The 272,234-nt window shown below is 37.1% G+C and overlaps 15 protein-coding genes and 7 long non-coding RNA genes across 33 annotated transcripts; 9 read left to right on the forward strand and 13 right to left on the reverse strand.

Annotated features, from left to right (window-relative positions):
• Positions 1 to 13,396: 13,396 nt before the first annotated feature.
• Positions 13,397 to 15,041, reverse strand: LOC130995028 (uncharacterized). Its single transcript, XR_009092012.1, has 3 exons — positions 14,764 to 15,041; positions 13,586 to 13,666; positions 13,397 to 13,483 (listed from the first exon to the last, which is right to left on the reverse strand). It is a non-coding gene; the product is annotated as an uncharacterized LOC130995028 (long non-coding RNA).
• A 2,537-nt stretch (positions 15,042 to 17,578) lies between these two features.
• Positions 17,579 to 21,119, reverse strand: LOC130995015 (uncharacterized). 2 transcript variants are annotated; one of them, XR_009091999.1, is made up of 3 exons: positions 19,426 to 21,119; positions 18,457 to 18,540; positions 17,579 to 17,855 (listed from the first exon to the last, which is right to left on the reverse strand). It is a non-coding gene; the product is annotated as an uncharacterized LOC130995015 (long non-coding RNA). The 2 variants fall into 2 exon arrangements; XR_009091998.1 differs by having other exon boundaries at positions 17,579 to 18,540.
• A 5,967-nt stretch (positions 21,120 to 27,086) lies between these two features.
• On the reverse strand, positions 27,087 to 29,494 carry LOC130995014 (uncharacterized). Of its 2 annotated transcripts, XR_009091997.1 has the most exons (3): positions 28,883 to 29,490; positions 27,914 to 27,997; positions 27,087 to 27,312 (listed from the first exon to the last, which is right to left on the reverse strand). It is a non-coding gene; the product is annotated as an uncharacterized LOC130995014 (long non-coding RNA). The 2 variants fall into 2 exon arrangements; XR_009091996.1 differs by having other exon boundaries at positions 27,087 to 27,997; positions 28,883 to 29,494.
• A 5,713-nt stretch (positions 29,495 to 35,207) lies between these two features.
• Positions 35,208 to 38,041, forward strand: LOC130994977 (uncharacterized). Its single transcript, XR_009091949.1, has 5 exons — positions 35,208 to 35,518; positions 36,273 to 36,319; positions 37,262 to 37,371; positions 37,527 to 37,551; positions 37,792 to 38,041. It is a non-coding gene; the product is annotated as an uncharacterized LOC130994977 (long non-coding RNA).
• Positions 38,042 to 42,431: 4,390 nt separating this feature from the next.
• LOC130994860 (beta-fructofuranosidase, insoluble isoenzyme CWINV1-like) lies at positions 42,432 to 46,650 on the forward strand. Of its 3 annotated transcripts, none has more exons than XM_057919968.1 (7): positions 42,432 to 42,749; positions 42,859 to 42,875; positions 43,923 to 44,874; positions 44,966 to 45,124; positions 45,218 to 45,456; positions 45,532 to 45,619; positions 46,263 to 46,650. In XM_057919968.1, exons 3-7 carry the CDS (start codon positions 44,065 to 44,067, stop codon positions 46,473 to 46,475), a joined length of 1,509 nt encoding a protein of 502 aa, XP_057775951.1. In that variant the 5' UTR covers positions 42,432 to 42,749; positions 42,859 to 42,875; positions 43,923 to 44,064; the 3' UTR covers positions 46,476 to 46,650. The 3 variants fall into 3 exon arrangements, with proteins under 3 accessions (XP_057775951.1, XP_057775952.1, XP_057775950.1); XM_057919969.1 differs by having other exon boundaries at positions 44,060 to 44,874; XM_057919967.1 differs by having other exon boundaries at positions 42,432 to 42,875; positions 44,060 to 44,874.
• A 1,804-nt stretch (positions 46,651 to 48,454) lies between these two features.
• On the forward strand, positions 48,455 to 51,533 carry LOC130994918 (probable ADP,ATP carrier protein At5g56450). The gene is made up of 2 exons (XM_057920057.1): positions 48,455 to 49,138; positions 50,692 to 51,533. Exons 1-2 carry the CDS (start codon positions 48,821 to 48,823, stop codon positions 51,319 to 51,321), a joined length of 948 nt encoding a protein of 315 aa, XP_057776040.1. The 5' UTR covers positions 48,455 to 48,820; the 3' UTR covers positions 51,322 to 51,533.
• A 17,177-nt stretch (positions 51,534 to 68,710) lies between these two features.
• On the forward strand, positions 68,711 to 70,232 carry LOC130994450 (uncharacterized). The gene is made up of 2 exons (XM_057919492.1): positions 68,711 to 69,835; positions 70,098 to 70,232. The coding sequence occupies exons 1-2, from the start codon at positions 68,711 to 68,713 to the stop codon at positions 70,230 to 70,232; spliced, it is 1,260 nt and encodes a 419-aa protein (XP_057775475.1).
• A 5,987-nt stretch (positions 70,233 to 76,219) lies between these two features.
• LOC130994451 (uncharacterized) lies at positions 76,220 to 79,920 on the reverse strand. The gene is made up of 4 exons (XM_057919493.1): positions 79,623 to 79,920; positions 79,486 to 79,571; positions 77,528 to 79,215; positions 76,220 to 77,357 (listed from the first exon to the last, which is right to left on the reverse strand). The coding sequence occupies exons 1-4, from the start codon at positions 79,918 to 79,920 to the stop codon at positions 76,220 to 76,222; spliced, it is 3,210 nt and encodes a 1,069-aa protein (XP_057775476.1).
• A 7,826-nt stretch (positions 79,921 to 87,746) lies between these two features.
• On the reverse strand, positions 87,747 to 88,619 carry LOC130994960 (glutaredoxin-C6-like). Its single transcript, XM_057920174.1, has one exon. It carries the CDS (start codon positions 88,402 to 88,404, stop codon positions 87,997 to 87,999), a length of 408 nt encoding a protein of 135 aa, XP_057776157.1. The 5' UTR covers positions 88,405 to 88,619; the 3' UTR covers positions 87,747 to 87,996.
• A 16,787-nt stretch (positions 88,620 to 105,406) lies between these two features.
• LOC130994897 (heat shock factor protein HSF30-like) lies at positions 105,407 to 193,003 on the forward strand. Of its 6 annotated transcripts, none has more exons than XR_009091943.1 (4): positions 105,407 to 105,810; positions 106,504 to 107,322; positions 107,586 to 107,650; positions 107,984 to 108,234. XR_009091943.1 is itself a non-coding variant. In XM_057920019.1 (3 exons), the coding sequence occupies exons 1-2, from the start codon at positions 105,514 to 105,516 to the stop codon at positions 107,320 to 107,322; spliced, it is 1,116 nt and encodes a 371-aa protein (XP_057776002.1). In that variant the 5' UTR covers positions 105,407 to 105,513; the 3' UTR covers positions 192,933 to 193,003. The 6 variants fall into 6 exon arrangements, 4 of the variants coding, with proteins under 4 accessions (XP_057776002.1, XP_057776004.1, XP_057776001.1 ...); XR_009091944.1 differs by having other exon boundaries at positions 106,504 to 107,278; XM_057920019.1 differs by lacking the exons at positions 107,586 to 107,650; positions 107,984 to 108,234 and adding an exon at positions 192,933 to 193,003.
• LOC130994884 (putative F-box protein At3g52320) lies at positions 108,512 to 110,380 on the reverse strand. The gene is made up of 2 exons (XM_057920005.1): positions 110,243 to 110,380; positions 108,512 to 109,811 (listed from the first exon to the last, which is right to left on the reverse strand). Exons 1-2 carry the CDS (start codon positions 110,312 to 110,314, stop codon positions 108,690 to 108,692), a joined length of 1,194 nt encoding a protein of 397 aa, XP_057775988.1. The 5' UTR covers positions 110,315 to 110,380; the 3' UTR covers positions 108,512 to 108,689.
• On the forward strand, positions 111,207 to 112,224 carry LOC130994964 (uncharacterized). The gene is made up of 2 exons (XM_057920181.1): positions 111,207 to 111,723; positions 111,808 to 112,224. The coding sequence occupies exons 1-2, from the start codon at positions 111,586 to 111,588 to the stop codon at positions 112,054 to 112,056; spliced, it is 387 nt and encodes a 128-aa protein (XP_057776164.1). The 5' UTR covers positions 111,207 to 111,585; the 3' UTR covers positions 112,057 to 112,224.
• Positions 112,301 to 113,220, reverse strand: LOC130994951 (uncharacterized). Its single transcript, XM_057920162.1, has 2 exons — positions 112,828 to 113,220; positions 112,301 to 112,739 (listed from the first exon to the last, which is right to left on the reverse strand). The coding sequence occupies exons 1-2, from the start codon at positions 113,152 to 113,154 to the stop codon at positions 112,461 to 112,463; spliced, it is 606 nt and encodes a 201-aa protein (XP_057776145.1). The 5' UTR covers positions 113,155 to 113,220; the 3' UTR covers positions 112,301 to 112,460.
• On the reverse strand, positions 143,610 to 145,325 carry LOC130994879 (putative F-box protein At3g52320). The gene is made up of 2 exons (XM_057919996.1): positions 145,238 to 145,325; positions 143,610 to 144,949 (listed from the first exon to the last, which is right to left on the reverse strand). Exons 1-2 carry the CDS (start codon positions 145,307 to 145,309, stop codon positions 143,807 to 143,809), a joined length of 1,215 nt encoding a protein of 404 aa, XP_057775979.1. The 5' UTR covers positions 145,310 to 145,325; the 3' UTR covers positions 143,610 to 143,806.
• LOC130994901 (uncharacterized) lies at positions 147,051 to 149,082 on the reverse strand. 3 transcript variants are annotated; one of them, XM_057920030.1, is made up of 2 exons: positions 148,925 to 149,082; positions 147,051 to 148,369 (listed from the first exon to the last, which is right to left on the reverse strand). In XM_057920030.1, exon 2 carries the CDS (start codon positions 148,316 to 148,318, stop codon positions 147,233 to 147,235), a length of 1,086 nt encoding a protein of 361 aa, XP_057776013.1. In that variant the 5' UTR covers positions 148,319 to 148,369; positions 148,925 to 149,082; the 3' UTR covers positions 147,051 to 147,232. The 3 variants fall into 3 exon arrangements, with proteins under 3 accessions (XP_057776013.1, XP_057776012.1, XP_057776014.1); XM_057920029.1 differs by having other exon boundaries at positions 147,051 to 148,373; XM_057920031.1 differs by having other exon boundaries at positions 147,051 to 148,376.
• A 2,618-nt stretch (positions 193,004 to 195,621) lies between the features above and the next one.
• Positions 195,622 to 196,884, reverse strand: LOC130995018 (uncharacterized). Its single transcript, XR_009092002.1, has 3 exons — positions 196,858 to 196,884; positions 196,651 to 196,783; positions 195,622 to 195,871 (listed from the first exon to the last, which is right to left on the reverse strand). It is a non-coding gene; the product is annotated as an uncharacterized LOC130995018 (long non-coding RNA).
• A 67-nt stretch (positions 196,885 to 196,951) lies between these two features.
• LOC130995038 (uncharacterized) lies at positions 196,952 to 199,616 on the reverse strand. Its single transcript, XR_009092022.1, has 4 exons — positions 198,221 to 199,616; positions 197,864 to 198,028; positions 197,600 to 197,667; positions 196,952 to 197,152 (listed from the first exon to the last, which is right to left on the reverse strand). It is a non-coding gene; the product is annotated as an uncharacterized LOC130995038 (long non-coding RNA).
• Positions 199,617 to 214,146: 14,530 nt separating this feature from the next.
• LOC130994453 (zinc finger BED domain-containing protein RICESLEEPER 2-like) lies at positions 214,147 to 215,451 on the forward strand. The gene is made up of 3 exons (XM_057919494.1): positions 214,147 to 215,022; positions 215,101 to 215,156; positions 215,242 to 215,451. The coding sequence occupies exons 1-2, from the start codon at positions 214,147 to 214,149 to the stop codon at positions 215,134 to 215,136; spliced, it is 912 nt and encodes a 303-aa protein (XP_057775477.1). The 3' UTR covers positions 215,137 to 215,156; positions 215,242 to 215,451.
• Positions 215,452 to 227,524: 12,073 nt separating this feature from the next.
• Positions 227,525 to 229,816, forward strand: LOC130994454 (uncharacterized). The gene is made up of 2 exons (XM_057919495.1): positions 227,525 to 228,880; positions 229,079 to 229,816. The coding sequence occupies exons 1-2, from the start codon at positions 227,525 to 227,527 to the stop codon at positions 229,814 to 229,816; spliced, it is 2,094 nt and encodes a 697-aa protein (XP_057775478.1).
• Positions 229,817 to 244,702: 14,886 nt separating this feature from the next.
• LOC130994455 (putative late blight resistance protein homolog R1B-8) lies at positions 244,703 to 247,552 on the forward strand. The gene has a single exon (XM_057919498.1). The coding sequence runs from the start codon at positions 244,703 to 244,705 to the stop codon at positions 247,550 to 247,552; it is 2,850 nt and encodes a 949-aa protein (XP_057775481.1).
• A 13,061-nt stretch (positions 247,553 to 260,613) lies between these two features.
• Positions 260,614 to 263,046, reverse strand: LOC130994456 (uncharacterized). Its single transcript, XM_057919499.1, has one exon. It carries the CDS (start codon positions 263,044 to 263,046, stop codon positions 260,614 to 260,616), a length of 2,433 nt encoding a protein of 810 aa, XP_057775482.1.
• Positions 263,047 to 264,738: 1,692 nt separating this feature from the next.
• Positions 264,739 to 267,380, reverse strand: LOC130995032 (uncharacterized). Its single transcript, XR_009092016.1, has 3 exons — positions 267,335 to 267,380; positions 265,582 to 265,661; positions 264,739 to 264,962 (listed from the first exon to the last, which is right to left on the reverse strand). It is a non-coding gene; the product is annotated as an uncharacterized LOC130995032 (long non-coding RNA).
• Positions 267,381 to 272,234: the final 4,854 nt, after the last annotated feature.

A 272,234-nucleotide genomic window follows, 5' to 3' on the forward strand; every position in this document is an offset into this window, starting at 1 on the left:
CTTTAAAAAGAAATGGATATAAAGTATTCGATATACATATTATTATACTCATCGATTATTGGTTTTTAAAATCGTATATATTTTATTGGTTAAGAAGTTGATAGTATGTTAAACGCAGGGAAGTCTAAAGTTAAAATGGTTTCAATTAGTCCTGGACCGTCATCTGTAGGAGCTAAAAGGGAATTGAATACCGGTAAAGTAATCATATTCTTATTAAAATCTTATATTTGTACCCGTTTTGGTTACAATTTCACATATCTTTTGATTGACAGCTATATTCCAGGACGTCACAAGAACCTCGCCAACTAATGTCGTGGATCCGACAATTCAACCGGACTTTAGTTTGTCTGGTGTTGTGGTAAAACCAAATGTCACAAAAGTTTACAGTAGAAGGAAAGTTAGAGGACTATCTCTAAACACAAGAACAACTCCAGCAGCTTTTTATGATGCAATACAAAAGTTAAATGATGCACAGCGAAGTGCAGTCCGAGAAATTGGGTTTGGTAGAATATTAGATCTGGAAGTAAAGGATTTGCCTGGTAGATTGGCACTTTGGGTTATGAATAAGTTCAACTCACAAACATGCGAGCTTGAGGTCGATGCTAGAAGACGTATTGCAGTCACAAGTAATGACGTGTACAGAGAATAGGTAGAGTTGCGGCTGATTGACAGCTTCTCTCATTTTTCTCTCCCGCATGCTTGTAGGTATGTAGCTGTAGTGTTTTGTGATAGTGATAGGTTTTGATTGTAAGTAGGGAATAGTGGTGATGTAAATAATTCTCTTAAGTCATTGTGTAAAGCTATATCTGCAAATCTAATTTTTTTGTATCATTGCATATCTATAAAATCGATTCTAGGTTTTGCTGAATAACTATGCTTCGATTTAACATCTCTACGAATTAAATAACTAATTTAACTCGTTCTCATTAGTCTGAACCAAATCACGACTTTCAAGTAACTAATAGAAATAAAATCTCTATCGCATATAAAATAACAACTTTAAGTTGACTTTGCTAAGTCAGTTATAGATTTGAAAATATAAATTATTAACTGGCTCAATAATTTATATCCCGATTCTCTCACGCGAAGCTAACAAGCATAACTAAAATAATAATAGGCAAAGAATACATATAATTTATAATCCTAGTTGAATTCTAAATATAAATAATTATTGGACTTTTCAATTACTGAAAGATGCAATAATAATTATCGATTTACTGGTCTTAATCATAAATAAAAGAGCGGGCTACTACATACTACCCCTCTTAACAAAAATTTCGTCCCGGAATTTGCATATCATCGTAAAAGTTTTGGGTAAGTTCTCTCATCTTGCTTTCGAGTTCTCACGTTGCTTTTTTTTTTATCCATGGTGTCTCCATTGGACTTTTACTAAAGTGATAGACTTGCTCCTGGGTTGTTTCACTTTTTGATCCCAGATGGCTTTTGTCCTTTCTTTATAGCTCAATCTGGGCTAAGGATCATCTTCTTTTGGTAGATCACGTGCTTTGGATTGAAAACATACTTCCTAAGTTGGGATGTGTGGAAACATTGGGCATTCCCATAAATTGGCGGTAACGCCAATCCTAAGCCACTAGGCTTATTTTATCTAGAATCTCCTAAGGTTCCAGAAATCGTGACATAAGCTTACCTTTGACACCAAACCTAATTATTCATTTGGAGGGAGATGGCTTTTAGGAAGACCATGTCTCCTACTAAAGATGTAACTCAGGTCGGCGCGTATCAAAGTAAAAATTTTGTCTATCGCCTCTTTTATTCTTTCTCTGACAATCGAACTATCTCGATCATCTCGCTGAGCATTTTTGGTCCTAAGATTCTCCTTCACCTACTTTGCCCAGTAAAGTAACGATCTGCATTTTCTTTCATATACTGCCTCATAAGGCGTCATATCGATGGTTGCCTGATAATTATTATCATATGCAAACTAAATCAATGACAACACTGATTCCTCACTTCAACCTCTGTCTAGTACTATTACTCTTAACATTTCTTCGAGAGTTTGAATCGTTCTCTCAAACTGTCCATCCGTTTGTAAGTGGAAGACAACACTAAAATTTGACCTCGTGCCTGATTCCTTCTACAAGTTCATCCAAAACCTGGATGTAAACTTCGAATCTCCGATAGCCTGAATTTTTCTCTTAAACATCCATAAGTGATTGTCACGGGCACACCGTGTAACGCACAATTTCTCGGGTATACAACTAGGCTAGCTTGTTCGATTAGTATCTAATTGGTATTGTTATACAATAAGCGCATTTCGTGAGTCACTACACTATTACGCAAATGGCGGTGTTCCCTCCTTTCGACTTTGTAAACTAGCTACGAAATCCATTGTAATGTGCTCCCACTTCCAATCTGGAAATTCCAATGGGTGTAACTTATCATATGGTCTTTGGTGTTAAGCCTTCACTCGTTAACATGTTAGGCATCTCTCAACAAATGAAGCTATATCTTTCTTTATATCTATTCACTAAAATTTTCCTTCCTAGTCCTAGTACTTTTTGTGCTTCCTTGGTGGGCAGTATATAACGTGGAATGAGCTTCGCTCATTATCTCATCTCTGAATTGTTCATCGTGTGAACACACACAATCTTTGATCAACATTAACGCATTATCCACGTCTCATGATACGTCTCCTGATCTTATTGCTAAACGTATTTTCTCCAAGGTCTCATTCTCTTTTCTTTTTTTTTCGCATTATCAGCTTTCCTATAAAGTTGGGTGTTATTACCATCGTGGCAATAATCCATTCTACAGATTCTAGTGGTTGAATCACTTCTAAATTCATTCTACTAAAATCTTTCATGGGTTCCTCTTCCTAAGTAAGGGGAGATCCCAACTTAAGTTGAGTCTTACGACTCAAGGAGTCATCTACCTTGTTAGCTTTGCCTGGGTGGTAGTTAATACTACAGTCGCGGTCCTGCGCTAGTTCGAGCCATCTTTACTGTCTCATGTTAAGATCTTCTTGCTCGAAAAAGTATTTCAAACTTTTATGGTCTTTACTGTAGTTAATTCTAGTTTATGAGTTGGCTAGTTCAATTCATATGGTTAATGCTATCGTGATGCGTATGTTGCCACTCTTCCTTCTTGCGTTAACATGCAACTAAGTACTCTCCTTGGACACGTCTGTATAAATCACATATTATTTGTTAGCTACTGGAACAGCTATGGTTAACTTCTCCTTGAGCTTCTTGAAATCTTTTTTTTTTTTTTTTTTCACATACTCTTGTCCAAAGAAATTTAATTCCCTTCCTGAGTAATAGGGTCATTGGTCTTGCTATTTTGGAAAATCCTTCTATGAATCTCTGATAGCAACTTGCTAGTTCCAAGAAATTTTTGATCTCATTTGGGGTTAGTAGGCGATCTCCACTCATGTACAACTTATACTTCCTCAGGGTGCACTTTGATCCTTTCTAATGAGATAATATGTCCCAAAAACGTGATTTTGTTGAGCCAAAATTCGCACTTGCAGAACTTAGCATAAAGATGCTTTGTTTTCAATATTTTTAAGACTATCCTCAGGTGTTTCTCATGGTCCTTCTCGTTCCTCGAGTAGATTAAGACATCATCTATGAAACTAAGACAACTTGCCTAAGTACGGGTGGAACACTCGGTTCATGAGGTCCACAAACATGGCTGGTGCATTGGTCAATCCAAATGACACCACTACGAACTCATAGAGTCTATATCTGGTTCGGAAGACCACCTTGGGTACATCTTCTCATCGAATCTATAGTTGATGGTACCTAGACCTTAAATCTAGCTTTGAGGACACACTCACTACTCTGAGTTGCTTGAAGAAGTCGTCTATCCTCGTTAGAGGATACCTGTCCTTGAGTGTCACCTTGTTCAACTCTCTATAAGTTGATGTGTATTCTCGGACCGAGGATACACATTCTCAATGTGCCATCTTTATTCTTTTACAAAAAGAACGGGTGCACCCCAGTGAAATCTCCAGGAAACATTTGGAAATTCACGTACGATTGTCACGTCTCCTATACTTTTTTTTTTCGGTTTTTAGTTTTCTGTGCAACTACACAAGGTAGGGTGGACACCATTTTCTTATCATCTTTGTTGCTTGAGGGGCGGAGATGATCGTCTTTCTCCTACCCATGCTGATCCCATGAAAACGTGTCAGTTTCTTCCCCATGGTCGAAAAGAAATTTGACTTTCATTGCAAATGATGATGGCATAGTTCTCAACTATCCATTCCATTCCTAAAATTATGTATATGTCTCTCATCGGCATAACATACGAGTTGTTCACTCCAACTTGAATAATTTTTATGCTTAGCTCTAAATTCAAGCACACACGTGCTATTATTGTTGTTGTTGCTATCGCTGGTGTGGTTACTGCTCTTGGTATTGTTGGGCAAAGCTTGGATTGCTCAAATGCAGATTCTGAACAGGCGAGTTTAGCCTGAGACCCGCCCTTTGTTGCTTATTCGGGTAACGATTTGTATAATGTTCATTCCAGTTACTATGCAACAACCTTCATTACCAGTACTGGAGAGTTTCCCATGGTTCTTGTTCCACTTTGGGCAGGGTGGAGTCCCATACTTGTTATCCCCCATCTGTTTTGAGGTGTCATAGCCACGTTGCTGTGACGTCTGCCCCTGCCATGGCCCTTTCCTTAGCTTGGCCAGGGTTACTATATCCCATTCTCTTTTTCTTTCTCAAAAGTTTTGAGCCCGAGTTTGTGGAGGTGCAGACGTAGGCGCAGTTGCTGGTCTCTCTCCCAGCATTGCTGCCTCAATGCATAACGCTTTGCTAAGCGACTCCACGTAAGACGATCCACCATGGCTTGCCCAAGCCATTCTAATCTCGTGCCTCAGTCCGACATCGAATTCTTTTAACCATCTTTTCATATGTGTCTACTTGCTCTAGCGCATATCTTGACGTATCGCAGAACATCATGCCATATGGAGTAATTGTTGTTCTTCCTTGCTTCGGATTGTAAAATTCCATTTCTTTCTTTTTGCGATAGCTTTTGGGTGTATACTTGTCATATATTACAGTCTTAAACTATTCCCACGTTAAATTTCCTAACTACTCAACTGTCATTGTCTTCCTCCTTGCTTCCCACCATAAGTCAGCTGAGAGGATACGCAAGTAAGACGTTCCAGATCTGTGCAGCGCAAGAAATTGAAGATGCGCTCACTAGCTTGTACCCAAGTCTCAGCCTTTGTTGGATCTCCTATCCTATCGAAGACAGGTGGGTTTCCTCGTAGAAATAGTTCTTCTATTCTATATTTTTGTTGTATAGTTAGTGGCGTTATATTGTTCTAGCCATGGTACTGGGCCTTTTTCATTATCTCGTGGAATTCTTCCTCTTCTTCTCGGACTCCCTTGTTTTGGTGGCGTACTGATGAGTTGACACGTAGTCATCAATACATACATATGCATATCATCACTTCTGTAAACCGTTTCTTGATTCTCAAATCTTGCTCGCACTCTTTCTCGTGCAAGCATATAAGTAAAATGTGGCGGAATTGACTTGCCGCAAAAGATCGATAAGGTCGCTAAAAAGACATAAGAAAATTGTTTCGATGAGAACTTCTACATTAACATATGGATCTAGATGTATTGATCTATCCAAGTACTACTCATGATGAACTGGCTGTCTAGCAATGCCATCACCAACTAATTTGGTCATGGAACCAATTTTTTTTTTTTTTCGTACTAATACTAGTCAAACATAACTAAGCCAACATAGGGCATACAAAAACATCAGAACAATCATTGTTTTCTAAAAAAAAATAATAACGTTCTACCAAATCCATAAGAGATGGTCTAGCTGCATCATGTGATTGACCCTTGGGTCGAGGCATACTTGTTTGATGGATTTAATCTGGTGAATACTTGTTTGTCTTTAGGTCACCGGAAATCTACTAACAACTAACAAACCACAATGATTAAAGTCACAAATGGCAATTACGCAGAGTGAAGTGAATCAACAATTTTGTCAGACGATTGAAAAGAAATGGCCTTAGGGTAGAAATGAATTGACTAAAAGGTCGAAACGAAATGACCTAATAATCTGAACCCGCTTGGCTTTTCAGATGAAAGTTTAAATATATAGGTTTAGAGACCCATATATGACGACTACTGATATTTTGGTCATGTGGACTGGCCAGGTCCGACATAACTACTTCTCAGTCACTCGGAAATACTTTTCCGAACTTGGCAACTCTTGTTCATTGGCTGAAAAAGGTATATTTGGTCTAAAATCACCACTTTCTTCTTAACATCTTGAACATGTCCTTGAGAATATTCTAGAGCTTCTCAAACTTGGAGTCTGCCTCCTAGTTTAATGCAATCCTTAAACATCTTCTATAGGCGAAATAAGGTAGGCTCGACCTTACTCAACAATCTTCCTCTATATGATCTTTGTGTAGTACTTCTAGTACTTAGTGTTTTCTTCACATAGCGCTTGAAATGCAACCATATAATTTGAAGTACTATTCCGTGTTATTGCAAAAGACCTTCTGAATCATCACACATTCAATAAGGAAATAGCTTTTGCTCATCTGAGCACCTTTATAGGGTATGTGTCACCATATGTAATGCTAAGTCATGGAATGACCTTAGTCAATGCTCTCATTCCGGCTACCAGACTAAATACCTAATCCAAGACGTTCTAACTGAGGCGATGTCCTCGATAGGTTAAGATATGTATACTTATCTTGAGTATATCCTTAGGGTCTCATTAGAATCTTAATTCATTTGTTTCAGCATTAATCCACTGTCGGCGCTTCTAGCTATTATTAAACTCTGAACCATCTTCGAGAACTTCTCTCGTCTTACCCACTTGAGTAAACTTTTATGATCAATCATAATGGTTGGTAATTGTTAGTACCCATATCACATCTCGTCTTTCCAATTCGTAGTAGGTGATCGTAATCAATAGGGATTCTCAGTCATGTCCTCATCTAATATGATAGGTACTGTAAGCAGAATGGTTCCGAATATCTGAAACTATAAGCTGATAGCTTTAATCGAATTATTAACATCATATACAAAGCATTTTGACCCCTCGTAAGTCTAACTCTGAAGTTCATTGATGAATCATGAAAGTTATCCTCAAGCCATAGCTAGTGATAATCGAGGCTAGAAGTGAGTCTCAACTTATTAGGGATTAGCTAACTGATTACATAAGTCACACTCATCGCTATAAGCAATATCATACTTAAACTATCATTGAATAAGGCAGTAGTTGATTAGGTTTTCCGTCTTGCGTGAACAACCTGAATGAAGAACAATGCCTGCGTCAGTGATCCGTGCGTGGCACTCCGCTTGCACTACTTTCATTGGATTCTCTTCCTCTTTCTTAGCTCTTCACCATGGCTATAGTGATATATAACTGAGTTTCTAGCTTTTATTGTTCTTCTCATAACAGTGATCATGCATTCTTAACGCATCTAAGTTTATTGAGATATCTAATCAATCAATAAAGCATAAAACTTGAATGTAAGCATCAGTACATTCATATAGAACGTGAACTTCTCAATGTTTTAAAATCATTACCACCTTCTTTCTTGCGCTGAGCATGACGATGTGATGAAGTGATGAGCTTTGGTTGACTGACTCATATATACTAGTGATCATACTAGAAAAATGGGCTAACTCTAGGGTTCAGAGCAAATGAACTGCTCTGATACCACTCTGTCACGACCGGCCCTAATTAAGGATAATTAAGCCGGGGAAACCGTGACTAATGGAGGGAGATTAGGAGCGGGGTAGAAAGGGGGATAATCAAACAAGGAAGGATCGCATTTCATCATTTTTAATAAAAGGGATATTTAAAATATAACGGAGGTTTAGTCGTATAGACTCAAATAACTAGTAAGTTCGGATAACTCCGACTTAGCCAAAATAACATAAAACTTCTGAGTACGCAGCAGAATAAGGTTCTGATTACATGTATGAAGACATGTATCCCTAGAGTTCATTAATACATAATAAGACAAAAGAGTCCCGTTCGTCACTTCATCACCATCGGCAGCTACTCAACCTGCACATTTAGAAATATATGCAGGGCTGAGTACAAAAGTACTCAGTGGGCACGTATGCCTAAGTATAAAAATACATGCTTCAAAACTGTAAATTGTCATGCCATCATAAACAGTACAGCAAGGGAGTTTTTTTGCTAAAAAGGCCCAAGCTTACTAAGTTCATTTGTGATTCTTAAAGTTCGACTGCAGTCTAAGTTCTCTTGTAATCTATCATATCTGGAACTGTGTGCCGGAGAGGTGGCCACCTCTCACAAACACTTGACCGGCCAACCCGCTAGATGACTCACGGTCACTGGTGTACACTAGCCCTGGCAGGATAGCTATCAACTGCTCAGGACCCGAATTCGATTGCATAATAACTGGCAAAGCCACATCAGATAGATATCATACCAAACATTGAAACATTTATGGCAAGACAATAGTTGAAATAATTTTCAGTTCAATGATTTTGCCATGAAATAACTTGCTTGAATGTAACATTTAAACTCATTTGATATATATGAAACTGAAATTAACAGTTAGATCATCTCATGCATTCATTCGTATAAGAGGCCTACGACACGCAGGGGATCTCTATATACGTATAGTAAAAGTAATGCCCACCTGATAGCAACTTTTGCTTTGGTAAAGTAGCTTCTTGTCTGGCTATTCTTACCCTCGCGCTTCACCTTTATTGCGATGATATAAAGTAAGATATTTGCTCGAATGAAATCCTCAATTAATGAGAATGCGTAATTTAACTATGCATGACTCGTATTCCGATAATTATTATTCTGAGATAATAATCTGGGAGATTCTATTATAAATCCTAATTGTCGGATTAAATAAATAAAATTAACTAATTGAGGATCGTCTCATGAGGGTGGATAAATAATTAATCCGCTCATCTTAGAGTATTCTAACTCACTTACTAATTAATAGCCTCATTCTAAATTAATCAATAATTAGAATTAGCTCAATTTAATAAATAGATTAATCTAGACTACCCTTAAATTGGGCCTGATTTTAAGCCAAAAATAATAATGGCAGTCCAAATAAAAATTAACTCTAGCCCAAACTAATTAAATACAGCCTATTATAAATTTAGATCTGCAGCCCACATAATTAAAATGAAGGCCCAATTTTTCGGCCCAAAGAGAAAAAAATCAAATGGCCCAACTCTTTTTCTTTCTTAACAATCATCCGCTCTCTTTCTCTCTCTCAGAAACGCTCACAGCTCCCTTCCGTAAGGGCGGCTTCGTCCGCCTCCTGCTCCGGCCGGCGTCGGTCGTCGCCGCGCCTGAGCCCGGCGCTCTTCTCTCTCTTGTCCGCCTTCGATTTCCTCATGAAACCGAGCTTCCATCTCCCTCTCCTCTTTCGATTTCGGAGGCTCCGTCTCTCTCTCCACGCGAGTCCTGCCGCCGCCGTCTCCGGCTGTTTCAGCCGCCATCGATCCGGCGCCCTTCTTTCACGTCGGCCACCCTTCTCCTTCCACGTTCTCTCTTCTCACAGCGCCTTTCAAATCTATGAAGGAAACCCAAAAAGGGAAGCCCCAAATTTTATTTCCTCCTCTGCCTGAACCCGCCGCCGCCGCTGCTGAGGAACCGGCGAGTGGCCGTCGTTCTAAGCTTCATGTTCGGTTGAGGGCGCCGCCCCTCTCATCCGATTCACCTTCCTCAGTCTCGACGAAGCAACCCAACCGAGCCCTAGGTTCCTTCGGCTCAAGCGACATCGCCGCCACTGCCTGGGCTCGATCGCGCTTCAGAAATTCCGGCGGAGTCGACGCCGCTCTTCGGCTTTGCCTGAAAACTGGCGTCCCTCCTCCCACTTCACAGATGCGAGGTAGAAAGGAGGTGAGCCCTAATTTCCTGGATCAGAAATCGCCTCCACCGCCGTCACCGGAAAACCAGCGAGCGAGGTTGCTTCTGTCGCCATTCTGAGGTCCGGCGAGGTCGGCTCCCTCCGTAGCTGTCGGTGCTGGGTGAAGGCACCGCGAACCGCTGTCGTTGCTCTTCCGGGCGATGGTGAGGCAGACGCAATTTCAGGATACACAACTCAAAAGAATTGAGCCCTAGCTTCTCTTTCCACAAGGCGTCGCCGCTCTGTGATTCGGCGAGAGCCTCACCGTCGTCGTCGCCGGGTTCTCCCCTGATCTCGCCCGACAAGCAGCATAGCTCTGCCTCCGCCGATGCTCCTCGGTTCGGCGAAACAGGGCAACCTCCCCTCCTTAATGAAAGCTAAGTTCATTCTTAATACTCTATTGTGAACGAAACTCAAAGTTTGTTGTAAACCCAGTTCATGTTTCTATTGAGTTCTAGCATTTCTATAATTCGATTATGCAGTGGGTAAAACTAGCCATAGTAGTTTGTTTATCATGCTTAAGTGTAGAGTATGTATGATGGGAAAGTAGTATATGGAGCTCAATGAATACCTTGAATGCTTTGCGAATGTTTGGTGCATGGTTGGCTGCTGCTGTTGTTGAATCCAGAGGATAGGAACTGAAATAAACTGTGGATTGCTTTCATTCTGAATGCAGGTTGAAAATTCAAGAAGGAAGTTTGCAGCTGAATTGTTACAGGCGTGAATTTGGTAGTTATACATGAGTATCTAGTCATCTATGCCATGTGAAAGCCTTGAGAGAGAATAGGTAGAGTTGCGGCTGATTGACAGCTTCTCTCATTTTTCTCTCCCGCATGCTTGTAGGTATGTAGCTGTAGTGTTTTGTGATAGTGATAGGTTTTGATTGTAAGTAGGGAATAGTGGTGATGTAAATAATTCTCTTAAGTCATTGTGTAAAGCTATATCTGCAAATCTAATTTTTTTGTATCATTGCATATCTATAAAATCGATTCTAGGTTTTGCTGAATAACTATGCTTCGATATAACATCTCTACGAATTAAATAACTAATTTAACTCGTTCTCATTAGTCTGAACCAAATCACGACTTTCAAGTAACTAATAGAAATAAAATCTCTATCGCATATAAAATAACAACTTTAAGTTGACTTTGCTAAGTCAGTTATAGATTTGAAAATATAAATTATTAACTGGCTCAATAATTTATATCCCGATTCTCTCACGCGAAGCTAACAAGCATAACTAAAATAATAATAGGCAAAGAATACATATAATTTATAATCCTAGTTGAATTCTAAATATAAATAATTATTGGACTTTTCAATTACTGAAAGATGCAATAATAATTATCGATTTACTGGTCTTAATCATAAATAAAAGAGCGGGCTACTACATTGGCACTTTGGGTTATGAATAAGTTCAACTCACAAACATGCGAGCTTGAGGTTGATGCTAGAAGACGTATTGCAGTCACAAGTAATGACGTATACAGAGTGTTTGGATTCCCACCTGGTAAAAAATCTATCGAGATATTTGAGAAACAATCTACTAATGATTTATTTGAACAATGGTTCTCATTTTTTGGGGTGGATAATAGAGACAAGATAAAGATAGGGATTGTTTTGAATGAGATGCTTAGGTGTAAGACTGGTGGGACATGGTTTAAACGGCATTTCATGATCGCTATGGGGTTCTCGTTGTTTGAGAGTTACTCCAATGGTACCGTACACCCATTCATAATAAAGTGTCTTGTATTATTATAAACATCATAGTGATCATTTGGAGATAATAACCCTGAAGGAGGTGCGACATCGCGATGCAATGAAATTTTATCCACAAACTCAAAGATGCATTCTCCATCTTTCAGCGCTTCAAAAAATAAAGGGGTATTTACCTTGCAACCTAACAATATTAATCCTCTTTTTCATTAATGATCACTATGATGTTTATAATGATACAAGACACTTTATTATGAATGGGTGTATGTACGGTACCATTGGAGTAACTCTCAAACAACGAGAACCCCATAGCGATCATGAAATGCCGTTTAAACCATGTCCCACCGGTCTTACACCCAAGCATCTCATTCAAAACAATCTCTATCTTTATCTTGTCTCTATTATCCACCCCAAAAAATTAGAACCATTGTTCAAATAAATCATTAGTAGATTGTTTCTCAAATATCTCGATAGATTTTTTACCAGGTGGGAATCCAAACACTCTGTACACGTCATTACTTGTGACTGCAATACGTCTTCTAGCATCGACCTCAAGCTCGCATGTTTGTGAGTTGAACTTATTCATAACCCAAAGTGCCAATCTACCAGGCAAATCCTTTACTTCCAGATCTAATATTCTACCAAACCCAATTTCTCGAACTGCACTTCGCTGTGCATCATTTAACTTTTGTATTGCATCATAAAAAGCTGCTGGAGTTGTTCTTGTGTTTAGAGATAGTCCTCTAACTTTCCTTCTACTGTAAACTTTAGTGACATTTGGTTTTACCACAGTACCAGACAAACTAAAGTCCGGTTGAATTGTCATATCCACGACATTAGTTGGCGAGGTTCTTGTGACGTCCTGGAATATAGCTGTCAATCAAAAGATATGTGAAATTGTAACCAAAACGGGTACATATATCAGATTTTAATAATAATATGATTACTTTACCGATATTCAATTCCCTTTTAGCTCCTACATATGACGGTCCACGACTAATTGAAACCATTTTAACTTTAGACTTCCCTACGTTTAACATACTATCAGCTGCTTAACCAATCAAATATATACGATTTTAAAAACCAATAATCGATGAGTATAATAATATGTATATCGAATACTTTATATCCATTTCTTTTTAAAGTATGTCAAATACCTTTATCGCTAAAAGAAAGACGTGGGTATGTAACCTTCGTCCGCTTCCTGCCTGGAGAAGTGTAATTTTGTACTGGTGAATCTATTAACAAAATAAAACAATGTAAGCATAAGCTTGTGCACTAATGAAATATAAAAATTTACTTAAATTTACCAGGTATAATAATAACGTTATCAAGATCCTGCTCCCTTTTAACATCGAAGAATTATCAAATCTCAATTCAGTCGTACATAACCTCAATTCAATATTTCAACACATTACAATACAATTTACAATTATTTTATATTTGAAAAAATATCTGATTTTTTGTATATAAATTCAACATAAACCTCATCGTTTATGGTAAAAAAAAAAAAAAACGAATGTTTTCAATGAACGGGAATGTAACAAAAATAGGTTCGAAATAGATGATGATCATTATGTAGAAAATAGGTGAGAGATTTCCGGGATTTGATGAATTTGCCAAAATTATGAATCAATGAAATTGACATTTGTATCCTCAACTCTCCTAAAGCAAATAAATAGAGACTCTGCGAAATAATACAATTGAGATCGGTTCTTAAATCAGAACTATTGGATTAGACGAAATGAAAGGCATGGATTCCTTCTCTATTCTCTATCTAAGGGACCCTTTTTCGTTGAATTGGACCCAATATATATATATATATATACCTGAAGATGAGCTTGTTTTGTGCAATGTAACTTCCATGCTCATAATTAGTATATAAATTTCAAAATCCTGCAAATAAATATTTATTCAGTAATGCGACAACAATAAATAATTTAAAGCTATTGCATTATAGGACTAAGCATTGGAGATGCCAAAGGAGGTAAGACTTACCTTGTCGTTTACACTTGCGCCTTTAAGCCTCTGTGTGTAGATAAAACGTCCAGGGAAGACGATGTATTGCCTAGATCCAACCTAAGCAAGTAAAAGGCCAAAAGAAAAAGTTCTAAGTCGACTATTCAAATTCAAAACATGACACCATAGGCAGATTCAACAACAAATATAGAGCAACTAACGATCTCATGAGAACCAAGCGGGATGCTTCAGCAAAAGAGATAAACAACACAACCATATTCTCATACATATATAAAAAAACAGAATATCTTGTTTAATTACACCTGCAACAGAACACATTCTCAACCAAGAAAGGCCAAAATAATGTAGTGAACCATGACATAGTGCCCGGTATGAAGCAACTGAAGTTTCGACAAATTAAACAGCAAGCATTAAAACCCGAATATGAGCAATGTACGTAAGTGTCAAGTGATTTGCGGTGGTAGCCTTAGCCATCGAGAAAGGAAACAACAATAATAAGCTATAGAATTTTTCCTGTGTGATGAACAACCTATCTACTAAATCTCCCTTCTATAGATAACAAAATTGTAGTTTAAATTTTATGGATTATTTTCACTTATTTAAGAAAGAAAAATATATTATGATAACTGGCCCGCAAACTATTCCGGCCAAACTCATCACTGAGACCATTAAAATTCTACTAATTAAATTATAAATGATGCTAATCGTTTGTGACCTCAAGGGAGTAGAAAGAAGAAAAGTTTTCCGCCACCCAAAAAAAAAAATTAGAATTGCTGTATATGTAATTAGTAATTTTTGAATTAAAGTGATGGAGAAATTAAAGTAAAAGAAGAAAAGTCTCTTGGAGTAGTAATTTCGAGCTCCTTATATCCTTCTCAAACAGAAAAGGAAAAAGTCCATTCTCTAATCATATTTGTGTATATGTTCAAGTTCTCATCGATTTTTATAGGATAACAATTAACATGACGTAAATGCAGCTTTAATGACAGTAAATTTCCATTGTTAATTCGAAGAATACCATGCATCATTAATCATCTTAACAACGGGAAAGGATTGGGCTCCAAGAACTGCATTCTAAAAAGTGAATATATGCTCGATGCTGAAGACACACGACATAATGAGAACGATAATTCTAATCAAAATAAATATAAACACGTCCAATTCATATACCAGACGAAGTGAGAATCAAAACTAACCTCAAACGGCCTTCGAAGAGGGGAGGCGGCAACCGGAAAAAGACTAAGAGCGGCGGCGGAAAAGCACAGCGCTGGTGTAGATTGTATCGGACGGCGCAGCGCGGTTTGATTAGATTAGTGCGATGGACGATCGGCTTTGGAAAATCAATGTAAGAGAAACTATGGGTTAGGGTTTGGCGATGAGAGTGAGGATCATAAACTTGATTCGGAGATAATGGATTGAGTTGGAGAAGAATTATAACTTTAATTAATTTATATTTATATTTAGAGTTTAGTTTAGTTTAGTTAGTACATAAGGTAAAGATTTTTTTTTTTTTTTTTTTGAGAACCAAGGTAAAGATTTATATATACGGAATTAGAGTGAACTTCTTCCATAGATAATTCTATTATCTTCCTTAATTTACTCAATGTCATTCTCTTTAAAAAAGAAAAAAAAGAAAGAAGTCAAAATCAATTGAAAAATCGTGAGGGTGATAAGATAATTATATTATATCCCTTAATTCGCTCAATGTCATTCTCTCTTTTTTTTTTTTTTTTTTTAAGAAAGAAGTCAAAATTAATTGAAAAATCGTGAGGGTGATAATTATTTAATTATTAATCTATACTAACAATTTTATATTTTAGGGGTAAAATAGGCAATTCACAAGTTGTCCCTTAGATTGCCATTCACTCTTCTTCTAATAGTATAGATATAGAAGTATAGATATCATTATTAAAATTCTGAAATTACTTATGTACCCTATAAGCTAATCTGGCGTTAATTAGATGATATGATTTTAACAAGATCTGTCCGTCCAAAATTCAAAATCTAATGGCCTAGAATTGTTCTTATTTTAATACCTAAGCTTGAGTTTTAGTTTAGCGCAACCCTATTCGTATATATTTATATATATCAAAATCTCTATCCTAATAAAAGAATAAATATTATCATACGTTATGTCCTAACTAAACTCTAAATATAAATATTAATTAAATAAAGTTCTAATTCTACTTCAACTCAAATCCTATCTATCATCTAAAGTTCTAATTGTATCTCCAACTCAAATCCTATCTATCATCTATTGTAAATATTATTGTAAATATTATCTATATAAATACCACCAATGAGAACATAAAATAGAAGTACAAAAATATTGAGCAAGAAGACTGCCGAAGAGGCATCTCAACAATTTTAAGACTGCCTAAGAACGCATCTCTGCCATCCTAAGCCGGAATCCTCCGACGACCGAGAGCCCCTCCAACAACAGTACGTATATTTTGCTCGTGTTTTTGTTTATCTCTCTCGAACGCGCATATTTTCCCAGAAAATGCGAATTTGTTAGAATATTTATTGTGTTTAACTTGAAGCTTTGTTTAATTAGGTCTCGGAGACTCGGACAATAGAGTTGTTTCATATTTTACTTGGGACATCATTAGAGATCCATATATTATATATAGTGTTAGAGAACTTGTTCATAACAAGAATTTGTTGTTTGATAAATTCTTCATGTTTTTTTTTTTTTTTTTGGAGGGAATTCTTCTTGTTATTGTTTAGCAGACTTTGGAATAAATTTAGTGGGTTATAAATTTCATAATATATATATATATATATATATATATATACTTCGTTTATTTAATTTAGTTGTTTATAAATTTATAGTGTTAAATTTCATTAAAACTTGAAAATTTCAAATTTCCTACAGACCTCTATAGATACAAGATCTCAAAAACTTCCATATTCATTCACTCATTTCAACTCTCTACTTCAATTTTTACTTTTCATCACAACAATAATTACTTTGAATTATTCGTATTTTTCAACCGGCCTGAGACCCGCGACCCGTGTCCAACCTGTGCCTCAGCCCTGGCCCAACCCGTCTAACCCATCCACTCAATCTCACTGAATTTTTTGCCTTTATATATTTATCCAATAATAACTTTTACTATGTAATTTAATTTTACTAATTTTATTTTCGTTGGAGGACAACATTAAACTATTATTTGATATATTATTTATCTTACTAACATATATTTATCCACGAATTTTGACACGTTTGGTTTCGGCACGAGAATTAAGGAGTTGTGGATTAGTGTTTTAAGTGTGTATGTAATAATAAAGTATAAAAGTGATACATTAGGAGAGGGAATGTGATAAAGTAGGAGATATAAGGTAATAAAGTGATAAAGTAGGAGAGAGAATGTGATAAAGTAGGATAGTGAAGACAATAATTGTTACTCCCTCCGTCCCAATAATGTTGTTCCATTTCTTTTGGGCACAGAGATTAAGGAGTGTTAAATTAGTGTTGTAAAGTAGACGGCCCCACATGTTTAACAAAAAGTAAGTATAGCTTAATTATTGAAACAAATGCCTAAATGAAGCTCGACTGATGCAGATTCAACGAACTCAAACAAGAATTCATCCCTAAAATGTTGAACAAATTATAAACCCTAAAATGCAGAACGAAAATTATCACAGAAAAAAAAATGTACTCTAAATCAAAGCTTCATCCCCAAAATCAAAGATACATAAAGGCATCATCCTCCACAAAAATCAAAGATACATAAAATCTTCATCCCCATAATCAAAGATACATAAATCAAACCACAACTTCATGTGCCTTGAGCTCGAGAGAGAGAGAGATCCGAGGCTGCGGTGCGCGAAGCTCACGAACAGAGCTAGATCTATGTCGCCTCACCTTCACCTCTCCGCCCTCACCTTTTGTCACAGCCCGCCCTAACTAAGGATAGTTAAGCCGAGTGATCTACGACTAGGGATGGGGTTAAAGAAGAAGGGGAAGAAAAGGGGCGTCATTTATAGCCGTAAAACTTACTCATCTTAATAAAACTCGTCATTTTTATTCATGAATACTCAATTGAAAATAGTCTATGAAAGACAGCATAAAACTTAATTAATATCATTAATCAAGTTATACATCATATGAAACCATTCTCTTAAGACTCAAAGTATGACATAACATACTATAACATCAACAACATCTTGCAGCGGAAAGTAGCTAGACATATGTATGAAGACATATTCTAGACAGGTTAACTATTTATTAACAACCTTGGAGACTCCGCTCATTGCAGCACCATCATCACATCAGCTCAACCTGCACATTTAGAAAACATATGCAGGGCTGAGTACAAAAGCACTCAGTGGGCACGTATGCCTAGGTATAAAAATACATGCTTCAAAACTGTAAATTGTCATGCCATCATAAACAGTACAGCAAGGGAGTTTTTCGCTAAAAAGGCCCAAGCTTACTAAGTTCATTTGTGATTCTTAAAGTTCGTCTGCAGACTAAGTTCTCTTGTAATCTATCATATCTAGAACTGTGTGCCGGAGAGGTGGCCACCTCTCACGGTCACTTGACCGGCCAACCCGCTAGATGACTCACGGTCACTGGTGTACACTAGTCCTGGCAGGATAGCTATCAACTGCTCAGGACCCGAATTCGATTGCATCATTGGCAAAGCCAAAGCAGATAGATATCATACTAAAATTTAAACATTTATGGCAAGACAACAATTGAAATAATTTTCAGTTCAATGATTTTGTAATGAAATATCTTGTTTAAATGTAACATTAAATTCGTTTGATAGATATATAAAACTGAAATTAACAGTTAAATCATCTCATGCATTCATTCGTATAAGAGGCCTACGACACGCAGGGGATCTCTATATACGTATAGTAAAAGTAATGCCCACCTGATTGCAGTGTTTTGCTACTTAAGACAACGATTCTCTTTCCTTAGCGCGATAGGTTACTCAGACGCTTTTGTTTATTTGAACCTTTGATAACACGAAAACATGTGTTCGAGTGAATAATAGAAAAGATAACAACAAATGCAGTGAATCACTTATTCACTCATTTCTCTAACTACCCATATTTCCTTAAACGACTATATCTAACTCATATACAATCGTTCTTCCTTTATCAAAATACTTCATGTACCTTTGAGGATGTAGGAAATTCCATTTTATTCATTTATTTATCTATTATAAATAAAGAATAATTCTATAAACATAAAACGTTTTCCTTTTCCCCATTTAATAATGCCAATCTCCAATATATATACATACACATCAATAGCTCATTTATAAACTAAAAGTGATATTTTATCAACAATAAAACTTTAAAATCCTTAATAGGAATTATTTTGAATCATTTCCATCTCAACAAAACTGTATAGATTCAACTTCAACTAATAAACTGCTTTTACTCCGAACTCGTATGGAGTCGAATTTTATTTCAATAGAAACCTCTTTGAGTCTAGTTTAATTGAAAAAAAAGTGTGTTGAAAAACTCCAAGTAGTTTAAGAGATATAGCGATTTTCCCATCGCCTACCAGATTCGGCAGTTTCTGCCAACTGAAAGTCCAGATCTTTGAAAAATAGCAAACGTTTCCGGAATGACCCCAAATTTTATATGCAGATAGATAACGCATATAAATTTATACCATAAAAATTTGAGAGCTAAATATCAACATATGGTTACTGAAATAGTTAACTTAATCATCTGCCTCACGACAGTTTCAACAGATACGGGCAGTAGACTTCTCAAATTTTAAAAGGGTAGTAAACGAAGTTCAAATAACATGAAACTTTGTACAAATATTCACCACACTCCCATCTATACCCCAGAAATTTCACATAATATAATAGAAACGGGAATACCTTGAATAGGTGTATGGTATTAGTCTCTGCAGATTTTATATATGGCATAGATTAGAAGCCAATTGTGAAGAAGAATTGAATGAGATGAATAATCTTCACTCTATTACTTTATAAAACTTGCTGCAGAGGTGGGAATGGGTGAGTTGAGATAGTGGAATAGGTTTTAAAGAAGCAAAATTCTATTTGGAGATTGACTTTAGAGGTGAAGAAAATTGTGAAGTAGTAGGTGAAGAAAATTGTGAACGTATTGGTGAAGAAAATTGTGAACGTATTGGTGAAGAAAATTGTGAAGTAGTAGGTGAAGAAAATTGTGAACGTATTGGTGATTGGTTTAATAGAAGAATGAGAGGGATGTGGATGAATGAGAACCATATGTGCTTAATCTCATATAAACACATTAAGATATATAAGCCTAATTCTCATTGAAGCATAAAATTCACTTGAGCTTGCCTCTAACATAAATTAAATTACTCATGGGCTTAAGTAAACAATCGATAAAAGATTCATATTTAACACTTCAGTGTTAAATTCTCCACAATAAATTAATGGACTCAAAATATATTTTGAGTGCATCATCTATTGAAAATAAAAAAAAATAAATCATCACATATATAAATTATCAAATTCATATAAGTTCGTATTTTATTAATGGATGCTGATCCCTAATTACCATAATCAATCCTTAAATCAGTAATTTAAAAGTATATAATCCTTAATAAAAAGTCGGGTCATTACATACTATCCCCCTTAAAAGAAATTTCGTCCCGAAATTTGTACCGCAGAAAACAACTCTGAGTACTTCACTTTCTTGTTAGACCGTAGTCTATTCTTGACCATGTTATATTCATAGGTCCCTTACTATCGGTATCGACTTAGTCCTTAGTACCTGAACTTCCCGATCTAAGATAGATTTGGATCTTCCTTCGTGACTCAAATATTGACTAATAACAATGTTGTTCTTATGGATCATATGTTTTGAATCGTAAACATTTTTCTCTAATTGCGACACATGGGATACATTACGCACATTCTCAAAGCTTAGCGCTAACGCCAAACAGTAAGTTATTGGGCCTATCCTTTCTACAATCTCGTATGAGCCTATAAAACGGGGTTTAGGTTTACCCTTCACATTGAGTCCAATGATTTCTCTTGATGGAGAAACTTTTATGGAAATTATCTCTCCACTTTCACATCATAGGTCAATTTGTCATTTGTCAACATATGACTCTGTCAATCATGGCCCCTATTTTATTCACTATCAAATTTTGACGGATGATTTCAATCATCTAGTCATTTCATCCCAACAAAGTGGTGATCTATATTTTCTCACGTGTAACGCCTCATTTGCCAACCTATCGATAGTCGATTGATAACTGGTATTATATCTCTCACAATGAGTGGCAAAAACATGTTCTCAGCTTTCACCCCGGTTTAGCTCAGTCGTCCTTAACATACCTTATTAGTAATTTCTATGTCATTTAAGCGGAACTATAACGACTAATATCTCTAAAGTATTCCTAAAGCAACTTAAACAGTTTGTAAGGAGACCCACCATTTCGAGCATGTAAGCAGTTAGCTTAAAATGCCGTTATAAACTTTTATTCATTCATTGAAGGAATCTCGAGTCATGTGGGCATTGACTACCCCCTTTCGTGACAACCTTTGCTTAAGTCTTAAGGATTCGAAAAATCAATCTCGACAAATCCATTAGTTCGTTAAGGGTTCGGTTTGTCTCAAACACGATTTTAAGCTAGACTTTATGAGCTCAAATACTCAAAGTAACAATATGATATGTTATAAAACCTTCACTTGCTAGCACGCAAGACATATTTCAACAAATGAGGTTACATCTCGTTTCATTCCTCCTAACTAGAATTTTTTTCTAGATCTTAATACATCTTAGTACTTCCTGGTGATAGTATAAGGGTGTCGTGGCTTTATCTTATTCTTAAGTTCATTGTCATGGAGATGCATATCTTCCCTTCAAAGAAGATAGCATTATTTGATTCCTCGTGGTAATTCTTGAAACTTCTTATCCTTATTCTTACTCTTAACTTCTCATCCTTCCTTCGTGCTCCTACCACAATTTTCCTCAAGCTGGGTGGTTTAATCACTTCTATCATCATCTTATCACATCTTAGACGAGGCCTTCCGGCTCACTGTATCATCTACTACATTGGTCTTGTCCATGTGATGGTTAATACCAAAATCATAATCTTTTTCGGGTTCAACCCATCCTCTTTGTCTCATCAGCTACTACAAATTCCTTATCAGGTTTTAGAATTTCTAGCACTACAATTCAAAATCATCAAAACTCTTTATCAGTAAACTATCATTTATACTCGACACCAATTGTTCGAGTGTCAGATACCAACATTTATGTGCGTTATTCATAACTCTCACACTCACTCCATTTAGACACATAATCGATATCAAACTCAAATAATAATTTATATCTTAACAATTTATCATGCTCATAGTTCTCGATTAAATCTCGGACTTTGTAATTAAATACTAAATTCCAACTATAATTAATTAACATGCTTCTCTAATTTATTTACCTCATTTAAACTAATAAATCTAATCCATGCTAATTTCTCATACTTAGCCATTTTATATGCATTTCTCATGTAATTCAAAAAGCTCAATAACTTACTAATCATGCTCATCTCATAAATACTCAAATAATTCATATAGTCTTACTAACATAGCATTAACTCATATGCACTGCTAGTTCACTTACATGACTTCACATACTCCACATATCTCAACTTAATAAATCATCGAATAGTTAGAAAATTTGTATTTAATGGAAATAAATTCCAAAAATTTAAATACAAATATTTTTAACTAAACACATTGGCATGCTCAAAATAACTCAATTAAAATCGAGCATCGCTCGTCTCTGGCCTTATGACTCACGGCCTTCATCAAATCTGAACCTTGGTGTTTAAATTAATCTAAGTAAATTATACGTGCAATATTTAATAAATATAAACACATATATAAACTCAAATCATTCAATATGTTCCAGAAAATGCCACTTTCTTGAGCAAAACTCACACCTACTGATTTGGCATAAATTCGTTCACCCAATAGTACTTTTGTACATGGTCCCTAAATGTTCCTTATGTTCATCTTCATTCTTGGAGTCACTAAGACGAACTTATCCAGGTGAAGGTAGAATACTCTATCAATGATGCCCATGAATATATCTGGGCATTTGTTAGCCTGAATGGCACAACTACAAACTTGTAGTGGTCATAACCCCTTCTAAAAGTTGTCTTGGGTGATGACATCCGATCCTCAATCGATCTTGGAAAACACATTTGCACCTTTGAGTTGGTCAAACAATTCATCTACCCTCACTAAAGGATATTTATTCTTGAGTATTAATTTGTTCCACGCTCTATTGTCTGTGCGCCTTTTTAAAGTACCATACTTCTTCATAACATACAAAATATGCGCTCCTGATGGGAATGCACTAGACATGATTAAACTTAGGTCTAGTCGTTTTCTGCAATTGGATCTCTAGGTTCTCCAACTCCCTTGGAGTAATCTTGTTCGATGCTTTTGATACACGTGTCGATCCTGGTACTAGGTCGATGGTAAATTCTACTTATCTATTGGGTGGCAGTCTTGGTAAGTTCTCCGGATAATCATAATGAAATTCACGTATAACTTCTACGTCCTCAACTGTCCTTTCTGTGCTAGCTCATCCGTTTAGGTATACAAGGAAAACTTGGTAATGTTTCTTATTTATCACCTTCATGGCTTGTATGTATGAAATAACTGATATTCTCTCCTTATACTTATCTCTTGAAAACTTAATGCGTCTATTCTTGAAGGTTTGAAGGAGATTTCTCATTTAATGCATAAATCGTAGCATATAATTCTCAGCTAACCAGTCCATTCCTAGGGTTACATCTACGTTCCATATTGGTATAACATCAAGTTATTCGCTACCACCTTAAGTGATCTTACATTCAATTACAGGTTCATATAACTACGCGTTACTACCGTTATCCCTTCTACGGGTGAAAAGTTTTTTTTTTTTTTTTTTTTTTTTTTCATGTCTTGACCACTTTGTTCAGTTTGAATTTGTGTCGGTTGATCCCCGAGCATAACTACCTTGGCGTCTAGAGTTTTGTTGAGTAATTCAAAGTACGTAAACTCACCGTGGTTGGCGAATGCCATTCTTATCTCATACTTTAGGCCAGGTCGAAACTTCTTCAGCATCTATTCATCGATGTCCACCTATTGTGGGGCATAACGGATATGTCGCAGCAAATCTGGTCGTACTTGGTCATAGACATCTTGTTTTGCTTGAGGTTGAACATTTTCGTTTCTTTCCACTTATCGCAGATATAAAAAAAATATGTAATATGTGTCCGTCTTATAGTCTTACTAAGACAAGTTTGCTAACATTCTTGAGTCATTGCTTTTCTTTTGGCCTCCCACCAAAATCTGTAGATCTAGTCAACTGGAATGCAACATATGAAGTCGTTCTGGTGCGGTACAAAGAAAATCAAAGATTCTCTTCATCGTCTTAATCTAGAGTTTACCCTCAACTGGATTCTTAGTTTCATTGATAAAACAATCTTTACTCGAGAAAAAGTTCATCCATCTTTCGTGATGGTTCATTTCTGTCCCCACCTCGTTTCTAGCTTCTCATCTACCAGACATTCTATTTTTAACAAAAAAAAAACGATCATCAATACATTCCTTTTCTCATATCACATGTGTAACACTTTTTCCATGATTCCATCGTGAAATCAGCATAGACAAAATAACTCAAGTCCTTATTCTCAACCTTACGGTTTGTACTATAAATTGTTAACAAAAGGAGTGGTCGATAATAATCAGAGGAGAAATACTAATCTCAACTAATTTAGACACAACTGAAAGTCAATTAACCATGCTATAGTTTGGGTGACTTACTAAGTCAATATACTAACACTTCTTAGTCGTATACCTCAAAAGAATCTACTAGAACAACTCAAAAGTTGCAAAGGCTCAAATCTCGAATGATATAAAGTGCTGCAGAAAATTTGTTCAAGAGACTCAAATAAATAACCAGAGGGTAGAAAGGAGTAACTACCAAGTCGAACAAAATGACCTAGAGTGAGAACCCATCTGATTTTTTTTTTTTTTTTTAAACTGAAGTTGAAATACAGGGGTTTATAAACCCAAAAGACGTCTACTGAGATTTGGATCATGTGGACTGGCCAAGTCCAACATAATCACTTCCCAGTTACACGGGAAACATCATCCCGAACTTGGTAATTCTGGGTCTTCTAAATTCTCATCATACTATACATAACAAAACTTAAGTTCACACCAGCAAGCTAAAAGCTTAAACTCAGGGTCCTATGTTCTAGACTCTTGTTTCGAAAGTTCAATATTTTTCGACTCTCCTCTCATGTTGCGGTGGTGGTGGCGGAGAATTATCCCGCCTATCCTTCACATCACACTCTTGATGACATCTTTGAGGCATTTTTGAAATCACAAAAGGAAAACTCAACTCGACCAACGCTCTAAGCATCCTCAAAACTCAAGTTCAATTTACTAACTCAACTTTAAGGAAACCCTCACGGTCACCTTAACATTCATCTGTAAGGCAATAAGCACTCACGAAATGCTAACAACCTAATATATCCATCAGTAGAATGCCTCTTTTTAGAGGACTTACATAAAGGAGTTATATAAACCCTACAAAACCATAGTATCTATCGTAATGTCCCTTCTAAACCGACACCATTAATAGTACTATGTCTCGGTCTGGACCTCTTACAGTAATTGCTACCAGTTAACTCATCTAGTTGCTACTTTAGCACACTAGGAACATCCATCTATTTAACATCAGTAGGGTACTATATTCGCATGCTTATCTATCAGCATGTCAAAAGCTCAAGTATCAGTATCTCCTAAGTAAGTTATATACATCGCAATGTAATTGAAACTAATCAAAAACAAAGGTGTACTGCACATACTCTCAAGATCATCCTTAGTTCTAGCCTACATCGGATTCTCTTCTCATCCTCATCAACTCTAGCCCTCCTCGGCTACTTCTCATCCTCATTATCGTTTATCATTTTATCATCTTTGGTAACTGATACTCAAGGATCGACTCGATATCTACTACACTCTTCTAGAGTCCCTGGTAGAAAACAAGCATCCGGTCAGTAGATCCGCATAGAAAATCTGGGTATCTGTAACAAATCCCATCTCCTGTGGGTCCAATGCTCAAGACGACATGTCCCATCATATTGAGTGGCTTTCTTCCTTGCTCAATCCTACCACTCGATTGGTAGCACGGGGACTAGGTGCACGATGCCATCCAGTCTATTAACAACCATAAGGCTTTCATCCTTTCATAGTCTATGAACATGTGTTTGAAAATCTGCTAGGGTATCTCTGTACCACATACTGTACGCCTCGTCCTCGTATCCGATCTTTCCTGAGTTCGATCTCACAACAGTCCACTTTCGTGCAGTGCCAACAGTCCTGGCCAACCTATAAGGAGAACTTAAAGGTGACTCTAGGAACTAACTCTACTTGGCTCCAGCAACAAAAATAAACAAAACATAACTTAGCAAAACTCCTATTAAGTAGTACTGTTATCTTAAAACTCAAGCTCAAAACATCTAAATTCTCATCTCGTCCCGTCTTTACTTAGTAGGGAATCTCTCTAAACAATGATATTAGATCCCTTAATCTAAATCATCGTGACTCAGTAAGACAACTCAACAATTCTCTCTCAAAGCCATCTCCAAAGACTATGGCTCATGATACCTCCTCAAGTACCATTAAGGTTGCGTGAGCAAAACTCGCGTCACAAAATAACTCAACATATCGTACAATATCTCATTGCAGCATGCTAATAACTCATCATTAATCATGCTATTATACTCAAGCTCATAACTCAAACTCATAACTCAAACCAACAAGTACTTAAAGCAATTGCTAATTCTCTCAAGCTTTAGCTCTAAGTTCTCATTTCATCCTTCTACTTAGTAAAAAAAAAAAAAAATCTCTCTTAACAATGACATTAGATTCCTTCATCTAAATCATCGTGACTTATCACAACTGCTCAAACAATTCTCATCATAAAACATCTCAAATACATCACATCATAACTCATAATTATGCATCCTCAATCATATAACATCATATGATATAAACGCTCTCATGATTCATCATGTAACATCAACATATGCTCTTACAACATAATAACTCATTATTAATCATGTTGTCATCCTCAAACTCAAACTATGCACCTTTAAAGTGTAACATCATAACTCATCATATAACCTCAACATCATGCTCTTCAAAATTTAACGTCAAATAAACTTTGAAATTTTACATACCTCGTTGAGCCTGGTGTGATGGTGCGCTGAGCTCACGGTTGTTAATAACTATTAGTCTAGCGACTCATTCTAGACTAAACTCAAGACTTCTAATTCAGAGCTTTCCTTCGCTCTGATACCACTTTGTCACAGCCCGCCCTAACTAAGGATAGTTAAGCCGAGTGATCTACGACTAGGGATGGGGTTAAAGAAGAAGGGGAAGAAAAGGGGCGTCATTTATAGCCGTAAAACTTACTCATCTTAATAAAACTCGTCATTTTTATTCATGAATACTCAATTGAAAATAGTCTATGAAAGACAGCATAAAACTTAATTAATATCATTAATCAAGTTATACATCATATGAAACCATTCTCTTAAGACTCAAAGTATGACATAACATACTATAACATCAACAACATCTTGCAGCGGAAAGTAGCTAGACATATGTATGAAGACATATTCTAGACAGGTTAACTATTTATTAACAACCTTGGAGACTCCGCTCATTGCAGCACCATCATCACATCAGCTCAACCTGCACATTTAGAAAACATATGCAGGGCTGAGTACAAAAGCACTCAGTGGGCACGTATGCCTAGGTATAAAAATACATGCTTCAAAACTGTAAATTGTCATGCCATCATAAACAGTACAGCAAGGGAGTTTTTCGCTAAAAAGGCCCAAGCTTACTAAGTTCATTTGTGATTCTTAAAGTTCGTCTGCAGACTAAGTTCTCTTGTAATCTATCATATCTAGAACTGTGTGCCGGAGAGGTGGCCACCTCTCACGGTCACTTGACCGGCCAACCCGCTAGATGACTCACGGTCACTGGTGTACACTAGTCCTGGCAGGATAGCTATCAACTGCTCAGGACCCGAATTCGATTGCATCATTGGCAAAGCCAAAGCAGATAGATATCATACTAAAATTTAAACATTTATGGCAAGACAACAATTGAAATAATTTTCAGTTCAATGATTTTGTAATGAAATATCTTGTTTAAATGTAACATTAAATTCGTTTGATAGATATATAAAACTGAAATTAACAGTTAAATCATCTCATGCATTCATTCGTATAAGAGGCCTACGACACGCAGGGGATCTCTATATACGTATAGTAAAAGTAATGCCCACCTGATTGCAGTGTTTTGCTACTTAAGACAACGATTCTCTTTCCTTAGCGCGATAGGTTACTCAGACGCTTTTGTTTATTTGAACCTTTGATAACACGAAAACATGTGTTCGAGTGAATAATAGAAAAGATAACAACAAATGCAGTGAATCACTTATTCACTCATTTCTCTAACTACCCATATTTCCTTAAACGACTATATCTAACTCATATACAATCGTTCTTCCTTTATCAAAATACTTCATGTACCTTTGAGGATGTAGGAAATTCCATTTTATTCATTTATTTATCTATTATAAATAAAGAATAATTCTATAAACATAAAACGTTTTCCTTTTCCCCATTTAATAATGCCAATCTCCAATATATATACATACACATCAATAGCTCATTTATAAACTAAAAGTGATATTTTATCAACAATAAAACTTTAAAATCCTTAATAGGAATTATTTTGAATCATTTCCATCTCAACAAAACTGTATAGATTCAACTTCAACTAATAAACTGCTTTTACTCCGAACTCGTATGGAGTCGAATTTTATTTCAATAGAAACCTCTTTGAGTCTAGTTTAATTGAAAAAAAAGTGTGTTGAAAAACTCCAAGTAGTTTAAGAGATATAGCGATTTTCCCATCGCCTACCAGATTCGGCAGTTTCTGCCAACTGAAAGTCCAGATCTTTGAAAAATAGCAAACGTTTCCGGAATGACCCCAAATTTTATATGCAGATAGATAACGCATATAAATTTATACCATAAAAATTTGAGAGCTAAATATCAACATATGGTTACTGAAATAGTTAACTTAATCATCTGCCTCACGACAGTTTCAACAGATACGGGCAGTAGACTTCTCAAATTTTAAAAGGGTAGTAAACGAAGTTCAAATAACATGAAACTTTGTACAAATATTCACCACACTCCCATCTATACCCCAGAAATTTCACATAATATAATAGAAACGGGAATACCTTGAATAGGTGTATGGTATTAGTCTCTGCAGATTTTATATATGGCATAGATTAGAAGCCAATTGTGAAGAAGAATTGAATGAGATGAATAATCTTCACTCTATTACTTTATAAAACTTGCTGCAGAGGTGGGAATGGGTGAGTTGAGATAGTGGAATAGGTTTTAAAGAAGCAAAATTCTATTTGGAGATTGACTTTAGAGGTGAAGAAAATTGTGAAGTAGTAGGTGAAGAAAATTGTGAACGTATTGGTGAAGAAAATTGTGAACGTATTGGTGAAGAAAATTGTGAAGTAGTAGGTGAAGAAAATTGTGAACGTATTGGTGATTGGTTTAATAGAAGAATGAGAGGGATGTGGATGAATGAGAACCATATGTGCTTAATCTCATATAAACACATTAAGATATATAAGCCTAATTCTCATTGAAGCATAAAATTCACTTGAGCTTGCCTCTAACATAAATTAAATTACTCATGGGCTTAAGTAAACAATCGATAAAAGATTCATATTTAACACTTCAGTGTTAAATTCTCCACAATAAATTAATGGACTCAAAATATATTTTGAGTGCATCATCTATTGAAAATAAAAAAAAATAAATCATCACATATATAAATTATCAAATTCATATAAGTTCGTATTTTATTAATGGATGCTGATCCCTAATTACCATAATCAATCCTTAAATCAGTAATTTAAAAGTATATAATCCTTAATAAAAAGTCGGGTCATTACACCTTTGCCTCTCCGCCGCCCGCAAAACCTTGATTTCGGCGGATCTAGGGCTTCCGGCGAAGCGCACACAGCTTCAATCTCACCAACCACGGACAACGCCTCCCCCACTCAGGTAGCCCTCCCAGAGGTCGCTCATCACCGTGGAACAGAATGGTCAAGGGAGGAGGTGGCGAAACCCTGACAAACATGGTTTTCGTACCTCAATATCGCATGAATTGTTGTCATTTTCCCCCATGAATTGATTGCTAATATGTGTTTGTATCCCAATTTTGAGTTTTGTTGAGTTTTAATTCCTTGGTGTAGTTTTGGAGTGATTTCAGGGAAAATCAAGAATTAATTGGAGGATTTTGAAGACATGAGATCGAAGTACGTCTCGAGAGGAATCCGTGAGCGCAAACGGCGACCAAATCCGAGTCCGGACGAGGGAGAACGGAGCAAAACGAGCGGACTGTGCAAAACGCCCAGTACCCCGCGGTCACCACCCGCGGCCGCGGGGTAAGACCGCGGGTTAGCTGTTCCCGACTCAGGAGACACCCGCGGTCACCAACCGCGGCCGCGGGGCGGGACCGCGGGTCCCCTGAGCATCCCCCACGTTTGAAGGCCGCGGACGCGGGCCGTGACCGCGGGAAAAGGGCGGGGCTCCCCCAAATGGACCCCAAACGCGATTTTAGCCTCAAAACTCCATTTTTCTCTTCCTTTCCCCATTCATTCACCACACACACCCACTTCATCTTCCCCAACTCTCCAATCCCAAACCCTAGCCTCCATTCTCTACCATTTTTTCTCTCTTCCACACACAAAAACAACACCAAAATCAAATAAAGAAGGGGAAGACTTGGAAAGGAGCTCATCAAGACTACATGATTGAAGATCAAGATTATAGGATTTGTCTATGAATCTCTATCTCTCTATATCTTTATTTATGTTTTCTTATGACTTGAGATTTGCTTTTATTATGAATATGCTTGGCTAAAATCTCTTATCTTAGGGATTAGATTAGATGGATTTGTAATGGATTGATTTCTTTGTTCAATATATATCTTGATTGTGCTTATTGTTATCTTTTCAAGTTCTAGATTTATCTCTTGTATGATTGGTTGGCCACCTTTTGTGCATTTCTAATTTATGATTTGAATCGGGAGAGAATAATTACAATAGATTAGGAGTTTGATACATATCATCTCAATAAACCGGGAGGTTGAGAGGTGGGTGAGGGCTTGTTGATCTTTTGTGCTCTTGGGAGTTATAGGTTAGAAATTGACCGGGGACGGCAATTATGACCCGTAATCTACTGTTTTAGTCGTCCGGGAGGGGGCTAAAACTAGTGGGGAGATCGCCCTAGATAAGTAGGCCATATCAAGATTTATATTGATTTAGATTGAAGTTCATTACGATCCATCGAAATCTAGTCCCTAGGATAACTTTCATTCGAGTCATTCCCCAATTTATTAACTAAGTTTATCTTGTTGTTATTTTATTTACTTGCTTTATTTAGCTTTGTTTTAGTTCTCAATATCTCTTCATCTTTAGTTTGTCTAAATAGATTGAAAACAACTTATTAATAATATTTAGAAGTTTGAATTCACCAATCCTTGTGGAATACGACCTTGCTTCCCTATGTTGCAACTACACCGTATACTTGCGGCGTGGTGAAAATAATAGCGAACAAGTTTTTGGCGCCGTTGCCGGGGATTGGTTGAGTTTTTACTTTTGATATTGTGAAAAGTTGTTTTTATCTAATTTAGATATTGTTTTTATGTTTGTTTATTTATATGTTTATTTATTTTTGTTAGAGAAAATTGCTCCACAACCGTAAAAGCGGCACCAAAAATGGATGATGGAAGGAATGAGTTGGTTGAGCAACTCCAACTACAATTGGCGTTGATGCAACTTAAGTTGCGTGTTTTGGAAGCCAAAAGAAATTGTAGGCAACCAATGATCCAAAAAGCCTTCCAACCAACACCTTCCTATGGTGACTTTTATGACGTGGGGTGCAATGCCATGGAGTGGCAATCACCATTGGAGTATGAGGACCATTTCAATAGTTGGAATTATGAAATTTCTTATTCCACTCAAGAAGGCTTCCAAGGGGGAAATCGATACTATCAAGAGGAGAAATCAAATTCAAAAGACGATCTCCTTCAATGCTTCATAGCTACACAAGCTTGGATAGAAAAAAGTCTAGCAAAATCGGAGGTTATTCTAGAAGAGCAAAGAAGGTCTTTGGCTACCACTATGGAAAATCAAAAGCGAATTGATGATTTGTGCATGGCCATTAGCCTTCAAAATGGAACCTTGTATGAGGAACCAATGCCAATGCTAAGTGAAGAGCCTCAAGAAGTTGAAGAAGAGTATGAAGAAGATGAGGATCAATTCTCCAAACCCCTTGAAGTCGAGAGCCCAACTTTTCCGACACAACCTCTACAATTTCAAAAAGATGAAGATTTCACAAGCTTTAAAGAAAGCAAAGTCAAAAATTTTGTCGATCCTTACCTCGCCACAGGCGATTCTATGAAGGCTTGCTTCTTTCACTTTTATTTATCTTCATCTTTTGATTTTCACTTTGATTTGTCTAATAAGGAATTGTTTGAGTGTGGTGGTACTCTAGATGGTGAACGAGATTACCATGACGCCCGGGATGTCTCAAGAATTGCAAAGCCACCATATTTTTGGGTCGCGGTGGATGGAGCATGCAAATTTGATGAGAAATGGCCACCACCTAAGCCTCCACCTCGTTTGTGAGTACGAGACAAGTAACCATTTTCTCCTTCATCCAAACTTATTTCTCCTTTGTGTGAAATAAGTTTGGGGGGAGGGTGAAGATGGGTTACTTATCTCGTTTATCCGTTGTTTATTTATTTAGTTAGTTTAGTTTTCGAATAATGAGATTTTGTCTCTGTTTTTGAGCTTTTCCTTGTCTTTTGTTTTTGAGCTTGATTGTTGAAAAACATGAGTTGGATGAAATGTGTGTTGGGCTTATGATATGAATGTTGCTTTTGAAAAGAAATTGTGTGTATCACTTGTGGATTATGCATGAAAAGTTTGAACTTGTGACAAGTGAGTTAAATGTTTTGCCTCCAAGAACTTGATAATGAGCTTGTAAGATTTGAGCCATTGATTGTCATATTATCACAATCTCATTTTGTTCTTGAGTGTAAATCGATTGAGCATGTATGTTGGTCTCTAGAACTTGCCATGAGTCCTCTCTTGAAAATAAAAGTAGATGTGTTGTTAATATTGAAGTGATTTAAGGCCATCTTTGTTAGCCACTTGACCCCAATTGTGCCAAATTCTCATATGATCCTAGTTTACCCCTTTTGTGCCTTGTAGCCTTTCTTTGAATGAACCAATGATAAAGGGGTAGAACTTAGAGTGTTAGTGGTTGCTTTGATGAAGAAAAAAGTTTGGGAAATGATTGAAATTGCTTATCAAGCTTTGATTGTGTGAAAATCACTAATCCCCTATGAGCTCAAAAAGAAAAAGAAATGAAAATGAATGTGAATAAAAGAGCATAAAGGGGAGTGATTTGCCTTTTGAATCATAGCCATGATAGATATCACTAAGGATGAAAAGATGAAATGTAGGGATTTTGGTTTTTGATTGATAAGAGAAATGGTGAAGTTGATTTGTTCATTGTGATTGATGGATTGTGGGATGAGTCACTTTGCCTAAAAAACTACTCACCTTACCAAAGAGCCCTCATTACAACCCAATGAAAGCCCTTTTTGATCTCTATTTATAACACATTGAAGCATAGAGAGTTAGGACAAATGGCAAGCCTATGGTAGATTGCATGCATTGTTTCGAATTGAGTGTAAACACGTCCATTCTAAACACTTGAGAGTCGAGTGCATCATTGAAACATTCACCTTGTGAGGATTCAAGCTTGGAGGCTATAATGTTGAACTTACTATCACTTGTGACTTCTTGAAATGCATATCTACTTGTGATACACTAGTGAAATATTTTGAAAAAATTGAAGCCCTTGAAATGACACCAATTCATTCTCACATGTTTGTTATCTTTTATTTCTCTTCTCTTTGTTGTTTGGGGACAAACAACGCTTTAAGTTTGGGGGGGTTGACAAACATGGTTTTCGTACCTCAATATCGCATGAATTGTTGTCATTTTTCCCCATGAATTGATTGCTAATATGTGTTTGTATCCCAATTTTGAGTTTTGTTGAGTTTTAATTCCTTGGTGTAGTTTTGGAGTGATTTCAGGGAAAATCAAGAATTAATTGGAGGATTTTGAAGACATGAGATCGAAGTACGTCTCGAGAGGAATCCGTGAGCGCAAACGGCGACCAAATCCGAGTCCGGACGAGGGAGAATGGAGCAAAACGAGCGGACTGTGCAAAACGCCCAGTACCCCGCGGTCACCACCCGCGGCCGCGGGGTAAGACCGCGGGTCAGCTGTTCCCGACTCAGGAGACACCCGCGGTCACCAACCGCGGCCGCGGGGCGGGACCGCGGGTCCCCTGAGCATCCCCCACGTTTGAAGGCCGCGGACGCGGGCCGTGACCGCGGGAAAAGGGCGGGGCTCCCCCAAATGGACCCCAAACGCGATTTTAGCCTCAAAACTCCATTTTTCTCTTCCTTTCCCCATTCATTCACCACACACACCCACTTCATCTTCCCCAACTCTCCAATCCCAAACCCTAGCCTCCATTCTCTACCATTTTTTCTCTCTTCCACACACAAAAACAACACCAAAATCAAATAAAGAAGGGGAAGACTTGGAAAGGAGCTCATCAAGACTACATGATTGAAGATCAAGATTATAGGATTTGTCTATGAATCTCTATCTCTCTATATCTTTATTTATGTTTTCTTATGACTTGAGATTTGCTTTTATTATGAATATGCTTGGCTAAAATCTCTTATCTTAGGGATTAGATTAGATGGATTTGTAATGGATTGATTTCTTTGTTCAATATATATCTTGATTGTGCTTATTGTTATCTTTTCAAGTCCTAGATTTATCTCTTGTATGATTGGTTGGCCACCTTTTGTGCATTTCTAATTTATGATTTGAATCGGGAGAGAATAATTACAATAGATTAGGAGTTTGATACATATCATCTCAATAAACCGGGAGGTTGAGAGGTGGGTGAGGGCTTGTTGATCTTTTGTGCTCTTGGGAGTTATAGGTTAGAAATTGACCGGGGACGGCAATTATGACCCGTAATCTACTGTTTTAGTCGTCCGGGAGGGGGCTAAAACTAGTGGGGAGATCGCCCTACACTACTACAAAAATGCACATACATAACACTTCATACATAACGGTTTTTTTTAAAAACCGTTATGTATGAGCGCATTTTTGGAATAGATAACGGTTTTTACAAAAAACCGTTATCTATGTAGTGTTGTCCATACACTTAGATATCGGTTTGAGTTAAACCGTTATGTTTGTGCGTTATCTATTAGTTACATACATAACGGTACTACAAAACCGTTAAGCCGACCGTTATCTATGAGCATCTTTTTATAACGGTTGTTTTAACCGTTATATATGAGCGTCTCAAGACCGTTATGTATTATTTTTATATTTATTTTTAACTTTAATAATATTATAAAAAATTAAAATCCTAATTTCCTAATACACACTAGCGAACCCACAGTCTCATTCTTCTCTAAAGTTTGAAACGGTACCCCTCTCTCTCCCCATTCTCTGTCGACTCCGGTGAGCGGCCGCCCTGAATCGCAGCCTCCCTCTGGCGCGAAGAGGTCGGCCCCTGTTCTTCCTCCTCCTCTCCTTCCCTTTTGTGCCCTATTTTTTCCCCAAGAACAAAATCCTCAATTTCTAGGGTTTTCAGCCTCTCTTTCCTCTCTGAATTTCGCCCCTCCGGCGAATCCCGCCACTACCACCGCCGCCTCGCACAACTGCTCCCTGCCTCAGGTAACACCTTTTCTCTCTCTCTCTCTCTCTCAAGATCTATTTCTCTCTCATTCTCTCAGTTCTCCATCTCGATCTCCATCTTTCCTGTTCGCGGCGGCCGCTGCGCTGGCGGTCGTTGCCGCCTCCTCTGCTCTCCTCTCTCTCCCCTCATTCTCTTTAATTTCAGATTTGGTCTTCACTAATTTTATTTTTAATTTTTAGTTTTACTATTTTTTATTGTTAAATGTTGTGAAAAATGCTTATCTTTTTAACTCAAATGATGTTTTGATGAGCTATTATCTTCTGAACCATCACCACTTATCTATTGTTTAATTTAATCTCTAAATTTCGGAATAATTTCTCGTTGCTGATACCATGTTGGGAATTGATGTGAATAATTTCATATGGTGTTCTACTACTTCTTCTGTTTGTGTGTGTTTTTTGCTATCAAGATTCAGTTTTAGAACCAACCCATTTTTTTGGATTCGAGTTTGAATGATGAAATGTGGCGTTGGTGGGCCAAGCCATCGAGACAGGTATTCATGAGAAATACAATTTTCTTTCCTTTCATTAGCCATTCCCTCAGTTCAAAGAAATAGATAATATTATTGTGTTTACCCATATTAACTGTGAATTCTTTAGTGCCCTTCTTATCATTTCTTGGATAAAGTTATATTCTTTATTGGAAATGGGGATGTCCTGTTTACTGCGATTTCTACACACACACACATATATAAATTCTTTGGTGAACAGGCTCGTATTCTTCGTGTTGCAGATTTGGGGATAACCATCCATTTTGACTGCATTTTCCAAGAGCTTCAAGTAAGCACTGCTCTCTCAGACTCTTATTTGAAATGGGTTCTTGTTTCAGACAATCTGATTTGATTGACTTGGCCTCTTTTTTGTCATTCACGCACACACGCGCAATTTCAAGTGCACGCACAAACTATACTCAAGATTTCTTTGTTGTGTTGATCTTTGCTGTTTGATGAAATGTGGGATCTGAAATAATTGGACAGTTATTACTGATTTGCGATCTGAATATCTATAGGACCCCCATTCTGCAGATGGCCTGCGTCTGTTTTGCCACAACCATGATAGTGAATTCTCTTTTATTAATTAAGTTTAGACTTTCATTTATATACGCTGGCTGGTATGATTCTTATTTAGAGACTGTAATTCATGCTATACTATGTTATGGAGCAATTGAAGCCCTAGTGAATATGGAAAGCTCGGTCAAAGATGCTTGAGTATGTGATTGTTGTTAAGATAATATTTGGTTGAGTGTAGGCACAAAGTGAGCTAGATGAGGATCATTGCTAGTTGACTTGTAGGTACTATGTTGTATCACAAGCTAGTAAATCTACTTTCTTATTAGCCTTGTGTCAATTAAAAGTCATTTAGCTAGAGAACATTTGAGGACTGAGCTATCTATTCTTCGACAGCATGAACTAACAAAAAAAAATGTAGAAACCAAGAACTTCTTAATTAATTAAATACTTTAGATATTTTTTTGATTATTAGCCTTGTGTTTTTGGAATTAGAATTACAAATTTGCTTGAATTTGTTTCGAATTTTACTCTGTTATTGTAGTTGGGTACAAGGAATATTGCTTAGTTTCATCTTCTTTGCTAAACTTAATCATGTGAAGCTTGAATTTGTTTCGAATTTTACTCTGTTATTGTAGTTGGGTACAAGGAATATTGCTTAGTTTCATCTTCTTTTCCATATTAATTAATGTGTGTGTTGTGTTTGATTTGATAGGACTAATTGCAGATGGTGGGATATGGATGGGCTGGGATGTTGAGAAAATACTTGGTTGATCCAGTTGAGATGTGGTGGCCTTCCAATGTCACGCAAGTTTCCTTGTTTAGGTAAAATAAATCAAAATTCTGTTATTAATTTCTATTTCCAAGAGTATTGCTGTAGAATACAGAATCACTACCTATGTAGTTATAGAAAGATTTAGGTTGTTAATATCTTTCATATTTCTTTTATTTAAGAAGCTCGGGTTGGCTATGTTTTGCAGGTGAACTCGCTCGTGTTGGTGGAGGGTAATCTTCTTTTCATTTTAACAATATAGATAGAATATTGAGATCTTGAAGATTACTTATGTGTTTTCTGTAAAACCTTTTACCAAAATATTGAATCCAAACCAATGTCTTGCTTTTGAGAAAATCATTCATCATATTTATATATCTATCAAATTTGATTTAGATTCTGCATTCTGTTATATTACTATGCATCAATATTTGATATAACTCACATGTTGCCGGATTTTTTTAGTTCTCCAGCTCATTAGTGTAATTGAGTTTATCATCTTGGCGGATCAAGTAGATGGGAGTCGATGAGCTATGAGGACTACTACAAAAGAGAAGGCTGAAGCAGAGAACGTCGTTTCAAATGTCTAGCAAGTTGCGCGCATTTGTAATATTTTTTAATTAATCATATAGCTAACTAGAATATTTGTGTTTGTTTTCATTATATTTGGATGATAATGTATGAATATTTCGGATATTATATAATATATGTTATCGATGGCAATGTCATTTGTTGTTTTAAAATTATTAATTTAATTTTTTAGATAAATAATAGGAAAATAAAAATATATATATTACAGTTATAAAAAGTGTAAAAAATTGTTATAAAAAATGCATAAAACCGTTATGTATTTCTATCAAAGATAACGGTTAAAACCGTTATAAAAAGTGCAAAAAACTGTTAACTATGATGGAAAAAAAAATATATATATCTAATACATAACGGTAAAAACAATAATACATAACGGTAAGAACCGTTATGTATCACTTGTAAAGATAACGGATATTAACCGTTATGTATGAGCGCATATACCGTTACCTATACGACTATACATAACGGTTTTTTTACCGTTATGTATGACCGTATCATAGATATCACCACTATACTTATCGGTTTTTTGGGGTCATAGATAACGGATTTTATCCGTTATCTATGAGCGTTTTTGTAGTAGTGCTAGATAAGTAGGCCATATCAAGATTTATATTGATTTAGATTGAAGTTCATTACGATCCATCGAAATCTAGTCCCTAGGATAACTTTCATTCGAGTCATTCCCCAATTTATTAACTAAGTTTATCTTGTTGTTATTTTATTTACTTGCTTTATTTAGCTTTGTTTTAGTTCTCAATATCTCTTCATCTTTGGTTTGTCTAAATAGATTGAAAACAACTTATTAATAATATTTAGAAGTTTGAATTCACCAATCCTTGTGGGATACGACCTTGCTTCCCTATGTTGCAACTACACCGTATACTTGCGGCGTGGTGAAAATAATAGCGAACAAACCCCGAATTTACCGAAATAGAGCACCGATCGATCGGGATTTACCGATCCAAGCCGGCGCCGGTACACCGAGATGCGGTACGCCACGAGACGCCAGCGGAACAAATGAGGAAAGGGGGAGGCGGCGCCGGTGAGATTAGGGTTTTCGACGAGGTAGGAGAAGGTGGGCAGTAGAGAGAGAGAGAGAGTCGAGTGAGAAATGACGGAGGGAGTGCATAGTGCTTTAATTAAGTTATTAATTATCCCCTAAATTTTACCCAAAAAGGAAATGGGACAAGATTATTGGGACAAACTAAAAAGGAAAGCGAGACAAGATTATTGGGACGGAGGGAGTACTATATTTAGAAACGTGTCAAGATTCGTGGGACGGCCAAAAAAAGAAAACGTGTCAAGATTCGTGCGACGGAGGGAGTGTATTTTTTGAATCTTTGTGTATACATAGATTTAGGTTTTAGTAGACTTAACAACATACATATTGCGTTGAGTTTTTCTTTATATATTTATTGAATTTATATAATAAATTTGTATTCAAAAGATTATAAGTCTTGGATTTAAATAATAGATTTATGTGTGATAAATAGATAAATCGAACTTGTTTAGAATTGTGATTGGAGTTGAATTCTTTTATGTTCATGATTATGATAATAATAAACTAAATAAAAAAGATTAGAATAATAATAATATGATATTACATCATTATCCTTAAAATAGATTAAAAAATAGGGACATATTAGGTAAATCAAATTTTGTAAAACAAAGCTCTATTGTAATAGCTATAGATAATTAGAATGGGCCATGCATTTTTTGGATTTAGGTTTATTTCGGTTTGGGGCGGAAACTGCTGTATGTATTTGGGTACACTGCTTCGTACGAAACCAGCCACTGCCTCCGCGCCGCTGCTGCACCGACGGCAGCGTTTCAGATCCCTATTCCGACATTCTTAATTACTAGTAGAGAATCGGTAAGCACTCTCCCTCTTATTATCCCCTTTTAATAAGCTAAAATTCCGAATGCATATATGTTTCATAAGAAAAGGTTTTTTATTTGAAATTTGTAGATAAGACATGTTTCTGACAATATATATGACATATCTGTATTCAATAAAAGCAGTTGATATACGTTAGAAAGGAGATGGCAACAAACATTGAGTCCCTCTCCACAAACCTAGTGTTTGAAATTCTTCTCCGATTGCCGGCCGATCATGTCTACGAGAGAGCGAGGCTCGTCTGCCGGCGGTGGTGCCACATTATCCATTCTCATGCCTTCATGAACGCGCAGATGCACGATGCTACCTATGGACTCCTTTTATGGCCCCTAAATGATAATACTCTGCCACTTCATCTGCCACTTTATGTAACAGCCGATGCAGACGGTGGAATCCACACATCTGAGCTAAATCACATCCCCAAATCGGGATTTCCTACTACCTGCAACGGTTTGGTTCTGGAGTTTGATTTCAAAGATTGCCTCCTTCACCTTGTGAATCCGGCAACGAAGCAGTCACTCCTCCTCCCACCATTGCCTAGAGGCGTATCCTATGCCGTGCTCAAGTATCGTTTTGCACACTCTGCAGCTTCATTGGCGTATAAAGTGGTTTTGCATACTGTACAAACTGACTACGGTCTTGACGTGCTCACTGTTGGAGTCGATGAGTCCTGGAGGCACGCCGAGGTCCACCACCTCCCCTACTATGTCAGGCGATGTCTCCTCAACACGGCTCCCTTGACTAGTGAAGGTTTCGTGCACTGGGGAAGGGGGAGATACTGCCTTACGATGGATGTGGAGACGGAGATCATTACACTGAGTGAAGCCCCTTATGAGTACAATGAATGCGACTATAAATATATGTCAACTGGGAGGTGTCTGTCTCTCCTGGTAGCGTGTGGGGATCTGTCGTGGGAGGTTTGGGAGATGAAGGCAGAGACGGGCGAGTGGAGGAAGGCGCTGCCCAACGTCGACTTGGGAGCTCAGAAACGCAGGATTAAACAGTTTGCTCCTAAAGATGCTCGTCGAGTTCTTGTGCCACTTGGTTGGGTTAAATATCCACAGGTTTTGGCCTTCTATTTTGGCGAAGATATTTATCATGGGTGCCAATGGCGGCCTTGCATTTTGTACAATCTTGATACGCATCAACTCCACTCCATAGAGCTACCGCAAAACTATACTAAAGGTTATAAGGCTTTTCCGCATAAGAATAATCTGATATGACTAAGTTAAAAGAGTATTAGAATCGTTATTGTTTCTATTTGGTTTAGTTAAAAGAGCTTATATATCATATACAGAGATACATTATTGTTTATAGCATTTCAGATTATTTACAGATATAGTATGTATTTCTTTCTTCAAGACACGGCTGGCAGAATATTATTTACAGATGTTTGGCATCTGTTTTTGTGGATATATGGAAAGGTCGTTCATCTTTGTGATGTTAAGCATGAGAAGAGCCTTTGTTTGGAAGCCGACGAGCTGTTCCTAGCCACATAGCCCGACATAGATGTCGTTAAAAATAGTAAAACGGTCGTTAGGTTTAACGAGCGAAAATTTTCGGTCGTTGGACGTCCGAACGATGAATCAAATGGCGACCACCGAAACGATTGTTAAGGCTGTTAACGACCGTTTTTCCGGTGGTTAGCGACCGTTTTCTTCGGTCGTTAGAGCTGAAATTTCTTGTAGGGTGACGTATCAATTCACCATGATGGTTTGCTTAATCAGAAATCATAGAGGAGAGATAGCTTCATGCCATTTTGCTGGGGATTGGGTTCTGCATCGAGAACGACCTCGGCTCAGTTGAGGTCTTTACTGATTTCCTCTTAGCTATAAATGTTGTTTGAGGTGTTTGCGAACGCTAAAAAGACTATTGTGGTTGATATATGTCATGCTCGTAGGGAGGCCAATGGGACCGCCCATTGTCTTGCGAATTTCGCTTGTTGGTTTGATGATGTAACGATCTGGCAGTCGGATTTTTCAGTCTGGCTCAAAGATATTGTTCATTATAATTTATACTCCCTAGTGATAAGTGTGATCTTTTCGTCATTTTCGTCCGTGCACAAATAGTGTGGTCTTTTCATTTTAGTAAATATACCTTTACACCTTTACTTCCATTTCACACATAATATTTACAAAAAAATCAACTCACAAACCATTTATTAATACCTAACAAATCAACTTTAGTGGGCCCCTTCATTCACTTTATACACATCTCCCAATATTTTCTTAGAACCTGAGTCGTCTCCTCCACACCACACTTATCGTGGACGAAGGGAGTTATATAGTTGCCTCCTTTTTTCCTCTTTTTTTTAAAAAAAAATAGCGATTCAAAGAGAGAATATTTTATTTCTCTCTCATTTTATTATGATAAATTTATAATTAAGGAGAGCATATCTTACAAGTGAAAAAATAAAAAAGAAAAAAAAAGAGAGAGCTATTTATCTTTATATAAAAATGAATATTTTAATATAATAACTCAAATTTTATAATTCATGACTTAAAAAATACTTTTGCCATATTTCCCTCCAACAATATAGCTTCACTCAAATATATAATATTTCTCTGACTTATACAACATACACTGCAAACACTTGTGGTTTAACAAATATATTTACAATTTCAAGATTCATCTCGATCGATGACAACAATAGTAAATATATTACTGCAAGTTGGACTTTACATATGCACACAAAAATGCTACAAATCAACTATACCACTTACTGTTTCAACTGATTATTCCGAAATAATCTGTATATATCGATCCAATTTTTCTGGGAAAAAGAAAGCATGGAGAAATCTGCGATAAAGTTTCTGGTTTTACAGCTTATTTTGATTTGTTTTGGAGTTGGAGTTAGAGGCGTTGACCAAGAAGAAAAAATTCTTGATGAACAGCCGTACAGAACTGCATTTCATTTCCAACCACCCACAAATTGGATGAATGGTGAAAAATAAAAAACAAATACTACATTTTTTACTAATTTACTCACATTTTCTTGCAAACTGTAATTCTAACTTTTGGGTTCTTTTTTTCATGATTCTTTGACTTTGAGGTGTGAAGATCCAAATGGTAAAGTTTCTTCTGAATTTTATGGTTTCATCTTTTTTTTCATCTTTTTTAGATTGATGCAATATTTTTGTTGATGCTTTTTCACTCCCACAACCCAATTTTTCATTATTTAGGAATTGAATTTAAGAAGTGATGCATTTTGATGTGGATGGTGGGGTGGGGTTGGGGAGGGGGGGGGGGGGGGGGGGGGGGGAGGGTTCATATGCCTAGTCTACATTGTTGATTAGTAGCCCATCAATTATGTGCCCTTTCTTGAACTCTATGTAGTTTTGTATGAGAATGTAATCTTTTGTGGTCTTTTTACTTAGTTATCATCTATCATGAGTGGAATCATCAAGCTCCCAAAGCTCCCAAATGATCTTAGAGGCCTCATTTGGACAACTTATGTCTTTTCTATGTTAGCTCTCTCTAGCTAAGGTTCATGTTTGCATCTCGTGTTTCAGTTGCTACTCGGAATATATATATGGTCTTAATTCATAGTCATCATCAAACTCTCAAATGAACATAGAGGCCTAATTTGGACAACTTATGTCTTCTTATGTTAAGCTCTCTTTGGCTAAGTTTCGTGTTGCATCTTGTGTTTCACTTGCTACTTGGAATATATATATGGTCTTAATTCATAGTCATCATCAAACTCTCAAATGAACATAGAGGCCTAATTTGGACAACTTATGTCTTCTTATGTTAAGCTCTCTTTGACTAAGTTTCGTGTTGCATCTTGTGTTTCACTTGCTACTTGGAATATATATATGGTCTTAATTCATAGTCATCATCAAACTCTCAAATGAACATATAGGCCTAATTTAGACACCTATGTCTTTTTATGTTAAGCTCTCTTTGGATAAGGTTCGTGTTGCATCTTGTGTTTCACTTGCTACTCCGAATATATATATGGTCTGAATTCACAGTGATCATCAAACTCTCAATTGAACATAAAGGCCTAACTTAGACAACTTATTTCTTTTTATGTTAAGCTCTCTCTGGCTAAGGTTCGTGTTGCATCTTGTGTTTCACTTGCTACTTGTAATATGTTGTCTTTATTCTTAGGTATCATCACTTGTGCAGATTCGTCAAACTCCGTAAACATAGAGGCCTCATTTCGACAGCTACTTACTCATTTATGATGTTAGCTCTTCATGGCTAATGTTCGTGTTGCATCTCGTGTTTCACTTGCTATACAACAGGACCTATGTACTACAATGGAGTCTACCACTTGTTCTATCAGTACAACCCATATGCTGCCGTGTGGGGAAACATTTCATGGGCGCATTCGGTTTCTTACAACCTCGTTGACTGGATCCATCTCGAGCCCGCCCTCAATCCAACTGAGAACTACGACGTCAATGGCTGCTGGTCTGGCTCAGCCACACTTCTTGCAGGGGAAGGGAAGCCTCTCATTCTCTACACGGGCTCCGACTTTCTAGGCCATCAAGTTCAAAACCTTGCAATGCCTAAGGATCTGTCTGATCCCTTTTTGACAGAATGGGTGAAATCACCACACAACCCTTTGATGCTTCCTGTCGAAGGCATTAATCCGGGCTTCTTCAGGGATCCCACCACGGCATGGCAGGGGCCGGATGGCTCGTGGCGTGTGCTCGTCGGGAGCCAGGTGGAAGGCCATGGAGCCGCGCTCCTGTATAAGAGCCGTGATTTTGTGAGCTGGGAGAGGGCTGCTAGGCCCCTCCACGAGTCGAGTAGGACAGGGATGTGGGAGTGTCCTGATTTCTATGGTGTGGATGATTTTATTCACGTGTTGAAGGCGAGTTTCAATGATCACGACTACTACGTGGTGGGGAGGTATGATGCTGGGACGGATGAATTTGGTGTTGTTGGGAGTGATTTCATGGATGATGTGGTGCGGCTGAGGTACGATTATGGCGTGTTCTACGCTTCAAAGACGTTCCACGATGATGCCAAGAAACGGAGGGTGGTGTGGGGGTGGGTGACTGAGGGTGATGGTGATGATGGTGGTGTTAAGAGAGGGTGGAATGGCATGATGGTAAATGGTTTCTTTTTACATGTAATGAAACTTGAAATGCCATCTATCTCTCCCTTAAGAGTGTGTTGTCTCTCTCTCTCTCTCTCTGCAGTCATTTCCAAGAAGTGTTTTACTTGATGAAGGCAAGAAACAGTTGATACAATGGCCTATTGAAGAAGTTGAAGATCTTCGTGGCGAAAAAGTTGCATTAGAGAATAAAGAGATTGAGAGTGGGAGTGTGTTGAAAATTGGAGGAATCACAGCTTCACAGGTATGTGAATTTTTTATCTTTTTTTTCCTCTGTTTATGATATGAGTCACATTTTTTGCTGTCTGATTCTGCTACATCCTCTGCCTCTATGTAGGCTGATGTAGAAGTCTCGTTTCGTGTTCCAAATCTGGAGGGCGCTGAGCTGATCGATGAAGGATTGCTCGATCCACAGCAACTCTGCAGGCAGAAGAATGCATCAGTTGAGGGAGTGTTTGGGCCATTCGGGTTGTTGGTCTTGGCCTCGGAGGACTTGACAGAACAAACTGCTGTCTTTTTCCGGATTTTTAGGCGAAACGAGAAGCGTGTTGTGCTCATGTGCAGTGATCAGAGCAGGTATGATATCTGAGTTTTCTGTTCATCAACTGTAAAAAAGTTTTGATGTTTCTTTGATCCACAATGTTTCAACAGGTCCTCGCTGCAGACTCCGGTGAAAGAGGCGATTTTCGGGTCGTTTCTTGACGTGGATCCTGATCAAGAAATCTCCCTTAGAACTCTGGTATGTATGTGTTGTTGTCTGAGAATCATTTTATTTCAATCTTGGATTTGAAATAATTGCCATAAACTGCAGATGATAATGCCTTCTTGATGAGAAGCTAACTGCATTGTTAGTTTTGGTGTTTTTTTAGTTTAATGTGTTATTCTCTATTCTCTCCTAGAGAATATTGGGCCCATTTTCATTTTTGGGTTTAGGTTTGAGTCATATTGGGTCCATTTTCATTTTTCGGTCCAGGCTAAGCCCACAAGCCGAATGCTTGAATTGTGGGCCGAGCCGTCCGATCTGAGCCTGTCGGGCCAATTCATTTCATCAGGCCTAAAAATACATAGTCCAGCTCGCCCGCCTATTGTTTGGATTGGGCCGGGCTAGATTTGACAACTCTGGTCTCTCTTCGTGTTTTAATGTTGATGTTTCGTTGTGATATCATCATTCTATAAACATTAATGTGTGAATTTAAGAAACATAAACTACAATCTTGGCCCTCAAAAAAAAAAAAAACTACAATCTTGGAGTAGAAGATTTCTCCTTACTAATTCAATGTTCGGATGCATCCAATTTCGTGTTTTAGTATCGTATTTCTGACATCATCAATATACACGTGACGAGTAGATTTTTTAAAATGAAAATATGCTTGTTTGTGCAGGTAGACCATTCCATAGTAGAGAGCTTTGGTGGGAGAGGTAAGAGCTCCATCACTGCTAGGGTTTATCCTAAGCTTGCCATTTTCAATAACTCTCACATCTACGCGTTCAACAATGGCGCGAAGAGCATCGCGATTTCGAGCCTCGTAGCTTGGAGCATGACGAGAGCTCAAATCACGCAATTTCACACGCGGAGAAAGTCATCAATCAGTTGAGATTTTGTGTTACGTCTCAGATTTTTATTAAATTCGTCGTAAATTTATTAGAGAATATCATCTAATCGTCGCATCATCTCAAGTCATGTTTTTTTATTACATCCATTGATTATTTTCAGAGCTACAGTAATAAACTGACAAAAGTTAACTATTCTTTGAAAAAGAATTTCAAATATATGCGGCTATCATTTTTGTTCCAACTTGCTACAATAGAATCTCGAAAAGCATTTGGAATTTGATTCATTTTACTTACAGACTTTAATTTGTCCTCTCGTACGCTTATCGTACTATGAAATAATTCCTTTTCAGCTTTTACGCTAATTAAAAAAGAGATTATGGCCAAAAAATACACGAACTTTTTAAATAATTGTAATTTTCACATAAATTTTCAATTAAATTAAAAAATACATGAATTTATATTTTTATTGTAATTTTCACATAAGTTTGACTTTCAACAAAATTAGCTTTGATTGACCAGTCGAAACTAAATCAAATACTATATTAATTTTTGTCTTCTTAGACATCCGAGCTTCTAAATACTAATCATCATCCGAAGTTAGACCAACATCAAGTGAACTTCTGACTGCCAGCTAAGCTCTAATATAATTTTGCTGAAAGCCAAACTCATGTGAAAATTGCAATAAAAATATAAATTCGTGTATTTTTTGACTTAGTTGAAAGTTCAGGTAAAAATTATACAATTTTTTTCAAAATTCGTGCATTTTTTTGCCATAACCCCGTTAAAAAATTATACTAGTATCTAATTTTCTTTAGAAATTATATTTTATATATAATTGTTCTATTTTATCTTTATTATTGCCACTCTATCATTTTCACAAACATTTATAAGAGTATTTTAGTAAAAAAATATATTTAATTGTTAAATTCTCTTATATAAAAATTGAGAGAAGCAATAAGTTTTTCTCAACCCAAATCCCTCCAAATTATAATATCTCTATGATTTTATTCACTACACTTTAAATAACCTCTCATCAAAATTTGGTAATCAACTAAAATTCCTGTAATAATTTTATCACAAAAATAATCTATGACATTAAATTTGTTATTAATATATAATCACGAGAACAACATCGAATCGAAGAGAAATGGTTTATAAAGTAATGATATGTCAGATACTTTATGTGATTAACAGTATCGATTTGCCCTGGTTCATGTTAGCATTTTTTATATATTTATTTTGATTTTAATGTTTGAAAAATTATTAATGACGTCAACAACCATTTTTGAGGTGTTATAATTGTAATAAATGTATAAACAAAAAAAATGTCGACGTGAACTAAGTGAGAGTGATGCTCACGAATGATGCTTATATGAAGTATGTAGCATAATATTTCTCTAGTTTATATCGTTAAATAATGGGTTAATTATTTATAAATGCATCAAGTATACTCAATTTTTTTTTTGATTTTTAACTAAAATTATTTTTTTAATAAAAAGTACATAATTTCTTTTCATTATTTGAAATTGATTCTAAATTAGAATTTCAGCCACACTTAGTTATAAGTGGAAGCTGAAATTAATTACGTGACAATCCAAAAGTCAAAATTTCCTTTCAATCTACAAGCTAGAGCTAAAATATTCAACAAAATTGATAAATTTATAGCTTTTATTTAAGATTAAGTGTGATCAAAAATCTAATTCGGATCCAACTTTAAAGAGTTAATTGTATATAATATCACAAACTTTGTCCGAAATTCAATTTTTTCACTATCTTTAAACATTTCATTTTTTATCAAATACTTTGATATTTATTCAATTTCTCCACGATTTTTTTTACCCTCAAATCGGAATCGACGTGGCGCTGATATGGCTCGCCGGCACACGCCATTCCGATAGATTAAACGATGCGTTTCAGTTTAAACCATTAAAAGTTTCTGCATTTATTGATAAAAAAAAATATAATATTGACTAAAAATCCCTATATATATAATTGTTTAATTTTACAAGATTGTCAACAACCAAAGCGCCGCCTACTCCAAATTCCGTTGCCAATGTAAGAAATCTTGCGATAAGGAAAAATCAAGAAGATTGGGTGAAAAAAAGTTGTTGCTGCCATAAATGGATATATAGAAAAGGAAAACCAAAAGAAAAGGCCGAAGGGGAGAAAAAAGCCACCATTTTTTTTGAAATCGTTTCCCGAAAAAAAAAAAGTCTTGCAAGTTGCAACAGAATCGGGCAAGCCCATTTCGCGAGCTAGCTTGATTTTCCCCAAATTCGAACGCAATAGCGCAGAATCGATTCCTGGAAGCAAAGCATCACAAATTCCAGATTGTAATCACCCCCCTTTCGAGAAAAGGTGGGAAATTTCGAATCTTTTCTTGTTAATGGCGGCGGAGGACGGCGAGGCGGGGGAGGAGAAGGGCGGTGCGCTGAGCAGTTTCCACAGGGATCTGACGGCGGGGGCGCTGATGGGGGGCGTGGTGCACACGATTGTGGCCCCCATAGAGAGGGCGAAGCTGCTGCTGCAGACGCAGGAGAGCAACGCGGCGATCTTGGCTGGCGGCCGCCACCGGAGGTTTAGAGGGATGGTTGATTGCATTGCGCGCACGATGAGAGAGGAAGGGATTTTGTCGCTGTGGAGAGGGAATGGAAGCAGTGTGATCAGATACTACCCCTCTGTTGCCCTCAATTTCTCTCTCAAGGTAATATTTTACAAAGTTTTCATTTGTGAGTGTGTGTGTGTGTGTGTGTTTCTAATTTGTTTTTTATTAGTTTCAAGAATTGGTGTGAAATGGTTGTGTTGTGTGGAAACTGGAATCAATAATTTTTTATGAGGTATTGATGAAGGGATTTTTTTTGTGGTTGTGGTATTGAGATCATGGTGATTGGTGATGGAATGTTCTTGTATTTAACTGCCAAATAGCAATGATGGTAATCTGTGTAAGGGTAAGAGAACTAATGAATTGGGTTGGAATCTGAATTGTGAATCTGAAATGACTGGCTGTGCTGTTTATTTTAGGTCTGTTTTCACGAGCTGATCGACATATTTACAGGGCGGGTCGAGTGTTCTATGTACTTTCGTTGGAATAAATTAATTTCCTTTTCCCGTTCCCCATCTGAGCATTGTGTGTAATATATCCTTAGACGGGACTTTAATGAGAGAGAGAGAGAGTAGTGAATTGAGGTCGCTCCCCGTAGATGGCTGATAACGACTTCCTTATGTGTATCAGGAGCAGTTCTCCGTCCTAATCTGATTAGTGTCTCTGGAAAGGCGAACGTTAGGTGGTCATTTTAGCATGATCGTAAACTGGAGGGTTTTAGAAAGTTAACGTGCGTAATGTTAGGTGCATCTCGTAGTATGGTTACAGGTAATTAATGCTGTTCATTCGCTATAAGATTGTCTCATCACATCATGCCATGTGATGCATCTTGTAGTATGATTACTGATGTAACTAATCAATATTATTATTGCCTGCGTTTCTCCTATCATGTTATGTCGCACCATAAATTGTATAATTGGTTTCGTAAGTTCAGCTTGGTCTGATGCAACCTACTAGAGGTGCTCTACTATTCGCTATTGAAATTGATTATTGGTAGCATTTGCAAAATCTGAAAATAAACATGCCTACTGCATAGCTAAATAGATTGATGTTGATCTCAGCTAAAACTATTTGTTTCTCATTGTTTGTTGGATTGAGGCAAAGGAATCTGAAAAACGTTATGATGGAATCTCCGGTAAAAAGATTGTGCAACTTTATGCTAAATCTTGATCACCAAGTATGTCGAATTTCATATCTCGTTGCATAAAGCTCTTTACACGACTGTTACTTCAACTTTACTCAATGGTCGCTAAAAATGAGGCTGTAAATGTACTTGAAAAATGCCAGAAATACGAGCTGATATTAGAGTCAGTCGAAACGATTGTTCTTGTATTAATGCTCAAATCCTATCTTATTGACATTAACTTCATTTTCGAGCTATACTTTAAGATATATGTCAAAGAAAGAGTAGTTGCCTTTCTCGTTGGCCGTTATAGAAATGGAATAGGAGTTTTTATGAAGTTGCTATGATCAATATGTTCTGTTTTTTACGACTGCAACGAACCTTTACTCTGTATTAGATCTTAGCTGTGCATATGCCATATGCTAAATTACATCTGTTTCTATTTTGATAGTTTCTGTTGTATGGTCACTTTATCTTAACGAAAGCATTATTTCTGTCACGTTACTTTGTTGCTGACTCGACCTTGTGATAGGATCTGTACAGGAACGTCCTGCGTGAGAACTCACGGGAAGGCAGTCTTCTCTCCGGGCCGTCTGCCAACTTCCTCGCCGGATCTGCAGCGGGCTGCACGACGCTGATCATCATCTACCCGCTTGACATAGCCCACACGCGCCTCGCTGCTGATCTCGGGAGAACGGAGACGCGCCAGTTCAGAGGCATCGGCCATTTCCTCAGCACTATATATAAGAAAGACGGGGTCCGAGGCGTCTACAAGGGCCTCCCGGCCTCCCTACAGGGAATGGTCGTCCACCGGGGCCTCTACTTTGGCGGGTTCGACACCTTGAAGGAGATGATGGCGGAGGGGTCCGGCTCGGACGTCGTGCTGTGGAAGCGCTGGGCCGCCGCCCAGGCTGTGACGACGGCGGCCGGGATGCTGTCATACCCGCTCGACACGGTGCGGAGGCGGATGATGATGCAGTCCGGCACGGAGCGGCCGATGTACGCGACGACGTTCGACTGCTGGCGGACGATATACAGGGTCGAGGGTTTCACCTCGTTCTATCGCGGCGCGATGTCGAATATTTTTAGAAGCACAGGCGCTGCAGCTGTTTTGGTTTTGTATGATGAGATCAAGAAATTTATGAATTTGGCTGGATTATAGGAGTGAATATTTGTTTCAATTTTTGCTCATCTACACATAGTTTCTCTCGCCGCTTAGAAAAAGAAAAAAGGTGGAAGTTGAAAAGGTTGAGTATAATGTGTAGAAGCCTTGTTGTAATTCTTGGCCATTTGTGGCAATACAGATGTAATTTTTGGAATCTTGAATTAGGTAAATCAGAATTTATGGGGGAAAAGAAAATCTGGCAAATTTTTTCTTGAGATTTTTTTGTGATATTTTTGGTTTTTTGTGTTTATTCGACTTTATCAATTCTATAATCTATTCGTAGCAACTATAGTAATTACTGCTTATTTCATGCCCTATTGAGTATATTGACTACTAGTACTGATTATTGATTAATGGCAGTAATTTTCTTCGTGGGATTGTTTAATTGGAAGAGTGGACGATTTTGTGATGAACAATAGTACTATTACTTTTTTTTTACTTGAACAATAGTATTACTTTAAAAAGCATCAATATATTCAAGAATTATCAAGCCTAAATTTGAATTGCAAAATAATAATAATAATAATAATAATAATATATAAAAAAATGTTTTTCCCTCCATTTTTTCTAAGACTTTTTCTCTCTCTTCATTACTTATTTTTCTCTTCTCTCTCTATCTAGCTTTTTTTCTTTCATTTTAATTCTTTTCTAAACATCGTCAAATTTGATTCATGAAAAAATATTAAATATGCATCTTAAATTTAAGTTCGTGACAAGATATTAATATATGTTATAAAAATCATCAAAAATAAATTATTTTTATTTTCTCTCTCTTCATTAAAATTGTAGTACAACTTTTTATTTATGTTTATGTATAAAATATTTATATATGTATTATGTGGTGTAATACTCTATAATAATAATGTGTAATGCTAATTTTTATTATCAAATAATTTAAAATTATTTAATAACTATAATTATCATTACAATTATATAAAGTTGAAATTTTATGTTTATAAATTTGGAGTTTTATTGTGTAATTGATGTGGAATATTATATTTTAAAAATATTTTATATTTATTTATATTTTGATTTTGTTTAATATTTATATATTTAAACATATTATTTAATTTTGATGTTCACTGTGCATCGCACAAATGGACGTACTAGTAAAACATACTCCCTTCATCCCATTACAAAATGTCTCAGTTTTCATAATAGGATGTCACATTCCTTTTTTGACAAATAATTAAAAGACTAATTAATTAATGGGTACACCACTTTACTCTTTCTCTATATCTACTTTAATAAATCCCAGTTTATTTTTCTTTCCACCAACTCACTTTATCTACTAATTACACATTTCTTAATCTATATGCCCAAAAATAATGGGACATTTGTAATGGGGCGAAGGGAGTATCATTTATTTAATGACATCGAGGTTTTGTGTCCAAAAAATTACCATGTATTGGTATTGTGCTGTGCAGTTCATAGATAATATGATTCATACTATACTATTATCGAGGTTCATGTTCACTGATGATCTTATTATTCCCTTTCAGCACTATTTAAAGGATATTCGTATATTTGTTTACAAAAATTACAAGTGGATGAACACCATGCTTATTAGTTATTACAAGTTAAACATGATGTTTAACTTCGTTTCTATATGAATCTATATTGGCCAAATCTATTGTCATCAGACAACACATTTTTATAGCGGGAGTGAAATAAGCAATTTGAAGATAATACGTTTCATACTAAGGTGCATGTTCACTATAGTGATCTTATTTGTCCATTTTACCACTATTTAAAAGATGTCTGTATTGGTGTTGTTAAAAATTGTCAGTAGATGAACATCATGCTTATTCCACTCATGTTGTCAAAATGTTTTGTCGTCTCATGATAACAACACATTTTGGCCGCTGGAGTGGAATAAGCATAATATTTATTATGGCATGGCCAATTGTCACACCCCAATTCTTGAAGGAATAAACTATAATCGAGGTGCGACTAAAATCATAGAAATAAACAAGGGAAGAACCTTGTGAAATTCAGATAATAGAATAAAAAGGTCGGGCAACGCCCTTTGAATGAAGAAAGATAGAAATCAAGTGATACTAATCAATCAACAACATTCTAAACTTCAGGATCACAAGTTTGGTTTCATGCTTCTGATAACCAACGTTAAATATCATAGAGCTAGAAGTTGAGAGTCTACACTCGATAAGAAACACAATTCAGAATTTAACATAAAGGTCTTAAGTTAGAGAAACATAAGACAAATGAGAGCTAATGCAACAGCGGAAGACAAAATACGGAGTTGAACCCTAGCCTCAGCTCTGCCCTGTCAGCACCGACCAATCAACCTGAAAACATTTGAAAGTAATTTTGGGCTAAGTACTAATGTACTTAGTGGGCTAGCATTTTTATAAACATTTCATAATCATAAGAGCAGTTTATCCAATTATACTTGACATGACTTAGAAGGTTTTAAATTGAAATAACTTCTAAGCATGTTAAAACATTTTATTATATTGCGCGCAATTGTCACACTCCCTTTTCGTTACTCGCTGTGATCCCGGACCTTTTAGCCACCGACGGATCCATTACTCCTGCTTACTTGAACTGAGGGCGTAACCCAGCCAAGTTCCCATTTGGGACCCAATGCTCCGGAACACATCCCGTCGAGCACCCTTATAACGCCTCATACATGATTAGTGCCCGATGGAGATCAACCCACCAAGTCAGCTAATAGGTGTACACAATTCTCAAATAACGTGTTAGGTCAAGAGAGAACCTCGATCGATTAACTTATGCGAGCCTTAAACAGAGCAGAGTGCACAAAATATTTTATCGGATAAACAGTTTTCATTTCATTGAAACATTTAAGCTCAATAGCTAAACCATACATTTGGAAAATAAGCCCACCTGATTAGGCAAAGCCTGTCGTTTATTCTTAACTCTGAATTGGTATAGCAGATAGCAGTGCTAGTCCTCACGATCCACAAAGCCTACAAGAAATCTATAATCTTAATAGGTCTCCTGAATCTAATCTTAAGTCATAGTGAAGTGCTTATCATCCTATGATTCACTTAGCCGGGTTTTCAAAATTTAAATAAATAAATAATTGAAAACTAAAATTTTGAGCTAAGAACACCAACAATATCCTTGCTCGATTTTTCTTAAATAATTGAACTTATAAGTAAAACTAATTTAATCAAAATGATTTTATTTGCAAAATGGTTGATGCAAAATTAATTCATGCTTTAACTCACATAATTAAATAAATGCATCTAATATATGCACATAATAATAAGAAAATTATTATCATACAAACTTTTTATAATAATTAATCAAACCCAATCAAAGAGTCAAATTAATAAACCAATCAAACTTAGTCAAATTGATGAAGCAAGCCCAACAATTAAGTAACACAAGGACCTAAACCAAAATGCAGCAGCCCACCTTTAAACTAAAATTTTGGCCCAGATTTTAATTAAAAGCGGCCCAGCATGAAGAAATAAAATAGGCCCAAATCATTTTCTTCTTCTTCCTCAATAAGACACGCACACAACTCAACACATACAAACACACGCACTCACTCAAAATCATACACACCGATGCAGACACACCCCCCCACCGGCTCCCCTTCTCTTCTCCCTCATCTCCGGCCAACGCCGGCCCTCCTCCGGCGCAGCAGCAACCGCTGGGAACCCCGGTCAACGCCACGCCACCCTCTGACCTCTCTCTCTCGTCCCTCTCCCACGGAATACACACACGACGCACCACCTCAGGCCGCCGACTCCCTCTGAAATCCGGCGGCCGCAGCGGCATTGAAACCACCGCCGCCGCCGCTCGCCCAAACCCAAGCCCTAAATCACCTCACTTCCCTCCTAACCTTCCTCTCTCTCTAAATCCCACTGGAGCCCTAGATCCCCAAACTCTAGATCGACCCTACCTTAAATTTCCGGCAGCGACGACGCCACACACGACGCCGCCTCCGCCCCATCTCTCTCTCCCTCACTGGCTTCGACAGACAGCAGCTGCCAGGCCGCTGCCGCCGCCGCCGAGCTCCGACCCAGCCAACAGAACACACGCACCCTCGGCTTCATTCTCTCTCTCTCTACGCGCTCCGGCCAGACAGCAGCTCGGAGCCACCGCTGACCGCCGCCTTCCCTCTCTCCCCTGACTCGACTCTCACCACAGCAAGCATACACTCAACATATACATGTAAAAGATAGCTTATTCCCTTTAAAAAGCTTTGATTAGCAATTTGCAGAAAATGCATATGTGTATGATATGCAAATCAAATTATGTCTATGTCTATGTAATCGGTGATTATCTTCTTTGTGAAATGAATGACTGATTATTGAGTGTGTGTGAGTTGGTTTACATAGTTGAGGAAAAAAAATGAGTTGAAGAGAGAACTTTACCGTATGAATTCTTGCAATTGGGTAAAGATAATTGCGAATGAGGATGGCTTTAAAGGAGGAAAATATTGAACTAAGGAGAGGCTGAACAATGTGAAAAGATGGGTGAATAGTGCAGCTGAATTGTGGAGGCTTGGTTGAAATATTTGACTTGGGGCTGAGATTTGATGGAGATTTGCCTGCAATATTTGACTTGGGGATGAGATTGGAGGTTGAAAATGGGGCATTTGATTGCCTCTGCCAAGCATGGCATAAAGTCTGAATTTTGGGCTGCTTGAATAGGTGTAGGGCGGCTGATGGGAGGTATGAGTGTAAGTGAGTTGAGTGAGGATTGATAATTAAAATCCCTCAGGATTGAATTATTGGAACTGTAATAATTCCTCAGGGTTTGCTAAGTAGAAAGCTCGTGAAAATGCTTGAATGCTAAATTAAATAAATATGCAATGCATATAAACTTAATAACTAAATTTACAAATGCTTTTGTAAATCATTTTTGTTGGAATTAAAATAAATTCATTTTTATTTTCCGGCATAAATCATTTAATCTAAGCTTAAAATAAATTCTAAACTTAATGTAAATGGGCGGGGTGTTACATCCCTCCCTCCTTATAAAAATTTCGTCCTCGAAATTGCATATCTGGGTCATCTAGTTTGGATACTAGACTTTCATTCCACTCAACTCTTGTGCGACACTAAATCATACACGTACTTAATTCCCTAACAGCGCGACATCGTTTAGCAATTCGAGGATTGCATCAAATTCTATCATAGGAATAACATGTAAGTATGTCTAAATGTTTCGGCGCCTATATCGAGCTCTGAGTTCGCGGTGACGTCCTTAGTAGCAGTCTTTCATTATTAGTTGTACTAACTTCTAACGTTGTTACGGATGATTGTAGCGTAAATTCTAATTTCTTACAAGCAGCATATGAAATGGAAGAATAGGATACTCCAATATTGAATAAAGCTATAATCGACACGTCGAAAACATTAATGGTACCTGCCAGGTTTCCGTGATCTCCCGCTGCTTGGTGTTGGTTAATGGCATAGGCCCTAGCGTATTGTGGTTGCCCCTGATTTCCTCTAGGACCTTGGTTTTGTCGCTGTTGGTTCCCGGGATTTTGTTGTTGGGGTGCTCCTCCTCCCTTCTTTGGGCAATTCGAGACATAATGCCCGGCCTCTCCGCAGTTATAGCAGACGTTCATTCCTTTCAGACATTCTCCCGGATGGAGTTTTTGACATTTTGGGCAAGGAGTTTGAACCATTGCTTGAGGTTGTGGATTCTGATGTTGGTTCCGATTTTGATTCGCCACCCATGGTTTCTTCCCATTTCCAATGTTTCCACCAGTTCCTTCATTCCATTTTCGCTTTCCCTTACTACCATCTTGAGATGGTACAAATCCAGACTGTTCGGGGGATTTTCCTTTTTCCCTTGGCAACAATGACTCAATAGTGAGGGCTCTGCTCAATGTCTGCGCGTATGTGAGACCCCCTTGACTTGCTAGGGAAATCGCTATCTCGTGACGCAGTCCCTTTCTGAACTTCTCTGCGCGTTTCTCATCACTGTCCACCAACGTCGGAGCATATCTTGATAGCTGATTGAAGGCCCTGTCGTACTCAGTCACAGTTCCCGTTTTCTGTCTCAGATTCCAAAACTCATTCTGTTTCTTCTGTCGGTAACATCCTGGTATATATTTCTCATACAATTCAGCCTTGAACTCTTCCCATGTGAAATTCTCCCACTGTTCGTCAGTCATTGTCCGCCTCACTGACTCCCACCAAAAGTCAGCTTCGTCCACCAACTGATAAGTTGCGCATGCCACTTTATCCTCATCATCACAACGGATGTAGTTGAAGATCCGTTCTATTGCCCTAACCCATTTCTCGGCATCCGCAGGTTCGCCCAATCCATCAAACGTTGGAGGTTTTTCCTTGCGAAACTTTTCCTCGGCTGTGCGATTTGGTGCTACTTGTGGAATAGGCTCTTCGGGCACAAATCCTCTACCACGCCCACGGCCACGTCCGCGCCCTCTACCACGTCCTCTTGGTACACCTTCTATTCTGATTGACGGCCGAGAATCAACAGAAGAAAAGACCCATTCGGCATACATACATACATATATAGATATACACGAGATATATCACTTCTATGATGTAACCATGTGAAAGACTAGTTCTATGTGGAAACTAATCTAAACTTAAGTGGAATAACTTAAGTGAAACCTTAATCTCATGACATTTCTTCTACGTTGTAACATATCTATGTTAAACGTTGCTATCTTATCATTTCTTACTTAAATCGATCAAGCGGAGCTTTCACGACTAACATTTCTAAAGTATCCTTGGGTAGTACTCAAACGGTTTGTAAGAGACTCATCATTCATATCGTACAGGCAGTGGACCTAACACGATAACATAAAACTTTTCATTCATTTAATCATTTGTTTCTTTTGAAACCTTTAAACATATGGACAATAAATGCCTCTTTCATAAAATTTTTCTTAAGCCGGAAAGATTAATGAAATCTAACTCGACCATAAATTCATTGATTCGTTAAGGGCTCGGGTAGTCCCAAACACGACATACATACATACATTGGTTATATGAGTTAAAGGCTCAAAATAACAATATGAAAGCGATAAGCAATTCATATAACATCATACATTGAAAGCGCGCACTTCTTAAAAACTTTGAAAGCATTTAAAATCATTGAAATTTTTAAGTCGTACCTTTTGTTGCGGCAGTGTGACGGCGAGCTGAGGGTCAACAAAATTTCTTAGAAGCCTAGAGGTACTATTCTAGACTCGACATTAGAAGCTTACGGTTATCAGAGACATGAAAGGAAACTTATGCTCTGATACCATTTTGTCACACCCCAATTCTTGAAGGAATAAACTATAATCGAGGTGCGACTAAAATCATAGAAATAAACAAGGGAAGAACCTTGTGAAATTCAGATAATAGAATAAAAAGGTCGGGCAACGCCCTTTGAATGAAGAAAGATAGAAATCAAGTGATACTAATCAATCAACAACATTCTAAACTTCAGGATCACAAGTTTGGTTTCATGCTTCTGATAACCAACGTTAAATATCATAGAGCTAGAAGTTGAGAGTCTACACTCGATAAGAAACACAATTCAGAATTTAACATAAAGGTCTTAAGTTAGAGAAACATAAGACAAATGAGAGCTAATGCAACAGCGGAAGACAAAATACGGAGTTGAACCCTAGCCTCAGCTCTGCCCTGTCAGCACCGACCAATCAACCTGAAAACATTTGAAAGTAATTTTGGGCTAAGTACTAATGTACTTAGTGGGCTAGCATTTTTATAAACATTTCATAATCATAAGAGCAGTTTATCCAATTATACTTGACATGACTTAGAAGGTTTTAAATTGAAATAACTTCTAAGCATGTTAAAACATTTTATTATATTGCGCGCAATTGTCACACTCCCTTTTCGTTACTCGCTGTGATCCCGGACCTTTTAGCCACCGACGGATCCATTACTCCTGCTTACTTGAACTGAGGGCGTAACCCAGCCAAGTTCCCATTTGGGACCCAATGCTCCGGAACACATCCCGTCGAGCACCCTTATAACGCCTCATACATGATTAGTGCCCGATGGAGATCAACCCACCAGGTCAGCTAATAGGTGTACACAATTCTCAAATAACGTGTTAGGTCAAGAGAGAACCTCGATCGATTAACTTATGCGAGCCTTAAACAGAGCAGAGTGCACAAAATATTTTATCGGATAAACAGTTTTCATTTCATTGAAACATTTAAGCTCAATAGCTAAACCATACATTTGGAAAATAAGCCCACCTGATTAGGCAAAGCCTGTCGTTTATTCTTAACTCTGAATTGGTATAGCAGATAGCAGTGCTAGTCCTCACGATCCACAAAGCCTACAAGAAATCTATAATCTTAATAGGTCTCCTGAATCTAATCTTAAGTCATAGTGAAGTGCTTATCATCCTATGATTCACTTAGCCGGGTTTTCAAAATTTAAATAAATAAATAATTGAAAACTAAAATTTTGAGCTAAGAACACCAACAATATCCTTGCTCGATTTTTCTTAAATAATTGAACTTATAAGTAAAACTAATTTAATCAAAATGATTTTATTTGCAAAATGGTTGATGCAAAATTAATTCATGCTTTAACTCACATAATTAAATAAATGCATCTAATATATGCACATAATAATAAGAAAATTATTATCATACAAACTTTTTATAATAATTAATCAAACCCAATCAAAGAGTCAAATTAATAAACCAATCAAACTTAGTCAAATTGATGAAGCAAGCCCAACAATTAAGTAACACAAGGACCTAAACCAAAATGCAGCAGCCCACCTTTAAACTAAAATTTTGGCCCAGATTTTAATTAAAAGCGGCCCAGCATGAAGAAATAAAATAGGCCCAAATCATTTTCTTCTTCTTCCTCAATAAGACACGCACACAACTCAACACATACAAACACACGCACTCACTCAAAATCATACACACCGATGCAGACACACCCCCCCACCGGCTCCCCTTCTCTTCTCCCTCATCTCCGGCCAACGCCGGCCCTCCTCCGGCGCAGCAGCAACCGCTGGGAACCCCGGTCAACGCCACGCCACCCTCTGACCTCTCTCTCTCGTCCCTCTCCCACGGAATACACACACGACGCACCACCTCAGGCCGCCGACTCCCTCTGAAATCCGGCGGCCGCAGCGGCATTGAAACCACCGCCGCCGCCGCTCGCCCAAACCCAAGCCCTAAATCACCTCACTTCCCTCCTAACCTTCCTCTCTCTCTAAATCCCACTGGAGCCCTAGATCCCCAAACTCTAGATCGACCCTACCTTAAATTTCCGGCAGCGACGACGCCACACACGATGCCGCCTCCGCCCCATCTCTCTCTCCCTCACTGGCTTCGACAGACAGCAGCTGCCAGGCCGCTGCCGCCGCCGCCGAGCTCCGACCCAGCCAACAGAACACACGCACCCTCGGCTTCATTCTCTCTCTCTCTACGCGCTCCGGCCAGACAGCAGCTCGGAGCCACCGCTGACCGCCGCCTTCCCTCTCTCCCCTGACTCGACTCTCACCACAGCAAGCATACACTCAACATATACATGTAAAAGATAGCTTATTCCCTTTAAAAAGCTTTGATTAGCAATTTGCAGAAAATGCATATGTGTATGATATGCAAATCAAATTATGTCTATGTCTATGTAATCGGTGATTATCTTCTTTGTGAAATGAATGACTGATTATTGAGTGTGTGTGAGTTGGTTTACATAGTTGAGGAAAAAAAATGAGTTGAAGAGAGAACTTTACCGTATGAATTCTTGCAACTGGGTAAAGATAATTGCGAATGAGGATGGCTTTAAAGGAGGAAAATACTGAACTAAGGAGAGGCTGAACAATGTGAAAAGATGGGTGAATAGTGCAGCTGAATTGTGGAGGCTTGGTTGAAATATTTGACTTGGGGCTGAGATTTGATGGAGATTTGCCTGCAATATTTGACTTGGGGATGAGATTGGAGGTTGAAAATGGGGCATTTGATTGCCTCTGTCAAGCATGGCATAAAGTCTGAATTTTGGGCTGCTTGAATAGGTGTAGGGCGGCTGATGGGAGGTATGAGTGTAAGTGAGTTGAGTGAGGATTGATAATTAAAATCCCTCAGGATTGAATTATTGGAACTGTAATAATTCCTCAGGGTTTGCTAAGTAGAAAGCTCGTGAAAATGCTTGAATGCTAAATTAAATAAATATGCAATGCATATAAACTTAATAACTAAATTTACAAATGCTTTTGTAAATCATTTTTGTTGGAATTAAAATAAATTCATTTTTATTTTCCGGCATAAATCATTAAAATAAATTCTAAACTTAATGTAAATGGGCGGGGTGTTACACCAATATATATAGATTCATGGTAAGAATCGTATTTTCTGCACAACACAACACCAATACATGGTAAAAAAAAAATTAAATAACCTTATTTTACATTTTTTATGTTGATGCAAATTTGAAGTAGATGTGGCGATGAACTCGCACGTCTTGTACACTATGTTTAAAGGCTCCGACTTTTGTTCCATTCAAAGTGTATTTTTCGTAGTTGATGCACCAACCATGTAAAATTCTCTATCTTTTTAATTTTTTGGGATAATAGAATAGACATTCTAACTACTTGTGTTTGCATCAATTGTTGCAGGCTCTATCAATTTGAATCATGAAACGATTTTGTGTCTACAGTGGAACCCAATTAGAGGATACTTTACAATATATACATGGATTGTGGCCATGTGTGTATCTGCAAACTCCGCGACCTACATCGACATTTAATACAGTAAATAGTTTTTTGTTATTTCGGTATGCTTACTGAAGTTAAAAATGAGACGCTTAACTTCATTTCTTTATGAATCTATATTGGCCACGCCAAAATAAATGTTATGTTTATTCCACTTCAGCTGCCAAAATGTGTTATTGTCGTGAGACAACAAAACGTTTTGGCAACATGAGTGGAATAAGCATGGTGTTCATCCACTGACAATTCTTAACAACACCAATACGAACATCTTTTAAATAGTAGTAAAACGGACGAATAAGATCACCAGTGAACATGAACCTTAGTATGAATATCGTATTATCTACGAACTGCTTATTCAACTCCAACAGCAAAAATATGTTGTTGTCTGATGACAATAGAATTGGCCAATATAGATTCATATAGAAATGAAGTTAAACATGATAAATGCTTAACTTTGTTTCTGTATGAATCTATATTGGCCAAATTTATTGTCATCAGCCAACAACATGATTTTGACGGATGGAGTGGAATAAGCATGGTGTTAATTCATTTGTAATTCTTGTGAAAAAAATATATAAATATCCTTTAAATAGTGGTGAAAGGAAAAAATAAGATCACTCGAACATAAACCCCGATGATAGTAAGAATCGTATTATCTACGAACTACACGGCACAAAACAAATACATGATGTTCCTCTATCTTTAATGACATGCTTATCTTTTTTTTTCTTCCTACTATATTAATTTTATATATTTTTTCTATATAATTATTTATTTTGTGTGTTTTTTAAAGGAAAAATAAGTAGATATCATGTTTTGTGTTTTACATATTTTTTTAATATTATAGTTTAGAATGTAATAAAGGTGAAGAAAAATATTTTGGTTCATTTTATAACTCTTTTTTTAAAATAAAATTATATTAGTTTTAAGATAACGTTATAGATGAATAATTAGTTATACATATTAAAAATATAATATATGACTTTTTATTTGTGTTTGTGTATGAATTTTTTTATTATTATTATGACGTGTAATACTCTATAACAATAATATGCAATGCTAATTTTCCTTATCAAATCATTTTTAATTGTTTAATAACAATAATTATCATTGCACTTTATACAAAATTAAAAAATTACATTTTTCAAATTCGAATTTGTATTTAGTAATTGATGTGGATTATCTTATTTTATTTTTAAAATATATTTTACATTTGATTATATTTTTATTCGATTTAATATTTATATTTATTTAAATATGTCATTCAATTTCCACTATGTTGACTATTTTCAAGAATATTGGTAGAGTATTTGGGAAGAATTCGTCAAGGTTTTTGCAAAAAGAAGAGTATGATGCTGCACATTTGTATGTCCTTAACAATTGCCCAGAGGTTACAAACACATACACTGGGTTGTTCTTTGATGAAATCAAATATAAATTCCCAAGGATCACGGCCAATCAGCTCCAGATCAAGTTTGATACTGAGTTTGCCAATTGGTTCAAATCATATGTAAGAATTTTAGTAAATGTTTCACATAATTACTTACATGTTAATTTTCTTTTTATTGACACTTTACTTGTATTAGGTTGGAGATCCAAGCAATGAAATTGACAACATATACTTGCGTCATTTGTCGTTGGGGCCATTACAAAGGGTGACATGTTATCAAGGTTTTTATGTCAATGGATTTAAATTTCAGACAGTGGAATACGGGTCGAGAAACAAAACTGACAACAGTTGAATTTGTGTAAAGGGGTCGATGTTAGGTGGAGTTCAACGAGATTATTATGGGCGTTTGTTGGAGGTTGTGATTTTGGAGTATCCTGGGCTACCAACCAAAAAAACCACTTTGTTCAAGTGTCAATGGTTTGACCCTTCTCCAACTTGGACGTTTGTGGATCGAGAATTTAAGTTGGTTTCCATCAACCAAACTCATTTATACAATAAATATGAACCATTTGTCCTAGCATCACAAGCTATTCAAGTTTATTACTGCACATACCCAAGTAAAAATGTGACTAGGCGAAACTGGTTGGCAGCTTGCAAAGTGAAGGCAAGATCGCTTGTAGAAGTTTCGAGCAATGAAACTTCTTTGCCTTTCTAAGAGGAGTTGTTTACCTAAGTACATCATACAATAATAGATGATGATCCAATTCCCGTTCATCCTGATGGTGGCTTGGTAGACATGGTAGAGGATGAGGATGAAGATGAAGATGCAATTCATGAAAGCATTCTGGAAACATCATCCTCTGAAGCTGATGATTTAGATGATATAGAATAGTTATTATTTTGTTAGTTCTTGTCAACATTTACTTGTCTGCTTCATTTTCAAGATACAATGCATGTTATCACTAAGCAATCATTTTCTCTCTATTTTTTTTTTATGATCATAGTAATTATTCATTATTATATTACTATCATATATCACTATCATATACCATTTTTAGATAGAAGATGAGTAGTACTGCTTCGCATTCCACCGACTCAGACTCGACTGAGTCTCGTGCTACTGAGACCCGTGCTCCTGAGACTCGTGCTACTGAGACACACGTTTCTGAGACGCAGGCGTCGGTAGTCCGTCCAGACTTAGAACCTGACGGTAGGCGGATCTGTTGGTTGGAAAATGGGTATGTATATATGTTTGTCGAGTTAAGTAAAATGTTATGATATATTTAATTTGAGTTACTAATATTGAATTCAATACTTTATAATTCAGCATTTTGAGGCCGACTGAGAACATCCGACGCACAACTACTTCAAGCTTTCAGGGCTTCATAGATCCTGAAGGCGTCAATTGGAAGAGTTTGTCGCCCAGCACCATAGAAGTATATTATGATGAGTTTAAGGTATATTATAGTAATTATTTAGTTTAGATATCATTAAATTTATACTAACTTCAAATTCAAATGTTGTAGAAAGCTTTTACATGGGATGGGGAAGTTTACAGCTCGGACGTCATTCGTAAGACATAGATCTCACAAGCTAGGCATGCTTATAAAGATTTTGTCCATGGATGTAAGGTTATTATCGATGAAGGGAGCAGACCTCAATTTCTTCATAAAGACATTGTTACAAAGTGGAAGGAATATTGGGCGACACCTGAATTCCAAGTTAAGTCGCAGCAGGCGAGCAAGAATCGTCGATCTGAGCCTGCTGGTCCAGGTACAGGGATATCTATCCACTATGGAGGCTCTCGCAGTGCTATTAGTCATGTTGAGTATGTGGTAAGTTATTGCAAACGTGTTTTTATCTTTGTAAAAAATTCAATAATTTAATTTTGAATCATCTTTCTTTATTACACGCTCGAGAGAGAACATTCCTATCGCAGATGCACAGTATGATACTTTCATGAGGATGCACTTTAAGAAAGGACAGTTCGATGGACGGGGCACAGACTCAGGGTGTAAGTAATATAAACATTTTATTCTAAGCATTTAATTCTATTTTATCAAATTTTAAGTTGTTTGTAATGCATCTAAATATAGCTTGAGATACATCGTCGAGTCGAGGAGTTACGCTCTACTCTTGGACGAGATGTCACTCCAGATGAGGTCAGTCAGATCTATAGGGAGGTGGTGATGCCAGATCCGAAGGGGCGTAGACTCGGTTGGGCATTATGACTCAGATGCGTTCCACTGGTTCGACGAGCACTCATTCGACGTGCTCGTCTCAATTTCCTTCAGCAGCAGTCTCAGCTCAGATTGCACAGCTCCAGACAGAGTTAGAGCAGACACAACAGAGAGAGGCTACTCTACAGGCTGAGGTGCAGGAGTGATTGGGCGTATTTATACGCATTTATTTGGGGGATTTTGGTGTGGTTTCTATGTTTAATTCGTGTTAAATATCATCTTTTGGACATGATTATGATCTTATATGTATTTTGATGGTATTTGATAGGTTTTGAAAAAAAAAAGTATTAATTTAGAGAAGAGTTTTGAAGTCGTGAAGCTGTGTGAAGAGGAAGTTGTGCACGTCTGCCGTGCGGTGTGCCCATTCTGCCTGGGCGTGAATTGATTGCATGGATTGAAGGCTAAAGTGCCGAAAAGAAAGACATGCTGAGCCACCATGTTTGATTTGGACTGATTTTAAGTTAGTTAATTAGCTAGTAGTCCACTAGTTTGTTTTTGTGGACTTTATATTATTTTTTTTTAGTTGCCTATTTAGACTAGGTTAGTAGGTTTTGATTTTTCCTTAGTTATATATATATTAGCTAGAGATCAATTTGAGGGAGACTTTGTTTTTGGAGATATCATACATATTCCAGACGGCAACTTTGAAGCAAATTTGTGGATGCAAATTTGGAGTTCTCAATTCAAGTTTTATTCCTTCATTTTTCCTTTGCAATTAATTATTTATTTTGTTTGATTTATTTTTATTATGAGTTCTAGCTAAATTTCTATATTCCGGCATTGATTAGGGAAGCACTAGCGAAATTATTCTGTGAGATCTAATTGTTCTTATACTTTATTTTTATGCTTGCATCTGCGATTCTTCATGTTTAATGATATTAATTGTTTTAATCCATTAGATAGTTGCAAATATTTATTGGGTTAGAATTAATTATATAGCCAATTGAACCGGCCATCCGTAATTGTGGTTTAGGTTTGATTAGTGGTAAATTGACACATCAGGGTCAAAGGAAAAGCAGTCTTAATTCAATAATCCTGCGTCAGAGTTTATTGGTTTTGAATCGGGTTTCTCTAGATATTAATGCTATCGGCTCATTAAATCTATAGAGCGTCTCTTACGGTTGTCAGTCGATTAGGGTAGTAATTAGTGAAGCGTCTTCCTGGTTACCGAATAATTAAGGAGAAATAAGATCACGTCAGAAGCGTCTTCGGTGATTATAACTGGTTTGTTTGCATGATTTAAAGTTATTTTTGCATCGATGATCGGAATAATTGAGCTAGGGTGGACTTAATTGATTGCTGGAATTCTTTTATTAATTGTTGGAATTTTTATTCATCTTTTGGTTAATTGGAAAAATTGCTTTATTTGGGTTTTATTTATTTAATTTTAAGTTTAGTATTTTCTATATTTTCTTCTCAAAATTTCGTGGGTTACTTGCAGGCTTTAATTAGATAAATTCTCGCCAGTCCCTTGGGAGACGATCTTGCTTACTGCTGTCTGCGCAGTGTGGGCATACCGGCTGACTGCCGGATATTTTTGGTGTAAAACGACGCACCAAATTTTGGCGCCGTTGCCGGGGATTGGTTTTAAGCAGGATTTTACTGATTTCAGTCTGTCTTTTATTTTAAGTTATTTTATTTTTAGTTTATGCCCCGTTCTTCTCGTACAGGCGTATTAGTTTTTGATCCAGAAATCGAGAAAACCGCACGAAAGTTGAAGAAGCAAGCTAAGGAGTGGAAAAAGATATCCAATTCTGCTCCACCGAGTCTTGAGGATCAAGAAGAAATTGAAGATCCAATTGGTGACCGTAATAATAGTGATGAGGAGAACGATAGAGAGATCGTTGATCCTCGACAGGAACCACCTCAACTGATCAGAGAGTTAGGCCGTCATAGAAGCAATCGCCCTTTGTGCATTGTCCTTCCTACCATTAATGGCAACGCTGAAATACGGCCTGGTTTCATTCAAGTGCTACCCAAATTCGGTGATTTACCTGGAGAGAGTGCACACAAGCATCTGGCTGAATTTGATCTAGTTTGCTCAACTCTACGCCCTCATGGTTTTACTGAAAATAATTTGAGGCTCTTGACTTTCTCTCATACTTTGCAGGGTAGAGCGAGAGATTGGCTTTTTGATCTTCCTCCTGGTTCGATTAGAACTTGGGGAGATTTAGAAGAACAATTCTTGCGAAAATTCTTTCCTGAGTCCAGAGCTGCAAATTTGAGAATGGCCATTAGCAGCATTAAACAGAAGAAGGCGGAGAGTCTAGCCGATTATTGGGAGAGATTCCAACAGCTGTGTCGCAAGTGTCCTGATCATGGATTTTCTGACTACCAATTGCTTACTAACTATTTTTATCGTGGTATGTCTTCTTTTGATAGGAAAATTGTTGACGCTGCTTGTGGTGGAAGCTTGACCAATAAAACTTTGGACGAAGCAAAGCAACTCATCGTTGACATGGTTTCAAATGGCCAACAATATGAGGATGAGGATGATGATCGTTATAGGCCAGTGCAGAAAGTAGAAGATTCCAACATGAACGAGAGAATTGATGCTCTCACATCTTTAGTTAGAGGACTTGCTGTCTCTAAAACTCAACACGTTCAATGTGGAATTTGCTTTGAAAATAATCATCATACTGATGCATGTCCATCTCTGCAGGATAATAATACTGAGCAAGCGTGCATGGGATCCGCTGATGAGCAAGAGATGAACGCACAAAGGCAAAGGCGAAACGACCCTTTTTCCAACACCTACAATCCAGGGTGGAGAAATCACCCAAATTTTAGGTGGAGACAGCAGGAACCAGGGATGTACGCGCCGAATCCGCCGCAGGCTGGACAGTATGCCCATACCGCACGTCCTGCACCGAGTTCTGCACCCAATATGAGCGATATCATGAAGAGCCTCGCCCAGAGCAGTGAAATTGTGAAGAATTTGGTGCAAAGTCAGCAGGCATTCCAGCATGAAACTCAGGCAGCGTTGAGTAATATGGGCACATAAATCACGCAGTTAGCCACTCAGGTGAACAAGCTGCAGGCGAATCAAGGCCGACTTCCTTCTGTCACGGAGATGAATCCCAAGGAAAATGCAAGTGCTGTAACTACAAGAAGTGGGAGAATTCTAGTTGAGCCACAACTTAAGCAGCAGGACAAAGAAGAAAAGCCCGATGAAGCCAAGGACGATGCAATTTGTGAGAAGTCACCAGAATCCACCGAGCCTAGCTCTTCTAAGGTAAGTGGAAAACCTAAGGTTTCAATTCCTCAATCACTGATTGCACCACCTTTTCCTTCTAGGTTGGCTCAGAACAAGAGAATTGAAGAAGAGAAGGATATTCTAGAAATCTTCAAGAAGGTAGAAATAAACTTACCCTTGCTTGATGCAATTAAGCAAGTTCCCAGGTACGCAAAGTTTTTAAAAGAGTTATGCTCTAAGAAAATAAAGTTTGGGAATGATGCGAGAATTCGAGTAAGTGAGAATGTTTCTGCTGTTCTTCAAAGAAAATTACCCCAAAAGTGTCGAGATCCTGGTATGTTCACCATTCCATGCATTATAGGTAATAAGACTGTTGAGAGAGCCATGCTAGATTTAGGAGCATCCATAAATGTCATGCCTTATTCTGTGTATAAGGATTTGCAATTAGGACCTTTGAAAGACACTCGTGTTATCATTCAGTTAGCTGATAGGTCTACTGCATATCCCGAAGGTGTTGTTGAGGATGTCCTTGTCAAGGTCAATGATTTGATTTTTCCTGTGGATTTTTATATTGTTGATATGGATGATTCTGCCTCTGCTAAGCAATCCTTGATTCTTTTAGGGAGACCATTCATGAAAACTGCTAAAGCAAAAATTGATGTGGATAGTGGAATGCTTAGCCTTGAATTTGATGGAGATGTTGTCACATTTAATATTTTTGAGGCTATGAAGCATGTTGAGGATCCTGAATCTGTGTTCATGATTGATGTTATTGACCATTTGGTTGAGGAATTTGTTGAGAATTTCAGGGAGGATGAGCTTGAGCATGTTATTTTCAGTTCCCTAACTGAAGAGAACTCCAAAACTGAGGAGAATGAAGCCATTAGAGAGATTATCATGCAGCTGTACTCAACGGAGGAAATTCCAGTTCGGCACCTGTCGAGCAGGATGCCCATACCAACCAGCACAGAACCGATTTTGCCCTCTGTTGTGAAGCCATCTGTCGAGCAGGAAATTACGTGTTTTTATCTTTGTAAAAAATTCAATAATTTAATTTTGAATCATCTTTCTTTATTACACGCTCGAGAGAGAACATTCCTATCGCAGATGCACAGTATGATACTTTCATGAGGATGCACTTTAAGAAAGGACAGTTCGATGGACGGGGCACAGACTCAGGGTGTAAGTAATATAAACATTTTATTCTAAGCATTTAATTCTATTTTATCAAATTTTAAGTTGTTTGTAATGCATCTAAATATAGCTTGAGATACATCGTCGAGTCGAGGAGTTACGCTCTACTCTTGGACGAGATGTCACTCCAGATGAGGTCAGTCAGATCTATAGGGAGGTGGTGATGCCAGATCCGAAGGGGCGTAGACTCGGTTGGGCATTATGACTCAGATGCGTTCCACTGGTTCGACGAGCACTCATTCGACGTGCTCGTCTCAATTTCCTTCAGCAGCAGTCTCAGCTCAGATTGCACAGCTCCAGACAGAGTTAGAGCAGACACAACAGAGAGAGGCTACTCTACAGGCTGAGGTGCAGGAGCGACGATGAAAAGAAGTAGAAATGGAGACTAGGCAGTTGGAAATGCAACAACAAATTTCTCAGCTTATGAAATTCTTTCAATCATCCTCAGGGTCGTTCCCCCGTTCCTCGTCTCCACCCTAGATACATGTTTTGTACTTATTATATATTGTTATCAGATTTTTATTTAGATGTTTATGAATTTATTACACTAACAGGTATCCTTTATGATATTTTATTAGTTTGATTTTGAGATGATTATTAATTTAAATATTGCATTGATTTTGTATTTATTAGAAACAGGTTTTACTGTGAAATATTAAAAAAATAAAAAGTATATATATATTGCTACGGTTTTACTACGGAATATTAAAAAAAATACCGGTATGTAGCTACGGTTTTGCTACGGAATATAAAAAAAATAAAAAAATGCCTATATGTAGCTACGGTTTTGCTACGGATTATTAAAAAGAATAAAAAAATACCTATATGTAGCTACGGTTTTGCTACGGATTATTAAAAAAATATAAAAGAAATCTATATATAGCTACGGTTTTACTACGGAAGGTTAAAAAAATACTTGTATATAGCTACTAGGGGTGGGAAGATAGGGTATCGGGTACCCGACTACCCGACCCGAAAAAATCGGGTATAGGGTACCCGATACCCGAAAAATTAGGGTATCGGGTCGGGTTCGGGTATTAGGGTGGTCTGAAAATCGGGTATCGGGTATACCCGATCGGGTATCGGGTATACCCGAATTTTTTATTATTATATATATATTTTATTTAATCAATTATATTATTTAATGTTAATTAACTATTCAACTCTCTCTCTCTCTATTCTCTAACATCTGTTGAGTCCACCGACTCAAATTCAGATTCTCAATTCTCTCTCTTTCAATCGTCCCTCTGGAGTCGCCCCTGTACTCCCGCCGTCCCTCGCCCGCCCGCCCCTCGCCCGCCCGACCCAGCGGCGCCCCTCGCCCGCCCGCCGTTCTCCTCGGCCGTCGCCAGTGGGAAGCTCGCTCCCAGTCCCACCGCGACCCTCGCCCAGTCGCTCCGCCTCCGAGCTCCGACGACAGGTGAGCGGCGCCCCTCGCCGCCCGTCATCGCCCAGAGCCAATCGCCAGTGAGCGGCGACCCAGCGGCGACCCAGCGGCGCCCCTCGCCGCCCGTCTTCTTCTTCTTCCTCTTCTTCTTTTTCTTCTTTTTCTTCTTCTTCTTCTTCTTCTTCTTCTTCTTCTTCTTCTTCTTCTTCTTCTTCTTCTTTTTTAAATACAGATCTGTATGTCAGTATGTGTTATCGAATTTGGTCTGATTTGGTGTATGAATTTGGTCTGATTTGGTGTATGAATTTGGTCAGCTTTTCTGTATGAATTTGGTCATCGAATTTACTGAATTTCAATTTGCTGCTGCTGCTTGAAAAACTATCGGGTATTTCGGGTACCCTAATACCCGAGTCGGGTATCCGATTCGGGTATTCGGGTACCCGATTTCAGAATCGGGTTCGGGATCGGGTAGGGGTTTTGGTCAATTTTCGGGTTCGGGTACCCGATTTTTTCGGGTAGGGTACCCGAACCCGACCCGATTCCCAGCCCTAATAGCTACGGATTCACTATGGATTATTAAAAAAATGAAATATAATATCTTTATGGTTACGGCTTTACGACGGCTATTTAAAAAAATTACAGAAATGAAAAAGTAAAGTAACGACGGTATATTCCGTCATTAAACCGTTGTTAAATTTAACGACTGAATATCCCGTCACAGGTGAACAGTACGACCAAGCATATCGCGACCCTTGTCATTCCGTTGTGAATTTTGGAATTTCCGTAGTTAATCGTTTTTTGCTACGGTTTAGCTACGGAATTTTCCATAGTTAATTTCGTTTTTTTTTTAGTGTTCAATGCCTGTCGTGTAGTGGATAGGTAGACGTACTAGTAATAATTAAATGCAACTTATCATATGATTAACCAAAATAAAACAAAATCAAGCAATAGTTTATTTGGCTCGACATCTTAATCAAAAAGTAAACATTAAACAATAAATCTATCAACACGAAATGTGTCGTAAATCTAAAATGCTAGTTTGAAGATTATGTGAGAAAGCAATCAAAGACAGGTGTGAAAGCACAAAAACTCATTGGTGGTTATTGGTTAATATTCTATTATATAATGTTTAAGCATTTTATGAGATCAAACATTGAAAAGTTAGCTAGGGAATAATTAGGGCAAAAAGAAAAAAAAAATTAAAGTAGAAACCCCAATGAAGAGGCCAAACCAAACATGACTTAAGCTATGACATGAGATGAGAGGCTTTGTTTCTGTTGGGTGGGTGGGTGGGGGTGGGGGTGGGGTGGGGTGGGGGTGTTAAAATACACTTCCAATTAATACTTTTTGAATGATTAGGTGTTTGAATCATCATACCTTGTTAGGATTCCTTTAGGTGGAGATTCTTATGAGTTTAAGAAGTGAGATTCTCTTGCTTTAATTTGGCCTCTCTTATTTTGGTGTATTTAGCTCACCTATATATGGTTGCCATGTGAGATTCCATTTCCTATATTGATGGTGGGGGCATGTTTTCTTTTTTCTTTTTTGGAGGGAGAGGACATATATACAACAATTATTTAAGGGTTGGTCGAAGTAATACTCTTTTTTTATGTATTATATATAATAATATAAATTCTCATTCACAAATATTTGTACGTACGAATCACATATATATTTTAATAAGTTATTTATAAATATTTTATTAAAATATTTAATAGATTATTTAATAGAACACTTGTAAGTATTTTATTAAAATATCTAATATCACACCTATAACTATTCTGTTAAAGTATGTGAATAGTCTGTATGTATGGACGTTCGTATGAGAGACCTTCTCCTTCAATAATCTACATATCATATTTAGATATTTACAAATTATTCAAGAGATATAAATACTTATATACTCTGTTAAGTGTATTATAAGTGATGAAAAAGTGTTATAATTAGTATTGAAAGTGGTGAAAATGTGTTACAATTAGTATTGAGAGTAGTGTCCAAAATAGATCGAAAGTTATTTGGGCAATGACCCAAAAAAGAAAATAAGTTATTTGAATGACGTATGAAGTATTGGTTTCTGATATGAGTCCAAAAGACCATCGATTGAGTTTTCTAACTTGTGCTTATATTATTTACTAGTACGTCCATTCATGCGATGCAGGAGAAATCGAATTTAAATGACATTTAAATGAATAAATATAAATATTATATACGATTAAAATATAAATACACGCAAAATATGATTTAAAAATAAAATATCAATTACTCAATAAAATTTCGAATTTAAAAACATAATTTTCAACTATATATAAAGTGTAATGATAATTATAGTTATTAAATAATTTTAAATTATTTGATAATGAAAATGAATACACACATTATTATTATTATTATTGTAATTATTATTATTATTATTATTATTATTATTATTATTATTATTATTATTATTATTATTATTATTATTATAAATAAGTAAATACTTTCATATACTGACATAAATAACAAAGTTGTAAAATTTTAACAAAGAGAAAGAAAATAAATATTTTAAAAATTTGAAAACTATTTGTTTTAAATTCATTTTTGATGATTTTTATACCATATTAAAAATCTTGTTATGAACTTAAACTTAAGATGCATATTTAATATTTCTTCATAAATTAAATTTGACGAAATTTAGAAAAGAATTTAAATAATGAGAAAAAATAGTAAAAAAATTATGGGAGAAGAGAGAGAAAAAATTGAGGGAAAAAATGGAAGGAGAAAAGTTAACTTTTATATATTAAAAGAAAGCCAATTTTTAATTTTTTTTAATACATATAACTAAACACAATATATATATATATATATATATATATAGGTAGGTATATATATATATGTATATGTATTAATAAATATGCATGACTTTGCACACTAGTATTAAATTCATAACTTCTACGTACGATTAATTCTAGTACAAATTAAAATTCACGAGATTAATGCATCAAGTTTTTCTAGTGAGCTTCACCCTTTTCTATATATTTTACGACATACATTACGAGGTGGAATTTACTCATATCACAATATATCGTGATGATCTTCCATGAGAGCTTTGATAAATCAATCAACCTTTAAATAATATTATTCCTCATACTATATGTGAAAAATCCCAATATTTGTTTACACCAATATTTACACACAGTAGCACACAGTATTTGGATTCTTGGGGAGGGCAAGTGGTTTATTGTTGTGACCCATTGACATGAAGTGGGAGTTGATATCTTCCTCTTATAATGGAACTTTATATCCCATCTTCTTTTGCCCTAAATCTGGAAAGATTTTTGAAGTGGGGTTAGGCATTCTTGGAAAATTATTAACTTTAACTTCACCTCTTTCTTTAGTAATAAATAAATAAATAATAAATAAGTAAATATATAAATAATGTCGTATGAAAGGAAAGGTCCATATTTTCCACCAATTTTATAGAGAAGTGGTTTCCTCTGTGAGAGAATCTATCATGCGGACGCATTCAGATCGATTTGAACCCGACCCGATTCATAATTAATAAACTTTGTCACTTTTTGTAAATTGGTATTTCATCTAGCTAGATGGTAAACTATAGTTAGATGGTAAAATAATAATATACCACTTTAACGTTTTTATTAAAATAATTATCAATTTTTATACATTCGTCCGTACTAAGATTCTTTGTCTTTTCAAGATGTAACTTGTGTGTTGAATGTAATAATATATGATCGCATCTATTTTATATGAAATGTAAAAGCAACTTGTAATTTAAGTAATAGTACTATCTTTAGATATAATACTCAATTATTTTATATATTATCAGCCACATTTGTTTCTCGATTTAGACTTATTTCTGACGTCCCTATAATTATATTTCTTTCAAGGTCTTTATTTGAAAAAAAAAATTGTTGTCAATATCTTAGCATTATTTTGGATACAATTACACAAACTAGACAATTGTATTGTACAAACTCGTAATATTCACTGTTCAATTACAAAATCACTCGATTCACCAACTATAACACTTTAACATGGTATTGGTGTTGCAAGTGATCTTTATGTATGTATTAATTCATAATATTAATTAAAAATACATGTAGTTTAAGTAATTCTTGACATATATAGAATATCGTGTATGTATTATGGAATGTGACGATCATGCATGGCATAAATCATACCCCTAATAAATTATTTTTTGTCACTTTCAATCAGAACAGTTGATAAAGAATAAAAAAAAATTGCTTGTTTTTTTAGACTTAGCTTTACTCTTTTTGCAATAAATTTTAGTTAAAGTAATCGCTAATGGAATCTTTATTTCCAATAATTATTTAAAGGTACCACTTTTCTTCTCCATCTTTCCTTTTCAGTCATCACCGTTGTCCAGGTTTTATTGGAATTTAGAATTTGATGGAGTGTCTCTTTTGAGGGTTAAATGTAAATTAATAAATCATTAATTTTACTCCAATTTCTAAATCACAGCATCTATATATATGTATGTACAAGAAAAAAGTAGTTGCAAATTTTTAATTGATAACAATTGCCGACAATGGATCTCTTTGGAATTCCACGGATGCAAATTTTTAATGGAAAATTTGCTCACGCGTGAAATTGACAAAAGTTAAAAATTGTGTACCTATTTACTATTTACCCATTCATATTTTTTTTTTGATCAGGCAAAGAAACTTTAATTAAGAGAAAAAATGGGAGAGAGTCATGGCACCAGGGGTACCATTACAAGAGAAAAGCGAAGAGTCGAAATAGGAAAAAGAGCAGCTGAAAAACAAAGAAAGAAGAACCCAGAAACTTCAACAAAGGATTCCTGAATTGGAGAAGAAGTCCTTAAAATCCAAGGAGGATGATTGTATCTTGAAAGCCAACTTCCAACTCCAGATCCTCGTTTTGATTTCCGCAACGATTTTTTGTCTGTTCCATTCTCCTTGGTTGAACTTACAGTTGTTCCTTTCTTTCCAAATGCTCCAGACAATGCAAATCCAAATACCTGTGAGGAGTTGAACATCCGCCTTGCTTCCGAGGCTAGTAAAAGCAAGAAAGTGTGCGTTTGTGCGTCGATGAAGAGCTGTTTTTTTCCCGATCCATCCCAAGAAGTCGAACCAGATCTCGTCTGCTTTTGGGCAAGTGAAGAGCAGATGTTCCAGTGTTTCAGTTTGAGTAGCGCAGAGGATACAGTTTGCTTCTGTCGAGGGACTGATGACTTCTCGTTTAATAAGATTTTCGCAAGTTGCCAACCTCCCTTTCATGATCCTCCATGCGGTGGTCTTGGCTTTGAAGGGTGCCGGTGCGTTCCAGATCTTCGTGTAAACTGAATCTTTCCTTCTAGCTTCGGTTTTGTTCGAATTTGATCTGATGGCTTTGTATGCTGAGTTGACGGAAAAAAGGCCACATGAGGAGTGTTTCCAAGACCATCCATCTTTCTTCCCTGCACAAGCTTTGAAAGGGTTGATAATAGCAAAAAAAGTAGTAAGCAAGCCCAAGTCTCTCCCCCTTAACTCTCTAGACCATTCGAGCTTCCACACCCAAACTCCCTCGACCCAAAGTCTCATCTCCTTGATCACCCCATCTTGATTAGTGCTAAGACGAAAGAGGGTTGGAAATTGGTCCCTCAATCTATGGTTTCCAGTCCAGCAGTGATGCCAGAAAGAGATAGTATCGCCCTCCCCTAGCTGAAGTTCTAAGCTTTCCCTCAGCCACTTCCCCTCATCCCCCCGACTCAAGGCCACCACCCTATTCCACCAACCCAAAATTCTTTGTCTGTTGTTAGCCAAGCAGATGCCGTTCTCATCCCACTGAAAATCCCCCATCCTTGCCTTAACCACTCTAACCCAGAGGGCATCTTCTTCCTTCAAGAACCTCCAAATCCACTTCACCATCAAAGCTTTATTAAAGCTCTCAAGGTCTTTAAGACCAAGTCCACCCTCGTTAACACTATCACAAAGAAGACCCCAATTAACCCAATGAATTTTTTTCGCTTCGTCTCCCCCGCCCCCCACAAGAAGTTACTCATGATGGAACGACATTTTTTAAGGACACTCTTGGGTAAAAGGGAAAAAGAGAGTTGGTAGATCGGTAAAGAGAAAAGTACCGAACGAAGCAACGTGATTCTCCCAGCCAACGAAATTTTACGATGTTGCCAGCTGAAAACTTTCCTTTTGATTTTTTCCACCACATGATTCCAGATTTCCGCACGAGACAGACGTGCACCAATCAAGATTCCCAGGTATTTGGTTGGGAAATCACCGACTTGGCAGTTGAGCGTGGCAGCCAATTGCTCTCTCGCAGGGGTGGGGATGCCGATCCCAAGAAGACAGCTCTTATCGAAGTTCACCTTCAGGCCTGAAAGCATTTCAAAGATTTTGAGAATGCATTTGAGAGCCCACGCATTCTGTTCTTTCCCTGAAACCACAAAAATCGTGTCGTCGGCATATTGAAGGTGAGAGATTCGAATGGCTCCATTTCCACATTCAGCAGGTTCCAGAAGATTTTTTTGAACCACTCTTTCCGTGATAAGGTGAAGACCTTCTGCTGCAACAAGAAACAGAAACGGGGAGAGGGGATCTCCTTGCCTGAGGCCCCTCTCCAGGCGGAATTCGCCCGAAGGGCTTCCGTTTACCAAAACGTTGGCTGTGGCGGAACCGAGGCACTCTGAAATCCAATTTCTCCACTTTTGGCTGAAGTTCATTTTTTCAAGCATAAGATCGATGAACTTCCAATCAACGGTGTCAAAGGCCTTGGCGAAGTCAACTTTGAAGAGTGTGAGTCTCTTTTTCCTCTTTTTAACTTCATCGATGATTTCGTTGAGTGAGATGACCCCGTCTAGGATAAATCTCCCTTCAACAAAAGCACTTTGACAATCTGAGATGATTGAGTGTATCACCTGCTTCATCCTCAAGGCAAGAATCTTCGCAATCACTTTGTAGAGGCAGTTAATGAGGGAGATTGGGCGAAAATCCTTCAATTCAGATGTTGTGTTCTTTTTCGGAATGAGCACTATAAAGGAAGGGTTACTACCTTTCACGAGTTTCCCGTGCGAATGGAACTCCTTCATGACTTCAATTAGATCCTCTTTAATGATTTCCCAGCAAGTTTTGAAGAAGAGAAAGTTGAAGCCGTCTGGCCCTGGGCTTTTCCTTCCGTCGCAGTTCCAAACTGCCGCTTTCACTTCTTCTTCGGTGAATTGCTGCTCAAGCTTTGTTTTCATATCATTCGAGATTTTCATGGAGACGAAGTCTTCGGGAATATGCGGCCGGATCATTTCTCTTTCTTTGAACTGATTTTGGAAGTGGGTTCTAATCTCCTGCTTGACTTCTTCTGGTTCCTCGAGCCATCTGTCCCTCACCTGAAGACCTGAGATATCATTCTTCAATCTCCTGCCGTTGATAACCTTGTGAAAGTAGTTGCTGTTGACGTCACCATCAGTTAACCATCGATCTCTCGCTTTCTGAGAAAGGAGGCTGTCTCTGTTTTTGAGTTGGAGGAAGAGGTTTGCCACTGATTCGTTCCTCTTAATAATTTCATCATCTTCCAATCCCATAGTGTCGTCGATTGCATCCCAGCAACAAATATCATTCTTAAGCTTTCCAATGTTCTCCTCAATTGATCCAAAACTTGTCTTGTTCCACTTCTTGAGGTCCTCCTTTAGCCTTTTAAATTTTTGTTTGAAAACAAAGCTCCTCCATCCCGTGATGCCACTTTGATTCCAAGAAGTTCGGACCACTTCCAAGAAATCTGGGTGGCTCACCCAGGCATTGATGAACCTGAATGGTTTAGGGCCCCAATCTACTGACTTTGTTTCCAGAAGGATTGGGATGTGATTCGAGACAGATTGTTGCAATCCTCTCGCTTTTGTATGTGGCCATTTCCCAATCCATTTGTCGTTGATAAGAAACCGGTCCAGCTTTGTCTTGCACTAGCCCTGTGGTTGGTACCAAGTAAATTTTCTTCCTTGAAGACGAACCTCAGTCAGATCGTTGTTTTTAATGAAGTGATCAAAATTCTGGATATCTCTTTATGAAAAATGTGTACCCCTGCCGACTCTCTCTGATCTAAATCTGACTGAGTTGAAATCACCTCCAATGCAGACATGTAAATCCCTACTTTGTTCAATCACCAAGCCAATAGTGTTCCACAGATTCTCTCTTTCTGTCAATGATTGTGGTGCATAAATGTTAATGAAACAACAGTCCAGGTTACCAGGGATCCATCTGCCATTGACTATCAGAGCTCCTGGCATCTCCCAATTGCTGGAGCTCAGAAAACTTGATGAGTTCCACGTTGAAAGAATCCCTCCTGACCTTCCTTCTGCTTTCCTAAAGGCGAATCCGCATTTTTCCGTCCCCCAGATAGTCTTTAAAACAATTTCATCAATACTTTCCAACTTTGATTCTTGAATAAGACAGAAATCGATACCTTGCTTCTGGATGAGTTCTCTGATTTCTCTTTTCTTGACTTTGCTCCCAAGTCCACGGATATTGTAGGAAAGAACTTTCATTGATCAGACACTGCCCTATCTCCAAGCTTCTCGTTTCCAGCCTTTTTTTCTCGTACCATCAGTTGTTTGGCCATATCGAGATCACCATGATTGCTCAGAAGGCCAATTTGTTTCCCAAAATCCCAAATTTGGAGTCCTTCTTCGATGACAGGAGAGAAGGTTTGTGGGTTCGAGTCGATTGCATCAGAATCGTCGGGATTGGTGTTAGATTTTTGGGTACCAGAGGCTTCTCTAAGCCTAGCTCTTCCTTTCGCTTTTTCTCCTTCCATCGATTTCCTGTAGTGAGTTCTTGCCATTTCTTTTGTTGATCTTTTTTGGAGAAATCGATGAAGTCCCAATTTCAGAGAGCTTTCAATACCTGATTTCTTCTTGTAGCAGATGGCTTTCCGAGGCGGAGAGGCTAGGGATTGTTTTTCTGTTGCTGCAGAGGTGTGGGGCGAAATTGAAATATTTGGGCCGATTTCAATTTGGGTTTCACTTGAAAGAGAAACTTCTTCCAGAACGGGCCTATCACGAATGGGCCCGAAGATTTTCTGATGATCCATACCTTCATCCGGATAGGTGGGCTTTGTTGGGCGCTCTGGGCTGTGTTGGGTTTGGTCCACCTCCAAAGTTTCTAGAAAAAGGTTTGGCGTGTCGACAACTTCAAGGTTCCCGCGTGCAATCTCTTGACAGCATGGTCTTTCGGCGGTGTTGGTAGTTTCTTGGACGACAAGATCAGATGATTGATCTTTTAAATGCGGCGTGCAGTCTTTTTTGGGAGTCGAGACGACTTCCTCATCTATTGGTGAAAGAGGGAGAGACTGTTGGACTGAAGTGGGGTCAGCTGATTTGCCGGAGTTCAGATCCACCTGAGCTATTGCCGGAAGACCAAAGGAAGCCTCTGTTCCGTCATCCTCAGATATTTCTTCATCTTCTGAGTCGGTTTCTTCGTCTATCATCTGTGAAGTATCCATCGGAAGTTGTTCGGCGACCTCTACGATCCTAATTTTGAAGGAAGCCCCATTAATCTTGCAGTCGAAAACTTTGTTGAGTGAAGATAATCCAGTAGACATTTGAATGAAGGCCGCGTCCAGCCGGTTTCTTGCAGTCGTGGTATCATGGATTTTCAGTACCATGCCCAATCGAGCTCCCAGAGTGTGGAAGAATCTCGAGGTCCAAGCTTGTAAAGGGATACCGAACCATTTGGTCCAGACCACTCTTTGTGTGGTCACATCAACATATGACCAAGGCCTTACCCATTCGAACCAAAAGTTCGTCCATTCATCGAAATCTTTCATTAAGTCTTTAACCGATTCTTGGTTCCGGCTTTGGATGAGGACAAGGTTACCCCCAAGGGAGGACACCTTAAGCGATCCTGCGCACTCGCTGTTAATTTCGGTCTCAAAATCTTCCCACACATAATCTGCCTTCACGAAACCAGTGAAGGAATTTTGGAGCCATTCCATCTCCTCTTCCCTAGATTGAAAGCCGAGAACCTCATCTGCCGGAGGTTCATATGCGTTGTTGGTGCCGCCTAAAACTTCTGCGAAAGATTTCCCTGGTTTTCTCCTGCAATCTGAAAAATTGAAAGTTGTTCTCTTCATCGCTGCATCGCCGCTACGAATCTTGGGTTGGTTTGCGTCTCCTCCCTCCAAACCTCTTCTTGGGTTTTCTTTGAAGATAGTTCTTTCGAATCTGGGGATATAGGCTCTGATTTTATAGCTCCCTATCCAGATGTTGTTCAATTCCTCGAGGAGTCTTTCTGTATCAAAAGCTTTCTGTAGCCGAACGAAACCGAAGGGATTTCCTCTAATATCTCTTTTTTTTGGACAAAATATATCAGTCACCTTGGCAATCCTGTTGAAGCATCTCTCTAGGCAATCGATTCTGGTGCCTTCTGGGAAGTTTTTGAAGAAGAAAGTTGCTTCATTCACTTGGTGTTCTTTTGCGTACCGATTTCCGAAAGGCTGGGGGTTGGGGGTGAACCTATGGCTGGCTGTTTGGGGGTGCCTCACCGGAGGGCGCTCGGGACGGGAAGAACCTACCCTTCTCTGTCTCACTTCTCTCCACTCGTTGGGCTCCTCTCTCGTCGTCATTTTTTTTATTAGTGAGTGTATTTACCCATTCATATATATGAAAAATGAATTATAATTGTAAGAGAATTAACTTTTCAAGTGAAAAATAAGAATTAATATTTGATTTTTTATAGTTTAACGGTCAAGATTAATGGTAACCATTTTTATAATTTTTTTTAATTTTGAAATTTTAAAGATCTAAAATACTTACATAAGAAAAACAATATAATGAGCAACGACAATGAACTACATGAATAGGAAAATTACTTATAATTATGTATAATCGTTTGAACAATAAGATTAAATTACTAACAATGATTTACTGGACAAAGAAGAATCGCGAATGTGAAAGATTTTCGGGATAGGAATCTCCAAAGGAAATATGAGTGATTTTTGGGATGAGATATCCAAATAGCGAAAAATTAAAAAAAAAATTACTTATTTTATTAATTAATTATAGGTTCAATTCTAAAGAGATAGGTTGGTTAATTCTTAAATATAGCTTTTTTTTATATAAATTTTTTTGTTATTACTCACAAAAAGAAAAAATACACTCACACTCTAGTCCTCTAGGTGACTCGAACCCCCGACTTATTGATTTAAAGAAAAGCGTCTTACCAACAGACAACGTTTCATTGTCTAATACAAAAATATAGGTTGATTCTCACTAAACTCTCACTCATAAACAATTATTATGTATATGTATATATGTATATATATTTTCCTAGTTGAATTTACATGAACACAATGTTTATAAAAGTACATAAAATCATAAATGCTATAGGAATCGCATTAAATATGAACCAAACAAAGAGCACTTCTATGTTTTAACTTCAAAAATTGTTACGTTTACTGTAAAATACATTAATGGGTTAATTGCCTCTAAATTCTTAAATTATAGTCACTTTTTATTTTTTTCCTCAATCTTTGAACTTCCTATAAAAATCCACCAACTATTGATTTTTCCCAATTTTTCCATGACAAATTTTCCGGCCAAATCCGATATCGGAATTATCCTATGTGGCGTTCTTCACTTAATACGTGGCGTTGACGTGTTCTATTATTGACACATAACCCCATATGTGGCAACCCCTTCCCATCTCACTCTCACGCTTTCTGGCCCCCTCTCTCTCACTCTCTCCTCTGCAGTTGCACAACCATGGCTGCCGATGCGCTTGCAACGTCGGGGAGTTTAAAATTATTTAAGGCCATTATCTTAGGGCTATTTGCAAAAATAGGCCACTATTTTTCGGACTTGCAAAAATAGGTCAATTATTTTAGTTTTTTGTATTTTTAGGCGACATGTGTACCGAATCAGGCTATTTTGGGCCACATTTTGACCACAAAAAGTATAAATGCTTAATTGAGTTCAAATGTGGCCTAAAAATGCCAAAACTTAAAATAATTGGCCTATTTTTGCAAGTCCGAAAAATAGTGGCCTATTTTTGCAAATAGCCCTAAGATAATGGCTTTAAATAATTTTAAACTCCAACGTCGGGGACCATTACCGCCTTCTTAACCCGGCGTCGCCTCTCCCTTCAGTTGACCCTCGATCACCAAAGCCCTCAAAATCAGAAACCGTAGTTCCTCAGTCTCGGTTCTATGGTGTTGGCAGCAGCGACATCGCCGACGTCGTGCCCCAACCCGACACCCCACTCAAATCTCACTAACTCGACATAGGTCGCCGCCGTCCGGATCCCAAACAACGGCGCCGCTCATTCCCAAACAACGGTGTCGTTCTCTTGATTTATTTATTCCCTCGTGGCGGACAACCGCCGCCTCTTTCTCGCCAGTGAAAACAGTAACGCCGCTCAGCCAGAGGATCGCCTCGCCGCGGCGGCGGCAGTAACGCCGCCCAGCCGCCTTCCTCCTCCATCGACCGGTTGAGAAGAACCTACTGGCGCCGCCGCCTCTCTTTTTGCCGAACAGCATCAGCCAAAAAGCCAAACCCACTGCCACCGCCGCAGTGCTTCTCAGCCACCGGCGAGTATAATCGAGGGTTTCCCTAATTTTATTTGAATAAGAACGCGCAAAATAACGTCGTTTATGTACAATACATACAACGTCGTTTTATTAAGTATCCGACACGTCCACGTCAGATAATTCCGATTCCACGTGTGTACTGATTTGGCCGGAAAATCTGTCATGAAAAAATTGGGAAAAATCAATAGTTGGTGGATTTTTCTGGGAACTTCAAAGATTGAGGTAAAAAACAAAAAGTGACTATAGTTTAAGGATTTAGATGCAATTAACCCAACATTAATATACATACTTATCAATAAATTAGCTTATAAATTAATTCTTTATATTTATTTCGTATGATAGAAAGGGAAGAAATACCAGCAAATTATTAAAAACCAGCAAATAAATCACTTTTATGAGATTAATATTCAAGTAAAATGAAATGCTAGCATTTCATTTTATATATTTAGAGCGCTCTAAAAATATGGTGTTCGTCATTTATATTTCATGATAATATAAATTTTAAAAATGTATAATAAAATAATAATGGTTAACTAGTAGTACAAAGTTGCCACCATACAATAATTAAATTAAGCAATAAATAAAAATAGACAAATATTTCACTATTCGTTAGTCAAAAGTTTTGTTGGCAATGGAGCGCAAGTAATTAAAGTTCATTCAAGAAGCAATTCTGATCACAAATTTGTCTCAGATATTTACGAATAAATACAAAAAGGTGTATAGTATCCCTCCATGAATGCTGGGGAATTTCTTCAGTCTAACATATATAGTAATCATTTACGACATAAATGATTTTTTTTCCCGTAAAAAGTATGAGTAGTGCTATTTGGACAAAATATATATATTTGAATAAAATAAATTTAAATACTTAAAATTTTTGATTTATTTAAAAAAATAATTCAAATTTTAAAAAGATTTAATTACTTTTTTTGTAATTTTTGTGCTTAAAATTATAAATATTATTATTAAAAAATTACAAAAAAAACTACAATGTTTCTCCACACTAAAACTAACTCAATTCTTTTAAAATTTGAACAATTTTTTTTTAAATAAATCAATTTTGTAAAGTATGTAACATTTTTTTATTTGAACATATTTTATCCAAATAGCATTGTTGAAAAAGTAATAAGAGATTCGATGCAACTCGTGAGGACATAAAAAATTACTCATTCCATCCCATTAATAATGACTCGCTTTCTTTTTTCGTCTGTCTCATTAATAATGGCTAAGTAAAAAACGGAAATCGCTTGCTCTCATAAAAAAGTTGTGGATTCCACTATTTTCTATCACTGTTATCTTTGAATTACTCTTCTTTTTAATAATCGTGCTAATAGGGATGTCAATCTAGCCCAAAACCCGTGAGCTGGCCCGATTAACCTGCTATCCAAGAGGGTTAGGGTTGAATATTTTCAACCTGAAAAAAGTTACAACCCGATTAGCCCGGCACCCGATAGGGTCGGCCCGACTATCCGATGGGCTAACCTGAAACCCGAATACTTAAAATTGAATATTTAGATATAAAAATAAAAAAATGACAAAATATTATAAAGTCTCACCATTTTATTTTTCTGTATTTTCTGAGATGCTTTGATTCTATGAATTCAAACTATCGTTGGATATTTTATTGTTTTTTCGTTAGCAAAGTTGAACATTTTATTGTTACCAACTTATTTTATATGTTATGTATCTTGGTGTTTTTTTTCAATATTTTATATTTTTGCATTCCATGCCTGCTACATAATTTATATCTTTGATTTTTATGTATATTTTATACATTATACATTAGATCATTAAAAATAACGAAATACAGATGATTATTTTATTTTTACGCATTTAAGCAGAATAGCCCGATGGGCTAGCCCGAAACCCGAACGTTTAGGGTTAGTGTTTGAAAATTTATAATCCGATAAAATCCCCAGCCCGATTAACCCGAAACCCAATAGGGCTTGCCCGATTGACATACCTACGTGCTAAACAATAATGAGTTGTTATTAGTGGGACGAAGGGAGTATAAACATTATACTTGTTTGTTTACGTGGCATGTTTATGTTGATCAACTTCTTTTCTACACGAAATTTAAGAAATTAGTGTTTTAAATATGTTTGATAATAAAGTGAATAAATGATTTGATGTTTTTTTATTTATATTTATTTTATATAAGAAAATTGATCAACTTAGTTGAGACTGCTCATAAAGTAATATTGATCAAGTTAGTTGAAAGAAGAGAATAATTTTTAAGAAAGTTTAATTTTATCTTATGGCTTCTTCCAATTAATCCAATTTTTATTATAGTATGCAATCGTATATCTTTTGATAAATTCAATTTAAAAAGTATTGACACGACGGTTAAACTGTAATTTTAAAATATGAAAAAAGGACAGAGAGAGAAACAAATAGCATTAAAATACACGAGACGACATAATTGATCTTCTACTGAAAATTCTACTGCGATGTCAGTTGTATTTATTTTACATCGGCATCATGTACTATTGTACTATATCTTTATTCATAAAATAAATTAATAAACGAGTAAAAAACTAAAAAAGTTCTGCTTCTGTGTGACGACATGTATTTGGTTATAAATAAATTTTCTGCGTAAAAACATGTTTGTGTAAAGGTGTAGGTGATGATATAAATATACTCCCTTCCTTAATTATAAGCAATAATCTTAAAAAAGAATGGCACATGCGTTTAATAAAAATAATTGAATTTATTGTGGTTGAAAAAAAAATGTTATTTAAAAATTAATGTTAATAATGATAATAATATATTGAGAGTGGAGAAAAAGTTCGCCATGTGATAGAAAAAATAAATAAATAGATGTAGTAAGAATAATAAATTGTGATGTATTATTCAAAAATAAAAAGTAATTAATTTTTATAGATGTCCTAAAATAATAAAAAATAAATATTTTTTCATGGATAGATGAAGTATGTATTAAACTTTTTATTGGTATTTGGCATTTAAATTAGTCTAGAAAATGAAATTAAAATGATTTAGTTACTAAAAAAAATCCTTCTTCTTCTTTTCTTTTTTATGTGAAGTTAGCCAAAAAACGTCAACTCCCTTATTCGTGGAGCCAACAAAATACAAGAAAATGTTACTTTTGTGTTTTTCTTTCCACAAAATATACAAACTTGTTTAGTGGAGTAAAATATCTGCACCAAAAATATCACGTGCCATGTTTAGCGAAAAAAAATGCAATAACTCGCAAAACCAAAAATACAAATAAGATTTGAGACTTAATTAATATTATATAAACTTTAATATTATATTTAATAATAACTAATACAAAACACACGATCCTTTATAAATTAAAAATTCAAAAATATTATACTGATTTAAGTGATTTTGTATACCACTTACGAGAGTGGTATACGTAATACAAATTTTAATTATAATAATTATTAATTTTATATAATCTTAATACATCATATTAAAAATTATATTATATTTAAAGATATTTTAATACATTCTACTAAATATGTCGTTAGTATAATATATAATATTCCAAATTACATCTCAAATAAATGTATCACATTTTTTATCCCATACCCCCGTATCAAATGAGAGCCACTGCAATATTTGCATCCTCATTAATTAGTCATCAAATGAACGCGCACCAAAAAAAGAAGAAGAAAAAAGACAATATGAAATTTACAAAAATAAAAATAAAATAAGAATATGAACTCTAATTAACATACTCCTTAATATGAAACTAGAGTGAACAAAGTCAAATTGAGAGTTTCTTTTTTTTGAGAAGAAAAGGGAAATTGAGAATTGAAATGCCATAGATATATATTTCTACATCATAATTAAAGCACAATTAAATGTTTCCCTAATCACAACATTACCTTAATTGGGAAGCACCACATCTCACAAGCTACCTTACAACATCATTAATACTAGAAAGCTAATTACTTATTTTCTTCACCTAATATTATCAAAACCAAAATAGCACTTAGCACTACAATATATATAATATTTATTAATATAGATAAATATATATATATATATATAATAATTTCCTAATTAATTAGCTAATATAAATTCCCTCACTCACAACTCCAACTTCAACAAGCTTTGGCACGAGGCTATTATTCAAGTGCAACGCCACCACGCTCTCCAGCCCGCCCACGCACGCGCCGCCGATGTAGAGAGCCGGCGCGGCGGCGCGATTAAGGGCGGCGATCTCGTCCTCCTCCAGCTCGATGACGGTGGGGTGGACGCCGACGGCGGAGAGGAGGCGCTTCATGACGTGGCACATGCAGCAGGCGGAGCGCGCGAAGATGATCACCGGATTCTCGGAGGTGAGGCGGCGGAGGCGCGTCTCGGTGGACTCGGCGACGTCGATGGCGAGCGGCGAGGCGGCGCTCGGGGTCAGCTCGAGGCGGATACCGCCGTCGCCGTCCCCCGGCAGCGCGTAGCGGCGGAGGCCCTGCATCGGAGGAAGTGATTCGCCCTTTTTTCTGTTGCCGGCGCCGGTTTGGGAGGCGGCGGAGGGCGGTGGTTGGTTTGGGGGGAATGAGTGAGCGGAGGAGAAATGGTGTGTGGGATTACTATATATATGGGAAATTTACATCTAAAAACATTTTATATAAAATAGTTACTTATTAAATTTATTTATTCATTTTTAGTGAGAGAAAGCTTAGCAATAAGTATTTGATTTGTCTTAAGAAATACATCTGATTTGTCACGATGAAGATGCAAATCAATTGATAAGGTTTTTTTTTTTTCCGATCAGTGTGTCAGACGTTCAAGTTATATATTTAGGTTAGATTTCCAAATTTTATGACTTATATTGTTTTTCAATACTTTATACTGTCTTATTCAATATTAGAGCACCCGCAGTGGGTGTTCTGATAGGGGGTCTCGAGTCACTCATCCTATCGGGTCATCCACTGCAGCCTCCTCTCACTTGAGTGTGACCTGATCTATCAGGTCAAGCCTGATATTTTTAAAATTAGATGCGTGTTTTACACGTCCCTTAATTTTAAAATTTCGGCCAAAATCAATTCAGTTCCTTAATTTTAAAATTTGAAGCTTACATAATGCCCTTAAATTTGAAACAGATCAATTCAGTTCCTTTCGATTCCTCAATTGTAAATGATGGATAAAAAATAAGTAAGTATTATATATTTTTTTTCATTTTCTTTATCATGTGTTTACTAAAAAAAATTCATTAGTAAATTGTGTTATTTAAATTTAAATGAAAAATACAAAAATCAAAACTAAAAAAATCAGATCAGCTATCATGTCATCCCACTACGGCCTCCTTAACCCAATATGGTCCCTCCCACTATCAGGTCAGCTTTCAGGTCACCCCTACTGCTGATGCTCTTATATACTAGCTTATTCATTATTTTCATTTCTTACGAAAAATAGCATTCTCATTAGAAGCTAACCCTATAAAAATAATCTTTTTGTCTTATAAAAATAATCCTAATTTTTCTGTATGGGATGTCCACAAAAAAATCATATTCTATTTATGAATACTACTATCTTATAATAAATTACCCTCCATATATTATCTTATTTATACCTATTCTATCATATGGTGAGACTTTTTTATCCATTCACAATATAATTAATTATCATTTTTAATGATACCTTTGAGGTGAGACACCCTTTCTCCACTCATGATACACATAATTAATTTTATTAAAACTCGTGTCACACTCTTTTCTAATATTAGATGAAATAACTTTTTACTATAAAAACAAAAGATATTATATTATACTCCCTCCGTCTAATGCAATGTATCACTTGAGGAACGACACAAATTTAAAAAATATGCGATAGATAATTTATTGATCAGTGGTTGTAGTTGAATCAGATCATGTAGAAATGACAAATGAGTGATTGTTGTCAAAAATAGAAAATGAGGTCATGCCCAAAATAGACGTGCGTGGTACATTTTTATAGGACGGACGAAAATGAAAAAAAAATACATTCTTATGGAACGAAAGGAGTATAATGAATCATAATTTGTTTTTATCACTAAAAATTTAAATTTTAAAAAAATTATATATTCTAATTTGAAATAATTGACCCTAATGTCAATTATTAATTCAAATAAATGTGAAAAAATAATTATAAATCTTAATTGAATGAATAAATCCTAATTAATTATCTTAATATTATACTACAAAATAGTAATAATAAATTAAAATTAAAAAATTAATTAAAAACTATAATAAATTTAAAGCGGAATACAATAAGACACAATAAGTCGTGAGATAAAGGATTCATCTAATTTGAATGTATGTAAATATAAGCGAGTGTGTATATGGCGGCATCATATTTGAGACATTGGTTGATAGTTTATTTATAAGTACAGGGTCTATCTAATTCCTCACCCGTCGGGTGTTAAAAAAAAAGAAAAAGAAAAAAGAAAAAAGAAAAAAGAAAAAAGCGAGCTAGTGTGCACATGTAATTCTAATTTGTTTGACCAATTTATGAAATTTAACTTAATTAAAATTTGATTCGTAATATTGATCACAAGTCTAATAGCCATCTCGGTATACCGCTTGAAAAGGCCACTTGCATATTTGTCTTGATTGTTGAAATGCAAATCCAACGCATAAAATTAAGCTCAAACATAGAACAAGATCCATAGTGGATGTAAATATGTAATTATTTAGACTGATTAGTGCTCTTAATACAAACTCGTTTGGTGCGCGGTATGAGATCATGTGTGATACATCGTATTAATATTATATTTGATAAAATATATTAAAATATTTCTAAAATATACTTCTTCCGTCCCAATTTAAATGGTGCACTTCTTTTCGACACGAGATTTAAGAAGAATAAAATTATAGTGTAAAAGTGTGTGTGGCCATATTATTTGTAGTGTAAAATTATTACAAAAAATAGAGACGCACCAGTTTAATTGAGCCGGCTCAGAAAGAAATACGCACCCTTTAAATTGGGACGGAAGGAGTAATATATATGTTGTTTGGTATGATGTATTAAGATTGTATAAAATTAATAATAGTTATAATTAAAATTTGTATATTTATACCACCTCCGTAGATGGCATATAGAATCACTCAAATTAGTATACTCCCTCCGTCCCACGAAGTATGACACTGTTTTCTTTTTTGTTTGTCCCACGAAGCTTGACCTGTTTCTAAAAATGACAAAAAATTTACCATTTATTCACCTTTTCACTTTTTCACCTATCATACTTAACACACAAAATAACAATTTATTAATTTTCGTGCCGAAAAGAACTAGGTCATGCTTTATGGGACGGAAGGAGTAATATTTTTGGGCTTTTAATTTATAAAGGATAGTGTGTGTTTCGTATTATTTTTTTTACCAAATAATATGTTATATATATATATATATATATATATATATATATATATATATATATATAAAAAATAAAATTGAGAGTATCGTTTCATTTTGTAAACGATACTCTCATTCTTATTTGCACATTTAAGTCGAAATGGATGCATAGATTTATTTAATTCATTTTTTTCCCCTTATAATTTGCTCCCATCTCGTTTTGACATTAAAATTTTTACACAGTCAACCATAATACTTTGTGACTAACTATAAAATCGTGCTCTTGAACTGATCCAAATTGTAACAAAATGTATTATATATAGAGAGCTAGTGAAATGTTATGCTACATACCTTATGTGAAAACCGCTCACGTTTAGTATTAGTTAAGCTTATCTTTTTTGTTTTAGACATTTATTTTTATTCTAATACTTCATAAATTGTTATTAGGATCATTAATTTTATAAATCACATAAAAATTAAAGTTCAATTTGTTTTTTTTATTAATTATTTGAAGTTAAAGGGAATATGAACAAATCGAACTTTAATTTTTATGTAATTTATCAAATTAATGATCTCAATTACAATTTACGAAGTATCAGAATAAATTAAACTATGTGTCTAAAACAAAAACAAGATAACGCTAACGCTAAACGTGAGCGGTCACATAAGGAGCTCATATAAGATATGTAGCATAACATTTCTCTCTTTATATATAATATAAATTAATAAGAGAGAAAATTTTATTATGATTTTGGATAGTTTAATATGATATAGATCGACCAATTATCTAGTCAAAGTGCGGTCACCTTAATTAATTACGTTACAATTTAATTAAATCATAATTATTAATTATTAAATTTTAATTAACTCACAATCAACTACTACTATTTATTAATAATTGTGTATTTAGACGTACACAAGTTGTTGTCATAGCTAAATCAATTTTTGTTTAGTTTAATCAAGTAATTTTGTTTTAAATTACCGATTCAAATATTTAGATTTGAACGAACCAAAATGAACTTGAGACTGCACGCGAAACTTAAAAGAGCAAGTTTGATAAAGGGTTAAAAGTTTGTTATGTTATCGCGTTTTCAACATTTTTTATAAAAATGTTTTGAAGTTTTATTTTCACCTTAAAATTTCGAATTTTCAATTCATTTTATAAATTATTTCGCTATATAAAATTTAGTGATAAAAAGATGACTTTATCTTGTGGGATGAAATATTTTGAGTGTCGTCATTATTATGAATTATCATTATTAAAAAATACTAAAAATTTGAGATTTTTTGTCATCTTTCTATCAATAAATTTTATATACAAAATAATTTAAGGAAAAAAATTGAAACTTAGAATTTTTTTTAAATATTTAAAGAAAATATTGAAAGTTTAGAACATAATATACTATAATCTTTTATAAAATTGAAGTATAATTAAAATTTAAAAAGAATGAGACATTGATTTGTGGGCCCCGCATGAGGACATGGGTTACATCAGCGATAGCAACATGCGACGTTATTAATAAATCACGACTAATTTGTCACAACATTATAGTACTCTTTTATTATGAGTGTCATTTTGGTGGATGTAAGAGTAATAAATACTGTTGGTCTCACGCCACTCAATTATTTTTGGTTGGATCCTTGATATTCATATTAATTACGTACATACCAGTCAACCAGTCAACATTGTACAAACAAGATTTATAGTTTAAAATAAATTTATTGTAAAAAAAATAATTTAAAAAAATAATTTTTTTGAATTTAAGATCACAAAATTAATTCAAAGAAGAGCATAGTTACCGACGAAATCGACTTTCTGAATTTATGAAATTTGTCTTGTTGAAAATAGTGATTACATTATTTAAGGATTTATAAAAACTAATTTTAGAAAAGTAAAAATTAGAGTTAGGTAGCAACTATGTTCAACTTAAAGTTTTACACATTGACGATGGTGAAGAAGACGACACCCTCATCTAATACCATGGTGGCGAAAGTCATGGCAGTTTTTCATGATATCATTTACACAGACTCCATGCTCGTAGCTCGCGTCATGGCCAGGGACGGATTTACATTGGGGCTGCACTGGGCTGGAGCCCAGTGCAACCCCAAACTTTCTTCTACATATATGTACTCCTTCCGTCCTATTATTTATGGGACGTTACTGTTCGGCACAGAGATTAAGAAGAGTATAATTAAGGGAATTAGAGCATCCACAATGGTGGGTGCGATGGCCGGATCGAACCCGGCCTATCGCACCCACCACCATTGTCGCACCCGGGTGTGAAGGAGGGGAGGCGAAGCTACGCACTCGTGAATAGTGGGTGCGATGGAGGGGGCGTGTAAAACACGCGCCCCTTTTCGGCCGAAAAAAAAAAATTAAAAAACTAGCCGTTTTCGACCGTTTTTACTTTTCCGTTGCAGATTTTTCTTTTTCTTTTTTTTTTAATTTCTATACTCCCTCTATATATACATATACAACCTCATTCTCTTCTTCATCATCTATCATTCATCCATTCTACTCATTCATCCATTCCCCTCATCTTCTAAATTATTTCAACAAATAGCAATGGAAGGCGATTGGAGCAACTATTGGCGTGAACATCCTCAAAATCCATCCCCCGGCGAATCAAATGCTTCCAGGCAAGGATTCTCGCCGTTCACGCAAGAATCCAATGCCTTTCAAGCAGCGGGCACCAATTTGAACCCCCGTTTTGCCGCCGTTGCCGAGCCCGAGCCCGACGTGGAGGAGATTGCTTCTATGCCGGCGGCATCCAAACGTAGCAACTATTATCCGGCAGAAACGGTGCTAATTTGCCGTTTGTATTGCGAGCACACCCACGACTCTGTGGTGGGTGTCGATCAAAAAGGGGCGAAGTTTTGGGGCTCCCTCTGCGCCGAGTACAACGCTAAAAGGCCCGAAGGATCTATTTCACGCGACGTCACGCAAATCAAATCTCACTTTCAACGGGTGTCGAAGGATACGAAGAGGTTTGAGGCCATGCACAAAAAATGCCATGATCAATGGAAATCAGGCATGAGTGATATTCAAATCCTGGAGCAAGCAGAGGCAATGTGGCTAGCCGAGTACCGTGTTCCGTTCCGGTATTCGCATGCATGGAAGATCTTGCGCGAGTCGAAGAAATTTTCAAGTCTCGGCGGGGATGTTCACTCCGATGTCCATTCGGACAAACGATCAAAGGGGTCCGACGGTCTTCCCACAACGACTTCTAGTGACGCCTCTATCTCCACCCGGCCCCAAGGCCAAAAGGCGGCCAAGAGAGACAAGCGGAAAGGCAAGAAAAAGGCCGAAGAGACGTCGGAGGATAACCAAAAAGCTCTCGGGTACATGGCGAATATGGTGAATGCAATGGAAACGTTCTCCCAAGTTCAACGTGACCTCGCCGATAGCATGTTGATGAGCCGGGACACCTCTCAAATGAATCCCGACGAATTGGCGTTTCACATGTGCAAGGTGGCGGAGAACAAGCAACGACACAACATCCCGTAGATTTTTAGGATTTTTTATTTTATGTTTGTTTTAATTTAAGTAATTTAGGATTTTAATTTCTTGTATTTCTTTTATTTCTAACAATGTAGGATTTGAATTTTAATTCAATGAAATTTTAATTTCTTAATTATTGTAAAATGGAAACTAGAATAAAACTAATTCAAACATAAAATAAAATCTATTGCACCCATAGTGAGTGCAATACCATTGTGGGAGTGGGTGCAATAGAAGTGGGACCCATTCTATTGCACCCACTATGGGTGCAAGCATTGTGGATGCTCTTAGATGTTTAGCGTTATTTTAATTAACACACATGTACACACTCACATATACTCCTCTCTCAACCTCTCTCTCTAGCCGGACTGGTACACGGCGCTGCCCCCGGCGAGCGCCTCCATCATCGGCCCATCTCCATCCTCCCCCTATCCTCTCTCTCCCTTCCCTCTTCCCTCTCTCCATCTCTCTCTCTCCACCTCTCGTTAGGAACAGGGCGTACGCCCCTTGTGCCAGAGACAGAGAACGGTCGCTGTCTCCTTCGTCCTCCTGCGCCGCCGGGCTCGCGGTGAAGAGTCGCCACCGCCGCCGCCTCCGTCGTCGGCCAGCTCGATTCACCAGCAAACAGAAATCGAAACCAAAAATCAAAATAAAATCGAAACCAAAATTGAGACCCACAAACAGAAATCCACAAATCCACAAGTATTGAAGACAAAATCGAAACAAAAATCAAAACCAGATCTACCCAAAAACATCGAAACATTGAAGACAAAAATTGAAACAATTCCTTCGTACTCCATCGCCGCGCTACTACTACGGTTCACTCAAAGGGGGTGGAGCAGGTGGATCGACGGGCGTTGGTGGCGATGGAGGCAGCAGATCGACGGGCGGTGGTGGCCGAGAATGAGGGAGTGAGAGAGAGAGAGAGAGGCAGAGACTAGGGCGCGGCGAGTTGCGAGAGAGGGGAGAGCGAAGCCAGCAGCGACGCTCTTCAACGGCGAGAGAGAGAAGCGAAGGCGGCGATATTTTTGAACACTCTCTTGACTATGTGTATGTGAGAATGGAGGAAGAGAGGACCGAAAGGAAAAATAATTAGGGGGAAATGATGTTAAGAAGATAATTAGTGAATTAATTAAAGCCTTAAGTAACCCCTTATTATTTCCCAAAATAGAAACGTGTCATTTAGGTTGGGACAATTCAAAATGGAATACGTGTCATTAATAATGGGACGGAGGGAGTAATATATTTAGCTTAATATTTACATAGCTCAACTCATAGCCCAGTCCAATCTCCAAAAAAAAAAAAACTAACATAATAATAAAAATTCATTTATTTTTATTAAAGAGAGAATATTTTTTTAAAAAAATGTACAGATGCAATTCTTTATGTGCTTCAAATGTACCTATTGTTGAATCAATAAAAAGAGTATAACTATATGTTATATTATGTGATTGATTTTTAGTGTTCGTTTGGTTCAAGTAGAGGAATGGAAAGGGAATGAAATCAAATAAAGGAGTAGAATGGTAACAATAACCATTACTTTTATTGAGTGTTTGGTTAAACAATGAAAATGAATCATTAGTAAGGGATTTCCTATCTTTTGTTTCTCCTTTATTTTGAGGGGTAACAAATTAAGTGATTGGGTTACCCTTAAGTAAGGGTAATGCCTAACTCATTATCCAAACCAAACAATTAAGTAACAGATTCAATTAATTGAATCCCTTTCCAACCTCTAAAAATTAAAGACCCAACCAAACGTGGGTTTAATCCTAAAGCCATTAAAATTCTAATTAGACACAAAACGAACTGTACAAGTTGTCCAAAATTTTTTGGCTCGGAGGTTACTGCCCTCAAACCCCCTGTACAATACCTTCAAATTTTATGCTTCAACAAGTTCAACCCCTCTATATACAAATCCTGGATCCGCCCCTGATCATGGCAGGACCGGAGGAGGATAAGGCCTTTCTTCCAAAAGATATTCGTGACATTTTGGCGGCAGCTAGATATAGTTTTTTATTGGAGTTTATCATATATTTCGTTCGGTAAATAAAGCCGATTATAGTCTCGCGCAATTTGCGCGTCATGTTGAACACTTGATGAGGTGGACGGAGTATTACCCATCTTGGCTAAGGGATATTGTACGGAAAGATTTGGAGTAATAATATTATAAGGTGTTTGTCTCAAAAAAAAGAAGAAAAAAGACAATTAATATTTAATACGCCGGTTTAGTTTTACATAAAATATTAGCACATGATGCATAAAAATCAGTATAAAAATGTGAATTTTTTTTCCCCTTCTTCTCTTAAAATGTTTGAATTAAATTTTGTGAATACGAGCAAGTCGCCTAAGTTGTTCTCTCATTTAGAAAAAAAAAAACTTTTTCATTCCATAAGAATAAGGATAACTAGACAATTTATAATATATATAGCACTAATGAAAGTACTCAAATATAAGTTCAACACATGATTATAGTTTCATGTCTTTGAGCTAGCTCATGAGTATAGTAATAGCTTATTAATTTTGAACTTAATTATAAAAAATACTAGTATTAAATAAATTTAATTAACTAAATTGATGAATACTATACCATCAAGTTCGAAAAAAAAAAATTCGAACCAAAACTTTAATTACTCTCCTTGCTGAGTTTAAACAATTTTTTTGAAAAAATCTTTTTCCGAACCACTACAAGCCTACAACTGAGTTTGCGGAGACAACATATTTATTTGGGAAAGTCATTTCAACGGCATTACCGGAAATAACTGCTACACAGCGGCACAAGTCACAACACAGAGATGCGCGGCTCATTCAAAAACAAATAAATCGAAATTGTCGGTTTTACTAATTACTTTATTTTAGAGTTTAATTTTTTTTAATTAAATAACAATACGGAAAAATAACTGCACACAAATGAAAAGTGAAAACATTCATATAAAGTGAAAAAATTACGCAGGCAGGACCACTACGAATTAAAATTACAAAAAATATTTAAATATAATCAAATGAGCAATATGCACGCAAGCAGGATCTTTACACCACAAAATATGAGAAAATAATCGTACGCAGACGGAACCATCACTTACACAAAGGTGAGAACACTATCACACAAAAGTTTTGTGGAATCTCTACACCATACAAATATGAGAAAATGACCGTACACAGGCGGAACCACTACCCATACAAAGGTGAGAACACTACACAAAAGTGAAAAAATTACGCAGGTAGGATCTCTACATCACACAAATATGAGAAAATAACCGTACGTAGACGGAACCACTACCCACAAAAAAGTGAGAACACTACCACCCAAAAGTGAAAAAACTACATAGGCGGGACTACTATCCACAAAGAGGTGGAAACACTAAGCACAAAAAAATGGGAAAACTACACCGCAAGTAGGGGTGTAAATTCGGGTTGCGGATATCGGGTATACCCTCACCCGCCCCGATACCAGCAAAATCAAGGAAGAGGGTCGGGTGCGGGTATTGTTTTCCCAAAAACTGCGGATATCGGGTACCCGCATACCAGCATGTAATTTTTAATTAAATAAATAATTTTTATAATTATTAATTAGTAATTTTTAGGAAATATGAAATAGAAAGGGTATTTTCAATTTTTTTCCTAATTAATAATTAATTTATTATCTCTTTGTCATAGGTTTTATGGATAATCGATGAAATAGAAATAATATTTTCAATTTTTGTTTTTTAAATGAGGGACAAAATACCAGCGGGTAAAGAGGGTATCCTCACATTGCGGGACAAAATACCCTCCAACGGAACAAAAAAACCCGCAAAATTAAAATTAATCAAGAATTTGCGGGAAATGAGGGTACCCTCATACCCGCAGCATGTAGGCGGGACGGGTGAGGGTGGGGGTTTCGGATGATTCCACATTTTGCGGGTAGGGTACCCGCGGGTACCCGAATTTACACTCCTAACCGCACACAAACGGGATTGAACCAAAAATCTCTCACAAAAGAGAGTTTTTTAGTGTTTCAGTCTTGCCACTTGAGCTCGACTTTATTGGCCCGTTCTAATTGTATAGACTTATTTTATTGTTTAATTAACTGAATTGATGAGATTTAATTAACTAAATTGATGAATACTATGTCATTTGTTGCTTCTCTTCCCTTTTTTGGACTTGCAAAATTAAATGATACGGGTGTTCTCATTTATTGTCTGTATTGATATTATAATAATGTGAAAATGAAATTTTTGTTACTAAGTCCCTCGCATAATTTTGTATCTGCATATGGAAATTTCAGAACAAAATGAATTCAAGTGAGCTTATTTTAACTTAGGCCAAAATATACAATGTATACTACAATATAATTTTTATACTACAAAATAGTAATAAATTTTCATTGTCTTCTATGTAATGATAAAATTAGTTATATAATTATATATGCTAGCGCGATCGGGCCAAATTATACAATGTATACTACTATTTCCATTCCCTATAATGTGCAATAAAAATGTATACAAAGATTAAGAATAAGGTGTTCAAAATTTAAAATAGATAGAGATCACTTATTTGACGTGTATAATAACAACATAATACTACGCCCTCGTGAGTCGTGTGTGCATAAATACACAATTTATTCAATGTAACGTTCCCTATTTTCTTTTATGAAAGACATGTGACATAATTCTCGTGGCCCAATTTTGTACAAAATCAAGACAAAATGGATACTTGGCCCAATAAACTATTACTTAAATGGATAGGCCACGGATACAATATGATTAATTTCATATTCACAAGAGAAATGCTACTAAAGGAGATTATTTGTTATATGTCTAGTCCATCATGCTACTAAAGGATAGGCCATAGTATTTTACAAGTTAATTGTCACAAAAAAAAAAAAACACAATTTGTATACAAATTATAATCATCACACGGGTTTTATGTTACTAGTATACACAAACACCATTCAAAAATTAGCCAAATTTTTCCAGCGTAGCGGCAATCAAGAAATACACCACAGTAACTTGTATTTATAATTGCAAAACCGAGACCAAAGATTATCTTTCAAGAAAATAATCAACCAATCAAATAACCCCTTCGCTAGCAAATTATATCTGTTAATCAAGTAACTCTCATCAGACCATCTTAATTAATACTCTCTCCGTGTCAACTAACTTGATTAATATTTTTTCGCAAAAACTTAGGTGAGGTCAACCTCATCCTATGAGACAGGTTTGACCCGACCCGCGAGCTTTAATATACATAATCGTGTTTTTAACAAATGAATATAAAACTCTGAGCTGGTGCAGTGGTAATAGTCACCTGTCATGCCCTAAAGGTAACAGGGTTCGAATCGCTTTACCCCCATTTTATTTTTCTTCTTCTTTTCCCTTTCTTTTTTACGTGTTTTGGGTTTTTGTTTCCTTTTTTCTTCTTTTTGTTTTTACTTTTTTTTGTCTTCCTGTTTTCATTAATTTTTGTATATATATATATATATATATATATATATATATATTTATATTTTCAGTATTTTTTTTTTCTTTTTAGCATTTCTTTTTACTGCTTTTCTTTTACGTTTTTTTTTTCTTTCTAATTTTACTGTTTTTCTTTTGTGTTGTTTTTCTTTTGCATTTTTTTATATTCCCTCCGTCCGCGATATCGTTTCCACATTGTGGACGGCGCGGGTTTTAAGAAAAGTGGTGGATAGTAGTGGATATGTAGTGAATGGAGTTTGGGTCCCACAATTGTTGTGAGTGGAAGTTTGTGGACCCTACTTCTATAAATGGAAGTGAAAACGATATCGCGGACGGACCGAAATGGCAAATGTGGAAACGATATTGCGGACGGAGGGAGTATATTTTTGTGAAAAATATAATTAATTTAAAATATTACATTTCTTCGTAACAATAATTACTTTTTCTGATGACAATAATTATTTGAGCAAATAACTAAAAGTATAAGTTCTAGTGAGTGAATGTAACAATTATTGTGAATATTTCTAAATTATTGATGTGAAGAAAAGTAATTTTATTTTCACTGGCTAGAATTTTTAAACTTAGTTATTCGGTCAAGTAATTATTGTCGTAATAAAAAGTAATTATTATTACAATGAAATGTAATGTTTCTAAATTATTACATTTGTTAACTATTATTGTTACTTTTATTTTTGTGAATTTATACTTTTAGTTATTTGATAAAATATTATTGTAATAAAATGCAATTATTAATATATATAAAAGTAATGTTATTTTTACTCGTTATAATTTGTAATTTTGTCTATTCGGTCAAGTAATTATTGTCGTAAGAAAAAATAAATATTGATGATAAAAATAACATTTCAAAAATGTTACATTTATTCATGTCAATCATTTTTTTTTCATTATAATAACAATAGTTATTTTGAATAACGTAGAAATAAATAATAGAATGGCAAAAAAATAATCAATAAATTATTCAAGTAATCATTGTCGTAAATAAAAGTAACTATTGATATGAAGAAATGTAATTTTTCAAATTATTAGATAAAAAGGTAATAGTTTTCTTCATGTGGATTATTACTCCCTCCGTCCCATTAATAAAGACATAGGTCTTTTGGACACGGAGATTAAGGAGAGGTAGATTAGTTGTTAAAGTGTTGTGGCCCACCACTATTAGTGTAGTTGATTAGTTTTAGTTTTAGTTGAATTTTAAACCACCACCACCTCCGACAACCACCACCGCCGCCTCCGACTACCACCACCACCACCTCAGAAATTCAACCCCCAATTCATACCCAAAATCACCACCTCCGACAACCACCACCGCCACCTCAGAAATTCAACCCCCAATTCATACCCAAAATCGACACTACCGCCGCCGCCTACGACAACCACCACCACCTCAGAAATTCAACCCCCAAATCAAACCCAGAAATCAAACCCAAAATCGAACCTGCAAAATCGAATCGCGGCAAACCCTAGCCCCTAACCCAAAAATCGAATCGCGGCAGACACAGAGTCTAGGGAGAGAGAGATGAGCGAAAGAGATGAGGGAGAACCGAGAGGGGAAGAGAGAGGAGTCGGACAGAGAGAGATGCGAGGGGAAGAAGGAAGGCGGTCGCGGCGCGGCCCTAGAGCCGACGTCGACTGGAGAAGGAGAAGCAGGCGGCGGCAGAGAAGGAGAAGAGAGGGGGAGGGGCGCCACGCTGCAAACCCTAGTCCACCGCCGGAAAGTTAAATCTTCGCCGACCACCACTCTTCGCCGCCGACGCTGTCTTCCTTCCTCGGCGGAATTGCCGCCGGCTTGCTCCTCTCCACCTCATACCCCCAGCACACCAACACACCACACTCGAATCCACAACAGAGGGAGTAATTCTAAAGCGGGGAAGATGAGATGAAGGTAGAGAGAGAGGCGAAGGTTGCGGCCTTGCTGCGGTCGCCGGAGACGAGAGAGGGGCGGCGGAGGAAATATGAGAGGGCGGTGCAGGATTGACGGCGGAAAGAGGGAAGAGGGAAGAGATGGTTCGAGAAGACGGAGGCGGAAATGAGAGAGCCATATTAGAGTTTCCCTTTGTAGAGAGAGATTAAGCTATGTTAATTACCAATTAAATTGCCTAATTATTTCCTTATTTGGAAGTGTGTCTTTATTATTGGGACACCCCAATAAGGAAAGTGTGTCTTCAATAATGGGACGGAGGGAGTACTTTTTATCACAACAATATTTACTTTGGTTTGAAATAATGTAGAAATAAATAATTTTATTTATTTGGTGAAATAATTATTTTCTTGAAAAATAATATTATTTTTATTCGCAAGACCTTGTACTTTTAATTATTTTGTCAAGTAATTAAGCATTGTCATAAGAAAAAGTAATTATTGATATGTATAATACTTTAAATTGAATAAAGGTAAATACTTATATTGACATAAGTATATATTTGTGAGAACAAATGTATATTTTATGGTTATTAAAAATAAATATTCATATTATGATTTAGTGTTCAGGGTTTCGCGTTTAGGAAATATAATACTTTATATTGAATGAAAGTAGATATTTATATTAACATAAGTATATATATATATATATATATATATATATATATATATATATATTTGTTAGCAAAAATGTATATCTTATGCGTATTAAAAGTAAATATTCTTATTAGAGTTTAGGATTTAGTGTTCAAGGTTTAGTGTTCAGGGTTTATGGATTAGTGTTCAGGATTTAAGGTTTAGAAAATATAATACTACTTTATATCAAACAAAGATAAATATTTATATTAACATAAGTATATATTTGTGCCAATAAATGTATATTTTGTATTTATTTAGGGTTTAGTATTCAAGGTTTAGGGTTTAGTATTCAGTGTTTAGGTAATTACAAAATATAGAATGACATGAAATACTTATTTAGGGTTTAGTATTCAGTGTTTAGGTAATTACAAAATATAGAATGACAGGAAATACATATAGAAACATAAGTATACATTTGTACAAAGAAATGTATATACTAGCCTAAATAAAAGTAAATATTTCCGTTAGGGTTTAGCATTCAAGGGTTATGGTTTAGTATTCATTATTTACAGTTTAATATTCAAGGTTTAGCGTTTAGTATTCACTATTTAGGGTTTAGTATTCAGTGTTCAGGTAATTACAAAATATATAATGACAGGAATTACTTATAGAAACATAAGTATACATTTGTACAAAGAAATGTATATGTTAGACTCATAAAAGTAAATATTTTCATTAGGGTTTAGCATTCAAGGATTAGGATTTAGTATTCATTAATTATTTAGGGTTTAGTATTCAGTGTTCAGGTAATTACAAAATATAGAATGACAGGAAATACTTATAGAAACATAAGTATACATTTGTACAAAGAAATGTATATGTTAGACTACATAAAATAAATATTTCCATTAGGGTTTAATATTCATTATTTAGGGTTTAGTATTATTCAAGGTTTAGGGTTTAGTATTCAGTGTTCAGGTAATTACAAAATATCGAATGACAGGAAATACTTATATTAACATAAGTATATATTTGTGCTAAGTGCTAACAAATGTATATTTTATACTTATTAAAAGTAACTATTGTCTTAATAAAAAGTAATTATTCATATGAAGAAATGTAATATTTCAAAATTATTACTTTTTTCAAAAAAAATGTTATTTTTACTTATGAAAACTTGTAATTTTAATGACTTGGTCAAGTAATTATAGTTGTAAAAAAAAATAACCATTGATATGAATAAAGTAATTAAAAAAAATGAAATAAATGAAAAAAAGTATATATAAAATGTTAAAAACAAAATTAAACGAAAAAGCACAAGAAAATAAATAAAACACTTTACTAAAGTAATTATTATTGTAATAAAAATTAACCATTGATATGACAAAAAAAATACAGTATAAATGTAATAACAGAAAAAAAAACAATAAGAAACACAAAAAACGCTAATTCAAAAGAAAGAATCATTTATAACAGAAAAAAAGGAAAAAAAACGCAATAAGAAAAACAAAAAATGCTAATGCAAAAAGTTGACCGGCGCAGTGGAGGCAACGCGGTGGAGGAGGCGACACGAAGGTGGAGACGGCGCAGTGGAGGAGGTGAGGGCGGAGGTGTTCATCCTCCGGCGTTTCTGTGCGGCGGTATCTCGTCTTAAATTGGGGGTAGGATTTGCAGAGGCGGTGAATTTGGGGAGTTAGGGCTCTGATTGGTTGCGGCCCCTTTGCCGTTCAGAATTGGAGCCTGCAGAGGGAAGGGTTTTCAGTGAGAGAAGAGTTGACCGACAACGTTATAGTCGCCGGAATCGAATGAGAGAAATGTAGGCGGCGGCAGTGGCGGAGGGGCGGCGGGAAGAGGAAAGGGCATTGGAAAAAGAGAGGCGCTCGCAGAGGCAGGAGGGGCAGAATTCGGTGAGCAAAACGCAACGTTTTGCTCGCTAGCAAAACGCAACGTTTTGCTCGCTGGCCGGAAACTTGTGCCGGCAAGTCACGTCAATGACACGTAGGATCGAAGCGTGTGCCGGCAAGTCACGTTAAAAAAATGGTGTTAAAATTGAACACAGAGCAAAATTGATCATATTAATTAAAACTTTTAAAAATCGTGTTAGTACATCCATTTAACCATTTAAGTTAACCCATCAGCTATCTATGAACCATCAACTGACAATTCTTCAACTAATTTTCAATTGACTTTTTAATTGATAAATTTGAATCCATTTTTTATTTTAAAAGGAAAAATAAAAATGCACACTTATGACTTAACCGATTAGTTCGGTTTGACTTTCAAAACGCTGATTTGAACAACAGTGCAGTGTAGAATAAATGCGTTCCATCAATTTTAATTGTATTAGAAAAGTCGCTATTCAATTATTGCAACCCTAATTACTAAAAAAGGTCATAACAAAAATGAGCCTAATCTCACCCTTTTTTCTAATTCATGAACATTTCACCTAGAAAAAGAAATTCGTAATGTATTTTTCTTAACTATGAAATCCTTAATCTCAAGAATTTTCTTAACTTTTCTCTAAATCTCGAGAAGTTTGAAGATTATTTAACTGTTTGCTGCATAAACAATAATTTAAAGATAAATATCTTCTTTAAAAAAATAATTAAAGAAAAAGTTTCAATCCAGCTGGCAGTCTCTAGAACCTTCCTACAACAACGATATATAACCACTCTCTCTCCTCTCTCTTCAACTTTCGACAACTGCTGCAGAAGATAGAGAGAGTGACTACAGTTGAGCACTTCAGCTCGGGAAACCATCGAGAAATCAAGAGCAAGAAAAGCTTCTCTTCTGGTGAATGGAAGGCGTGAAGGTGAAGGTGGAGGATGAGAACTCCGGCGGCGGAGCGCCGTCGTCGTCTTCTTCATCTTCTTCTCCGCAGCCGATGGAGGGGCTGCACGAAATGGGGCCTCCTCCGTTCCTGACGAAGACTTATGAAATGGTGGAGGATCCTTCGACTGATGCGGTGATCTCGTGGAGCAAGGCGAAGAACAGCTTCATTGTGTGGGATTATCACAAATTCTCCACTTCTCTGCTCCCCAAATACTTCAAGCACAGCAATTTCTCCAGCTTCATCCGCCAGCTTAACACATATGTAAGTCTCTCTCTCCTTTTATCTCTCATACGCTTTTGCAGGTTGGGGATTTACGACGCGGAGGTTGTGCGATCAGAATTTTTGGATTTTGTGTGAGTTTATGTGGAAGGGTTTATTGATTTCATATTTAGGGTTTGATTGTCCAAATTGATTGGTTTTAGGGTTCTAATTTTGGAATATGCAGCAATGTGTGTGGTTGTGCCTTGAATTTGTTGGCTGATTCTGTTTTAAATGATGATTAATTGCTCTGTATTATCTGTGTAAATGAATTTGATGTCAAATTCTGGGACATGATATTCTATGGTTGTGCTATGATATGAACATCTCTTTTTTAATCAATTAAATTCGACGGTGGAAGAATTAGATTGTGTTCACATTTTTTGAGTTGTTAAATGTTCAAATTTGGAGTCCTGTTTACAGTAAATTTTCTGTAGTTGATCGATTTATATCTTTGATTTGCTCCAAATTACTCTTAAGTGATCCCAATTATATACAGTGATGAGCTATGGAATTTTGATGCATAGCACAAATTTTTATTTAATCTGATGAGCTCCTCTGCTTGCAGTAATGGTGGTTCTGGCATGTTAGCTGTTTCTGGAAGAGACTGCTGTAGGTTGTTTGCAGTGTTCGTAGGTAATCGCCTGTAGTTGAGAATGAGATTTGAGTGCTGAACTAAAATGTGAACATATGCAGGGTTTCAGAAAAGTCGATCCTGATAGATGGGAGTTTGCGAATGAGGGGTTTCTGGGAGGGCAGAAGCATCTCTTGAAGACCATCAAGAGGAGGAGAAACGTGATGCAGGGCGTGGTGGCTCAACAGGCTGGGGGCCCTTGTGTGGAGTTGGGGCACTACGGGATGGATGAAGAGCTCGATAGGTTGAGGCGGGACAGGAATTTGTTGGTGTCAGAGATTATGAAGCTCAAGCAACAGCAGCAGAGCTCGAGGCAGCAAGTCATGGCAATGGAAGAAAGGCTTCTAGATACAGAGAGGAAGCAGCAGCAGATGCTGAGTTTCCTTGCTAAGGCTTTCAAGAACCCGAGTTTTGTTCAGCAATATGTGGATAAATACTCGAATGAGAAGAAGAACATTGAAATAGGTCAGAAGAGGAGAATAAGTATGAGTCCTAGTGTCGAGAACCTGCAGGATGTTGCGACTGTTTCCACAGGAAGTAATCTGAATTATGCAAGAGATGAGAAAGAAGAGCTTGCAGATATTCAACTGAAGGTGGAGAGTCTTTTCTCTTCTGTGATGGAGGATGGATCGAGCACGGATTTGAAGGGCCTCTCAACTGAGACAGACCCTGACCCCTCGGTTGGTTACACTAATTTGAGTGATATGACTAACTTGTGGGAGGAGTTCCTCAGCGATGATCTCATTATTAGAGATGAGGCAGCAGAAGAAGTCGTTGCAGCTGATCACTTGTCGGATATAGAAGTCGAAGAGTTGGTAGCTAAGACACCGGATTGGGGTGAGGATCTACAAGACATTGTAGACCAGTTAGGGTTCCTTTAGGTGTACCCATAACAATCCTAACTGAATTTCTCGTCTTCTTGGCCTCCTCGCATTAACCTTCTTGCATAATCGTTTCTGATTTGATTTGATTCGTATATGTTGAAGCGTCTTGTTCTTACGCCAGTTTAGTTGGAGGCCAAGAGTTAAGCGTACTGTTATGTATTCTTGGTGGAGCACAATCAATTGTATCTTCTTTATTTTGTGTCTTAGCTTCACCTCTCTTTTCAAATCATTTCTTTGCTTATTTTCTGCAGATGGAAATCATGGAATGGATTAAGCTGAAGCCGTATCAGAAGAGGTTTAGCCCTCCTTTCAGTCTTAGAATGTGGTGCGTCAAAATGTCTACCCTTTTCATTATATTTATAATATATGTAGATACAGAGTATATTTACATGAAATACAGGTTTTGGATGTATCATGTTGGAATCATCTGTCACAGATCAATCCTAGATTTGTGCTGACTTAACATATATTCCATGAAAATTTTGTTAAATCAAATGAAGGAACAGACAAAATTGAGTTATTGTTTCAGACTTGTTTTTCAGTTTGCTATATTGATATAATATGCTTTGTCACTTCTTATTCCAAATTTGAGTTTGCTTATAATATTATATGCTATAATTAGGGCTTTCATTGTATTCTCTGTTCGAAAGCCGACCAGTCGTTAAGGAAGGAAGGATTAGTGTTGGAGCTCGAGTTGTGCTGCTGGCGAGGAACCAATTGTTGGAGACCTCAAACAATCCTCCTTGTATATTACTTCATGATTGAGTTATATATATATATGTTCATAGCTCAACTAATGATATGATTGGTGTCTGTTTCCACTCTTCATTGATCTAAGCCAATTGTTGGCTTGTTTGATAATGTTGTACATGAGTTATTGCAAAATGATGGTCTTACTTTTTAATTTTATTACTTAATTTCATTCAAAATAGTCTTAAACAGAATATGCGTTGATTTGCAATCGAATAGCAATGTGACTGTGGGATCACAATCTGTCCATGCAAAATGATAATAAATATTTCATCTTATATCATCCTTCAATATTACTACTCTTTGGGAGCGTTTATTTTTGCATGATTGCTAAGATGAGTGATCGAGTATTTTTATCCGTAAGAATAGAATTTTTCTAATCCTATAATGGGATAAGAATCAAATAAAACTAACTCAAATGATCAAGAGCCTTAAATATCCTGTAATTTCAATCTAATAAAGTAAACAAACGATTACCTCCTTTTCACTAATACAAGCCAAAATATTCGACCAACATAGGCTGATGTATCTTGAGAAAATAAGCATCATATATCTGCAAAATATGATATATCAACTCTTTTTAACTTGAACCAAATATAGACAATAATACTCTTTTAACTTGGCCATATCAGACTATTCTTATGCAGAAAACCATCATAACCACAATCACAGCATTGTGGTAGCTCTATGGAGTCGAGTTGATGCGTATCAAGATTGTACAAAATGCAACGCCGCCATCGCTTCCAAGGATAACTAGCGCCAAAATAAAACGCCAAAACCTGTGGATATTTAACCCAACCGAGTGGCTTAAGAAGTCGATCAGCTTCAGGAGCAAACTGTTGAATCCTGCATTTCTCAGCTCCCAAATCGACGCTGGGCAGCGCCTTCCTCCACTGGCCCGTCTCTGCCTTCATCTCCCAAACCTCCCACGACAGATCCCCACACGCAACCAGGAGCGACACACACCTCCCAGTTGACAAATATTTATAGTTGTTTTCATGGTACTGATAAGGGGCTTCACTCAGTGTAATGATCTCTGTCTCCACATCCATCGTCGCGCAGTATCTCCCCCTTCCCCAGTGCACGAAACCTTCACTAGTCAACGGAGTCTCGCCGAGGAAAAATGGCCTGACATGGTCGGGGAGGTGGTGAACCTCGACGTGCCTCCAGGACTCATCGACTCCAACAGTGAGCACGTCAAGACCGAAGTAGCAAACAGTGCGTGGTGCAATCACTTTATACGCCAAGGAAGCTGCAGAGTATGCTAAAGCACTGTAGAAGTGGCAATACATAAGCCCTCCAGGATACGGTGGGAGGAGGAATGACTGCTTCGTTGCAGGATTCACAAGACGAGGCAAGTGGTGACATTTGTCGTCCAACTCCAGAACTAAACCGTTGCAGGTAGCAAGAACTCCCAATTTGGAGATGTGATTTAGCTCAGATGTGTGGATTCCACCGTCTGCATCGGCTGTTACATAAAGTGGCAGAGCACAATCCTTCAGGGGTGATAGGAGGAGTCCATAGGTAGAACCGTGCGTATGCGCGTTGACGAAGGCATGAGAATGGATAATGTGGTACCACCGCCGGCACACGAGCCTCGCTCTCTCGTAGAGATGATCGGCCGGCAATCGGAGGAGAATTTCAAACAATAGCTCTTTGGGGAGGGACTCTATTCTTGTTGGCCTCTCCTTTTTACACCTCCGGGAATAAGAAGGCCAACTTCTAATGTGTATCATCTGCTTATTGAATAACATATTGTCATAAACATGTCTTATCTACAATTTTTTTGGTTTTATCTGTCCAAAACTTAAATGCAGAGAATAAGACAGCCATATGCATATCACTGATATCAATGTCTTTTTATACTAATCTCTAACCTAAATTTTATAGACAAAATCTTTTCTTATGAAACACATATGCATACGGAATTTCATCTGTAACCTAATTTTGAAACATTATTAACCCAAATACATGTGTTTTATCCACCCAAAACATAATTAGATATCTGAAATGCAGAGAATAAGACAACCATTTGCTTATCAAACGTATGTTTTCTTATTATTAATCTCTAACCTAAATTTCAAAGACAAAATCTTTACTTAGAAATGTATAATTTAAGCTCTAACCTAATTTTCAAACAAGGGAAAATATGAGGGAGAGTGCTTACCGATTCTCTACTCAGAATGTCGGAACGGGGATCCGAAACGCTGCCGTCGGTGCAGCGGCGCCGCGGAGGCATTTCAGCTTTTCTATTTTCTGTCAACTGTGTAAAATGCGGCGGTGAAGTAATTTTTCTCGCCCAAACTGAAATACTACTACTAATTACGATTTTTTTTTCACCTAATGCATAAATACATAAATTTTGGAACAATTTTAATAAGAATTTTGAACCTAAATACTCAAAAGTTCGTGCCTTTAATTTGATATATGCTTTGTTTTAATACTGAGTTGGTGTTTGCTATCATGGCTAGATACAGAATATCTTGATTTAAGTTAATCCTAGGGGGAGGTGATATTTACTAATCCTAAGAAATCTGGATTAATAATCTTGGGTCGTTGGATTAAACCGGGTCATCCGCATTATTACTAAACAATACTACCAAACACTAGACTGATCTGTACTAAATTAGCTAATACAGTGTATTAGTCAATATCAAACTCGCCATTAACTTCTTTGTCATTTTTTATTTCTTCTCTTTTAATCTTTGCTTTTCTATTTCTAAAAATGGATGGAGTAATTTTTATGATAAAAATTTAAAACCAAATTACTATAAATTACTCCCTCCTCCATCCATTCTTTTTGTAAAGTAAAATAATACTTAAAGAAAATAATACGTAAATTTTAAAGGAGAAAGAAAGAGAAAAATGAAATTTGAGATAAGATGTTGTCATGTTGCCTCTATTCGTCCCATTCATAATGCCTTAATCCAAAATTAATATTTTCTTCGTCTGCGATTTCGTTTCCACATTGTGGACGATACAGATTTTAAGAAAAGTGATGAATATTATAGTGAGTGGAGTTTGGACAACGCAAGTTGATGTATCTTGAGAGAATAAACATCATATATATGCAAATGGTCTAAAACGTTATAAGCATTACTGAATCTATATGACCAAATATAAACAAGGGTTAAATGCATGTAATATCACGAACTTATGCCGAAATCCATATTTAGCACGAACTTCAAAAGTTCCAATTTATATGGCTAACTATACCCCGTGTCCAATTTTAATACCGTTTTTTTCTCCCCCCAAATTGAATCCTACGTGTCAATGACGTGTCTTGCCGGCACAAGCTTTACTATTTTCCGGCCGGTAATCAAAACGCATCGTTTTTAATAATAAAAAACGATGTCGTTTTCAATAAAGTCTGAATCAATTAAAATTCTTCCACAAAGACTTTGGAACCCTAATTGTCTATTCTGAAACGGATCTTCTTCACCTCCACAATCTTCAAAATACACAATAAATCAGGGTCATCTTCTTCCTCCGAGATCTTCCTAATTTAGAATGTCATCTACTTCGTCGTTCTCGTCATATGGTAGCCATGTGGGAGTTACCTGCATTTGCAAGAAGCCCGCAAAGGTCGAAACTTCAAGAACCTCCAAAAATCCGGGACGACTCTTTTATGGTTGTCGATATCGCGAGGTAATTCTTAGTGTGTTAAGAATTCGAGTTCTTCGAGCAATTTTGTGGTGTTGCTGATTTTTTTTTTTTTAAATCGATGGGCAGTGCAATTTTTTCCAATGGGTTGATGAAGGTTGTGGGTATATGGAGAATTGCTCACAAGAGATGAACATTTGGATTGGAGAAAATCTAAGACTTCGTAGACAGCTTGACCAACTTTCACAGAGGATTCACGATTTGGAGGCAATGAATGTTGGTTTGAAGGTGAAGAACTCGATGATTAAGAGACAAGCAGCTCGGCTCCGCCTTGGCTGCATTTGTTTGGCCATTTGGCTCATCTATGTTCTTCTTTGAAGTATTGTGTAGAAGTATTTCATCTTGGCAATGGAATGGAATTTGAAGAATTTTTTGTCATTTTGCTCATCTATGTACTAGTAGAAGTATTTCATCTTGGCAATGAAAATCCTTTATGTAATTGAAGTTCTGTAATTCAAGTAATGAAATGGAAGTTGAAGTATTGCATCTTGGTTTCAACCTATAGCATCAGTGTGCATATACCTATAAATTCACATATCATGTAGAAACTTGACATTGAAAATTACCTTAACAAAACCAAACACATCAATTGTCATCAAAGAGTTTCATGTCTTACATAATCCCCAACCTAGCGATAGTATATGTCTCAAAAGGTGGTTACAAAAACTGATATGCATCAAATGTCATACATAATTCACAAAAACTGAAATCAGTTGTCCAATCTACTCGACAACACTTTCTTGTGTTCCTTGATCTCCTTCACCCGTTGCTCCACTACTTCCAGCTGCAGAATTTGCCCTCGGTCTCCCCCTTTGCCTTGGTTGGATGAATGTAGTTGTAGTACCAGTCGACAAATACATGTTTCCTGTCCCTTCACAGTACATAACACCAATCCCCCTTCTTGCTTGAGCTCTCTCCCTTGCAACTGTTCTTCTTGCATCGTCAGAATCTTGAGGTGTAGGTGCTGCTATAGGGTGCTTCCTTGGCCTCCCCCTCTTTCCCTATATATTTTGGACACATAAGTAGTATAAATCAGAGATATGTTATAAAGATACACCACTGAAATCATCAATGCATGTGTACTATTACCTTTTCCTTTTCAACCTTTTTCACCTCTTCGTTCTTACATCCTCTGGTGTTGTGGCCGGGTTGCAAGCACCTTTGACAAGTCATTCTTACCCCCCCAATCTTTCTTAATCTTGTAGGATTTTTGGGGTCAGGTTCATCTTGGCCTCTCTTTCGTTTCTTTTTTGGCCTCCCGGGCATTGTTCGAACCAGGGGAGGCTTGACTGGATAGCCTACTCCCTTGGGCCACATCTTCTCCCCGTTAATGGGTTCTAACCCATAGGTGTAAGCTTTCAAGTAGGCCTCCACGGTGTAACACTCGTGCACATAATCAACAGGGTCCTCTTTCATGAAATGAATGGCAGATATAGCATGCACACAAGGCAAACCTGTTATGTCCCAAACCCTACACGTACATTACATCTTTATCATCTATGAGATATAGAAATTCATTACTTCTAGGAAGCTTGAATGCAATTACAGTCCAGTCATAATAGCCTAAACCCTCGACTATCTCTTCCAAGTCCAAATACCCAAATCGATCTCTATCCAATCCAGTGAATAACTTATAAACCCCCCCAGAATAAGCATTAGTATTACCCATTTCAATAAGTTTTCCTCCGTGATGGATGTACAATCCAAATGTGTCCCTGAATATGAAAATGAAATGGGTTATTATCAATATAAACCCTAACTGGAAATACAAACTAAAAGAAACCCTAATGGAATCTACTCAATATTCTATTGTGATAGCTACACGACGAGTTTCAAAGAATTAAACAAATCAAACATTGCCCTACCTGTCTGCCATTTTCCAAACACCTTCCGCATACGACGAAGACGGAGTTCCTTTTTGTTCAGAGTTGTCTTCTTCGCGTAAGGGACCACAACAAAGGGATATTCTTTTTCTTCAAGCTTGAGAATGATGCTTCGTTAAAAATGAGCCGCAATCCCTAAATCAATTTTGGAATTAAGTCTTTTCGTCTTCTCCACTTTGAAACGACGGCGTTCCCTCTAATGACGCGTCACTAGTTAGACACGTCATTTACACGTAGGATTAGTAGATCGCCGGATTAATAATCGGCACTTAAATTGACTAAAACGGTGTTAAAATTGGACACGGGGTATAGTTAGCCATATAAATTGGAACTTTTGAAGTTCGTGCTAAATATGGATTTCGGCATAAGTTCGTGATATTACATGCATTTAACCCTATAAACAATAACGATACTAATACTATTTTAACTTAGCCATATCAGATTATTCTTATGCGGACAAGCTTTATAATAAACAAGAGTATATGAATGTGGTAGTTCTATGTGGTCGAGTTGATGCGTCCCAAAATAAATCCCACCAAAACGAAAGGCCAAAACCTGTGGATATTTAACCCAACCAAGAGGCTCAACAACTCCACCAGCTTCAGGAACTAACTGTTCAATCCTGAATTTCTCAGCTCCCAAGTCGACGATGGGCAGCGCCTTCCTCCACTCGCCCGTCTTTGCCTTCATCTCCCAAACCTCCCACGAGAGATCCCCACACGCAACCAGGAGCGACACACACCTCCCAGTTGACAGATAATAATAGTTGAGTTCATGATACTCATAAGGGGCTTCACTCAGTGTAATGATCTCCGTCTCCACATCCAACGTCACGCAGTACCTCCCCCTTGCCCAATGCAAGTAACCTTCACTAGTAAAGGGAGCCTCGTGGAAGCAAAATCGCCAGACATGATCAGGGAGGTGGTGAACCTCGACATGCCTCCAGGATTCATCGACTCCAACAGTGAGCACGTCAAGATCGTAGTCAGTTTGTAGGCGTGGAAGCCTGTGGCAAATAGTGGTTGGTGTAACCACTTTATACGCCAAGGAAGCTGCAGAGTATGCTAAACTACAGTAGTACTGGTGATAGGATACGCCTTTAGGGAATGGTGGGAGGAGGAATGACTGCTTCGTTGCAGGATTCACAATCACAAGACGAGGGAGGTGGTAACCTTTCTCTTTCATCTCCAGAATCAAACCGTTGCAGGTAGCAACTAGCAAGAACTCCATTTTCGAAGAGGTAAGTTACTAAGTTAGCTCAGATGTGTGGACTCCACCGTCAGCATCGGCTGTTACATAAAGTGGCAGAACATTATTCTCTGTGGTGGGTGGTGATAGGAGGAGTCCATAGGTAGCACCGTGCATCTGCGCGTTGATGAAGGCATGAGAATGGACAATGTGGTACCACCTCCGGCAGACGAGCCTCGCTCTCTCGTAGAGATGATCGGCCGGCAATGGGAGGAAGATTTCAAACAAAAGGTCTGTGGGGAGGGACTCTATATTTGTTGGCCTCTCCTTTTTACACCTCCGGGAATAATAAGGCCGACTTCTAATGCATATCATCTACAAATTTTTGTTTTGAAATAGCATCATCAGTCATCACTCTACTAATCAATCGACTAAGCAATTCACCAATTTGAGCCAAATAATTGAAATGCAGAGAGTAAGACAGCTATTGAACAGTTAATTTTTTGTTTTGGAACAGAGCAGCATCATCAGTCTACTAAATTACTAATCCATCGACTAACCAATTTCACTAATTTGTATACAGCTGCTTTGTAAGCCCAAAGCTTAAATTTTGAAATAGAAAATCTTTACTTATGAGATGTATACGCATAGAGTTTAACCTCGAACGAAGCATTCCAACTTTTCTATTGAAAGAATGAAACCAAATTGAAAGAGAAAATACTTCAATCTCAAAATTTCAAATTTCAAATAAGATTTCAAGAATTTTCAGAAGCCAAAACTACTTCAAAACCTAAACCCAAACCTCCAATTTGGGGAAGAGGTTGGATCTGAGGGGAGGAGACGCGAGGCGATGAGTCGGGCAAGGTGGCGGTTCGCTCGTGCAGCCGCCGGAGGAGCGAGTGAGGTTGAGCCGGCGGGATGCAGGGCTAGGGCTCAGGGTTGTGCGATGGCTGATGCCATCGGAGAGAGAGGACGGAGCTGCGGCGGTGGATCTGGTTGAAGAGAGAGGAGAGCCGGCGGCGCAAGCTGTTGGGGCGCCGCTGTTTTTCGCCGGAATTTCTGGGGGAGTCTTCTTGCTGTAAGGGAGTGGACGGGGGGCGAGGGTGTTCGGGTGGCCGTGGCTCGCCGACGGCGACTTCACCGAGAAGGGGAAGGAGATAGCTGGCGGATTTGGGTGTGTTCCAGAAATGGGGCGGCGGATTTGGGGATTTCTTTTACAGATTTTGTTTTTTTTTTTTCATGTCAATAATTTATTTGATGAAGTAAATATTATCATAATAAAAGTAACCATTATTGATATTCATAAATGTAATATTTTAAAATTATTACATTTGTTCACAATAATTATTACTTTTATGAAGAGAATTTGTATTTTTATTTATTTGATGAAGTAAATATTATTATAATAAAAATTAATTATTGATATGCATAAATGTAATTTTTTTAAAATTATTACATTTATTGTAATTATTGTTGTAATAAAAAGTAATTATTATTATGAAGAAATATAATATTTTTGAAACATTACATTTCTCCATAACAATGCTTATTTTTTTTGAAGAAACAAAGAAACTTATATTAAATCACGATGAATCAAATCCAGTAGCCAGCTAGGGAAGTCCGACTTCCAGATCTTTACACCATCACAAAGAGAAGCGAACTTCGCTAAAGAATGGGCAACGAAGTTTGCTTCTCTACGGACATGCAGAAACTCAAGAACACACGTTTCTCGAGCATGGGTGAAAGTCTCATGAAGCTCGTCGCACAAAGCCTCTTGACTGACTTTGTCGTCATTTGCCACATGAACCGCTAAGAGAGAGTCCGAAAACACCACGATCGGACCAAGGTCATTTTGTAAGCAGAAGCCAATGCCAAGAAACATAGCATGTAACTCACCCATCAAAGTAGTGGAAGTATAACCAATTTTCTGAGCAGCCGCAGCAATAGGATCTCCTTTCCACTCACGAACCACGAAACCAACGCCCGAAGCACCGCCTCCAGCAAGCCTTGCCACATCAACGTCCAGCCGTAAAAGATGCTTTCTCGGAGGGATCCATCGCCGGTCGCCCTCCTGCGGAAGAAGGCGTTGCTGAGTGTCCATGGAGGCTCTAGCCTCCTGGAAAGAACCCAAAATCAGCGCACTACTCTCCACCATGGTGTCAAGCTAGTTAGTTGCTTAAGTAATAATCTTTGTAAATAAAAGATGTGAAGAAAAGTAATGTTATTTTCACTTGATTGTATATTTATTTTTAACTATTTGGCCAAGTAATTATTGTCGTAATAACAAGTAATAATTATTACAATGAAATGTAACGTTTCTAAATTATTACATTTGATCACAATAATTATTACTATTTTTATTAATGAGAAATTTATACTATTAGTTATTTAATCAAATAATTATTATTGTAAGAAAAGTAATCATTCATATGTATAAAAGTAATATAATTTTACTAGCTAGAACTTGTAATTTTGTATATTTGGTCATGTAATCATTGTCGTAAAAAAAATAACTATTGATGTAATGAAAAGTAATGTTTCAAAATTTATACTTATGTTAATATAAGTAGTTAACTTCAATATTATAAAGAAATGTAATTTTTCAAAAACATTATCTTCCTTTATAATAATAATAATCACTTGTTTTTGAGAAAGTATAACAGGAATCGGGACTCTCTCTCTCTAACTTTTTCGTAGGGAGAAATATTTTTCTTCCCAGCGTGGGAGAAAAAGTCCATGAGCGTGGTTAGGAACAGGATGTTCCGCCCATCCCCGCCACCCACCCCCTGACCCCTGCCGCCCGCCGCCTTCCTCGCCGGACGACCACATCACCGGCCTGCTCTCTCTCTCTCTCAGCCTCCGCCTCTCCCCCCATCACACCCAAAACTCCACCCTCTCTCTTCCTCCCCATCTCTCTCGAAGAGTCGCCGCTCGGGGCTGCTGCAGCTGCTGCTGAAGGAGCGCCGCCGTCGGTCGCTGATTCGCCCAGAGTCGCCGCCTGGAGCTGCCAGCCCGGAGTCTCCGCCGTTGCTGCTGTTCCGGAGCTGGCGAAGGACGGCTGAGCAGCTGCTGCCGACTGTACCCACCGACGCTGCGCCAACTCCGTACACCTACTTCCACCTCCGGTCTCGGCCACCACCGCCTTGAAGCTGCTACTGCACTCTCTTCTTACGGAGTCAGCAGCAAGAACTCACCAGGGAAGCACAGGCGCCCACGCCAACGCCAACCATAGCCGTCCTAAACTGCCGTTCTCCTGCCGGTGATGGATTCGAATTCGCCGGAAGTCCATCGTGACAAGGGGGGCCTCAATCTTCCCCTGGTCTCTTCTAATTTTGACAGTTCTCGATCTAAGTCCCCTGCCAATTTTCCGTCTCAGCACCCGCCTCTCGTAAAGCCGGGTTATTCTTCCGTCGCAGTGGCTGTTGGGCAGCGCTCGTCGGGTTTTTCATCGGCGCAGAGTTTGATCGGTGATCCTAACCAGGCCATCCCTGGTTTGATACAACCGCTGCCGTCTGTTGTTACTTCAGTAGCGCAGGTGCCGGGTACTGCTCTGGCTGTTTCTTTCGCTGCGAAAGTTGCTGATAAAGTCCAACCCAAATCCCTTAAGAAGCCGGATGTTGCAGCGTATGGCCTTCGAGGCCTTCCAATACAGCGAGAAGGAAAGGTTGTCACCCTCTCAGTGCCCAAATCGGAATATCAAACAAAGTTGGAAGAGTTTAAATTTGCACTAATCGGTAGAATTATCCAACGTAAAGGGGACAAGCCACGCACGTTCGCCGACCTCTCTCATGAACTTCGAACCATATGGCAGTGCGCCGACTGTCAACTGGTGCCCATGGCTAAGGGATTCTTCGTTGTTAAATTTTTGACGATGGAAGAGAAAAAGAAAGCTAAGGGGAGTTCTTTTCTCCAACTGTCAATCGGCCACGTACGCTTCCGTGAATGGACTAGGTATTTCGATCCGTATAAGGAAGTGTCGTCTCTGGCTCAGGTATGGGTTCGGATATATTATCTCCCTGTGGAGTTATGGACTCCGGTGATTATTGCTGGTATAGGTCGTGTGCTTGGTCATCCTCTGCGAATTGATAATGCCTCCGCAACTGGTCATGTGGGACACTTTGCGCGGGTTTTGGTGGAACTTGACATGGCTTTGCCTATTCTCAACTCGATGTACATTGATGACGGCGATAGATCGTTCTACATTGAGTTTGGTTTTGAATCTATGCCCCTTTTTTGCTCGCGTTGTAAACTTACAGGTCATTTAACGGATAAATGCCGGAGAGCTGATAGGGCCACGAGCAAGCAAAAGATCACTGAGCCTCCTGCTGTGGTTGTGAAGAATCTTGATAAGGGAGAAGGTCCGACTCCTACATGGCAGCCCAAAGTTGATATTCTTAAAACTCTATCAGGTACAGATCTTCTTGACAAGGCTACAGTGCCGGTTAATAAAAATGATCTCCCTCTGGCGGGGGATGCTAACCGATATCAAGCGCTAGATGAGGATGAGGAAGAGGAAGTGGATGAGACTATCATTGCGGACTCCAATTATGAAGCAGAGGCTTTAAATGAGGAAGAAAATGATGGGTCGCCTCACACGGACAAGGCTAGTGATAAGGAGGGCTCGAATGTAGAGGGAACTTTGGAGTTGGATCCTGGAACGAATAGTGGAGCTGTGGTTGAGCAACAACCGGTAGTTGGGGCAGAAGATTCAGCGAGCCAGCGGGTTAATTCGCCGATTAAGGAAGTTGATTTTGATAATAAATCTATTCCTTCTCCGGATGACATGGCGAGTCGTATTATTAGGTTAGAGGAGCAAGTTAATCAGGGGATGCAGTTGCTCTCGGAGCAGAAGCGCGGACGTGGTCGTCCAAAGGGCTCGGTAAAGGGACGAGAGCCTGTACATGCAATTCCGGAAGGTTGTATTAAAAGTCGTCTCAGGAATGCGGAAGAAATGGGTAACAAGCCAAGGGAGTTTGTGGTTGACGTCACCAATAGGCCTAGTATGATTGCAATGAATAATGTCGTCCATAGGCGTTGGTCGGATGATTTGGATAATGATCCTGACTTTCCTTTTTGAGTTGTTCTCCTTCGCTTTTTAAGTTTTGTGCCCTTAGTCTGCATCTTGTGCTTTCAAGGGATGTTTTTTCTTTTTCACTTTATAATAAACCTCAATTTAATAATAATAATAATCATGGGCGGATCTACATGGTGGCTACACTGGGCTCCAGCCCAGTGCAAGTCCAAAATTTTGTCTTATATATATTTAATATATTTAATCTATAGTTCAGTCTTAGCCCAGTCTAGCTCTTATAAAAAGATAAAAATACATTTTAATATACTAATAAAAATAAGTTTATTCTTGTAGAAGCTAGATTATTTTTTCTAAAAACATATAGTTGTAGCTTTTTATATGCTTTGAGTGTATATATTATTGAATCAATAGAAAGAGAATAATTATTTATTATAGTAGGTGATCGAATTCTAATCCTAAGTCTATTAAAATTCTACTTAAATATAAAAATGAACTGTACGGACTGCCCAAAAAAATTGGCTCGGGGGCTACCGCCCCCGAACCCCCACTTATTACCTTCGAGGTCAGCCCCCCCTATCGGCAAATTCTAGATCCGCCCCTGATAATAATCACTTGTTTTTATTATAACAATAATTACTTTTTATTACAACAATAATTACAATAAATATAATATTTTTGAAACATTACATTTTTTCATATCAATTAGTATTACTTTTTATTTTAACAATGATTACTTTTAAAAAACATAAATAATTATATTATTATTTGATCAAATAATTATTATCGCAAGAAAAAGTAATTATTGATATGTATAATGCTTTATATTGAATGAAGGTAAATTTATATTACCATAAGTATACATTTGTGCGACAAAATGTATATCTTATGCTTATTAAAAGTAAATACTCCTATTAGAGTTTAGTGTTCAGGTTTTAAGGTTTAGCTTATAGGATTTAGGGTTTAGAAAATATAATACTTTATATTAAATGAAGATAAATACTTATATCTACAAAAGTATACATTTGTGCGAATAAATGTATATGTTATCCATATATTATAGCAAAATAAATCTTATCCTACGTGGCATCGTATAATCACTCCATTCTAATTTTCCTTAATTCTCATTCATTCTTATTTATTTATATATTTCTAATCAATTTTTACATTATAGCAAAATAAATCATATCCTACGTGGCATCGTATAATCACTTCATTCTAATTTTCCTCAATTCTCATTCATTTTTATTTATTTATACATTTATAATCAACTTTTACATTTAAAAACTATTAAATAATCATATAAATTTATAGATAAATTCTATACTATTAAATAATCGTATAAAACTATTCGATAAAGTCTGTACTATTAATAATCGTATAAAACTATCAGATAAATCCAACATATACATTTAATTATAAATCATATATATCCATTTGATTATCGAAACCATTATATAACTCACGATCTTCTATTTTTCCAGCCAAATTAAAACACATTAGCACTTCGAGGGTTCATTCGTCTGTTTTCAAACGCCTGAAATTCCTCTTAACCTCATACCAACTTTTCTTATATATATAAACTCAATGGCCAACAAAAAGTATGTGCTATTAAATAATCGTATAAAACTATTAGATAAATCCAACATATTCATTTAATTATAAATCCTACATATCCATTTGATTATCAGAACCATTATATAACTCACAGCCTTCTATTTTTCCAGCCAAATTAAAACACATTAGCACTTCGAGGGTCCATTCGTCTGTTTTCAAAAGCCTGAAATCCCTCTTAACCTCATACCAACTTTTCTTATATATATAAACTCAATGACCAACAAGAACTCATCATGCCTCACAATCCATCTTTTTTTCACCCAAAAAATTTAACTTAATAAAATGATGGCATTTAGAATAGGAATCCTTAAATCCGCTTAATTGAGATTGTTCAAAGTGTGACTAAAACTTAAATAAAGTATACCAATAAATTAATCCACGAAAATCAATCAATTCAAATGTAAATTCATTTTTTAGAAAATATATTCTTCAACTAAATGTTATAAGTAAATAAAATACATGCCTATGCCCAATCTCTCTCTCTCTCTCTCTCTCTCTCTCTATATATATATATATATATATATATATATATATATATATATATATATATATAATAGAAAAATAAATTATATCCTACGTGGCGCCGTATAATCACTTTATTTTAATTTTCCTCAATTTTCATTCATTCTTATTTTTTTTATAAATTTTTAATCAATTTCCATATCTAAAAATTTTAAGTTTCAGACAAGATGATGCTCAAAACTAAGTTGTGATTTTCCAAGTTCCACACGATAGGGTGCTCAAAAGTCAGATATGGCATGTCAAGCTCCAAACGAGATTATTCTCATAACTTAATTATAGTTTCACAAACTCTAGACAAAATGATACTCATAAGTAAGTTATAATCTTCAAGCTCCATACAAGATGATGCTCAAAATTCAGATGTGGTATTTCAAACTCCAAAGAATATGGTTTTCAAAATTTTGATGTTCAAATGTCATATGCGGTCTTTCACTACTACAAAAGTTTACATACATAACAGTGAATAGATAACGGTTTTTTTCAAAAATCGTTATGTATGAGCGCACTTTTAGGAATAGATAACGGTTTTGCGAAAATCCGTTATCTATGTAGTGTTGTCTAAATGCATAGATAACGGTTTGAACAAATGCGTTATGTTTTTGCGTTATCTATTAGTTGCATACATAACGGTATTACAAAACCGTTAAGCCACCGTTATCTATGCCATCTTTTAATTATTTTCACCCAAATAAAATCGTGAATTCACTAAGTTTTCTCTTCTTCACTCCCTCTCCAACAATTCCCGCCGTTCATTTCTTCTCAGCGCACGAACTCCTCCGACGACCTCTGCGCCGCCGTTCCTCCGACGACCTCCGCGCTGCCATTCCTCCGCCCGCCGCCCGTATCTTACATCCCCTTCTTCTCGGAGGTGAAGCCCTAAAATCCCTAAATCCCCAAATTCTTCCTCACCTAAAATCCCCAAACACTATTGTTGCCGCCGACGACCTCCGCCCCGGATAGCCACTGCATACGCCGGTAATTACTCTTCGCGCCGCTACGGTACGTCTCGGTATTTGACAAACATGGATTTCGTACCTCAATATTGCATGAATTGTTGTCATTTTTCCCCATAAATTGATTGCTAATATGTGTTTGTATCCCAATTTTGAGTTTTATGAAATCTTGATTGCTTGGTATAGTTTTTGAATATTTTCAGGGAAAATCAAGAGTTGATTGGAGACTTGTGGGAGCATAAGAGTGAAGTACGTCTCGAGAGGAATCCGTGACCGCGAACGGTGCCGGAATCAGAGCTCGGACGAGGGAGAACGGAGCCGAGGAAGCCAGCTGCGCAGGACCCCACGGCCGCGGCAACCGGCCGTGGCTGAAGAAGCCTGAACCGCGGTCCCTGCCGCGGCCGCGGGCCCGACCGCGGCCTCCTGCGCCCCGAGTACAGACGGTTTTTGAACATCTCCCGCGGTCCGAGCCGCGGCCGCGGTCCCCGACCGCGGCCTCCTCCCTTTCCAGCCACGTTCCCAACCGCGGTTCGTGCCGCGACCGCGGGGATAAGGCGGGGATCCGCCCTTTGGTGGGCCCAGACGCGAATTTTGACTCCAAAACCCCATTTTTCCCCCTTTTTCTCTCATTCTTCACTACTCATCTTCCCCAACACTCCACACACTAAACCCTAGCCTCCTTTAACACACCCATCTACCATTGAAGACCATTGAAGAGAAGAGAAGGAAGAAGAAGCTCATAAATAGGATTTGTCATTTCTTACTCTCTCTTTCATTATGTACACCTTTAACTTTGATTTATTGTGTTTGAACATGTTAGGCTAAATTTCTCTTTGATTTGGGGATTAGGCTAGATGATTATTGTAATGGATTGATTATTTATGCTCAATATAAATCTTGTTTGTTCATTTGCACATTATCTTTTCAAACCCTTGATTTATTTCTTGTATGGATTGTTGGCCACATTCTATGCATTTCTAATTTGCACTTTGAATCGGGAGAGGATAATTGCAATAGATAAGGTGTTTGAAACATATCAATTCGATAACCGGGAGGTTGAGAGTTGGGTGAGAGTATGTCGATCTTTGTGTGCTTTTGGGAGTTATAGGTTAGAAGTTGACCGGGGACGGCAATTATGACCCGTAATCTACCGCTCTAGTCGTCCGGGAGGGGGCTAGAACTAGTTGGGAGATCACTCTAGATAATTAGGATTGTCAAGATTAATATTGAGCTATAATTGAAGTCTTTTGCTTAATCATCGATGCCTAGTCCCTAAATCGCCTTAATCATCTTATTAATCCACTTGCTTATTTGGTTTTATTTGTCTTTGCACTTGTTAAGTAATTAGTAGATAATCAAACCAATCACTCCATCGTTTAGTCTAAATAGCTATAGCATAATGACTTAGGATAATCACTAGATTGAACTACTAATCCTTGTGGGATACGACCTTGCTTCCATATATTACAACTACCCGTATACTTGCGGCGTGGTGAAAATATTAGCGAACAAGTTTTTGGCGCCGTTGCCGGGGATTAGTTTAGTTTGATTACCTGTGTTATTTTGAATCATTGTGTTTAACTACTTTAGACATTTTACTTGATTTATTTTTGTTTTCTATCTTAAGATGTTTGTTTTAACTCGTTGTTTTGTTGGTTGGTAGGGTGATGAAAAAGAAAATTGTTACACAACACCAAAAACATTAAATGGATGATGGAAGGAATGAGTTGGTTGAGCAACTCGAACTACAATTGGCGATGATGCAACTTAAGTTGCGAGTTTTAGAAGCAAAAAGAAATTGTAGGCAACCATTTATTCAAGAAGCCTTCCAACCCACACCTTTTTATGGCGAGTATTATGACATGGGGTGCAATGCCATGGAGTGGCAATCACCATTGGAGTATGAGGATCATTTCAATAGTTGGAATTATGAAAATTCTTATTTCACTAAAGAAAGCTTTCAAGGGGGAAATCGATACTATCAAGAGGAGAAACCGAATGTTAGAGACGATCTTCTACAATGCTTCACAGCTACACAAGCTTGGATAGAAAAAAGTATAGCAAACTCGGATGTTATGCTAGAAGAGCAAAGAAGGTCTTTGGCTACCACTATGGAAAATCAAAAGCGAATTGATGATTTGTGCATGGCCATTAGCCTTCAAAATGGAACCTTGTATGAGGAACCAATGCCAATGCTAAGTGAAGAGCCTCAAGAAGTTGAAGAAGCGTATGAAGAAGATGAGGATCAATTCTCCAAACCCCTTGAAGTCGAGAGCCCAACTTTTCCGACACAACCTCTACAATTCCAAAAAGATGAAGATTTCACAAGCTTTAAAGAAAGCAAAGTCAAAAATTTTGTCGATCCTTACCTCGACACGAGCGATTCTATGAAGGCTTGCTTCTTTCACTTTTATTTATCATCATCTTTTGATTTTCACTTTGATTTGTCTAATAAGGAATTGTTTGAGTGTGGTGGTACTCTAGATGGTGAACGAGATTACCATGACGCCCGGGATGTCTCAAGAATTGCAAAGCCACCATATTTTTGGGTCGCGGTGGATGGAGCATGCAAATTTGATGAGAAATGGCCACCGCCTAAGCCTCCACCTCGTTGTGAGTTCGAGACAAATTCTCCTTCTCTTTTCCTCCAACCTCATTTCCACTTTGTGTGAAATAAGTTTGGGGGGGAGGGGGAAGATGGATTAGTTGTCTCGTTTATCTTGTGTTTCTTGCATGTTTTGGTTTTATCTTGTTTTTGTTGTTGTTTTGAATAATTGGAAGATTGAGACTTTTTGATGTTTTGGTTTGTGTTGGGATAATTGTAGCAAATTTTGTGAGGATGACTTGTTTGTTATTGGGCTTATGATATGATTGTGTTTTTGAAAAGAAATTGTTATGTGTCACTTGTTGATTTTGCATGTCGGGTTTGAACTCGTGACGATGAGCTAAATGTTATACCTCCAAGAACTTGAAAATGAAAATGAGCTTGTGAGAATTGAGCCTTTGATTGTCATACAATTACAATCTCATTTTATTCTTGAGTGTAAATCATTTGAGCATGTGTGTTGATCTCTAGAACTTGCCATGAGTCCTCTCTTGAAAATAAAAGTAGATGTGTTGTTAATATTGAAGTGATTTAAGGCCATCTTTGTTAGCCACTTAACTCAAATTGTGTCCAAACTCTCATATGATCCTAGTTCACCCATTTTGTGCCTTGTAGCCTTTCTTTGAATGAACCAATAATAAAGGGGTAGAACCTAGAGTGTTGGTGGTTGCTTTGATGAAGAAAAGTTTGGGAAATGATTGAAAGTGTTTATCAAGCTTTGATTGAGTGAAAATCACTAGTCCCCTATGAGCTCAAAAAGAAAAAGAAAAAGAAATGAAAATGAATGTGAATAAAAGAGCATAAAGGGGAGTGATTTACCTTTTGAATCATGGCCATGATAGATATCACTAAGGATGAAAAGATGAAATGTAGGGATTTTGGTTTTTGTTTGATAAGAGAAATAGTGAAGTCGATTTGTTCATTATGATTATTTGATCGTGGGATGAGTCACTTTGCCTAAAAACTACTCACCTTACCAAAGAGCCCTCATTACAACCCAAGGAAAGCCCTTTTTGATATTTATTTATAACACATTGAAGTGTAGAGAGTTAGGATAAATGGCAAGCCTATGGAAGATTGCATGCATGATTCAATTTGAGTGCAAACACTTCCAATCTAAACACTTGAGAGTTGAGTGCATAATTGAAACATCCACCTTTGTGAGGATTCAAGTTTGGAGGCTATAATGTTGAACTCATTATCGCTTGTGACTTCTTGGAATGCATTTCTACTTGTGATACACTTTTGAAATATTTTTGAAAAATTTGAAGCCCTTGAGATGACACCAATTCATTCTCACATGTTTGTTATTTTTTATTTCTCTTCTTTTTGTCGTTTGGGGACAAACAACGCTTTAAGTTTGGGGGGTTGACAAACATGGATTTCGTACCTCAATATTGCATGAATTGTTGTCATTTTTCCCCATAAATTGATTGCTAATATGTGTTTGTATCCCAATTTTGAGTTTTATGAAATCTTGATTGCTTGGTATAGTTTTTGAATATTTTCAGGGAAAATCAAGAGTTGATTGGAGACTTGTGGGAGCATAAGAGTGAAGTACGTCTCGAGAGGAATCCGTGAGCGCGAACGGCGCCGGAATCAGAGCTCGGACGAGGGAGAACGGAGCCGAGGAAGCCAGCTGCGCAGGACCCCACGGCCGCGGCAACCGGCCGTGGCTGAAGAAGCCTGAACCGCGGTCCCTGCCGCGGCCGCGGGCCCGACCGCGGCCTCCTGCGCCCCGAGTACAGACGGTTTTTGAACATCTCCCGCGGTCCGAGCCGCGGCCGCGGTCCCCGACCGCGGCCTCCTCCCTTTCCAGCCACGTTCCCAACCGCGGTTCGTGCCGCGACCGCGGGGATAAGGCGGGGATCCGCCCTTTGGTGGGCCCAGACGCGAATTTTGACTCCAAAACCCCATTTTTCCCCCTTTTTCTCTCATTCTTCACTACTCATCTTCCCCAACACTCCACACACTAAACCCTAGCCTCCTTTAACACACCCATCTACCATTGAAGACCATTGAAGAGAAGAGAAGGAAGAAGAAGCTCATAAATAGGATTTGTCATTTCTTACTCTCTCTTTCATTATGTACACCTTTAACTTTGATTTATTGTGTTTGAACATGTTAGGCTAAATTTCTCTTTGATTTGGGGATTAGGCTAGATGATTATTGTAATGGATTGATTATTTATGCTCAATATAAATCTTGTTTGTTCATTTGCACATTATCTTTTCAAACCCTTGATTTATTTCTTGTATGGATTGTTGGCCACATTCTATGCATTTCTAATTTGCACTTTGAATCGGGAGAGGATAATTGCAATAGATAAGGTGTTTGAAACATATCAATTCGATAACCGGGAGGTTGAGAGTTGGGTGAAAGTATGTCGATCTTTGTGTGCTTTTGGGAGTTATAGGTTAGAAGTTGACCGGGGATGGCAATTATGACCCGTAATCTACCGCTCTAGTCGTCCGGGAGGGGGCTAGAACTAGTTGGGAGATCACTCTAGATAATTAGGATTGTCAAGATTAATATTGAGCTATAATTGAAGTCTTTTGCTTAATCATCGATGCCTAGTCCCTAAATCGCCTTAATCATCTTATTAATCCACTTGCTTATTTGGTTTTATTTGTCTTTGCACTTGTTAAGTAATTAGTAGATAATCAAACCAATCACTCCATCGTTTAGTCTAAATAGCTATAGCATAATGACTTAGGATAATCACTAGATTGAACTACTAATCCTTGTGGGATACGACCTTGCTTCCATATATTACAACTACCCGTATACTTGCGGCGTGGTGAAAATATTAGCGAACAGTATTCTCTCTCTCTGTCTCTCTCTCTCTCTTGCTCTCACTTGCCCTATCTCTCCGTCTCATTCATGGCGGCTACCGCGGATCCAGCAGCGTTGGCAGTCATTGCCGCAAGCCCGCGCCTCTACGGATTAATTCTAATACATAACAGTCGAAAACCGTTATCTTTTTCTTACAAAGATAACGGTTTAAACCGTTATAAAAAGTATAAAAAACTGTTAACTATAATATGAAAAAATATATATTATGGAATAGATAACGGATAAATTATAATACATAACAGTCGAAAACCGTTATGTATAATCAATATAGATAACGGTTTTATAACCGTTATGTATGTATGGTTGTACTGTTATCTTTTCCCTTCATAGATAACGGTTTTATAACCGTTATGTATGTGTGGTTGTACTGTTATCTTTTCCCTTCATAGATAACGGTTTTTAAACCGTTGTGTATGACACCTATAATAGATAACACCACTATACACAACGCTTTTTTTGCTCATAGATAACGGATAAAATCCGTTATCTATGAGCGTTTTTCTAGTAGTGTTTAGAGCTTTATATGATTATCTGGTCTTATTAGGTCCATATGAGATGATACTCATGACATATGTTTAATTAAATTATTTCTTATTCGTCAAATTTAAAGAATTTGACCAAACTTAATACTCCCTCCATCCCCTAAACATCTTTCTAAGAGAGGATGACACACGTTTTAATAAAAGTTAGTTATGTATTTGATAAGTGGAGAATGAGTCCCACAAAAACTGAAATTGTAATAGTGATAATTAGTGAAAGTGGAGGAACGAGTCCCACAAAAAGTGAAATTGGTAAGAATAATAATTAGTGAAATTGTTTCCAAAAATAAGTTAGGAAGATGTTTTGGGGACGAACCAAAATAGAAAAAAAAAAAGGAAAATGTTTGAGGAACAGAGAGAGTAAATATTATTGATATACAATTAACAGCAGATGCGACACATAAATCGTACATCATATCATACTTCAAATTTACATATTTTTTTTCTTCTAAAATATTCAATCCCACATCAACTTTTTATAAACTTCATCAAATGAATATTTATATAAAAATGTATTTCTATTATCACAACCTACATTTAATTGACAAAAGTGATTAAGATTAATATTATTTCAAATATTGTACTACTAATTTAATTTGATCATATCAAATTAATTAAAGAAATAATTTATATATAAACTATTTCATATGCTATAGTAATAAAAATAACATAAAATAATTATAAATGATGACATAAAATAATTCCCGTCGAATTTCGACGGGTTAGACGCTAGTTCACTAAAAACAATTATGAAACTAAATTCTTCGTATATAAAGTCATTAGCCAATTATTCCCTACAAAATAATTCCCAACAATTAAATATTATGAGTGAGATGTTATTATACTTTTAATCTCGCACACTCACATGTAGCTATATATATTAGAATACATGCTGACATTATTGTGTGATGAAGTTTTATGACATTATTAAAAAAATTGTCTCTCAGAAAATTCATCGAACACACGGGGTGCAGAACGAAGAAACTAATTTAATCTGATTTTCTATTAGAAAGAAAATCAAATAACTCATGTGCATTACACATTATCCATCCGCTACAAAAAAATGAGTTTAGGAAACATGGTTTTGTTCGCAAATTAGGGTTCAAATTCAATCAACTAATTTTGTATGTACATTGATAGAGAGATGAGTATGGCGAGATGATGCTGCTTGAACTTCCGATATGATGAAGTCAATTTATACTTGATGTAATGTGGAGCAAATGCCATACCAAATCGATCAGCACGCCATGGAGATTGAGGTGTTAATAATAGGGCTATAGTTATTCATAACATACCTCCAAATTTAAATGCAAAAACATCTATGAAAAACATCATACATTATCTAAGTACAGAGCGAGATGAATTTTAATTTTTTTTCTTGTTTGATTTTGACGATTGGTGATCTTTTCTTCTTATTTTTGGTTTGCAACAGAATGTTGTTCATCGGCAAATCGTCGTCACTTGTAATCTCAATGTAATCATCAAACTTTTTCTTGGTTACCCTTCTTTTTTTCTTTTGTGATTATGTAGTAATCAGACTATTCTTTTTGTGATTAGTGTTGGAGCACGAGTTGTGCTGCTGGAGAGGAACCAATTGTTGGAGACCTCAAACAATCCTGTTTGTATATTACTTCATGATTGAGTTATATATATATATATATATATATAGAGAGAAAGGTTCAACAGAGAAGTACAAATATTTAGAGAAGAGAGAAGTGATCTGGAGCATTGATTCCTTTAAATCCAATGGCCGAATTTTAATCAGCAAAATCCCCTTAATTATTTTCGAAAAGGTCATTTAAGTAATTGCATTTCATAACTAACCGTATATTAAGATATGCAATCTTAAATTATCTTCTTTTTTTTGGTAAGATTTGATTATACCATATCTATTCAATAAAATTTCTCTGACTGTGAAATTCCTCCTACCGTAAAACTCAGTATCAAAATTCATTATCAATCTCAGAAGCTTCGTTTCAGAAAGTTAAAAAAAAAAATGACATCTGTTCTTCAGAATATTGAAGTCAGCTTCCATGGATGATACAGGTAAATTTTTTTTCGTTTCATAATTATAGTTTTACGCGGTGATTCCAAACAAGTATATATTTTTTGTTTTTTTCGAACTCGTGCATTATATGTTCACAATGATTTAGTGAGATCTTTTTGTTAATGATTTGCGTACTGTTCTGTTTGATTCTACACTTATCCATCTACACCAGTTTCTTATATAATGTTATGCGTACTGTTCTGTTCGATTCTTAATAGTTTCTGTTCGTTTATTTAAATGAATAATTCATTTGTGTAAAGTGTTTTGCGCTGTCATTTTTTCACATTTTTTGTTTTTTGTAACTACTATATATTAGCTTCGAATTTTTAATGTTTGCACTTCATAGTACATTATATTCTTCCAGTTTACCTATAATTTATTTAATGAGCATTAACACTTCATCATGTTCTAAAATTGTCTCTATTGTATTTTTTGTTTTCAAGGATATCCGGCGTATGAAGAAAATGAAACAGGTGAACTTATAATACCTGAATGTGAGGCTAAGAGCAAACCGTTTGTGGGGCAGATTTTTCCAAATTTGGATGTAGGATGTAAGTTTTACGACGACTATGCAGAGTTATGCGGTTTTACATCCAGAAAAAGCACAAGCACAAAGGATGATGATGGTACAATTATTTTATACTATGTGTTATGCAATAGAGAAGGTATTCCTCCAGCTAAGCCTGACGAGTTGTTGATGCCCAAAAGTAAACGCTCAACCAAGAAGCGTAAGAGGACGTCATGCAAGGTGAATTGCAGGGCTCGGATTATTTTTCAAATTTCAGATTTTGGTACGTATAATGTGCGCACGTTCATTGAGGGTCATAATCACACCATGGTTCCTACTGTATCTAGACACCTTATACCCGTGAACAGGAACGTTACCCCTGCCCATGAGATGTGGATTACGTCTGCGATTAAAGCAAACATTGGGCCTATTAGATCTTTCCGTATGTACAGAGAGATTATGGGCGAGTATGAGGATATTGGTTGCGTCAGTAATGATTTCAAGAATTTTGTACGTGATCTTAATGTTTACGCACTTGATTCAGATGCTCACATGATTTTGCAAACATTCTTGAATAAAAAAGAGTTAGGCAATGGCTTCCAATATTTCTATGATGTAGACGATGAGAATAGGCTTCGTCGATTGATTTGGAGCGATGAAGTCTCTGTTAAGAACTACAAATTATTTGGTAAAGCCGTGTCCTTCGACGCAACATACAATACCAACAGGTATTTTTAATTTTTTATGTTCTATATAATTTTGTTCTTTTTTCTTTATGTGTTCAAATTATTTATTAAAATCGTTCCTGTTTAGTTTTGTGTTCAAACATTTTAACACGAATGTTCGAATTGTATTTGATAACTGTTCAAATAGGTTGAAAAGTCAGTTTTATTATTTTTTATATTGTTGTAGTATGAACATTTATTTGTTTCCGTTTTGTTCTCATAGTATTAAAGATACATTTTTTTCTTTGACAGGTATAAAATGATCTTCACACCGTTCACGGGTAGGGATAACCATGGCAAGTGTTTGTCTTTTGGTGCAGCTATCATATCTCGAGAAGATGTTGATTCGTATTCTTGGGTTTTGGAGAAGTTTGTTGAATGCGTGGGAAATGCCCCACCACTATTAATAACTGATCAAGATCCAGGGTTGAAAAAGGCTGTTGCGGCAGTTTGGCCTCAAATACGTCACAGATACTGCATGTGGCATATTACAATGAAGGTTGCTGAGAAGATGCCGCAAAGACTGAGGGATAGCACTGAGTTCAAAACCAACTTTGGGAATATTGTTTGGTCTGAATTTGATGAGCCTGCTGTTTTTGAGGAGAATTGGCAAAATCTTATGGATGAGTACGACCTGTCGGATAATAGATGGTTTTCTGATATGTTCGATGATCGTTCACACTGGATCCCTGCATACTTTAGAGATGTCAGTATGAGTGAATTATTCAGAACTACATCGTTGTCAGAGAGCGAGAATAGCTACTTCAAACGGTTTGTCCATAAGAATGCAAATCTTATGTTGTTTTATATGCAATATTGCAGTGCATTGGAGGCTCAACGACATAATTATCATAAGACTACCTTTGCTGACGAGACTGGCGTTCTACCCATGAAGACGAGACTTAAAATAGAGAAGCATGCTGCAACCATATACACCAACAACATATTCAAGGAGGTACAAGACGAGATAGATGATTCGCAAACCCATTGCAATATGTATAAGATGGAGGAGCAAGTTGATGAGAGCATATATACTGTGCATGACAATGTTGATGGGAAATTCGTGGTGCGACATAGACTGTCGGACACTTATACATCTTGCAGCTGCAATCTGTTCGTCAGGAAAGGTATTCTGTGCAAACACATTTTTCTTGCATTTCGCACATTGCAAGTTGAAAGAATTCCTGATAAATACATATCAATTCGCTGGAGCAAATATAGTATATTGTCGGCCATGGTTCCTGGTTTTGAGCTAGGCAGTGTACCAAGCCAAAATTCTGTTATTGGTAACAATAAATTTTTCAACATTGTTGGCAATTGTATTGGGTATGTTGGTGACAATCAAGTGCTACGTGAAGAACTCCTTGCAGCGCTGATTGAAGTTGAAAAAAGATTTGCGAAGGAGGGCAGTACAGAGTCTAAGCTAGAAGCTAAGCGTAGGCTTTTCAAGGATTTTTATGGTACTACAGCACCGGAAGTACCATCTGTGTTACCTCCTCTCATATCCAAAACGAAAGGCAGTGGCGCAGGTGGAAGAAGAAAATCGAACCAAGAGAAGGCCATGGATCTTGCTAAGAAGCCATTGCGTAATTGCAAGAAATGCAATACGATGGGGCATCATGATTCGAGGAATTGCCCAACAAATAAGCTTTCTAATTGATCTAAGTGATTTACTCTTTTTGATTTTTTTTTTTATTATTGTGAACCTTTATGTATTTGATTTTCAATAACGATGCTGGACTTTTTTAGTTGATATCATTTTGTTGACTTTTTTTATTCATTATGCGTATAGATCATCTAGTTAACATCATGATGTCATGAAATCCACGTATGGAAAAATTCTACCCATTTTCTAGCGACATATTTTGTATGTTCATTTTTTTATTTGTTTTGTTCAAAATTTAATGCAATCTTAACAGCATTATTAAGTTTTATTAAATCTTAATATGATAGACTTTCCTATAAGTTACAATCGATTTTTGTAACGATTTTAAATTATACTACTGTAAAGAACCATTTGCATAATAAGAACCATTGGACATGAATTTGAAATAAGCTTTCTAATTGATCTACGTTATTTAATCTTGTTGAGTATTTTTTTTATAGTGAACCTTTATCTATTTAATATTCAATAACGATGGTGGACTTTTTTTGTTTTATATCATTTTGGTGACTTTTTTATTTTCACAACATCATGAAATTCACGTATGGAAAAATTGTACCCATGTTGTGGCGACATTTTGTATGTTCATAATTTGATCTACTTTGTTCAAATTTTAATGTATTTTGTTCATTTTCCAAATATGATCAAAGGCATTAACTTAAAATTTTGGTTTTATACTAACTTGGACATGAATTTGAGATATTACACTTTAAATAGCAATTTAAATACAGTTAAATAGCCCAATTGAATAAAGAACACTTACAAAAAAATACCATAAATTAATAAAAACAATTTAAATAGGTCCAAAAATCAAGATAATTCAACTTAAATCAATAACATCTCAAAAACAATCGAAATCCATAATATCTCTAAAACACGATCAAGTCACTTGGAAGTGATAAGTTAAATATGTTCAAAATTCAAGATAATTTAAATTTATTTAGAAATCAATCTAACTCAACCAACCAAGACTGAATCTATGTTAACTGATGGATCACTGCATATCTTATGATATTAATTCAATTGCAGCATTCTCCTCAATCACTTTCTTCACTTCGTTCCCAGACCATGATATTATGGACGAGCAATAGCTCACGCGCATTCGAGAGATTTGTCGTGTACTTGCTTTAGACATGTCATACTTCCAATTTGACGAACTATCTCCCATGAAGGTCTCTAAATGTCGCATAAGATAAATAGCTGTGTCCAATATATTTCTCTTGTCCGCCCACTTCAATTTGACAATATGCATCTTGGAATTAGTCACCGATTTTGCCTTGATGGTCTCTTCTTTGTCGTTTAGATAATACGCCAATAGTGTACGCTGCAATTTAATAAAAAATTTGTAACTTCAGACATGTATAAACATCTGTGTATACATCGATAGTACTTCAAAATACTTACAACTTTGGTGTAGAGGCTATCATACTTCATCACATCAATGTCATCTGGTATGTCTATGAGATTGTCCAGCACAAAGATTCGTTCTCTTTTTAAATCCACACACAGTGCAAAGTATCGTTCTTGTTCATATACGAGGAAGAAAAACTGTCCAATAACAAATATATTTATAAATAATACTTACATTATAAAGTAAAGTACAATTCCTGTTCATTTAAAAAAGTAGTTGCGTACCATGTCTGTAACACCCCGCTTTTTCCTAGCTAAATTTAGAGTAATTTTGAACTTAGAAGTCAGGATGATTCACACCGGATATAAAGAAAATGAATTTATTTTAATTCCAACAAAAATGATTTACAAAAACATTTGTAAATTTAGTTATTAAATTTATATGCATTGCATATTTATTTATATTAAGCATTTAGCATCTACACGAGCTATTTATTTAAGCAAACACTGAACGATTAATACAGTTTTCATAGTACAACCCGGAAGACTTTTTATTTTATTCAATCACCTACCTCTCCACCACACTAATCTTTTTCCCTACCACCACTAATATTTTCTTTTCCCTACCACTAATCTTTTTCCCTACCACCACTAATATTTTCTTTTCCCTACCACTAATCTTTTTCCCTACCACCACTAATTTGTTTTCATACCACTACGCTTTGTAAAAAAAAAAATAGCTTTTAGTCATGCCCTTATATCCTTACTTCTCTCTGCACAACCAAAGTTGGAATTCATAGAAGCCTTTAAGCTCCAAGAGTAGTATCAAAGTAAGGGAGAGCGTGGGAAACCTAGGACGTAAAGTTAGAGTGAAGATTGTGCTTCGAGGGTGAGTTTTCTTTGGTTTTTCTCAATAGAAAATGCTTTAAGACCATGGATTTTTACACATATGTGTGCTATATTATGTGAGGATATGTTTTATGATTTTGGATGATTATTTTGGTAAAGTTTATTGGGTGAAAAACCGTGCATGAGGTAAGGCAGTGAATCTGCCATAAGCACACTGCTCCGGCAGTGTATTGCAAGGCGATTCCAGCCATCCAAACGGTTCCCAAAAATTCCCAAATTAATTGTGTATCGTGTTTAATATGTTTTCTATACTATGGTAAAATTTAAGAATATTTAGAGCTCTCATGTTGTATTTATGAATTTTTAAACATCACTGCCCATCTGGAATATATATTTTGTAAACCATCTTTGGGAGGCCATAAGTCAAGTTTCAGTCGGTGAAAACCTTTGAAACTTGAGTATGTCACTCTAGACTCCCGTAGCTTTCTTTTGGCATCGGCCTCACCATTTTTGAGTAAGGGAAACAACCGGTATAAATTCTTGAAATCTAGTTCTTATTCCTTGTACCATTCAGTAGGTTTTACAAACCTACGACTTTGAGGTCTCAAAGTCCGACTTAAATCTTTAATTATCAAGCATATCTTTCTACTGAATATTCATTGACATGTTGGGAACTTACTTGTTCAGTTTTAGAATTTTTGGTGAAGCCTAAAGTGGTTTTTCCGATTTATGTTCTGAATCTGCCAAACTTGAACTCTTTTTGTGCACTGAACTTTAGACAATCATATCTTCTAAACCATGAATTTTCTTGGAGTAAATCCAACTGGAGAGTGTTATGATCTCTCCCTAGTTTCCGAATTGACCCTTGGGGTTCCCAGTGGAGTTTTGTAAAGGGAGATATGAATTTTTAAAGAAAGCCCACTGACTTGGTTGTAATCTGGAAATCTGAAATTTTTATATTTTTGTTTGTTAAATACCCATCTTTGAGAGGGCATATCTTGCTCGTTTGAACTGTTTTTCATTCGATTCAAATTGGAGAATGATCCTTGAAATGTCTAGTTTCCAGAATGTCTTTTGGAGCCTTATTTGGAGATCCGAGGCAGATTTGGTGTCTGTTGCAAAACAACCCCTTAAGTGCTCAAGTTGTTGAATTATTTTCTATGTATCAAAGTTTATTTTAAATGATGCTTCATGAAAGATTTAGTATAGGTGCGTAACGAGTTTGGGGCTTTGATTTTTTTATCTCACTTGGGCTTTTATATTTTTAATTCAAAGTGGACTGCCTTATTAAATAAATTGGGCTGCATTTTTACTAAGAAAAATGACTTGGTTTAAATTTACTAATTAGACTCTGATAAAGTTTAATTATTTATTTAAATTTTGAAAACCCGGCTAAGTGAATCATAGAATATTAAGCACTTCACCATGACTTAAGATTAGAATTCAAGGAGACCTATTAAGAATAGATTTCTTGTAGGCTTTGAGCATCAGGAGGACTAGCACTGCTATTCCGATTCAGAGATAAGGTTAAACGACAGGCTTTGCCTATACAGGTGGGCTTATTTTCCAAATGTATGATTGAGCTAATGAGCTTAAATGTTTCATGAAATAAAAAATGTTTATCCAATAAATATTTTTGTGCGCTCTGTTATGTTTAAGGCTCGCAATTCATGGATCGATCGAGGTTCTCTTATGACCTAACACGTTGTTTGAGAATTGTGTACACTTGTTAGTTGTTTCGGTGGGTTGATCTCCATCGGGCACTAATTCATGTAAGAGGCGTTATAAGGGTGCTTGGCTGGATGTGTTCCGGAGCATGTATCATGTAAGGCCTGCCCGGGTAGCGTCCCGAGGTCAATTCAACTTGTCTGAGTTACGTCCTCAGGGCAAGTGTCATGGGAATGAGGGATCCGTCGGTGGCTAAAAGGTCCGGGATCACAGCGAGTAACAGAACAGAGTGTGACAATGGCGCGCTAATAAAATGAAATACTTTAACATGCTTGGAAGTTCTTTTTGTTTTAAAACCTTCTAAGTTATGTCATGAATAATTGGATAAACTGCTCTTATGATTATGAAATGTTTATAAAAATGCTAGCCCACTAAGTACATTAGTACTTAGCCCAAAATTACTTTCAAATGTTTTCAGGTTAATTGGTCGGTGCTGACGGGGCAGAGCTGAGGCTAGGGTTCAACTCCGTATTTTGTCTTCCGCTGTTGCACTAGCTTTTATTTGTCTTTTGTTTCTCTAACTTAAGACTTTTATGTTAAACTCTGAATTATGTTTTATCGAGCTTAAACTCTCAACTTCTAGCTCTATGTTATTTAACGTTGGTTATCGGAAACATGAAACTGAACTTATGATCCTAAGGCTTAGAATGTTGTTGATTGATTAGTATCACCTGATTTTTGTCTTTCTTCACTCAAAGGGTGATCCCTTATTTTTATCCTATTATTTGAATCCCACAAGGTTCTTTCCTTGTTTATTTCTATGATTTAGTCGCACCTCGATTATATTTTATTCGTTCAAGAATTGGGGTGTGACAATGTCAATGTTCCCAACTGGATTTTTTCCAAACTCCATCAACTCCACATATAACTCCATCAAGAATTTAGCTCGTTGTGATTCAAGACTTAAATTTTGCGGAGCTATGCTATCGAGCTAAAAAAATAGTAAAATGTAAATTAGAGTCTATTTTTATTGAATATGAAAATATATAACTTACATATAGGCTGGCCGTAGAAAAAAACCGAAGTGGTGAACTATTTGATCGATATTGCTCTTTCCAGTTCAGAACTAGCGTCCATGCATCTATAATAGAAATGTTCACCACATTGCCTCTTCTCATTGATAACATCTCAAAATGCCTTACTTGTATATCCATCAATTCGAATAAAATTTCCTTGCTACATATAATATAAAAATAATAATATAAACAAAATACCTAGCTAGCAATATATTTAAAGTAGAAAAGTCAACAAAATAACGACTTACTTCTCCCCACTGTCCAAGTACATGGCATAAAATCCCAACTCCTTCTCATTTTTTTTCAACGGTTTTGAAGTGCTTATATCACGTTGAAAATAGGGCGAGCGGAATTTTAAAGTATGCAAGAACATGCTCTTCCCTGTAGCTTTAGTCTCGCGTCTTTCTGGACTAATAATCTTCAAAGAAAATGAAAATGATTGAATACTACAAATGGATTTATAATAGTAATTCATATATATAGATCATCAAACACTCCCAAAATAAGATACAATCATCAAGCCATCAATATAAACAATTCAAAAGGACACATACGTTTGTGTCAATGGCCTGTAACGATAATCGATCCACCACAACTATTGTTTTGGAGTTCTCGTCAACCTGCTAAAATTATTTAATTAACATACAACCATATCGAATTATTTTTTTGCTTTCTTCACAGCATCACCCACCTGGATCCCCTTAACCTGACATTTTCCAACATACATTTTTTTACACGTATAAGAACACATAACAGAATAAAACGAACAGGTATAATACTCAAACGAACATATCTTGACAATTTACCCTGTTGGAACGTCTGACCTCCTGCCTAACAACGGCAGCGCCACTAACATCGTCGCCTTGAACCTTTTCACTTCCAGTTGCAGCATCCATTAAAACCTGAATAAACAAAATAGTAAAATCTCCATTTTTAATGGATTATAGATTTCATACCCATATCATATTTAGGGTTAGTAATCAAATACCTCATTCATGGTTGAACCAGCTAGCTGACCCCTTACACTTTGAACCATCGTCTCGTTACTAACGGCAATTTCAGTTTCACCAACTATGCTTTCACCATTTTCAGGAAGGATTCCATCCTTAATCCAATCATTTGACAAAGTTAAGAACAATAAATGACCATATCAGATAAATATATTCGAATATAATTAGAGTCATGCCGAAGGTGGCAGTACTTCACTATCTAACCTTTTCTATCGCGATAGTCTTGCCCACAACATCGATATTCTGAATCTCAGTGTCTGTCTCATTTATATTTTGTCTTTCATTCTGTTCCAAAACCTGCTATTAAAAAACATATAAAATAAATAAATATACATTATGATAATTTACTATGTTATATGCAAAAGCTAATGTATGGTTTGTTTAAAACATACATCATCCGTCAATCCCTTTGTTGCATCAACCTCAGACACGTCACCTAGCCCTCCACCGTTTTGTCCATGGTTTTCAGTCACACTTCCATGTATAACACCATCCTTTGACAAAAATTTTATAAAATAGTATGTCAAACCAATAAACGAACAAAATAAAGCAAATAAACGAACAGACAAGCACATATAAACAAACTGAACTAAACTATTACTATTTTAAAATAAAGCATTTGAACAGAACAATTGTAAAATCGAACAGAATTATATTTTAACACTTAAGAAAGAACACTTACATTGGTTTCAGGATATTCGAATTCTTGTTCAACGTTCAGCGAGAAACTTGGGATATCAACATTCGCATCCACATGCCTTGTTTTCTCATGCAAAGCATTAGATGAAGCTGCATCAACTGCAGCGTGAACTTCGTCCATATACCAATATGGGTCAGTTTCAGGTTCCATTCCCTCAGGCAATTTAGAACGCAACTTCCCATCGACATCAATCTTTACTCCTATAATTTTTGAAGCTGCTACCCAGCTATCCTTGAAGTACTTTGAGTCCTTCTCATCAGCTGAAACTTTATGGACTAGTTCACGTGCTTTATGGATCATTTCACCAATTACTATTGCGTCCTTCATCAATTGTGTGGCCACTGGACCCCTGTATTCACCGTCTGCATCTTCACATGTTTCTTCAGCTTTGTACTCATCGTCTGGCAGATCTATTGGTGGTACAACGGCACCACCACCAAAGAAATCATCGTCTAGCTCTTTTTCCTGACGGTCCCACAAAGTTTTTCTTTCCTAGTGCACGAAAATAGGGAAACTTCTAGGCACAGTTTCCCTACCGATCTGAACTCTATCCACGTAGAAAAACTGCACCAAAAAGTGAACAAGTCAATAAAAAGAATGTATATCATAAGTTATTCAAAATATATGTACATATATTTTTTTTAATGAACAGAATACTTACAACTAAGAACAATGTCGGCCCACCAAATACTTTTGTCTTGTCCGCCATCCATGATCTCTTGTGATCTATCAAACAACGCAGTAGATACTCTCCCCAGTTCCAGGTCTTGATTTCATTGATGTTTGCCAGAGCTCCAAATATGTACGGATGTACTGTCCCATTAGTGCAACTCTCCATCAACGAGAAACACATAGCAATGACAAAATGGCGCTTAAACCACGTCCCGCCATCTGCACAGTCAATCAAATGACGTAACACTGCCTTTATTTTGATTTTATCTCTGTTCACAACGCCGAAGAATGACATCCACTCTATAAAGAGCTCGTTCACTGCTGTGCGTTCAAATTCCTTAATGAGCTTTTTTCCCTTGGGAAATCCGTACACCCTGTAGACATCATCTTCCACAATTTGGACCTTGGTCAAATTATCAATCTCAAGTGTGCAATTCCTATTATTGAATCTGTCCAGCACCCAATATGCCATTTTTGATGGCACCCTATTCACATTAAAGTCCAATATCTTTCCGAAACCAATATCCTCGACGGCAGCCTTTTGGGCATCGTTCAATTCAGCCAATTTTTTGAAGAAAGCTCTAGTTGTTGTACGCGTCTTCAACTTCGGATGGTTTGCTTTTTCCTTCGGCTGAACACCATTTTTGTTTTGCAGAACGCGTCTTCTACATTTGACATTCTTTGGATTTGCAAATAACTTTTTTTTAGCCCTCTTTCTCTTTGGTTCATTTGACATGGATTGATCTGTAAATATGTAAATATGTAAATATGTAAATCAGCCATCCTAATCCTAAATATATTGAACATACTAATTAGTTTAAAGAACACAACAAGTAACATTAGATGGCATTATATATTTCGAACAGGCATTACAAATAATTTGAACAGACATATAATATACAAAGAACTCATTTGAACTGACACATAAACTACAAAGAGTTCATTTGTAAACTCATTTGTTAGGAACAGAATATGTTATATACCTTCCATATTTTTCACTTCTGATGTTTCGCCGATCTTTTTCTTCTTTGCTTCACGAGCAGATGACGATCCTTCGCCTATACATTATTTTATATTCATTAAATAAAAAATAATAATCTGTTATGCAATGTATCATATTAAAAATATTGATCACACCTTTTTGTCTTTTCCTTCCTTTGTGAGTAGTTGTACCATCTGTTATGCAATGTTCAATTAGCAACAATATAAAATAAACTATATTCGTAACCATTAAACCTAATCCATACCCTCTAAAGCTTTTTCCTTGCCTTTTGCCGAACCCATAGTCAACAGAATTCCTACAACATTAATAGGACAACCACACATTATCTGACATTTAAACCATAGTAAAATGAACAAGTATAAACTGTAATACTAGTGGGGGACCATATTTTGTTTTTGGTAATTTCATAGATCCCAAAGCTCTATAGAAAATTCAATACCCAAAAGACAAAGAAGTGTAAAATTAAGGTGGGACCAAATTACGTTTTTTGGTCGACACCATGTTCTATTTCAGCACCCAAAAGAGATTTCAACATCAAAGACCCAAGATCTTGTCGAAAGCATGTTCTATTTAAAGTCAAAAATCAAAACCCCAATTGAAATTTCGAACAAATTCAAACACCCAATCTCATAATCTCTATATCAACCAATATTTTCAGATCTTAAATTCCCAAATAAGAACGAACAAAATCAAAAAAATCATATTGAAATTTCGAACAAAATAAAAACCTATGAAATTTCGAACAAAATCATGAGTTGTTGAACACAAAATCGCAAACACATAATATTCCTAGAAAATTTTCGGACAAAATCGCAAACACCATTTACAAAAATCAAAAGTAAAGAACAAGCAAAAATGAAAAAAAAAATGAAAAAAAGCCATTCAACAGACTCACCTGTTGAATGTTTGTTCGAAATAGTGTTTTGATTCACCGATTCCCCGAAAAATTGCAGCACTCGCCGATTTCCAGAAGATTGGTAGCAGTCGCCGATTCCCCGGAGAAAACCCTTGAGATACTAGGTTTGGTATGCGGTGAGATACTAGGTTTGGTATGCGGTGGTTGAGAAGACGATGGGGCACAGTAAATGTGGAGTAATTTTCGGGCCAGCCGTTTTTACCGTGTTCAAATTACTATGCCACCCTTTTCGAATTTAAATCAGTATTTTTTATTTAAAAATTGTATATAATTTCATGCATTTACAATAAATATTAACCGTTAGATCTGTTCATTTATATGGTTAAGATCTATTCTTTATTCTCACAAAAAGTTATATCATCCTTCAATATACTACTACTCTTTCACTAATAAAAGGTAACATGACAAGTTAAAATATTCTGCCAAATCATGTATCTTGAGAAAATAAACATCAGATATATATCTGCACAAAATCTGAAACGTTATAAGCAATAATATATCAACTGATCAAATATAAACAATTAATACCGATTCTAATACCCTTCTAACTTAACCACATCAGAGATGCATTCTTATGCACAAAAGCCCAATAACCTCTAGTATAGTTTCGCGGTAGCTCTATGGAGTCGAGTTGATGCGTAACAAGATTGTACAAAATGCAATGCCGTTTTTTCTCCCAATAAAAGTCGTCAAAATAGAAGGCTATTCTTATGCACAAAAGCTGCATAACGTTCAGTATAGCTTTTCGGTAGCTCTATGGAGTGGAGTTGATGCGTATAAATATTGTAGAAAATGCAAGGCCGGCTTTCCTTCCAATAAAAGTCGTCAAAATACAAGGCCAAAACATGTGGATATTTAACCCAACCAAGTGGCTCAAGAACTCGACCATCTTGAGGAGCAAACTGTTGATTCCAGCATTTCTGAGCTCCCAAGTCGACGTTGGGCAGCGCCTTCCTCCACTCGCCCGTCTCTGCCTTCATCTCCCAAACCTCCCACGACAGATCCCCACACGCTACCAGGAGTGACAGACACCTCCCAGTCGACAGATAATAATAGTCGCATTCATTGTACTCATAAGGGGCTTCACTCAGTGTAATGATCTCCGTCTCCACATCCATGGTCGCGCAGAATCTCCCGCTTCCCCAGTGCAGGAAACCTTCACTAGTCAAGGGAGCCTCATCGAAGAATGGCCTGAGATGGTCGGGGAGGTGGTGAACCTCGACGTGCCTCCAGGATTCATCGACTCCAACAGTGAGCACGTCAAGACCGTAGTCAATTTCTAGGTGTGGTGGCGAGTGGTGAACAGTGTACGGTGCAATCACTTTATACGCCAAGGAAGCTGCAGAGTATGCAAAACCATACTGGTCCAGGCTATAGGCTACGCCTGTAGGCAATGGTGGGAGGAGGAATGACTGCTTCGTTGCAGGATTCACAATCACAAGACTACGGGATTGGTAATCTCCGTCGTCCAACTCCAGAACCAAACCGTTGCAGGTAGCAAGAACTCCCAATTTGAAGATGTGATTTAGCTCAGATGTGTGGATTCCACCGTATGCGTCGGCTGTTACATAAAGTGGCAGAGTATGATTATCATTTAGGGGTGATAGGAGGAGTCCATAGGTAGCACCGTGCATCTGCGCGTTGATGAAGGCATGAGAATGGATAATGTGGTACCACCGCCGGCACACGAGCCTCGCTCTCTGGTAGAGATGATCGGCCGGCAATCGGAGGAGGATTTCGAACAATAGCTCTTTGGGGAGGGACTTCATATTTGTTGGCCTCTCCTTTTTACGCCTCGGGACATAATAAGCCCGCCTTCTGATGTGTAACATCTGCTTATTGAATACAAATTTTTATTTCCGAACAGCATCATCAATCTACTAATCAATCGACTAACCAATTTCACTAATTTGTATAAATGTGTTTTATCAAAACTTAAATGCAGAGAACAAGACATATCGTTGATATGAATGTCTTTCTATATTAATCTCTAAACCTAAATTTCAAAGACAAAAATCTAGTCTTATGAAACATATATGCATACGAAAACCTAATTTTGAAAGACAGCCATCAGCATATGAAACAACAAGAGAAGAGAAAATAGGAGGGAGAGTGCTTACCGATTCTCTACTAAGAATGTCGGAATGGGCATCCGAATTCCTGCCGTTGGTGCAGCAGCGGCGCGGAGGCATTCAGCTTTTCTATTTTCTGTGGGGGTGTGGGCCCAAATAAATGCAGCAGTACCAGGTTTCGGGCTAACCCTGGGTTATTTATGTGCGGGCTAATTGGGTTGAAAAAAATTTCGAGTTAGAAATTTTCAACTTTAACCCTAAATATTTGAATTTTGGGCTAGCCCATCGGACTAATCGGGCTCAAAAATTTATTTTAAAAAAATAACTAATATATTTCTCTTGACTATAATCTATATCATCCTTCAATATGCTACTACTCTTTCACTAATAGAAAGAAAAATATAGTTTATAAATAAACCTTCAATTTTATTATAGCTCCAAAATTATCACTCAAATTTGAATTAATTTCAAATTGAAATATTATCTTTTTAATAATAGATTTTAATATAAGTGAGTGTTTTGGCCCCGACTCAATGTATATATAACTTAATTTTCTTCATATATATTGACTTTTTTTCTTTCTTTCCTTATATATTTTTTTCTCTTGTGTGGACCCAAGAACTTGAACAAAATATTTGAGATTTAAGGGTTATTTAAAAATTTGTTAATTTTTCACTATGCGTAATTGCCTTCAAAATGTACATTTTAGACAAATTGTTAGTTCGGATGGTACCACCACATGTCAAAAAGTATAGTTCTTTTTTTTCTTTTTCTTTCTTAAATTTACATTTTAGACAAATTATTTTCCTATCATATTTATGTATAAATTGTAGGAAATATATTTGATGGGGATAAAAAACTTTAAAACGTGAACATAATATATTGGGAAAGAAAATAAAATATGATGAATTAAATTAAATTTGAGAGCCCAAAGGTTTTTAGGACCGTAACTTTGGTCATTTTGCAAATATATATGAAAAAAAAAAATGGGCTTGCAATTGTAGGACAAATTTTCAAAAATTATTTTTTAGGCTCAATTAGGACAAATTATTTTTTAGGCTCAACTAGAAAAGGGGAAATTAGAATTTAGAACCTTGTTTGTTAATATGAAAAAGAAAAAGACATTTGATTGCTTTAATTAAACAAAACATCTCTTATTTGGTAAAGAAAAGGTGCATTGTTTAGACCACTTCTCATCATCCCAAACCAGTTGGCACTGAAGCATCAATATATCTTCTTCAAGTGTTACAAATCTTCTTTTGCTTTGTCAATCCATACCTTTAGCACTTGCATACAAGATTGCTCAATCAATAAAAAATTATATTACTCCATATATGTAGACATAGAGTCTACATTTGTATGAAATATATATAGGTTTTGAATGTATCATGTTGGTATCATCTATGACAGTGTGCTAACTTGACATATATATATTCCATAAATTTTTTGTTATAGCAAATAAAGGAACAAACAAATATGAGTTTGCCTATTAGGGTGCGTTCTCTTTGATTGTAAATTTATCATGGGAAAAGGAAAGATAAACAAAATTTCACCCTTTAAATTCTTCATTTATTTTCCCACATTTCTTACTTGACCCTTTTCCTCATTTACACTACAAAGGAGGGATAATATTATTCCTCCAAAAATGGTGTGATAATAGTATCCCTCCTTCGTAGTGTAAATGAGGAATGAGTAAGGGTCAAGTAGAAAATGTGGGAAAAGAAATGAAGGATTTGAAGGGTGAAATTTCATTTATCCTTTCTTTTCCAATGATAAATTTACAACCAAATGATTTTGCCTTGCTTTTGAGCTTGTATTATATAATTCCATTCAAAATATTCTCAAACAAAATACGCACTGATTTGCAATGGAATAGCAATGTGATTGTGAGGTCACAATCCATTCAAAGTGATCATAAATATTCTCTAGAAAGAGTTATATCATCCTTCAATATATTAAACCAACATCAAAATATCTGCAAATAATATATACGAACTGTTTTAACTAAACCAAATATAAACAATAACAATTCTAATACTCTTTTTAACTTAGCCATATCAGATTATTCTTATGCGGAAAAGCATCATAATCTCTACTATAGGAATGTGGTAGTTCTATGGAGTCGAGTTGATGCGTATCAAGATTGTAGAAAATGCAATGCCGGCATTGCTTTTCAGAATAATAAGCTCCAAAATATAACGCCAATACCTGTGGATATTTAACCCAACCAAGTGGCTCAAGAGCTCGATCAGAAAACTGTTGAATCCTGCATTTCTCAGCTCCCAACTCGACGTTGGGCAGTGCCTTCCTCCACTCGCCTGTCTCTGACTTCATCTCCCAAACCTCCCACGACAGATCCCCACACGCAACCAGGAGCGACAGACACCTCCCAGTTGACAGATAAAAATAGTCGCGTTCAAGGTAAGCTTGATGAGGAAGAGGGACTTCACTCAGTGTAATGTTCTCCGTCTCCACATCGAACGTCGCGCAGTATCTCCCCCTTCCCCAATGCAAGAAACCTTCACTAGTCAAGGGAGCCTTGTTGAAGAAAAATCGCTTGACATAGTCGGGGAGGTGGTAAACATCCTCGACCTTCCTCCAGGACTCATCGACTCCAACAGTGAGCACGTCAAGACCGTAGTCGATTTGTAGGCGTGGTGGCGAGTGGAAAACATTGTGCTGTGCAATCACTTTACACACCAAGGAAGCTGCAGAGTATGCAAAACCATACTCGACCACGGCATAGGACACGCCTCGAGGGAGGAGGAATGACTGCTTTGTTGTAGGATTCACAAGACGAGGGAAGCGTCTGTCGTCCAACTCCAGAACCAAACCGTTGCAGGTAGCAAGAACTCCCAATTTGGAGATGTGATTTAGCTCAGATGTGTGGATTCCACCATCTGCGTCAGCTGTTACATAAAGTGGCAGAGTATTATTATCATTTAGGGGTGATAGGAGGAGTCCACAGGTAGCACCGTGCATCTGCGCGTTGATGAAGGCATGAGAATGGATAATGTGGTACCACCGCCGGCACACGAGCCTCACTCTCTCGTAGAGATGATCGGCCGGCAAACGGAGGAGGATTTCGAACAATAGGTCTGTGGGGAGGGACCCTATGTTTGTTGGCATCCCCTTTATACACCTCCGGAAATAATAAGCCCGACTTCAAATGTCTATCATCTGCCTATTGAATACAGATATTGTCATAAACATGTCTTATCTACAAATTTTTGTTTTGGAACAACATCATCACTCTACTAATCAATCGACTAACCATTTTCACTAATTTGTATAAATGTATTTTATCAACCCAAAACATAAATGCAGAGAATAAGACAGCCATATGCATATGATTGATATCAATGTCTTTTTATATTAATCTCTAACCTAAATTTCAAAGACAAAATCTTTCTTGTGTTGTGAAACATATATGCATACGGAATTCAGCTGTAACCTAATTTTGAAATACTGTTAACCCAAATACATGTGTTTTATCCACCCAAAACATAACTAGATATCTGAAATGCAGAGAATCAGACAACCATCTGCTTATCAAACGTATATTTTTTTATAATTAATCTCTAACCTAAATTTCACTGACAAGATCTAACCTAATTTCAGCTCTAAACTAATTTCAGCAGACAAGATCTGCATACGGAATTGAAGGTCTAACCTAATTTTCAAAGACGGTCATTTTCATATGAAACAAGGGAAAATATGAGGGAGAGTGCTTACCGATTCTCTAATAAGAATGTCGGAATGGGTATCCGAAAACGCTGCAGTCGGAGCAGCAGCGGCGCCGCCGAGACATTTCAGCTTTTCTATTTTCTGTCTACTGTGTAAAATGCAGCGGCGAAGTAAATGAATTTTCTCGCCCAAACCGAAATACACTAAGGGGGGTGTATTCGGATTTTAATAGATTTATGTGGACTTTTAAAATTTGGGTGTATTCGTTCAAGACTTTTAAAAGTCTATGAAAATTTAGAGGTATTCATTCAAAACTTTTAAAATTCTATAAAAATCCAGAGGTATTCGTTTCAAACTTTTAAAAATCTATGAAAATTTAGAGATATTTAAAAATCTATGAATTTTAAAATTGGACTGATTTTCATTGATTTCATTCAAAAAATACACATGAACAAATCCGACCTCTAATTACGAGATTTCAAAATTCTTCAAATTCCAGCACCGGCTGGGTTCCAGCGGCCGCGGCTCGAAGAAGCCAGCGATCGCTGGCACCCAGCGGTCGCTGGCACCTCTCGGGAAATCATCTACGCGGCCAATTGCTATCAAATTTCGCGGGATTTCCATTAACTTCTTTTCTCCGCAATGATGGTTTGTGTGGCCCACCATTGGCTAATTGCGAAGAAGTGATAATTGAAGTTCAAGAGTGGTGATTTTGCTTCTTTTTTTATTCATCAGGTGATCTGAATTTTTCGTTTTCTATGTCTGCGAGATTCAATTCTTTCACTGGCACCCAACGACTATTAAAATTTTATGAATCAGCGGTCGCTGGAACCCAACGATCGCTGGGAGCTGTCCCAACGCTCAATTAACTCCAACGAGCGTTGGGATGGTCGATTTCAAATCCGTAAAAATCACGTCAAATTCTTGTTAAAATCCATACAAAATTCGTTCAAAATCTGTTTAGAATTCCAAAATACATGAAGAATCTGTGTGAAATCTATAGATTTTCTAAATCTATTCAAATCCTGAACGAATACAACCCCCCTAAGTCACTAATTATGAATTTTTTGTTTTTTTTCATCAATGCATAAATACATAAATTTTGGAATAATTTTAATACTCCCTCCGTCCCATGAAGCATGACACAGTTTCCTCTTTGGTCTGTCCCACGAAGCATGACACGTTTCTAAAAATGGCAAAAAATTTACCCTTTATTCACATTTTTACTTTTTCACCTACCACATTTAACACATAAAATACCAATTTCTTAATTCCTGTGCCGAAAAAAGTGTGTCATGCTTCATGGGACGGAGGGAGTAATAATTTTGAACCTAAATACTCAAAACTTTGTGTCTTTGATTTGATACTCCCTCAGTCAACTAATTCGTACGACAAAATCCTCAGCCCGATTAACCCGCACCAGATTAACCTGAAATTCGATAGGACTGGCCCGATTGATATCCCTTCATAGGAATGTCAATCGGGCTATCCCATTGTGTTTTTAGTTAGCCTTATTGGGTTACAGGTTATTTGGGTGCGAGTTAATTGGATTGAAAAAAATTTGGGTAAATATCAGTTTATGACCCATCGTTTGAGCGTTTTCTCAAATATATCACACCCTAAGCATATTTACAAAATAATACCCAACGTTTCATTTTTTTCTTATTTGTGGCCCATTAAAATAATCCGGCGATAGGTATTTGATGTGTTTGGCCAAGCGCCATGTTGGAAGTACATAGGGCTGGGAATTTCGGGATCGGGTAATCGGGTACCCGATACCCGACCCGAAAAAATCGGGTATAGGGTACCCGATACCCGATTTTTTCGGGATCGGGTAGTTAGGGGTTGAAATAATCGGGTATCGGGTATACCCGAATTACCCAATATTTTTAATTAATAAATTTTAAACTATTTAAATTATTTAATTAAATTACATATGAAATCTAAAACTAAAAACTCCTAGCCCTAATTCCCTCCCGCGGCCCCGCCCCCTGTACTGTTTTCAATTCATCCCTCCCAAATCCCAATTCCCAAACTGAACTGTGAACTCCCAGCCCTAAGTCTCGGCTCTCACGTCCAGCCCCAGCCGGTCGCCCCACTCGCCGTCGCCCCTCGCCCCTCGCCAGCCCGGCGTCGGCGCCAGTCATCCCAGCCCCTCGCCCCTGCAGCAGACGTTCCGCCTCCCCAGTCCGCGACCCTCGCCCGTGCAGCAGCCGTTCGCCGCCGCAGCAGCCCGTGCAGCAGCCGTTCGCCCGTGCAGCAGCCTCCGAGTTCCGACGACAGGTGAGCTTTTTTTTTTTTTTTTTTTAATGCAGATTTCGAATTTATTTCCAGATTTCTTTGTCATTGATGTCAATGTGGTTAGAGAGACTTGTTAGTTGTTAGAATTCATTGTCATTTCCAGAATTCATTTTCATAGAATGTAGTTATATGGCAGTTTATTTTGGCATTTCTTTATCATATATGTCATTTCAGAGAATGTAGTTCATTGTCATTTCTTTATCATATATGGCAGTGCATATGTGAATGTAGTTTATATGGCAGTTTATTTTGGTATTGGCAGTGTATACTTCACAAATTTAGTACTTAGGATTTAGGAAACTGATTTTGGCAGTTTATATGGCAGTTTATTTTGATTGTTAGTCATGAATCTATGATGGAGACATGAAGTTGTTTGATATTTCATATTTGTTTGGTTTGGGCCGTTTGGCTTTGGCAGATTGCAGATTGATACTTTGGATGTGCATTATGCATATATGGCAGTTTATATTATGCATATATCAGTGATTTTCAGTTTAAAAATGCTTTCTTGTTGTTTTGTTTTGTAGTTTGCTACATTGTCATGGAATCTTTTCGCAATAGTAATAGAGTTGAGGAAGATGATATTGATATGAATGATGATATGGATGATGATGTCTTAGAGGATATTCCTATTGGCGAAGACGTGGAAGAGACAATACAAACTGGAGCTCAAAGTGGAGCATCAAAGAAAAGGAAAGGAGGAAGTGCACGTTCAGATCATTGGAAAGCATTAACACTTTTATGGGTTGAAGAAGGTGATCCTCCGGAGAAGACGCGAAAGGGGAAGTGCAAGACATGTGGAGCTATAATTAGCGCCGATTCATACCGTAATGGGACGAATGGCCTCAAAAATCACACTATCTCATGCTCTAGAAAGCATAAAAATGCAACAAGTGATCAAACTGTATTGCATTTCACACCTGCCGGCACGGATGGGACCAGCGCGTTGTCAGCTTGGAAATTCGACCAAAAGTTTGTTCGTCTCACTCTGGTTGAGATGATTATCCTTGATGAGCTCCCATTCATACATGTGGAAAAAGAGGGCTTCAAAAAATTCGTTGCTGCTGCTTGCCCAATGTTCCATATTCCATCAAGGCAGACGATTAGAGCTGATTGTGTGAAGCTCTTCTTGGAGCGGAAAGATCGATTGAAGACTTTCTTCACCAAAAAAGGCATGGGTAGGGTCTCATTGACCACAGATAGCTGGACTTCAGTAACCAACACAAATTTTATGTGTGTTACTGCCCACTTCATCAACAAGGATTGGATCTTACATAAGAGGATCATTACCTTTGTCAAGATTGTTAGTCACAAGGGAGTTGATATTGGTGAAGCTATTGTGACGGAAATGAAGGATTGGGGGTTGCAGAGATTGCTTTGTTGCACGTTAGACAATGCAACAGCAAACGATGGGGCAGTGAAACATGTGAAGCATTATCTCGATGGGATACAGTCTACAGTTCTCGATGGAGGTTACCTCCATATGCGTTGTGCAGCCCACATCCTCAATTTGGTGGTGAAGGATGGTTTACTTGAGATTGGTATCTCGGTTCACAGAGTTAGAGAAGCAGTGAAGTGGATCAAGGCCTCCCCAGCAAGAGCTTCAAAGTTTTATGACTATGCAAAGCTAGTCAAGATTGAGTCCAAGAAGCAATTATGTTTGGATGTCTCTACACGGTGGAACTCAACATATCTTATGTTGGAGTCAGGTGAGCCGTATGAGCAGGTATTCGAGGTGTTTAGGAAATTAGTGTGATATTTGTCCTTTATTTTTCCATAATTTGATTACTAGTATGATAAATTGATAATGTCATTAATATTATATGGAATATATGATAATGTCATATATATGGGATCATCTGATCATTAATATTAAATTGATAAATTTGATTACTAGTATGATAAATTGATAAATTGATTACTAGTGTGAGTTTGGCAGATGGAATATATATGGGATCATCTGATCATATCAGATTTTATTGCTTGTATTTTTTTGGAAATTAATGTATTGCACCACCAGCTTTTAAGATCCTCTTATATCATGATGTGATTTGAAACTCAATCATTTATAAAGATCCTTTCATTACAAAAGGTGTTATTGACTAATCATTTATATGAGCAGGTATTCGAGGTGTGTGGGAGTATGTTTTCATCATATACAGAGGACTTGAGGAACAAGAAATATGATAATGGGCAGCATATTATTGGAGCACCTGAAGCGGTGGATTGGGTGAACATCAGGAAGATCATAGAATACCTCAAGAAATTCTATGACCTCACTCTTCTTGCATCTGGGACTTCATATGCCACTTCACACCTCTTCTTTGTTGAGATGTGTGACATATTTGATCTTATTGTTGAGTTGGAGCTGAATGAGGATTTGGAGGTGTCTTTGATGGCTACAAACATGAGGAAGAAGATTGGAAAATATTGGTTGGAAGGAGTTGAATCAAATCCAAACATGAATCGGCTTCTTTATATTGTTGCTGTGTTAGACCCTAGGCAAAAGTTGAAGCTTGTGGAGAAATGCTTCAAATCAGTGTATGGTTTGGAACGTGCAGCTGTTTTGGTGAGTGAGGTGACGAGCGCATTGAAGGAGTTATTTGAGTTTTATAAGGTATCTCATCATGTGGCGCCTACATCTCGACCACGAGTTAGTGCTTCTACATCGACATCAATCAGAGAAAGGAGATCAGAGCGTCGTAGTGCAATGAGCCTTGAGGCTTTGCAAGAGAGTGATCAAGATTGTGATGATCTTGATACAACACTATCTACCTCACTGAGAAGCAATACAAAGTGGGTAAGAATCATGTCGACCAGTTTGATATTTTGTTGTGGTGGTCGAGCAATACTGCACGTTATCCTTTACTTGCTGAGATGGCCAGAAATATCTTAGCCGTCCCCATATCTAGTGTTGCTTCGGAGTGTGCATTTAGTATGGGAGGACGTGTTCTATCACCGTATAGAAGCTCTTTGGCGCCGGAAATGGTTGAGGCCTTGATTTGTGCTGAGGATTGGTTAAGATCTACCAATATTGATAAAAAAGATGAAGAAGGCGTTCCAGAAGAAGAGCAACAGAAGGAGTTTGAAATGGGTAATTATATTTTATTCAAGTCTATTTGACATATTATTACGTTACATTGTTTGATTTTGTTTATCTTAATTTCAATTTCTTACAGTGCTCCATAGCTATACTCATGGTGATCCGAGGACGGCACAGAGTCAGACGGATCAAAGTGGAAGTCGTGCAACGAAGACGGATTAGTAGTTATGGCCCATGAACATCATTTTGTGATTGTGATGTATTTGAGTATTTGACTTGACATTTGTTTATGTTAACAACGTACTTGGGTACTTTAGAAGTTCGTTTAATTTTAAATTTTAGACTTGGGAGCTGAGATTTGTGCTTGTTGATTTTTTATTTGTTGTTATATATTATTTGTTACTACAGGAAATTAAAAACGTAAGAAATTGTATAGGGCAAAGGCTGAAAAATAGGGGTTACATTTTCAATTTTTTTAAAAAAAATAGGGTATTTCGGGTATCAGGGTACCCTAATATCAAAATCGGGTAATTCGGGTACCCTAATACCCGAAATACCCGATTTACACAGTTGACTTGGAAGAGCTAAATTTGACCGGGTAATTTCGGGTACCCGAATACCCGAGTCGGGTATTAGGGTACCCGATTTCAAATTCGGGGTCGGGGTCGGGTATAGGGTTTGGGGGATTTTCGGGTTCGGGTACCCAATTTTTTCGGGTAGGGTACCCGAACCCGACCCGATTCCCAGCCCTAGAAGTACACGTGGAATAAAAAGAAAAAGAAAAAATTAATAAAAATCCACCGTATCAATCTCCTCGCCCCTCTCCTCGCTGTCCATCTCCTCGCCCATCTCCGCCATGGGGCGGCGACGGCCATGTGCTGTTGCACATCTCCTCGCCCATCTTCTTCAGCAATTCCTCTTGGGTTCCCGAAATTTGTAGATGGTGATTTATTTCTTGCCGATGAAGACCTTGAGATCGGGAATAGCAGAACAAGGAGGTTGTTCAGCTATGACTGTCAAGCCCCAATTCTAGAGAGAAGGCTGCTGATTTTTAGATATGTGGTTTTGGGTTCCAGAATTAGGGGTTCTGATTTGGGGTATGATTTTGGGATCTCGGATCAGAGGCGTGGGGCTGGGCACTTTCTTCCGCTTCCGCTTCTGCACCTTCTTCCCCAACACAGCACTCGCCAATCCCTTCAGACCCTCTTCGAGCAGATGTGGCCCACACATCTCCACCGCCTTTCTCTGCAGATCTACGTAGCGAGCAGCGTCGCCGATCCCATAGTCGCTTTGCAGCTTCTCCAGATCTGTTTTTATGTCGACGTCAGTCTCGCCGGAATTTCAGAGGCAGCGGCGGACCGCCATCTCCTCTGACGATTTGGTAGATATGTAGTTTTTTTATTTATTTTGTATTCCACGTGTAATTTCAACATGGTGCTTGGCCGGACACATAAATTACCGGTCGTCGGATTATTTTTATGGACCACAAATAAGAAAAAACTGAAACGATAGGTATTGTTTTGTAAATATGCTTAGAGTGAGACATATTTGAGAAAACGCCCAAACGATGGGCCATAAACTAATATTTATCCAAAAAAAATTGAGTTAAAAATTTTCAACTTTTACCCTTGATATTCGGGTTTCGGGCTAGTCGGACTCAAAAATTTATTTTTATAAATTAATTAATATATTTATCTTGACAATATTATATTTGTAATAAATAAATAAATGCATAAATAAATAACTTTTCAACATTGATTTACATAATAACTAATAGGGTAAAGTACCAAATACCCCCCCAACGTTGGCGTCTCTATCGCGTACAGCCCCCCATAGTCAGGGTAAGCGCTGTTTACTACCCTAACGTGGCAAAATCGTAGCAATTAACCCCCCGCCACTTAACGGACGTTAACACCGTTAGATTAAATATTTTTTTATTTTTAATCGTAGCAAAAAACCCTACATTTATTTTCTACTCTCTCTCTCTCTCGGCCTCTCCGCCTCCCTCACATACAGGCGCCACTCTCTGACCGACGGCGCCGCCGGTGCTGAGGCCGCGCCGCGACCGCCCCTATCGGACCCCTCTCTCTTTCCCTCTCGGTTCTCCGGCCGAACAGTCGCCACCAGCCCCCCTTCTTCTTCGGCGGATCTGGGGGCTAGGGTATGCAGGCGCAACGGATCTGGTTCTAGTGGCTAAGGCTTGCAAGGCGGCGGATCTGGGGGCTATGGGCGGCTAGGGTTTGCTGGCGCGACGGATCTCTGAAGAGAAGGAGCAGAGGCGTTCGATTTTAGGCGAGAATCATCCGCCTTGGTTCTTGAATCCTCCATGGCCGCCGCCCATCACCTTCACCTCACTTCACCATCAACGCCACCGTCTGTTTCATGCCTATGAAGACCTTGATTTTGGGGATTATTTCTGGGGTATGAATCGAGGGTTCCAAATTTGCAGATTTTTTCTGATTTGGGGTATGATTTTGGGGATTATGATCGGAGGGAGCAGAGGCGAAGGGAATGGGGGTGACCGGGGACAGCGGCGGTGGCGGTGGTTGTCGGTGGTGGTAGTTCAATTTGTGAATTTTAAAATTAAAAAATCATTTATGTATAAAAATAAAAAAATTATTTAATCTAACGGTGTTAACGTCCGTGAAGTGGCGGGGGGTTAATTGCTACGATTTTGCCACGTTAGGGTAGTAAACAGCGCTTACCCTGACTATGGGGGGCTGTACACGATAGGGACGCCAACGTTGGGGGGGTATTTGGTACTTTACCCTAACTAATATGTAAGTCTTAGATATATACAAATGCAATATTTTTATGAGTGGATTTTGAAAATAGTCTATTTCGTTTAGTAAATTTAAAAATTGTCCACTAAGATAAAAACTTAAAAAATTGGCCACGCTTACCATTTTACCCCTTGCATATAAAAATTAAAATACTGCTACCATTTAAAAAATTCGCTCATTTCACAACAAATTGGTTAACTTATTGGATAACAAATTGGGTAATTGTAAAACCCTTAAGTAAAGGTAATGATTAACTTATTATCAAAACCAAACAACAAGTAATTGATTCAATTAATTGAATATCTTTTCAACCTCCAAATACACCAAACCAAACATGGGCTAAAATGTGAACATATATATGCCGGGTTTCAGAAAAGTTAATCCCGATAGATGGGAGTTTGCAAATGATAAGTTCCTCAGCGATGAGGCAACAGAAGAAGTCCTTGCAGATCACTTGTCGGATATAGAAGTCGAAGAGTTTCTTATCTTCTTGGCCTCCTCGTATTCACCTTCTTAGATATTTTCTTTTCTTATTTTCTGCAAATGGAATGGATTAAGCTGAAGCCGTATCAGAAGAGATTTAACCCTTATTTTAGTCTTAGAATGTGGTGCGTTCGCAACGTCGACCCTTTTCATTATTTTATTATATATGTAGATATAGAGTCTATATTTGTATGAAATATATGTTTTGAATGTTGTGGTGGGTTGGCCCAATGCTCTTTATTCTTTTCTTTTGGCCCATCTTGGGCCCAGCTCCTTAACCCTAGCTCATCTGCTCATTTTAATCCATTTTCCACCTTTAATCCTATCTCCTTTGTCCCTCTATCTTCCCTAACCCCTCGGTTTCCCAAACTCTTTAATGGCTTTCCCCTTTCTTAAACCCGCTGCACCCCTTCGTTCCAGGGAAGTAGTAACACACAATCTCTCTCTCTCCTTGATAGGCTCTGCTATTCCTCTCAAGAATAGTCGCCGGATTCTTGTTGGTGATTAAGAGTGTGAGCTTTTGCTCTGTTTGAGTGTTGAGTCGCTGGATTCCTGACCATCGGATTCATGTTGGTGACTGAGTGTGTGAGCTTCGAGTGTTGATCCCCCTAATTCACCTGTGGCCCGGGCCGATTGTTGTTGCCGGAAGTGCACCGCCGCCGTGGGAAAATCTGAGCCTCCTGTGTCTCCAAGACACAATTTTCCCACTATTCAATCTTTGATTTCTCTTTCTCTTTTCTTCTTTTCTGTTTACTTTTCTTACGCAGTTGCTAACACTATATTTGGTGTTTCGTCTACAGGGAGTGAAGCTCGAGTTAGAGCTTGTGGAATAGTAAAAAGAAAGGGAAAGATTGAAGCTAAAGGGATCCTTGGTTGCTTGAGCAACCATGAAGGCGATAGGACGATCGAAAGTCAAGAAGTGAACTTCGGCTAGGCGAAGAACCCAACAGTGGTATCAGAGCCACAGGGACCTAGCCGGGGCACCCTCCGACCGCATCTCCTTCACCCCGTTGCCTTTTGGCTACGCCTGATCGCTCACCTTCTTGCGACCCCTAGCATTCCAAGCTTGAGGGCACTTTGCTCGAACTACCTTGCTTACGGTCCAGTTCGTCTAGATTTCCCTGTGGGTTTCCTCGTGCGAGTAGCTTGGATAGCAAGTGTAGTCAAGGGTTCGCCGGAAGTCTCGAGATGTTGGTTGGTTCTGCCTTGTGGTTTTCTGTTCTTTGTTCCCTGTATTCTGTGTGATTTCTGAAATCAGTGGAAACTCACTAAGTGTTGTGAGTATCTAAGAAACTGACTTTGATTCTGGTCAGTTCTTGTTGGGAAACAAGCCCGGGGTTGTCCTGAGTGAATCTTTGCTCCATAGATAAATCTGTGCTGAGAACTGAGCTAGCCTCAGCACTATATTCCCATGTGTTGCTTGTTTATCTGCTCAGGAAAGCATATCTCTTGCCTCTTGTGTGTTTTGTTGAGATGTTGTCTGTTGTTTGCGGGTGTTTGTGGCTGCTGTTTTGTGTGTTGTTGCCTGTTACTTTTGTGATATCATATAATCATGAATAACATGCATTTGGTGCCATTTAAAGGCAGAGATGGTTTTCAAGATTGGAAAACCAAGATTGAGTGCATTTTGGTTAAAGAAAAGGTCAATAAAGCAATTTTGGCAAGAATAGATGCATCTGTAACTGATGAAAAATTGCATGACATGAATGACAGTGCTAGGTTGACTATTTTGTTGAATTTGAGTACACTGTTGTTAGGAAAGTTTCTCATCATAAATATGCAAAAGATCTGTGGGATAACTTTATTTTCCTTAATGCTGCTTCATCTGAGGTGTCTGCATGGTCTTTACAAACTCAATTTATGTCTTTTCAAATGGATGCTTCAAAAGATGTTGATGCCAATATGGATGATTTTAATATATTACTCCATGATTTAAAACTTGCTGGTGATGATTCTATTGAGAAATATGCTCCTCAAATCTTGTTGGGATCAATCCCTGAGTCTTTTGTTGAGGTTAAATCTGCTTTGAAATATGGTGGGTCAAAAATCACCTGTGATATGATTATAACTGGCTTAAAAGCAAAAGAAAGTGAGCTTAAGAGTTTGAAATCCAAGCCTCTGCATGGTGAAATTATATATGTGAACAAGAATAGTCACAGAAATCCTCACCACAATTTTAATAAGGCCCTGAATCATGAAAAACCCAGTGTCTTAGCTACTGAGAGACAAAGAGATGAAAATCAGTTTGTTCAACCTCAAAATCAGAATAAAAATTAGAGTTTTAATCAAAAACCTAGAAAACTGTGCTGGAATTATGGAAAACCTGGTCATTTTATCAATAGGTGCAAACAACCCAAAAGAAAGAAAAGCTATGTGAATAATGAGCCTAAGCAACATGCAAATAATGTATATGAAGATGATGGCATTTATATAGTGCATGATGTCTATGATTTTCAGTACATTAATTACACAAATATTGTCTCTAAATCTGTTCGAACCAATGAATGACTTATTGATTCTGGCTGCTATTTTCATGTCACATCTTATGAGCACATGTTTCATAATTTGCATTATATAAAATTTGGTCATGTTGCTCTTGATAATGGTCAAAACTGTGAGATAAAAGGAAATAGTGATATTTGCGTAAAATTTAAAAATGGAAGCATGGTTACCTTGAATGATGTCAGATATGTGCCTAAATTAAAATTTAGTTTGTTGTTTGTGTCAAAGATTGCTGACAAAATGCTTGATGGCTTTGTGAATTATTTGAGATTTTAATTTGAAAAGGATTCTATGCTTTATTTCACTGCACCTAGAAAAGGTGATTTATATGCTGTCCAAGCTGAATCTGTGCCAGTGCCTGTTGTCAATGTGGTCCAAGAGGACAAAACTACACTGTGGCATGCTAGATTAGGGCACATGAGCAACAAATGATTGGAAATTTTGCATAAATCTGGTGCATTTGGAAAAGATAAGGTGTCTAGTTTACCTTTCTGTGAACCATGTGTGATGGGTAAACATCATAGAGCCCCATTTCCTGCATCTGTGCCTTATCCTAGAAAGCATGTTAGCACTGAAATTCTTGAATATCTGCATGCTGATGTATGGGGTCTTGCTAAGGTGACCATTCATGGTGGAAACTTGTTTTTCTTATCTGTTGTAGATGATTTTTCAAGGAAAACTTGGGTGTTCCTTATGAAAAACAAATATGATGTTTTTGTGAAACTCTCTAAATGGGCTGTTAAAATTCAGAATCAAACCAAAAAGAGAATTAAATGCATCAGAACTGATAATGGGCTTGAATTCTATAATCATGCTATGGATAATTGGTGCTCTGATCATGGTATCATTAGACATAAATCTGTTCCCTACACTCCACAGCAAAATGGAGTGGTTAGGATTATCCTTGAGAGAGTTAAAAGTTTGTTTGTTGCTTCTAGTTTGTCTAAACATTTTTGGGGTGAAGCTCTCATGACTGCTACTTATCTGATCAATAGATCCCCATCTGTGCCATTGCTTGGAAAATTGCCTGAATCTGTCTTCTTGAATAAACCTGTCTGCCTGAACAATTTGAGAATCTTTGGTTGTGCTGCATATGTGCATCAAAATGTGAGCAAACTTGATCCTAGGGCTAGAAAGTATGTTCTTCTAGGATACCCTGAAGGTGTGAAGGGTTATAGACTATGGGATAGAAGTGTGTCTGGTTTTAAAATCTGTATCAACCGAGATGTTGTATTTAATGAGCATAATTTTCCATGTTTATCTGAATCCTCACATTCTGCTGCTCCAAGTGAGGTGGAGAAATTGAGTAACTTTGACCAGAACAAGTATGAGTTCATGTTTCCTCCCCCCATTGCTCCAAGTGAGGTGGATAATCAATCCCCCATATATTCTGAACCTGAAACTGTGAACCAAAATGAACTTGCTTCTGATAATCTTGATAGAAATGTGTCTAATTATGAAGCAAGTGATGAACCTACTAATAATATGGATGAAGCCATTCCTGAAGCTGAGAACCTGGATAACTATCAACTTGCTAGAGATAGGGAAAGAATGAATGTGAAACTACTTGCCAGATTTGATGATTTCAACCTGTCTCTTTATGCTTTCAATGTGTTTAGTAATGTTGACCAATTTGAGCCAAGTTCTTATTCTGAGGCTGTAAACTTTCCTAAGTCTGATAAATGGTTTGCTGCTATGAACTGTGAAATCAAATCCTTGCATGACAACAATACTTGGATACTTGTTGAAAAACCTGATGACTACTCTATTGTTGAATGTAAATGGCTGTTTCAGATTAAAAATGAGATTGATGATGTGAGGTATAAATCCAGATTGGTTGCAAAAGGTTTCACACAAAAAGAAGGCATTGATTACAATGAGATTTTTGTTCCTGTGGTTAAGTTTACTACTATGCGCATTATGCTTGCCCTTGTGGCTCTTTTAACTGGGAACTTAAGCAAATGGATGTTACAACTGCATTCCTTAATGGTGAACTTGAAAATAACAGTTATATGCATCAGCCTAAGGGTTTTGTTGATAAAAAATTTCCCAATCATGCGTGCCTGCTTAAGAAATCTTTGTATGGCCAAAAACAGTCCCTTAGGTAGTGGAACATTAAGTTTGATAAATGTATGCAAAGCATGAACTTTACTAGAAGCAAATTTGATCATTGCTTTTATTACATGGAATCTGAAACACCTATGTTCTTGTTGCTATATGTTGATGATATGCTCTTGATTGGTCCTTGTCTGAAAACTATAGAGCATGTGCAACAATGTTTGTGTGCCAACTTTAATATGAAGGATCTTGGTGATGCAAGAAAGATACTTGGCATGCATATTGAAAGAAATAGGGAAAAGTTCACTCTCCTGCTGCATCAAATTGCCTATGTTGATCAAGTTTTGAAAAAGTTTAATATGGAGAACTGCAAACCTGTCAATGTGCCTTTGGCTTCTCATTTTGTGTTGAGTAAAAACCAATCTCCTAAGACTGAATCGAGATAACTAAAATAAAACATGTTTCTTATGCTAATGCTATAGGCTCTGTTATGTATTAGATGATTAGCACAAGACCTAACATTGTTTATGCTGTTTCATGCTTGAGTAGATGTATGGCTAATCCTGGAACACCCCATTGGAAGCCCTTAAATGGCTTCTTAGGTACTTGAAATCCACTATGAATAGTGGCCTGACCTTCTCAAGGGCATATGATGGTATCAAATGTGTGGGATATATTGATTCAAACTATGCTAATGATGAGATCAAAGAAAGTCTACCACTTCATATGTGTTTACTTTGTGTACTGGTGCATGCATTAGTTGGAAATCTCAACTGCAGAATACTGTTGCCTTGTCTACTACTGAGTCTGAATATATTGTTGCTACTGAGGCTGTAAAAGAAGCTATTTGGCTTAATGGAGTGCTATCTGAAATTAAATTCATTGATGATAAACCTCTTATTTATTTTGACAGTCAATCTGCAATTCAGTTGTGCAAAAATCTTGCGTTTCATGATAGGATTAAGCATGTTGATGTTAGATTTCATTTCATCCGTGATGTTGTTGAAAAAGGTGATGTCTGACTCAACCCAAAACACCTAAGGGATTAACTCGCAATCGTACGAGGTCGTCCTAGTGTGATAAGCTAACCTAAGTCGTCTCTCAAGGAAGGCTAAATATGACTCTGATCATGCTACGCACAGAAAACAGGATATAAACCTAACACTCTAATAAGAAGTTTGGGTCTGACACTCTCTCTCCGATTAACTAATGCGTAATTAAAATAAAGCATTTAAATTTATTTAGGCAAGAGATAGGAAGCAGACAAAGAAAATAATAAGACAACATAAAGAACTAGGGTTCTAATCTAACAATCTAGAAAGTAATAATTAAATCCAAAATCATAAAGCAACAATTATCTAGGCAATGGAAATAAACAAGCATTTGAATCCATGGTAAGCACTATTCATGATTAATCCTAAAGAACGTGTTGATGAAATCTAATACACTACCAACGGAGAATTCAAGAATAGATTAAACAACGATCTAACTACGTTAACTAAGCGATGGAATTGTCAATAGCATTAATAAACATAAAAAACCATTATCTAACATGCTCATTTATCTAGGTAAACCAAAAGATAGAACTTACAATCGATTTAAGGAAACGCCGATCTAACGTAATTCAAGAGTTCCTAGTGTGTTTTTTCCTATCAAAACTCTAAGAAAATATAGTAAGTTCGCAGCTGGGGGCTGGGAAAATCGAGAATGGGGGCTGAAACCCTAGAAAATGGGTTTTAAACCTTAAAAACGTAACTACCAGATCGCGAAGGCGGCGGTGGCCGCCAGGAAGGCAGTAGCCGTGAGTGGGCGCCGCCGCCTACCCCCTTCGCAAATCTTCACTAATTGCAAGCGGACGAGTGGCGCGAGGCGGCGATGGCCGTGAGGAGGCGGTGGCCGTGAGTGGGCGGCGGCCATGATTTTTCTTTAAAATGCGGTCAAAACTTCACGAAACGCCAAAAACACCTCGACACCCTGAAAACCGACAAGAACGAGCACAACTCCATTGAGCAAGTATACAATAATACAAATATGCACAGAACATGCTTAAACGTGAATCCCAAGACCCGTAAATATCAACCAAAAATGTGGTAAATAATGTTTTGCTTGATAAAATTCCATCTGAATTCAACCCTGCAGGCATGGGTACTAAATGCCTACCAGTTGCAAAGCTGGTGTCATGTAAGAGATCTTTAAACATTGATCTTGGTTGAGTTCAGCTTTTGTGCTATCTCTTATAGGTACTTCAACCTGTGTAGCTGAATGCCTTATGTGCCTCTGTGCTTACTTGTTTGTTTTTGTGTGTTGGTTAGTTTACCCCTTCTGGTTCAAAGCTAGGTTGCAATTTAATCAATGATAGTCATTAAATGACTTGACATGAGTTTCTATCATTGGGTTGGTCTCTAGTGTTGAGACTGAGATTAATACGCATAGTATTTTTATCTCTCTTTCTTATCTTGTCTGTGTGATAGATGAGAGTAAAAATGACTGTGATGATAAACCTTTTAAGCGATGTGTATTTCCTTGGCGACATAAAGACCAGTGGGCCAAAGGTGGATATGTGGTGGGGGCCCAATTCTCTTTATTCTTTTCTTTTTGCCCATCTTGGGCCTAGTTCCTTAACCCTAGCCCATCTGCTCCTTTTAATCCATTTTCCCCCTTTAATCCTATCTCATCCGTCCCTCTATCTTCCCTAACCCCTCGGTTTCCCAAACTCTTTAATGACTTCCCCCTTTCTTAAACCCACCGCACCCCTTCGTTCCAGGGAAGTAGTAACACACAATCTCTCTCTCCTTGATAGGCTCTGCTATTCCTCTCAAGAATAGTCGCCGGATTCCTGTCCATCAGATTCATGTTGGTAATTGAGAGTGTGAGCTTTGCTCTGTTTGAGTGTTGAGTCGTCGGATTCCTGTTGGTGACTTAGTGTGTGAGCTTCGAGTGTTGATCCCCTTAATTCACCTGTGGCCTGGGCCGATTGTTGTTGCCGGAAGTGCACCGCCGCCGTGGAAAAATCTGAGCCTCCTGTGTCTCAAAGACACAATTTTCCCACTATTCAATCTCTGATTTCTCTTTCTCTTTTCTTCTTAATTTCCTATTTACTCTTCTTACGCAGTTGCTAACACTGTTATTTGGTGTTTCGTCTGCAGGGAGTGAAGCTCGAGTTAGAGCTTGTGGAATAGTAAAAAGAAAGGGAAAGATTGAAGCTAAAGTGATCCTTGGTTGCTTGAGCAACCATGAAGGCGACAGGACGGTCGGAAATCAAGAGGTGAACTCCGGCTAGGCGAAGATACCCAACAAATGTGTCATGTTGGAATCATCTGTCACATATTAATCCTAGTTTTCGAGCTGGCTTAACATATATTCGATGAAAATTTTATTATATCAAATGGAGGAACAAACAAAATTGAGTTATTGTTTCAGTTTGCTATTTTGAAATAATATGCTTTATCATGCATGTCTTATTCCAAAATTGAGTTTGCTTATTATATCATATGCTAGAATTAGTGCTTTCATCACATTTCATGGTATATTCTCTGTTTGAAAGCCAACCAGTCGTTAAGAAATGAAGGATTAGTGGAGACCTCAAACAATCTTATTTGTATATTACTTCATGATTGAGTTATATATATATGATTGGTGTTTGTTTACACTCTTCTTTGATCTAAGCCAATTTTTCGCTGAGGTGGTCTTGGACTCTTGGGTACACCTGAGTGTACCGTACAATCGAATTACACATTCACTTAAACTTTGATCCGCAGCCTAATTTGAACCCATATCCTAACCCAACACATATAAATAATACTCAACCGGATTGTATGGTATCCTCAGGTGTACCCAAAATTTTGTGTTTTTGGCTAGCTCTTTGATAATGTTGTTGTGTACATGAGTTATTGGAAAATGATCATCTTACTTTTTTAAGTTTATATATTACATAATTTCATTAAAAATATTCTTAAACAGAATATACGCTGATTTGCAATGGAATAGCAATATTCTTAAACAGAATATACGCTGATTTGCATTGGAATAGCAATGTGATTGTGAGGTCACAATCTGTCCATTCAAAGTGATCATAAATATTCCATCTTCTATCAATACTACTACTCTTTGAAAGAGTCTCTTTCACTAACAAAAGGTAACATGGCAAGTCAAAATATTCGCGCAATGTATCTTGAGAAATTAAACATCGTATATCAGCAAATAATCTAAAACGTTGATACGATCATAAGCAATATTGAATCTATATGATATATCAACTCTTTGAACTTGACCAAATAGAAACAATAACGATACTAATACTCTTCTAACTTAGCCGTATCAGACTATTCTTATGCGGAAAAGCTTCATAATAACCATCAGTAGTATAGGATTCCGGTAGCTCTATGGAGTCGAGTTGATGCGTATCAAGATTGTAGAAAATACAAGGCCGCCATTCCTCCCCATAATAAAAGGCCAAAACCTGTGGATATTTAACCCAACCAAGTGGCTCAAGAACTGCATCATCTTCAGGAGCTAACTGTTGAATCCTGCATTTCTGAGCTCCCAAGTTGACGTTAGGCAGTGCCTTCCTCCATTCGCCCGTCTCTGCCTTCATCTCCCAAACCTCCCACGACAGATCACCACACGCAACGAGGAGCGACAGACACCTCCCAGTTGATAGATAATAATAGTTGCTTTCATTGTACTCATAAGGGGCTTCGCTCAGTGTCATGATCTCCGTCTCCACATCCATTGTCACGCAGCAATTCCCCAATCCCCAATGCAAGAAACCTTCAGTAGTCAAGGGAGACTTGTTGAAGAAAAATAGCCCGAGATGGTCGGGGAGGTGGTGAACCTCGAAGTGCCTCCAGGATTCATTGACTCCAACAGTGAGCACATCAAGATACAGACTGTAGTCAGTTTGGGAAACAGGGTACGGTGCAATCACTTTATACACCAAGGAAGCTGCGGAGTATGCAAAACCAGACACGAGCGGGCCATAGAATATGCCTCTAGGTGATGCTGGGAGGAGGAATGACTGCTTTGTTGCAGGATTCACAAGACGAGGGAAGCGTTTGTCGTCCAACTCCAGAACAAAACCGTTGCAGGTAGCAATAACTCCCGATTTGGAGATGAGATTTAGCTCAGATGTGTGGATTCCACCGTATGCGTCGGCTGTTACATAAAGGATTATAACTTAGGGGTGATAGGAGGAGTCCATAGGTAGCACCGCGCAGATGCGCGTTGATGAAGGCATGAGAATTGAAAGAAAATAGACGAAAGACAAAGTTTTTGATAGCCATGGAACGATGAACTGTTGTATTCATTTCAAACGATGTTGTAGGATAATAATCATGTCTCAACAATACACACAGGAAGCCAATACATATATGAACCTATAGACTATTCTAGATGGTCTAAACTAAACCCTAAGATAGCTACACGAACAGTACCTATCTGCCAAGCACAAAGGTAAAGCAAGGTACAAGGAAAATAAGACAAGTAACAGCTGTATTTTGTTGAGCTTTCACGAGTTGACTTGAATGGGAATATTCCCAACTAAGATCCTTTTATCTTGACCATCTTCAACTCTATTTGGCACGCCACGTGGAGCATGTTGTTGAGGTGGACTCACAGCATGGAGTTTGGGTGTAGCAGCTTCAGTATCATCTCTAACAAGAATGGATAATGTGGTACCACCGCCGGCACACGAGCCTCGCTCTCTCGTAGAGATGATCGGCCGGCAAACAGAGGAGGATTTCGAACAATAGGTCCGTGGGGAGGCACTCTATGTTTGTTGGCATCCCTTTTTTACATCTCCGAAAATAATAAGGCCGACTTCTAATGTTTATCATCTGCTTATTGAATAACATATGTCATATAAATTGTCATAAACATGTCTTATCTACAAATTTTTGTTTTGGAACAGCATCATCAATCTACTAATTAATCGATTAACCAATTTCACTAATTTGTATAAATGTATTTTATCTGCCCAAAACTTAAATGCAGAGAATAAGACAGCCATATACATATCACTGAAATCAATGTCTTTTTATACTAATCTCTAACCTAAATTTTAAAGACAAAATCTTTTCTTATAAAACACATATGCATACGGAATTTCAGCTGTAACCTAATTTTGAATCACTGTTAACCCAAATACATGTGTTTTATCCACCCAAAACATAACTAGATATCTGAAATGCAGAGAATCAGACAACCATCTGCTTATCAAACGTATGCTTTTTTTTAATTATTAATCTCTAACCTAAATTTCAAAGACAAAATCTTTACTCATGAAATGTATACGCATAAGGAATTTAAGCTCTAACCTAATTTTCAAACAAGGGAAAATATGAGGGAGAGTGCTTACCGATTCTCTACTCAGAATGTCGGAATGGGGATCCGAAACGCTGCAGTCGGTGCAGCAGCGCCGCGGAGCCATTTCAGCTTTTCTATTTTCTGTAAAACGCGGCGGCGAAGTACTAAATACTTACAAGGGAACAATACGGAGGCGGTGGCGTTTTATATTTCCAGTGAACTGTGGAAAACGAGGCGGCGGAGTAAATGAATTACATGCGGTGGGTCCAAATAAATGCCAGCAGTTTCCGCCCAACCCAAATAAATATGCAAGGAAACTATAAGGGCATGTTTGTTTGACACGGATTCTGTCCTGGGAAAATAATCTGATTCCAAAATATTAAATTCCTGTGTTTAGTTAAATTTTTGTCAGATAGAGAAAGTAATCAGAATCCTGAAAACAAGGAAAATAGTACAACTTTTCAGGATTCTTATTCCTAGCTTTTCTTAGGTATTTTTTTTCTTCATTCTCAGGATTCTTACTTACATATATATCCAATATGATTTTTTTATAAAATGAAAATTATTATTATTATTATTATTATTATAAGAAAATCATAATTTAATTTTTAGAATTATGAATCATACTTATTATTATTATTATTAATTAATTAATTAATTCATTCATGAATTATTTTAAGAAATCATAATTTAATTCTTAGAATTATGAATCATACTTATTATTATTATTATTATTATTATTATTATTATTATTATTATTATTATTATTATTATTATTATTATTATTATTATTATTATTATTATTATTATTATTATTATTATTATTATTATTATTATCTAAGAAAAAAAATGAATTTAATTTTAGAATTATAAATCATTTAGTTAATCTTAATAATGTACTTTGTTGTTACTATAAAATTAAGGGTAAATATCACTTTAAACCCCGAACTATTTTCACACTATCAATTATATTCTGAATTATTGAAAATAATTTTTTAAACCTCAAAAATTATATTCTGAATTTTATTGAAAATTAAGGGTAAATATCACTTTAATTCTTACATATATTAATTAAATATATTTATTTAATGATACAATCCAGAATCCTAACAATTAGTTTTGATATTTCCAAACACTGGCTAATGAATTTACTAGGATTCATTTTCCATGGAATCATTTTCCTGGGAATAACAATCCCAATTCAGATTACTTTCCTGACAAACAAACATGCGGTTTTTTTTTTTTTTTTGGTTATTTGAAACAAGGGCTAAGGTGCAGATTAGTCCCTGAACTCGACCCCCTAGAGTGTTTACCCCCCATTCTCGGTCAAGGCGCGTTGACCTCCCTGAACTCCAGAGATAAGGGTGCAACTTAATCCACGCACTTAACGGGCGTGAAACGCCGTTTCTTAATTAAAAGTGCGGGCCCCACATCCAACTAAAATGCGCGGGTTTTCATAAGAACAGCAGAATGTGAAGAGTTTTCTTCACATTCGAAAACTCTAACTTTGTTCTCCTTCAATCTGACAAGGAACCGGCGATTCTTGGCGAAATTCTTCACAGCAATCCATTGTTCTCCTTCATATATCGAAAATAGGTAAGTGATGGCTAAACTTGACAGTGTGTTTGTCTTTTTTTTACAGAGCATGCAATGCAATATGCTGTAATATGATTTTTGTTTCTTTAGGGTTTTTTTTTCTTAAATGGTTATACGGAGCATGCAATGTTTAATCTAAGTTGTTTTTTTCTTCTCTGCGTTATTGTGCAGCATGTCAGACCCTGTTGTTTCGTTTATTTTCAATTGGTGGGGTATTTGGAAAAAAAATGATGAAAATGGTAAATGGATGTATGATGGTTATAATCATAAGGAAATAAAAGACAAATTGAAAAGTATGACTCTAGATAGAATCATTGGTGAATTTGAGGAATGTTATGGTTCTAAACCTAAGGCAGTATATGCGTTTGATGATGACTACACCATAGATAAGGGCCTAGTTCCCCTTAGAGATCCAATGCAGTGTAATAAGGTTTTGGATTATCTAGATTTGATTGGCCACAGTGAGATTTAGTTTTTTACAAATCATGATTTGGATCCTAGGCCTGCTTTTGTACCTCTTGAGATGTTTCTAGGTGAGAATAACAATGAAGATTTAGAGGCCAAACATGGGGTTGAGATTACTAGGGAGGGGAGACCTGGTGATAGGGCAGAGGGTGGTGATAAAACTAGTGATGGAGTAGAACAAGAGGGGAGGGCAGATGGTGGTGATGGGGTATATTTAGAGGAGAGAGTAGAGGGTGGTGATGGGGTAGATCAAGAGGAGAGGACAGAGGGTGTTGAGAATGAGGGGGGTGAGACAGGTGAAATTGAGGGGGAAGATGCAGTTGAAAATGAAGGTGGTGAGGCAGATATTGACAATGATGAAAACTCTAGTGTATATAGTGAAGAGGAATGGGATAGTGATGATGACTACAAGAGTATAGGTGAGCTTGTGGGGACTATTGAAGGTGGAGAAGAGGGTAGCTTGAGCTAGGGATGACCTTTGCAGGGGCAAAGGAGGCTAGAGATGCCATTAATGGTTATGCTGTCAAGTTTGGGTACAAATTAAAGTTTCTGAAAAATGAGAAGAGTAGGATTAGAGTAATTTGCATGAATGAGAAAGAGTGTCCATTTTTGATGCATGTTTCTAAGGATGGGGATGTTGAGGGCCTAGCTGTTAAGACCCTAGTTGCAGACCACACTTGTTGTAAGCAAAGGGAAGTCCCTAGTGCTAGTCAATCATATTTGGCAAAGTATTTTAAAGAGGCAGTTTATAGGAATCCAAAGTTTACCTCGAAAGACATGCAGGGTCATATGAAAGACCAACTGAAATTGCATGTAAGTTTGCATAAGTGTAAACGGGAAAAGAAAGAGATAATCTTTAGGTTAGAGGGTAGTTACAAAGAGGAATTCAATAGGCTGTGTGCTTACTGTGAGGCCATTAAAACTTCAATGCCAGGGAGTAAGATGGAACTCGAACTTTCTACTGAGCACCTCCAGAATGCAAGGAGAGTTTTTAAGAGGATATTTGTGATGCTAGAACCATGTAGGTTGAACTGGCTTGGTGGGTGTAGGAAGTTAATATCCCTAGATGGCTGTCACTTGAAGGGAGTGACATTTGGATGTTTGTTGACTGTTGTGGGTAAGGATGGGAATGATGGCATAGTTCCTATTGCTTGGGCAGTAGTGAACAAGGAAAACAAGAACAATTGGAGGTGGTTTATGACATGGTTGAAGCAAGAGCTCAATCTTGGAGAAGGTGATGAAGTCACTATAATGTCAGACATGCAAAAGGTATTATCTTCAATCTGAAAGTTATTATCTTTTAAGTATTACAACACTGCTTTAACTTGTATCTTCCATAGGGTTTGATGGAGGCTGTAAAGGAAATTACACCCCATGCTGAGCACAGGTGGTGTGCAAGGCACATATATGCAAACTGGAGCAAGAAATGGAGGGGAGAAGAGCTGAAAAAAAGGTTTTGGACTACAGCCTGGAGTTCCTATCCGGTGGAACATAAGTTGAACCTTGCAAAAATCTCAGCTATCAACAAGAAGGCTGCTCAAGACCTGCTTCAGTACCCTCCTGAGAACTGGTGCAGAGCTTTTCAAAGCTCTAGGTGTTCAACATACATGGTGGACAACAATATCAGTGAGTCCTTTAATGCAAGTATTTCAGATGCTAGACATAAGCCAATAATATCTATGCTAGAAGATATTAGGGTAATAGTTATGTCTAGAGTAAGGGATAGGAAGGTAATGGTCAATCATTGGAAAACTGAATGGTGTCCCAATGCCATTAAATTGTATGAGGCAAATAAGACTGCATCTATGGATTGTACTGTATTGTGGAATGGGGATTATGGCTATGAAGTGAGTGATGGTGAGGACAAACACATAGTGTTTGTAGATACCATAAAATGTACATGCAGGTTGTGGGAGTTAAGTGGTGTACCCTGCCCTTATGCAATTGCCGCATTCTACTCAAGCTCACTGGATCCTCTCTCTGTCATGAGCCACTGGTTTCATAAGGATATGTACAACAAATCCTATGAACATACCATTCAACCAGTGCCTGGTAAAAAGTTTTGGGATGTTAAGTTCAAAGATGCCATTGAGCCTCCACCTGTGGAGAAGAAGATTGGAAGGCCGAAGAAGAACAGAGTGAGAGCTCCAAATGAGCCCAGGCTAAAGCATAAGCTTTCAAGAAAGGGAAAGACTCAGCATTGCAGTGTATGTAGAAGTGCAACCCATGAATGTAGTTAAGCAACAAATCAGGGGCTTCTACTTCTGCAAATACCAGAAAGAAGATGAGTGGAGTAGGGCTTTATGTCAACATTGAAAGTGGAAAACAGATCCTTAATGTAATTTTCAATATACATTACTTTATAATAATGAAAGTTGGGCTTTATAATAATGTTAAACTAACTATATATTGTATTGGTTGCACAGCCCGGAGGATCACATTCAATGGTGATAGATGAAGGTACACCAAGGGAGTTAGACCCAAACACCAGATACCCCATACCTAATGAAGCAAAGCTAAGGAGGGATAAGAGGAAGAGAGGAGAAAGCACCTCAACAATGAAGGAGGATAAACATCAAAAGAAACCATTCAAAGCGCCAAGAAGAAAGAAAGAATCTGTGGATCAAGAACCGGTTCTTATAAGAAGTCCTAGAGGCAAAAATGTCATTTCAACTCTTGGATCCACAACCACCAGTTGAAGAAAAGGCATTTTTGCTTTGGATTTTGCTAGTTTTTGGATCAGAACATGTTTATATTACTGTTCGATAAAGTATTTTGTGTTTTACAACTGTTATGGTGATGAAACAATTTGTGGATCTTGCACCTCATTTTTTGCTTATGAATTTCTGCATTCAAAACTCAATGCTTATGCTGTCAAGTTTTTTCAGATTATCTTCATTCCAGAAATTATTTTTGAAAGTTTCAGATTACTTATTTTTGGCTTATGTAACTCATTGAACAAACACAAGTTACATTCCAGATAATTTAGATCAAATTGGAAGATTGAACAAAAGATAACCTTCATTCATTCATTTGAAACAAAAGCAAGATACATCAACTAAGGAATAACTACTTTCAAGCTATAAGAAGCTTCATCATCACAAACCAAGATATAATCAAAACAGTTACAAGAAATCGGCTTTTCCTTCTAACAACCCTTGACTCTTCTTTACAAGCTTCAATTTCAGTCCAAAGATGAGTAATTTCTGCTTCAAAATCAGTGGGTGGAGTCGAATTTCCATGCATCTTCACAAGGTTCATGTTTTCCCTCTCCAAATAGTTAATAACTTCCCTAGCTCTCTCTGACATTGGCTCATCATACCAATCAAAAAAACCACAATTTTGGGTCTGCAAAATGTATGCATCAGTGTTTTTTCCATCAATATACCACAACCAAACGAGTTATGGAAAAAATTAATGTACCTTCCAATTTCTACACCCATAGAACCTTCTCCCCGGATTTTCGTTCGTCCATGAAGTCATTCTCGTAGCTTTCAACTTCTTGCTTCCAACTTTGCAATAACAATACATCACCTCATTTTCATTCTCCATCTGCCGGAGACCGTGCGACGAACAAGACCCGAAACCCGAGTTCGAACTCATGATAATGTTCGAATACTAATATCATGAAGAAACCCTTAGCTAATTCCCCATGAATTCGTTCATCTCTCTCAATTTCTGGAAGACACATTCTTAAATTAGGGTTCTTACTATTTGAACTCTCAATTCGAATTTCATTCCCGTTGCAAATCGTTGGGGCCTGCACTTTTAATTAATAATAAAAAAAAGAAACGGCGTTTTACGTTGGTTTCACGCCCGTTAAGTGCGTGGATTAAGTTGCACCCTTATCTCTGGAGTTCAAGGAGGTCAACGCGCCTTGACCGAGAATGGGGGGGTAAACGCTCTAGGGGGGTCGAGTTCAGGGACTAATCTGCACCTTAGCCCTTGAAACAATTCTGATTTTTAATATTCACTCTATCTCAATTTTTAGTATTCAATTTTCCATTTTTGATCGTCTCATATTTTAGTACTCCCTCCGTCCTAGCTGAAATGTCCTGTTTTTCTTTTTGAGTTGTCCCACTTGAAATGTCCTGTTTCCTTTTTTGGCAATATACTCTCTCTCTATATTTAATATTTAAATAATTTCCACCAACCCACTTTATCTACTTTATACACATTTCTTAATCTCCGTGCCGAAAAGAAACAAGACATTTCAGCTGGGACGGAGGGAGTATTAATTTCTATTTTTTACTCCCTCCGTCCCACTCCAATATACTCATTTTCCATTTTAGGTTGTCCCACTTCAATAGGCTCAATTTTAATATGGAAATGTATAGGACTTTATTAAGTAACAATGATGGGGTACTATTTAGTCTTTTCATAAGAGAATACTCTTAAAAGGTTACTTTTTAGTGGACCACACCACATTAAACTACCAAAAAGTGAATTTTTTAATCTCCGTGTCGAAAATAAATGAGCCTATTGGCCTAGAACGACGAAGGGAGTAGTAAAAATAGGTGGAACTCTTACTACACTTTAATTAATTTAACACTCACATAAAATATGAGACTCTTATTTCACTCACAACACCTCATTCATTTTATTAAAACTTGTATCACTCCAAAATTAATATTAAAAATAGGGAGTACATTTTTGAAAAAAAGTGTTAAAAATACACTAATTTATTGATTGTACTAATTTTAATACAAATTTTATTTTTAGCTAAATTAAAACTAAGTTAGATGAATTAATTCTAAAATTTGAATCTATTAATTTTATTTTTGGTTATTTGCATTTTCTTATAGATGGGCAATGCACATATTTTTTTTTAAAAAAAAAATTATATTTATATAAAAATAAGAGATAATACTAATTCAATAATCATACTTATAAATATAATTAAAAATATATTTATTCAAAAAGAATAAAAAAGAATTGGCAAATAGATTTACTCAAAAAAGATGAGAGATGAGAGAGAAAATCTAAAAAAATTTAATACTTAAACAAATATAATTTTCACATTTTAAATCAAATATCTACATAAAATATATAAAATTAAAGATGTTATTGTGATCTTTAATTTGATATGCTTATTAAATATTTATAATTAACCGAATTTCATAATTTTTGGAAATAAATAAAATAAAAAATAAGAAGTTAAAGAAAAATAAAATAAAAAGAAAAAATATAATTTTAAAATAAACCTTCAATTTTATTATTCAATTTTAAAATTGATTTGAATCAATTTGAAATTAAGAGTTCCATTTTTTATATAGTATAAATTTGTATCTATTTATTTAAACATACTCCATCCGTCCCACTCCAATAGTCTCATTTTTCTTTTTGGGATGTCCCACTCCAATAAGCTTATTTTTCTTTTTGGGTAAAAAAGTTGTACTTAATTGGTGTAGATCACACAACTTTACTACCACTTTCCTACTAAAAAGTAAGTTTTCTTAATCTCCGCACCCAAAAGAAGTGAGCCTATTGGAGTGTCACGGAGATAGTATCATTTACTAGAGAATTCAATCACAAAGTTTTTCAAATTCCTTTGCCTCAATCCAACAAACATGGGAAGCAAATACTTTTAGCTGAGACTAGTGTGTAATCCATCGAAATTCAATGAAAAATCACTTTTGTAATTATTATTGTACATTATTTTTTATAGTGGTCATATGTCTGCCCCAGCTCACGACTACCACTGTTGGAGACCTCAAACAATCTTCTTTGTATATTACTTCATGATTGAGTTATATATATATATATATATATATATATATATATATATATATATATATATAGGGGTGGGCTAGAATAAAAACACTCTTAAGTGTATAAAATATAAACGTTTTTTAATGTACGAATTTTATCTAACAGGGTTACGAATTCATCCAACATGGTTACGAATTGCGAAAAATAAATTTTTGTTACCTTTGGGATTCGAACTCAGGACCACGAATTCATCCAACATGGTTACGAATCAACCGTAGATCTTGATGATCTAAAGGCTGAAAATCATTTATATTTTATACACTTAAGAGTGTTTTTATTCTAGCCCTCCCCTATATATATATATATATATATATATATATATATATATATATATATATATATAGGGGAGGGCTAAAATAAAAACACTTCTTAAAATATAAAATATAAACAATTTTTAGCCCTTAGATCATCAAGATCTACGGTTGATTCGTAACCCTTTTGGATGAATTCGTGGTCCTGGGTTCGAATCCCAAATGTAGCAAAAATTTATTTTTCACAATTCGTAACTATGTTGGATGAATTCGTAACCCTGTTGGATAAAATTCGTACATTAAAAAACGTTTATATTTATATTTTAAGAAGTGTTTTCACTGTAGCCATCCCCTATATATATATATATATATATATATATATATGTATTTTTAACAATCTTAATAAGAGAGAACTTGACTACTATTGATAGGAATAGTACTGTAGAAGAAATAGTGCCTATGGTATTTTGGTAATTTTTGTTTCATTTGTGGGTTTTTTGCAAAAATAAAATTATCTGTTTTATCTTTAACTGCTCTGCAGATTTTTCTTTCTCACTTTCAATTTTTACTTTCTATGTTTACAGTTTCGCAACAAAAAAAGAAAGAGATTTCCTGTCAATCTTTGCCCGGTGAATCTGATCATAATCCAACAAAAAATCACGCTAGACAAATCCACTACATCAACAAAGCAAGGAGGTGAGTTTGATTTTTGCACCCTGCTTTTTATCATTAATTTTTTAAATAACCCTAGAATTTTTACAAAAAACAGTGCTCAGCATAACACAATCGAATTAGAGTCTTGTGGTTGGATTTCTTGCTTTGTTGTTTGCTTTGAGGGCGCCGATCAGGAACAGAGAGTCTTGGCTGAGTTTTAGCTGACTTGTGGCTCACTATCTTGTGTCGTTGTCTGCATTGAGAGTACTGGCCGCTCTCGGCGTCGGCATCAGCTTTAGCTGAGTTGTGGCTCAGTTTCTTGTGTCTTTGTCTGCGATGAGAGTACTGGCTGGAGTCGGCATCATCAGCAGCTTTCTTAGCTGCTCATAGTCGGGCCGAGGTGAGAAGAGTGGGACGACGATGGGGAACGACAGTGAGGTCTACGAGAGAACAAGCTGTGTTTGCTAGTTATTCATTGGAAATTAAGAAAAAAGGGGAAGAAGAAGAAGAAGAAGAAGAAGAAGAAGAAGAAGAAGAAGAGGGATTTGGGGTTGAGATTTACTCTTTATTGCAAATGTGAAGTAAAGAGAGAGATGAAGGTGTGAGAGAGAGTAGCGAGAAAGAGAAAGAGTTACAGGGTAGAGAGAGGAAATTGTGGGTGCAAGTGTGCATAAGAGAGAACACAGATGGAGTATATTAATTGTGTGGATTTTGACTAGGGCTCTATTTTTAATTGATAATATGGTTGGGCTTGCTCATGAGTGCAGGTGATGGTAATGAAATATGATTGGACGAATGGGCTAGAGTTTTAATTGATTAATTGAATATAACTGATTTAATATAATTATGTATAGTCACTATTAATTGTTCTATTCTATATGTAAGTTAGGTTACTTTTATTTTATTTTGAGGCCTCTACATATATTGATATTTCACTAATCTTGTAGTATATTATTGTCACTGATGAAGATATAATGCAACTTCAAAATATGAAATTTATAAAAAAGAGCAATTTTATGAGATGGTTTGGTTTAGCTTTATTTTTTTTACGATGCCATATATTTAGAATAACATTATGATTTTTAGGCAAGCTTCAATGCATTTTTCTTTCAAACTAATTTGAATTTCGATTTAATTTGTTGTGTCTTATTTGAAAATTTAAATTTAAATACAGTAAATAAGTATGATTTTGATTAAACTTTTACATTCATTTTTTTGTCATGGACTAATTTTTATATAGAATAGTATTAATATGATTTATTTTGTTTTCTCGTGTGTGTAATTAACTATTCATTCTAATTTTTTTTTTTCTCTAAATTATTCTCGGTCACATGCTTGTTTATTGACATTCACTTCTTCAAGAGTAGTGAGTATTGTCTGGCACTTGAGTAAATCTCCACAACATGGATTTTCTCTCTTATGTGTTCAAATCCCTGTAAATTAAAATGTATTAGTTTTCAGGCTCAATGTTAAAAAGTATAAACAACTTGAGCTTGCCTATGAAACATCATTTTTTCCAACGCACCCACATATTATGTACTAATGCACCATCATAAATATAGAACTATAGTTCTTGAGAATTAAATGTATACTATCAAGACCTTCATCATTAAATAAGGAGTACGATAGCTGATTCCTATTAGGTGACTTGCTCATATATTTTGTTTGGTTTTTTGCTTTCTTATGATCTCCAACATTTTTTTACTTTTTAATTTTGTTTTTTTTCTCCCTTTGTGTTTCTACTCTAAGAAAGCTATTCCGCCTCTCCAAATTCAATGGTGCGCTTGCTTTTGTTCTATTTTTTATTTGTGTTGTGATCTTTCTCTTCATGTGTTTTGGCTCTTTCATTGTATTTAAAAGTCATGTTGCAATGTTTCTTCGTTATTGTTATTGTTTTGAAGTGAATGAGGTTCATTATTCTAGGACTAGGAGCAGATTGGGTTATTGCCTTTAGACTGTAGGTTTTTTAAGGATTCGTTGCTTTGTGTTATACAGAATTATTATTTTCGGTTTCTATTTTTCGACGGGCGCCCTCAGGGTCCACTTGTCTTTGCTCCCATTGATTTCTTTGCTGGAACACTTTCATTCGTTTATTGCAGCTTCGGTGAGTCGCTGCCCTACTTTGATCTCATAATAGTATTTTCGAGTTTCATTTTCTTTTCATATGTTATTATATCACCAGCTAAATTACTGACTTTTTATGTGTCGGGACTTTGACCGCATTTTTAAGATATTTTATGATGGCAAAAAGATGTGTGCTTTCAACGGAAGGTTACTTATTGATGAGCTTTCTGTGTTTTTATTTTATTTTATTTTTTAACTCATTTGTATCACTTGCACACTTACCTTTATTTATTTTGTGTTTTTGTTTTAAAGTATGGTGTATGGGAATTTTAATTATTATAAAATGCATGTTGCTAGCTGTGTAGTCACACCTACTATTTACTTTCCAATTCTCTGTTGCTTTTATTTGTTTTGATGCAAATTTTATATTATTTTTGTGTTTAGATGGCTCAGACAGCCCTGTGACAACTTCAAGACGTTTATTTTTTAGTTTACCTCCTCCGTCTGCATATGATATGGCTATGCCAATTATCTTTGGCCCTGAGTGTTCACATGCTCTAACTACTCAGTCGAGAAGTTCGCGAGGTGCATAATATTTGTTGAATTGTGTCTAGATTTGCACAATTTAATTTAACATTATGTGGGACCGCTTAGCAAGTTATGCTGCTATTATTTTTTTTTATTGACTATGGTTTGTAATTTTCAGATAAAGACTTTGAAAAATAGAAAGAGGCATGTTCTCATTGTTGACACAGGTGGGAATGTTCCAATCTCACATGTGACAGGTTATGATTTCTCTTGGTTTTGTTTTAAATTTCTTTAGAGCTTTTAAGAATTTAGCATATACTTGAAAAACTGATTTCTTTTATATTAACAATCGTTTTGTTTTCATTTGCTCGGCTCTTCTTCTAAAAATGGTCAAGTTTTCCTTGGCCCAACAAATGTGATCCCTAATTCCATATTGTCAAAATGTATTGTTATAATTAATTTTATTTAGTGTTATTGTTTATTTACTCATCTTGACTATGTTACTACTCTTGCATTTTGATGGTTCGCAGGCTGCTTGCGCCGGTTGGGTTTTGATGTGACACAACTGCCTTTGTATAATAATGTTAGTGTTTCACGGTCTAAACGTTTATGTAAAGCTTCTTGTGGACAGAGGCGCTCAAAAGGTATATGTGTTTATGTCTGTTGATTACCTTATTAATTTATTAACAGTTGCACTTTGTTTAAGCTGGCTTGGTAAGTTAATGAGCACCCCTTACATTTAAGCTGTTGTTGTGAGTTTTTCTTACCTTTAAAAGGCGACATATATTAATTTTTTGTTCTTTTCAGGGCCACACTCTTGATGCTGTGATATTCCATGATAATATAGTTAGGTTCAAACATGTGCTTCAAGAGGGTAATGTTTACATGGTGAAAGGAGCCTATGTTTCTGATCCAAAGCAATACAGGAATCCAATTGTGACATGTAATTACCAATGGACATTCAGAAAAGATACTTTGGTGAATGAAGAACCAAATGATTCGATACCAGCTGGTGGACTAAGTTTTAGAACAACTCCAAGTTGCGAGTTCCACAAATTCCTCTCAACAAAGACATTGATCAGTTAAGCTAAGCAACTTAATCTGTTGAAAAGAGGACTAAGGCAAGGAGATCCCCTATCTCCGTTCTTTTTTCTTATTGTGGCAGAGGGTCTTAACCTACTCACCGAGAGAGCTATCCACAAAAGACTTCTCGAATCGACTGAAGTTGGGAGAAATGGAACAATAATCTCTCATCTACAATATGCCAACGACACAGTGTCCGTTGCCTCCGAAAAAAGTGAAAATGCATGGGCACTAAAAAGTATCCTTAAACTTTTCGAAGCACTTTCGGGTTAGAAGGTCAACTTCGATAAAAGCAACATTTTCGGGGTAGGCATCCAAGACCACACTAGAGTTCAGCTTGCGACAATTCTCAATTGTCAAGTCGGTGTTTTTCTAACAAAATATCTGGGAATTATGATTGGGGCTCGGATGTCTCGGGCAAATGAGTGGAAGTATGTGGTGGAAAAAATCAAGAGGAGAATCGCTAGGTGGACCAACCGTAAGCTATCTTTCACCGGTAGAACCACATTGCTTCGCTCGGTGCTTCTCTCTATCCCGATTTACCAACTGTCCTTTTCCATTTTACATAAGTGCGTCTTGTCAGATATGAGATCGTTGATGAGTAATTTCCTTTGGGGAGGGGGGGTTTTGGAGGCAAGAAAGATCCATTGGGTAAATTGGGAGACACTCTGTGATAATGTTGTTGAGGGGGATATTTATGATATACATTACTCCCTCCGTCCCACTCCAATAGGCTCACTTCTTTTGGGCACGGAGATTAAGAAAACTTACTTTTTAGTAGGAAAATGATAGTAAAGTGGTGTGGTCCACACCAATTAAGTACAATTTTTTTACCCAAAAAAGAAAATGAGCCTATTAGAGTGAGACATCCCAAAAAGAAAAATGAGTCTATTGAAGTGGGACGGAGGGAGTAGTTCTTTCGGTTTCTAATATATAAATCGCACGACAACAAACGTGGTTTCCTAGATATAAATCCAATTAAAAAAAAAACTGTTAAATAAGATGATAATTATTTGTCTTTAAGTAGAGTTGTAATATTTTCAGTCCTTATAAGACCATTAATTAACAGACTTGTTTGCAACCTTCCGAATTAATTACTTACGTTAACTCCAATAAATGTAGACAAGTATATGTAAAATTGAAACTATAAATAGTGTAGTACCCCTTGATGATAAAATCTACCCTCAAATTTTTCTCTTTTTTCATAGGAAATCAAATACTAATAGTTACTAGACATGAAATCCTCAAGAATCGGAGTTGTGGGTGCAATTTTGATGGTCCTAATATTTGCTGCTAATTATGCAGTTGCATATGATCTCGATTATTATAATAGTTGTATCTTTGGATGTAGAGACAATTGTGGAGGCACTGAATGTGGAATAGCCTGTGAAGACTACTGTCATCGGGTTGAGAACCGCATTAATGCGCCGCCACCTGACATCCCGGCGGTCAAAGGCTTACGCCAATTGATTTAATGATTTAAATATTTTTATCAAAAAATAATAGAAGGGACCTTTGTTTCGCATATACACAGGGAAGGATTCAAATGAGAACTCTTAACTATTATGATAATAAAACATTATTCGATATATGATCCTAAGAAATGTTATCTTTTCTTATATTTTCGTCCAATTTGTCATTGCATCACCAATTTCCACTACAAAAAAAAAAAAATAAGAATTGCCGGCGGCAATTCCCGTTGCTAAAAAGAGGCGGCTTCCAGCGATAGGATTAGCGGCAGCGTTACCGGCAGCAACTTGCCGCCAACGATCCTGTCGTCGAAGATTTGATCCGCGACGGCAAAATGAGGCCGCCGGTATATGCCGGCGGCACTAACCGCCGGTAAACATTGTCGGCGAAGTTGGGTGGTTGACCGGACTTTTACCGACTGCGGACGCTGCAGGCAATCCACCGATGCCGCCGACAATTAGCGGCAGTGTTTGTGCCGCTGATAACCTGATCGGCCAGTGATTACCGACGGCTTCTGTCGCCGCTACTTTTTTAATTATTTATTTATTTATATCCACAAGTATTTCTGTATTTATACAGTATTTCAAATCTTAGACGAACTTCCCAATCGGTCACCCATCTTTTTTTTTTGATGAATTACATAAATAAATAAAGAAATTCAAAGACCGCAAGACGGAGAACTCGAACCCATGACCTTAGGTCTTGGGCATTAACTTCCTACCGCTAGGCCAACATACACACACGTCGGTCACCCATCTTAGTTGTGCTCTAAGTCAAGCACGCTTAACCCTGAAGTTTCTTTCGAATGGTCACCAATAGAGAACACTCGTATTGTTGATATATCTATTACCTATTAATTCATTTAAAGTCTATTTCAATATACAATATATATCATATATTCATAACATTAGAATATGACGAAATGATATCCAAGTGATGTTGTTAATTACGGATCGGTCTCGTTTCCGCCCTTAATTTTATGTCGAAAAAATATTTATTTTTTAATTTATTATTATTATTATTATTATTATTATTATTATTATTATTATTATTAATATAGTATATATATATATGCATAGCTCAACTCAAATTGATCGGAAAAACAAACAAAATTTCAATCACATTTCCATTTTGAATATGATGCTAAAATAGGATATGTATTTTAACTCTAATAACTATATTTATTCATATTTTTGAATAAATTTTTGATTTTATCTTCTTCAGTAGTTGACTTAATAACAGAATTAATATCTCTTTTTTTCCGGATACTACAGTACAAAGGAGAAAGGAGAAGATTTAAATAGAAGGCATTGCTTCCCATAAAAGGCGACAAAATAGAAGGCCAATACATGTGGATGTTTAACCCAACCAAGTGGCTCAAGAACTGCACCATCTTTAGGAGCAAACTGTTGAATCCTGCATTTCTCAGCTCTCAAGTCGACGTTGGGCAGCGCCTTCCTCCGCTCGCCCGTCTCTGCCTTCATCTCCCAAACCTCCCACGACAGATCCCCACACGCAACCAGGAGCGACACACACCTCCCAGCTGACAGATATTTATAGTTGCGATCATATGAATTATAAGGGCTTCACTCAGTGAAATGATCTCCGTCTCCACATCCAGTGTTGCGCAGTACTTCCCCCATTCCCAGCGCTGGAAACCTTCACTAGTCAAGGGAGCCTTCCGGAGGAGACGTCGCCTGAGAAGGTCGGGTAAGTGGCATACCTCCACGTGCCTCCAGGATTCATCGACTCCTACAGTGAGAACATCAAGACCGTAGTCATGTTGTAGGCGTGGTGACAAGTGGCAGACAGTGTACGGTGCAATCGCTTTATACGCCAATGAAGGTGCAGAGTATGCTAAACCACAGCGGAACATGTGATAGCATACGCCTTTACGGGGTCGTGGCTGTCGGAATAACTGCTTCGTTGCAGGATTCGCAAGTTGAAGAAGGTACGTAGTCATCTCCCAGAGCCATACCGTTGCAGGTAGACCAGTTAGGATTCCTTTAGGTGTAGCCACAACAATTCTAATTGGATATGTTGAACCAATTGTTGCATACCTCAAACAATCAATCTTCTTTGTTTATTACTTCATGATTGAGTTATATATATGTTCATAGCTGTTAGAAAATGGAGGTGATTATATAGAGGTTTGAGTGTGGTGAGTGATTGTAGTGAAGTGGTGTAGAGAATATTGTGAGTGTAGTGTGTGTAGAAGATAGAGATAATGATTTTAGAGTGGAGCTCTTGTCTCCAAAGAACTTAGATAATATTAGATAGAGTGATGTTTTTGAGATTGTTGAGATTATGTGAGATTGGTTACAAATGGCTCACAAGAGCTCTATTTATAGGTGTGGGAAGATCTCTCTAGATCCCACTACACTAACTTGTATCTAGAATTCTCTACTAGCATCCTCTTAAGGAATTTTCTAGATACTATATAGAAAATATCTAATCTCTAGAATACTCACTTGTCCTAGTATTATTTAGAATACTCTAGATTAATCTAGCTAGTGGTGAATTCTCTAGAATATACATAGCTTATTCTCACCTAGAATATTCTAGATAAATGCATCACACTTCAATACTCCTCCTTGATGCTTTTATCGGTTACTCCAAGCATTCTTCGTAGAAATTGGAATCTGTCCCTTGGTAGTGCTTTTGTGAAGATGTCCGCCAACTGCTCTTCTGTTGGACAATACTTCATCTCGATAAGTTTCTTTGCTTCAACATCTCTTAAGAAGTGATACTTGATGTCGATGTGCTTGGTGCGATTGTGCTGAACTGGATTCTTAGCCATTGCTATAGCTGACTTGTTATCGCAGTAGATCTCTGTCGATGAGTCTTGCGGTTCGCCCATATCCGCTAGTATTCTTCTAAGCCATATAGCTTGACATGCTGCTTCGGCTGCTGCAACATACTCAGCTTCTGCAGTTGATAGTGCAACTGAGTCTTGCTTCTTTGATCCCCAAGAAAAAAATCCTGAGCTAAGCTTGAAAGCATAGCCTGAGGTGCTTTTCATGTCATCTTGAGATCCAGCCCAATCACTATCGCTATATCCACTGATCTGTGAGTCAGACTTTGGTTTGTACCAGATACCATGGTTGAGCGTACCTTGCAGGTATCTGAGAAGTCTCTTTGCTGCTCCATAGTGGGTCTCTTTCGGACTTTCCATGAATCTGGATAGAAGGCTTGTTGCATACTTGATGTCAGGCCTTGTTGCCGTCAAATATAGTAGACTCCCAATCAAACTTCGATAGTTTGTAGAATCCGTTGGTTTTGACCCATCTTCTTTCTTCAACTTCTCATTTGGAATGAGAGGTGTAACCACTGGCTTGCAGTCTTGCATCTTGAACTTCTTGAGCATATCTTCAATATACTTCTTTTGTGATAGGAAGATGCCTTCTTTCTCTTGACTTATCTCCATTCCGAGAAAATAGTGCATTAATCCCAAGTCCGTCATCTCAAAGGTGCTCATCATGTCTCTCTTGAAATCCTCGATCAATTTTGTGTTATTTCCTGTGACAATTAAGTCATCAACATAAAGAGAGACAATCAGGATGTCCGTACCTTGAGTTTTGATGTATAGAGTTGCTTCGTTCTTGCTCCTCCTGAATCCTTGACCGGTGAAATATCCGTCTATTTTGCTGTACCAGGCTCGTGGCGCTTGTTTGAGCCCATAGAGTGCTTTCTTGAGACGAAGAACTTTGCCTTCTTGTTTTGTGAATCCTTCTGGCTGCTCCACATATATCTTGTCTGTTAGATCTCCATTGAGAAATGCCGACTTAACATCAAGTTGATAGATTTTCCATCTCTTTTGAGCCGCCAGAGCTATGAGTGCTCGAATTGTGTCCATCCGGGCTACTGGAGCAAACGTTTCTGTGTAGTCGACTCCTGGTATTTGAGCATATCCTTTTGCGACAAGTCTTGCCTTATGCTTCTGGATCGAACCATCAGGATTCAGCTTTGTCTTGAACACCCATTTGACTCCAATGACTTCCTTGTCACTTGGAAGATCCACCAACTCCCAAGTATCATTCTTTTCTATCATTTTTATCTCCTCCTCCATTGCTTTAATCCAAACTTTCTCTTTGGATGCTTCTGCATAGTTACTTGGCTCCAAAGAACAAAAGTTGCATGTCTCATATATATCAGTGGATTCATATAAATCTGCTAGAGTTCTTACCCGAAAAGGTGGAAAGTCTGGTGAGGAGTCTGAGTCGGATCCACTTGAGGTATTGGCTTCTGAAGAGGACCTTGGTGGGCTTTGTTGATCTTGTTCTTCATGTTCTGTGACTTCTTTCAGGAGTGTAGTTGTTGTCCGCCTTTCAACACTTTCTGTCTCCCAATTCCAAGAGGCTTGTTCGTCAAATTCCACGTCTCGACTTGTCACCAGCTTCTTGGTCTCGAGATTGTAGATTCTATAACCCTTGGATTTAGAGCTGTAGCCGAGAAAGATTCCCTTCTCCGTCTTGTCCTCCAGTTTGTGTCTTTTTACTGAGGGAATATGGATGTAGCAGATACTTCCAAAGACCCTCAAATGTTTGGCTGAAGGCTTTTGTCCTGACCAAGCTTCGATCGGCGTCTTGTTTAGCACGGCCTTTGTTGGACATCGGTTGAGTAGGTAGACTGATGTATACACTGCTTCTGCCCAAAACTTCTTTGGCAATCCTTTCTCCGCCAGCATGGATCTCGCCATCTCCATGACTGTTCGATTCTTTCTTTCTGACACGCCGTTTTGTTGTGGAGTGTAGGCCACCGTTAGTTGATGCTCCACACCTTCATCTTCACAGAACTTGTCGAACTCTTTTGAGTTGTATTCGGTACCTCGATCGCTTCTCAATTTCTTTATTTTGCGACCACTTTGGTTCTCCACAAAGTTCTTAAATCTCTTGAAGATTCTAAAGACTTCTGATTTTTCTTGGAGGAAATATACCCAAGTCATTCTAGAGTAGTCATCAATAAAGAGTATGAAGTACCTGTTTTGGTTTACTGAAGGTGTGCGCATTGGTCCGCAAACGTCGGTGTGGACAAGCTCTAGTATCTCCTTGGCTCGCCATGTTTTCTCCGTTGGAAATGGTTGTCTGTGTTGCTTTCCGATCATGCATCCTTCGCATACACCTTCTCTTTCATTTAGAAGAGGCATGTCTCTCATCATATTTTTCTGATGAAGTAGCCTTAAGGCATTTAGGTTGAAATGCCCAAATCTCCGGTGCCATAGACTCGTATCGTCGAGTTGAGCCACCATTGCCTTTTGTGGATATTGCCATTGAATGGGAAAGTTTCTATTTTTTCCCATTTTTACTACTGCAATATCTTGGTTATTTTTCTTGTCGTAAATTCGACAAGAATCTTTCTCAAAGTGGAGGGCATATCCATTTTCCATCATTTGGCCAACACTTAATAGACTTTGTGCAAGACGAGGTACTAGGAGAACATTTCTAATAAATCGCGTACCTTTATTAGTTTCTATGGCAATTGTACCTTTCCATTTTGTCTCCACCAGTTCTCCATTGCCCATCTTCACCTTCGTCTTGACTGAAGTATCTAACTCACGGAAGATGGTCTCGTTGGATGTCATGTGGTTGCTGCATCCGCTATCGATGTGCCATTCTTCTTCTCCTGCTTCCGTTGCCGAGTGACATGCATAGAACATGTACTCCTTCTCATTTTGATTTTCTGAATAGTTGGCTTGATGATTTCTTCTATCTCTGCAATCTTTTTCCACGTGCCCGAACCTTTTGCAGTTTTTGCACTGTGGCTTTCCTCGATGATAGCAATCCTTCTCCAAGTGATTTGTCTTCTTGCAAATTCCGCATGGTGGAAAATTTGCCTTGCTCTTCTTGTTGCTGGAGCTTCCTTCCTTGTGATTGCTTTTAAAAATTCCGCCGCTCCTTGACTTATTGCCTCTAACGTTGAGCTTGGACTGAAAGGCACTCTCAAGTGAACTTTCATGTCGCCTACTCAATCGTTGCTCGTGTGCTTCCAAGGAACCCATCAGCTCCGCGACGGACATTTTTGACAAATCTTTTGATTCTTCAATCGCCGCCACTACTGGATCATACTTCTCGGTAAGGCTGATTAAGACCTTCTGTATGATCCTTTCATCGGAGACGTTCTCTCCGTATGACCGCATTTGATTGATTATTTCCATTATTCTTGAGAAATAATCTTTTGCGGCTTCTGAATCTTTCATTTTAAGATTCTCTAGTTCTCGCCTTAAACTTTGCAGTTTAATGGTTCGAACTTTAACATTTCCTTGGAACTCCTCCTTAAGGATATCCCAAGCTTCTTTTGCAGTAGTGGCTCGAATAATTCTTGCCATGATAGAATCACTAACAGATTGTTGGAGAAGATAAAGAGCTTTAGCATTTTGTTGCTTTAATTTCTTACGTACCTCGGATGAGGATGTCTTGTCGATATCTTCTCCCGGCATGGTGATTCCTTCTTCAATGACATCCCAAAGATCATGGGATTCAAGGCAAGTCTTCATACGAACACTCCAATAGTCATAGTTTTCTCCATTGAATATTGGAGTCGTGATGGAGAGACTTGACGACGCCATAACGCCCGCTTATGATCGAACAAGCTCTGATACCACTTGTTAGAAAATGGAGGTGATTATATAGAGGTTTGAGTGTGGTGAGTGATTGTAGTGAAGTGGTGTAGAGAATATTGTGAGTGTAGTGTGTGTAGAAGATAGAGATAATGATTTTAGAGTGGAGCTCTTGTCTCCAAAGAACTTAGATAATATTAGATAGAGTGATGTTTTTGAGATTGTTGAGATTATGTGAGATTGGTTACAAATGGCTCACAAGAGCTCTATTTATAGGTGTGGGAAGATCTCTCTAGATCCCACTACACTAACTTGTATCTAGAATTCTCTACTAGCATCCTCTTAAGGAATTTTCTAGATACTATATAGAAAATATCTAATCTCTAGAATACTCACTTGTCCTAGTATTATTTAGAATACTCTAGATTAATCTAGCTAGTGGTGAATTCTCTAGAATATACATAGCTTATTCTCACCTAGAATATTCTAGATAAATGCATCACACTTCAATAATAGCTCAACTAATTATATGATTTGTGTAACATGACCAGTCAAAATGAATATTCTCTCTCACAAAAAGTTATACCATCCTTCAATATACTACTACTCTTTCACTAATAAAAGGTAACATGACAAGTCAAAATATTCTGCCAAACATAAGCTGATCATGTATCTTGAGAAAATAAACATCAGATATATCTGCACAAAATCTGAAACGTTAGAAGCAATAATATATCAACTGTTTTAACTTGATCAAATATAAACAATTAATACCGATTCTAATACCCTTCTAACTTAACCACATCAGAGATGCATTCTTATGCACAAAAGCCCAATAACCTCTAGTATAGTTTCGCGGTAGCTCTATGGAGTCGAGTTGATGCGTAACAAGATTGTACAAAATGCAATGCCGTTTTTTATCCCAATAAAAGTCGTCAAAATAGAAGGCCAAAACCTGTGGATATTTAACCCAACCAAGTGGCTCAAGAACTCCACCAGCTTCAGGAGGAGCAAACTGTTGAATCCAGCATTTCTGAGCTCCCAACTTGACGTTGGGCAGCGCCTTCCTCCACTCGCCCGTCTCTGCCTTCATCTCCCAAACCTCCCACGACAGATCCCCACACGCAACCAGGAGCGACACACACCTCCCAGTTGACAGATATTTATACCTGCTTTCATGGTACTGACCAGGGGCTTCACTCAGTGTAATGATCTCCGTCTCCACATCCATCGTCGCACAGTACCTCCCCCTTGCCCAATGCAAGAAGCCTTCACTAGTAAAGGGAGCCTTGTCGTCGAAGCAAAATCGCCAGACATGATGAGGGAGGTGGTGAACCTCGACATGCCTCCAGGATTCATCGACGCCAACAGTGAACACGTCAAGATCGTAGTCAGTTTGTAGGCGTGGAAACCCGAGGCGATTAGTGGTTGGTGCAATCACTTTATACGCCAAGGAAGCTGCAGAGTATGCTAAACTACTGTAGTACTGGTGATAGGATACGTCTTTGGGGAATGGTGGGAGGAGGAATGACTGCTTCGTTACACGATTCACAATCACAAGACGACGGAGGTCGTAAGGGTTGTCTTTCATCTCCAGAATCAAACCGTTGCAGGTAGCAAGAATTCCAATTTCGAAGAGGTAAGTTAGCTCAGATGTGTGGATTCCACCGTCTGCATCGGCTGTTACATAAATTGGCAGAGAATTATTCTCTGCGGGTGGTGATAGGAGGAGTCCATAGGTAGCACCGTACATCTGCGCGTTGATGAAGGCATGAGAATGGACAATGTGGTACCACCTCCGGCAGATGAGCCTCGCTCTCTCGTAGAGATGATCGGCCGGGACACGGAGGAGAATTTCGAACAATAGGTCTGTGGGGAGGGACTCTATATTTGTTGGCCTCTCCTTTTTACACCTCCGGGAATAATAAGGCCGACTTCTAATGCATATCATCTACAAATTTTTGTTTTGAAATAGCATCATCAGTCATCACTCTACTAATCAATCGACTAACCAATTCACTAATTTGAGCCAAATAATTGAAATGCAGAGAGCAAGACAGCTATTGAACAATTAATTTTTGTTTTGGAACAGAAGAGCATCATCACTCTACTAAATTACTAATCCATCGACTAACCAATTTCACTAATTTGTATACAACTGCTTTATAAGCCCAAAACATAAATTTTGAAAAAGAAAACCTTTTCTTGTGAAACATATATGCATATGGGAATTTGAAGTATATATAACCTAATTTTGAAAGAGAGGCATTTGCATATCATAAAAGGCAAAATATGAGGGAGATTGCTTACGGATTCTCTACTAAGAATGTGGGAATGGGGATCCGAAACGCCGCCGTCGGTGCAGCAGCGCCGTGGAGGTGGCGGCTTCTGGGAGGCTAGTTTGGGACGAAGCATTCCAACTTCTCTATCGATGCAAATGAATTACGAGCGGCGGGCCCCAATAAATGCTCAGTTTCTCGCCCAAACTGAAGTACTACTAAATACTCTTTTTTTTTGTTAAATCGATGCATAAATAATAAATTTTGGAACAGTTTTAATTAGAATTTTAAACCTAAATACTCAAAAGTTTGTGCCTTTAATTTGATATATGCTTAACATCTTTGTCATTTTTTGTTTCTTCTCTTTTATTTCTAGAAATGGAGTAATTTTTAGGGTTAATGGTGCCTAAATTACCCAACTATTTCCAAGTTCTGGTTTGGGTACCCAATTTCAAGGTCTGTAATGAATAATAGTAAACTTTCAATTTATCTGATTTAGATACTCCGGCCAATTTTTCGGCGAAAAATTGATGACATGGACAACTGGATCGAAATCTTACGTGAACACGTCGGAATAATAGTTAAACACGGTCGTTTTACTTAGTTAAAAACGATGCCATTTTTTAACTAGAAAAGAAATGGGGGAGAGAACATCACTGCACTTCCGCCACATTCCACCCCTCCGCGGCCACCGCCGCCCCCGAAAGCCTTTCCGCATCTCTATAACATCACTGCACTTCCGCCAGCGTTCGCTGCAGCCACCAAACATCGCCTCTAGGGAATGATGAATAACATGTTCATAATCCTTGGCAGATGCATGGTTCCTTATGGTACCACTTACTAATAACAAGCATTGGATCAATTGAGCTTGAATGAAACGCAGCAATAGCATGACAACAGGGGACACCAGTAAGATCCCAAACTCTACAGGTACACTTCTTTGTATCTATAAATACAATATGTCTATCTTCTCCCTCAGTCACTTCATACCCATACTCACCATTCCAGACAACTTTACATTCCATTGAATCAAATTTGTTGGCCTCAAACAACTTTATAGCATTTGGAGCCCATTCACTCTTCCAAGCCAACAATGCAGATTTCCTATCTGTAATCCTCTTCATACACAATAACCTAATTTCTTCTAACATACTGACAATAGGCTTCTACATACAGAGAGGAAGCAGCAGCAGATGCTGAGTTTCCTTGCTAAGGCTTTCAAGAGCCCGAGTTTTGTTCAGCAGTATGTGGATAAATACTCGAATGAGAAGAAGAACATTGAAATAGGTCAGAAGAGGAGAATAAATATGAGTCCAACTGAAGGTGGATAGTCTTTTCTCTTGTGTGATGGAGGATGGATCGAGCACGGATTTGAAGGGCCTCTCGACTGAGACAGACCCTGACACCTCTGTTGGTTACACCAATTTGAGTGATATGACTAACTTGTGGGAGGAGTTCCTCAGCAATTAATGATCTCATTATTGGAGATGAGGTAGCAGAAGATGTATTGCAGCTGATCACTTGTCGGATATAAAAGTCGAAGAGTTTGTGGCTAAGACACCGGATTGGGGTGAGGATCTATTTACAAGACATTGTAGACCAGTTAGGAATCCTTTAAGCGTGCCCATAACAATCCTAACTGAATTCCTCGTCTTCTTGGCCTCCTCGTATTCACCTTCTTGCATAATCTTTTCTTATTTGATTTGATTCGATTCATTTATGTTGAAGCCAGTCTTGTTCTTACACCAGATTAGTTGGAGGCCAAGAGTTAAAGCGTACTGTTATGTATTCTTGGTGGAGTACAATCAATTGCGTCTTAGCTTCACCTCTCTTTTCACAATCATTTCTTTGCTTATTATCTGCAGATGGAATGGATTAAGCTGAAGACGTATCAGAAGGGGTTTAACCCTCCTTTCAGTCTTAGAATGTGGTGTGTTCGCAACGTCTACCCTTTTCATTATTTTTATTATATATGTAGATATAGAGTCTATATTTGTATGAAAGATAGGTTTGAATGTATCATGTTGGAATCATCTGTCACATAGTAATCCTAGTTTTGGAGCTGACTTAACATATATTCAATGAAGCTTCTATTATACCAAATGAAGGAACAAACAAAATTGAGTTATTGTTAAGAGTATGAGTCAGCATAGCTGAGTCAACTATGAGTCAGCAGTCTAGTCAGCAAGTTTGTTAGTTGTTAGAATGTTAGCTGGAGCAGTTAGAGTAGTTAGGAGCGGTTACTCTGCTCGCTTATATATTTTGTAAATACTTTGTATTTGGTTAAGTCTTTGAATACATAAAATCTCTCTCCAAATCTCTTTCTCTACTTTTCTCTCAGTTTTCAGTATGTTTAACATGGTATCAATCGCCAGTTAAACCGCTCCTTGCAGCAAATCTGCAGAATCCTCTCGATCAATTCTAGATCGAGCTTTATTCTCCTTCAAGTTTTATAGTTTTCGATCCGATTTTTCTCTCACTCACCATGGAAAATCGCAATTCCGCTGCAACTCAACCACATCTACCTACAATCATCAAGCTAGATCGCACGAACTATGTTTTTTGGCGAGCTCAAGCTATCGCCACCATCTATGCTCATGGTCTCGACAACCTGATCTCCTCTACTGCTACTTCTCCATCGCGCTCTCTTCCGTCTTTCTCTGGAGCTCCTAATCCAGAGTATGCTCTTTGGCACCGCAAAGATCAGTTTCTACTCAGCTGGCTTCTCTCCTCCGTCAGTAAGTCCATGCTTGGACATGTCGTTCGCTGCTCCCACGCTCGTGATCTCTGGCATACTCTAGAACGCTTGTTCATGTCTCAGTCTAAGGCGCGCATAATGCAACTGCGTCTCCTTCTTCAATCTACAAAAAAAGGCGACCTCACTGTTGAAGAATTCTTCTTAAAGATGCGTGGATATGCTGATCAACTGTCTGCGGTTGGGTAAATTGTGAATGATGAGGAGTTAATCATGTACATTCTGGCTGGTTTTGGTCCAGAATATGAAGCATTAGTGGTAAACATCATGAATAACTCTGACACACAGAACTTGCAGGAAGTTCAATTTGCGTTTCAGGCTTATGAACTTCGGTTGCTGCAACAACACTCTCCTCTCACTTCTCTATTCGAACCTACTGCCCATATTGCCTACAAAGGAGGTAGAGGTCCAAGTTCTGGCCGTGGAGGCATGGCAAATCGAGGTGGCAGATCATCAGCCACAAGCAAAATCATCACCTGCCAATTGTGTGGTCGCAATGGCCACGTTGCTATAAAGTGTTTCAAAAGATTTGACATACACTTCACTGATAACACTGTTACATCTCCTCAAGCTTTTAACTCTGATGCTACTGGAATGTCTAATGAATCTAATCTTCCTCAAGATGATATGCAGGGAGATCCTCACTGGTATATGGATAGTGGAGCTATTTCTCATATCACCAACAACATGCAAAACTTGGCTATAAGCAAAGACTACATTGGACAAGAACATCTTGTGGTTGGCAATGGTAATTCTCTCCCTATCTCTTCTATATGCTGCACTTCTCTTCCTTCCCCTACCTTTTCAAAACAGTCCTTATTACTCAACAACATCCTCTATGTTCCCCAAATTACCAAAAACTTGCTTAGCATTTCACAATTTACCAAAGATAATCAAGTTTCAATTGAATTTAATGACACTTGCTGTTTTGTCAAGGATCTCCAAACCAACAAGATTCTCTTGAAGGGCCATATGCATAAAGGGCTGTATCAGCTTGATCTCTCCTCTATTTGCAAGAGTTCTTCCATTAAGCCTTGTAACTCATCTACTTCAGTCTCATGTAATCATTCTGATAACATCTGTTCTGTATCAGAATCTAGAGGTAGAAATCTTCTGAACTCTGATCAAGCTCTTGTAATCTGCAATAAAACTTCTCAATTTGCTGGTGTTTGTACCCAAAATTTGGATATTTTGCATCGAAGTCTTGGACACCCTGCCCCCCATACCCTAGCAAAAGTATGTGCTACATTCACTACTAGAAAAACGCTCATAGATAACGGATTTTATCCGTTATCTATGAGCAAAAAAACTGTTGTGTATAGTGGTGTTATCTATGATACGTATCATAGACAACGGTTTAAAAACCGTTATGTATGTGAGAATAGATAACGGTACGAGATGCTCATACATAACGGTATGAAACCGTTATCTATAATGATTATACATAACGGTTTATACCGTTATGTATGAGGATTTTTCCGTTATGTTTTGTATTTTTTTTGTTTTTTTTCCTATCATAGTTAACAGTTTTTTTTCTATACATAACGGTATGAAACCGTTATCTATAATGATTATACATAACGGTTTATACCGTTATGTATGAGGATTTTTCCGTTATATTTTGTATTTTTTTTGTTTTTTTTCCTATCATAGTTAACAGTTTTTTTTCTATACATAACGGTATGAAACCGTTATCTATAATGCTTATACATAACGGTTTTTGCACCTTTTATAACAGTTTTTTTTGCACTTTATATAATTGTAGTATATTTTGCAATTTTTATAAAACGACAAAATGATAAAATCAACAATAACAATATTATATATCATCCAAAATATTCATACATTATCATCCAAATATAATGAAAACTTCACATATATTCTATTTAGCTAGATGTTTAATTAAAAAATATTACAAATGCGCGCAACTTGCTAGACATTTGAAACGACGTTCTCTGCTTCAGCCTTCTCGTTTGTAGTAGTCCTCATAGCTCATCGACTCCCATCTACTTGATCCGCCAAGATGATAAACTCAATCACAATAATGAACTGGAGAATTAAAAAAATCCGGCAACATGTGAGTTACATAAGTAATCTTCAAGATCTCAATGTTCACTAAGCAACAATAAATCCTTTGAACAATCGAAACAATTTCACACTAAGCAACAATAAATCCTTTGAACAATTACAAAAAGTTTTAAATGTATTTATTTGGCCTGTAGTTTCATGAAAAGCTTAAGTAAACGATTCTTTCTTAGTCACCACACTCTATATCTTGAAGATCCGTATTTTTGCTCAGAATTATTTTACATAATTGAATAAGAATAAGAGATTCAAAATATAATGTGGTATAGGCACTGAGGAAAGAGCTCGACTCGCACGAAATCATGTTAAGAAAAAAAAAAAACCTTGTCTCCTCAAAGAATGGATTAACAGAAATTACTCACAGTGAGCCAGTTAAAACTGCAACAATAACTGTGAAACTAATTAGTTACCCAGTGTTAACGACAACATATATAAATCAGGTTATGTGGAAACCATCGATCTCATGATAAACCAGCAGTTAAGTCATTGCAATAAAGCAATTGTATCAGAAAAAGAAATAACAGAGTATGCAATGTATCATGCCAAATAAACATTTGTGATTAACACTTCCATTAGTATTCTCGAGAAATTGGGATAGCCATCAGCCATTGGCCGTGGGTAATTCTCTAAGCTACTCTTAAATTTAAGAACAAACAGCTATTTTCCACATCAAGTTGTAGCTTATGGAACGCTAGTAGAGCAGAGATGCAAAAACATGGGCCATGTTGAATGGGATAACTAACCTGATAGATGATTTGCAGTAGATTTTCTAGAAATCCAAGCTTCTCTTCCGTGTCCTTTTTTCAGTAAATTATCCTTCTCCCCAGTCTGAATGGGTTTCCTCCTACATCCCCGAATCGAGACCACAGTAGCAATCTGCAACAGAAAAAGCTCAAACCCTACAACTCAAATTTACACTACAAATGCAATCAAAGAAGAGATGTACGAACCGCAAAGTATACTACCACCAGTGCAAAACGTCCACCTGGATAACAATCATGCAATTTTGAGTTAAAATTCAAGTGTGTGTGTGTGTGAGGGAGGCAGAGAGAGAGAGGAGTTACTGACTGAGTGTAGAAAAAGAAGACGAAGAATCCGAAGGCAGCAACAGTCTCGTAGAGCAAGTAAGCCATGGCGATAAAGGCGAAGGCGCAAAGCAGTACCTGCCACTGCAGCCAGTATTCGATTCCCTCCACCGCTCCAGAATTCTCCATTTTTAAGCACCAACACTACAGCCACCTCAACCTGTAAAAGCATAAAATTGCAATAGTCAAGATCCAGAAAGGTAGATACCCTAGCCTTCTCCACACAGTCTCGTACAAAACCCAACTGCAACTTAAAGAAAAAAAAAAGTTCATGCCTATTTTAACCTGCTGGCAAAGGATAGTCGGCAGTTGAGCTGGATATTTGCTAGTTTGACATAACTTGTAAGTGATAACCACAAAAGTAGTTTAATACATCGAAGTGGATGAGATTTGTTCACATTATTTACCATACTATCAAGTAGGATCAGTTGCCAACTACAAAATAGAATACTAAATTACTAACAGCACAGATCAAGAAAGATACTCTTCAGAACAGTATTGCCAAAATGATACCATAGATTGTCTTCTTAAATGTGTCATGATGAATAAAAATTATTACAAATACTCAAATGAAAAAATAACATTTCTAACAATGGTGAAGTGGTACCTGCATAGTTCATAGCCATAATTTCGTGGCTTGCCTCAGCATCAGAGTCGTTCTCTAACAAGTTCATGCTAAGAAGTAAATGCACGATAAGCATAACTTATATTAATTACTAAGGATTAGAGTCTTCCTAGTTCTACTCATAGATAGCCAATTACAGTAAATACATGTGTAGTTAAGATGAGTGATTAGCTTATTCTTAATTAAAAAGACATACTCAAGCCAATTCACTTGGTTGAAATGATAATAAAGAAATTCAAGACTTACAATGGAAGGCTCTTGTATCTTGCTTGCCAATAGCTGTGGAGAAACCAATCTCTCCACCAGTCCACTTGTATCTTGGGGGAACAACACTGAGCATCGCAGTTGTGTCAAGCACCTGAGCAAATGAACTCACTTGCACAGATAAACCGCAGGCAAATGATCATTAATCTGTCGCCCAAAACAAAGAAGTACATACTTAATCGTAGTATGTATATGTAGAATTCAGATTAACTTACTTGTGGTAGATAAAAAGCTGCAGCAGAAAATACTTTGAACATTACATCACTCTAGTTTCACTCTCAATCTCAAATTCAGTTCAACAAAGTACCTTATCATTGAGAATGAATAATTTTGACTTACAAAGAGTAGCAAGAACGATTGGATGCAGTTTTCACTATTGCTATTTCCTAGAGTGCTCCATCCAAAAGTTAGCTCCTCTGCTTTCTCAATGTCTTTTGACTGGTAAGGAGCTATACTGTGAATTGTATATTGAGGCGAACCCAATAGGTGATTCTCGATATATTCATACCTGCACGGTGAGCAAGAGTTAGCTTCTTCATTCACCCAAAGTAGTATAGATTGAAGCGGTGGATTGAAGCTAGGGCACGGAAGAGGGAGTTCAGCGGCGGATTGAAGCTAGGGCACGGCGGCGGCAAGGAGTCGCTGTTGTCGCCGGAGTATGGAGAGCAGAGGGGGCTTTGGGCTGAGCTCGGAGGCGGCGGCCTTCCCGCCGTGCGGTAGACGGGAATCGACAGGGAGGTGGCTGTAGATTATAGATCTAGGATTTCAGGCGCGGTATGGTGTGCGTGCATTTGAGTCAGAGAGAGAGGAGATTAAGAGGGAGACGAGGGAAGTGCGACGAGCTTGGTGGCTGACGTTGCTGCGGCCGGGGAGGACAGAGGGGGGGCGTGCTTCTGTGGCCGGAACTTGCCTCGGCAGCGGCGGCGACTATCTCTCAAAGAGGGAGAGATCGCGAAGTGAGAGAGAGATTTGGGGAGGAGATGAGACGTAGCGAGGGTGGGCGGCAGCGGCGCGACGCAGCGCGACAAGGGTGGGCGGCGACGGGCTGGCTCGGGGCAGCGGCGCCGGCGGCGGAGTCGAGAGGGGAGAGAGAGAGTCGAGAGAACTAGGGCTTCTAGTTTGGGAGGAGGGGTTAATTTCTAAATTTCCTAAATTTTTTTCTTTTTTTCACTTTTAATATTCAATTTTTGGTATTTAGATTTCTAATTTAGATTTTTAATTTACATTTTATATAAGTGTTGATAAAATAAAAAAATGTTATGAATTTTTATTTTTCAAAGTCTATATCTAGGAATAAATTCAAATTTTAGGATAAATAATTTATTTGTTATTTTTTAATATAATATAAGAATGTAGAAAATTATTTTAAAAAAATTAATAAAAAAAATTATACATAACAGTTTTTAGAGACGCTCATACATAACGGTTCAAAAACCGTTGTAAATGACTCTTATACATAACGGTTCAAAAACCGTTGTAAATTACTGTTATAAAAGATGGTCATAGATAACGGTGGCACAACGGTTTTGTAATACCGTTATGTATGCAACTTATAGATAACGCAAAAACATAACGCATTTGTTCAAACCGTTATCTATGCATTTAGACAACAGTACATAGATAACGGATTTTCGCAAAACCGTTATCTATTCCTAAAAGTGCGCTCATACATAACGGTTTTTGAAAAAAACCGTTATCTATTCACTGTTATGTATGTAAACTTTTGTAGTAGTGTTTGGAGCTCAAAGAAACAGCCTGTAGTTTCTAGGAGTAGCGCTGAATCGGAGTATCGCTCCCTTGCAAATGTTGCCACTGAACTCATGTGGCTTCAGCCGCTTTGCCAAGAGTTGGGACTCCCATTTACTCATCCTCATCAAGTTTGGTGTGACAACACAGCAGCAGTTGCCCTCTCAGCAAATCCTATTTTCCACTCGCGCACAAAACATGTTGAGGTCGACATCCACTTCGTTCGGGAAAAAGTAATGGAGAAAATCATTGAAGTAGGACATGTTCCAACTGAAGATCAAGTCGCCGATATCTTCACCAAACCACTCCCGGAGTCTCGTTTTTGTTTACTTCGTTCAAAGTTAAAACTTGTACAACCAGTTTGATTACATACATATAAATCTTTTTGGGAGTATGTTAAGAGTATGAGTCAGCATAGCTGAGTCAGCTATGAGTCAGCAGTCTAGTCAGCAAGTTTGTTAGTTTGTTAGAATGTTAGCTGGAGCAGTTAGAGTAGTTAGGAGCGGTTACTCTGCTCGCTTATATATTTTGTAAATACTTTGTATTTGGTTAAGTCTTTGAATACAAAATATCACTCTCCAAATCTCTTTCTCTACTTTTATCTCAGTTTTCAGTATGTTTAACAGTTATTCTGATACAATATGCTTTGTCACTTCTTATTCTAAATTTGATTTTGTTTATTATATAATATGCTAGAATTAGTGCTTTCATTTCATTTCATGGCATATCCTCTGTTTAAAAGCCAACCAGTCGTTAAGGAAGGAAGGATAAGTGTTGGAGCTCGAGTTGTGCTGCTGGAGAGGAACCAATTGTTGGAGACCTCAAACAATCTTCTTTGTATATATATTACTTCATGATTGAGTTATACATATGTTCATAGCTCAACTAATGATATGATTGGTGTTTGTTTACACTCTTCTTTGATCTAAGTCAATTTTTTGCTAGCTCGTTTGATAATGTTGTGTATATGAGTTATTGGAAAATGATGGTCTTACTTTTAAGTTTATATATTACTACATCCGTCCACAAAATATTGCCCTACTTACCCATTTTTCCTTGTCCACAAAGTAATGCCCTACTCTGCTTTTTGTACCACTATACTCTTTTTTCTTTCATTTATTTATCATCAATTGCCACTAATGGACCCACCATACAACAACTTATTTTATTTTTATATTTTACTTTATTACACTTTATTACTAGTGGACCCAACACACAACACCTTTAACACTTTAGTCAACGGGCAATACTTATTAAAACCTGTGCCAAACAGTAAATGGGGCAATACTTCAATTGCCACTAATGGACCCACCATACAACAACTTATTTCATTTTTATATTTTACTTTATTACACTTTATTAATAGTGGACCCACCACACAACACCTTTAACACTTTAAACAGTAAATGGGGCAATACTTTGTGGACGGAGGGAGTACTTAATTTCATTAAAAATATTCTTGAATAGAATATACGTTGATTTGCAATCCAATACACTTTAGTCAACGGGCAATACTTATTACAACCTGTGCCAAACAGTAAATGAGGCAATACTTTGTGGACGGAGGGGGTACTTAATTTCATTAAAAATATTCTTGAATAGAATATACGTTGATTTGCAATCCAATAGCAACGTGACTGTGAGGTCACAATTTGTCCATTCAAAGTGATCATAAATATTCCATGTTATATCATCCTTCAATACTACTACTCTTTGAAAGAGTCTCTTGAGAAAATAAGCATCATATATCTGCAAATAATCTAAAACGTTGATACGTTTTAAGAATCTATATGATATATCAACTCTTTGAACTTGACCAAATAGAAACAATAACGTTTCTAATACTCTTTTAACTTAGCCATATCAGATTATTCTTATGCGGAAAAGCTTCATAATAACCACTAGTATAGAATTCTGGTAGCTCTATGGAGTCGAGTTGATGCGTGTCAAGATTGTAGAAAATGCAATGCCGCCAATGCATCCCAAAATGAAAGGCCAAAACCTGTGGATATTTAACCCAACCAAGTGGTGCAAGAACACGACGAGCATCTTTAGGAGCAAACTGTTGAATCCTGCATTTCTGAGCTCCCAAGTCGACGTTGGGCAGCGCCTTCCTCCACTCGCCCGTCTCTGCCTTCATCTCCCAAACCTCCCACGATAGATCCCCACACGCAACCAGGAGCGACACACACCTCCCAGTTGACAGATAATAATAGTTTCTTTCATTGTACTCATAAGGGGCTTCACTCAGTGTAATGATCTCCGTCTCCACATCCATGGTCGCGCAGTATCTCCCCCGTCCCCAGTGCAGGAAACCTTCACTAGTCAATGGAGTCTTGGCGAGGAGACGTGGCCTGAGAAGGTCGGGTAAGTGCTGTACCTGGACGTGCCTCCAGGATTCATCGACTCCAACAGTGAGCACGTCAAGACCGTAGTATTCTAGGTGTAGTGGCGAGTGGTGAACATTGTACGGTGCAATCACTTTATACGCCAAGGAAGCTGCAGAGTATGCTAAACTACAGTAGCGCTGGAGATAGTATACGCCTCTAGGGAATGGTGGGAGGCGGAATGACTGCTTCGTTGCAGGATTCACAATCACAAGACGAGGGAAGCAGCAACCTTTGGCTTTCAACTCCAGAACTAAACCGTTGCAGGTAGCAACAACTCTCAATATGGAGATGCGATTTAGCTCAGATGTGTGGATTCCACCATCTGCGTCGGCTGTTACATAAAGTGGCAGAATAGTATTATCATATAGGCGTGATAGGAGGAGTCCATAGGTAGCACCGTGCATCTGCGCGTTGATGAAGGCATGAGAATGGATAATGTGGTACCACCGCCAGCACACGAGCCTCGCTCTCTCGTAGAGATGATCGGCCGGCAAACGGAGGAGGATTTCGAACAATAGGTCTGTGGGGAGGGACTCTATATTTGTTGGCCTCTCCTTTTTACACCTCCGGAAATAATAAGCCCGACTTCTATTGTATATCATCTGCTTTTATTGAATAAAGATATGTCATATAAACATGTATCTTATCTACAAATTTTTGTTTTGTATACATGTGTTTTATCATTCCAAAATTTAAATGCTTGAGAATAAGACAGCCATATACATATCAATGCTTCTTTATATTATACTCTTACCTAAATTTCAAAGATAAAAACATTTTGTTATGAAACATATATGCATAGGGAATTTGAGGTGTAACCTAATTTAGGCATGTGCATATCAAACAAGGCAAAATATGATCGAGGGAGAGTGCTTACCGATTCTCTACTAAGAATGTCGGAATGGGGATCCGAAACGGTGCCGTCGTTGCAGCAGCGCCGCCGAGGCATTTCAGCTTTTCTATTATCTGTCAACGGTGTAAAATGCGGCGGCGAAGTAAATGAATTACAAAGCGGTCGGCACAAATAAATACTTATTAGTAGGGCTTCAATCCAAGCCAAAATGTGTGGGGTGGCCCAATTAAACCATCAATTCCAAAGAGTTAAAATTGAAAATTTTCAATCCAACAAAAATTACCGTTCGAATAGCCCGACATCCGATAGCGCCGACCCGAAATTATATATGTCTGACTCGAAAATAATGTGTTCCCTATACTATATAAGAATTATCTTGTTATTTGATTTTCAACTTCATTAATTTACTTATGAAAATTAGTATAATAAGATATTTTTCTTCAATAGTTTGTGAAATGTATGTTGATTCAATGTTAGAAATTCAATATTAGAAAATTATATTCATCATTTCACTTCTCTGTATTTTTAGTCCAATATTTAACATAAAATATTTAGATTAAAAAATTTAAAAATGATACTTATTTAATAAAAATATTGTATCTTTATATCTCAAAGACTTGCATATTAAGTTATGTAAGTCGATGTAATGTTACTTATTTATGCGTATATTTATTTATTACAAATATAATATTATCAAGAAAAATATATTAGTTAATTTTTTGAAAATAAATTTTTGAGTCCGACTGGCCCGATGAGTTAACCCGAAATCCGAATATTTTGGGTTGTGATTGAAATTTCTAACCCGAAATTTGTTTTAACCTGATTAGGCCGCACATGAACTCGTAACTCAATAGAACTAGCTTAAAATATGGTGGGTTGGCTCGATTGACGTCCTTACTATAAAAAAAAGAATAGAGTTTTTCTTGGTTAGTGATAAATAAGTACATAAATTTTGACACAATTTCGATAAGAATTTTAAACCAAAATACTCGAAAGTTTGTGCCTTTAATTTGATATATTCTTAACATCTTTGTCATTTTTTGTTTCTTCTCTTTTAATCTTTGTTTCTTTATTTCTAAAAATGGAGTAATTTTTATAATTAAAAACAATTTATTATAAATGAACACTACAAGATTGAAATTAACACTATAACATTTTAAATGACACTATAAATGTTGAAAAATGACACTATAAGATTGAAACTGACACTATTTTATTATACAAATGACACTATAACATTTTAAATGACACTGCTTATAATTGACACTATAATATTGTAAATGACACTGCGTATAAATGATACTATAAAATTAAAATTATTCCCTAAAGTCATTTAAAGTCATCAGCCAACTATTCCCTACAAAATAATTCTTGATGAGCTGGACAACATCATCGCATAGGAAAGTTTTATTTCTTTTTGATAAATTAATTGTATTGAATAAAGAAATTTAAAGACCGCGGCTTAGGCATTAACATCTTACCACTTGGCCAACACATGCACACTCGCACAGAAAATTTAACCAAAAGTAATGTGGTAGTTAATAACAAGAGATGCAAAAAAATCCCATCTTGCACTTACTCCAAAGAGCAGTTCATCGGTTTTCAAATGAAGGCCATTTCACTCAATCTTTTCTCTCAGAGCGGCAAAGCATAGTTTAGACCACTTCTCATCATCCCAAACCAGATGGCACTAAAGCATCAACATATCTTCTTCAAGTTTCACAAATCTTAATTTGTTTTATCAATCTATATCTTTAGCACTTGCATACAAGATTTCTCATTCAATGACAAATTATATATATATTCTTACTTCATATATGTAGACATAGAGTCTACATTTGTATGAAATATATATAGGTTTTGAATGTATCATGTTGGTATCATGTGTGACAGTGTGCTGACTTGACATACACTCAATGATTTTGCCTTTGCTTTTGAGCTTGTATTACATAAATATACACGCAGATTTGCAATGGAATAGCAATGTGATTTGTGAGGTCACAATCTGTCCATTCAAAGTGATCATAAATATTCTCTCACAAAAAGTTATATCATCCTTCAATATATTAAACCAACATCAAAATATCTGTAAATAATCTATATACAAACTGTTTTAACTAAACCAAATGTAAACAATAACAATTCTAATACTCTTTTAACATAGCCATATCAGATTATTCTTATGCGGAAAAGCTTGATAACCACCAATATAGGATTGTGGTAGCTCTATGGAGTGGAGTTGATGCGTATCAAGATTGTAGAAAATGCAATGCCTCCCAGAAGTAAAGGCGCCAAAATAAAAGGCCAAAACCTGTGGATATTTAACCCAACCAAGTGGCTCAAGAAATCGATCAGAGAACTGTTGAATCCTGCATCTCTCAGCTCCCAACTCGATGTTGGGCAGCGCCTTCCTCCACTCGCCCGTTTCTGCCTTCAACTCCCAAACCTGCCACGACAGATGCCCACACCCAAACAGGAGCGACAGACACCTCCCAGTTGACAGATAATGATAGTTGTGTTCAAGGTAAGCTTGACGAGGGAGCATAATAAGAGGGATTCCACTCTGTGTAATGATCTCCGTCTCCACATCCGACGTCGCGCAGAACTTCCCCCTTCCCCAATGCAAGAAACCTTCACTAGTCAAGGGAGCCTTTTCGAAGAAAAATCGCCTGACATTGTCGGGGAGGTGGTGAACCTCGACGTTCCTCCAGGATTCATCAACTCCAACAGTAAGAACGTCAAGACCGTAGTCAATTTGTAGGCGTGGTGGCGAGTGGGAAACATTGTGCTGTGCAATCACTTTATACACCAATGAAGCTGCAGAGCATGCAAAACCATACTTGAGCAGGGCATAGGACACGCCTTGAGGGAGGAGGAATGACTGCTTTGTTGTAGGATTCACAAGACGAGGGAAGCGTTTGTTGTCCAACTCCAGAACCAAACCGTTGCAGGTAGCAAGAACTCCCAATTTGGAGATGTGATTTAGCTCAGATGTGTGGATTCCACCGTCTGCATCGGCTGTTACATAAAGTGGCAGAGTATTATCATTTAGGGGTGATAGGAGGAGTCCATAGGTAGCACCGTGCATCTGCGCGTTGATGAAGGCATGAGAATGGATAATGTCGTACCACCGCCGGCACACGAGCCTCGCTCTCTTGTAGAGATGATCGGCCGGCAGACGGAGGAGAATTTCGAACAGTAGCTCATTGGGGAGGGACTCTATGTTTGTTGGCATAAACATGTCTATTGTCTATCATCTGCCTATAGAATACAGATATTGTCATAAACATGTCTTAAATACAAATTTTTGTTTTGGAACAGCATCATCACTCTACTAATCAATCGACTAATCATTTTCACTAATCAATGTCTTTTTATATTAATCTCTAACCTAAATTTCAAAGACAAAATCTTTCTTGTGAAACATATATGCATACGGAATTTCAGCTCTAACCTAATTTTGAAACACTGTTAACCCAAATACATGTGTTTTATCCACCCAAAACATAAGTAGATATCTGAAATGCAGAGAATCAGACAACCATCTGCTTAGCAAACGTATGTTTTCTTATTATTAATCTCTAACCTAAATTTCAAAGACAAAATCTTTACTTATGAAATGTATACGCGTAAGGAATTTCAAAAAAGGGAAAATATGAGGGAGAGTGCTTACGGATTCTCTACTAAGAATGTCGGAATGGGGATCCGAATCAGTGCAGCGGCGGCGCGGAGGCATTTCAGCTTTTTTTTTTTTTTTTTCATCGATGCATAAATGCATAAATTTTGGAACAATTTGAAAAAGATTTTTAAACCTAAATACTCAAAAGTTTGTGTCTTTAATTTGCTATATGCTTAACATCTTTGTCATTTTTTGTTTCTTCTCTTTTAACCTTTGCCTTTTTATTTCTAAAAATAGAGTAATTTTATGATTATAAGCAATCTATACTAATAGAAAAAGATCTTAAGGTAGTCTAAACCACAACTTGTGGATTACCTATTTTACCCATATTATATATTTATTATTATATTTATAAAATATAAATCTATTTTGATATACATTTATTTGTCACTCAAATCTATAAAGACTACTTTATATCTATAGCTATTGATAAGGCTTATAAATGAATATATTCATCCAATAAATTATCTAATAAAAATAATAAATTGATAGATTTTTTTAAATAATAGATTATCAATTAAAATAACATTAATTACACGTACAATGTACGTTCTTTTCGCTAGTTTACTAAATTACTCTTCTCGTTCATAAAAAATGAGGTACAATTATTATATTTGACGTCCAAAAAAATGGGGCACTTTCTCTTTTTAGAACATGGGCCCAACACTTTTTCTTATATTTTAGGGATAACTGCGTGTAATATCACCACCTTCAGCAAAAATCCAATTTGCCCATGACCTTTGGATTATCCAAAATTTATCATAATCTTTCAATATTGTTCAATTTTCCCATACCAAACTTTTGTGACTTATCCAGATTTACCCCAAATTTGCATAAAATTATACAACAACCCCACCTTCTTGCAATCTTTTAAACAAATTGGAAAAGAACCCCAATCATGAAATTATTCAAGCAAAATACCCTTAAAAGTTTTCTATAATTATAAAGCAATAATCAAATCAATATAAAGGCCCAACATGCTTCCGTATCACTTCAAAATTAATCTAAACATAAACCAACTTTATACATTTAGTCGAATGGTCTTCTTCAGGAGTCAGTACTTGTTGCGTTTTACGGACCGTCTGCCCCCAAGGCTCCGTCCAACCACGCGCTCGCAAGGGATGGCTGCAACCTTCATCCTTCACTAAGTTCCGACGTATAATATTTTGTTGGAAAATGAAAGAATTTTTTTTACTAAACCGGAAAGTTGAGCAAAACTAAGCGTTTATAGAGGAATTATAAAATACTTAATTTATTTCATAAAATCCCCCTTAAGGGAGGAGACAAACTTGTTTTAGCTACTCATTCGTAGCTAACACTAGTATACATAAAATAAAAGGAAACTAAAATTAGAACTGTAAATTTTTTGAAAACAGAAATTTAAAATTATAAAGATAAATTCTAGAGAGAGTGTGTGTTGTGTGAGGATGTATAAAATTTCGGATGCCTTCTTCTCTCTAGAGCTTGCGGTTTTATAGAGGTTTGATGCCCTCTATAAGTCTTGAAGCCGAACCTTTCTTTATCTTTTTATGATAATTGTTGGTGTGGACCAGCTGCTTTTCCTTCCACTCAACATTGTGGATCTCCTGTAGAATTACCCACTTTCGTCTTTTCCACCCACTTTTGTCGTTTTTTGTTTAGTGGGTGGTCCTCTTGTCCCAAGTCACATGACTCTCTTTTCTTTGTCGGGCGTCTTACTTTTTTGGTGCTCGAGGTGCTCGTCTACGCGGAGTCTTGTGTTCTTCATACTCGTCGGACCAGAACTTCTTTTTATCGGGTTTCGGAAAAAAACTCTTGAAAAACTCTGGTTCTTTCTGCGTGGGACATTCCATGCAAACGTGCTAATTCCAATGGCCCAAGTGAGCCATATTACAAAACTTGCGACGAACCTTTTTACTCCCCGCGATCTTGTTTTGCCAAAGTGTTAGCCTTTTTTCTTCAAATGCGTTTTCGGCATACTTGGTAGTAGTTCCTGTCATGGTGTTTAACAGGAATGATCCCAAATTCAAATTCTGAGCGAACTTGAGTTTGGACTTAGCTTTGTCCATCTCTGTGAGATAGACCCATAATCCCCATGCTCGCCTTGTGGAAATCTATTATTCCGTAAATGTGGCGACAATAGAGGACTAATGGTCAGGAGTCTTGATTCGGTTTAAGGCTTGATTGTCGGGCCGTCGAAGCTTTATGAAATGGAAAGCCTCATGGTTGCCCTTTCCTACAGGCTCTAGCGCTGCACTGAAGAAATACAGTTCCAAAACATCCTTTCGTTTGAGGGACTCATTGTTTGCCCAAGCGTCGTAGACTGTTTCTTGGATCCACCTTGGTAGTGAAGGATTGTATACTGAAAGCAAGACTTTATGCTTGTATACATTGATTCCTTAGTTCACTATGATTCTTCTATCTGAAATATTGTTATTGCATAATCCTATTATAGTCCAATTTATCTCATACTATAGATTATATGGTGTTGTAGATCACAGAAGATCATATAATTGAAAAAAGTTGAGATATAAATTGAGTTCACAATCGAGGCAACTATGGATGAGTTGCTGGTTTAGATTGTAGCATAAATGGATAAATAGTTTGTCTCGGCTATTTATTTATGCTAGTACCTTCGTGTATTGAACAGGATCACAGTGAGATGAATTCTTATATTCTAACTAATTAAGAATCAAGATCTCGGCGACTTAAATAGTCTTAACCTTAGTTGGATTAATTGGTGTGAATAATATATTGACTATTGCTTTGATTTATTATGGGTGAGAGTTCTCTTGAAGCTCAATATACTCAATACTTTGGGTGATAGCAATTATTATTTGACATGCGATTATATTGCAATAAGGATCTGTGTCCTGCTAATAATAGGATGATAATATCCTCTCGATGAACTTAATAAGTTTATCGTATTAAACCCTGCAGGTGGAATTAGTTCCGATACGATAATAAGTTTAAGTGGTAGCACTCGAGTTGTCGTTTATAATTAAACGATTGATTAATTAATTAATTGATCGTCAGAGGAATTAATTAATTAATGGATATTAGATATCTTAAACACGGGGATTAATTAAGTCTAATGCTATCCCCGACTCACCTAAAGAATAAAGAGGTAATTTTGTATTAATTTTCTAGTGGAATAAATTAATACTTGTGTCTCGATTTTATTCTGGGCTGAATAAGAAAATCGAACACTGAGAGGCCAAACTTTATTCAAGCTAGTAGATCCCCGCTTGGCCCAATTAAGGCTCGAACTCCTTAAGTGGGTGTCCCCTCTATTCTCTAAAGCCTTTGGGCTTGGTCTGGTTTAATTATGTTTATGGGTTTATTATTTAGGTATGATTAATACCTAGTATAAATAATAAGACAGCCCTAAACCTAACTATTATTCATTAATGTGAAATCAGAAAAGAGTAATCTGTGAGAGCAGAAAAGTGAGAAGGAGACGCCAACTTTGAAGAGGGAGAGGACTTGAAGATCGTTGCCACCCAACGTCAAGTCTTGCCATGGGAACAAGTTGGAAGATCAACACTGGAGTCTCTAATCGCCGGATTTGCAAGTAAGACTCGTTCCCTTGTAATAGGCACGAATGGTTTTTGTATGTATTCGTTTGGTATCTAGAATTGGTCATGGGCTCGTGAATCATATATCAAAATATGGTTCCTTCAATTGGTATCAGAGCCGTGGTTCCAGAATTTCGGCTCTACCAGATAAACGAATAGTAAAATCACTAGATTTATCATTTTTTTCTTAACCTATTTTGTCGTCTTATCGTGGATGTTTATTGCTTTCGATTTTGCCGGTTTGGCTGTTTTGTACCACGAGAAAATCCGTGGTTAGTGTAGTTTTCCATTGTATTCGTACTTTCTTTTGTATTTTGTTTGTACGGGTCGAGACAACTATGATATCTTGCCGGAGAAGATGAGTGAGGCGGCATCAATACAGCAGCGAGCGACGTCTCTCTTCCACCTACTAGGGTTCGGCCGCGGCGTGGTGAGTGACGAACGGAATCCGATTAACTGAGACTTTAGTACGGCGTCTATGGTGTTTGATCCAGCCATGCCGTTGGTCGAAGCAGTGTGTGGACGAGGGACTGTCGTGGCGACAGCATGTACCTTGGCAGGATGCTGTTGTGCTGTTGTGTACAGATGTGGTGTGGGGCATGGGGTGCGTCGTATATGCGACACTGAAACCCTAACCCTAGGTAAACCTTAGCGCACTCTCTTCGGCAGGTAGCAACGACAGAAGGTGAATCCAGACAGCAGCAGCAGGAGTTGTTGGGACAAATGGTCTTAATGAAAATTGTAGATCATCACGATATGAGTTCGTAGGCGCAAACGGTTCGCAAATCAGAGTTCGGACGAGGAAGATATGGCTGAAACAAGAAAGTCGCGCGCATTAGTGAATAGTGTCCGACGAGAATTTCTGAATTTTCGGAGATTTTCGGGATTTTTGGATTTTATCAGTATTTTCGAGTTATGTACTGCATTTATCCCCTGTTAGAATATAGGTCCTTTTCTTCTTTTCTTCATTTTCGGATTTTTGAATATAGGTGCTTTTCCTGACCTATTAGACACACCTCTCTTCACCTCTTTTCTTCTTTTTATTTTTTTAGACTTAGAATTTTATTGTTTTCATAGATTATATTTCTTTTCCTGCAAGATTCAAGATTGTCATTCTTTATATAATTCAGTTTTTATTATTGCTTTCTTATTTATTATGCTTTTAATTTATTTTGCTATGTTTGACTAAGTTCTTTATCTGATTTTAGGGTTTGTAAATAGTTAATTGAATTCATGTGATTAAATTATTAATACATTTTTGCCTTCCAGTTTATGATTCATAATTCTTGGTGGTTGAATTCTTGTGAATTATCTGATCAATAGTTTGCATGTGTAGCTATTCAGTTTGAGACTTGACAGAGATAACTGTTTAGCGGATTCATAAATGTATGATATGATTTTAACCTTGAGACCTGACGAAAATAGGTGGATCATAGAGAGCTATTCTTAGGAGTTATTGGGAGTTAATAGATTGTCTTGAGACGTGACAATGATAGATAATTTATTAATCTACCATCTTTACTGCTCTAACGAGAGTATTTGATTAAATGTGTGATCTCTCATCATAATTGAATTAAACTGGTAAATAAGATTAATAGAATGATTTTTTTTTTTAATTTGAATATTGATTTAGCCTTACATGATCTTAAATTGTTGTAAATTTGGAGTCGGATATATTGATCCGCCGAACCGAACAAATCATGGCTCAACCCAAATATTGGGACAATTTCTTATCGAAATATATTTTCACTTGGACTCCGCTCCCTAATTTAAAAAGGGTTAATTACGCTAAAACTCATGATATTGACCCATTTTCAAACTTTTTCATGAACTTCAATTTTTACCTTCAATTAGTACGACCATCCGTGTGATGCATGGCGAAATCGAAATTAAATGATATGTTTAAATAAATAAATATAAATATTAAACATAAAAAATATAATAAATCCAAAATATGGTTTAAAAATAAAATACTAATTACTCAATAAAATTCAGAATTTAAAAACGTAATTTTCAGTTATGTTTAAAGTGTAATGATGATTAAAATTATTAAATTATTTTAAATTATTTGATAATAAAAATTAATATTACACATTATTATTATAGAGTATTTCTCATAATAATAATAAATAAATATTTTCATACACAAACATAAATAAAAAATTGTAAAATTTTAACAAAGAGAAATAAAATAAAATATTTTAAAATTTTAATAACCTATTCGTTTTAAATTCATTTTTTATAATTTTTATATCATATTAAAGATCTTCTGACGAACTTAAACCTCCCACGACAGATCACCGCACGCAACCATGAGCGACACACACATCCCAGTCGACAGATATTTATAGTCGTGTTCATTGTACTCATAAGGGGCTTCACTCAGTGTAATGATCTCCGTCTCCACATCCAGCGTTGCGCAGCACTTCCCCCTTCCCCAATGCAAGAAACCTTCAGTAGTCAAGGGAGCCTTGTTGAAGAAAAATGGCCTGAGATGGTCGGGGAGGTGGTGAACCTCGACGTGCCTCCACGATTCATCAACTCCAAGAGTGAGCACGTCAAGACTATAGTCAGTTTGTACGCGTGGTGGCGAGTGGCAAACAGTGTACTGGGCAATCACTTTATACGCCAAGGAAGCTGCAGAGTATGCAAAACCATACTTGAGGAATGACTGCTTCGTTGCAGGATTCACAAGACGAGGGAGGCCGTAATGTTTGGCATCCAACTCCAGAGCCAAACCGTGGCAGGAAGCTCGCAATTTGGAGATGTGATTCAGCTCAGATGTGTGGATTCCGCCATCTGCGGTGGCTGTTACATAAAGTGGCAGACTATCTGCGCGTTGATGAAAGCATGAGAATGGATAATGTGGTACCACCGCCGGCAGACGAGCCTCGCTCCACCATGGAGATGATCGGCGGCAAACGGAGGAGGATTTCGATCAATAGGTCCGTGGGGAGGTACTCTATATTTGTTGGCCTCTCCTTTTTACACCTCCGGAAATAATAAGCCCGACTTCTAATGTGTATCATCTGCTTATTGAATTGAATACAGATATTGTCATAAACATCATCACTCTACTAATCAATCGAACTAACCAATCCACTAATTTGTATACATGTGTTTTATCAAAACTTAAATGCAGAGAATAAGACAGCCATATGCATATCGTTGATATGAATGTCTTTTTATATTAATCTCTAAACCTAAATTTCAATGACAAAAACCTAATTTTGAATATTCGAATGACGATCATCGGCGAACTGTGTAGAACACTGCGGCGGAGTAAACCTAAATAAATACAGCAGTTTCCCGCCCAAACCCAAATAAACCTAAAATCCAAAACATGGCCCATTCTATTCTGATTCTAATTCAAATTAAATAACTATAGCCCTATTCTCCATCATTCACGCCGCCACACACTCTGCCCATTTCCTAGAAACACCGGCGCCCCTTATGCTTAAAACTCGTTTTTTTTCCGGAATGGGCCCGCCGCGAGCCGCCGCCGCTCCTCGCCGCTGCAGCGATGGAAGCTTGCTTAGTGAAGACGAACAAGGAAATTCAAATAGATTGGTGACCCAACCCTCCTTTATATTTTTTCTTCAATTTGCCCATTTCAAACAAATGTAGATGAAGATCTGAAAGTTACTGCTTCTTCTTTGCTTGTGTTTTTAACAGGATGAATAAGAAAAGCTTTGACTTTGAAAAATCTCTTACTAAGTTTAGATCTGTGGATTGTAACCGTCTTCATCTCTCCAATTGAGATATCTAACCTTAATTTTTTGTATCTACTTTTACCAATCGCATTTTTACATATTAGCCACATTATTCGAAAATTCTAAAAGTTATGAAGTTATTTGGGGATGGATGAAGTATAGCAAATGTTGTTCCTGCATTTAAAAAAGCCGATTTGCATATAACTCTATGCTTTGTAGTGAAATAATGAACTCAAAAAATCCTTTCCATTGGAGTCCTGCATTTTATGTTCTAGTGATTAGTTTTGCTAAACCTACAATCTCACAGCCATGTTTTTTATTATGCAGATGATCGGGGACAAAAAATCTAGAACTCGGCCTTATTATTTGAGGAGGTGTAAAAGGGTGAGTCCGAAGAACATAGAGTCCCTCCCCAGTGAGCTCTTATCCGACATCCTCGTGCGTCTGCCGGCTGATCATCTCTACGACAGAGTAAGGCTTGTGTGCCGCAGCTGGTACCACATTATCCATTCTTATGATTTTGTCGACACACAAATTCAGCATTCTACATGTGGACTTCTTCTCTGCTGCCGTGAAGTGTGGGGCGGTCATCATCCAATTCTCATCACTGCAACGCAAGGCGGCCGAATTGAGACATCCGTGAAGTGGTGTGCTGACAATTGCTATTCTGGCGTGGAAGGGATTGAACTTAAAGTAACAGTTTTTGAGACATTGCGAAACTTGTATGCTGAATATGTAGAGGCTTATAGAGTTAGTACTAGTACTACTAATATTGTGAGAAATGCTAGTGATGCTCAAACAGGAAGTTCTAGCAATGTTAGTGGTGTTAGTAGTGTGAAATCTAGTACAAGTAGAAGCCAAAGCAAATATGAAAGCTTTAGGAAAACTGTTACTAGTGTTGATCAAATGAAGTCGGACTTTGATTTGTACTTTGAGGAGGCAGTTGAAGAATGGAATGAGCCGACTCAGTTTGATGCAATTGGATGGTGGAAGATGCATAGGATGAAGTATAAGATCCTATCAAAGATGGCTTGTGATGTGCTATCAATTCCCATAACCACAGTAGCTTCAGAGTCTGCCTTTAGTGCTGGTGGTAGAGTTATTGATCCACATCGTGCCTCTTTAGGAGTGGATACTGTGCAAATGCTACTTTGTGCCGAAGATTGGCTACGAGCTCGCTACGAGATCAAGGGAAAAGCCAAGGTAAGTATCAGTTTTAATCTTTATGTCTTTACTATATATACGTCTAATATTTAAATTTATGTGTTTATATTTTTATAGGACAAAGAGAATACCAAAGAGATCACTTTCACTTAAGCATGTCATCAATAGAATGGGTAAATTATTGTTTTTATTTATATTAGTCTTATTATTTATATTTGTATTATTCTTAATTGTGTGATTTTGATTTTGTTGCTGCAGTAGTGACGCTTTGCTAGATTGGAGAGAATCTACAAAATCAATGCTTCTCTTATATAGTAGTTTTTGGTGTGTATGTTTGGACTTTTTAATGTTCTTCTAGTTACACAAGACATTTTAATTGTTTGGATTGTTGTTTAAATTATGTTATTTTGGCATGCATGTACATTTGTTAGAATGATTTTTATTCGTATTGATGCTTGTTTTGGACGATTGATTAGAATATATAGAAAATAATTTTTCTTTGAGGTCGAGCTCGAGCTCGAGCTCGAGCAACAGGTTGATTAAAAGTATATGATTTCGAGCTTGACACGAGCTCGAACTCGAATATTCGAGCCGAGCACATTTCAAGCCTACACGAACCTTTAAACGAACATAAAACGAGCCGAGCTCGAGCATAAGCTCGAGTTCGACATTAACGAATAAAACACGAGCCGAACTCGAATCGAGCTCGAGCTTGATATTTTGATGTCGAGCCGAACTCGATCATGAACATAAAAGCTCGAATCGAGCTCGAGCCGAGCTCGAACACCCGAATATTTAAACGAGCCGAGCTCGAGCAGCCTAGTATTCGGCTCGGCTCGGCTCGTTTACAGCCCTAGGCAAGTTAATAAACTGTTGCAATGGTTTGTGCTTAGAGGCATACTGCCGTCGTAGAATTCCATACATTATAAATCCCGCAACAAAGAAATCATTCATTATCCCTTCATTGCCTCATACTCCATCACGTGTTGATCGATTTGGTATGGCATTTGCTCCACGTTCCATGAAGTATAAATTGACTTCACCATTTTGGAAGTTCAGCCAGATTCATCTCGGCATACTGACTTTTGGAGTCGATATGTTGAATGTGTGATTCGTGAGGAAGAAGAAAAGAATTAAGCTAAGAACGAGTAGAGAGTAGTATTACTTCAGCACAAAAAGTTGCATACAAAAGTTGTTCACTCAGCTATTTATAGACATAGCATGAGGAAAAAACAAAGTAACCAATCAGAAAATAACAAGTGGCAAAAGAAATACAAAAAATGCTTATTAGAGTACATGCAACAGCATGTGTGCACCGAGCCACAGCAGATAAAACTAACTTCTGCCTTTACCCCCCCCTCAAGCTGGCCATGGTGTAAATCAACCAGGCTAAGCTTGGACAGCAAGCGTCGGAAACGAGGTCCTCCAAGACTCTTAGTGAAGAGATCAGCTGGTTGGAGATCAGTAGAGAGATGGAGAGGAACGAGAAATCCGGATTTGTACTGATCACGCACAAGGTGACAATCAATGTCCAAGTGCTTCGTCCGCTCATGGAAGACCTGGTTCTTTGTGATATGGATCGCTGCCTGGTTATCACAGTATAGCGGCAACGGAAGCGGTAGTGTAACCTGAAAATCAGAACAAAGGCGAGAAAGCCAAAGCATCTCCGTCACAGTCGTGCTGAGAGCACGGTATTCAGCTTCGGCGGAAGAAACGGAGACCGTCGCCTGTTTCTTGCAGCGCCAAGATATCAAAGAATCACCAAGGATAATGCAATAGCCAGTGAGACAGCGGCGAGTATCTGGGCACGTTCCCCAATCTGCATCACTGAAAGCAGTAAGAGTAAGTGGAGTAGCAGCCGGATAAAAAAGGCCAAGCGAGGGGCACCCTTTCAGATATTTGAGAACGTGGATAGCAGCGTTCCAATGAAACTCCGATGGCGTAGCCACAAATTGACTGAGCTGTTGAACAGCATAAGTAAGATCTGGTCTGGTTAAATTCAGATACAACAATCGCCCGACAAGACGACGATAGGCCTCAGGCTCAGAGTAAGCTGGAGAATCATTGAGATACAAGCGGCAATTAAGTGGAAGAGGAGTAGCTACTGACCGACATCCTATGAGTCCAGCTGACTCAATAAGATCCAAGATATATTTGCGTTGGTTGAGACAAGTCCCGGAGTCCCCACGCGCAATCTCCATGCCTAAGAAATATTTGGCATCTCCCAGATCCTTGATGGTAAACATCGAATGTAGATAATCCTTGAGTTCTGTAATCAATTCAAGATTAGGCCCGACAATTAAAACATCATCGACATATACGAGTAGACAGATAAAACTATCGCCTGTACCCTTAAAGAAGAGACAATTATCAGAGTATGATTGAGCAAAGCCAAACTGGAAAAGATGCTTTCAAAATTCGGCGTTCCACTCACGGGAAGCTTGTTTTAGCCCATATAAGCTCTTGACTATAATTTGCAAACTTGGCCAGGCTGAGCCTTCGAATATCCCTGTGGTGGCTGCATGTATATATCATCATGTAAGAACCCATGAAGGAAGGCGTTATTAACATCAACCTGATGTATGTGCCAAGCTGCACTAGTGGCCAGAGCAATAACAAAGCGTACAGAAACTAACTTAGCCACATGAGAGAATACCTCTGTGTAGTCAATGCCATATTTTTTATTGTATCCTTTAGCTACCAACCGTGCTTTGTACCTTTCGATTGTTCCATCAGCATTGAGTTTCACTTTATATACCCATTTCGATCCAATGGCTTTCTTACCCTGAGGTAGGGCAGTAAACTCCCAAGTATGGTTACTTTCAAGTGCATCAAGCTCATTTTGCATTGCTCCCATCCATTCTGCCGATTGACTAGCCTCAGTGTAGGAAGAGGGTTCTCTGATATTATGAATATTAACAAGAAAGGCCGTATATTGTGGAGTCAGATTAGCTGAGGTAATATATGGAAAAGTGATTGGGGTATAAGAGTCACTTGATGATGGCATAGAAATGACAGGAGTAGTGAGGACTGCTACATAATCCTGCATCCAGGATGGCTGTTTTCTAGCACGAGTGCTACACCTAACAGGCAGCTCAGGTATGGGTGTAGAAGATATCTCATCATCAAGGGAATTATTAGGAGAAGTTACTGGATCAAGTGGATCACCAGTGGGTTGTATATGTGGTTCAGTGAGAGTAGGTATGGAAGGTAATAAAGAAGTAGAAATATCTGAGAGTATAGAGGAGGATGGAGTGTATGGAGAATCAATAAAGGATAGTGGTGGTAAGAGAGTACATGCAGTATCAGTGGATGGCAAAGTAGCAGCGGAAGCATAAGGGTAGGTAGATGAGAAAAATTTCACATCTCTCCAAACAATCACCTTTTCACTCACCAAATCATAGAGCAGATACCCCTTATTATTCATAGCATATCCAAGGAATATGCACTTTAAACCACGACTGTCAAATTTCTTCCTCCCTGGAGACAGATCCAATGCATAAGCCAAGCATCCAAAGGGCTGGAGCAAGGTGATATTAGCTTCCTGCTTAAACATAATGGAAAATGGTGTTTTCCAGTCAATCACCTTACTTGGTATTCTATTGATAAGTCAAGTAGCAGTCAAGAGAGAGAATGGCCAGAAACTAGAAGGCAGACAACTTTCAATCATAAGAGCTCTAGCAATCTGTAAAAGACTCCTATGCTTGCGCTCTACAATCCCATTTTGTTGAGGTGAATATACAATCCTAGACTTCTGATGATGTATACCAAATTCAGCTAGCATACTTGTCATTTCTCTGTTAATAAATTTTGCTCCATTATCACTTCTAACATTCTTTATTATGACACCAAACTGTGTTTTAATCATAAGAATGTGCTTACGAAGTGTGGAACAAACCATGCTCTTAGAACTGAGTAGATATATCCAAGTAAGTCTACTGTGGTCTTCTACCAAAGTTAACATAAACCTTGCATTGCACATATTGTCTTCATTATATGGGCCCCAAACATCAGCATGAATAATCTCAAATAATTCAGTAGACCTTCTATATAATATAGGAAAGGGAGCACGAGTTTGTTTGGATTTAACACATACCTCACAGTTTTTTAGCTTTGTAAGATCTGCTTCATGCAGCAAGTCTACCATTATGGGCATCTTTTCCATAGCGCCAATAGATGGATGTCCCAGCTCCACATGCCATCTTATGAGATCTTTCTTTGGTGTCTGGTGTACAGCTAGTGTAGAGTTAACATGTAATCTATCTAGCATGTAGAGATTTCTGTGTATCTTAGCCAGAGCCAATATATGATCTGAATTTTGCCGCTGAATAACACAATGTGTCTTCAAGAAAAGACACCTAACATCATCCTTTTTTGTCAACTGTGCTACTGAGATTAGATTGTGTGTAAAGCTCGGTGCATACAACACTTGTGTGAGAATTAACTCGCTAGATACTTGAGCCTCACCCATATGTGTAACTTGTTTCACACTTCCATCTGGAAGATGAATCTCCTGACACTTTTCCAATCAATGCATAGCACTGAGCAACTTAGAATTACAGCAAATATGTGCACTGGCTCTTAAATCAAGGATCCATGTATTGTGTGAGTTTCCAGAGAACACACTAAAAGCATAGTGTCCCTCAAACTCTAAACCTCCTTGTACCATATTAACATCACTTTTCTGTGTAGGAGTGCTGCTTGTTTGGTGCACCATGCTCCCCACGCATTTGCTAATTTCATATTGGATCAACTTTACAAGTGATCCATCATTATCATTAACCGACCTTCCATGAGGCCCTGTTTCTCCTTCTGATTTCACTTCAGCATAGTTAGCCTTAGATTTCCCTTTTCCTTCCTTCAATCGTTTGTACCAATCTGGAAATCCATGCAGTTTGAAACACTCACTCTCTTCATGCCCGTGGCGTTCACAGTGTGCACAGTAAAGTTTTTGCCTCTCCTCTTTACTCATTCTCCCCTTATACAATTGCTGTTGTTTACCAAAACTAGAGGTGTCTCTTCCTTTCCCAACTCCTTGCTTTCCCACAGTCATAGCCTGCATCGCATGAGCTTCTCCAAAACTTTCCACAGTTATCTTTTGATCCTCTATCTGAAGGACCATAGAATATGCTCTGTTTACAGTAGGTAGAGGATCGAGAAATAATATCTGACTCCGTGCGCTTTCAAATGCATCGTTCAACCCCAGTAAAAATTGCATCAAACGCTGATTCTCTTCTCTATTTATGCCTGCCTCACGTGTGCCACAAACACAAGACAACGGTGGTAGCAACATATCCAATTCATCCCATAAAGCAGTAAGGTTATTAAAATAGACAAGGACACTCTGATTACCTTTCATATAACCACTGATTTCTCTTTGCAGCCTATAGATCTTAGGGCCATTACTTCTACCAAATCGTTGGCTTATAGCATCCCACAATTTCTTTGAATTTTCAATATGAACAAAGGCATTTACCAACTCTTTAGAAATCGAATTTATTATCCATGAAGAAACCATATAGTCAGCTTTAACCCACGCCTTATAGTATGAAGAGCTAAAATCTGGTTCAGGTAAGGTACCATCGAGAATTTCCAGTTTACTCTTAGCTCCTAAAGCACGCTTGACAGATCTGCTCCAGTTAATAAAATTGTTACCTGTCAATTGTGCTGCAAACATTCCTGGATGATCGGCGTTGTGGAGTTGCAAAATCTCCTCGATTTGCTTTGGATCTAGAATTTGCGGATTGATTCGCTCCATACGCCGACTGCCTTCAGATTTCTTGTGCAATGCATCCTTGCGAGCCATCTCTTCATCGTCACCAGCCTCTTCTTCAGCCAAAATGTTCCACGGAGTATGTCGTATTTTGCCCATGGATCAGAGATCTAGTATGCTCTGGATACCATGTTGAATGTGTGATTTGTGAGGAAGAAGAAAAGAATTAAGCTAAGAACGAGTAGAGAGTAGTATTACTTCAGCACAAAAAGTTGCATACAAAAGTTGTTCACTCAGCTATTTATAGACATAACATGGGGAAAAAACAAAGCAACCAATCAGAAAATAACAAGTGGCAAAAGAAATACAAAAGATGCTTATTAGAGTACATGCAACAACATGTGTGCACCGAGCCACAGCAGATAAAACTAACTCCTGCCTTTACGATAACTGTTGGAGACATGTTGCGATTGATAGCTTTCGTGATAAATGTAATGTGGAATTTCTTTTGTCTACACATCCGTTGGTTACATAAGGTTTCATACATTGGATGTGTGAATATCGAAGAATCGTCTTGACATTGGATATTGAGACTGAGATCCTTACAAAGAGTATAATTCCTTTTTCTACAAGTTATTTATGCACAAAGAGACGGTATTATCTGTCAACGGGGACGTTCCTATCAATGTTGGCTGGCGACATAAGAGATTTCTCGTGGGATGTTTGGGGGATGAAATCAGATTTCTCGTGGGATGTTTGGGAGATGAAATCAGAAACTGGTGAATGGAGGAAGGTGCTTCCTGACATTAAGATGGGATCTCAAAAGTGCAGGCTTCAACAGCTTGCTTTAGCAGGTAAAAATCAAATCTTGGAGCCTATTGGTTGGGTTAAATACCTTGAGGTTCTGGCCTTGCGTTTTCGTGGTGAGAGTCGCACTTGTATTTTCTACAATCTTGATACACATGAAATCAACTCCACTGAATTACCATACTCTTGTTCATGGTACATTGGGTTTGTGTATAAGAATAGCCTGGTATGTTTAAGTTAAGATTAGATTATTTGGTGTAGAATGTTTATCACAGCCATGGATTGTTTGAACCGTTTTGAAGGATGATTCTCAACTTTTTGTGAGATGGATTGTTTAAGGGTACCATAGATGGGATCATGGTTCAAACTATGTGGTGGAATTCTTTGAATTATTTGGTGTAGAATGTTTATCATAGTCATGTTGGCTATTCCTAGTATGGTCAAATATGTGTATTTGAGGGATTTTTTATTTGTGAAACAGTTGTAGTAGCATAGAGTTTGAACCGTTTTCAAGGATGAATCAACTTTCTATGAGATGGATTGTTTAAGACCATATATATGACAATTAATGTATTGAGTAGATTATCTAGAGCATTTCAAGGGATTGCACATTTTTGCACATAAGAAAGGCACTCCAGAAAAGTATTTCTAACACGATGTTGAGTAATCAATTAGAATAGTACTTTTTTTTCGGCATGAGATTGTATGAGTATGTCATTTTCGAAAAAGTAGTTTGACACAGTGATGTACCAAGAATTTACCGCATAAACTATCCATTAGTATTTACAATAGGGTTAAGGTACAAATGCCCCCTAAACAAGACACCCCTATAGCGTATCCCTCCCCATTCTCGATGTTGGCCCAAATAAACCCACAGAGTCCAAAAGAAGGGTACATTTAAACCCAGTGATGTCATTTTCGAAAAAGTAGTTTGACACAGTGATGTACCAAGAATTTACCGCATAAACTATCCATTAGTATTTACAATAGGGTTAAGGTACAAATGCCCCCTAAACAAGACACCCCTATAGCGTATCCCTCCCCATTCTCGATGTTGGCCCAAATAAACCCACAGAGTCCAAAAGAAGGGTACATTTAAACCCAGACTCTAAACGGCCGTCTAACGCCATCCACTTAAATTTTTAATTTTTTTTTATTTTTTCGTGGGGCCCACCTCCTACCATTTACGCGGGTTAGTGTAATAACCTAAGTATACAAAGAGTCTTCCATTTTAAAAACTCACAATCGGCAGACGACATTGAAAGAGAAGAACATTGTTCCAACGATTTCTTCACGCGTTTAGTCTTCTCCAGCAACCATATATAGCAGGTTTCGAAAATAGGCAAGTGTTGCTTAAACTTCAATCTTGGAGTTAGTTTTTTTATTGCATGCAAACCAATAGAATAGTGATTCAGATGGGTTTTTTTAGACGAATCATGAATAGCAAGAATGGAATGTTCAAATTGTTTTGTTGTTGTTTTTTTGTTGTGCAGGATGTCTAATCCAAAGGTCATTTTTATTTTCAATTTTCAGGGTTTTTGGAAGAAAGATGAAGAAAGTGGTATAATAAAATATGATGGTTATAATTCTATGAAAATAGAAGACCTCCTATGCAATATGAGTTTTCAAAGAATAATGTCTGAATTCGAGTCTAGCCTAATGAGTAATGAGTAAACCTAGGGCAGTTTATGTACTTAATGAAGATTACAGTTTAGAAAAAGTCCTAGTACTCCTTAGGGATCAAAGGCAATGTGAAAAAGTGTTAGATAATTACCTTGAATTACTAGGACAACAAGAGATTGAATTTTTTTTCTGACATTGAAACTAATCATATGCCTAGTTTCACACCTTTGCCATTGTTTACAGAAGAAGATATTGATGCTCTAAATGGATGCATGGCATATGAAGGATGCTACTGAGATTGGGGTAGGGGCAGATGGTTTAGAGGTTGAGAATAAGGGAATAGATGCAGGGCATAGGAAGGATTGGACTGAGATTGGGGTAGGGGCAAATGATTTAGAGGTTGAGAATGAGGGAGGAGTAGAGGGTTGAGCATGATGAGGGAGATATGGGTTTTGAGAGCTTAGAGGCAGATGGCAGTGATGAATAAAGAAATGAGACAGAGGGCAGGGATGAACAAAGCAATGAGGCAGAGGGCAGGGCTAGACAAAGAAATGAGGAAGATGATCAAAGTGATGATGACTCGAGTGTTTATAGTTATGATTTAAGTGAGAGTGATGATGATGAACCAAAAATAGGGAATTTTATGGGCAGTGTTCAGGAGGGAGAGAAAGGTAGGTTTGAATTGGGGTAGACCTTTGCATGGACAAAGGAGGCTAGGGAAGCAATCAATTTATATAGTGTTAGGTTTAGATACAAAATAAAGTTTGTTAAAAATGAGCCTACTAGAGTTAGAGTTATATGCATGAATGAGAAAGAGTGTCCATTTCTCATGCATGTGTCTAAGGATGGAGTTGTCCAGGGTTTAGTAGTTAAAACTCTTATTCCTGACCATACTTGTTGCAAGTAGAGGGAAGTACCTAGTGCAATCCAATCTTATTTGGCTAAATATTTTAAAGAAGTAGTGTATAGGAATCCTAAATTCACATCCAAGGACATGCAAAGTCATGTGAAAGACCATTTGAAACTACATATCAGTTTGGCTAAATGCAACAGAGCTAACAAGGAAATAATAACTAATTTGGAGGGGAGTTACAAGGAAGAGTTTAGCAGACTTTGTGCCTATATTGAAAAGGTAAAAGAATGCATGATGGAAGTAAACTAGAGTTGCAGTTATCCATAGAGCAGTTGCATAATGGAAAGTAGAGTATTCAAAAGACTTTTTGTTATGCTTGAACCTTGTAGACTTAATTGGTTAGGTGTTCTACATGCATTTTTCATCTCCTTTGTCGCGTTTATTCATAGTTTTTGGGTGTTTTCATGGAGTTCTTGAGTGTCTTTGGTTAAATTTGTTCAATTTTGTGGAATAGACTACTCGTTCGTGTTCGTGTTGTTTTTACAGGCTTTTGGACTCGTTTTGTGGAGTTTTTGAATGAAGAATAATGAAGCACATGAAGAGACGAGTTCATAGGCGTGAACGGGGCTCAAATCGGGCGTCGGGAAGTCCGCGGGTCGAAGGACACGCGGCCGCACGCGAGGAGGCACGACGGGAGGTCGCGCGGTCCGGGCATGCGGCCGCATGCCACGGCCGCGCGACGTTGCAGAATTCCCTGGACGACCGCGCGGTCCAAGCGCGCGGCCGCGCGAGGAGGCCGCGCGAGCTCGCGCGGCCCAGCCATGCGGCCGCGCGACGAGCCCGCCCGAGGTGCCCATTTTCGCCCAATTTTTCGGATTTTAATTTAAAACGCGATTTTGGGAGTATTTTTGAGTTGGACGACCTAGGGCATATAAATACCACCCTTTAGCTTATTCCAAGGACCTTTTATCATTTTCTTTGACTTTTCCTGAGAGCTGTGAGACACGAAGCAAGAGCAAGACTGAAGATTCTCGACTTCACTACGGTTTTTCATTGTTTAATGTTCATTAGTGTTATTGAGATTTTAATTGTTAGTCATATGTCTATGTGTGGCTAGATTTCTTTTTCCCAGGGTTTAGGGAGTAAACATGATTCGAATTTCTGACTGTTGATTCAATTAATTGAGATTTCTATTCCTTTTTATGTTCTTGTTATAATTGTTTGCTTTATTGCTTGATCACCAATTTAGCATAATCATAGGTTTTAATTTGAGATCGGGAGATGATAATTATTACCTGAACTAAGAACATAGAACACATTTATTTTAATTCTAAAGGGAATTAATAATTTGTGAGGGCGTTAATCCTAGGAACTTTTAGGAGTTACATGTTAGAAGTGTGATCCAGGGATGGTAGCCTTGCATGTAATCAACGATTTGTATGTGATAACACTCATATTTCCATGGTTTTTAATGTTCATATGATGTTAATTTTATAGGAAATTGAGTGTTGGATGATTGTTTTGTGCTTAATTTATTTTATCTTGTGAAACATGATTCTTACTCGAACTTTGAAGGAATTTGCAGATTTATTGAGTTCGAATTTGGAACAATGTTCCGAAATAGAAGTTGCAGATCATCTCGATATGAGTTCGTGAGCACAAACGGATCATAAATCGGAGTTCGGACGAGAAAGTTATGGCAAAAACATCGCGCGCAGCAGTCAAAATTCGGCGACCTAAACGGCGACCGCCGAAAATGGGCATTTTGAAGAAGAAAGTCGGCTACCTAAACGGCGACCGCCGAGTTGGTCGCCGAAATTTCTATTTCAGTTTTGCACTGCGAGCTCTAAATTCGGCGGGCGCCGAATTTGGTCATTTTTCAGCACAAATTCGGCGACCTAAACGGCGACCGCCGAGTTTGACCGCCGAATTTGGCGGGTTTGCGAGATTTTCTGATTTTCAGAGTTCTTCTGGGTTCCAAACACTGTATGTTACCCTGATACTTTAAATAGGTATTCTTTTGACCTATCGAGGGTTCCTTTTTCAGTCCTAAACTTTATTTTCTCAGTTTCATAGCTTTAGATTATTATTGATTTCCAGTTTTTACAGCTTGGATTGAATTTCCATAAGATTGAAGATTCAAGCCGCTACAATTGTTTTATTCAGAGTTTTATTTAATTCAGTTCTTTCAATTGTGTTCTTTTTAATTATGTTTATGATTTATTTTAGTATGTTTGGCTAGTTCTTTTATCTGAACCTAGGGTTTGTACATAGCTGATTAATTATGTGTTTTTGATTTATTGATATCAATTTGCCTTCCAACTTGTGATTCATGATTCCTGGTGCTTAATTTCTTGTGAATTATTTGGCCAATAATTTACATGTCTAGTTGTTCAGTTTGAGTCTTGAATGCGATAATTGTTCAGCCGATTCAGGAATGCATGTTATAGTAGTAGCCTTGACACTTGAATGTGATAGGTGAAACTGTAGGGAGCTATTCTTTGTGTACGCTTGGGAGTTAATTTATTCCTTGGAATCTTAAATGTGAAGGGGGGTAAATTAATCTACTTTCATAGGTGTTCGTTAGAGAAGCTTATGAATAGTTCTGTTATTTCTCATCAGGGTTGGATTAAATTGGTAATTGAATCAATATATTAAATGCATGTAGTTAATTAGTAAAAGTACATCCCTAGGGTCAGAGTTTTCTTTATATATGATTTATTTATCATTGTTTCTCTGCTCTTTAGATTTTATTTTGTTAAATTTAGTTTTTGATTAACCTTCCTACTTTCTGTTGCCTGTCTACTGTTATAGTCTGTTTAGGAGATAGCTAGAGTTATTTCGTTGTGTCAGTCCCTGAGGATACGATACTCGATTGCTTATTATTTGCTACAATTACCTGTGTTAGTTGCAGTTTTTGTTGCTAAGAAATTAGTGATCAGTATGCCACGGGAGTGGGTATGAATTAACTTTGAGATTGCCTTAGGAATTATCTCATTAATTGAATCAAACGTGTTAGTTAGGAGAATCTGTTGAAACCTTTGCCTTGGGAAACTCTCTTTCTTCTGTTACTTCGCATTTTCACAGCTTGATTTCTTTTCAGTGTTTCTTTATTTTAATTTAAGTTTGTTTTCCAAAATCAAAACTTTAATAATCGTTCATCTAGATAGAGTAAAATAATTAAGGTTAGACATTGATAACCATTAGTCCCTGTGGATTCGACCTTGTTTGCCACTATATACAATTGCACCCGTACACTTGCGGCGTGTTAATAAAATAGCGAACAAGTACTTGGCGCCGTTGCCGGGGACTGATTTTTATCAGTACTATTCTGTTAAGTATTTGATACTACTCTGGATTTTTATTTCTGTTATTTGTTTAAGTTATTTACTTCTTTCTTGTGGTTATAACTTGAAACTGGTGGTTTGTTTAGGTGGTTTATGAACACAAGATCTAAAAATTTACCTTTAGTAGATTTTGATCCGGAGATTGAAGCTACGTGCCGCCATAACAACAGCCAGACAACCAAAGCCAATTTGGATCACATGGCTACTGCGGAAGAAGTCCGTGCCCTGAGAGAGCAGTTGCAGGCGTTGATGGATGCTCAGAAAACTGTTGCTGAGCAGAGACAGCCGCCTATTGATGAGGCATTTACTCCACTGTACCAGTACCAGGAGCCGCCTAGAGTCAACGCAAATAATTTCGAGCTAAGGGCTGGGTTGATCACCATGGTACAACAGAAACAATACGGAGGTAGTGCCGCAGAGGATCCCAACGTGCACTTGAGGCAGTTTCTGGAGTTGTGCAGTACTATAAAGATGAACGGCGTAGCAGATGATATCATTCGCCTTCGCCTATTCCCCTTTTCACTGCAGGACAAGGCTAAGTCATGGTACCACACTCTGCAATTAGGTGCCAACCCTGCATGGGAAGAGGTGGCACACCTATTTCTACGAAAGTTTCACCCTCCTGGTCTCACTTTGAAGCTGAAGATGGACATCGTTCAGTTTCAGCAATTTGAAGGTGAATCATTAGCAGAAACATGGGAACGATATCAAGAGAAATTGAGGAAGTGCCCGTCCCACGGCTTTGATGAAGGGACTCTAGTCGTCATGTTCTATAATGCTTGCGGAGAGCGCACGAGGATGTTCATGGACACAGCAGCTGGAGGCTCCCTACTCAAGAAGGGAAGCGCAGAAGCGATGGAGATCATAGAAAGTATGGCGGCTACCAGCTACCAATGGCCGTCCGAGAGGGTGCAGCTGAAGAAAGTTGATGCGGCATCTAGTTCAGATCCTTTGGCATTGATATCGACTCAGCTGGCAGAGCTGAACTCAAAAATTTCAGCAATGTCTATGGGAAATCCTGAACCAGCTGTGGAGGATCCGACAGGCGTAGAAGACGCCAACTTCATTCATGGGAGGAACTTTGGGAACTTTCAGCGTGGACAACAGAGTGGCTACAATAGAGGACAACAATATCAGCAAGGAGGTCGCTCACACTCGAATTTGTCATACGGGAATCCCAACAATGCAATTCAACCTCCACCAGGCTTCTCGGTTACCAACGGAGTGATAAATGAAGAGAAGAAGCCGAATCTTGAGGAGTTGCTAATGAAGTTCATGTCCAAGTCCGACGAGAGGATGGAGAAGTTGGAGTCCAATGCTGTTGCTGTGGGGACCCAGATGAAGATGTTCGAGACCCAATTGGGTCAACTGGCCAATGCTTTTACAAATCTACACCAACAAGGTCAGTTTCCGAGCAATACAACTGTTAATCCCAAGGAGCATTGCAAGGCAATCAATTTGAGGAGTGGGACTACTTATGAGGGACCCAAGATGCCTGAGGACGAGATCGTGTCGCCAGTTGATGAGAAAGAAGCTGAGGAGGTCACCGTTGAGGTTTCTGGCAAAAAGAAGAATGAAAAGCAGAAGACTACTTCGCCAGCAACAGTGACTTTGCCGTTCCCTCAGCGTCATCATAAAGAAAGGGTGAAGCAGTAGTTCTCCAAGTTTTTGGAGATCTTCAAGAAGTTGCACATCAATCTTTCATTGGTGGAGGCGCTGCAGGAGATGCCATAGTATGCGAAGTTCTTGAAGGACATCATCTCGAGAAAGAAGAGGTTGGGAGAGTTCGAGACGGTGAACCTCAATGAGGAGTGCAGCGCAATCTTGCAGAAGAAGCTCCCAGCCAAGCTTAAAGATCCAGGCAGCTTCACTATTTCCTGCATCATTGGAGGCCAGCAGTTTGGGAAGGCGCTCTGCGATTTGGGGGCAAGCATTAATCTCATGCCCCTATCTATTTTCCAGCGGTTGGCTATTGGAGAGATGAAACCGACGTCGATTGCGTTGCAGATGGCAGATAGGTCGGTGACATATCCACGAGGGATAGTGGAAGACGTGTTGGTGAAGGTCAATGAGTTCATATTCCCTGCTGATTTTGTGGTGTTGGATTTTGAGGAGGACAAGACCATCCCGTTGATCCTAGGGAGACCGTTCTTGGCCACAGGAAGAGCCTTGATAGATGTGGCTAATGGGGAGCTCACTTTGAGAGTGAATGATGAAAACCACACTTTCTCCATATATCGAGCTTTGAAGTTTTATGATGAGAAGGAAGACATTGACATGGAGGAGTGCAAGTTGCTGAGCCTAGTTGATTGCTATGACACACCATCTTCATGGAAGGGTCTCGGCGACCCTCTTGAGGCTTGCATCTCTCATTTCTTTTTCTCTGCTGATTTTGATTTTCCTCTTGATATGCATTTGTTTTCTGATCAGTTATTTGAGTGTTGTAGTGCATTGGAGAGTGTAGCAGAGATTGCACATAGGAAAGGATGATTTCTGGAGCTGCGCACCGAGGAGGAGAAGAAAAAGATGGAGGAGGAAAAGGGGACCGCCCCAAAGCTTGAGTTGAATCTGTTGCCGGATCACTTGAGATACGCCTTCCTAGGTGATGGTGAGACGTATCCGGTAATTGTATCAGCTCTTCTTACTCCTTGTGAATTGGATTCTTTGTTGCGTGTGTTGAGAAAGCATAAGTCTGCTATTGGTTGGTCGATTTCTGATTTGAAAGGGATTAGCCCAAGTGTCTGTATGCATAGGATTTTGCTTGATGATGATGCTAGGCCTAGAACGCAACCTCAAAGGCGCTTGAATCCTATTATGCAAGAAGTCGTTAGGAAAGAAGTGTTGAAATTGCTTGATGCTGGGATTATATATGCTATATCTGATAGTGAGTGGGTAAGTCCTACCCAAGTGGTGTCTAAGAAAGGGGGGATGACTGTTGTGAAGGGTGAGTCTGATGAGATGATTGCTACACGTGTGGTTACTGGTTGGAGAGTCTGCATAGATTATCGCATGTTGAATGCTGCTACTAGGAAAGATCATTTTCCCCTCCCCTTTATTGATCAGATGCTTGATAGATTGGCTGGGTATGAGTTTTACTGTTTTCTTGATGGTTATTCTGGGTACAATCAAATTATGATTGCTCCGGAAGACCAAGAAAAGACTGCTTTTACTTGCCCATATGGGATTTTTGCTTATCGTCGCATGTCTTTTGGTTTGTGTAATGCTCCTGCTACTTTCCAAAGATGCATGATGGCTATTTTCCATGATCTGATTGAGAGTGTGATGGAAGTTTTCATGGATGATTTCTCTGTGTTTGGTAGTTCCTTTGATAATTGTCTAGAGAATTTATCTGTTGTGCTTGCTCGTTGTGAGGAAACTAACTTGGTGCTTAATTGGGAGAAGTGCCATTTTATGGTGCGAGAAGGCATTGTTCTTGGTCATAAAGTTTCAGCTGCAGGTTTGGAGGTTGATCGTGCCAAGATTGTTGCCATAGAGAAGCTCCCGCCACCAACCAATGATAGAGCTGTGCGTAGTTTTTTGGGTCATGCCGGATTCTACCGCCGCTTCATCAAGGACTTCTCAAAGGTTGCTAAGCCGTTGAGTCAGCTGTTGGAGAAAGATGTCAAGTTCTGTTTTGATGATGCTTGCACAGCTGCGTTTAAGACTTTGAAGAAAGCCTTGGTCACAGCTCCTGTTTTGATTGTGCCGGATTGGACGCAGCCATTCGAGTTGATGTGTGATGCCAATGATATTGCCATTGGAGCTGCGTTGGGTCAGAAGAGGGACAAGATTTTTCGTGTCATTTATTATGCCAGCCGGACTTTGGATAAAGCTCAGACGAACTACACGGTGACCGAGAAGGAGATTCTAGCAGTTGTGTATGCTTTTGATAAGTTCCGTGCATACTTGATCGGGACGAAATCAATTGTATACACCGATCACGCAGCCATCCGCTTTCTCTTTGATAAAAAGGATGCCAAGCCACGACTCATTCGGTGGATCCTGTTGCTGCAAGAGTTCGATATAGAGATTCGGGATCGTCGTGGTTGTGAGAATGTGGTTTTCGATCATCTCTCTCGCCTAGAGAATCCGGTGGAAGGAGAGGAACTTCAAGTTCCAATCAAGGAGACATTCCCGGATGAGCAGATTTTGCAAGTGAGCTCGCCTACACCATGGTATGCCGACTATGTGAATTTCCTGGCCGCCAAATATCCTCCACCCAAGGATTTGAGTACTTATAAGAAGAAGAAATTCTATCATGATGTGAAGTTCTACATGTGGGAGAAACCGTTTCTTTACCGACGATGTGCCGACATGGTGATTCGTCGTTGTGTGCCAGAAGATGAGTGGGGACCGATCCTCACTCAATGTCATTCATCACCGAGTGGATGCCATTTTGGAGCCAATAGAACCGCTTTCAAAGTCCTACAAAGTGGTTTTTATTGGCCCTCTATCTTTAAGGATGCCCACGCTTTCGTGTCTCGTTGTGATCGTTGCCAACGTATGGGTGGTATTTCTAAAAGGCATGAGATGCCTTTGACTAGCGTGGTGGAGGTTGAGTTATTCGACGTATGGGGGATCGACTTTATGGGTCCGTTTCCTTCATCTTATGGGAACCAATACATCCTTTTGGCTGTAGAGTATGTGTCGAGATGGGTCGAGGCCATTCCCACCGCCAAGAATGATTCAAAGGTGGTGATGAAATTTCTGCAAAAATACATCTTGTCAAGATATGGAGCGCCGCGAGCTTTAGTAAGTGATGGGGGATCACATTTCTGCAATTGATGGTTGGAGAGCTTGTTGAAGAGGAACGAAGTAAAGCATCGTGTCACTACGGCGTATCATCCTCAAGCGAATGGACAAACCGAGCTAGCCAACCGTGAGATTAAGCAAGTCTTGGAAAAGACTGTGAATGGAGGTCGCAAGGATTGGGCGATATTGCTAGATGATGCTCTTTGGGCGTATCGCACGGCATACAAAACTCCTTTAGGTATGTCTCCATATCAATTGGTGTTTGGAAAGTCGTGTCACTTGCCGGTGGAGTTTGCCCACAAAGCGTTTTGGGCGGTGAAGAAGTTGAATTTTGGCTTTCACTCGGCTGGAAAAGAGAGGATGCTTCACTTGAGTGCTTTGGAAGAATTTCGTGACCAAGCCTTTGAAAATTCCAGCATTTATAAGGAGATGACGAAAAGGTTTCATGACAAGATGATCCTCAAGCGAGAGTTTGCCGCGGGAGATCAAGTCCTATTATTCAATTCCCATCTTCATCTGTTTCCGGGAAAATTGAAGTCAAAGTGGTCGGGACCGTTCACCATCTCCCAAGTTTTTCCTAATGGAACGATTGAGTTGAGCAAAGAAGGAGGTGAGCCGTTTCGAGTGAATGGGCAGCGAGTGAAGGCTTACTATAGCCCGAATCAAGTCCACACGGTGGACGTCATTGATCTTCATGATTGTTGAGTTATGAAGCGTCGAGCTATCGACGTTAAAATAGCGCTTATTGGGAGGCAACCCAAAGTTTGTGAGTTTTTCTTTTGTTTTAGTACTTTAGTTTCGTTTTGCTTTTGTTCGTTTGTGTTTCTTGCTGCGTTTTTGCAGGTATAAACCAAAAAAAAAGAGAAAAAAATCACTTTTTGGAGGAGTCGAACGCCCAGACCGCGCGGTCCAAGCGTGCGCCCGCGCGTCAAGCCCGCACGAGGAAGACAACAAATCTGGGGAGCTCACGCGGTCCAGGGGCGCGGCCGCGCGAGGAGCCCGCGCAAGGTCGCGCGGTCCAGCCATGCGGCCGCGCGACGCGCCCGTACGACGGGGACATAAATTTCTGGAGGCTCACGCGGTCCAAGGGCGCGGCCGCGCGAGGTCGCGCGGTCCAGCCATGCGGCCGCGCGACGCGCCCCGCGCGACCCGCGCCTCGACTCGCCCAGCCCGGTTTTTACCCTTATATCTCCCTATTTTCACGTTTTTCACACACACAACACCCACTTTTCACACATTAACACCCCAATTCATATTTCTCTCTAAATTTCTTCCATCCAATCCATCCAAGGTATGTTTTTCTTGCCTCAATTACTTATATTTTTCAATTCTTGGCATGATTTAGTAGCTTTTGACCGATTGTTTTGTTTTATTCCATGATTTATTTTTTTTAGTTCCAAACTAGGGCTTTATTTGGGGATTTCTTGTTTTCTCTTGATTTCTCTTGATTTTATGCTTGTATTTGGACGAATTCATGCTTAGGAATGTCTTATTTATCATGGGTAAACTTAATTGTTGGTCAATTTGAGCTCTTGGTGTGGATTTGGTTCTTATGCTATGATGTGGGGGATGATATTCTTTGGCCTTATTCCTTTGCTCTATATTGTTTTAGCTTATGTTTTCACTCACATGCTACATATTTTAAGCATAAGCAACACATGAGTTTGGCCTTTGAATTGTTTTGATATGTTGGGTGGTGGCTTGATGTGCCTTGGTTTTATTTTTTCTTGTGTGTAATTTATGTTTGGGGGATCGTTTCTAATGCAGCGTGTTTGGGTTTTGCAGTATTCCCAGCATGCCACCAAAAGGGAAAGCAACCCGGGCTGCCAAAGGAAAGGGACCGGCCACTGGCTCGTCCTCAAGAAGCAGCCGTGCGGCGCAGCCGGTCTCGGAGTTCTCACCGGCTCACTTCGGTGTTGAACTCCCTGACGATGCCTCTCACAAAAACTGGGAGAAACTCATTCACATCCCGGTCAAGCCCACTAAGTACATATGTCCAACTACTTTGGAGAAGTTGGGCATCCAGGATGATGTTTGGGCCATGGTCGATCGCGTAGGACTTCGAAAGGTCTTCACAGGAAATTGGCTCACCTATCGGATTCTCACGATCGAGTTCCTGTCGACTTTGAAGATCACTTATGATCGTACCATTCCTACGGAGTGCTCCTTCCGCTTGCTCAACCAGGACTACACGCTTACTTGTAATAATTTCAATGACGTTCTTGAAAGTCCGCAGAGCGGGGTTTATGGTGTTGCCGGGTTTCAACCGCAGACGTTCTGGGCTGCCATGGTTGACTTGAATCTTGAGGACAACAAGCACTTCGTTACCGGCCGTGCAAAGGCGAAAGCTTTGAGAAATCCGGTCTTCCGCTATCTCCAGCGGGTGATGGCGTACAACTACTTTGCCCGGGAAAATGTGGGCAACATGCGATCTGACGAGTTGCTCCATCTCAAGTGTATGCTCAGAGGTGACAAGATTGACCTGGCTCCTCAGTTGCTGGATCAGTTTCACAGTCAACTCACCTCCCCGACACTTATACTGGGTCTTGAAGCCGAAGCTGTACTTTCCATTGCCCAACCCGCACTTGACCACTGTGCTGGATGTGGCAGATCGCTCGAACTGGCTGCTGAACACCCCGGAGCACCTCAACCTCATAGTCCAGCGCGCACCGGCATCACAGGCAGGACGGGCAGTTGCAAGAGACGAGGCTGCAGAGGAGGAAGCAGCGTATGAAGCCGGGGGCGACGTGCCCCAAGAGTCTGAGGCGGGGACTTCATCTTACTTTCCCCACCATCAAGCACCTCCGCCGCCGGCCGTTGGATACGATTTCAATGCCATGGAGCAGCGACTCTATGGCCACATGGATGTCGGCTTTGCCACAATGCAGCAACATATGTACGGCCACATGGATGCAGGTTTCCAAAACCTGTAAACCAACATGTACGGCCACGTGGACAATCAATTCGCTGCATTTTTGATGCCCAATTTGAAGCTGAGCGCGCTGCCCGCCTACGGCAACATGAGGAGTACATGCGCCACCATGAGGCGTATATGAGGTCGATGAATGATTGGCGGTGAGCCTTCCTAGGACCGCCACAGGACCCTCAGGACCCGCCGGCCCCTTGAGCCCCGGTGAGTTCGACTCCGTGCCCTACACTTCCTTTTCAAACTTATTCTTCCTTGTGGAGAATAAGTTTGGGGGGATGTGGCTGTGTGGGCACTCTATCTTTTTGCTTTGTTCTTTTTTAGTTTGTGTTAGTTGTTTTGAGTCTTGTTTGCCTTGGTTAGAGTCGTTGCTTTGTTGAGAAGTTGTCAGTCTTGTTTTTGTTTGTCGCTCTGTGTTGATGCCTTGGTGAAAAGATGAGATGTGCATGGATTAGTTGGATGACTGGCCTATGATGATTTCTGCTTTGAACTGGTGAAACTGCATGTGTTTATGTTGACATTGTTGAGATTGAGCATGATTGATAAATGATAAGCATGGTCTCTATGTGTTCGCAATCTATGATATAAGCTGTGAGATTTGAGCATTGACTGTCACTATTTTCCACAGTCTTATTTCTGTTTCTTGAGTGATGTTCAAGCATGCTTGTTTCTCACTAGAACTTGTCTTGGTTTCTCCCTCGAGGTCACATAGTGTGCTTAATAACTGTGAGATGATTGAAGGCCATCTTTGCTAGCCCATTTATTCCATACTTGTCCTTTTACTCTATATGATCCTAGTTTCGCCCCTTTGAGCCTTTATTATCCATTTTATTTGGTTTAGCCGTGGGTGGAGCTTGGAGTTTGTTGTTATGGGATAGTTGGTTTGTGGAGGTGTGTGATCATGGTTTATGAACTTTGTCTTTGATTGGAAAAAAATCCTAGTATCCTACAAGTCTACAAAAAAAAAAGAGAAAAGAAAAGAAAAGTGAAAATTTTTTTGAAAAAAATGGGTACATAGGATGCATTAGAAGGTCATAACGTCATGGGAGATAATTGTTGTGTTGTGGTGGATTATATATTGAAAAAAATCTGGTTTTGTGAAAGGTAGAGATAGAAGTGAGCAAGAATGCTATAAGGTTGGTGATGATGTTACTTTGATTTGCATCTTTGAGTCACTTAGCCAAATATATCCTACCTTACCAAAGAGCCTACATTACAACCTTCAATAAAGACCTTTTTGATCTTGGTTATAGGAGCACACATTTAGTGGTGGAGAGGTGAGACGATTGACAAGCTTATGGATGAGTACATGTTTAGCTTGAACTGAGCGTATACACGTCCTTATTGATTGATACACTTGAGAGTTGAGAGTTCGTATATTCTTTATCTTTTTGGTGAGGATTGCGAGTCATTGAGACCATAATTTGAAGTTTGTCATGAGTGTCATATCTTGATGATAGGAGACACAAATGCATGCTGTTGTTTTTGTTGATAAATCTGAAGCCACAAAGTTATCCACTTTTCTCTACGCTCTTGTCGATTCAACTGTGGTTCATCTTTGTTTTTGTACGAGGACGGACAATGGTTTAAGTTTAGGGGGTTGTTCTACATGCATTTTTCATCTCCTTTGTCGCGTTTATTCATAGTTTTTGGGTGTTTTCATGGAGTTCTTGAGTGTATTTGGTTTGATTTGTTCAATTTTGTGGAATAGACTACTCGTTCGTGTTGTTTTTACAGGCTCTTGGACTCGTTTTGTGGAGTTTTTGAATGAAGAATAATGAAGCACATGAAGAGACGAGTTCATAGGCGCGAACGGGGCTCAAATCGAGCGTCGGATGAGCAAGAACGGGTGTCGGGAAGTCCGCGGGTCGAAGGACACGGGGCCGCACGCGAGGAGGCACGACGGGAGGTCGCGCAGTCCGGGCATGCGGCCGCATGCCACGGCCGCACGACGTTGCAGAATTCCCTGGACGACCGCACGGTCCAGGAGCGCGGCCGCGCGACGAGCCCGCGCGAGGTGCCCATTTTCGCCCAATTTTCCGGATTTTAATTTAAAACGCGATTTTGGGAGTATTTTTTAGTTGGACGACCTAGGGCATATAAATACCACCCTTTAGCTTATTCCAAGGACCTTTTATCATTTTCTTTGACTTTTCCTGAGAGCTGTGAGACACGGAGCAAGAGCAAGACTGAAGATTCTCGACTTCACTACGGTTTTTCATTGTTTAATGTTTATTAGTGTTATTGAGATTTTAATTGTTAGTCATATGTCTATGTGTGGCTAGATTTCTTTTTCCCAGGGTTTAGGGAGTAAACATGATTCGAATTTCTGACTGTTGATTCAATTAATTGAGATTTCTATTCCTTTTTATGTTCTTGTTATAATTGTTTGCTTTATTGCTTGATCACCAATTTAGTATAATCATAGGTTTTAATTTGAGATCGAGAGATGATAATTATTACCTGAACTAAGAACATAGAACACATTTATTTTAATTCTAAAGGGAATTAATAATTGTGAGGGCGTTAATCCTAGGAACTTTTAGGAGTTACATGTTAGAAGTGTGATCCAGGGATGGTAGCCTTGCATGTAATCAACGATTTGTATGCCACGGGAGTGGGTATGAATTAACTTTGAGATTGCCTTAGGAATTATCTCATTAATTGAATCAAACGTGTTACTTAGGAGAATCTGTTGAAACCTTTGCCTTGGGAAACTCTCTTTCTTCTGTTACTTCGCATTTTCACAGCTTGATTTCTTTTCAGTGTTTCTTTATTTTAATTTAAGTTTGTTTTCCAAAATCAAAACTTTAATAATCGTTCATCCAGATAGAGTAAAATAATTAAGGTTAGGCACTGATAACCATTAGTCCCTATGGATTCGACCTTGTTTGCCACTATATACAATTGCACCCGTACACTTGCGGCGTGTTAATAAAATAGCGAACATTAGGAGGGTGTAGACATATCATTTCACTTGTTGGCTGCCACATGAAAGGAGTCACTTTTGGATGTCTTCTAACAGTTGTTGGTAAAGATGGTAATGATGCCATTGTTCCTATTACATGGGCAGTAGTGAACAAAGAAAATAAGAACAATTGGAGGTGATTCATGGGGTGGTTGAAGCAGGGGCTGGATTTAGGTGAAGGAGATGATGTTACTATCATGTAAGACATGCAAAAGGTATGAATCAATGCTTCAAAGTGTTTATCTTTTTATTACATTTGAACTATACAAATTTGATGAATCAATACTTTAAAGTGTTTGTCTTTTTATTACATTTGAACTATACAAATTTTAACTTAATTTTTTCATAGGGGTTGATGGAGGCTGTGAAGGAAATTGCTCCACAAGCTGAGCACAGATGGTTTGCAAGGCATATTTATGCCAACTGGAGCAAGAAATGGAGGGGTGAAGAACTCAAGAAGAGATTCTAGATTGCGGCATGGAGCACATTCCATCAAGAGTTCAAGCCGAACTTATCCAAAATTAGTGTAATCAACAAGAAGGCAGCTCAAGACCTCCTGCAATATCCACGTGAAATTGGTGCAGAGCCTTCCCAAACACCAAGGTGCTTTACTTTCATGGTAGACAACAACATTTTAGAATCTTTTAATTCAAGTATATCTTATGCTAGGCACAAACCTATAATTTTAATGCTTGAGGATATTAAGATGATGGTTATGTTTAGGATTAGGGATATGAGGTCTGTTGTTGGAGGTTGGAAATCTATTTGGTGTCCGAATGCAATGAAGTTGTTTGAAAAGAACAAACAACTGTCAATTGAGTGTAATGTATTATGGAATGGAGATAATGGGTTTGAGGTCAGTGATGGAGAGGACAAACACATAGTGTTTGTTGATAGAAGGATGTGTACATGCAAAGCATGGGAGTTAACTGGTATTCCCTGCCCTCAAGCAATAGCAGCCTTCTATTCAAGCTCTATGGATCATCTTTCAGTTATAAACAAATGGTATCATAGGGAAACATACATAAAGTGCTATGAACATGCAATACAACCCATACCAGGAGTGAAATTCTTGACAGTGAAGGAAGGGGATGCTATTGAACCTCCACCCTTTGAGAAGAAGGTTGGAAGGCCGAAGTAAAACAGAGTTAGAGCTACTAATGAGCCAAAATTGAAGCACAAGCTCTCAAGAAAGCGGAAGGTGCAACATTGCAGTCTCTGTGGAAGTAAAACACATGCACAAGAAAAACACATGCCCTCAAAGGCCTTCACAGGTTTGGATTACATCTTATATAAACTGAATTAAACAAGTTTTTTTGACTCAGAATAACTTTACCATTCATGTGTATAGTTAATTAAGGACTCACAGGCTTCTACATCATCCAAGCCAAGAAGGCAAAGTGGAAGAAAAGGCTCACATTCCGGAATATGGTTGTATGTGAATGTGGAGACTGGGAGACAGGTTCTGTTGGTAAGTTTAAATGCTTATGGTTTTATAACATTTAGTTTTTCATGCAACAACGTACTAACATAGTGGTTTTTGAATGCTTACACAGACCGGAGGATCTTTATCTATTGTGATAGATGAAGGGAAAGAAAGAGAGAGTGATCTAAATACTAGGTACCTTTTACCAAATGAAGCTAACATAAGGAAATGAAAGAGGAAAAGAGACAAGAATGAAGATGGAGGACCCTCGACAGTGAAGAAGCAAACAATAAAACCATTCAAAAGCTCCAAGAGGGAAGAAAGAAGATGACAAGCAACAAAAAATCCTAAGAAGATCACCTAGAGGGAATAATATCATTTCAACACTTGGATGTACAACAACTGGTTGAAATGATCTGCGTCTATTGTACTTTGCTAGGATTTAACAAATTTCAGTGCTTTTTATCTCACACCAAACTATGGAGTTTCTCTTGTTTTTTGGCTTTTGGACATGTATGAAGCATAGACAGTTTGGATTTAAGATAAATTTAGTTTTCCTTTTGAAATGGAAGTTCTCCTTTATTTGCACATGTATAAATCCCCTGTTATTTCATAACAGTATCAATTTAGTTCCAAAACATTGAGATTTAATTAACTGTAAATGCTATTCCACTTTCATTCATTCATTGCAACAAACACACAATATAAAAGAAATGAAAGACTAAGAGACAAAACACAAATTTCTTCATGCTAGAACAACATAGACTAGCATCAACCAAGATACAATCGAAACCATGAAAACAAAGGTATTTTTCCTTCTAACCCTTTTGGATTCTTCATTCAGCCCTTCCATTACATTCCAAAGATTATCAATTTTATTTTCCACATCCTTGGTGAGGGGGGGAGGGGGGAGAGATGAAGGGAAGTCGGCGACCGCCAAAGAACAAATCAGTGTAAAATTGGAATTTTAAATTTGGGGAAAACAAAAATCGGTGCTAAAATTGAACACGTAGTAAAGTTACACATTTAAATTAGACTTTTTTAAATTACAAATTGTCATGCGTCATTTGTAATACACGTCATTACCACGTGATTTTTTTAACATCACCGGAGAACAAATCGGTGCTAGTCTTGCAATTTCATATTTTTAGTGAATTTGAGTCCTACTCAACGAAAAGGAAGAGCTAGCTATATAAACATTTGAGATGAAAACTGTAAGCGAAGAGAGAGAAACGTCGTAACTACTTTGTAACTAGTTCTCTCTCTTTGCTTACAGTTTTCATCTCAAATGTTTATATAGCTAGCTAGCTCTTCCTTTGATGTAATCAGTTGAATTCATTTTACAGAAAATGAAATATTATCTCAGTTCATCTCTTTCACCACTGCCTAGACTATCTTAATATGGTATCTAGAGCCTGTTTTCTTGAGGACATCAATTCGATACCATTAGATTTTTCTTCTCTGGATATTCATCCCTTGAATTAATTCTCTCACATCATTGTTTCATCGATCTAGTTTAGGTTTTTTTCTTCTGCATGGCTACGCACTCCACTGCTGCTTCCGTTTCATCATCAATGCCAACACTCTCCATCCTATGTTTCTACGGCTCGATCACAACAATTATTGGCGCATTCAAATTCTCAGTACACTTCGTGCTCACAGATTGGAAGATTTCATCTCACCTAATGCTGCTCCACCACCACAACTCCTTCCCACTGCTCAAATTACTCCTTGAATACCTCCACGATCAAATCCAGAGTACCTGCAATCAGGGACGGAGCCAGGAATTAATTTTGGGGGGGCTGAAACTGTACGGCCGCCCCCGAGAAATTTTTTTTGGGCATTCTGTATATTTAAGGTATTTTTTTATTAAAATACGAGCATAATACTAATAATAAAGAACAATATTTTCATAGATTATATAGTTTCAATATATCACAAAACTTTTTTTGGACATTCCGTATATTTAAGACATTTTTTATTAAAAGGCAAGCATAATAATAATAATAACAAACAACATGTTCATAGATTATATATTTTCTATATATTACAAATTAGTTTCAATACATTATAATTTTTTTTAGCATTTCATACATATTAGGCATTTTTTATTAAAAGACAAGTATAATAGTAATAATAACAAACAATATTTCATAGATTATATAGTTTTAAATAACGGAATTATCCTTAAATTAAGTATATATATGAGAGAATATAATAACCAAATACTCTTTTATAAAACAAAATTATTTTATAATAGGTATAAACATATATCTATATATATTTTAAATTTATAAAAAAAAAAAAAAAAAAAAAAAAAAAAAAAAAAAACTCAAAATTTGGGAGGGGGCTCTAGCCCCCCCTAGCCCCCTGGCTCCGTCCCTGCCTGCAATGGCTTCCCAAAGATCAATTTCTCATGAGTTGGTTGCTATCCTCCATTGGTGAATCAGTGCTCGGACATGTGGTTCAATGCACCTCAGCGTATGAGATTTGGAATGTTTTGGAGCAGCTATTTCAATCTCAGTCATGAGCTCGAGCTCTTCAACTCAAAATGATGTTTCACTCACAGAAAAAAGGCTCTCTCACAGTTGATAATTACTTTCTTCGTATGCGCAGTTATGCAGATCAATTAAGTGTTGCAGGTCACCATATACATTATGATGAATTAGGAGATTCAATTCTAAATGGCAGTAGTCCAGAATTTATATAATTTATATTATAATTAAATATTGCGCAATTATAACAATTATATATATTTTCACAAACAGACTCCATGTACTATAGAAGATTAAGCACACAAGCGTACGCATAAATGCGCTTTATGACAATGCTCAAGTCTGTAAAATTCAATGAACGGGGATATTTCACTATTGTAGCAAATGCAATCCAAAAGACGCAACCAATAGAAAACATCAATGTTGAATCAATTGAAGAAGAAGAGCAAACTCAAGAGAAAGAAAAGAAACATTCTCCCAAGAAATCAAAACTAACAATAGCGTCTAAAAAGAAAAAAATTCCATGTTGGAGTTGCAGCTTACAGAATCGCAAAAGAAAAATAGAAGAGTAATCAAGAAAAAGTTTGATGACTACATTGAAATTACAAGTGACGAAGATCTGCCACTAAACAACACTCAGTCGCAAACCAAAAATAAGAAGAAAAATCCACAATTGTCAAAATCAAACCAGAAAAAATTTAAAATTCATCTTGCTTCGTACTTAGATAACTTAGGACATTTTTTTTATAGATCTTTTTACATTTTCATTTATACTTATATTATGAATATTAGTTTCTTACATTTTTATTTATTCATTAATCGTTTGATTGATTTCTTTTTAAAGTTTTTCATAATAGCCAAATGAATAAGTCAGTTTTATAAATTCAATTAATTAATAAAAATATTTAAAACTATATAATAATATCTATATATTTTATTTTCATCATATAAAATAATATGTGTTAAACGTGCATCGCACGTTCCTTCTGCTAGTAATAAAAAATGTGTTTTGGGCACAAAATATAAATTGCATATTATATCCCTATTACATATTTAATTTTAAGGGTACAATGTAAATTAATAATTTTTAATTTTTAGAGTGTTTTCTTAATTTCAAAAATTAAAATTTTAAATCAAGTTATAATGAGTAAAAATAAATCAAAGATAATAATTAAATTAAATAAATATATGCATCTAATCTATCAATTCATTGTGGCCGATATTACTAGAGATTATAATAGTGGTCAACAATAGGTTCATATTTTAACAAGTTACCAACATTCATAATTGTTATGTTTTAACAATTATTAATTTATACTAACAAGCCCCGTATTATACAAATTAGCATTTGCATCCCGTGCAATGCACGGAAAAATATTTTTTATTTTTTATATTTATATAAAAGTTAATACTAATTCAATTATCATATTCATAAATATAATAAAAAATAATTTTAACTAAATCTAAATGAATTGGATATTAAAAATAAAAAATAAAAAAAGAATTTACAATTATAAAATTTGATATTATGAAAAGCAAAAAAAGTTAAAAGAATAAAAAAAAATACTAATAAAAAAGAATCAAAAATACATTTTTCAAAAAGATGAGAGAGGAGAGATAATTTTTTTTTTAAAAATAATATTTAAACAAATTTAATTTGTACATTTTAAATCAAATATTTATATAAAATATATCTTGACCTTTAATTTGATATGCATATTAAATATTTTATAATTAATCGAATTTCACAATTTTGGAAAGAAATAAAACAACAAATAAGAAGTTAAAGAAATAAAAAATGAAAAGAAAAATATAGTTTAAACATAAACCTTCAATTTTATTATAACTACAAAATTGCCACTCAATTTTGAAATTTATTTCAAATTGGAAACTGTCTTTTTAATATAGTATAGATATTAACAACACCTATATAATATAACTGGAATATTATTTTATTACTTTATTAAAATTGATAATTTTTTTAAATTAATCTAAGTCGGAATCAAAGAAATTTATTAATTTATGGAGTCTATTAATTTATTTGAATTATATTAGAGTGGTTTTAGTATAGTCTATTAATGTGTACAATATACGCTCTCCTGCTAGTTGATCAAAATATCTTAATTTTTCCATTATAATAATATGCCGGAAAAATCGGAAGTAGACCAATTGCTAGCTTATCAAAATATCTTAATCTTTCCATTATAATATTTCATCGATGCAAGGACTGCTTCGCACCTGCTCGGAAACTTCTATGACAGAACCTCACCATCATAAACTAATTCAATCATCGATAATCATTTTTCATCAATGCTCGCGAAAGTCAACATCGATCACCAGCGATAAGTTTAATTAGCAACAAGTGTAGTAATTAATTAAATTAATGACTGTGGTTATATTGTAAGAGCTAGCGACGTGCTTATTCCGACAACTGTAGCATATTTAAATGAACTTCATTTTTCTGATAAAAAGAATTTCATTATCATGTGTAGATCCAATTAATTTTTTCCAGTTGACTTAATTACCTCTATAATTATAAACAAGCCATGTTAGGTGCATAAAAAAGTTTGAATCTAACAACTGCAGCTTATTTTATTGATTTCAATAATGTTGCACATGGCTTGTTCATCTGTATCTGCTATAAAAAGTTTCAAATCACAATTGTGGAATCATAATAACAGATTAGCTTCTTTCAATTTGCATAAAAGATTTGTTGTCTTTTTTCACCTCTCAAATATCATCTCTCATATATTTTCATTCACACTTCCACAAATATAAAAATTATGTGTCTGCATTCAAAGAATTAATTATGGCAGCTTATGGAGCTCTGGTTTCTCTTATGCATATCATAGATCGGCTTGAAAAACATCCTTCCCCTCCAATTTCTATCCACAAACAGCAAGTTGAATCTCTCACTCAAAATGTTACCTTCTTGCAGGATTTTCTTGATGCTTATATTTCCCCAGTTGTGGATGACCATGAAGCGGATCCATTGGAGCGTCGCATTGCTGATGCAGTTTATGCAGCTGAGGATGTCATCGAATCCCAAATTGTGGATCAAATTCATAACCGATCCACAATTTGTGGGAAGATGTCCAGTTTTATCAACTTGTTTCGAGCTCTGTGTAATTGCGCAACTATCGAGGAGGACTTCTATCACGATCTACAACATGTGATAGAAGAAATGAATTTGATCAAGAAGGAAGCCATGGAGATTGCTGCAGCAGCTCAACTGCAGACAAAGGTCTCCTCAACTCGTGCTGGCTCCTCAACATTCTCTTCAACTGTGCAGGAAATGATCATAATGGTGGGCTTCGATAAGGTGTTACTTGAAGTGCTGGATAAGCTCACCGGAGGTCAACTGAGTCGCCAAATCATCCCAATTATGGGGATGGGCGGCATTGGTAAGACCACTCTTGCCCGACATGTATTTCAGCATGCACTTGTTAAAGAGCATTTTGATATTTGTGTTTGGACAACAATTTCTCAAACTTATAATGTGAGAGAAACACTTAGAGAAGTTCTTTTCCAAGCAAGTGGGGATCCACATTGTGACCAGCTGAGTGAGAACCAACTGGGGCAAAAATCACTTATCAGTGAGGGCGAATTGGGATTAAAACTATACCAGTATTTATGGGGTAGGAGGTATCTCATAATTATGGATGATATGTGGAGTATAGAGGTGTGGGACAAGATCATGTCTTTCTTTCCTGATTACAATAATATGAGTCGAATAATCGTAACAACTAGGCTATCAAACTTGACTTCGCAGTTGGGTGAGTCTTATGGCATTGGTATGAAATTTCTAGATGAGGCTAGTAGTTGGGATTTGTTCTCCAAGACTGTGTTTGGGGGAGAAAGTTTCCCTCATGAGTTGGAGGATATTGGAAGGAATATTGTAGCAAATTGTAAAGGGCTTCCTTTATCAATTGCTACAATTGGAGGCCTTTTGGCGAAATCTGAGCGTACTAGAGAATATTGGGTGCGTATAGAGCAAAATTTAAATTCAATTGTGATTACGAATAATGATGAATTTTGCTTGAAAATATTGCGAATGAGCTATACCTATCTGCCCAACTATTTGAAGCCATGTTTTTTGTATATGGGTGTTTTTGAGGAAGATCGTTCAATTCGTGCCTCAATGCTGAAGAAGCTATGGGTTTCAGAAGGATTTTTGAAACCAATGAGTACTGGCAAATGCTTGGAAACAATTGCGCAAGAGTACTTAATGGAGTTGGTGGATAGAAATCTCATAATAGTGGATAAGTTGGGGTCTGTTGGAAATGTTAAGTACTGTAAAATTCATGATCTGTTGAGGGACTTGTGCTTGAAAGAAGTTGAAAAGGAGAGGTTTTATCATATCATAGAAAAGACTCCTTCAGTCATAGATAAGGAACGTCGTCGGGTTGTTTTTAAAAATGCTAGAAGAAGGGTAACAAGTGAAGTCTCGAGATCTTTGTCACATGCTCGTTCTATAATATGTGATGAGAGGGGGAAAAACTTTGAAAGGCCTCATAATTTTAGATTGTTGAGAACATTCAAAGCATATGATAGAGATACACATAAATATGGAGTTGGTGTTCATTTCCTAGGCGATGTTTTTCAATTGGTGAACTCACGGCACCTTGCTGTTAGACTTCATTGGGAGTCCACATTCCCATCTTCAATCAATTTGCTTTGGAATCTATACACGTTAATAGTTTATCGGTCACTCGATACGTCTTGGGATATGAATAGATGTGGAGATTGTCGTTGGCCTGATCTTGTTCATGCTGAGCTTCCGCATGAACTTGTTGCACCGATTGAGATTTGGAAATTGCATCAACTTAGGCATCTCGAGTTTGTGGAAGATGGATTGACTCTACCAGATCCTCCGAGTGACGTGGTTATCATGGAGAATCTACAAACGCTCATAGGAGCAAATAATTTGTATTTGAATGAGGAGGTGGTTAAAAGAATTCCCAATCTCAAGAAATTGCATCTGTTTTACAAATTGGAATATATGGAGGGTTGTCTCATCAAGTGTTTGAGTGAATTGAAACAAATGGAGAGAGCAAACTGTTTGAGCTATCTTGAGTGTCTAAGTAAATTGGAAAACTTGTACTGCAGCATCGATTATGGATGTGAAGAGTATTTGCAGAGGATTACTTTCCCACACTCCCTCAAGAAGTTGAAGTTATTCCTCTATGGCTCGTTTAATCTGGATTTGGTAGAGATATTGGAAAAGATAGGGTGGCTGCCCCTTCTTCAGATGCTGGTATTACATTGTGGTACCTTCAAAACAGGCAAGTGGGACACTACTGAGGGACAATTCCGGAGCCTCAAGCTACTACAATTGGACTATTGTGAAGGTCTAAAAAATTGGACAATGGCAGAGAGCTCCCACTTTCCACTTCTCCAGGAGCTTCATCTTCGAGGTTTGGATGAATTGGAGGAGATCCCTTCCGAAGTTGGAGAAATAGCAACGCTGAAATCAATTACTTTGGAACGTTGCAGAGAATCAGCGGTAGAGTCAGCGGCAAAGATAGTAGAAGAACAAGAGGATTTATATGGAGACCAACTAGACCTTCATGTTCGAGCTATACTTCGGTACAGAGACGAAACACTGCTGAGCTTGGCAAGTCCCAACTTTGAAGTTACAGCGATGAATAGTTATTAGAATCATCCAGCATCCAAGATTGTTAGTTACAAGTTCAGACTTTTGTTTCGTAAGCTTATAAAACTTTGAGCTTTAATTGTTGCTTCATTAGTGTAAGCTAGCTCCACAAGTCTTTCTATTTAAATAAGTCGTTTAGTTTCTGTTGAATCCTTTGGGAAAGTCATGTGCTTAAACTTTCTTACATTAGATCACATTTTACCCCTTGTTGACCACAAACAATGAGTACACCTTGGCAAACGTAAATGCTTTATATCAAATTAATACTCCCTCCATCCCAGTATTTAAAGCTCATTTCTTTTCGACACAAGAGATTAAAATTAGTAGGTAAATTGTGCGACCCACATGCTAATAGGGGCGTAGCCAGGGGGGCTGAAGCCCCCTCCCAATTTTTTTTTTTTTTAATTTTAAATATAGTATATGTTTATATTATAAAAGAAATTTGTTTTAAAAAAGCTGTTTAGCTTGTTATATTCTTCCATTTATAATTAATTTAAGGATAATTGTGTTATTAAAACTATATAATCTATAAAAATATTATACATTATTATCACTATTATGCTTGTCTTTTAATAGAAAATGCCTAAAATGGATGGAATGCCCAAAAAAAATTTGTTTGCTATTATTACTATGCTCGTCTTTTATTATTATTGATTCTAGCCTGTAATTTATTGAAAATATACTAATTTATGAAAATATTGTTCGTTATTATTGTTATTATGCTTGTCTATTAATAAAAAATGCCTCAAATGTACGAAATGACAAAAAAAAAGTTTGTAATGTATTGAAATTAATTTGTAATATATTAAAACTATATAGTATATGAAAATGTTGTTCTTTATAATTACTATTATGCTCGTCTTTTAATAAAAAATGCTTTAAAAATACATAAAGCCCCAAAAAAATTTGTAATGTATTGAAACTAATTTGTTATATATTTAAATTATATAATCTATGAAAATGTTGTTCTTGATTATTACTATTATGCTTATCTTTTAATAAAATAATGCCTTAAATATACGGAATGTCAAAAAAAAAAAAATTCTGTCCCTCCCAAATTAATTCCTGGCTCCGCCACTGCATGCTAATGTTATTTCTAATGGATCTCAAAACATTAAGACCAACAATTAGCGACGTGCTTATTCCGACAACTGCAGCATATTTACATGAACTTCATTTTTCTGATAAAAAGAATTTCATTATCATGTGTAGATCCAATTAATTTTTTCCAGTTGACTTAACCTCTATAGTTATAAAATAAGCCACGTTAGGTGCGCATATAAAAAAGATTGAATCTAACAACTGCAGCTTATTTTATTGATTTCAATAATGTTCCACATGACTTGTTCATCTGTATCTGCTGTAAAAAGTTTCAAATCACAATTGTGGAATTATAATAACAGATTAGCTTCTTTTAGTCTATCTATACTAATAGAAAAAGAACATAAGGCATCTTAAGGCACAACTTGTGGATTGCCTATTTTACTCCTTATTATATATTTTATTTTAAAATTATTTTAAATATTATATATTTATAAAAATATATTAATTCATTAGATATTACACTAAATCTATGTGATATATATCTATAGCTATTGATAAGACTTGTATATAAATATATCTATCTAATAAATTATCTAATAAAAGTAATGAACTAATAGATTTTTTAAAATAATAAATTATCAAATAAAATAACATTAATTACATGTAGAATGTACATTTTTTCTGCTAGTTTGCATAAAAGATTGGTTGTGTTTTTTCACCTCTCAAATATCATCTCTCATATATTTTCATTCACACTTCCACAAATATAAAAAATATGTGTATGCATTCAAAGAATTAATTATGGCAAAACGTTAACGTTATAAGAACAGCTGAATCTATATGATATATAAACTCTTTTAATTTGACCAAATATAAACAATAACGATACTAGTAATACTCTTTTAACTTAGCCATATCAGATTATTCTTATGCGGAAACGCTTGATAACCACCGGTATAGTTTTGCGGTAGCTCTATGGAGTGAAGTTGATGCGTATCAAGATTGTAGAAAATGCAAGGCCGCCATTGCTTCCTATGAAAATAGGTGCCAAAACGAAACGCCAAAACCTGTGGATATTTAACCCAACCAAGTGGCTCAAGAACTCCACCAGCTTCAGGAGCAAACTGTTGAATCCTACATTTCTCAGCACCCAAGTCGTCGTTGGGCAGCGCCTCTCCACTCGCCCGTCTCTGCCTTCATCTCCCAAAGGACAAAAATCTTGTCATATGAAACATATATGCATATCGAGTGCTTAGAGCATCTTCAATCGCCGGTGCGAAGGGAGGCTCGATCCGGGGCGTTGGAGGCCTGGCCGCGCTGGAGAACCGGCCTGATGCGAGGCCGCGTCGAAGTAGAGACCCGGGGCGAATGGGGGAGATGGCTGGCGCGTCTGGAGGACGCGCCCCATTAAAAAAAAATCAAAATTCTATTTTTTTTTAAATTTAGCCGTTTGAAATTTATATATATATATATAGGGTGTGGTTCTAGAGAGAACTACATTATTTGTGAGAACGGGAGAACTATCAAATCTAATGCATTCACTGTAAAAATTAATGCATTCGCTGTTAAAATTAATGCACTAAAAAAATTTAAAAAAAAAATGCTCTCATTAGGATTCGAACCCATGTTCTATATTCATCCAACAAGATGATGCATCCACCGTAGATCTTGATGATCGAATGGCTGAAACTGGTTCTCTGTTCTTTTTTTATTTATGGTTCTTTCTTGAACCTCTCCCTATATATATATATATATATATATATATATATATATATATATATAGGGGAAAGCTAAAATAAGAACGCTTCTTAAAATATAAATTAGGAACCATTTTCAGCCCTTAGATCATCAAGATCTACGGTTGATTCATCACCTTGTTGGATAAATTCATGGTCCTGAGTTCGAATCCCAAAGGTAGCAAAAAATTATTTTTCGCAATTCATGCCTTTATACAGTTTATTCATGCGTGTTATACATAAAATTCATGCATTTTTGCTGGTTCGTAATTTTTAAAATAAGGGTGGTTTATTGAATAACCGCCCCCTATATATATATATATATATATATATATATATATATATATATATATATATGTGTGTGTGTGTGTGTGTGTGTGTGTGTGTGTGTGTGTGTGTGTGTGTGTGTGTAAGGGAAGACTAAAATAAGAACGCTTCTTAAAATATCATTTTCAGCCCTTAGATCATCAAGATCTACGGTTGATTCATCACCTTGTTGGATAAATTCATGGTCCTGAGTTCGAATCCCAAAGGTAGCAAAAAATTATTTTTTGCAATTCATACCTTTATACAGTTTATTCATGCGTGTTATACATAAAATTCATGCATTTTTGTTGGTTCGTAATTCTTAAAATAAGGGTGGTTTATTGAATAACCGCCCCCTATGTATATATATATATTTTAAAAAACTGGCAAATATGAATATTAGGAAAAAGAATGGGGAGTCCCCCATGAGCATGAGTTCATTCATATTGGTTTCTTTTTTTCATTCATTGACTTCTCCGCTCTTTTCCTAATAATGAAGAGAGACTTGCTCTCCCAATGAAGGAAGACTTGTATTGTAGTAATTAGTCAATTGCCTTGGTTTAAAAGGGCAAGGGACTTTTTGGGCATTAATGAACAGAAGACTGAAGTGAAGAGTCCTACACATCCGACGGATCCGAATGGGAAGAGGTTCAAAGTGATGCAGGAAGCGGCTCGCAAGGATATTGAATGAGCCTTCGGCGTCCTTCAAGCTCGTTGGGCAATCGTCAAAGGCCCATCGCGTCTTTGGAGCAAGGAGGAGATAAGCGACATCATGTTCACGTGCATCATTTTGCACAACATGATCATCGAAGACGAAGGTGAGCACGCAACACAGTGGGAAGAGGAGGCAGCCGACAAAGCTTCGAGTAGCGCCGCATCTCGTGCTCGTGCCGGTGCTCCGCCGGATTTTCGTGCATTTGTTGCACGACAAGCATCCATGCGAGACGCGGAGATGCACGCTTGCCTCACTTTGGACTTGAAGGAGCACATTTGGTCTCGTTTACGGCCTCCACGTCATCAATAAATAGAGTTTTTTCATGTCGATGTCAAATATCAGAAAAAATGCTAAGTTCGTGTATTTGTGGGCTAAAATTAAAAGTCATGTTAAATTTTAAAAAATATAAAAAGTTCATGTATTTACTGGCTAATAACCCTTCATACATATTATGTATATACGTAATTGGTTATTTTTGTCATTTTACATTATAGTTAATTAATAAGTTTTCAATTCATCTTAAATGAAACAATACATTACATAATTACCCTTATGAAGTAATCAAGGAATAGATTGAGATATTTCTATTTTAAATTTTGATTTCCAAAACTTTCCTTAACAATAACATACTTTATTTCCATATATTATGGAGTTCGTATAATATTTATATTAAAATTTTAATTTCCGTATATTTAAGTTATGAATTCTCTTTCACTTCAAAAAAAAGTTGTGAATTATATTTTTAAATCAATTATTTAATATTTTATTAATTTACATACTTTGTATGTGGTATTGGCATTAATAATTTTTATTTTGAACAAGTATCAATATTAATGTTAAAGAACAAATAGGTTATAAATCTACTTATATTTACTATACTACCAAAGGTTTCGAAAAGGACAAAAATAATTTTCTTAACAATCATCTCAAATTAATAGCTTAAGTTAAAGTTATAAGATCTATAACAATTTTTATCGAACATATATGGTGAAAATATTACATTTGACTTATTCCACACACACACATATGGCTGGTAATTGTCCGGTTCGATTTTAACCGAACTGATTTTCCAATTAACTGGAACCGAATAAAGGCTATTTCACTAACCGCTAACCGAACTTATTAGCAGTTTGATTAACCGACAAATGCACTTTCATTGCTACTTAAGGGATTTGAACCTATATATGCCCTTTGGAAAAAAAGGGTAAGTCTTATCCACTCCACCGACTCATCATTTATATTTACATAGATCTTAAAATTATTTTATTGAAACTTGTAATTATTTCCGATGACTTTGTTTTAATTTTAAATTTAAAAATAAAATATAATATTTAATTATTAATTCGGTTAATCGATTTTAACTGATCGATTATTGGTATAACCAAATTCTAGAGAATTCGATAACCGAAAATCGGTGAAAATCGATTATCAGTTAACCGATTAGCCAAAAATTCAATTCGACTACGGTTATAACCGATTAACCGAACCCGTTTTACCACCCACCCACCCCCCCCCCCCCACACACACACACACATATATATATATATATATATACTCCCTCAGTCTCACAAAAACATGAACAAAGAGAAATGACACAAGTCTTAAGAAATGTTAGTTGAGAGTTAAAGTGAGTGGAAAAGGGGTCCCACTTTAAAAAGTGTTGTGAGAGTAATGAATTAATTAAGAAAATATAGTGGTGGGCCATAATTTCCAAAAATAGCAATGTTCATATTTTTGTGAGACGCCCCAAAATGGAAAAACGTTCATGTTTTTGTGAGACTCCGTCCCACGAATCTTGACACGTTTTCCTTTTTGGGCTGTCCCACGAATCTTGACACGTTTCCTAATAATTATTATCTTATCTCTCCTACTTTATCACTTTTATTACTCTCTCTCTCCTACTTTGTCACTTTTATTACCTTCTATCTCCTACTTTATCACTTTTATATTTTATTAAGTACACACTTAAAACACTAATCTACAACTTCTTAATTCCCGTGCCGAATCCAAACGTGTCAAGATTCGTGGGATGAAGGGAGTATAATTTAAGAATAATATGGTAAATCCTTCATACCGGTGCCAGGTGTCATGCGTTGGACGTCCTCGGATGCTGGACATGCGCTTGGATTTATTAGTTAAATAATGAGGCGAATGTATTGTGATGCTATTCTCACAATTATTGTCATTACTTTCTTTTTCTTTTTTTCATTAACATCTTCTAGTCATTGTATTATAGTATAATTTCATGAAATAATTGAACTATATGGTCAACACATAATATTATTCTCACAATTTTAGTAATTCATTTCAATCCTGATCTCTTATTTCAATTTTACAAATATCTTTCAATTTTTTTGTACAATATTGTAGATTTATGAAATAGTCGAATAATGTGATCAACGTGATATTATTCTCACAATTATAATTATTTCTTTTAATTTTCTAATCTTTTATTTAAATTTCACTAATATATTTTATTTTGTACTATATCATAATTTTATGAAATAATCGAACAATGTAGTCAACGTGTGATGTTATTATTGCAAGTATAGCGATTCCTATTGATTTTTTGTTTTATTTTTATTTAAGCTTCATCAAAATATATGTTATTCTTTTTATTATAGTATAATTGTATGAACTAATGAAACAATATCATAGTTACAATGATTCCTTTATTTTACTAGTATCTTCTATTTGTTTGTTATGGTATAATTTTATGAAATAATCGAATAATGTAGTCATTATGTGACATTATTCTAAGAATTATAATGAATCCTTACAATTTTTCTAATTTGTTCAAATTTCAGTTTTACTAATGTCTTATACTCACTACATCTTGCTAAAAGTGACACCTTTTCTATTTTGATCTGTCCTGCTAAATTGTTTCTATTTTGGACAACGTTAACATTATTTAACAATTACAATCATTCCTTAAAAGTTTTAATTAATTTTACTAATATCTTATAACTTTTTTTTGTACTATCTAATAATTTTGTGAAATAATCGACAATGTTGTGTTGTCTATGTGTGGCACTATTATCACAATTATATTAATTTCTTTTGATTTTTTATTTTTTAATTTCATTTTTTTACTAATAAGTTATTATAGTTTTTATTATACAATAATAATATAGTATCATTTCATTTTTTATGAGTGATTTATGATTTTTAGCAACTGATATTAATATTATTAAGTACTTTTATCATCATCGATCAAGGCTATTAGATCTACTTAGATCAAAATCCGTGTAAATTAATTGTAACTAATCATTTTGAACAAATGCCAAATTCTATATATTTAATTCATAAAAAACACTACTTTCACTATTTAATAAGTAAATAATTTTTACCTTACTACACATATAGTAAAAAAATTAAGAAAAAGTTGAATAAAAATTCAAAAAAATATTTAATTGGTTATTTAATTTCCCCATTTTGTACTCATATTGGTTAATCGATGAAAATACAAATATTATGGACGACAAGAATGTATAATGCTGAATGTTTAATGCACCATTTCTATCTTATCTCCAAAAAAAATAAGTACTATATATGCACGATTAGATCTGCTGCAATTTTGATGAATATCATGTTATGGTAGCTATTTTAAAAGAATCAAATAATTGTTTTGCTTTCTAAAATATTTGAGTAGAAAAAGGAAAACACAACAAATAAGCATATCTAATTACACAGCCGCCAAATTAGTCTAGGGTTAAATTAGTCAAGCTCTTAAATATTAATTAATTATCGGACTAAATATAAAAAAATTAACTTTAAATTTTAAGGGTATTATGCATGTATATACATAATATGTAGAGTTGGTCTTGGGTGAGGTTGACCTCATACCATGAGACGGGTCGGGTCTGGGCGCGGGTCAGGTTGGGTCTGGGCATGGGTTGGGCGCCGAAGAGGATAAATATAATAAATTGATATAGAAATGTTGAAAGCAATTCCACTCTCAACCCTTTGGTATTGGGTTCGAAACCCCCAGGCCCCAACTGCATTTCCTGCGTTTTTTTCCCTTTTGTTTTGTTTTGTTTTTTTTTTCCCTTTTGTTTTGTTTTGTTTTTTTTTTTCCTTTTCATTTTTTCTGTTTTTCTTTTTGCATGAGTGTTTTTTGTGTTTCTTATTGCATTTTTTTTCCTGGTATTACATTTATACTGTATTTTTTCCCATTTTTATCATATCAATGGTTATTTTTTATTATAATAATAATTAATTTGATAAAGCATTTTATTTATTGCATTTTATTTTTATAACATATACATTTCTTTGTACAAATGTATACTTATAGTATTTCCTGTCATTCTATATTTTGTAATTACCTGAACACTGAATACTAAACCCTAAACCCTGAATACTAAATCCTAAATAATGAATACTAAACCCTAATCCTTGAATGCTAAACTCTAATGGAAATACTTACTTTTATGTAGTCTAACATATACATTTCTTTGTACAAATGTATACTTATGTTTCTATAAGTATTTTCTGTCATTCTATATTTTGTAATTACCTGAACACTGAATACTAAACCCTAAATAGTGAATACTAAACCATAAACCTTGAATACTAAACCGTAACTAATGAATACTAAACCCTAAGCCTTGAATGCTAAACCCTAACTGAAATATTTACTTTTATTTAGGCTAGTATATACATATCTTTGTACAAATGTATACTTATGTTTCTATAAGTATTTCCTGTCATTCTATATTTTGTAATTAACTAAGCACTGAATACTAAATCCTAAATAGTGAATACTAAACCCTAAACCTTGAATACTAAACCCTAAATAAATACAAAATATACATTTATTGGCACAAATATATACTTATGTTAATATAAATATATTTTCTAAACCTTAAACCCTGAACACTAAACCATAAACTCTGAACATTAAATCTTGAACACTAAATCCTAAACTCTAATAAGAATATTTACTTTTAATAAGCATAAGATATACATTTGCGCTAACAAATGTATACTTATGTTGATATAAATATCTACTTTTATTCAATATAGAGTATTATATTTCCTAAACTCGAAACCGTGAACACTAAATCATAATATGAATATTTATTTTTAATAACCATAAAATATACATTTGTTCTCACAAATATATACTTGTGTTAATATAAGTATTTACCTTTATTCAATTTAAACTATTATACATTTGTTAGCACTTAGCACAAATATATACTTATATTAATATAAGTATTTCATGTCATTCTATATTTTGTAATTACCTGAACACTGAATACTAAGCCCTAAATAGTGAATACTAAATCCTAAAACCTTGAATACTAAACCCTAAATAATGAATACTAAACCCTAATGGAAATATTTACTTTTATGTACTCTAACATATACATTTCTTTGTACAAATGTATACTTATGTTTCTATAAGTATTTCCAGTCATTCTATATTTTGTAATTACCTGAACACTGAATACTAAACCCTAAACCTTGAATACTAAACCCTAAATAATGAATACTAAACCCTAATCCTTGAATGCTAAACCCTAATGGAAATATTTACTTTTATGTAGTCTAACATATACATTTCTTTGTACAAATGTATATTTATGTTTCTATAAGTATTTTCTGTCATTCTATATTTTGTAATTACCTGATTACTGAATACTAAACCCTAAATAGTTAATACTAAACCGTAACTAATGAATACTAAACCCTAAGCCTTGAATGCTAAACCCTAACGGAAATATTTACTTTTATTAGGCTAGTATATATATTTCTTTGTACAAATATATACTTATGTTTCTATAAGTATTTCCTGTCATTCTATATTTGTAATTATCTAAACACTGAATACTAAACCCTAAATAGTGAATACTAAACCCTAAATAAATACAAAATATACATTTATTGGCACAAATATATACTTATGTTAATTTAAATATTTATCTTCGTTTATTATATTTTCTAAACATTAAACCCTGAACACTAAACCATAAACCCTGAACATTAAACCTTGAACACTAAATCCTAAACTCTATATAATAAGAATATTTACTTTTAATACGCATAAGATATACATTTGTGCTAACAAATGTATACTTATGTTAATATAAATATCTACTTTCATTCAATATAAAGTATTATATTTCCTAAACTTGAAACCCTGAACACTAAATCATAATATGAATATTTATTTTTAATAACCATAAAATATACATTTGTTCTCACAAATATATACTTATGTTAATATAAGTATTTACCTTTATTCAATTTAAAGTATTATACATATCAATAATAACTTTTTCTTATGACAATGCTTAATTACTTGACAAAATAATTAAAAGTACAAGTTCTCGCGAATAAAAATAATATTATTTTTCAAGAAAATAATTATTTCACCAAATAAAAAAATGCTAAAAAGAAAAAAAAACTTGAAATATAATATATTTAAAAAAATACAAAAAAAAACCAGGAAACATAAAACATGAAAAAAACGTAAAAACAAAAAGAAGAAAAAAGGAAATAAAACCAGCAAAATAAAACCTAAAAAACGTAAAAAAAAGAAAGGGAAAAAAATTGGGTGTAAAGGGTTTCGAACCCTGCACCTCATGGAATAAAGGAAAAAATAAGCGCCTCTTCCATTGCACCAGTTCACTTCTATATTGATTTGTTAAAAACTGTGTTATATATTAATGCACGCGGGTCGGGTCAAAAACGGGTCAAACCCGCCTCATACGATGAGGTTGACCTCATGCAAGATTTTGCGTAATATGTATAATAGATTAATTGATAAATATTTACCAATAGGGATGTCAATCCAGTCCGAAACTCGTGGACTGACCCAACTAACCCATCAATCCTAAAGGATTATCATGAAAAATAAAATAAAATATAGAAAGAATCAAGAAAAGTATATCATGTGACAAATTTACTCAAATTGAATCATATTTGATTTCTCGAATATTCATGGTTTCGAACAATGATAATTTGAAGTATTAAAATTAAATCAAGTAAGATAGAGAATGTAAAGAGTAATTTCTTATGGCATATTATAAGTTAGTATGCTAATCTTAAACTGTAACAAATAATTCGATCAAACATGAAGCATGAAGAAAATCAAAGAAATAGCTTGAAGATGGGGAAAAATTGTCTTTCAATAAATTCGTCGAACACGTAAGGGTTAGAACGAAGAAACTAATTTTTTTTAGAACTATGAATGATAGAACACGTAAGGGCAATATCGTTGTAGCTATATCGTGGAAGAATTCCAAATCTATATTAATCTTTTATGTTCAATTTAATTCATTATTGACTTAGCCCACATTTGGTTGGGTGTTTTTAGAGGTTGGAAAGTGAATCAACTAATTGAATCCATTACTTGTTGTTTGGTTTGGGTAATGAGATAATCATTACCCTTACTTGAGGGTAGCCCAATCATCCAATTTGTTACCCCTCAAAATAGATGGGAAACAAAAGAAAGGGAATCACTTGCTAATGATTCATTTTCATTGTTAAACCAAACACTCAATAAAAGTAATGGTTATTGTTACCCAAATGGGATCCTCTGTCCCAAAATATAGTGTGTACCACCTGTACCACTCTTCATTTCTTAATATTTTTAAATTATTTTTAATTCAATTTTAATTTATTATGCTTTTATATAATATATAGACAATTAACAAGGGTTCACTCGTCCATTTAGGGTTTATAATTATTTTATTTTTTTATTTGAATTAATAATAGATTATTTGGGTTCATTAATTCAAAGTTAGGGTATATAATTTTTCAATGATAAATACTAATTAGAGTTTATAATATAATAATAATTTTTATTTTTATAAAAAATAATTTATAAAACAAAGAAATGAAGAGTGGTACATGTGGATGTGGTACACACAATATTCTGGGACAAAGGATCTCATCTCATTGTTACCATTCCACTCCTTTATTTGATTTCATCCTTTCCATTTCTCAACTTGAACCAAAAGAGCACTTAAATACAACTTCTTAAGTGATTAGGGTGGAAAGAATTTCAAATATATCTGAATCAAATAGGTTTATATATCGTGTGTAACACCTAATATGAGATTATTATAAATTTCTACTCCCTTTGATCCCATTAAACATTTGGGTGACAAATAAAATGTATATCAAAATAGATTTATATTTTATAAATATATAACAGGGATAAAATAGGCAATCCACAAGTTATGCCTTAGATTGCCTTAGGCTATTTTTCTATTAGTATAGATAGATATATTACTTAATTACATTAAAAATATTCTTAAACAGAATATACGTTGATTTGCAATCCAATAGCAATGTGACTATGAGGTCACAATCTGTCCATTCAAAGTGATCATAAATATTCCATCTTATATCATCCTTCAATACTACTACTCTTTGAAAGAGTCTTTCACTAACAAAAGGTAACATGGCAAGTCAAAATATTCGGGCAATGTATCTTGAGAAATTAAGCATCATATATCTGCAAATAATCTAAAACATTGATACGATCATAAGCAATATTGAATCTGTATGATATATCAACTCTTTGAACTTGACCAAATAGAAACAATAACGTTACTAATACTCTTTTAACTTAGCCATATCAGACTATTCTTATGCGGAAAAGCTTCATAATAACCACTAGTATAGGATTGCGGTAGCTCTATGGAGTGGAGTTGATGCGTATCAAGATTGTACAAAATGCAAGGCCGCCATTGCTTCCCAGAAAAATGGGCACTAAAACGAAAGGCCAAAACCTGTGGATATTTAACCCAACCAAGTGGCTCAAGATCTCCATCAGCAAACTGTCGAATCCTGCGTTTCTGAGCTCCCAAGTTGACGTTAGGCAGCGCCATCCTCCACTCGCCCGTCCCTGCCTTCATCTCCCAAACCTCGCACGACAGATCACCACACGCAACCAGGAGCGACAGACACCTCCCAGTTGACAGATAATAATAGTTGCTTTCATTGTACTCATAAGGGCCTTCATCGTCGCGCAGCACTTCCCCCATCCCCAATGCAAGAAACCTTCAGTAGTCAAGGGAGCCTTGTTGAAGAAAAATAGCCTGAGATGGTCGGGGAGATGGTGAACCTCGACGTGCCTCCAGGATTCATCGACTCCAACAGTGAGCACGTCACAGTGGCGGATCCAGGATTTTAAAATTGGGGGTGCAAATTTTTTTTTCATAAGCATAAAAGTAAAAGATATTTAATGTTAAAAACATTACATTCCAAAATATTGTTAAAAATACAAAAGAAAATTACATAACTATCTAATTTATCTTTCGACGAGTCTTCATTTCTTCAAAGCGTTTCACAACCTCGTCATCGGAAACTTGTAGAAACATATCTTTCTCAATAAAAGTAACCAAACAATCATTTAGAACTTGATCACCCATGCTATTTCGTAGCCTATTCTTGACATACGTCATTCCAGAAAATGCTCTCTCTACACTTGCAGTAGCAACAGGAATAATCAACACCAACTTGATGAGCAAAAATATTAGAGGATAAGTCACATGTCTCTTAGTTTCAACAAGCTTCATCAAAAGAGAACCAACATCTTGTAAATTTTGAAACCCACCATCTCTTTTCATGTCCTCCATAAATATATCAAGTTGGCATTCAAGAGCCATCAAATCAATGCTTGAAAATTCAGAGGGATAAAAAGTTGCAAGTTTGAGTACCTTTTCCTTGTCAAAAGAAGAGAAGCCATCTTTAGGATCTAAGCAAGCCATGCATATAAGCAACTCCATATTGACCTCATCAAATCGATTGTCAAGTTCTTGAAGTAGTAAATCAATTACTTCTAGAAACACGTCAACTCGGAAATGATGAAGATATGAAACTTGTTGAGCAAAACGCTTTGATCTTCCTTGAGGGATATATCGAGACTCCATATCTGGAACACCAATGTCATTATCATTGCAAAATGAGGTAACTTTATCTAAAAGAGCCTCCCATCCATTCTCCCTCATTTTCTGTAATACAACTTTTGTCAAAGTGACAAGTCTCATAGCACCAACAATATCTTGATCCTTTCTTTGCAGAGCAAGACACAAATCATTAGTGTACCCAAGTATAGTAGACATTAGTTGTGCCATGAAAATAAAATCAAATGATTCTAGTGGGTACAAAATGCCTTGAGCTTTCACCTTATCATCCGAATTAGAGCCATTCTCCCCAATCATCACAAGAACTTTAACAATTGTAGAAAACAAGTTCATGACATTCACAAGAGTTTTGTAATGAGAGCCCCAACGAGTTTCTCCCGGCCTCTTCAAACCAAGTTCTTGATTTAACCCGGATCCCGTATCAAGTTCACCAACTTCCAAAGCTTGAGCAATTTTTTGTGCTTGAAATTCTCGAAGCATTTCTCTTCTTTTACAAGAAACTCCAATCACATTCAACAACGTTGCAAGCGTATCAAAGAGCCAAACACAATCATTGTTCTTTTTAGCAATGGCTACAAGAGTTAGTTGAAGTTGGTGAGCAAAACAATGAACATAGTAGGCACTTGGGGTGTCTTGCATAATTAAGGTCTTGAGACCATTTATCTCACCCTTCATGTTACTAGCCCCATCATACCCTTGCCCTCGAATCTTAGATGGACTCAATGAATGTTCAACAAGTAAAGACATAATTGCACTTCTAAGAGACAAAGCTGTGGTATCACCAACATGAACAAGTCCAATAAATCGCTCCACTATCTTTCCTGTTTTTCCTTCAATATATCGCAAACAAAGAGCTAGTTGTTCCTTTTGGGACACATCACTCGACTCATCGGCCAATATAGCAAAGTAATCATCACCAAGCTCCTCCAATATTCTCATAGTTGTTTCTTTAGCACAACAATTCATAATATCTTTTTGAATCATTGGAGCTATCAATTGGCAATTCCCTAGAGCATTTTCTAAAGTGACATTTGAAATAGATTCATTATGTGCCTTCAACCATTTCAAAAGTTCAATAAAATTTCCTCTATTAAGGGATTCTTCACTTTCTCTATGTCCTCGAAATGCCAAGCCTTGTCGCAATAGATAACGCACACAAGAAATTGAAGCTTTCAAGCGAATTTCATACTCTCTTTGAATCAAGTCATTGGCATTATCAAAAGAAACAAGAATTGATTTCTTTTTGCCATCTCTTAAATTCACATATTTCTCATAAGCAAGATTGTGAATACTTTTAACTCCACCAACATGTTTCGTGAACCTATCCGGTTTATTCCAAGACTTAAACCCTCCATTGACAAATGCATCTCCCCCCACATTATTTTCCACTTCATTCTTGAACAAGTAGCAAACAAAACAAAATGCGGCATCTTTCTCAATACTATATTCAAGCCAATCCCATTTTTTAAACCAAGAAGGAATAAATCGGCGTGATGAAGCTCCAAAGTCTTTTTGAGGAAAATCATGACTTTTTGGTTGGCAAGGCTTTTTAAGAATATAGGCTCTTCTAATTGAATCGCGCATATTTGGAGGATAATCCATTATGCTAATTCTTTTTCCCGGATCATGAGGAAGAAGCTCAACATCATAAATCAATTCTTTCTCCTCCAATGGCACACTATTAGAATTTAAACCACCCAAATCCATAGCCTTTTCTTGAGGTAAATCATTTGTAGGAGCGACATTAGCACTAGGATTCTCACTATTTCTTTTCTTGAACATAAAACGTTGGAGATTGGATTGTTTTACCATTCCTTTTGATTTTTTTGGTTTAGATGCATCACTCTTCATTTCCTATATATTCAATATAGAAATATAAATTATAAATAAACTAAATAGATTCATAGACACATTTAACAATAAAAAATAAAGTAAAAACATTCTAACAAATAAATATTCAAACAAAGTTTATCATTAAACTAAAATATTTGAAAAGTAAAATATTAATTTAGGGTTTAAAAATTAATACCTTCAATTGTGCTTTTCAAAACCAAAAACTGAAAATGTTGCTGCTGTCGACTTGGGCGCCAATTCAATTAATTCACCAAGCATGAACAGATGATTCGAATTTTGCTGCTGTCGCACGCCGCACAGCACACTGAAAAGGTTTGTCTTCTTTTTTTTAATGTTGCTATCCCTAATCCCAAGTCATTTTGCCCAATTTTTATTTAATTAAGAATAGCTTATTTGTCTCTTGTGGGCTAAAGTCATCGGCTCCAACTCCAACAATTGTTCCTTTATGGGCTTGTGGGCCAACAAGCAATAAATATTTAATATGAATTGGATCATTCTAGTTTTAGTTTAAAATGGGGGTGCAAACTTTAGATGTACAAAAAAATTCTATAATACATATTAATACTAGTAAAAATTTTTTTTTTTTGGGGGATGCAACTGCACCCCCATGTTCCATGGTGGATCCGCCCCTGGCACGTCAAGACCAGAGTCAGTTTGTTGGCGTGGTAGCGAGTGGGAAACAGGGTACGGTGCAATCACTTTATACACCAATGAAGCTGCAGAGTATGCAAAACCATACACGAGCAGGCCATAGAATACGCCTCTAGGTAATGCTGGGAGAAGGAAGGAATGACTGCTTTGTTGCAGGATTCACAAGACGAAGGAAGCGTTTGTCGTCCAACTCCAGAACCAAACCGTTGCAGGTAGTAGGAACTCCCAATTTGGAGATGTGATTTATCTCAGATGTGTGGATTCCACCGTCTGCGTCTGCTGTTACATAAAGTGGCAGAGTATTATGATTTAGGGTAGAACCGTGCATCTGCGCGTTGATGAAGGCATGAGAATGGATAACGTTATACCACCGCCGGCACACGAGCCTCGCTTTCTCGTAGAGATGATGGGCCAGCAGACGGAGGAGAATTTCAAACAATAGATATTGTTTATATCATCTATGTTTACACCTCCGGAAATAATAAGGCCGACTTCTAATGTCTATATCATCTGCCTATTGAACACAGATATTGTCATAAACATGTCTTACCTACAATTTTTTGTTTTGGAACAACATCATCACTCTACTAACCAATTTCACTAATTTGTATAAATGCAATTTAGCTGCCCCCAAAACTTAAATGCAGAGAATAAGACAGCCATATGCATATCACTGATATCAATGTCTTTTTATACTAATCTCTAACCAAAATTTCAAAGACAAAATCTTTCTTGTGAATCATATATGCATACGGAATTTCAGCTCTAACCTAATTTTGAAACACTGTTAACCCAAATACATGTGTTTTATCCAACCAAAACATAAATAGATATCTGAAATGCAGAGAATCAGACAACCATCTTCTTATCAAACGTATGCTTTGTCACACCCCAATTCTTGAATGAATAAATATAATCGAGGTACAACTAATTCATAGAAATAAACAAGGGAAAAACCTTGTCATAACCGAAATAGGATTTGAAATTCGGGCTATGCCCCTTTGGATCACAAGTTTTGTTTCATGCTTCTGACAACCGACATTCATTAGCATAAATTCAGTAGTGAAGAGTCTAAGCTCGGTCAAGTATATTGTTCGAAATTTTACATGAAGATCTTAAGTTGGAATAACAAAAGACGGATATGAGTGATTGCTACAGCGGAAATCTAAAATATGAATTTAACCCTAGCCTCAGCTCCGTCCCGTCAGCACCGGCCAGCCAACCTGAAAACATTTGAAAGTATTTTTGGGCTAAGTACTAATGTACTCAGTGGGAATGCATTTTCATAAACATTTCATATTTTCGTAAAGACAGTTTATCCAATCATACTTGACATAACTTAGAAGGTTTTAAAGTGAAATAACTTCTAAGCATGTTAAAACATTTCTTTCATTTGTGCGCACATGTCACACTCCCTTTCTGTTACTCGCTGTGATCCCGGACCTTTTAGCCACCGACGAATCCATTTCTCCCATTGCACTTGCCCTGAGGACGTAACTCAGACAAGTTGAATTGACCTCGGGACGCTACCCAGGCAGGCCCTTACATTACATGCTTCGGAACACATCCAGCAAGCACCCTTATAACGCCTCTTAGTTAGTGCCCGAATGGAGATCAACCCACCGAGTCAGCTAACGGTGTACACAATTCTCAAATAACGTGTTAGGCTATAAGAGAACCTCAATTGATTCGTTGTGGCGAGCCTTAAACAGAGCAGAGTGCACATAAACATTTTATTGGATAAACAGTTTGCATTTCATTGAATAAATAATTTGCATTTCATTGAAACATTTAGAGCTTAATAACTCAATCATACTTTATACATTTGGAAAGTAAGCCCACCTGGATAGGCAAAGCCTGAAGATCATAATCACATAAACTCATCTTGGGAAAGCAGTGCTAATCCCCTTGGTCCACAAAGCCTACAAGAAATTTTATCCTTAATAGGTCTCATGAAACTAATCTTAATGACTTGGTGGATAAACTAAACATACTAGATTCATCACGCCGGGTTTCCAAAATTTAGTAAATAAATAATTGAAAACTAAATTCTTGAGTCAAGGACACCAACAATATCCTTACTCGAGCTTCTTTGATAATTGGATTTATGAAACCAATTAAAATCATAATTCTTTTTATTGCATAATGCAAATGCAATTTCATGTCATGCTTGAAAGTTGAAACATATGATAAGTAATTTACTTAACATATGCACATAATAATGATACTCCCTCCGTCCCCAAAATAAGTTCCTCTTTGGGGACGGCACGGGTTTTAAGGAAAATGGTAAAGTGTATTGATAGTGGAAAAAAATATGTTATAATTAGTATTGGGAGTGGTGAAAAGGTGAAAATGTGTTATAATTAGTATTGGGAGTGGTGAAAAAGTGAAAAGTAAGAATAAATAAAGTATTATTAGTGGTGGGGTAGTTGTCCAAAAATAGAAAGAAAGAAAGAGGAACTTATTTGGGGGACGTCCCAAAATGGAAAAAGAGGAACTTATTTCAGGGACGGAGGGAGTATAATATTATTATGCCATTTATCTTTTAAAAATAATTAATCAAACTAATAGTAGTTAAATTAAATAAAAAAATGAACTGCCCAAAATAATTAAATTCAAGGCCCAAGTTCTTAAAAATTCACAGCCTAAGTTATCTAAAAGATGAGGCCCAACATTTAAATACTCAACCCATGACTCAAATAAATAATTGCAGCACAATTGTAAAAATTCTGAGCACAATATTTTTAAAATAAAATCGGCCCAACAGAAGTTAAAATCAGCCCATGAGCCAAGCCCAAAACCTTTCTTCTTCCCCCAATTCGCTCCCTCTAGCTCCCCAACTCGCGCCGTCACTCTAACTCCCGGCGAAATGGCAGCGACGAGCCACCACTCCGTCTCACAGCTCTCACTGCTCCCTCACCGGCGACGTCCGCACCGCCTCCTCCTTGGCAACGGCGGCCTCCGTGGCCTCCGTCGCCTCCCTCGATTTCTGGCCATGGCGGAGCCGCCGCTGGCAGCAGCAACCACCGCCTCCCCCCTTCTCTCATCCTTCGCCCTTGGCCGGACAGCAGCAGCGAAGCCGCCACCGTGCCCTGACCTCCGTCCATCTCTCGACTCCATCTCCTTTCTGCTCAAGCTCGGCCGGACAGAAGCGTCTCCACGCCGCCGTCTCTGCCAGCCCTCTTCCCCGACTCGACTCAGCAGCGACAACACCCAACAGACCCGACTCAGACGCACCGGCATCAACCGGCTCAACACGGCAAGCAAAAATCAAAGCTTTAAACCAAGTTTCCCTTTTTCTACTTATGTTTTCGTGAATGCAATGTTCTTGAAATATTTTAATGTCTTGTTTAAAAACATAAACTTTATGATTTGCGATCTAAATATACAAATATGTGTTTCTGTAATAGCCGATTCGGTGCATTATGCATACATATATAAAGATCATTTCTTTCAGTTTCTTGCCTCTTGATATGCACAATGTATATAAAACATGTTTATCCATGAATGAGTTGCCTACTGGGAAGAGTATATATACATGTGATACTTTAAATCTTACAGTAACAGCAAATCGGATGAGGGTTCAAGATTAAACCTTAAGAACTTTGGTCGAGGTGCGTTGATGTTACTGTCTAAACTGGGAGATTGTTTGGGTAACTTGTTGAAGAATGGAGTGTCTTTTAAAGAAGAAGAACGAACAGTAAAGTATACGTGGACTCAGCCTATCCATTTAAATTTAATCTTCATCTTTAATTAACACAAATTGTAAAAATATCTGAACTTGATTTATTTAGTGGGCTCTTCGAAATGGGGTTGAATGTGTGGGCTAGATCTACATGTGAATGAGCTTCTCTCTTGCTACTCATTTAAAAACTTAAGGTTCAAATATAAAATCGAAGTTCAACACACATAATAATTAAAGTTCAACATAAACTTTAATTTAAACTTTGTAAAAATTCATACTAATATATGTAGAATATTTCACACATATACTCATATTTAAATTAATATGCAATGCACAAAAATTTTAAATAGCTAAAATATTTACAAAAGCTTTTGTAAATCATTTTGTTGGGATTAAATAAATTTATTTTCTTTATTCGGCGTGAATCATCGTAATTCTAAATTCGAAAATTATTCTAAACTTAGTAGGGAAAAATGGGGTATTACATGCTTTCTTATTATTAATCTCTAACCTAAATTTCAAAGACAATCTTTACTTATGAAATGTATACGCATAAGGAATTTAAGCTCTAACCTAATTTTCAAAGACAAAATCTTTACTTACGCATAAGGAATTTCAGCTCTATCAAAAGGGGAAAATATGAGGGAGGGTGCTTACCGATTCTCTACTCATAATGTCGGAATGGGGATCCAAATCGCTGCAGCGGCGGCGCGGACGCATTTCAGCTAGCATTTTTGTTTTTTTTTTTTCATCGATGCATAAATACATAAATTTTGGAACAATTTTAATAAGAATTTAAAACCTAAATACTCAAAACTTTGTGTCTTTAATTTGATATGCTTAACATCTTTGTCATTTTTTGTTTCTTCTCTTTTAATCTTTGCTTTTTTATTTCTAAAAATGGAGTAATTCTTATGATTAAAACCAATTTACTAATTTACTCCTCCCGACCATAAAAAATGGAGCACGGTTACTATAATTGACGTCCAAAAAAATGGGGCACTTTCTCTTTTAAGACATGGGCCCACCACTTTTTCTTATATATTATTATTATAAATATTTTTTATTCGCAAAAAAAAACAACAGCTTTAATTCAATCTCAACCGCTCGTTTCTAATAATAATGGGACTCATTCTCCACTAACCACTAATTTTATTAAAACTCGTGGCGAAAAAATGTGCCTCATTTCTGACCGACGGTGGGAGTACAAAATAACTTACATTAAAAAAAATACATTAATGACTATTTCACGATATTAATAATATTTTAAAAAATGATGCACTGTTCAATTTTTATGTAAAGTAAAATAATAAGTATTTTTTCTTTAATTATAATAAGACAATATTTTAAGAGCGAAATTTTGAAGTAGTCAAAATAAAGCATAAAACATAATTTATGGCCACTAATTGAAAAAACGTAAATTTTGGTATTTTTTAACGATTTCGGACATTTTAACCCTTAATTAGGCGGACCAGGTAGGATTAGGCACGTGGGTCGCGTGCTGGATCGAGTTAGGCACTTATGGCACTATTAGTGCCATAAGTGCCAAGATTTTACTTAGTTTTATTTTGGATTTCCGTTGGCACTTATGACACTATTCACTTATGGCACTAATAGTGCCATAAGTGCCACGAATAGTGCCATAAATGCCAACGAAAATTCAAAATAAAACCAAATAAAATGGTCTTTTGGTACTTATGGCACTAATCTTATGGCACTATTAGTGCCATAAGTGCCCACGAAAATTCAAAATAAAACCAAGTAAAATGGTCCTCTTGGCACTTATGACACTAATAATGCCATAAGTGCCAACGAAAATCCAAAATAAAATCAAGTAAAATGATCATTTTAGCACTTATGATACTAATAGTGCCATAAGTGCAGCATAAATACAGAAACAACAACAATAGAATCAAGAAATCATGATGTGAAGAAGATGAAGCACATGAAAAAAAAAAAAAAAAACCTATATGGATCATCTGAACCTTAAATGGAATATCTAAACCCTACGGGGAGGTGTTTAAAATGGTCATTTTGGCACTTATGGTACTATTAGTGCCATAAGTATTATACGTGCAGCACAAATACAGAAACAATAGCAATAGAATGAAGAAATTGTGATGTAAAGAAGATGAAGCACATGAAACAAACAAACAAACAAAAAACAAATAAAATCTCGTACCAAAACTTGCCGGATCACTGCAAATTCGTCAAAACCGACGAGAGAGAAAGGAGACGAGAATCACCTCTCTTCGTCGACGGGGGAGAGGAGGAGGATATAGGAGAATCACACGTACGGCATGGCTGTGAAATTAGAATCAGACTGAGAGAGGAATAAAATTGGATCTGGATGTCCGATGGGTAAAAAATGTATATTAGGCATACCGCCTAATTAATGGCCAGATTTTGTGGTTTGAAGATTAGAGGCCAAAATTTGATTTTCAGTCTTCATTATGGTCATCCGAGTACATTTTCTCATATTTTTAACTAGGTTATAAATAAGGAAAATGTTTATGCAAATTTTATAGGGAAAAAAAAAGAGAAAAATGAAATTTGACATAAGATGTGGTCAAAAAAATTCCCAATATAAATAAAATTGCTTTTTATAAGGGTTATTAGCCTGTAAATACACAAATTTTTTATATTTTCTGAAATTTAACATGACTTTTATTTTTAACCTACAAATACACGAACTTAGCAATTTTTTTTCTGATTTTTGGTATCGACAAGAAAAAACTCTAATTTATTCTCCAATCAAAATAATGAATCAAACTACTCTATTCAAGTGCATATTTCGTAGTCCACGTCATGTATTCCGGCTTCCACCTCAGCAATAAATAGAGTTTTTTCATGTTTATGTCAAAAATCAGAAAAAAATGTTAAGTTCATGTATTTATGGGCAGAAAATAAAAATCATGTTAAATTTCAGAAAATGTAAAAAGTTTGTGTATTTACAGGCTAATAACCCTTTTTATAATGGGGGATAGCGTGAGGATGACATGTATTGTCTCAACAATCTTGATGCTCTGGTTAAACTTAAGTCCTTGAATTGCTCTTTTTTAGCAACGAGTGCAATCAATTTTCCCCAGTCGCTCAAGAGTTTGGTTCTTTGTAGCGAAGGATCGAGTTGTTGTTGGCAAGACATATTGGATAAGGTTAGGGCTATAAACGAGTCGAGCCGAATACTAGTAGGCTCGAACTCGGCTCGAGCTCGATTCGAGCTTTTATCTTATTGATCGAGCTCAGCTCGTCATTCACTTACTAAGCTCAAGCTCGGCTCGGTTGATGCTCGATAATATCGAATTCGAGCTTGAGCTCGACTCGACTCGTTAGATGTTCGAATATGTGATATTTGAGCTCGAATTCGTTATAAATTTAGGAAAATCTTCTTAATTAATGTTACTGAAGCTCGAGTTCGACTCGTTTAGAGCTCGTACACTAGCTCGACTAAAGGTTCGTGAACAGGCTCGCAAACAATCAAATCCGAACATGTTCGCAAGCTCAATGAGCCGAGTACTGTCAGTAGGGGTGTAAATGAGCCGAGTCGAGTCGAGTATTGCTGTGCTCAGACTCGAACTCGGCTATATTGATGAAGCTCGAGCTCGAGCTCGACTCGGCCGAGCTTGATTTTTTTGAGCTCGAGCTCGACTCGATGCCATATTCGTGAGCTCGAGCTCGACTCGATTCAGCTCGATTGTGGAGTCATACTCGAGTTCGAGCTCGTTTAAACTCGGTGAGCTCGAGCTCGTTTAAGCTCGTCTGATTAATGCTTCAACATGTTGTGGTTTGTCGGATTGAGAATGTGCCAAATACACAAAGTAAACAACGAGCAAGAACACCAAAATTACGTGGTTCGATCTTTCGATCTACGTCCACGGAGTAACCAAGAATTTCACTACTAGATCACTCAAACAATTTACAAGTTACAATAATGGAAAATCAAAAACAAGAAAATCGAAAGAGTAAGCTATCTAAATCACCAAACAAGAAGCTCAATTTCACTCTCTTTCTATCTCTATTTTTTGCTAAACAAACTGTAACGAATCAACCACAATACAGCTGGGAAAGTAAGGAATTTATATGTGAGAGAAGAAGAATGAACCTAGACGCATATTCTAAAAAACAGATACACAAGCACAACTTTTAGCGTGAGTTCAGTCGGGGCTAAGAGGGGTTGAAGTAGGGAGAGCAGCGGTGGCGGCTGATGGGCTGCTGTTGTTCGAACTGAAGGAGAAGGGGGCGACGATTTTGACGGCCACAGGCTGTCCGGCGAGGGAGGAGAGAAGAAGGCGGCGACGCCGCCGCTGTCGTCGACTGTGGTGGTAGGCGGCGTGGGTGAGAAAAGAGAAAAAGGAGAAAATTAGGGATTTGGGAGAAGGGAATTTTAGGGATTCAAGGCGTGGAGAGTCAGGATAGGAAGGAGAGGTGGTGGCCGGCTGGAGAAACGGCGGCGACGGCCGCCGGAGTTGCAGGAGCAGCCAGGCCGTGCGCGGGAGGGAGAGATGAGACAGGGAGAGGGAGGGTCGAGCGATGGAAAAGGAAAGCCAAAGGCGGCGGCTCTGTGCTGCACTGCTGCTGTTGTTAGGCTCGCCGGAAGAAAGAGCCGCCGTCGCGCCGAGTGCCGGGGTGTGCGTCAGCGGTCGCTGGTCGCCAGTCAGTCGAGAGAGAAATGGGAGATTGGGGGCGTCTGCTAATCTGAAATAGGACTTAGGGTTTTGTTCAATTATTGTATAATTCAAATGTTACAATGGGCTTAGGGTTTGGGGATTGGGCCATCTTTGTGGATTTGAAATATATTTAAGTTTGGGCC

The sequence above is a fragment of the Salvia miltiorrhiza genome, chromosome 7, assembly GCF_028751815.1.
Source record: "Salvia miltiorrhiza cultivar Shanhuang (shh) chromosome 7, IMPLAD_Smil_shh, whole genome shotgun sequence".
NCBI lineage: Eukaryota > Viridiplantae > Streptophyta > Magnoliopsida > Lamiales > Lamiaceae > Salvia > Salvia miltiorrhiza.

Excerpts from the sequence above, each read along its gene's own strand:
- LOC130994884 (XM_057920005.1), bottom strand. The coding sequence starts at position 110,314 with ATGCCTCCGCGGCGCCGCTGCACCGACGGCAGCGTTTCGGATCCCCGT. Across the intron at positions 109,812-110,242 it reads ACATTCTGAGTAGAGAATCG|ATGATACACATTAGAAGTTG; the intron begins GTAAGCACTCTC and ends TTCAATAAGCAG.
- LOC130994456 (XM_057919499.1), bottom strand. The coding sequence starts at position 263,046 with ATGGTAAAACAATCCAATCTCCAACGTTTTATGTTCAAGAAAAGAAAT.
- LOC130994879 (XM_057919996.1), bottom strand. The coding sequence starts at position 145,309 with ATGCCTCCGCGCCGCTGCTGCACCAACGGCAGGAATTCGGATGCCCAT. Across the intron at positions 144,950-145,237 it reads ACATTCTTAGTAGAGAATCG|ATGTTACACATCAGAAGGCG; the intron begins GTAAGCACTCTC and ends TTCAATAAGCAG.
- LOC130994454 (XM_057919495.1), top strand. The coding sequence starts at position 227,525 with ATGGCTACTGCGGAAGAAGTCCGTGCCCTGAGAGAGCAGTTGCAGGCG. Across the intron at positions 228,881-229,078 it reads CTGAGGAGGTCACCGTTGAG|GACATCATCTCGAGAAAGAA; the intron begins GTTTCTGGCAAA and ends AAGTTCTTGAAG.
- LOC130994453 (XM_057919494.1), top strand. The coding sequence starts at position 214,147 with ATGATCGGGGACAAAAAATCTAGAACTCGGCCTTATTATTTGAGGAGG. Across the intron at positions 215,023-215,100 it reads AGATCAAGGGAAAAGCCAAG|GACAAAGAGAATACCAAAGA; the intron begins GTAAGTATCAGT and ends ATATTTTTATAG.
- LOC130994450 (XM_057919492.1), top strand. The coding sequence starts at position 68,711 with ATGAATCCCAAGGAAAATGCAAGTGCTGTAACTACAAGAAGTGGGAGA. Across the intron at positions 69,836-70,097 it reads CCTCTGTTGTGAAGCCATCT|CTTGAGATACATCGTCGAGT; the intron begins GTCGAGCAGGAA and ends ATCTAAATATAG.
- LOC130994451 (XM_057919493.1), bottom strand. The coding sequence starts at position 79,920 with ATGAAAGTTCTTTCCTACAATATCCGTGGACTTGGGAGCAAAGTCAAG. Across the intron at positions 79,216-79,485 it reads TTGGAGGTGATTTCAACTCA|TCAGTAGATTGGGGCCCTAA; the intron begins GTCAGATTTAGA and ends CTGGAAACAAAG. Across the intron at positions 77,358-77,527 it reads TCGTTGGCTGGGAGAATCAC|TGTTAACGAGGGTGGACTTG; the intron begins GTTGCTTCGTTC and ends TCTTTGTGATAG.
- LOC130994964 (XM_057920181.1), top strand. The coding sequence starts at position 111,586 with ATGTCATCTACTTCGTCGTTCTCGTCATATGGTAGCCATGTGGGAGTT. Across the intron at positions 111,724-111,807 it reads ATGGTTGTCGATATCGCGAG|TGCAATTTTTTCCAATGGGT; the intron begins GTAATTCTTAGT and ends ATCGATGGGCAG.
- LOC130994860 (XM_057919967.1), top strand. The coding sequence starts at position 44,065 with ATGTACTACAATGGAGTCTACCACTTGTTCTATCAGTACAACCCATAT. Across the intron at positions 44,875-44,965 it reads GAGGGTGGAATGGCATGATG|TCATTTCCAAGAAGTGTTTT; the intron begins GTAAATGGTTTC and ends CTCTCTCTGCAG. Across the intron at positions 45,125-45,217 it reads GAGGAATCACAGCTTCACAG|GCTGATGTAGAAGTCTCGTT; the intron begins GTATGTGAATTT and ends GCCTCTATGTAG.
- LOC130994897 (XM_057920019.1), top strand. The coding sequence starts at position 105,514 with ATGGAAGGCGTGAAGGTGAAGGTGGAGGATGAGAACTCCGGCGGCGGA. Across the intron at positions 105,811-106,503 it reads TCCGCCAGCTTAACACATAT|GGTTTCAGAAAAGTCGATCC; the intron begins GTAAGTCTCTCT and ends GAACATATGCAG.
- LOC130994918 (XM_057920057.1), top strand. The coding sequence starts at position 48,821 with ATGGCGGCGGAGGACGGCGAGGCGGGGGAGGAGAAGGGCGGTGCGCTG. Across the intron at positions 49,139-50,691 it reads CCCTCAATTTCTCTCTCAAG|GATCTGTACAGGAACGTCCT; the intron begins GTAATATTTTAC and ends ACCTTGTGATAG.
- LOC130994960 (XM_057920174.1), bottom strand. The coding sequence starts at position 88,404 with ATGCAGGGCCTCCGCCGCTACGCGCTGCCGGGGGACGGCGACGGCGGT.
- LOC130994951 (XM_057920162.1), bottom strand. The coding sequence starts at position 113,154 with ATGAAAGAGGACCCTGTTGATTATGTGCACGAGTGTTACACCGTGGAG. Across the intron at positions 112,740-112,827 it reads AAAAGGTTGAAAAGGAAAAG|GGAAAGAGGGGGAGGCCAAG; the intron begins GTAATAGTACAC and ends CAAAATATATAG.
- LOC130994455 (XM_057919498.1), top strand. The coding sequence starts at position 244,703 with ATGGCAGCTTATGGAGCTCTGGTTTCTCTTATGCATATCATAGATCGG.
- LOC130994901 (XM_057920030.1), bottom strand. The coding sequence starts at position 148,318 with ATGCCAACAAACATAGGGTCCCTCCCCACAGACCTATTGTTCGAAATC.